Source organism: Odontesthes bonariensis, chromosome 23, assembly GCF_027942865.1.
Source record: "Odontesthes bonariensis isolate fOdoBon6 chromosome 23, fOdoBon6.hap1, whole genome shotgun sequence".
Classification (NCBI taxonomy): domain Eukaryota; kingdom Metazoa; phylum Chordata; class Actinopteri; order Atheriniformes; family Atherinopsidae; genus Odontesthes; species Odontesthes bonariensis.
Window position 1 is genome coordinate 25,404,780 of NC_134528.1, and position 288,358 is coordinate 25,693,137.

Below are 288,358 nucleotides of genomic sequence, written 5' to 3' on the forward strand. Positions count from 1 at the left end.
ACTCTCCAGGATGCTTGCATTTCCTCCTAACCTACCCAATATTATCGACAAATCTTTATTAACTGCCTCCCATTCTTTGTTACTATTTGCCCTAGGCCACTTAACTCTAGCTTTCTGCTCCATATTTCTCTCTATAACTGGCCTATTCACCTCAGTATCAGCTGCATCCCTTCTTAGAACCTCCTCCTCCCCCTCCGTAGCTGTGTTATTGATATCCTTCGGACTGTGGTTTTCTACCTGCCGCTGGACTTCATCCGACTTACTCAATTGACTTCTTAAAAAGTACTGATCGATACGGCCATACTGCCCTTCCTTTACCACACATCTCTTTCTTCCCTGATGCATTTTAAGGCCTCTAACTGATGTTACTTTCTGCCAGCCACAAGGACAAACCTGGAGCTTACTTCCCTCTAGCCTACCACTTTTATTTTGTCCAACTACGCTCTCTTTCCTCTGAGAACTATTCTGGTCAGTTCTAGCCCTAGACAATAGGTCCTTGCCCCTACCCTTCACTGAGTCGCGTATCCACCTCATAGTCATGTTCGTCCCAGTGTCAGTTGCCATGTAGTCTGCCTGTGAGTCATCTTCCGCCCTTGCTCTCGCTGACTCTAGGGGTATTCTCTTTAATCTATTTGTAGCTTATGCTGGTTGTAACAAAGCTGCTAGGCCTCGCTACCGCTACCATGGATTGCTAGCCCATGGCAGCACCTTTGGGGTCTTTGCCTCCTGTCAGCTGTCTTTCCAATCTGTCACATGGTCTTTCCCTTGTTGTCAGCTGCCCTATTCACAACAGTCACTAGCTAGGCTAGATTTGGATTCAAGGTAAACACAAGAAACTTGTGCTAAAGGAAAAAAATTTAAAAATGGACCAGACTTAATGAATAATTCCCTATACTCATATCAGTGAGCAGTGCTGACCAACATGTCATTGGGGTCATCAGGTGGGAACCTCGAAGTTCTGATGCAGAAGACCCTGGCTGTGAAAGGTGCACTCTCCAGGATGACTGCAGGCCTTCCAGATGCCATAGTGCATGTATGTTCCATCTTTAAGCTAGTTAGAATTTCTTGCATCATGGAACAGAATATTCATTATCATTGCAAAAAAAGATTATACAAATGTTAGTAAGTAACCTAAAACAAAATTAAATCCATAATTTTGATCCCACATTAGGCATGGTTTGCAAGTAATTCAATTACATAATAAATAGTAGGCCTTGTAGGCATAAACATATCAATTATATTTTTCAGGCTATCCAGACTCGTTTTGCCGGTGTGCTTGACGATAAAGATGCCCTTCTTGCAGCTGTCAGTTGTCCAAAATTCAAACTCTGATGGCTGAGAGACGCAGGTAGGAGGGAGCGAGTGAAAGAGCTTCTGAGAGCAGAGTGCCGCACAACTGCTCCTGCAGCACAGAGCCCCGCCAGTGTGCCCATCACATCTGCTAGCCAAGGTGAGATGGACTTTTTCACTTTTGAGGCAGAGCCAGAGGAGACCTACTGTGCAGAAAAGGAAGTCATGGACTACCTGAGGTCAGCCTATGACCTTCAGAATCTGCATCAGTTTTCAAACATAAAGAACATTTTCTTGAAGTATAACACTCCAACCCCAACAAGTGCTCCTGTGGAGCGGCTTTTCAGTCTGGGAGATTTGGTGCTCACGCCTAGAAGAAATAGACTTTCTGACAAGAGGTTTGAGAAGCTTCGGTTAAAGCTGCAGTTGGCAAGTTTTCAAAATTGCGAGTCTAAAGTCGGAAAATTCGAACTGACACAACTTTCAGGTCCCTCCCCCAACCTCTAACAAGCTCCGAATCGCCCCCCAAACCCCTCCCCCTCTGTGGACGAGGTTGTGCACGTGAGTTCACACCAGTGTGAGCGCACACAAGGTGGGGCAGACTCACGCTCAGCAGCGTGTGCACAAGCTGTGATTGACAGGTAGGATTCCTCCACCCTAACTTGATTGGTTAAAAACAGCCGGGAGCGCTCGGTTTTTGTAAGCATGATTACAGGCTTCAGAGGGAGCTACAGATTTCGTTATTTTTCCTAAACAGCCTATTTAATATTCTACTTCCAGAATCCCATGACAGTTCAAGCTAATATGACTAAAAAAAAGTTGCCGACTTTATAAAAACTAAATAGTTTTGAAGTTCAACTTCTAGTTCTCCATGTCACGAGATACATTGTTGATGTTACTGTTAAAAATGCACTTTCAATAAAGTGAGTATTGGCAAAACTGGTTGTCATTTTTATGTTGAGGCAGCGGGGGGTGTTGTTGGCAGCTGCTGAATGTAACTAATAAAGTAACTTGTAATCAGCAACAGTGTTTCTGTTTCAATCAGTGTCCTAAAAAGAATGAGGCCCAACAAAACACAGGCATCCAATACTGATTTTTGGCCATGTCCTTTGCACATATTTATGTTCTCAGATTCCCTGAATCTTTTCATATTATGTACAGCTGAATTTGGAATATTCAAAGACACAAACATTTTGCAGAGAGGCACATCATTCAAAAATTGCTCTACAATTTATAGATGTACTTTGGTGCATATTGATGAACCTCTGCACATCTTTACTTTTGAGACTCTGCCTCTTAAAGGAGCTCTTTTTATACCCAGTGTAGTTACTAATATGCTGCCAATTGACCTTAAGCAGCATGTTTATAGCACAACTGACTCTTCCTTTTGTTGTCCCTGTCTCAACTTCTTGAGATGTTGGAGCCATCTAATTCATCCATCATCCACAAAGTAATTAATCCAACTCAGGGTTGTTGGGAGGGCTGGGGTCCGTTTCACAAAGCAGGTTCAACCAACTCTGAGTCTATTCCTGATCTCTGAGTTGATCTACTCTGAGATAGAAAACCCTGAGTTTTCGGTTCCAGAAACGCTGATTTGAGTGAGGTTAATCAACTCTGAGTCGGTTCACCTTGAGTTTAGCGCGTGCACCACAACTTTAAAAAGCCAGCATCAATGGAGCCCCGATTCGACGAGTCACCTTGGCAACGGGGAAGAGGAGGGGCTACGTTTTTCACCAACCTCGAATTGGAAATCTTATGCGGGTCATACGGCGAGTTTCAATACGTTTTTAGAAATAAGTGCAACACCGTTAACACCGTTGCAGCAGCAAAAGTGTAAGTTTAAATGTAGTCCTTTGCAATCACAATAATATTACAGGGAAACTGCTTGAATGGTAGCCCATTCATTTATTTCATTTAGGTGCAATCTCGCGGGGGAGAAGCGCACTTGGCAGTTTAAGGCGAAATATAAAAACATTGTTCAAACAGACCTCGGCATGTACCTCATTTTGATCATGTTTTACACTGTAAAGTAAATATTAAGTGGCTATTTGACTGTGCAGTTATTTTATTCCCAACATAATGCTGTTTTCACACACATAAACTATGTCTTCTCATCTATATCATCCATCCATCCATTATCTACACCGCTGAATCCGTCATTCGGGTCGCGGGGGGGCTGGAGCCTATCCCAGCAGTCAATGGGCAAGAGGCGGGGTACACCCTGGACAGGCCGCCAGTCCATCGCAGGGCCAGAGACAAACGAGACAAACAACCATGCACACTCACACTCACTCCTAAGGAAAATTTAGAGTCATCATCTATATCATGTTCTGTTAAATAATTCAGCCTATTTAAACTAACACAGACTTCTACTGAGCCAACAGAAAGAAGGCAGATGCCCGTAAAACGGGTGGTGCCCAGCACCACCACCTCTAACGGAGGGCAGTGGCTGAGGGAATCCACCCCCAAGACACGAGTGCCTTTATAAAATATAATAGGCCTATATATGTCTTTTTTAAGCCTATTCATACAAATATTTATTTGTCTTTTATGTCTTTTTTTTCTTTTGTCCCAACACATTCTGATGGTGCCGCTCAAAAAGATAATTGTCTGTAAATGCAAAAATCTATGCGCGGTCTGATAACCATCTCCGACGAATATTTATTTCTCTGCGCAATAATGCTGCACCTTCATCCACGGGATCGTTGTCAAAAGGACATGTTCGTGAAAAAAGTCGCCTCCTACTGTGCCTAATGGACTTCTAGAATAACTCGCTCTGCTGACTGAATGAATGAGGAAATCAAATGGCGTGTGTGGCTGAAAGAGGGCGGAGACAGAAAGAAACTCGAGGTTTCTTGAATAAAACCTGGTCCCGACCAGGTTAGGTTCAGAGAGTCTGTTACTCCGGGAACTGACCGTGAGGTTAAGTTACCTCTCTTTGTGAAACGGGCTAGAGTTACCCCTCTTTCACAGGGTTGAGTTACCTCCCTTTGTGAAACGGAAAACTCAGGGTTTCCCTCATTTCAGGGTTAACCAACTCAGAGTTTTCACTAAACCTGCTACGTGAAACGGACCTCTGGAGCCTATCCCAGCTGTCATTGGGCCAGAATTGGAAGCCAGAGTACCCAGAGAGAACCCACACATACACGGGGAGAACATGCAAACTCCACACAGAAAAGCCCCAGTCGGGAATCGTACCAGGAACCCTCTTTCTGTGAGGCGACAGTGGTAACCACCACCGTGCAGCCCCAATCTAATTCAAAATTTGCTAATATTTTAAATAATTTCCAACTATATTTGTCATGTCATTTTTTTGTCCCCCAATGTAATCTAATATTTTTGCACTATTGACAATCTCAAAAGGTAGTGTTCATCTGTTTCAACAATGTTGACCTTGATCCCATATTGCGCAACACGTCTCTCTCCATTCCACTTCTCCTTTTTCCTCTCTGCTAGTCTTTTTATCTCTGTGAACAGTTCAAACCTTGCAGACAGGAAATTCCCCATATGCCGTGTGGGCCGTAAAGTAACCTGTCCTGTTCTGTTTAGTCATTTAATAATTCCTTCTTGATGAAGAACATCTCATTCAAGTAAGTAACCTTTACTTTCTGTGCAGATATTTATACAAAATCTGTGTTTTTCTTCTCTTCTTCTTCAACAGGCCCTGAATCTTTACAGTTAAATCATGGTTTTATCATGATATTGAAGGCTTCATTGATTTACTTCATTGGTGTTAAATTTAGAGTTTGTTTTCAGTTGACCTGAGACATATGACTATATTTTTATAAGGAAATGAAAAAATGTTAAGGGTTGAACTGAGGTTAAAATTGTTTGTTTGTGTGCTATTTCACTGCTTTTTAAACACTGAGAGTGCATGAGGAATTTGAACACAGCTGTGTTATGATGAATATGTTTCCACATTTTCTGTCCTGTTGTTTCTGATATGATTCCACTGTTTCTGAGCAAACTGATACACAATTATTTGAAAAGTAAGATTAATAGCTGGATATAAGAAGTTTTTGTTTTTATAGAGCAAATGTATAAATTTGGTGTCAGGATCAACACGCAGCTTGAAAGTGGCAGCTGTCAGTGGCTGATGTTGTCACTGTTGCAATGTTTAAAGCAGCCGTCGCTCTTACAAAGGTTTGACTAGTTCAGTCAAACTTTTACCAAGCTTCTCTACAATCACTGGGGGGCAGAGATAAGTTGTTGGTTTTGTCTGCCCTTGATGTGCCATAAACAAAAAAGCAATCTCTAAATCTTACTTTTGGTTTCATGTTATCCTCTCTGTTTGCACAACACAGGCACCATTCCAGTAAAGAAGTGAAACTTCTAGGATGTCCTGCTTTTGGATGTGTCTGAGTCTGCTCTTTTTCCTACAACAAAGTGTTTCATCAGATGAACGTATGTTGATTTAAACGTAATTTAAAATTGGTTGTACTGCAAATACTAATTCTGTGAAAACATCTAAAGTAACTGCTGAAAAAAAGGAATATTAAAAAATAAATGACAGTCATTTGATGCTGATTTTTTTCACTCAGATGTTAAACTGAATTGCAGCGACACAGTGGAGTTCACAGCTGGAGACTCAGTGATACTAAATTGCACCATACAACGCACTGGGGATGCCAGTAAAGGTGCAGGATTTAACTGGAGTGGCACAAATGACACTGACCTATGTAACCTGCCGAATTACAGCTGTGATTGGGATGCAAAGACTTATGTGTCCCTAAAAATCTTAAACGTCGAGAGAGACGAAAATGTCACAGTTGATGTTTGGTTTAGTGAAGGTATGGCTGGATTTACCATCAAAGTCCATGGTGAGTATCTTTCAAAAGTCTGTTAATGCTTCTTCTTCAGACAAACAGAGCAAGCTATATTAAATGTGTGCCGGAAAGCTGGTTGGAAAACCATGAGCTGTATTAAAAGGATCAACATGGTCACCCTAATGTTTCACTGTATTTAAAATAATTACATTTAATTTGTCATAGTGCCTGTGCCTGTGACAGAGGGAACGCCATCTGGGATATCGCCCGTTCACACACCCCAGGGAGGAACTTTTGTGACACTCATCATACTTGGTGTTATTGCTGCTGCCATTGTTGTAGCCATTTTGTATTACCTGGTTAAAACTAAACAAACTCAGAAAAGCTTACTCCAGGGAAACCAAAGCTTAAACGAACAGGAAACCCAACAATCCATTCTGGAAGGTTAAAGTGATACTCCGGAGTAGATTCAACCTGGGGTCATTTGAACCGTGATATCCAGCCAAGTAGCCCACCCGCAGTTTTTTCGATATTGGCTGAACATCAGCTGAGTTACTGAGTTATCCCGAATAGCTTCGTACAAGGGTTAATGGATCCTGGTCCGTATCTCCAAAATTACCACACTAAAATCACATGCCATGACACCAAACTTCTACAGTAGTACAAATATGGTCTGTACTCACAAAGCGATGCATTTGGAAGTTTGAAAATAGTCCAGGAATTTATTATTATCAACACAAGCCTGATAGCTTCTCTGCAGCTAAAGCTGCGTCGACGTCACTTCAGGGAGCTGGGAGCTTCAAAGTAAGATGAGGGTTGGTCTGCTACTGTAGACAACAAAGTATATGCTATATTCTACATGTTTTTTTATGAATTTTTTATGTTGTAGAGTTGTGAAATTATTTTATCAATGGAGAAATTGAGAAGCCTTGCTTTGTTGTCTACAGTAGTAGATCAACCCTCATCTTACTTTGAAGCTCCCAGCTTCCTGAAGTGACGTCGACGCAGCTTTAGCTGCAGAGAAGCTATCAGGCTTGTGTTGATAATAATAAACTCCTGGACTATTTTCAAACTTCCAAATGCATCGTTTGGTGAGTACAGACCATATTTGTACTACTGTGGAAGTTTGGTGTCATGGCATGTAATTTTAGTGTGGTAATTTTGGAGATACGGACCAGGATCCATTAACCCTTGTACGAAGCTATTCGGAATAACTCAGTAACTCAGCTGATGTTCAGCCAATATCGAAAAAACTGCGGGTGGGCTACTTGGCTGGATATCACGGTTCAAATGACCCCAGGTTGAATCTACTCCGGAGTATCACTTTAAAAAGAAAGCAACTTCCTTCTGAACTTCTTGTCTTTGTTTTTGAAGACATTTTACCTCTCATCCAAAACGCTTTTTCTATTCCATTAAGCCAGTGTGGAGTTTCAGTCTGAAGCCTCGTTTCCACTGTCAGTACGGTTTGGGTCACTTCGTATCGGTACGGTACGGGTCGGGTCGCTTTGGGGTCAGCTTTGCGTTCCCACTGTACAAAGGGGACCCTCAGGGGTGGGCGGGAACCGGTCCTGTGTGCTAGGTACCCCAAGCAGAAGTGTTACAAAAATGGTAACGGGTACCATGGGACCGGTACGCTTTCGTGGTAGTGGAAACACTGAAATAAGCGAACCGTTCTGAACCGACCCGTACCGGACTGCATAGTGGATACGGGGCTTTTTAAGCTGTTGAAAGGACATTCACACTTCGAGTCATTGAAGTAGCAGTGGGGTTACATGGCACTGAAAGTATCGGATTATTGGCTAAATTACAATAAGACTGAGTTATTAAGTTCATGTGGACACCTTAGTTGGACAAGAAATTGGATCGGATCGGATTACTCGCGATCAGATTAAGACCCTGAGATTACTCGGTTGAAAGTCAAATTAAACATGCTTGTAGACAGGTGAAGCACATGGTGAATTAGACTTTGCGTTCTGCACATGCTCGAGATTTTTTCCCGGGGTCATGAACCGGAAGTTGGAAGAGACGATATTACTGTTGTTGTCGCCGCCGTCGGAAAGAAACAAACAACGTGATGGAGAATGCGCCGTTGTGCATCGTGCAATAAGCATGCTCATCACAAACGAAATGTAGAGGGACGTAGCTTCATCTTGCTCTTCGTTCGCTATTTTCTCGAATACCTGAGTTTGTTGTTGTTGTTGTTGGTGGTGAATCGATCATCCGGAAGTGGCTCTATTAGCAATAGTTGAAATGGGTACAGCATCACCTATCGTATCGGAGTATGACATGCTTTGTGCCTATGATTCGATTAATTCACCGCCATATATCCACCCTTTCTGAAATAAGGAGCAACTGAGTCTTATTGTAATTTAGCCAATAATCCGATCCTTTCAGTGCCATGTAACCGCACTGAGTGTCACCTGTGACTTGTTTCCCAACATGTTGGTCACATATCCAATGTGTGAATGGTTGTGAAATTGCCTGCAGAGGAGAGACATGGCTGCAGTGTAATGTTGTTTTTAAATCAAAAGTAGCATGCTTAAATAGCCTTTTTAAAAGGTAAGCACACCTGTTAAAACAAGATGATTAAAGCATTTCCCTCACGTGTCGTGACAGATTTATCATTGGTGCTCTGAGGGCAAAAATTTTTGTTGGTCCAGTATACGCCTATGACAGATGTGCCGCTCGCATTTTCAACAGGGAGTTTACTACTAGTTTAGCTTACTACTAGTTCAATTCAATTCGATTCAGTTTTATTTATATAGCGCCAAATACAACAAATGTCATCTCAAGGCACTTCAATAGTATAGTCAAATTCAAGCCAATTGGAATTCAATTAATTGTAATCATAATTATTTTCAAAATAATCAAATTATTTTGAAACTACTGGCTACTACTATTGACTGAAACATAGACATAAGTGCCACACAGAGAATTAAGCTTCCAACTGTCTTGACAGGTTAAAAAATTTAGTCAGTCTTTTCACTATCTGACCGTTAGTTGTTGCTGTAAGTTTTAGACCCTCCATGTGAGACACAATGGTCGATGGAAGCTGTGCTCATTTTTGTTGCCCCAACCTAAAAATCCTCAGTGAAAATGAGCTTGTACAACTTGTTGTGTTCCCTTTGAAGCTGAGCCGAGCTGGAGCTGATAAAAACCCATGTCTACAATATTGTCATTTTATATAGGACTGAGTATGGTTTTCACACTTTCCCATTGTACTCAAGAACCAGATGTTAGCAAGTGAAAGCATTTTTTTTTTACCAGTGTGCAAAGGGCTTAAGCATTCTCTTGTGATAACTGAGACCACTTCCTTCATTTGAAGTTTTTTTTTTTTTTTTTTTTACAGTTTAAAATAGATAGCCTCTTTCACTCTTCTTTTAAACCACTGTTCAAAATGGGTACATCTCTGGGCTCAAAAGAAGTGGACCACCGAGACCACCTGCATCTCATGTACGATTTTTTTTTACACTGCAATGTCCTCACTGAAAAAAAAGTAACTGAAAAATGTTTCTTTGCATTTTTTCCTTTCCTTGATTAAATAATAACAAGAATCATTGTTTTGCTACCAAATGGTTTAGATGTCACCTAATGGTAAAGATATCGACATTTTTAAAAGTGATGGCACAACATACCTTAACTGAGTGGTACAGATTGCTAACACAGGTTTACTACCACAATTTTTTAATAAGATTAATTATGATGTGTGACAAATGTACTCTATTAGATGGTAAAGTAGCCTATTCAGGGGTTAAGTCACACTATTAAAATTATTTGAAATCTTTGTATAGATTATGATATACTTAAGCACTTGAGGTTTAGTGTAGTCATTAGAAAAGCATGATGTCTTGTCATAATTCTAGTTTTCTGAGTGGCAGAAGATGGGCCATTGTGTTAAGAAAGTAGTTTAACTGTTTCTTGCTTTCTCTTTTAAAATGTATTTATAAAATACTGCTTTTTATTGTCTCTGACATAGAGAGTGCATGCGTGATTTGAACATAATTATGTTACAATGAATATGTACAAGATTTTTAGTACTTATCAAATTCACTTTCAGGGGTATGTGATTCATTATCATTTCAAGAGGAAGTTTAAATGCAGAAAAAAATAGGTTAAGTTATTATCACAATAAATATATCATTTGTATTTGATATGGTACAAATGAATTAATGTGTTAGACCAACCCAAACCAAACTTTGAAATTACATCTAAAGATAGTTTTCCAACCAAAATTGTACAAAAGATGATGCAGTTGGGGATCAAATCACTGCAACATGTATATCTTCAACTAGATTAAAATGGGCCTAGCTGTTATGCACATCCTCCAAACTCCCACCTTTTTGCATCTTTTTGTAAAAACAGAAAATCATAACTGTATGTTAATCCAGCCTGATTCCCGATAAAGCTGCTTTCAATCAAATATTTTTCTGTTTCTTTTATCAGGCGTCAGAAACTGAGATTGAAAATCAGCCCATTTAGACACACAATCACTTAAAATATTTCATGACTCTTTCATCATTCTCTAATAAAATCCTGATAATAACATCTGACCAAATCACCATTCAAGTATCTTGAAGACAACGTCTGTGCAGTTAATTCAGCTAGACTTACATGTACCATGTACCATGATATCCCACAGAGAAAGTTCAAAGCAGCAGAATATCATGAATGTTTTTTCACTCAATCCACAGTGTTGCTGTACTCTAGGAACCATAAGTAGACCTGCAGTCTGAGAATGAAGTGCTCTGTTTGGAAAATATTTCACTATGAATATAAACCCAGCAGAGCTCTTAGATCCAAGGACTCAGGTCAGCTGGTCCAGTCCAGAGTCCAGACTAAACATGGAGAAGCAGCATTTAGCTGTTATGCTGCAAACAAGTGGAACAAAAACTGCCAGTGGAGATTAAACTTTCACCAAATGTAGACATTTTTAAATCCAGGTTAAAGACATTTCTGTTCTCATGTGTCTATGCATGAAATATCTTTTAACTTATCTAGACTGTTGCCTGTTTTTAAATTCATTTAAATGATTTTATTTGTTTCTCTTTATATTCTTTTATGTATTTTTAATGCTTCTTCCACTCCCTGCTGCAATGCTTTTATTTTATGTAAAGCACTTTGAACTGTTTGTACATGAAATGTGCTATACAAATAAATTTGATTTGATTTGATCTGATATGAAATCTTTAAGATATGATGGAGCTCGGTCATTAAGAGCTTTATATTTAAGAAGAAATTTTTTTAATTCTATTCTGAATTTAATGGAGCCAATGAAGAAAAGCTAAAACTGGAGAAATATGATCTCTCCTGTTAGTTCCCATCAGAAATCTGGCTCCAGCATTTTGGTTCAGCTGGAGGCTTTTCAGAGAATTTTTGGAACAGCCGAATAATAAAGAATTACAGTAGTCCAATCTTGAAGTAACAAATGCATGGACTAGTTTTTCTGCATCACTCTGAGTCAAGATGTTCCTAATTTTGGCAATATTACGAAGTAATATTAACGTTTTATTTGTGCGTCAAATGATAAATTCTGGTCAAAAATAACTTCAAGGTTCCTCACTGTAGTACGAGAAGCCAAGGAAATGACATCTAGAGTAACTATAAGCTAGACAATTTCTCCCTGAAGCGCTCAGGTCCAACGATAACGACTTCAGTTTTGTCTGAATTTAGAGCAGAAAATTCTGTCATTCAGGTCTTTATGTCTTTAAGACATGCTTGTAGTCTGACAAACTGATTTCATCTGGTTTCATAGATAAGTACAGGTGAGTATCATCAGCATAAACAGCTTGACATCAAAAATGATGCCAAGCTGTTTAATAAGATTACCTAATGGAGGTATATATGAAGTGAAAAGAATCGGTCCAAGCACAGAACCCTGAGTAACTCAATAACTTACTTTGTTGTGCGAGGAAGATTCTTTGTTTACAAGAACAAACTGGAATCTATCAGATAAATATGACTTATACCAGCCTAATGCAGCTCCTTTAATCCCAAAAACATGTTGTAGCCTTTGTGATAGAATCATAATAATAATAATGATAATAATAATCTTGTTCTAGTCTTGTTGAGCATTTTTACACTGTAACCGGCAGATACTGTGGGAGGCCTTGTGAGAAATCCAGTCAAGTAATATAGTTTTCCTTGCTCAATATGTCATTGCATTGAAGTTGTATCAAATTTAACAGGCGAAGAAGTTATTACTTGAGGTCAGGGGGATAGAGGATGACACTGCACCAACAACTGCCACGCTAGAGAAAAGAAAAACAATGCAATTAGACCTTTACTGGGATGACAGAAGGACCAGAAAGAGGAAAAGAAACAAGAATACAGGACATGAAAAAACAACACGACCTTAAAAAGCCTAACACTTACATTGTGTAATATGTCACTTATTGTCGTTCATCCCAGGTTGTAGTTACCTAATTTTCATTTGGATTAGAGGATTTATATACATTAAACCACGGATTCCCAAAGTGTGGTGCGGTGCGATCACTCTTGCCTGCATTCAAAACTTGAACCACCAGACGGGGAAAAAAAGAAGAAAACATTACAAAAATGATCGGGATCTGGGCTTCACTTGGATTGGTGATATAGACTGCCCAAAGCCGAAACTGTGTTACAGTGTTTCAGATTAATTCAAATGCGAGAGCGCATTGTTGTGATTGTGATTATTTTAATATATGTGTGTTCTGGTCATTTGAGCATGATTAAACATGCCGCCTTTTTTTTTTTTTTTTTTTTTTTTTTTTTTTGAAGGTGTGTGGGGGATGGGGGGGTTCATCAACCCGGTTGAGACATAGAAGGAGGTGCGCGGCTAAAAAAAGTTTGGGACCGCTGCATCAAACCTTAGCACTAAAAAATGGTGTTCTTTATTTTCTTAATGGATACATGATGTTGGTAAACTCTTTTTATATGATCGCAAGTGATGCAACATCTCTTCAAATAAAGCTGCCAATCCAAGAGCATATACGTTTGCTGTAAAGCAGCACAGCACAAAAACACACCCACACACAGCTAATTAAGTCACAAGTGTCAGTACATTCGCACTTCCTTTTTACACAACACTTCAAGCATTCATGTGAGAGTTTGCCTTTCACTCTGACAGACTGTTAGATCTGAGGTGTGTGTGTACTGTATGTGGCAGCCCGCCTGCAGCCAAGGTTTGCGGGATGAAAGCCCACTGGTGGAGCTGTGTGTTAGGGTTGCTCTGCATGCCTGCAGAGGTACTTCTCAACAACTTAGCAGGTGAGTGTCTTTTTGAGTGAGAAAAGATTTGGTAGGTTTTTATCTTAAGATCTGAAAAAAATATACTGTAGATGTCTTCAAAAAATAAGTCTGAGTCATCTTTTCCTGTTTGTTTGCAGCTTCATCCTGTTTCAAGCCTCTGAGTGGTGTTTCTAAAGACACTAGTCGAAAAATGCTTCTTTACTTATAAAAATGCACTGATCCAACAATGAAATGCATGTAAAAGTACTTTATTTAAAACAGCAAATGTACTCATCAACAGTAACAGTAAAAAAAGCAAAATAATGATATGATGAGATTTTTCTGTTGCATATAAAGCTGATATCAGATATTTTGAAAGCTACTATTTTGTATATTTAGTTTAGAGGGTATTAAAGATTCTAGCTCCCCTACTTGTTCCCTGTCCAAGAATATTGTGCCTCTAACTGGACACAGCTTTGACTCTATTCATCAAAAAGTCTTTTACGTGTTAAATCTTGACCTACAAAATTTGTCATGACTAGATATGAGGCATTAAATGTAACAAGTATAAATTAGAGAAATGTAGTTACGTCGAAGTGGTGTCAGTTCGAAATTTTCATAGGCTTTTTCATGAATTTGCAAAAGGCAGTGTTTGAAATGATCATTTACAACACTTCTGCCTCTTCTCCATCTCTCCCTGACAGCGTCTCAAAACCCCTCAACCATCTCCCTTCTGAGGGTCAATTCATCTCTTGAGACCACATGCTTCACATCCTTGTCAAATCCCTTGTCACTCACTCTGCGCAGGCAGTTCCAGAATGAGGAGGTTGTGCACCTGCACTTTAAAAATGAACAGATCAAAAAAACAACGACAGCTCAAAAATTTGTGGGCAGAGTTCACATAACTGAAGAGCTACAGGTAAAGTCTGCAATCTCACTGCAGCTGTCTCAGCTGGGGTTGGAGGATACAGATTTGTATTACTGCCGCTGGACTCTCCTCAAGTCAGCAAACCTGGTCACCGTGACCAGCAATGGGACCATCATCATTGTCAGAGGTGAAAAGAATTCCACAGTACGCGCTCATCAAAAGAGCTCTAGCTTTATTTGTTATCCATTCAACTTTCTCTGATTATTTCCTTTAACAGAGAGTGCCCCCCAAGACCAATGCGAGGACACCATTTTGGATCTCACCTTGATTTCCCTGAGTGTTACAGCACTGTCTGTCACATTGTCCCTCTTCATCGGCGCACTGATTTTCAAGTGCAAGAGAGTAAGTATGAAGCTAGATTTGCTTTACCCTCTATTGTAATAATGCATGAGCTGAGTGGTTGAGTGTTTTCAAATGAAGGTATCTTTGTGTTCCTACAGTTTAAAAAGCACTTCAAACCTGCCAGAGTTGTAAGACCTCCCAGACCTGAAAGAGCTCAGCACATCTGTCCTCGGCAGCAACCCCAGTACCGTCCTTACTTAGTCACATCTTTAAACAATCCTAACAGCAGGGGCATTCAGTGAAGCTCAGAGCAGGTGCAAGGTTGATGATAAGATTTGGACTTCCTTGGCAAAAATATGTAGTTTACACTGTAAATTTATCTGAAAAACACATGACCAATATGAGTCTCTTTTATTGTAAGCCTTTTGCTATGCTGCCCGTCATTTCCTTGTAGACACAAATTTGTGTTTTTGTCTGCAGAAATAGTGTCTTAGGTACCACATCCTGGTTTATGTGGTGTTTCACGGGCGTGATTCGTGTGACTGCTATCAGTGAAGAAAAGCTGCAGTACAAGCATTATTACTGTTTGCATTACATTGCATGAGAACATGAGGTTTCTAAAGTACTTTGAATTGTTTTTTTGTCATGATTTCTATAAAAAAATAAATAGAAAAATTGATGAACACTGACCACACTTTTCTGCTTGTTTTGATATGTACATTAAATCTAATTTGTTCACAATGTTGCTATTCTCTTGAAAGCTCTTAAAATGCTCATATATATATAATTTTTTTTAATAAAAAGGGAGACAGTTTGACAAATGATTGGACATTTAGAACTTGGCATCAGTGTTTTGTAATGGAAGCATGCTACTCAACGGAGAACGCAAGGTGAGCTGAGTATGTGGAACCTCGGTGCTGACGTGCTGCCGGTTTTACACGGGCTATAGTTGCTGTAACACAAGGTGTAGCCTTGAAAACGGCTTGTTTTCACAACTTAAATTGAGTTTAAATGTCCGAATTAAATACATTTACATTGACATTGGAACTCAAGAGTTCACTGATAGCATTATCTAACAAGCTAGCTAAATGTCCGTGACAACTAGCCAGTACAGATAAACGTCCGGCTACCTTGGCTTTTGATCTCATTCCCACTTAGTCATTGTCCAAAGCTCAAAGCAGAGGCAGATATGTGGGGCTGGTTGACAAATTACAGCGAAACAGTACGGCGGGTTTAGTTGGTTTTTAGTTTTGTCAGGCAGCTCGTTTTTAGCCAGGTGGGAAAACATGAGTGGCTATAAACTGCTGTTTTCTCAGCTGAAGCTGTCGACTTTTAGAGGGACGAGATGGACAAGCCGATTTCATGAAGGTGAGCTACCTCGTTATATAACGCTAATAGTCTGATCCTCTGGTCCTGTAAAAAAGTTGGCATTTGACTCCCGTAAGCAGCACTAAAAGGGGAATATATAACTGCATTCCAAACTATAGTAGTATTTCCTTGATACTTGGTGAGATTGAACTATAACGTTATACATTGCATGTGAAACTTTATTACAGAAGGAGCTTTCTGCTAGTTAAACTCAGCTCAGTTAATGTTTTGTTTGGTTGAAGCGTACATCCCTACTTACTCCACACCTTCGACTTTACAGGTTTTGGTGGGTGTGGAAAGGCTTTTTTGTCCTCTAATTGTCCAAAGGTGTGTATTGTTGGAAGCGGCCCTGCAGGTTTTTACACGGCGCAGCATATCATCAAGGTGAGTACCTTAGGTAGGTATCTGAACAAGTGATGTTCAGATACCTACCCCCCCCCTTATTGTATGTATCCTTATGTGAAACATCTCTGGCGAACCCATAGTTTTGTATCTTTTATCTTTCACTTTTACAGAGATGTGGAAAAGCAAGCTATGCAACGTATATAACTATGTATCACGATGAAATAAAAAAACAACATCTGGTCTAATACAGCATGACACATTATCCCATGTTAATATTTAATGAAAGTTACACAGGCAGTGTGTAAAAAATAAATAAATTAATAAAAAAAATAAAAACTAAGCTTGTAAAACTGCCTTCAACAGGAATAACTTGAAGTCATTGTTTTTCTAAAAGATGTATCAGTCTTTCATGTTGTTGTGGAGGAATTTTGGCACACCTATCTTTAAAAGGTTCCTTCAGTTCATTGTTGTTTGCAGCATTTGTTTATGCACAGCTCACTTAAAGGGGAACTCCGGGGCATTTGAAGCACATTTCCATTGCTAGAGGTTGTCAAATACTGACGGTAGGACACAGACCGGTGCAAATCGGCGCTCCCTGTGCGGCGATTGTGCTGTTTGCGCAGCCTGTCATGCTAACCAACTATGTGGTGGCTAAGGGGCAAGAGCTAAACCTTCCACGTAAAACAACAACTTGCACACTGCAGAAACGTCACACCACTTTATAAACCATCCGACAATAAAGTCACAAGCCTTACCATCAAAACCATATGCATGGTTCTCACATTACTGGCATGGGGACGTTACCAAACAACTTTATAAACAGCATGTCACTTACCTCTTGTCGGTAGGCGCGCGCATGTGAAAGCCCAAAAGAGTCAATGGACTATACTCCCATATACAAAACAATTATCTTCTCTAGAAAAACTGCGTTCAAGTATTTAAAACATTACAACAATACATGCCCAGTAATATTGTTGTAATGTTTTAAATACTTGAACGCAGTTTTTCTAGAGAAGATAATTGTTTTGTATATAGGATTATCGTCCATTGACTGTTTTGGGCTTTAACATGCGCGAGCGTACAAATAACCGGTGAGTTACATGCTGTTTCTAAAGTTGTTTTGTAACGTCCCCATGCCAGTAATGTGAGAACCATGCATATGGTTTTGATGGTAAGGCTTGTGACTTTATTGTCGGATGGTTTATAAAGTGGTGTGACGTTTCTGCAGTGTGCAAGTTGTTGTTTTACGTGGAAGGGTTAGCGCTTGCCCCTAGCCACCACGTATTTGGCTAGGATGACAGGCTGCGCAAACAGCACAATCGCCGCACAGGGAGCGCCGATTTACACCGGTCTGTGTCCTACCGTCAGTATTTGACAACCTCTAGCAATGGAAATGCGCTTCAAATGCCCCGGAGTTCCCCTTTAAGTGTTCCACCACAGCATTTCAATCAGGTTCAGGTCTGGACTTTGACTGAGTCATTGCAACACCTCGATTCTTTTCTTTGTCAGACATTCTGTTGTAAATGTGTTGTTGTGTTTGGGATCATTGGGCCTCATGCAAGAACATTTTCGTAGTTGTATTCTAAATTTCTCTTACTTTTTTTGTACGTCAGTTTCAACAAACGCTCTTAACTTCGGAAAAAGTGTGTAAACGACCTGCGTAAATGATGAATGCCACCGGTGCGTATTTAAGTGCACTTGCACGAGGATAGTCAGTGGTGGACTGGGACTAAAAAACAGGCCTGGACTTTGACTCGGCTCAGCCTGCAACGGATGTGCGAAAACCCATGAGCCACAGACACGGGTCTCAAAATACTTAAATCTTAACCCATGATATTTTACCTTCTAAATTATAGCATTGTCACTTTTGACTAAAAGTTGTATTTAAGAGCATAGTGTAGAATACTCACTGAGAAATAAACAACACTCTTTAAATGTCTCTCTGCTGAACAATACAATGCAGGTGAGGTGTCTGCCTGAAACACACAAAAACAAATTATGAGTTTTGGGGACCATGAAGCAGGCTATATCTGATTTAGATGCCCAATACAGTGTATGGTTCTCTTCACAGTATGTTAGCCATTTTCTGTCTGTGCCATCTTTGCGTGTAAATGCTTTTTGCACAGTCAGGTGTTTTGTCTTCCTCTGAGGGTGGTAAGAAAAAAACACTTCTAGGCTGTGACTGTCTGACTTGGGGCGCTCAAAGTAATGCAGGATAGAGCTGGAGTGGGTGTCATCCTCTCTATGCTCTACCTAAATAAACAAATGAAAGAATGGATTTTAAAAAAACAACAGGGTTTATGTATTACATCAGCTATTCCTTGTAATCTTAAAAATGGATTTATTACTTACTAATTTTAATTAGTTTGTTACTTACTAATTTTAATTAGTTTGTGCAGAAATTACTACCCAAAAATGGTTCAATTAGGCCTACTTTTATTAAATATTTCTTCTGCATTCATGTTGCTGCGACATGTTTGTGTTTTAGAGCTAAACAACTGTAACAACTGTAATAGTTTTGTTTCATTTCTGGGTATAGATCAAAATGTAGCAACCTGAAATAACATTTGCTAACGTCAGATTACCTAGCAAGTAACCCTAATTCCCCCCCTTTCATACTTACATGCCCTGCACTTGTCTGGGGAACTTCCACCAGCTCATGCATCTGTCCCTAAGCTGCTTTTGGACAGAACAGTTCTAAGAACGCCATTCTAAGAACGGTCCTCCTCAAATTTCATTCTGATAACTGTCCTTCCCCAGCGGAACTGTTTCAGTCTGCATTCGCACATGAGTTGGGATCAGGTACTGATGCATGGCAGCCATCTGTGACTGTGACGTGTTACTTTAGCGCCACATTCAACAACAAAACAAAACCCGTGAAAAGTAAGGAGAGAAGAAAAAAACACCACAAAGAAGCTAATATGGAGAGCGGGGAGGCCACCGTGTTCATGGTCTGCATGATGGTGATATTAATAATGGACGATCAAATCGGGCGTCTAACAATCGAGGCTGGAAGAGCACACAGAGAGAGTCAGGAGACGAAGGATCGAGCGCAGGCGATACTTCTTTGTTTCATGAAGGAAGAAAGGAGAGCAGAGCACCGCAGACAAAGGAGACCACGTGTAAGTTTAACTTATTAAACACGCGCAGGTTGTGTCTGTGTCGTATGAGTAAACATTTTAGCCGTGACAGCATGACATGGGGCGTAGCTACCGACCACCAAACACCTACGTCAGATGTGTTCCTATAGAACCCAGAAAAGACCCAGTCTCGGAGAAGGAGCTAAAATGGTTATAGGAACTGAGGGCGATGGTCCCGAGTTCCTGTATGTCTGAATGCAGGAGAAAACGGCCCTGTGGATTAAAAGGTTATAGGAACTGCCAAAGGTTCCTACAGTCTGAATGCGGCTTATCTGTCCCTGTGCTGCGGCTGCAGCCTCAGCCTCGTCCTGCACAGCGGTCTGGCTCTCAGAACCGCAGGCGCCGCCTCCAAACTTGCTGCTGCCGGCAGTTGCTGCACTGCTGCCGCTTCAAACATTTCTGTCAGCTTCCGACATTTGGATGCTTCGTTCTCTAACTGCCTAATTTTTTTCCCTCACCTTCTCAGCCCCTCCTTTTTCTTTCCTTTTTTTAGGATTAGCAACAGTATCCATCTCTAGTCTCTCCCATCTGCACTTGCACATGGCTGAGTGACGGGTGAGCTTGCGCATCTATGGGCCTGCAGGCGCTTTGTTGCCACCTATCGGTCTGGACATGAAACAACAGTAGATTATAAGCAAGAGAAAAAAAGAACACTGTGACGGCTGCGCAGTGGCCGACACAGCGGCCGTCCTGCATCACCGGCCATTCTGGTATTCTCCAGAACGTACAGATGGCCAGTCCGCCCCTGAGGATAGTAGATTTGCATACTCCACTGCCAAAATTTTACCGTATTAGGCTATGTTTCCTGCCTGGAAGTGTTGAGTCATGAGAATGGCATCAAGGCGCAAAAAGAACAACTTTAGGGGAGATTGAAGTTCTGCTTTCAGAGATCCAAAAAGGAAAATCTGTCATTTTTAGCAGTGTTAGCAGTGGAATTACGGGACCTGCTAAAGTGAAGAAATGGGAAGCAATTACGAGTGCTGTTAATTCCGTGTCACCTGTAGTTCGTAATGTCACCGAAATAAAAATAAATGGTTTGATATAAAAATGGCTTTAAAAAAAAAAAACCTTCTGTTCTGCCTAGGCTGGTTCAGGTAGTAGGGAGACCCTCATTCATGATAATCTTGTGCAAATCTGGCATGCTATAGATCTGGGCTATAGAGCGATTTGCCCCCCCGCTGTATCGAGACGCACCCACCTGGCCTTCAGCTCAGTGCGCTCCACAACGGAACGGGTGCTTTGATGCATATATGTGTATAGTCTAGTGCTCCGATTATGTTTGGCAGTCCAGCCAAGGCATGAAAGTCCCTCTTAATTTGTACTTGTAGGACAGCGGTATATTGGAATTTGATGTACCATGGGTGATAAACTGATGAGAGCTTTGATGACCAAGGGGAGCGCATGACTCATAGAGGACTGGAACACTCCCGATCTGTCTCCAATCTCCCTCTAAAAGGTTCCAGTGGCCAAAAATCCAAGGGTGGTGAGGACCTGAACGTGTGGTGGAATTGGATTTGATCGGCGTGTTTCTCTCTGGAGTTGTGGCTCTAGCAAGCTGCATATTTGCAGCAGCACAGTTCTTGGCAATCTAAATTGCGATGTCAGCCATTCGTCTGTCTCCGCAAGGATATGTACAGGGTCTTGGAACAAACGCTCTCTTCCAAGAGCCTGATGTGCTAATGTATCCAAAAGTAGCAAGTCAGCCGCTGGCTACACTTCCCATTGACCTTGTTACAGGTGCTGGTCAACGAATTAGAATAATTTGAAATAGTGCAATCAATAAATTCTTTGAATGCATTTTTCGTGCAGAAAGCAAATCAGGTGTTCACCGCACCTGTCCTACTCGTTAGACTAATCACAGAACTCGTTACCTGTAAAAAATTTGCTCATCTGATCTTTCCAAAAGGCCCATTTAGGCCATTTAACTGTGACACTGTTGTTTTATTGAATTAGAATAATGGAGAAACCGTTTCATTGAATTAGAATAATTTTTATTATAATTAGAATCATCACTTTCTCAGTATTTTGTGGCTGCCCCCTTGGCTTGTATGACTGCCTGAAGTCTCCGCGGCATCGATTTGACCAGCTTGTCGCAAGTTTCCGCACTCACAGCTTCCCAGGCAGTGGCGATGTTCTGCTTCAGTTGGTCCAGCGTAGTAGGTTTTCTGTCGCGAATTTTCCGCTTGACGATGGCCCAAAGGTTTTCAATGACATTGAGGTCAGGCGAGTTGGCCGGCCATGCCAAAACTTCAAGCTGTTTTTTAGTGAACCAATCTTTGGTCGACTTTGCCGCATGAGCCGGTGCAAGATGCTGTTGAAATATGAAGTCTTCTTCGCCGAACTGTTCCTCAACAGTCGGAATCAGGAACGTTTCCAGAACATCTTGATACAGTATATCAAGATGTTCTGGAAACGTTCCTGATTCCGACTGTTGAGGAACAGTTCGGCGAAGAAGACTTCATATTTCAACAGCATCTTGCACCGGCTCATGCGGCAAAGTCGACCAAAGATTGGTTCACTAAAAAACAGCTTGAAGTTTTGGCATGGCCGGCCAACTCGCCTGACCTCAATGTCATTGAAAACCTTTGGGCCATCGTCAAGCGGAAAATTCGCGACAGAAAGCCTACTACGCTGGACCAACTGAAGCAGAACATCGCCACTGCCTGGGAAGCTGTGAGTGCGGAAACTTGCGACAAGCTGGTCAAATCGATGCCGCGGAGACTTCAGGCAGTCATACAAGCCAAGGGGGCAGCCACAAAATACTGAGAAAGTGATGATTCTAATTATAATAAAAATTATTCTAATTCAATGAAACGGTTTCTCCATTATTCTAATTCAATAAAACAACAGTGTCACAGTTAAATGGCCTAAATGGGCCTTTTGGAAAGATCAGCTGAGCAAATTTTTTACAGGTAACGAGTTCTGTGATTAGTCTAACGAGTAGGACAGGTGCGGTGAACACCTGATTTGCTTTCTGCACGAAAAATGCATTCAAAGAATTTATTGATTGCACTATATCAAATTATTCTAATTCGTTGACCAGCACCTGTACATGAACTTTATAACTCAGTCTTATTGTAATTTAGCCATTAATCCAATTATTTCAGAGCCATGTAACCCCACTCAGTGGATCGGATTACTCGGATTACTTCCGAGATAACTTGGTTGAAAGTCAAATTAAACGTGCTTGTAGACGGGTGAAGCACGTGGTGAATTAGACTTTGCGTTCTGCGCATGCTTGAGATTTCCCGGGGTCGTGAACCGGAAGTCGGAAGAGACGATATTACTGTTGTTGTCGCCGCCATCGGAAAGAAACAAACAACGTGATGGAGAATGCGCCGTTGTGCATCGCGTTTGTGTAATAAGCATGCTCATCACAAACGAAATATAGAGGGACGTAGCTTCATCTTGCTCTTCGTTCGCCATTTTCTCAAATACCTGAGTTTGTTGTTGTTGTTGGTGGTGGTTAAGCGGTCAACCAGAAGTGACTCTATTAGCAATTGTTGAAATAGGTACAGCACCACCTATCGTATCTGAGCTTTGTGCCTATGATTCAATTAATTCACCGCCATATTAGGGATGTTAACCGATGACCGTATGACCGATGGTTGACCGAATCAACGTCGTCCGGTTAGAATTTTTCTGCCGTCGGTTTAAAAAAAAAAAAAAAAAACTCACTATATCTTTAGAAATGTTATGTGAGCATGAGCCATCCCACGATGGAAGAACAACCGCAGCAGAGCTCACGTAGAGCCCTCCTCAGAGGTCCTCTCTTACACCGGTTGCAACTTGTACGTCGTATATGACGGGTCCTGTCTGCGCAGTTAAAAAAAAAATCGCCACTATTAACCTAAATAAAGCCAATGTGGCTGCGTGTGGACTACAACATAATAATAATTGTAAAACTGTAATGGCAAAAGACACAAGACTAACTTAGCCTACTTGTTGTGATATATTCATCTGCACTTAAATGGCAAGACGACAGGAACTTATTGCAAAGGATTTTGTGCAGCATCTAGCTACGCCACAGAGGCTGTTGGCATTCGGTAAGTTTTTTTTTTAACGAAGTCATTGGTTAACCTACTTTCCTGTAACACCGCCAAATGCACCCTTCTCTGTTTGTGACTTTGTAACGGGGGCTTTTAACAGCCCGAGTTCGGTGCCGCGTTTGATTCGTGTTTAAAAAGTACAGTGACTGGAAGGGCGCCGTTGCGCGTAATGTGTGGCTGTGCGTGTCTGCGCAGGCACAGCAATTATTTTTCTACCCAAAACCCTTATTCCTCCACAAGTACGCCTAGAACTAGTGGTCAATCATTGGGGAAAATGTATAATACCAAGGGCACGAACCAACATTAATTGTGTGGTGGGAGCCTAACCAGTCGGCAGAGAAAGACGCGCGACAGGACACAGATATCATAAATGGCACTTATAGAATTTTCGGTGACCGACTTTAATCGACTAATGAGGCTCAGTGGTCGGTCAAGACTTTTTTTTAAATTTCGACATCCCTACGCCATATATCTAAGGATAATTACCCTTGCTCAAATAAGGAGCAACTCAGTCTTATTGTAATTTAGCCAATAATCCGATCCTTTCAGTGTCATGTAACCCCACTGACTGACTTTGGTTAGTAGCACCGGAGCACCACAGTGGACTGTGCTCTCTCCCGTCCTCTACACATCTGACTTCCAGTACAACTCCGGGCTCTGCCACATGCAGAAATACTCAGATGACACTGCGATAGTTGGCTGTATCAAGGATGGACGGGAGGGGGAGTGCAGGAGCCTGGTTGAGGACTTTGTGGGGTGGTGCAGGTCCAACCGCCTACAGCTAAAATCTTCCAAGACCAAGGAGATGGTGGTGGACTTCAGAAGGAAGAAACCACAGCTCCAACGAAGGGTCCATCGAAGGGGTCGATGTGGAGGTGGTCAGGACATACAAATATCTGGGGCTGCAGCTGGTTGACAAGTTGGACTGGACAGCAAACATAGACTCTGTACACAGGAAAGGACAGAGCCGTCTGTGCTTCCTTAGAAGGCTGGGGTCCTTCATCATCTGCAAAAAACTGCTGCAGATGTTTTACCAGTCTGTGGTGGCCGCGTCCTCTTCTATGCTGTGACTTGCTGGGGAGGTAGCAGCAAGAAGAGGGACTCTGCCCGACTGGACAGACTGGTGAGGAGAGCTGGCTCAGTGGGCACAGAGCTGGACTCTCTGGTGACAGGGGCAGAGAGAAGGACCCTGGACAAACTGCTGTCCATCCTGGACAACGCCCACCACCCTCTGCACAACACCAGTGTGCGGCCACATCAGTGGCAGACTGCTGTCTCAATCCTGCTCCACTAACAGATTCAAGAACTCTTTTGTCCCTCTGGCCATCAGGCTGTACAACAGCTGTCAGTGATGGTACTTCTGCTACTTCTACGGTCACTTTATATGTTTGAATTGTTTATAGGTGTATCAAACAATTTTATTCCTACAGTTACTTTCTAGTTTTTAAATAGTTTTTGTATAGACGATTAGCACGGGTTAACTTAACAAAGTCCTATATTTATTTTCTATGCAAATTCCTCTAATTTAATTCCTCTGTACATTTTTAATTCCACTGTACACATTCTCTGTTAAAGTTCAATTTTGCTTTTAATTTAATTTAATTTAATTTCTCCTTACACATTTAAATTTACATCTATCTTTGGTCAATTTCAACATTCAATATGGTTACTCTGTCAATTCTAAAGTAGGTTCAATGTATGTTATGTTACTGCTACTGGATGCTTGAATTTCCTTCTGGATCAATAAAGTATCTATCTTCATCCATCCATCTATCTATCTATGTAAATATCTATCTAACTCCAATTGGCTTGAATTGGAGTGTATCATTGAAGTGCCTTGAGATTACAATTGTTGTATTTTCGTGCTATATAAATAAAACTGAATTGATTTGAATTGAAAAAATTCAGGACCAAAAAAGGCCTGAATGTCCCCAGAATATCAATCAATCAATCAATCAAACTTTATTTATATAGCCCTTTACAAATAGCCAACTGGTATTCAAAGTGCTTTACAACAGGATAAAAACAACAATACATAAAAAAAAACATAACACACGATTCAGAAATGGTAAAAGTGCTACAGGCATTAAAAGCCTTCCAGAAATGCAATAAAATGAATTGAATAAAATTTGTATAAAATTAAGATAATTAAAAAAGAATGGATAGAATGAGCATAGTGGCCTTAATCAGAGTTCGAACGCCAGTCTAAAAAGGTGGGTCTTAAGCTTCGATTTAAAAAGGCCGAGATCAGTGATGGTGCGGATATCAGTGGGCAGTTTGTTCCACAGTCTAGGAGCAGCAATGGCAAAGGAACGATCACCCCACTGTTTAGATCTCGACCTTGGGACCTCTAAAAGAAGCCGACCCGAAGAGCGCAGGGTTCTACCGCAGTTGCGAAAAGTTAAAATGTCCGACAGATAAGAAGGTGCCAAGCCATTAGTGGCGTTAAAAACAAACAACAGGAGTTTAAAATCGATTCTGAATCGTACCGGAAGCCAATGAAGAGACGATAGCACAGGAGTAATGTGTTTGCGCCTAGAAGTGTTTGTTAAAAATATATGTAATGAATACATATATCATTGTTCAATGCTTTTTTCTTTCCACCAATTTTTTCTCGATAATTTACAGACAATTCTGTCTGGACCTTTTCCACAGTTGCTGTTCTTACATGTACTTGACAGTTCCTTCCTGGACTTGAAAGTCCTGAGCCACTCCTAATTTTTCCAAATATTTTACTTCCAAACAGTTAGACATCTTTTAAAGTGGTCTTAAGCTATAGTTCTCCAGGCTTTCGGAAACATTTTTCTTTGGACATTGGCTGCTTTTTCACTCATTTTCAGTCCAGTCCTTGTAGCTGACAATTTTCAGAAGAATGTGTTTTTGTTTGTTAAGCCACTGTACGCTGAGCTATGAATCATTCAAGCATAAAAAAGGCACCTAACTCAAGGGATGAACCCGTGTTGCATCTACACATAATCGACAACTTAGTGAAGAACATGTTTGAGACTGCATCTTTAGACACTTTTTACTAGCAGCCTGTCACAAAGATGCATCATATGTTCCCATTTGTTTAGTTGAATCGAGTAAAAATGCCAAAGACACAGTTTGACAGACAGAAAATAGAATATATGCAACAAGGTGATTCCCAAAGAGCTATTAGCTGAAAACTTGGCTTATCTCCGCATGGTGTGCAGTGTGTTCTTACAAACAACTGAGGAAACTGGACAAATGGAGGACAAAAGAAGAAATGTCAGGCCTAAAAAACTATCTACAGCAGATGAACAGTATCTGAAAGTGATATCCTTAAGAAAGAGGAAAAAATCCAGCACAGACCTGACAGGACCTGAGAGCTGCATCTAGACCTTGCAGTTGACCCGTGTCCATGGAAGGGTGGCTGTCAAGAAGCCATTCTTAAGGAGGGGAAACGGGGAGAAAAGCCTGAGGCATGCCAAATGACACAAGAAGTGGACTGAAAATCAGTGGCAACATTATTGAAGCAGTGTGGGATCATCTTGACTGAGAACGGAAAAAAAGGCAGCTAACATCCAAAGAAGAGCTTTGGAATGTCCTTCAAGAAGCCTGGAGAACTATTCCTCAAGACTACTTAAAGAAATGACAGAAAGCTTGTCATAAGAGCTCTGATGAAGAATAAAGGTGCTCATGCCAAATGTTGAATTTCAAGCTTGTTAGAATTGTAAAAACTCTGTTTTTTGCCTTCTATACTGTGCATCATTTTATGTGTGCCACGTGTTTCAATAAATTCCTGGACCTATTTCCAATTTCCCTGGCAATATATATAGAAATCAGATCATCAGCAGCTGTAGAATATTTCAGAGTGCTGGGAATGTGGGACATTTACTCAATTACTCATCCTCAATACTTTCTACAGGCTAGCTGTCCCGTGGCACAAAGTTAAGAGTGAATGTTGTTATTAGCAGTCATTCAGGTCCTCCAGAACCACAAAAATACCCAACATTCTGTATGTTGTAGAGCATAAAACAAGACTTAAAGAATTACCATCTTTAAAGAGGTTTTATCACAAAGTGTAACCCATTCATAAGCTTCAGTAAAAGAAAGGACAGGACAGATCAGAGTTTAAAAACAAGTCACTTAGTCACTTATTGTTTCCATCGCCTTCTGAATAGATGTCCCAATAAGTTACAACAGCTCCACATCAAGTAGAACAGGAAATAACTCTCAGATAATGGTCTGGAAATAGGGTTTGTGTACTGTAAATAATTAAATTAATTCTTCATTAAATATTTTCAACAGCGAGAAGAAGTCTAACTTTGTGTCTCTAACTTTGTGTCCCCCCCACAGGCTCGCCAAGATGTTGAGGTTGACATTTATGAGCGGCTGCCGGTCCCCTTTGGCCTGGTCAGGTTCGGAGTGGCTCCTGATCATCCTGAAGTCAAGGTGTCTGCCCCAACAACTAATTTGCTTTAATTATCAACCGTACAGCAAACTTTTGTTTCCCATCTTTCATTCAGACAGCTGCTCCAGTGTCTAACCTGCCAGTTTGTATAAGAAGCACTAGCCTGCTACTATTGTTATTACAGTAGTTGGTATGGTTGGGAAAAACATGGGGAATATCTCAGACAAACATGTTTACTTATGTCTTGTTCAGTTCACACACAGATTGCATCACAACTGTTTGGCATCGATGATGGGGGAAAAAAAGGAGGCGAATAGAAAGTAAACCTCCCAGACAGGGAGGTGGAGTAATGAGAACAGTTGAGGTTAAGTATGTCAACAGAGAAATTTTCCACTGTAGGAAAGAGTATGTGAACAATATCAACAGGCGAAAGTAAATGGTTTCATAAACATGTAAAGACTAATGTGTCATTTTCTTAAAAAAACCTTCCTGTGGTTTTCTCTCAGCTTTAGGCTATTTTCCTTTTGCTTGAAAGGAAAATAAACGTTTCACCTCAGTGACAGTTGTTCATGGACACATTCCAAACAGTATTTTGCTAATAACAACTTTAGCTGAGTTGTAAAGGTATATTTGTCTGCCGCCTTGCCTTATCATTTAATGCAACATGCGTTTTTTATTAAACTGAGAGCAACATACTTCCAGATCACTCTTAATTCATTAACTGTAAATACATTAAAAAAAAAACAAAAAAAAAACTGGACATACCTATAACTATGAAACTCAAACCCACTGACTTGAATTTCCAAAGACATGGTTACCGTGTTTCCTGTTAGGGCCCTGATCCACATCAACAGGGATGTTTTAGGAAGACAAACTTTTTCTCCTGTGTTTGCCCTGCTTTTTTATATTGCAAACTGCAATTTTAGTCTGAAAAACTGAGATTTTTAAAAAAACTTTTCTGAAGTGATTACAATTCACTTTCAGTGTATCCGACAAACTGTGGTTTGGGGCGTCTCGGCCTTCTTCTCCTGATATATCTTCCTGGGCTTTCATCTCCTTGTACTTTAACGTTATTTTATACAACGACTACTTCGTCGTCCATCCACACAAACAAATTAGATTCATCTTTTTGGTTCGCCATTGCACAAACTACTGTTTCTTTTCTTAAGTTTTCCCCAAAGGAGAATCAGCTCACTAGACGCGCTCAGAATGTTCTTCTCTTTTATTTTTGTCCGTTGTCAATTAGAACGTTATGGCCACCTAATGGCCAGACAGTTTTTGTCTGAGCTGTTGTGGTAATGTCTGCATTCTTGTCTGGATGAAGATTCTATTTGTCTTTTTTTAGATGAAAGGAAAAGTTTCAGCTGAGAGAGGCACTCCAGGAAATGTTAAAACACTAGCATGCTTTTAACTGTTCCTGCACAGCGGCTATGTTCATACTACCAGCCACATTGTTGAATTCTGAACAGCTCACAGAATGACACACTTTCAACACCAAGGTTGCATTACTTCTTAGTTTTTGATTTTGTAGTGACTTCAGACACCCAAATAAGTGCTCTGCGTTATAGAAAAAAGTTTGAAATATCCTCATTTTACCAAGAAGAAATGTTAGGAGCACACAATCTGACGTCACAAGCCAAAAATCCCGGCTTTCCAAGAGAAAATCTTTGGCGTTTTCCAGAAAGTTCGGTTTCAGTGCCCAAAACTGCGATTGCCTGTGGACAATAAGTACAAACGCATAGAAACACGGTTGTTGTGTTCATGTGTTCAGGGCCCTTAACTGTGAAAAACAAATGAACTTGGATTCCTGCTATCAAATGTGAAACTGATGCAGAAATGCCTTAAAGCGGCAGTCGGCAACTTTTTTTTAGTCATATTAGCTTGAACTGTCATAAAGTAGAATATTAAATAGGCTGTTTAGGAAAAATAACGAAATCTGTAGCTCCCTCTGAAGCCTGTAATCATGCTTACAAAAACCGAGCGCTCCCGGCTGTTTTTAACCAATCAAGTTAGGGTGGAGGAATCCTACCTGTCAATCACAGCTTGTGCACACGCTGCTGAGCGTGAGTCTGCCCCAGCTTGTGTGCGCTCACACTGGTGTGAACTCACCTGCACAACCTCGTCCACAGAGGGGGAGGGGTTTGGGGGGCGATTCGGAGCTTGTTAGAGGTTGGGGGAGGGACCTGAAAGTTGTGTCAGTTCGAATTTTCCGACTTTAGACTCGTAATTTTGAAAACTTGCCGACTGCAGCTTTAAAGGGCAATACCAACGACGGCCACCAGCTCTAAAACCTCCCTGGCTACAACAGACTCTCATTCAAAAAAGTCGATACATTTTTCAAGTCGTTATGATATCTCTGATTACTGCATATGAGGTAAATGGAGCTAAATCACCACTTTAAGAACCGTGATGGTCGGTTTTTACCTCTATTGATTTGACCCTTTTTTTTTTCTCAGAATGTCATGAACACGTTCACGCAGACAGCCAAGCATTCGCGCTGTGGTTTTTACGGCAACGTGAACGTAGGGTCGGATGTAAGTGTCAGCGAGCTGCAGCAAGCCTACCACGCTGTCGTCCTGGTAAGAATACGACATCAAGCCGTTGCGCCGTAAATTCGCCTTAAAATCATTGGGCTTCATCGTATTCCTACTGTTTTCTTTTTGTTTTTTTTGTTTTTTTTTGTTTGAATTTTTTATGACAGAGTTACGGGGCAGAGGGAAACAAGAGCGTAGGAGTTCCAGGTGAAGACTTGGCCGGCGTGCTCTCTGCCAAAGACTTGGTCGGCTGGTACAACGGGTTGCCCAACTGTCGAGAGGTTTGCGTGATAAGTGAAAATTCTCATAAATGATGCAATATCTGACAATGGAAAAGGCACCCACAGCGTTTGTGCTCAACGACTTTTTTTCTGTTACTTCATAGTAACAAATCCTAGCTTCTTTCTCACGCCTCTGATTCGTCATTCAGCTGAGTCCAGACCTGACTTGTGAGACAGCTGTCATTCTCGGACAAGGCAACGTGGCCTTGGATGTTGCAAGAATTCTGCTGTCTCCCATTGATATTTTAAAGGTGAGAGAGAAATAAAAAATTAAAAAAGTGGAGCATTAAATTGATAACAAACTGCTAGTGAGGTAGTAGGATAGCCTGCTCCATAACAGTGAGATGATAGCTAAGATAAGAAAAAGAAAGTTTTCATACAAGGAACTCTTATCAGCCAAAATCATATCAATGTGAAACTGAACTGCTCTGGGTACTGTTAAGCATGGTGGAATTTTTACTACTCAGTACAAAGTAAAACTTCTTCGAGCTGTTGCAAATATTTAGTGGATGCTTCATTTATTAATTTACAGTGTAAAAACCCCAATTCCAGAAGATCAGAGTGCAGAGGAAACTTTAAAGAACCAGAAAAGTCCGGTGGCACGTTTTTATTAACAGATGCCAAAGCTTTCTGCACCATAGGAAAAGATAAACGTTTGCGACCACTGAGAAATCAACATTTTGTTTATTGTACTGAAACATTCTCCTGTTTCTCTGCAGAAAACAGACATCACCCGGCCGGCTCTGGAAGCTCTGGCAGAGAGTCGGGTCCGCAGGGTGTTGATCGTTGGCCGGAGGGGACCCATGCAGGTCGCATGCACAATCAAGGTGTGAGCCAGGGGACAGCGACAAATAAGCTTTTATAGAAAAAATCTTTCAGCCATAATCGGATAATGAATAACTTTATGAACCCCGCAGTAATTCTACTAACCCCTGATGTTTTCTCATTGAACTGACTCGAAGCCACATCAGGCAAATTAATCACATACAGTATAAGACCATGTTTAATTTATTTTTTACAATGTACACTTTCTTCAGCCGCCACACTCAAAGTGTGCTTCTTGCAATTAGTTTTAAAGTGGATTTAAATCGTAGCACAGCAGTGTTACTGGAGATATTGTTGCAGTTTTTTGGAAATGAGTGAACGGTCTGTGTTTAGGAATGTTTGTATTCTAAGCTGTAATCAATGATCTAATTACAGCAAACTGTTTTTTTGCTGTGATATTCTAATAAGAAAGGTTGATCTTTTTCGAGTTTCAACCAATGAGTTTACCAGGTCAGCCGTCAGTTTTTGCCAGCTTTTTCATACATTGTACATTACAAGTCATTTTCAGTTTGGTTGAACTGTAATCTTTTAGTTTTGGTGAATGTGCTGCTTCTCATTTTTAATTTTTTTTAAATTTCTTTTATTTTTAGAAGATTAGTTTCCATTACCGCTACTTTTAAGGAGTGAATATAGCTTATGACAGAGCATGAACTAGTAGTAACAATGAACTGATGCAGTATCTCATGAAGTAGTAGGAACTTGTGAGTGTGCTGAGGTCAGAAATGTTCGCAGATGGGGCCCAGCGACAATCGGTGGTTTTGTATTTTAAGGCTCTTCTGCATCGGTCTGACATCTGACAGAGAATGACTGTTAAGTCTGCTAAATGTTTTTAAACAAGATAATATTTTATATTCTGACTATTTATAAAACCATTCATATAACATGAGCTAAACAGCACAGGAAGGATCTCTAGTCTGAAAGACTAAAGATAGCAACATACACTTCCTGGCATTTAAGACTTGCCTGTTAATTTCAACAAGTACATGTCTTATGATTATGGAAGGAAGCCAAATGGTCTAAACACAACCTCTACAGAAACCCAGGTATTACTGGCATTACAGAAAGTTCTTGTCTTAATGGAAATAAGTGATAAACTAATCAAACTTCCTGACTTAATCTACAGGAGCTCAGAGAAATGGTGAACCTGCCAGGAAGCAGGCCTGAGATGGTGGCAGCTGATTTTGAAGGCGTCACAGAGGCACTTAAAGGTCAGAGAAAAATTAATGTTTGTCGTAATATTTTTGCTGTGACTGACATTTGTGCTGCTTTTTGCAGCTTCACCAGTCTGCCCTGGTGGGTAACGTTTGAAGTTAGGAATCTATGTTCATCTACGTTCAGTTTCATGAATGGAAATATCTTGCATTCCGTGCAGATGTCACACAGTTGAAAAGATGCGAGTAGAAGAAGGCAACACCACATGTTGAAACTCTGAGTTAATAAGAAACAAGTATCTGACGCATGCAGATGCTTTTCACACGTACACATGGAAGGAAGAAACACATGTTGTGGTTAACAGCTTAGGCATGCTGTTTAGAGCCCTATAGCGCTTATACACTGAGGCCATATGCGTTGAGGGGAATGGAAACTGCCAGTCAAAATAGCTGCAGTCGTATATAAGCTGAACCTAAAATGAAGAGAAGCGTGTGAGTATTATTCACCACACATCATCCTGTTGACCTTATGTCCAGTCCTCGTCCTTGGTAGACAAGTGACATTGGGTTGATTAATGCCGCCAGTCATATCAAGGTGCAAGCAGTGGAAACAGTCTGATCGCCTCCAAATGCCAGACTTATGTTGTGCATGATCATGACAGCTTAAGTCTTGTGGTTTTTATCCTCCATCTGTGCACACAAAAAATACACAGTTACAGGAAATTTATGAAGATATAAAGTTTCAGTACTTTTGTGTGATATGTGCATGGGCATTGAGGGTTACTGTCCATGTGTGGGTAACTGACTCTGTTTTTTGTATTACTGTCAGTTAGTGTTTGCATGCAGACATAAAGAAACATCCACACTAGAAGAACTGAGCCTTTACACTAGGCATGGGCCAGCATGGGCCAGCATGGGCAGCTGTAGCTCAGGAGGAAGAGCAGTTGCCCACCAATCGGAAGGTCGGTGGTTCGACTCCGGCCTCCCATACATATTGAAGTAGCCCGGGGAAGACACTGAACCCCACGTTGCCTACTGATGCATCCATCATTGTATGAATGTGTGTATGAATAGTGTGTATAGACGTATGGGTGAATAAGTAGTTTCTAATGTAGTTAGAAACGCTTTGAGTGGTCAGCTAGACTAGAAAAGCAGTCCATTTACCATTTATGAGATTCTGACGGTATGATAACCTTAGGCAAAAATATCACGGTTTCATGGTATTATGATTACAGCTCTAAAATGTGTACGGTATTTTGAATGTCTGTATTTAAAAACAAGAAAAATAAAAAATAAAAACTTTTCCATTATTTATGAAATAATTGGGAATTATCTTATTACTTTCAGGATGCAATTATAATAATAATAGATCGGTTTTATATAGCGCTTTTCATAATACTCAAAGCCACTTCCAGTGAATGAAACTTCCAAGAAATTCCCCAAAGTTCTGCCAATCTCCGTCAACGAATTCTGGGAGTTGACGTGGTCACTGTTGTTTCAGTGCAGTGTCGTACAGGTGTATGTACTGCACTTCTTCGCTGAGTCTGGATTCAAATTGATCCATCCTGTTTTTCGTTTTCCGCGCGTGCCAAGATACAAATCTTGACTGGTGCACGACTACGCGGCAACCAAAAAAATAGACCGGGGGGGTTCGGTGGGCTCGCCACCTTCAGCCATCATACAGCCTGCAGAGCTGCCTGCTTGTCACTCACAGCAAGCGGATGTGCGTGGGGCACTAAGCTGCAGCTGCACGCGGCGTGAGGGACCTCCACTTTCTCTCTGACGAGACGCCACATAAAGAAAAATCTAACTTAAAAAAAAAAACGCTCATACCGCAGGGACGGCTTGACAGAAAATTTTATTGGTTTTGAAACCTTGACTTTTTAAAGGGATACAAGGTAGATTAGCGGCAGTATAGCGATCTCTACTGGTCAACCTGAAATTCTACACTGTCGTAAAAATGCCCACCTTTGTATTATACACATCCACTAACTAAACATTGTGGCGAATGCTGCCGTTGTGTTATTTAGTCAGTGCAGTTAGGTCATCTGATTCACAAGTATAGACTGCCCACGTAAGTTACTATAATCAGATATTTTCTAAAGAGAGCTCAAGATAATATGCTATAATACTGTTGCTGGAGGAAGTGGCCGGGGACAGGGACGTCTGGGTTTCTCTGCTCAAGCTGCTGCTCCCGCGACCCGATCCCCGGACAAGCGGAAGATGATGGATGGATGGATGGATGGATGGATGGACTGTTGCTGATCTTGAATGGGATTCTTCCCTCATCATGGTGTATTCGTGGAGTGATTCCTTTGTATTAGCAGACACTTACAAAAGTTACATCTTAGACAGATGCGCGCAGGCACTACCAACAGACACGCCGCAAAAAACGCAGACTAGCTCTACACTATACCAATTACAATCATAATCCGAACAAATGAATCCATTTTCATGTGTACATAACAATTCTTGTTTGGATCAAAACGCTATTCTTATTCTAATTCAAATTCAAATTCAATTCAAATTCAAAAATACTTTATTTATCCCAGAGGGAAATTAAATGTTGATGTAACTCAATTAAATCAAGGAGTTATTATAGATGCTGATGGCTGTGGGCAGGAAAGATTTCCTGTAGCGGTCCGTTTTGCATCCAAACTGAAGAAGCCTTTGACTGAAGAGACTCTGTTTTCCGATAACAGTCTCATGGAGAGGATGTTCAGGGTTGTCCATAATTCTCTTGATTTTATGCAAAATCCTTCTTTGCATTATTGTCTCCAGAGGTTCCACAGTCGTCCCCAGAACAGAACCAGCCTTCCTTATCAGGTTGTTGAGTCTTTTTAGGTCCCTGGTTCTGATGCTGCTGCCCCAACAGATGACGCCAGAGGAAATGACGCTCTCAACAACAGACTTGTAGAAGATCTGCAACATCTTGCTGCAAACCTTGAAGGACCTTAGCTTCCTCAAAAAGTACAGTCTGCTCTGTCCTTTCTTGTAGATGGCTTCACTGTTGTGTCTCCAGTCCAGTCTGTTGTCCAGATGAACACCAAGGTATTTATATTCCTCAACCACCTCCACTTCTTCTCCCATGATGGAAACAGGGTTTGATCTGACCCTGTTTCTCCTGAAATCTACAATCATCTCCTTTGTTTTGTAAACATTCAAGATGAGATGATTGTTCCCACACCATGCCACAAAGCGGTCCACCAGCTCTCTGTACTCAGCTTCTTGTCCATCTCTGATACACCCGACAACTGCAGAGTCATCTGAATATTTCTGTAGATGACAGGAGTCTGACTTGTACTGGAAGTCTGAAGTGTACAGAGTGAAAAGGAATGGTGAGAGTACAGTCCCCTGTGGTGCTCCTGTGGTGCTCCTGTGCTGCTGATCACCTGGTTAGACACACAATTCTTCAGTCTGACAAACTGTGGTCTGTTTGTCAGATAGTCATTAATCCAGGTGATTGTTGAGGCCTCCACCTGAGTCTTCTGTAGTTTCAGACGAAGCAGATCAGGCTGGATTGTGTTAAATGCACTGGAGAAATCAAAGAACATGACCCTCACAGTGCTGCCTGCTTTGTCCAGATGACAGTGGATTTGTTGAAGCAGGTGTATGATAGCGTCTTCAACTCCAACTCCATGGCGATAAGCAAACTGCAGGGGGTCCTGATATGTGCTGGTTTGCTTACACAGGTGGGTCAACAGGAGTCTCTCCAGGACCTTCATGATGTGGGATGTCAGGGCAACAGGTCTGTAGTCATTGATGTCTGAAGGGTGAGTTTTCTTTGGTACCGGAACCAGACAGGATGTCTTCCACAACAGTGGTACCTTCTCTTGGGTCAAGCTAAGGTTGAAAAGGTGTTGCAGAATCCCACAGAGCTGCTCTGCACAGGCCTTCAGGACTCGGGGGCTGACACCATCTGGACCTGCAGCCTTGTTCCGGTTCAGTCTCTCCAACTGCCTCTTCACCTGACTTCTAGAAACAGAAAAGTGGGAGGGGGAGGCAAAGGGGACAGCAGCATCTCCTGATTGGGTTGAAGACAAACTAGTGGAAGCAGAAGAATCCATGACTGAGGTGGAGGTGGAGATGTTACAGGAAAGCTGTGGGTCAGAGGAGGGTGGGATGTCTCTTTGGCTGGGAACAGGAGGGGAGGATGGTGAGCTTGTTCCTGAACTGAACCTGTTGAAGAATGTGTTCAGCTCATTTGCTCTGTCCAGACTTCCATCCATCCGATCCTCCCTCTGTTTGAGGCCTGTGATCTTCTTCATTCCTGACCACACATCTCTGATATTGTTCCTCTGCAGTTTACTCTCAAGCTTCTTTCTATACACCTCCTTGCTCTCTCTGATCTTGACTTTGAGCTGCTTCTGTATACTCCTCAGTAACTCCCTGTCTCGCTCCCTAAAGGCTCTTTTTTGCTTGTTCAATAGTTCCTTTAGCTCACTGGTGATCCAGGGTTTGTTATTAGGGAAGCATCTCACTGTTCTGGTGGGGATGGTGTTGTCCACACAGAAGTTTATATAGTCAGTCACACACTCAGTCATGGCATTAATGTCCTCTCCATGTGGCTTACAAAGAGAAATCCAATCGGTTGCATCAAAACAACCCTGTAAGGCTTCTTCAGCTTCCTGTGACCACTTTCTAACAGTCCTTTTTGTGACAGGTAGTCTCTGGACAAGGGGTTTATATGCTGAACAGAGAAAAACAAGGTTGTGATCTGATTTACCCAGGGGAGGTCTTGATTTGGAAATGTATGAATCCTTGACATTTGTGTAAAACAAATCCAATGTCTTGTTTTCTCTGGTAGAGCAGCTGACAAACTGTTGAAAAGTTGGCAGTGTAGCAGAGAGTGAGGCATGATTAAAATCACCAGATATTGCCAGAAAAGAATTGGGGTGTTGTGTCTGTATCTTGGCAACAACGGAACTGATGACATCACATGCAGTGTCGGCAACAGCTGAGGGTGGAATGTAAACAGCCACCAAAACAACACTGGTGAACTCTCTTGGCAAATAATATGGACGAAAACTTACTGCCAATAGTTCAATGTCAGCACTGCAGAGACGACTCTTCACAGTAACATGTCCTGTGTGACACCATCTGTTGTTGACAAGCACTGCCAATCCACCCCCTTTCCTTTTCCTGCTACTCTTTAAATCTCGATCTGCTCATACAGTCAGGAAGCCCGGCAGAGAGACGCTGGAGTCGGGGATATAATCCTGCAGCCATGTCTCAGTAAAACACATAATGCTACATTCCCAATATTCTTGCTGAGTCCTTGTCAAGGCTAGAAGTTCATCCAACCTGTTAGCTAACGATCTTACATTGCCCATGATGACGGATGGCAGAGATGGTTTGAACTTCTTCTTTCTTTCTCTCCTCTTTGCTCCTGCTCTGCATCCACGACGCCTCCTTTTCAATTCCAGTGGGATTTCTGGCTTCAGTTGTCGAATTATTTCTGCTTTTCCAATGTTAATCAGCTGCTCCCTGTTGTAAACCACCCTGTTGCTATGGTTATGCATCATAACAAAAGAGCAAAATATACAAAAGTATTGGGAAAAAATCAATCCAGCTGCACAGCATCCAAGGCAGGAAGGAACAGTTGTCCAAAAAATGCAATTTCTTCCAAGAAAAAACAGGAATGAAATTTAGAAAAAAAAGAAAATCTCAATGTGAGGTACAGAGCTACTCCAACGTGCTGCCACCCTCAGCAGCGCATTCTAGAATCAGGTCAGTCCGTGTATTTTCTGAAGCTAGGCTACGTCTCGAACTCAGGAGCGTCATCATCACCTGTCACTTTACGATCTAAAACGCAGATCACTATGGTAGATGAACAAGATCACGCTTGGAGAAATTTCACAAAGATGGGAAGTGCCAACATCGAACGTTTCATATTCAGTCTGTGAAAGGCAGAATATGAAACGCTTGGTGTTGGCTCTTCAACGCAAGCGAACACATAGCCTACAACTACAACTAGCATACAGTACCTAGCTAAGTGCCGTAAACACAAACGACTCTTCTCGTGCATCACGAGACTTCAGAAGCGGGTCGCTCCTGCCGAAAGTTACATATGGGAGTTTCAGCATACAGACCCCTGTTGGGAGCGAGACAGGCTTCATTCGCTTACTATTGACTTGTTTAACCTTTGGTAAACTCCTGAAGGCTATAATTTTAGGTGAAAATGCTACCTAGTGCCCCTTTAATACCGTGGAGGGTATACCTTGAAACCAGTGGCGGCTGCTGACTTTTAAAACAGGGGAAGCCCATATTACGCGTTCAGGGTTGTAGTGGCTCGTGCCATCCCAAAGCAGAAGATAGCAAAGTTAAAAAGAATTACTTATAACATAGCTGTGTCTAGTATGACAAGTATGCCCAGCAAATACACAGAAAGAAGGTATAGACTTTGAAAATTCACACGGAAAGGCCAAAATCAAGTATGATCGAATCTAAGGCCTGTAAATGGCTAGATCTGTGGATCAGAATCTGTGGAGCATTTTTCCCTGTCATAATGAATACTTAGAGTTTGATGGTGGTGGTAAGTATTCTTAAAAAAGGTAACATTTGTGAATGGGCAGCATGAATTCTGGAAAGAAACAACTAAAAGAATTACAGCACTTTCACAGACAACCAGTCTCTTTCGTATCCGCTTTGGGACTGAAGTTCCAGCGTGCTTCTCCCCGCTTAAAAATTCGGCTGCCACAAGATCTCTCATGATGGACAAACACTAACTCCAATCATCACGACACAGCCCCTCATATTGACACGCCCACGTCTAATCTACCCCCAGAGACGCCGGGCAGCCTCGGAAGTGATGAGTTTTTGTCGATTTAGCCAATGATGACCTAGAATTGAAAAAGAAAAAGAATAGAAAAAGACTTGACTCTCCCGCCCCCTCTCGAAGCCAGGCAGCCCTCGGCTCGGAAGCCTGGCTGTTAGTGGCGGCTTCAATTCAATTAAATTCAATTCATTTTTATTTATATAGCGCCAAATACAACAAATGTCATCTCAAGGCACTTAGATAGTAAGTCCAATTCAAGCCAATTGGAATTCAATTAATTAATAATAATCATAATTCATAAAATAATCCAATTCGTTCATATAGAGCCAATTCAAAAACAATTTCCTAGCTAAGAAAACCAACAGATTGCACTGAAAACTTTTTGTTTTTCGGTCCAATCTTCATAACATGATTTCCTCAGTGAACGGCGGCGATTTCAGAACAAATCACTTCATTAAGCTATAGGACAACATGTTGTAGTTATGAAAGTAAATGCAGTATTGGGCATATCTTGTGTTTTGTGAATAACTGTTTTATCGTCAGTTTAACATTGAAGATGTAGCAATTTCGCCAGAGAATGGGAGAGGCTGTCCGGCTTCCCGTGTTGTCTCTGAATAGCCGCGGCTGCTTGAAACTGGTAACCGGCCCATGGATTGGAGCTGATAAAATCCATCCTGTTGTTGGCAGAGTTCCGGTGTAAAACTTCTCCGTCTCCGTGTTATTACGGAATGAAGCTACAGTTTCCTTCAGTCTTTCATGACCCCCACAAACACACATTAACACAATGTGTAGTGTTAATTTTTTTTAAGGAAAAATACTGACAAAAATGTAGTAACTTTAAAAAATCTAGACGTGTATCTCTGCTTCGTCAGATTTGCCAAGGGCCAGGAAGCGTCTCACCGAGCTGATGCTGAAGACTGCTCTGGAGATACCCAGCGAGAAGGTGCAGGAGAGACGGAAAAATGCCTCTCGCATCTGGGGTTTCAGATTCTTCCGGAGCCCCGTTGAAGTCTTGGGTAACCCAAACCATAGAGTAGCTGGCATCCGACTGGCTGTTAACAGGCTGGAGGTAAACATGATTTGGATTTTAAAACTCAGAAAGTACCTGTGTGGAGGCGGATGTGTGTGTATCACCATGCACAGCTGCTGATTTGATTAAATGTGGCTGCGTCTACATCAAGGGTTCAGGAGAGGGATCCCAGGCTGTGGTAACTGGAGAAGTGGAGGATGTTAACTGCGGCCTGATCATCAGCAGTATTGGCTACAAGAGCCTTCCCATCGACCCATCAGTGCCGTTCGACTCACGTAAAGCCATTGTACCGAACTCCATGGGCCGCGTTCAACAAGCTGCAGGTAGTCGGGGAAAAGAATTAAGGACAAGAACATCAACTAAAAACATGCAGTGGCATGGATATTTAATCCATCTTTCTCTTTAGGTTTGTATTGTAGTGGCTGGCTGAAAACAGGCCCCACAGGCGTGATAGCCACCACTATGAACAATAGCTTTGACACTGCAAAATCACTGTTGGAGGACATGGACTCAGGAACACTGGATGTGTCTGCTCCCAAGACTGGTTCACAAAGCATCAGAACTCTGCTGGACAAAAGAGGTATTTTACTATCATAGAATATTTTACCCACTCATGACAACCCTTGTTTCTCACTATTAATGTGAGGTGATGGAGACTATTTTGAATTTGGCTATCTTTCACCACTTCCACCTTAATTTGTCTTCTGCCCTGCTGTCTTGTATGCTCTGCATGCTATAATGCTGTGGGATTCTTTGGGTCAGCGGCATATCATATAAGCTGTCAAAAAAAATTGTCTTAAATAATTCTCTGAAACTATAAATAAAACAAACAAACGAAGGAATTCTTATTGAAACCTATATAAAGATTTGCAGACTTAACACATTGACTACCAGCTGTTTTTACAGAATTATGTCGTAGAATCCCAGCGTTCTAAACCATTTTTTTGACGTTTTTGGTACAGTCACAGCATATTATGTGATAGGGCCACTGAAACATGTTATGGCTCGTTTGAAAGCTGAGACTTTAAACTCTTTGTGGGTCAAAACTGCGTGTCTCTAGGTGCTGCCATTAGCGAGCTATCCTTAGCTAAACCAAGGCGGGTATCCACCAAAATCAACAACAAACTGAGATCGGGGCTTTTGTGAAACGTGCGCTCTTTGAGCCTGTCTCACTTTAGATACTTACAAATCCGGGTCAGAGGATTTGCGTCGTGTCGCATGTTGCAAAGCTAACCTGTTCATAAGACCGCCTCCTTAGACTTGTCGCGTGTCTTCTTCTCCTTCTTGTTGTTTTTTTATGTTACTTTACCGTCACCCTCTGGAAACCGACACGTGCGTTTGGACAAAATGTGGAAATGCACAACAATCAATGCAGCGTTATCAAAATTGTTCTTGAGTTGACGCAAATCCATTGGCGTAATGATCAAAATGTCCAGATGATGACAACAGTTTTTGACTGCCATCTATGTCAGTTCTGTTCATCACATAATTACAAAAATCACACAGAATGTGCATTAGAATGTATAGATTCAGAATCCATAAAAAAACCGTAAAAACGTATTTTTACCATGTTGGAGCCAACGCATGGGCAGTAAAAACGTAGATTTACGTGACTTGGGAGTCAATGTGTTAAGGGCCCAAATGGTGTGTCTGGCCTTGGGCCAGAAAATATCTTTTTAAGAGATGCAAAAAAAAAAAAATATGGAAATGACAGCAATGAGATCAAACACAACGACAAAGGTATAGAAAAGAAAACAATAACAAAGAGATGCAAAACAACCACAGAGTGATACAAATTAACAAAAGGATTAAACAAAAGCTTAAACATTTGTTATTTTATTGTTGTTTCACTGGCTAATTTAACATCTTGCTGGGGTACAATAGTTTAAAATGAACTAGCTCAGCTAATTTAAATTGATAGGAATGGTTTACTGTCATAAAAATAAACAGACAAAATAACTAAGCTATTAAAGAATACTAAACAGCTATGAATAGGCTGTGTAGAAAATATAGTCACTGTCTCAAAAATTGTTGCAAATCACAACTTAATAGCCACAGTTTCGAGCCTTGCTTTTGATTTCAGTTTAATCACATTGGGTCTCATGCAACAACCGTTCGTACGAACAGATTTGTTCTTTAGTCGTGGGTACGAGTGATTTCTTTAAATTTTCCAAAAAAATTGGGCTTTTTATGTCTTTAATGGATAGGACAGTTGGAGAGAGACAGGAAGCAGAGAGAGGGGGGAGACATGCAGCACAGGGCCGTCCGGTGCGGGACTCGAACCGGGGCCAGCTACAGCGAGGACTGTAGCCTCTGTACATGGGGCGCCTGCTTAACCCACTACTTCACCGACCGCCCCCATATGAGTGATTTAAGAGAATTTGTGGATTCACCAATTTTTTCGTATTTTAAGTTTTCTTTCAGGTACAAACAGAATTTACGAGTGATCCAGACCTGTCGTTTTGTAAAGTAGTCCGCTGTTATTCGCATCAAGTTTGCTTTAGTGTTGGACGGTATACCGATACTAGAAAGGTATCATGATACCCTGACGCAAAAAACGATGCGATACGTTCTTTTTTTAGTATCGATACTGCTCTTAAAATAATGTTCAGCGAGCTGCGCCAAGTCTGTCATTCTCTGGTCACACTCCATCCATGCGCGCAGGAGGTAGTGGGTGTGCCTAACTTGCTTTCCTCCTCAGCTCGCGCACTCAGCTACACGCAGCAGCAGGTGAGCAGTGAGTGAGGGAGAGAGTAACGCTAGAGATGGCGACAAGCTTCTGCCGACTTGTAAACAAAAAAGACGGGAAAAGCGGCATTTTTTTCGAATTATTTCGCTTACCTCGCAGATAGTGAGGGCAAGCCAACAGACACACTGAACTCGGTGTGTAAGACGGAGTGCAGACGAAGGGAGGGAACACGTCTAACATGGCAAAGCACCTCGCTGAAAGATATCCCCTGCTTTACAAAGAATTCAAAGACCGACAGGTTAGCAAATTTGACTGAAATCACCATTAGCCCTACACGAACAGCCCCTTTCTTATCGAGTGTATGAAACAACATTTTTTCCCCAACACTTGTGGAGGTAGCGACTAGGCTATTCATACCATAGAGCCTTTATCATTCTCAACTGGTTAGCTTATGAAAGGGCATGTTCTTCACGCTAGTAATATTAACTTAAAGGGGAACTGCGGTATTTTCAACATTAAGCCTCTTTTCTGAGTCGTCTGCAATGTTTTAGAACCCTCCTCACCGCTTTTTTGATGTTTACTGCTGTCTCCGGTATTTGCCTAATTTTGATTCTTCTCAACCTGCTTCAGAATGGCAAGTCATGCGCATGTCTAGAAAGGTCCGTAAAAGCACAATAAACGTCCGTTTTCAAAATCATCAACTCACCGGAGTGGTTACTGGTGTGCACTGGTAATCCATATCAAATTTCGTGGCGAAAAGTTGCTTCTGTCGTGTTTTATTTGGCAGCTCGTTCATGCTCGCACTATTTTCTTAGCGGTGGCGGAGTAATATCAACGAACATCCAGTACAAAATGTCAAATAAAACACGACAGAAGCAACTTTTCGCCACGAAATTTGATATGGATTACCAGTGCACACCAGTAACCACTCCGGTGAGTTGATTATTTTGAAAACGGACGTTTATTGTGCTTTTACGGACCTTTCTAGACATGTGCATGACTTGCCATTCTGAAGCAGGTTGAGAAGAATCAAAATTAGGCAAATACTGGAGACAGCAGTAAACATCAAAAAAGCGGTGAGGGGGGTTCTAAAACATTGCAGACGACTCAGAAAAGAGGCTTAATGTTGAAAATACCGCAGTTCTCCTTTAAAGGTAGTGTAGGAGATCCTGGATTTTGAGTCCAGCGAAGCTGCATTTTGAAAATACACAGGTCAAAAAACTTCAGACTTCCCCCCGAAGCCACGCCTCTAGAGTACATGAACGCGCAATGCTTGTTCACGAGCACGAAGGTGCACGAGCGCTGTTCTGACAGCAAGCATCGATTGGTTTGGCTAACTTTTGCTAATTTTTTCTCATGGCGGATTGACAGGTAAGAAAATACCTTTCAACATCATAATGAACTGTTTAATAATGCTAGGTGCTAGCCAAGCTGGCTCTAGTTTAGCTTCCTGCCAAGCTTCTGGGCACGCGTAATTCGTTCACGAAGAAGGGTATGCGCACAGGGGGAAGCAGAGGGAGGGAGGAGCAGATTGCAGTTTAATAGACCATCAGAATCCAATCATCGTTAACAGTCCGTTCAGTATGATTGCATAGTGATTTTCCTGGATTGTTCGTTCTAGAGGCCACTAAAACTTTTCATTTTTGTGTCAAAACTTTTAATTAATTGGTTGCAATGGGGGTGTGAAAAGTATTTCAAGCAATATGTAAAAAAATGCTCCAGAAAAAGAACACCTATCCCACCTTTAAGCATATCTTGCAAACGCTATTTAATATTCTATCAGTTCTGGTAATGTCACAGCATATATGCCGTTTTGTTAATAATTATTTCTAGGTGGACATTTCAAATAAGTGACATCTTGCAGACGTTCAGAGGTTGAAAGAGAGTGTATTTGGGATTTCATTGTTCATGAGGAAAGCAATAATTTTATTTTTTGTTAAAGCATGTTCAGTAGCTATTTATTTTGGCAATTATATTTTTCTAATTATTTATTAGTGTAAATGTTGAAATACTTCACTGCAATTCTCTGATGTATGTTTTTCCCCCATAGTGTAATGGCATATACCATGTAGTGGCATGTTTTGTTTATGAGATTGTGCTCATACTTGCTCATACTTGCTCTGTACTTGCTCTGTAATAATTTGCTCAAACAACAGGAAAGGAGCAAGCTGCTGAAAATTAACCCATAGTAAGACCGAGCTGGACCATTATTCATCTATTTTCCAGATTTATTTATTTTTTTTTTAGATTTTTGCCGTGGTATCGGTTCAGTATCGAGTATCAAGGTATTTATGACAGGTATCGTATCAAAGTCAAAATTTTGGTATCGGTGTCTCTTGTAACACTAGTTTGCTTGACTAATGGATTGTATATTTAATTACTTAGAAGATTGACTTAAATTAAATTATGTTCTGAGAAGGCTGCGTTTTGCACAATACTGCCATGAACGAGGGTCTCCCACTATCTGAACCAGCCAAGGCAGAAAACATGCCAAAAGAACCCCCCCCCATGGAACGCCCCATCGAAGTGCCATCATGATGAGGCAACAACTGATTGCACGGCTTTAATTGCAGTCATCGAGCGCCTGGCCATGGCGAGACGTTTTCCATTTTCATATCAAACCATTTTTTCTTTATTTCGATGACATTACGAACTACAGGTGACACACGAATTAACGGCACTCGTAATTGCTTCCCATTTCTTTGCTTGAGCAGGTCCCTTAATTCCACTGCTGACACTGCTAAAAATGACAGATTTTCCTTTTTGGATCTCTGAAAGCAGAACTTCAATCTCAGAGCCCGTAAAATTGTTCTTTTGCATCTTGATGCCATTCTCATGACTCAATACTCAACACTTCCTGGCACAGGAGAGAGGAAGCATAGCCTTATATGGTATTATTTGGGGCATGGAGTATGAAAAAACCTACTATCCTCGTGCACTTAAATACGCACGGGTGGCATTCATCATTTACGCAGGTCGTTTACACACTTTTTCCGAAGTTAAAGGTGGGGTCTGTGATGTTTTCTGGAGCATTTTTTATCATATTGTCTGAAAACCTCCTCACGACCCCATTGCACCCACTAAAATAGAATGTTTGGAAAAAAACGAAATCTTTTAGTCCATTGTAGAGGGTGTAGCAAGAGGAAATGTCTGACCAATAGAAGTAATGATGAGAGTTACTTCTATTGGATTCTGACATGCCAATCAACCGTCAGCCCCTCTCACCCCTCCCCCCTGTGAGTTCACAGACTCGTGACTCGTTCATGTGTTTTGAAGGCGTGGTTTCGAGGGGTGGGCTGAAGAGGCAAGGTTGTGTATTTTCCAAAATATAGCTTGCAGGAACCGTTTTTCCAAGATCTCAGACCCCACCTTTAAGAGCGTTTGTTGAATCTGACGTGGCGTGTTCGTACGAGACCTTCATACGAAAAAAGTTAGAGAAATTTAGAAAACAAATACAAAAATGTTCTTGCATGAGGCCAATTGTTTTTATAGTGTTTCATCAGGTCATATGCAAGTTACTCTTTTGTCTAAGAGTAAGCTGTTGTTAAAAGTGCAACTAAAGCTCAGGCCAATGTGATTTGTATTTTTCCATGTGCAGGAGTGAAACTGGTGACTTTTTCCGACTGGGAGAAGATCGACAAACTTGAGACGAGGAGGGGGGAAGCTTGTGGGAAACCCAGAGAAAAACTACTGACTGTGGAGGAAATGCTGAATGTGGCTCGAACATGACTGACAGTTTCCTTGTGAACACAGGACACCGTGGAACTGCTGCAGTGTAAAATGACAGCACGTGTTACAATATCAGTGGGGACCACGTTGACAAGGGACACACAATAGAAATGGTTTTATGAAGCCTTTACATGGACTTACTTCATTCTGGGCACATTGTGTATGTTAAAATTTTTTAGATACTGTAGTTTACTCAATATTTCTTTGCCATCCAGTTTTTACTTTGTTCAGCAGTATAAAAGGGCTGTAACGGTATGTAAATTTGTCTTGAACATCAAAGTATGGACGTCAGATTTCGATACACTCGATAAAGCATGCTTTATCTGCACTCCAAGTGACCAGGAAAGCAAGTAATTTTTCCTGCAGCATCTAAGTCACTTCTCACTGCAGATTCAGACTGTTCCCAAGAAAAAAAAAAAAAGGAATGCTTTAAGGATGTTTATCACTGCAGCTATTTGTGGCAACACTCTTTCAGAGAAGGTAACAATTTTAAGCATACATTCAAAGAACAGGACCTCACTTTTAAGGTCAGTCTCTGTCCTGCATAAACCAGAAAGCAGTTATTTCAGCATTATCAACAGACACTGAACCAACGGCGAGCTACTTGAAAAAATATCGTTGTCCCAGCTTTATGCTGATGCTGTTCTGACATACTGAGAAAGTTATCAAATCATGAACCGTTGCATCTCTGACATGTGTGAAAGAACTATAAGACTGAGAGGATGTTTCCTGCTGTACTCTGAACTGAACTTTGACAGACACTATTGATAAAGAATTTGTGTACTGCATTTGTATCAACAATATAATAAATTATGTGGAAATGTATTTATATTTATAATCCAGATAGTTGCATTCGCATTTCTATGTAGAAAATAAATTGTGATATAAACTCGGATTTGAGAGGTGAAACTGTTTGATCAAATCCTTTCCTTTCCAAATCAGAAAGGATGAAGTTGCAGAGTGGCATCCCAGTTGACATGTACAGGGGTTTACTACTCATCCTGGCAGAGATGATCTACTGCAAGGAATAGTCAAGTGGTTTGCTTTATTGATTTATAGGCTTCAGTTGTAGTTCAAGGCTACAACTTGCAAGGACTTGAATTTTTCACAGTGACAAGTTAAGTAGGAGAAGGAAGGAATAGTAAAAACATTTAAAAAATGTAGTAAAAGTAGTTACAAAGGTGATTGAGACCTAGTAAAAGCAAGGTGGAAAAAATCAAATATTTAATAAAAATTTTCCCTTTGTTTTCTTATTCCCACTTACTTTTGTTAAAGGGATAGTTTGCCTCTTTTGACATGAAGCTGTATGATATCCCATGTTAGCAATATCATTTATGAACATTGACTTACCCCCTGCTGCGTCCTGTGAGCTGAGTTCCAGCCTCGTTTTGGCATTGACGAAGGTAGTCCGGCTAGTTGGCTGGGGCTTAAAAAATAAAGCGCCTTGCTTCTCAAAACAATATGCGTTCAAAAGAGTAATACATTTGCGTCACAAAATCGTTCACCAAAAAAAGTCAGACCTCACAATCGCTTGGCGCTATTTCTCTCTACCTTCATATCAATGCGTTCAGCCACCTGCCGATAGCTGCACCTGTTACGGTGTTTCCTGCTCGGAAGCAGGGGACTGCTCGGTCTGCACTTTGGTCTGCATGGTTTACATAGCCCGTAGTGATACATCATCCCAGTCCCCAAAAGGCCAAGGATCACAGGACTTAATGACTACAGATCCGTCGCCCTGACCTCTGTGGTGATGAAGTAATTTGAGCGCCTTGTGCTTTCACACCTGAAAGCCATCACAGACCCTCTCCTGGATCCCCTGCAGTTCGCCTACAGAGCCAACAGGTCTGTATACGATGCAGTCAACATGGCCCTCCACTTCATCCTCCAGCACCTGGACTCCTCAGGAACCTACGCCAGGATCCTGTTTGTGGATGTCAGCTCGGCCTTCAATACAATCATCCCGGCTCTGCTACAGGACAAGCTCTCCCAGCTGAACGTGCCTGACTCCACCTGCAGGTGGATCACAGACTTCCTGTCTGACAGGAGGCAGCATGTGAGGCTGGGAAAACAGGTCTCAGACTCCCGGACCATCAGCACCGGTTCCCCTGCTCCTCCAGTCACCAGTCTGTCAAGCTCCTGAAGTTTGCGGATGACACCACCCTTATTGGACTCATCTCTGGTGGGGATGAGTCCGCCTACAGATGGGAGATTGACCATCTGGTGACCTGGGGCCTCATGTACAAAGGGTGCGTACGCACAAAATAGTGGCGTACGCAACTTTTCACGTCAACGATCAGATGTATCAAGAGCGAAAAGACCGTGGAAATGTGCAATGCCTCACGCCAACTTCAGGGCTGGCGTACGCACTTTTCTGCAGCTGTTGATTCTTTGGCGACACTTAGAGCACACTGTCTTTATTGAAATATTAAGCAGTGTAACAGTAACCGTGTAGCGGTACACAGTGTAAGGTGTTAACAGTGTAGCAGTGTACTTTAACACTAACAGTGTAAAAGTTAAAAAAAGGAGGCGCCTATTGGGAGCATGTCAACAAAAATCTTCAGCACCTCGTGCTTGTTAATTTCAATGTCCTTCTCTATAGCAAGGAGGAGGTCGGACAGCCGTTCTTGCCCACACTGGTTTCTAAGCCTGGTTTTCACAATCTTGAGCTTTGAGAAGGACCTCTCCACTGTTGCTGTGGAGCAACAGTGGACTACAACTTAAGGAGGCAGCTAAATTAGCTGCCTCCTTAAGTTGTCTCTCTCTCTTTTCCGTGGGCATTTCGAATTGTCTGCATTTTAACACAACATGCAGGTGAATAATTCGAATTGTGCTTTATTTCCATCATTCATCTTGCTTGATAAAACGAAATGTCATCAGCTGCATGTAACTTAGTTTGGTAGCCTACCACAAAACAACCTGAGCCATGTAAAACGTTGACTGCAAGCTAGCTAGCTGGGGGTCAGCTCTATGTTCCCACGGCCCATTGGTCCCACAGCCCATTGGTCCCACATTGCTAAGAATTTTTAGTTTTTTTCAAAATTAGGCCCAATGGTCCCACAGCCACTGGGTCCCACAGCCACTGGGTCCCACAGCCCATTGGTCCCACATCGCTAAGACTTTTTTATTCATTTTTAGGCCCATTGGTCCCACATCATAAAGACTTTTAACATTATTTTTTAGGCCCATTGGTCTAAAATTTAGAATTTTAATGAAAGTTTTCACTAATCTTTATTGCAGGGTTCCCGCGGGGTCTTAAAAAGTCTTAAAAGCATTGAATTTATGAATTTGGAAATAATACCTTAAAAAGACTTGAAAAAGTCTTGAATTTTGATATCTGGGTCTTAAAATTTGTGCAGTAACTTCTCCGTATCGCATTCTCCTCAAACGTTTCATTTGTCAACTAGGCTACTATTATTTTGAAAAGCCTAAATAACGTAGCCTAAATGAAGAGTGGCGGAACCAATCATTGAGAACGCTGCCGCTACCGCTCCGCCCCGGGTCCGATCACATTGCTACAGCACTGACACAGACCACAGCAACAAGCCAAGCAGAAGCGTGAAAAATCAAGGCAAATCTCAGCAGAAAACAAGAAAGTTTAACTTACGCCGTTATGTTGTTTTTTAACATTTGTTTGCGTTTCCTTGCTTCCCATTTCTTGCTGGGATTATGGGGAAATGTAAATGTAATGAAGCGCGGCGCGAGAAATAATCATTTTGTCACTGGTTAAAACCAGTGGACAATAATGTATACGAGGCTTTTTGCACAGTGTGCAAAAAGAGGATTCAGCTTGGTACTATGGGCTTGAAGGCTTTAGAGTCTCACGCCAAGTCCTCCAAGCAAATGAATAATATCGAAGCGAAGGATCAAAGTCCTTCCATCTCCGGGGTGTTTCAACCGGCCAACGCTAGCCAGTTAGCTATTAATGTATCTGAGCTAGCAGACACGTTAACTGTGAGTAGATCTGCGAACAGCTTTTGGGTCCACACCAACCATGAAAGCGGAGGTGTTGTGGACTCCTAACACAATCGCCAAACACCATTCATATAATGGAAACAAAGGTATTTCAGAGTTGTTTAAATGCATGTTCCCCGATTCCGACATCGCTGCCACAATTACTTGTGGTCCCGACAAAACGGCGTACATAGCCAAGTTTGGTTTAGCTGTGTATATTAAAGAGGAACTGGTGTCCAAGGTAAACAAATCACCGTTCGTTCTTATGTTCGATGAGAGCCTCAACGAAACGACACATTTTTTAGTTGATTTTCATTATTTATAGTTCTCTCTACTCCCCATATTCCCAGCATGGAATAAGTAGCTAGCTAACGTAACCAATGTTAAAAAACAACTTAACTGTGTCAGTTAAACTTTTTTGTGGTCTGCTGAAATTTTCTTTGATTTTTCACACCTCTGTTTGGCTTGTTGTCTGTGTCTGTGCTGTGGTGTTGTAGCGTTTACTACTACTATGCTGCAATGTTTCATCAATGCTTTACACAGTCCACACTTTCATTTGTTTCAGAAATAAAAAAAAGTTTTTCTTTGCCGGTAGGTCTGTGAAATAGGCTGTGAAATAGGTATTATTTTTTTTATAAATGGTCTTAAAAAGGTCTTAAAAAGACTTAAATTTGACTTGAAGAAACCTGTAGGAACCCTGTATTGTCACTTAGCACAGTGAGGGAGGCCCATACAGAATTTTTATGTGGGGTCTGCATGGGAATGTTCCTCAACTACATGAGGAACACATATATCCAATAAATAAATTTTATTTTATGGCAGCTTACCACCGGGTCATGATTAGTCAAGTGCGCCACCTGTGATGATATTTTATAGGCCACTTTTTATTGTGTAAAGCCAATTTAGCCATTAAATACATATTATTACCTCCGCCAAGGAGGTTATATGATCGCCCGAGTTTGTTGCTTTGTCTGGATGTTCGTCTGGATGTTCGCTGCAATCTTGCGACCTGCCACAAGGTGGCGGGGCTTGGTTGTTTCGTTGTCGTTGAGGGAGGGGTAGGAGGGGGTGCGCAGGGGGGAAGGTAAACACAAATGGAAGCCGTATTTGCTGTTTCTGAGAAGTCGCATCTGAAAGATAGCATCTTAACTTTGCAAACCTTTTCAATCGGAACACGAGCCAGCTGAATCTATGCACAAGTTTAAGCAGACACATCGCTTTCTCTCGGACGTGGTGGATTACGGCGTTAATCGTTTCAGACCATTCACTACAATATATGGGTGGATAAAACAAATGTGCTTATAAAACAAAGCTTCCTTGGCGGAGGTCTGCACTCTGAGTGCATTTCTAGTTATTGTTATTATTAGTAGTAGCAGTAGTATTAGTAGTACCAGTGCAGTTGTAGGTGTTTTTCTACTTTTGGAAATGAAGCTAAAAAAACAGCTGAGGAAATAATAAAAAAAAAAAAAAATAAAAAAAAAAGGTTAGCATGTGCAGGCCAAATGTCTTTACACCTTTTTCGCTATTAGTTTACTCAGAAATGTGAGAACATGGAGTTGTGGGACATGGGCCTAAGCTGTGGGACCAGTGGGCTGTGGGACCAGTGGGCTGTGGGACCAGTGGGCTGTGGGACCAATGGGCCTAAAAAATAAAAAAAAGTCTTAGTGACGTGGGACCAATGGGCTGTGGGACCAGTGGGCCGTGGGAACATAGACACGCTCCCCGCTTGTTGATTGGGCGATAGAGCATTTATTTAGCCTGCTATGTAATTCTGATTTCTTATGTTAATTGGAATGGTTAATAATTATTTCAGTCATTTATTAAAAATTCATTATTTAGTTTCATTAAACTATGGTTCAAATGGTTTAAAGTTTATAACACAAGGAATTTGTAAAAAAAAGTAATGTTTTTATGTTTCTTGTCCCTTGCAGCTCTTACGGTGGAAAAGGTGGAAAATGTTAAGAGTATCAAAATAAAACCCATCAGTATGAGAGAGTAAGACCATCATTAAACCGGGGATGCTACACAGGGGATTAGCAAAAACACCTCACATCAACTGTCTAGTGGGGTGGTGATTTGGGTTCGTGGTGCTACTTTTTTTGTAATGCTTCTACATTTTTTTTTTTATGGACTTTCTTTATTGGAAGCAATTTCACAGGTAGAAATGTACAGTACAGCGCAACAGAGAAACCTTCCAATCTATAATTTTTCCCCAGTTTTTTTTCCCTCCCACAATCCCACCCCACGCAACAGAACAGTTCTACAAATTCAATATCAACATATAAACAGTACAAAACACATACAAACACATGAATATGGAAAATGACAAAGTAAACTAGTAAATTTAAAAAAATAAAAAAATAAAAAAAATATAAATAAATAAATATATGGGGGGCTCAGTCGTCGCAGTCAGGCAGAGATGTCAAAGATTCAATATAGTTTAAGAGAGGTCTCCAAGTCTTTTCAAAAGGACCTAAGGAACCATTGAGGGAAAATCTGAGCTTTTCGAGTTTAATGGACAGTAGCACCTCTTTCACCCACCTGCTGTGAGACGGAGGTTGAGGGTGTTTCCAATTGAGAAGTATGAGTCGCCTGGCCAGCAAAGTGGCAAATGCAAGAACAATTTGCATAACTTTAGATGCAAGAGGCTGCAGGGAGGAACCAAATAGGGCCAAGAGGGGATCCGGAGAAATAGTAGTGTTGTAAGCTGTGCTAAGAGTTTTAAAGATTTCAGACCAAAATGTGGCAAGCCTGGGACAAAACCAAAACATATGGGAATGGTCGGCTGGGGATTGTTTGCACCTATTACAGGAATCGGTTATATTGGGGTAAATCCGGGATAGCCTCAAATTAGTGTAATGAACTTTGTGTACAACTTTACACTGTAGAAGGCCGTGCCTCGCACAGATTGAAGAGGAGTGGACCAACCGTAAAAATTGTTGCCAATAATGATCGGGTAGTGCGGTTCCAAGCTCTTGCTCCCAAGAATCCTTGGGACCGGATGCTGGTGTGTCTATAGCAGAATTAATAAGGCTGTAAATGCTAGAAATTAACCGCTTTTGTTTAGGATCAAGAGCCAATAATGAGTCAACCAGAGTTTCAGGGGGACGACTAGGGAATTTGGGGTTCTGATTCTGAATAAAATGCCTTGCTTGAAAAAAGCGAAATAAGTGAGATTTGGGCAGGTCAAATTTTGTTGAAAGCTCAGAAAAGGACATAAAAGTCCCTTGTTTGTATAGGTCCCTAAATTTAGTTATGCCTTTATCAAACCAAGTCCTAAAAGTCAAATCAGTGCAAGAGGGCAGAAATAGGTGATTATTTACAATGGGGGAGAGTTCTGAGGCTCTATGGAGGCCCAGGCTTTTCCGAATTTTAATCCAGATTTTAACAGAATGAGTTACCACTGAGTTTGAGGTAAAGTTGGAGGCAGTCAAAGGGAGTTGCGAGCATACCAGAGAGTGAAGGGAAAGCTTAGAGGATGCCAGTTCCATATCCACCCAAGCAGGACGTTCTTTATCTGCTGTGTTGGTAATCCAGTATAAAAGTTTATGAACATTACAGGACCAGTAGTAGTAAATTCATTTAAATGATTTTATTTGTTTCTCTTTATATTATTTTATGTATTTTTAATGCTTCTTGCACTCCCTGCTGCAATGCTTTTATTTTATGTAAAGCACTTTGAACTGTTTGTACATGAAATGTGCTATACAAATAAATTTGATTTGATTTGATTTGATTTAGTGTAAGAAATTTGGCAATGCTAAGCCACCAAGAGCCTTTGGGAGCTGCAGGACTGATTTTCTGATGCGTGGATTTTTATTGCCCCAGAGTAAGGAACTTATTAATTGATCGAGCGATCTAAAAAAGGACTTTTTAATAAGGACAGGGATATGTGAAAAGAGATTTAACTAAACTCACACGACCCACCAGGGATAGAGGGAGACCAGACCATCTGTTAAAGTCTAGCTCGAGGAGTAAAATTTTGGGAAAAAAGTTGATAAATTGGATTTGTAACATACACCCCCAAGTATTTAAATCAATCTGTAGTGTATTTGAAAGGGAAAAAAAAGCAGGGGGGATATTCCTGGCCAGACAGTTGATGGGGAAAAGTTCGCTCTTGTGGAGGTTAAGCTTGTAACCTGATTAGGACCCAAATTTGTCTAAGATGTTCAGAACCACGGGGAGAGAAACAGCTGGATTCGACATGTATAAAAGGAGGTCATCGGCATACAATGATAATTTATGAGCTGTACCAGCTCTGGTGATGTCCTCAAACCCACCCTCCTGACGCAGCCAGAATGCCAGAGATTCAATAGCTATGGCAAAAAGGAGGGGGGGAAAGAGGGCAGCCCTGTCTGGTTCCACGATAAAGGGGAAAGGGGTCGGACTGGAGTCCATTTGTGTGGACGGAGGCGACTGGGTTAGCGTAAAGCAATTTGATCCAAGATATAAATTCTGGGGTGAAACCAAATTTCTGCAAGACAAAAAAAAGGAAGTTCCATTCCACCCTGTCGAAGGCCTTCTCCGCATCCAATGAGATAATCACTTCTGGGGTGGTCGAACTGGGAGCACTAATGATATTTAAGAGCCTCCTTGTGTTATGAAATGAGTGCCTTCCCAGCATGAAACCGGTTTTAGGCTAGTGACAATGGCTCCAAAAGGGCCTTCGTTTTCGAGATACCCCTACCGGAGGTAGAACCAAACCCAACAATGTTTTTCCTCATCTCAAAGGTCTCCCATACATGAAATTGATTCTTGGCCAAAATGATTTTACTGCTAAGGCTGAAATATTGACACATTTTCATATGCACCCCCAAACAAAAAAAACACCAAAAATGTGACCTCTCCGTATGGGAGTAAAGACATAAAAAGTCATGCAGAAAATTAACGGAAGCTTTGAGAGCTTTGACAGTTGGCATGGTTGTCCCCAGGGGTCCACTATATGTACTAGAAAAGGTTAGATGTGGATATCTTGATGTATGAAGTAGATATAGGCCTATAATCACACACCTAAAATAGGCAGAAAATGATAAAAAATTATTTCTATACAGAATGTCATCATTTACTTTGAAATGGCTTTGTCAGGGAGTGTCAAGTGCAGACATATGATAACTTGATTGAAAGGTAGGGTTGTGCTGAATCTAGCAATACCAAATATGTATATATATTGTGAAGATTGAAGATGGTATATCACCAAATGAATGAAGTGTCCACAATGAAAGAAAACTAAAAGGAGAGACAGCCCCTATTTCAATGCACTTTAGTGGTGAGAGGATTGCTCATACTTTCTACTCCAGTATATTACTTCAAATACACTTGTAATTGGTAAGTGATGTTCTAGATCATATTTTATTAAGAATCAGATTAGAGTGAAAATATCTTTAGACTATATATTTAGATTATATATTTCAGATTAGAGTGAAACTATATTTATAATAAAAATATCTTCTATATCTAGTGTAGTCAAGTGGACCTTATTTGTTGATCACCCAAAACCATAAAACAGATTTTGATCTGTGTAGTTATATTTCAGATTAGAGTGAAACTATATTTATAATAAAAATATCTTCTATATCTAGCATATCAATAAAGTATCTCTACTCTACTCTACTGTATTCATTACAATAGCTTATAGCCTAAATACAATTTATGAATTAAACTAGACTGCAGAAAATGCAAAATGTAGGTTTGTACATGCTGTTAAAGTGTGTGATACCTGCAGCTCTCTGATCTTCAAACTCACCAGTCCACCAGTCGCCCAGGAGACACCAGAGATCTTCAGTTCAACAGTTGGTCAAAGTGCTTTAGGCCAGGGGTCCCCAACCTTTTCAGCACCAAGGACCGGTTTGGTTCTGCAATTTGTTCCCGCGGCCCGGTCGGGGGGGGGGGGTGTACTTTTTTTTCACTTTACGTTCAACAGACATTACATTTAGCAGATGCTTTTACAAATTAGGATATGATGACAGACAGACAGTCATCATTGAAAAAAATAAACGTGCACAATCGGCCTCCTATAATGCAATCTATGCAGTTTCCAAGTATAGAATCTAGTGAGTGAAATGAAAGAATTCCCGATTTCCATGTCTTTAAAAAAAAAAAAAAAAATTATTATTTTTTTTTTTTCCCCTCCCCCAATCTCACGGCCCGCGAATGTCTCGGTCCGCGACCCGGTGGTTGGGGACCCCTGCTTTAGGCTACTATCTAACACTATCTACACTGACAGGTAAATCATTATTCATGACATTACAATAAATACAATTTATGAGTTAAATAGCTACATTAGTATAATTAACTGCAAGTTTAGTTGTTAAATAGCCTTTAGCTTAGCTTAGCTAGAGTTTAACTTAGCTATCTGTGCTAGCTAAAAGGTATAGTGCATGTACAATGAAATTAATATTGTATTAAGACAATGATAATACTGAAACGTACATTTGTTTTCTCTTTTTACTTTGCACTAGTGTGTTGAAGTATGGAGGATGTTGGATCCGAATCTTTGTATCATTTGTGGGAAACATTTTGAAAAGGGCAAGAAAAAAGATCCCTATTTCCAAAACCCCACAATAGAGGGCCTCCAACGCATACTTTCTCTTGCTCTGCAGAGAGATGATGATGTTCATAAAAACCTCGCTCCACACACAGAAGATATACTTTCAGGGAAAATTAAAGTGTCATACCATGTATCATGTAGAGCGAACTACTGCTCAATCAAGACAAAAAAACATGAAGTCGCAGATGTTGACAGTAGGCCTACATGCACATCTGTGCCAAGGAGGCTGGATAGGGGCGCTACATCGTCATTTGATATACGGAATGATTGTTTCATTTGTGGCAAGGCCAGCACTAGGCCAGAGCCTCTGACAGCCATTTCAACCGGTACAGGGGCGAGTACCAGAGAGAAGGTCCTTCACGCAGCTTCTGAAAGGCTTGATGACGACGTACACCTTCGAATGCTTTCATACCCAGATCTCTTTGCATATGACGCAAAATACCACAAAAGCTGCCTTGGACACTACGTCTCTGAAAGAAACATAATGGCAGCAAGACAACGACATGAATCAAGAAAGAAAACATCTGTCTATGACAAAGCCTTTATCAAGCTTACTGAAGAAATTGATAAAACAGTTTTGTCTAAGGAAATGAAAGTGACGACTCTCAGTTATTTGAGTAGTAGCTATGACAACATACTGATGCTCATTTCTGAAGAGGATGATGTATCTTTAATCCAAAAATACAGATCCTGGAAACTAAAGGGCAAACTGATGCAGCATTACAAAGACAGATTGGTGTTTATTCCACGTCCAGGAAAGTCAGATCTAGTGTGCTCTGAGACTTTGACTGTGGGATGTGCATTGAGGGAAGCTGCTCAACTCCGAGAAGACACTGAAATGCAAACAGAAGATTATGAGACAACCATTCCAGAGGGCTGCAGAAATATTGAGGAAAAGCATGGAGCACGTAGAACATGACAGTAAATCATATGTCAACAGTGATCATCTATCGCGCTCTCACTGTAGCAAGTATGTACCAAACACCCTGTATGATTTTGTGAACTGGTGTGTTGATTCATGTGCCCACAAAGCATACCAAACATGTGATGACGACCCAGGTTGTAAGGACAATCTGTCTGTGATAGCAATCTGTCATGATCTCATTGGGCAGAGCCGTCAAATCCAGACTCCAATCACGCTCGGCCTCGCCATTTTGATTCATCATGAGTTTGGAAGTAAAACTCTAATCGATGAACTAAGTGCAATGGGGCACTGTGTCTCCTATACAGAGGTACGGCATTTCCTCACATCTGTGGCAGCAGACCAGATATCAAGGATAGAGCGAGGCGTCTATATACCAACAGGCCTCACTGGAGTTGCTGAACATGGAATGGTTGACGCAGCAATTGATAACTTTGATCAGAATGAGGATACCTTGGATGGGAAACATACAACTCATGCCATGGCTTCTGTTGTGTTCCGAAGAGGCCAAGTCTCCACAGCAGATACTCGTCTTGCACGGGTTTCAGAAAGGTCCCTCAACAGTTTGAACACATTCAACATGAATGGAGACACTCTTCACAGGTGAATATTTCTGTTCTTTACATTTACTTGTAGTTTTATTTTACGATGATCTCTGCACTGCTGAAAAGCAATGTGTGAGTGAAACAGCAGCTACCCTACTACTACTACTACTACTACAACTACAACTACTACTACTACATCATCTTCATCATCTTATGTGCAAATGTGTATAGCAAATGTTTAATAGTGCACTGAATGTATGATGTGAGCTATTAAAGTGACAAAGTAATATTAAATGCATATGATTTCAAGATTATATATGATAAAACATATTGTATCTTGTATAGTTATTATGCTCCCCTTTCTATTGGCAGATACATCAAATCACCAAAGCGACCAGAACCACCTGAGTTTCCCCAATCTATGTTGCCAAACACAAATACAGCAGTCTCAAAAGCAGCTGAAGACAGAGATCTGGTATGGAAGCTTTCACGAAATGCAATTAAGAACCAGCAACATGTCCCTTCATGGTCTGCATTCAATGCCTACACATCAGACACTGCTTGCTCTGTAGCCAGTGTATTGTACATGCCTTTCATAAGAGAATCACCCTCAGAATTCTCCACCATCTACACTGCCTTGATGAGACTTGTACAGCTTGCTGCAGAGCTGGGACAGGATCACATTCTTGTGACTGCAGACCTAGCTATTTACAGTAAGGCACAACAGATACTGTGGAGCAAACCCCTTCCTTTACATGGAAAGATCACAATGAGGCTGGGAGGCATGCATATTACGATGGCTTACCTGGCAAGCATTGGAAAGCTGTATGCGGATGGTGGACTGTGTGACATACTGACAGAGTCAGATGTGTATGCAGAAGGAACAGCCCATCAGATGCTTCAAGGAAAACAACTGGCAAGAGGAGTGAGAAGCATAAAGCTAGCATCTGAGGCTCTTTTCAGGCTCTTTTGGAAGACTATGCAGTCATGGCTGAAAACACAAGATCACTGTCAAATGACTGAAGAGCAAGAGCAACTCTTACAAGATGTGCAGCATGCATTTCATGGAAACAACAAAGCGTCTGCTCAACAGCTCATTGGTGAGGTGGAGACTAAACTTCACGACATTCAGACAAAAATCCAGGACTTCATAAATGAGGGAGCTAAACAATCCGCAACATTCAAATATTGGATCATGTTCCTTAATGCTGCTGATCTGTTGTTACGGGTCCTTCGTTCAGAACGCGAAGCTGACTTTCAGCTTCACCTAAATTGCATGTCTGAAATCATGCCTTGGTTCAGAGCTGCTGGAAGGACCAATTACTCAAAATATATGCCTGTCTATGTTGCAGAAATGAAAGCTCTTGAACAGGAACAGCCAGAGGCATACGAATTCATGCAGCGAGGTGGGTTTGTTGTTCGACGGTCTGAAGATAGGCATTTCAACTGTGTGGCATCTGATCAGGCACTGGAGCAAACCATTAATCGTGAAGGCAAGAGTCAGGGTGGAGTTGTTGGTTTTACCTTGAGAAAAGGAGCTCTCACAAGATGGCTGATGACAAGACATGTAACAACAGCATATATGGATGCCATGAAAGAGCTTTGTGACACTGATGCAAAGGGCCCAAAAGTACATCAGGAGCATGGAGCATCCAGAACGGAAAGAGATGAGAGAGACATACAGAAGATAATGGAATTTGTGGAGCAGAGACAGAATCCTTTTGATCTTGAAAGCATTCCTGAGGAGTTGATCAATATTGCAAGTGGTCAGGTTGCATCTGAGCAAGTTACAAAAGGGCTGTCAAACTTCCTCCAAGAGGGTGCAAAGCAGAATGCCATCTTTATTGATGAACGTCTGTCAAACAAAACAAAGAGCTTCTGGGAGCCAGAAAAGAGACAGCACTGTATGACTTTCAAGGAAATGAAAGCAACTATTGGAGTCCGCTCTAAGCAGTTTCACATGGATTCAGATGTGCTCTTTCGAAGACTACTTGCTGTTTCGAAGAAAAGAGAAGTATCTTTGGAGTCAGTGATGTGTCATGAACTGGCAGCTGTCCCACCCTCCTTGTTTTATGACGATGGAGGCATGAGAAAAACGACAAAATCTGATCTGGCGAAAAAACTGGAGGCTGTTGTAGAAGAGCCACAACAGCCAAATGGTGATGCTCCATCAGCGTACATCATTGATGGCATGGCTGTTCTACAAAGTCTCCATGATGCAGCCTTCCAGACATTTAACGAGCTGGCAGAGTGTGTCTGGAAGAGGATAAGGATGTTAATGGGAAAGGAAGGAGTCCGCTGTGTTGCTTTAGTGTTTGACAGGTATGACCAGCAACACTCAGTAAAAGATTTTGAGCGGCAAAGACGGGGTGCCATTCAAATTACTAGGACACATATAATCACAGGACAAGCCAGTGTGCCGAACTTTAGGAAATATCTCAAGAGCAGTGGAAACAAAGCTGCTCTATGCAGCTTTGTAAGTGGCTACATCACCAGCACTGGACCAATGAGACTCTCTTCAGAGAAAACTATAATCTTGGCAGGTGGCTTTGATAATGGTGAAGAGGTTAAGAGAGTCAGGAAGTCAGGCATTGACTGCTTGACAGAGTTTTTCAGTGACCAGGAGGAAGCCGATACAAGAATGGTGTTACATGCAATACAACTTGCACAGTCACATTCTTGTCTAATAGTCAAATCAGATGATACAGATGTGCTGGTGCTGCTTATCTACTATACAAGCAGAGGAATGTTTGGATCCTCTGAAGTGTACATGCACTCTGGACATGGCCTGAAGGAAAGATTCATCCCAGTCAGTTCAATCTGTGAGAAGCTTGGCCCAGATTTTTGTGACTGTTTGCCAGCATGCCATGCCCTTACAGGCTGTGACACCACCAGCAGCTTATACAGAATCGGGAAGACCACTGCCTTCACCAGACTGAAGTCCCATCTAAGTGAATTGAAGGAAATGACCCAGTTTGGACAACACCTTCTGCTTCCATAACATTCACTCGTTCAAGAGGTCATCCATGAACATTATATAAGAAGAATACCACTTTTTAAACAACGACTTAAGATTACAGAAAGTCAACATTAGTCTTTAATATAAGGTAAAAGGCCATTAATAATAAAGAAACCGTCATACTTAGTAAATTCCACTGCAAGACGTAAACGTAAACAAAAAGAGGTAGTGAGGTCAGAGGAAAATAAATAATAAAATGAAGTGTCTAATAAAGCAATGTTTCCCATCTGATAGACATGAGTGCATCAGAGGCACATCAACCAACCCAAGGACTCACCAAGACCAACTTAAAATGTTTACCAGAAAAATCAGGACAATAACGACAATAACAACAACAAAAAAGAGGTAGTGATAACATACGAATGTTACCCGCACTGCACAGTTGGAAGAAAATAAAGTCCCCAACGTGACGGAGCAAAATATAAAATAAGTCATGCAGATGGCTCCTAGAGCATGATCAGCGTAAGCACAGTTTAAAGCTGCAGTCGGCAAGTTTTCAAAATTCCGAGTCTAAAGTCGGAAAATTCGAACTGACACAACTTTCAGGTCCCTCCCCCAACCTCTAACAATCTCCGAATCGCCCCCCAAACCCCTCCCCCTCTGTGGACGAGGTTGTGCACGTGAGTTCACACCAGTGTGAGCGCACACAAGCTGGGGCAGACTCACGCTCAGCAGCGTGTGCACAAGCTGTGATTGACAGGTAGGATTCCTCCACCCTAACTTGATTGGTTAAAAACAGCCGGGAGCGCTCGGTTTTTGTAAGCATGATTACAGGCTTCAGAGGGAGCTACAGATTTCGTTATTTTTCCTAAACAGCCTATTTAATATTCTACTTCCAGAATCCCATGACAGTTCAACCTAATATGACTAAAAAAAGTTGCCGACTGCCGCTTTAAGCGCTTACCCGTTTCCATGGTTACCACGGCTCTCGTTGAAGTTGTCCGCAAAACAGTAAAGTCCACAGGGCAGCAGGCAGTAACAGGAGCAGGCGGTCTCATTCAAACAAACGGGGAAGGAAAAATCCAGGTGTGGATGACAGCGAGGAGCATACTGCGTCTCACTCTTTAGTTATCACTCGCTCGTTGTAAAATGCGTGCGCGTCCTCCGGAGTCTCAAAAGTGAACGTTTCATCCTCATATGAAACTTGCAGACGAGCAGGGAAGAGAAGCCTGAACAGCGCCGGCGCCACGGGGGGGCACTCGCGGGCATTGCCCCCCCATCCACGCCGGTGTGCCCCCCCTGGGTTCACTTTGATGTTTGACCGGAGATTGCCTCAAACACTGCAGTGCATGAGGGGACACGATCTAAAAGTCTTAAATAAAAAATACGTTTTTTAAGGTCTTAAAATGTCTTAAATTTCTCTGATTTTCAAAGAGTGGCATTAAATTTCATCTGGGCGGAATGAAAGAAATTTATGTCTGGAGAGAGCTTTTGTGTGTGCGCCAGTACTTCCGGTGAAAACTTCCGGTGATTTGACAGCTAAGCTAACGCGTCAGGTTAGGGCCAGTGGCCGTAAACAAAGGTTATAGCCGAGAAGAAAGATGAAAATATAATGTAACTAAAAAGACTAGCTTTCTTCAGTAGCCTAATGCTTACCGATTTAGCATGCCTAGCAGCCTCGTTGCTAATGCTAGCCGCCGTAACGTTACCAACCATACCCGACGTCAAGGAGTTGGCTGAGCAGGGGCAAGAGTATGGGGCTGGCAGAGTTAACTTCATAATGGGTGAGTGCAGGTTTCATTCACTTGTTTTCATTCTTTCACAGGATTGATTCACTTCATTGGTTTATCCGATTGCTGGCCGCCGAGCCATTATGTGTCTGGGTTTGTGTAGGTTACTGATCATGGTTGTTAGCAGTTGATAGTCAGGTTGTGTGTTGGGTGTGTATTTTTTCTATGGGTACATGCCATTGACTGAGCGGTCTGTGCTCGTTTTTTTATTTTTATTTAATTAGATTGGAGATACTAATTAATACTGAGGGGGGGGCTTGTCCCGGGGAAAATTGCCAGGGCCGATTTTTTTTCCCAGTCCGACCCTGAACTACATGTTCAAATGCGTTCTGATGTCGGCTCAACGACAGTCTAAATTCACAGTGGCCGTGCGTGGACGTTGCTGTTGTTGTTCCGCTCCTGTTTGCTCGTTGTGTGTATTAGTATTAATGGCGAGTAGAAAGGGGCAAACGTGATCTGGGCTTTGCGTTCAATTTATGCACCGATGATTATACAGAGTGGATTAAACTGTGCAGGCTATTCGAGATGTCTCTGAATGCCTACTTTAAAGGAAGCGTGATGTGTTTGCCAGGGCTGCCTAAACGAGTTGCCAACCGTTCCTTGAAATAATGAAATCGTCACGTATTTAGTAACAAAAGGACAGTTCCTTATTGGGCTGAAACGGGGCCCACAATTCGGTTAAAATGCAGAAAATTGCATCTAAGAAATACCAAATTTTCTGGGGGAGGACCCCCAGACCCCCCACTAGGGGCCCCCCCCCTACTCATTTAAATGCCCGTCCAATAGCTTGTCTCTGCCGCCGGGTCTGAGCCTGAACGTGACTCCTTTCTGGTAAAGCGCTTGCTTGATTTTGTTGAAGGCGGCTCGTTTCTTTGCAGTAATGGCACTGAAGTCTGGGTACACCCGGACCGTTGTCTCGCAGTGCTTAAGCTCGTGTTGTCTGGCCCAACGAAGCACTTTCTCCCTCTCCTGAAAACGATGGAAGCATATCACAAAAGGCCTGGGGCTGCCTCTCGGTCCAGGTTTAGGGGCTAGGGAGCGATGTGCTCTTTCGAGCTCCGGGGGTTTGGTGAAGACGTCGGGGCCGAGGTTTTTCATCAGCAGATCAGATATGAACTCGGTCGGGTCCCGTCCCTTTTCACTGCCCTCAGGGATGTTAATTATCCGGAGGTTAACTCTACGGGACCTGTTTTCCAGATCGTCGAGGCGGTCCTGGAGAGACTTGTTCTGGGCTTCCAGCATCTTCACTGTCTTTTCCGTGCTTGTTATGCGCTCAAAGTTGTCCCCGGCCAGGGTCTCTGCAGCAGCGAGGCGGCCATTAAAGTGATTCACTGTCTCGCGGAGTGCGTCCACCGAGGACTGTAATGGTCTAATAGACTCCTGGATTAAGATCGACATGTCCTTCAGCAGCGAGGCACGTTGTTTCTCAAGTTCGGAAACCAGTTGACTTGTTGATAAAATGCCCGCAGGTGTGTCGCTGGCATCTGGGCTCGCAGTCGCCATTTTAGCAAGTTTGCTAGCTACCGTAGCCGCCGCGGTGCCACCTCGAGTAACTGGACAGTTAGATGTACTTAGATGTTTTTGTTTAATAAATAATGACAGTATATTTATTCAGATTCATATTCATTTATTTTCTTTTATGATAACCTGATTCAGGCTGCACTAATATATATATATAAATATAAAAATATATAAAAAATAAATCTGAAGAAGACAGGGGAGAGCACTGTCCCTTGCGGTGCCCCTGTGCTGCAGAACACGGTGTCCAAAGTGCAGCTGCTCAGCCTCACAAACTGTGGTCTCTCGGTGAGATAATCCAGGAGACCAGGTGCTGTTGTTTTCCATTTCCTCCCCCCGACTGCTGGGGATGGGTGTTGAGGAGGTTTGTAGGTGAGAAGGGTGGTTTGGAGACACATTAGCATTACAGTCAAACCTGTTGAAGAAGTGGTTAAACTGGTTTGCTCCCAGTGTGTCCCCCTCTGCGGTGCTGCAGCTCTTCTTGGAGCCTGTGATTGTCTTCATCCCCTCCCAGACCTCTTTTAAGTTTTTTTTTTAAAGTTTCTGCTCCACCTTTCTGCTGTAGGACTCCTTGGCCTCCCGCAGACGGACCTTTAGTTCCTTCTGTGCCTGCTTCAGCCCCTCGGTCTCCATCTCTGAACGTCCTTTTTTTCCTGTTGAACATGTTATCATGATATCATGTTGCTCGTGATATAGGGCTTATTATTTGGGAAGCAGCACACAGTGTTTATAGGGAGCACCGTGTCCCTTTGCTAACTTTTTTTTTTTGTAGACAACATTAGTTCATCCTTAGAGTCGTCATCTCGTTTGTCTCCATGACAAGCTGCCTTTACTTGCGACATTCGTCTTTGCGTTGGTTTTCTTGTCTGAGTTTTCCCTCCCATAAGCGATGCCAAGGCTGAAGAGAATCCTACCCTGGTTTATTTCTCCCTTCCTAACATGCATGTTATTGAGGGGTGGGAGAAAGCCAGAGTACCCGAAGAGAACCCACACATACACAGAAAGGCCCCAGACGGGAATCGAACCTGGTACCCTCTTGCTGTGAGGCGATGGAGCTACCACCGTGCAGCCCATTCTTCGAGTTACCTATGTTTTTTGTTTAAACGATTCTCATAGGTCAGTGATAGTCAGAAAGTCTGGAGAACTATTGCTCAAGTAAAATATTACAAAGTAAATACTTTAAAATATTCCCAAAAAAAACCTCTTGCTCCTTGGAACTTTTAATAATACTGTGCATAGAATTTTAAAACAAAAAGAAAACCAATTATTTCATTGTGTCATTGAAAAAGTTTGGTAGATTTTTTATTATTTTTTTTTAGACATGAAGGTCCTGTTGCAGTTAATTTATTTTATGTATAATCAAGACTCAAAACGGCACTTGGGTTGGTAAAACTTTAAGCGTTGTGTGAGTGAAGTGCAATTCACAGTGAAGGATGGCTTTACTGACTTGTATGGTTCAATCTAAAAAAAAGTGTAAATCTTTCTTACATATTGCAAAGAAAAGCATATTTAGTCCCCTCACTTTTAACCATTTCCAAAAGCCCAGAAGACTGTAGAGCCATTTTAAAGCAGACATCTTTGACAAATATGCTTTTATAGTACAGTAAACATGAGACAGAACCTTCTTACTTAGCAACTTGCCTTGAATAAAAATAATTCCCCAAAAAAATTTTCCCAATATGTTTGCGACTTAGTATAACATTTTCATATGAATTTGGATCAGTCGCTGCAGCATCAGGGCTTAAAGGCCAAAATATGAGGAACACTTCAACCATCAAATTAAGCAGTAAATAAGTAATAAGAAGAGAAACTGAAGGGGCAGATCCAGTTCAGTTTCCGGTAGAGATGTTGGGGGCATCTCTTAAACACATGAAGGTCCTGTCCCATCTGTTATTTTCTAAAATGGCTAAAGAGCTGCAAAACAATCAACCAAAACTACAGGAGGTTCCAGATATTTTTTGAATAGCAGAATAAAAAGTAGTAGTTTATTAATGCTTTTGACTTGGGTATTTAGCTCTTGAAGACAATTGTTCTATCAAAACATTTACATCGCATCCTGTGACTTTAAGTAAATAATTAAAGCATCAAAACCATGTTAATTATTATGACAGTCCCGCCTCCATGCAATATTGACGATTTAAGAAAGATTAACTAATTAAACAAAAATGTTTTGTGCGCAAACAACTAAATTTACCTTAAGTATGCATCTTTGTTGACAGACTGATTCATCTACATGTTATTGTACCTTATTAATTATCTTAGACTTTTATCAGATTGAGTGTAGCAGTCACTGAGGTGACTGGAGGTGACTTGGAAATCCCTGGTTCAAGTTCCTGACTGGCAGCTCAGCCCTCCTTCCTCAGTCTGTGGCTTTGATCGATCCCTGTCCGCTCTCTACCGTGCTCCCTGGAAGTTTAACCACCATCGTTTACCTGTGAAACCCTGAGCCTCCTGGAACCTCGGCAATCTCCCCTGGCGGATCATCTCCTGAATCTCCGTAAACAGAACCTCAAGTACTGGAGTTACCTTATTTTCCTACTCACTAATTTGTGCTTTCTCCAGAGATCCAGCTCCTGCCCCGCATAACACCGGCCGCTTCACCCGAATTCCCTGAAAGACGAACCCTCTGAACTGCATTCTTAATTTGTTAAAATAAATTTCTTAAAACTATTTGTCTCCTGGGAGTACTCTGCATGTGGGTCAGAAATCTTGGTTAAACCATGACAATTTCAGGTCTCTATACAGTTCAGCACAGACAGTACAACCTCAACTACAAAAATTGGGACCCCATGTAAAAATGTAAATAAAAACAATCTCATGTTTTGCAAATCTCAAACTAATATTTTACTTACAAAAAACAAAGTTAAATGTGGAATATAGGACATCTTTTTTTCCTGAAAAATATTGGCTCATCTTGAATTTGACAGCCGTGTGTGTGTGTGTGTGTGTATATATATATATATATATATATATATAAAGATGGCAGAAGTTAAGCAGTCTGAAAAAAATTTAAAACTGTCGCTTGATGAAATTTTTAAGACATTTAATATTCCACAATCAAATGATTCCAATCAAATGTGCAAGAGACATGGACAAAATTCAACACTGAATGCTCCTGATCTTTGGGCAATGGTATGATTCTTGAATGGAAATCACTGCATGGGCACAAAAACACTTCCAGATATCATTAAGACTGTTAGCTTAACTATCCACAAATGACGTTCAAGGTCTATCATGTAAAGAAGAAGCCATATACAAGCCTAGTTCAGAAACATCACCTTCTTTTCTAAGCTAAAATTAATTTGAAAATAACTGACCACAACAATTTTCCAGTTTGTAAAATTAAAAGTAAAAAGTTTAAGTTCCTCTCCCGAAATCATGGACTCTGTGTCCTCTGGACTAAAGAGGACAGGAACCATTTGGCTTATCAAAGCTCAGTTCAAAAGCCTGCATCTCTGATGGAATAGAGGTGCATTGGTGCCTATGGACTTGGCAACTTGCTGATCTGGAAAGGCTACATCAATGCTGAAAAGTATATACATGTTTTAGGGTAACACATGGTGTTATCCAGACAACATCTTTTTCTGGGAAGGTCTTGCACATTTCATCAAGATATTGCTTAAACCACATACATCATTAATTTCAACAGTATGGCTTCATGGCAGAAGAGTCACTAATTTAAAACATTTGGCACATCATGAAATGCAAAAGATGGCAAAGAAGACCCAGGACTGTTGAGCAGCTAGATGGGATGCTCCGCATGGCCATGTCACAACCTTTTTGAAAGTCACTCCAGCCATCAAATTCAAGATGAACTAGTATTTTTCATGAAATAGTAATGTCATATTTTCAACAATATGTTTTTTATGTTCTATCGTTAATGAAAATATTTGTTTATGAGATTACCCCGGTAGACGAGAGGGTAGCCTCCCTCCGTCTTAGGGTGTGGGGACGGGTCCTGACTGTTGTTTGTGCTTATGCACCGAATGGCAGTTCAGAGTACCCACCCTTTTTGGAGTCCCTGGAGGAGGCACTGGAGAGTGCTCCTCCGGGAGACTCCCTCGTCCTGCTGGGGGACTTCAATGCTCACGTGGATAATGACAGTGAGACCTGGAGGAGCGTGATTGGGAGGAACGGCCCCCCCGATCTGAATCAGAGTGGTGTTTTGTTATTGGACTTCTGTGCTCGTCACGGACTGTCCATAACGAACACCATGTTCAGGCATAAGGGTGTCCATATGTGCACTTGGCACCAGGACACCCTAGGCCGCAGCTCGATGATCGACTTTGTGGTCGTATCGTCGGACTTGCGGCCATATGTCCTGGACACTCGGGTGAAGAGAGGGGTGGAGCTGTCAACTGATCACCACCTGGTGGTGAGCTGGCTCCGCTGGTGGGGGAGAAAGCCGGTCAGACCTGGCAGGCCCAAACATATTGTGAGGGTCTGTTGGGAACGGCTGGCGGAATCCCCTGTAAGGAGGAGTTTCAACTCCCACCTCCGGCAGAGCTTCAGCCATGTCCCAGGGGAGGTGGGGGACATTGAGCCTGAATGGGCCATGTTCCGTGCCTCCATTGTTGAGGCGGCCGACCGGAGCTGTGGCCGCAAGGTGGTCGGTGCCTGTCGTGGCGGCAACCCCCGAACCCGCTGGTGGACCCCAGTGGTGAGGGAAGCCGTCAAGCTGAAGAAGGAGTCCTATCGGGCCTTTTTGGCCAGTGGGACTCTGGAAGCAGCTGATGGGTACCGACAGGCCAAGCGGAACGCGACCTCGGCGGTTGCTGAGGCAAAAACTCGGGCTTGGGAGGAGTTCGGGGAGGCCATGGAGAACGACTTCCGGACGGCCTTGAAGAGATTCTGGTCCACCACCCGGCGGCTCGGGGGGGGAAGCGGTGCACCGTCAACACCGTGTATGGTGAAGGCGGGGCTCTGCTGACCTCAACTAGGGACGTCGTGAGTCGGTGGGGGGAATACTTCGAGGGCCTCCTCAATCCTACCGACACGCCTTCCGATGAGGAAGCAGAGTTGGGGAGCTCGGACGTGGGGCCTCCCATTTCTGGGGCTGAGGTTGCCGAGGTGGTTAAAAAACTCCTCGGTGGCAAGGCCCCGGGGGTGGATGAGGTCCGTCCTGAGTTCCTCAAGGCTCTGGATGTTGTAGGGCTGTCTTGGTTGACACGCCTCTGCAGCATCGCATGGACATCGGGGGCAGTGCCTCTGGACTGGCAGATCGGGGTGGTGGTCCCCCTCTTTAAAAAGGGGGACCGGAGGGTGTGTTCCAACTATAGGGGATCACACTCCTCAGCCTCTCTGGCAAGGTCTATTCGGGGGTACTGGAGAGGAGGATCCGCCGGATAGTCGAATCTCGGATTCATGAGGTGCAGTGTGGTTTTCGTCCTGGCCGTGGAACAGTGGACCAGCTCTATACCCTCGGCAGGATCCTGGAGGGTGTCTGGGCTCTCCCTTAGAGATAGGGTGAGAAGCTCGGTCATCCGGGAGGGGCTCGGAGTAGAACCGCTGCTCCTCCGCATCGAGAAGAGTCAGATGAGGTGGCTCGGGCATCTGGTGAGAATGCCTCCTGGACGCCTCCCTGGTGAGGTGTTCCGGGCCTGTCCCACTGGGAGGAGGCCCCGGGGAAGACCCAGGACACGTTGGAGAGACTATGTTTCTCGGCTGGCCTGGGAACGCCTCGGGGTCCCTCCAGAAGAGCTGGAGGAAGTGGCCGGGGACAGGGACATCTGGGCTTCTCTGCTTAGGCTGCTGCCCCCGCAACCCGATCCCCGGAAAAGCGGAAGATAATGGATGGATGGATGGATGGATGGAGATTTGCAAATTATTGCATTGTTTTTATTTAAATTTTACAGAGCATCCCATTTTTTTTTTAATTGGGGATTTATAATTTCTGCATGATGTAATTCCGTTAATGAAGATTACCATAAACACATAGATTTATACTTTATGCCACTTAATTCATTTTTGTTCTATCCTACCAGGACAGACAACACATATCAAATCTTTTAATTTAGTGATTATTTGGTAAGATATTTCCTTACGCTCTGTTCAAATGTGTTTCTCATTCCTTTGGGTCTTTCCAAAAGTACCCTCTGCATGTGGTAAGGCCCAGGATCACACTGTCATCATTGGAAGTAGTGGAGAAGGTCTACTACCTTAGCCATTTTGCTTGCTGAATTATTTCAAGAGTGAGGTGATATCTTTAAAGTGAAAAAAAACTGATTCATAAATCCTGTCACAGTGAGTTTGCCATGTTTCATATTTTTATTACTGCAAGGTGATTAAAACGTGTATCAGGTGAATATGCTTGTCTGTGTAGTAATTAGGCATAGTCTCAATCAGTCAATCAATAAGATTTTCCAGTGTTTCAGCTGATCCAGGCAATAAATGTTTGAATGCTTGGCGTTTAGCGGCAGCAGGTTTTTCATAACCAGTCAGAGCAAAGGTCTAAAAAAAAAAAAAAAGACCCCACTGTGGTTCACTCTGACATTCAGTTGAATATACAGAGTAAAATGCTAAGGCTTGGTGTGTTGCGTCCAGAAGTAAACAATATACACTGAGAAATCAGTTCTGGAGTACATTCAACAGCTGGAGTAACAACCTGTGTGAGCAGCAGTGGAAATGTGAACTGTAAACTTGATTCTCTGCTCTGATTCGACTAGTAAATACTATACATCCCTGTCATAACCAAGGATGGGAGAAAGCCATCTTTCCACCTCTTCCACACTCATCTCTTTCCTTCTGGCATAGTCTTCCACCTGCAGAAAAGATGAGCAGACATAATACAAGTTTAGCCTGGTTTGTGCCCTGTGCTCTAGTTTGGATTATTCCTATTCTGACATTAGTTTATATTGATCTCAATTAAGCTTTTTTTTTTTTTTATTGTTCAACTGATCTTTGATTACTGAGGCTAAAAGAATATATTACTTTTATTAGTTTTGACACAAAAACATATAGTACTTGTTAGGAGATGGGACACATTGGTGGTTGGAGTCTCACTGTATCTTATTAAATTAAATTGAATAATACTTTATACTGCAAAATTATTAAATTTTTCGGATTATAAAGATAATAATATTTTTTAGTTATTATTCATTATAAAATAACAAAAACATACTGTACAGTTATCGCTATGGGCAGGAATAACTAAAGTTGTACTGAAAGAAAAGAGAAAGAAAGTGAAGTCAAGAGTAAAGTCTCCTGTCATGCTCCTGTGCTGTTGACCATCCCTCTCGTTAACAAAACCATTCAGTCTCACAAACTGTCAGGTAACTGTGGAGACATCCACTTCTATTTTCTGGAGCTTCTCACCTAACAGTGCAGTGAATTTTAATTAAAGAACTAGAAAAATGATAGATCATTATCTTCGCTGGAGTGAGTAGATCATGGCAACACTAACCCCAGGATGATACGAAAACTGTAGTGGGTCTCGAAAGGTATTCATTTGCTTACTTAAGTGAGTCTCTCCAGGACTGTCATGATATGGGATGTTAGGGAAACTGGTCTGTTCAGGGCAGATGGATGATCTTTTTTCATGAACAGTAACAATCCAGTTGTTGTACTCCACACGACTGAACTTTCTCCTGACTTAGGCTATGGTTGAAGAAGTTCTGTAAGTCCAATTTAGCTGTTCTATGCAGGCACACTAAGAGGATCTCAGTGTATATCCTGCAGTGTTACGAGCCATGACTGAGGTGCAAGATGACACTGTAGAGATTCAATTCAATTAAATTCAGTGTATTTATATAGCGCCAAATTACAACAAATGTCATCTCAAGGCACTTAAATAATATAGTCCAATTCAAGCCAATTGGAGTTCAATTCATTGTAATCAATGATCAGATGTTACAGGGAAGCCGTTTGTCCAGAAAATATGTGTTGTCTGGAGGCAGACATCACACCTCAAGAACATAATTTAACCTTCTAAAATGTTTATGTTAATATGTTCAGTTCATTTCCCTCGCCAGACTTCAGTCAGTCTGATTCACCTTCTCCTTAAAGCCTGTGATCTTTTTAATCACCGACCACACATACCTTGAAGTATACTCCTGAAGTTTCAAGCCTTTTTCTATACATTTCTTTCTTTTTTGTTATTTTCTTTTGAACTTTTACAATACAATTTGCAAAAACTTTTGTTGTCTTGGATTTGGGGTCTTTTCTGGGTATTAGTTGGGTTTTAGAAAATCTCAACATAAACAGTTTGATTGGAGCTAATGCTTCTTGCCGTCACTACAAGAGCATTGTAGGATTTTATGTCTTACACACCCATGGCATGCTTGGCACACTTGCATGAAATGTTTTGGCAATATGACATATGGTTTTGAAAAATATGACTCCATAAAGTTGTACTTCACTGTGCTGTATTTTCCTTGATGTACTATTCAATCTTGTGTGAAAGGGCAAATTTTGTACATGTACTGTAGCTGCCTTTGCCACTTTCACAATCATGAAGCTAAATTAAGCTGTAAGGAACATTAATGTAAATGTGACAATGTATGAATGACAGAAAGCTCATAGATTTATGAAGACAATAATGTTATGTACTGTATATTGTGTCTGAAAAGGGCCTTTGTTAACAGATGTCAAGTTACCAAAGGATTGATGCCAAAGCAGACACTCTCCAATTACTTGCGACAATTTTAGATAATGAAAGGATAGATGAACCTGCTCCTTGGTGATCTTTCCAACGGTGAAATATGAGGCCTGAGGGTTGGAAAAGTAAAGTCCAGACACTGAGGCAGCAGGCGTCATTGCCAAGGACTCTGTCAGACCAATACCTAAATACATAATGCACAGTTATTATATAGATATACATATAAAAAAGGAAGACAGATATTTGTAAGATACCAAACATGAATGTACAACAAGTTAACAAAGAACGAGATACAAACAGTGACTTTCAACCCAGGAACACAGTATTTTTAGTGTGAATGAAGCAGTTTAGCAAAGCCCACTCCACATTCCCAGTGTGAAGTTGCAAAAGGCACCAAATAAATAATATGCTATGGGACTTCTTTGTGGTGAGTCTTGCTCTGTCCCAAGGCCATCATTCTATTGATATTGACCGAGTCATCCATGACTCAAATTCAGCTAAATGAATGCAACATTTACAGCATGGCAGCAAGTATCAAATAGTGCAATTACAAAAGTAACAAAGTTTACCAATAATAATTCTGAGCAACCATGGTAGAGTGGTCACCCAAAAATCAGAATATCAGTGAGTATGTATGTGTATGTATAATAGAGAAAAAGCAAGATGCTTGTGTATAAAATAAGTGCCTGAATTTTGCGAGTAACATATTTTGTTTTTTCAGAACACGTTACCAGACTGAAAAATATATTAAGAAACATACTGTAACTATACAAATTACACCAACTTCTATTATGCCTTGTACCATCAGTAGTTTGTCTTTATGAAAGATAGGAGAGTATTAAAAGAAAGTTTTGCTTCATTATTTTGTAAATGTATGCAGTAAAGCAACTCAAATCTGTCTGTGTTGTTAAAAAATGTAAGTATGAACTTTCGACTTGAGAATGAATAATGTAAGCCTTGGTATTAAAAAAAAAAGAAGAATGATGAGGTTTGGGGTATTCTCACCAGTATTCTGCTGAACAGCAGCCAGGCTCCACATTACTATCTTCTCTGTGTGGTCTGGTTGGCTGGGGTAGCCAGCTGCAGGTCTGATGCCTTTGTAACGAACTTTGTGGAGGTCCGAAGCCTGCAGAGCCTCATCAGCACAGTAACCCCACAGCTCCTTTCGTACTCGACTATGGAGCTCCTCAGCAAATGCCTGGAAGTCAAAAGGAGGCAGATAGTGGAAGTAAATAGTAAATTGTGAATGGACTATTAACATAGTGCTTTTCTACTCTACCTCAAAGCGCTTTTGCATGGCAAGCCCTATTAACCCATTCACACTCACACTCCAACATCATGTCTCAGTCTCCCCCATAGACTTTATGGGGTATTCACCGTATTTGGCATTTCTCCTAATTTGTTACCCCGCAACCTGGAATTCAAATTTATTTTGGGGGTGTTGTATAAGTTGATCAACACAACATGCCTACCACTTTGAAGATGAATTATTTTTTTTTTCTTTATCCTAAAAAGGACTGTTATAAAACAACAAATTGACACTTGAGTGTGGATAAATATAGCCCGCCAAATAAATACTTTCGAGAGTTCCCCTTTTACAATTGAAATTATAGATACCACTCTTTTTGGGAATGTCTCTGAAAGCTTGGCACATCTTGCCACAGGGAATCTTGTCCATTCCTCATGGTAAAACTGTTTTCTATTCGTTCAATGTGAGTGGACTTTTCTGATGTAAAGCAAACTTTCAGTCAAACCACAGATTCTTAGACTGGGTCTGAGTTTTGACTAGGCCAGTTCAAGACATTTAAATGTCCCCTTAGACCACTCGAGTGTTTCTTTATGTTTTGGACCACTGTCTCAGTTCTCTGGAAGATTTCAAATTGTCCTCAAAAATTGCCTGCATTCATCATTATCTTAATTCTTTTCAATTATGTATGTTATGTGTTTATATAAAATGGGAGATGCAGGGAAAATAATGTTGGTACTAACCTTTCCCCCAGAACATTTGTTATATCTGAACATCAATAATAATTTATTTTTTTGGATACAAGAACAGTCTCCAAATCAAAAGTTTTCTGTTTTTTCTAGAACACTTGAACCATGCATACACTACCTCAGCCAGACGGTCAGCAAGAGCTTTGACCATGATGCTACTGTAGTCGTCTCCTTGGGCCTGGAACTGTTGACTCAGCTCTTCAGCTCCAAATACACCCACAGCAAACATACCAATATAATCTACCACGTTGCTTTCTATGGGTGCCACGAAGTCAGAAACACACAGGTAGGGCTCTGAGCTGGAGCTGTCCTTCTCCGCCTGCAGCAAATGCACGTGCGCAAACACACACGCAAATCAGGTTATAATATCTTTTTGCCAACTCTCAGTTAAAACAATTTTATATCCCTTAACTTTGCCATCACGACTGATGAACCAACCCTAACCCTTAGTCTAAAGCCAAGTCTTAACCCTGATTTAAATATTTAACATTGTGACTTTCAGGACGATGGTGAACAGAATCTAGTTTGGTCATTTGAAAATATTGAGTACTGACCATATGAAAATAGAAACACACAACCAGGAACAAACACATTATCATCCATTTCAGCAGCTACTTTTTGTACATCTATCTGCTGTATGTGCTTGCAGAAAAAAAATGTTTGTTTCTCTTTTGTGACCAGAGAATATCTGTAAGCAATTAATATAATCCAGTTCCTTACAGAATGTTGGGGAAAAAAACCCTTACCACGCTGCTGCGAGGTGGTATGGGCACTGGTGTTAATGAGAAATTAATCTTCAAATAGAGTTGCTCACCTGCTGTCGTAAGCCATGAAATATGGCAGTGGGTTTTGTGTCCTTGTCCACTGTAACCTCTCCTTTGTACACATTGATATCATCACCATTTCTCTGAGCATGCCAGAAGCCCACCAGGCCTCGTCCAGTCAGACTGCCACTGTCAATCATGCGGTCGAGGAACAACTTGGCATCATCAAAGACTTTGCGAGCCTCCAAACCTGAAGAATAATGTCATTGATGATTTCTTTGCACTATTCACCAAAACTACTTTAAAAGCAATGTAGTAGCAAACATACAAACATAGTACCAATTAATCTACCATAACTTATCAAATTAAGCATGCCCTCCAGGTATATTTGATTATCAAATATCAAGATCTACCACGTATCAAGATGGCGCACCCTAGGTAGCAGCCTGTTGCAGCAGCTCCCGGTGATTTTTCACCTTTTTCGTCCTTTCTATCACTTTTTCTTAGTTGTGTGTTTTTTTTCTTTTTACTGTTTATTTATAAACATTGCCTACAATGGCCACTTTTTGTTTCGGGAGATTTTTGGTTTGTCTTCTCCACTTTTCATCACTTTTTGTCACGGAGAGCCACGCACAGAGGAGCCACGGCATTGTTTACACCCGCGACCAGCTGATAGCCCTGTGCAAACCTGTGCTACTGCCCGGAGCGAGGCCGGACATCCCGAAGGAGCTGCAGAGCTGGAGTCTGGCGGAGAGCCAGGAAGAGGAGATTTAAGCCCGCAGTTCCAGTAACAATAATGGGCAACGTGAGGTCACTGGGGAATAAAATGGACGAGCTCGGCGCACTGATAAAGACCCAGCAGGAATACCGGGAGTGCAGTATTATGTGCTTTACGGAGACATGGCTGCACGCGCACGTCCCGGACCACAGCGCAGCTCTCCCCGGCTTAGAGAGACTTAGACTTTCTTTTATTGTCATTGCAGGAAAAAAACACAGTTGAGTCTTGACAACGAAATGTCGTTCCTTGACTTCCGGTCAACAGCGCTAAATTTTGAAGCTATACAGTACTGTACAATATAAAATCGGTATGGAAGTGGTATGTGCCAGCACTCGGAATAAAAAAATATAAAAAATAAACAAAATGCACTTAGTGCAAAAATGTTGCTAAAATATTGCACTCAGCCTAAGGGAAATTGCACAAACAGAAGTTTGTAAAGTACAGATGTGCGAGTATTGTCCATGTCAATGGGGGGGGGGGGGGGGGTTTGTTGTTATGGGGGGAGATGGATGGATGTGCGTTAAGCAGTCTTATGGCCAGGGGGAAGAAACTGTTCCTCAATCTGGTTGTTCTGTAGAAGATGCTTCGGAACCTTCTGCCGGACGCCAGCAGGGAGAATAGTCCATGGTTGGGGTGGGTGGGGTCTGTGAGGATCTGGTGGGCTCTGGACAGGGAGCGCCTGTCTGCTATGTCTTTGATGGGTGTGAGCGGAGTCCTGATGACCTTCTCCCCTGTCCTCACCACCCTCTGCAGAGACTTCCAGTTGGAGGCCTTACAGCTCCCAGACCAGAGGGAGATGCAGCTATAGTCAGCAGGCTTTCAATTGTCCCTCTGTAGAAGGTCTGGAGGATGGGGGGAGGGAAGGAAGCTCTCCTCATCCTACGCAGGAAGTGCAGGGGCTGTTGTCCCTTCTTCACCAGTGATGTGATGTGGGGTGACCAGCTGAGGTTGTCTGTGATGTGCACCTCCAGAAACTTGGTGCTGCTGACGACCTCCACAGCTGAGTCGTTGATGAGGAGTGGTGAGTGGCTGGGTCTGGATCTCCTGAAGTCAACGATGATCTCCTTGGTCTTGTTGACGTTCAGGATCAGGTTGTTCCCTCTGCACCAGTCCACCAGATGATGCACCTCTTCCCTGTAGGCCACCTCGTTGTTGTCCCGGATGAGGCCCACTACTGTAGTGTCGTCCGCGTACTTCAGGATGTGATTGGTTCTGAAGCGTGGACGTCAGTCATGGGTCATCAGGGTGAACAGCAGGGGGCTCAGAACGCAGCCCTGGGGGGTTCCAGTGTTCAGGGTGATGACACTGGAGGTGTTGTTCCCCACTCTGACAGACTGGGTTGTGTCGGTGAGGAAGTCCAGCAGCCAGTTGCACAGTGGGGTGTTCAGTCCCAAGGGGCCCAATTTGCAAACCAGGTCCTGGGGGATTATCGTGTTGAATGCTGAGCTGAAGTCCAGAAACAGCATCCGCACGTGGGTGTTCTTCTCTTCCAGGTGCTCCAGGCTCAGGTGTAGAGCAGTGGAGACTGCATCCTCAGCGCAGCGCTTGGGCTGGTATACAAACTGGAACGGGTCGAGTGATGGGGGAAGTGTGGAAATGATGTGGTCCTTAACTAGCCTTTCGAAGCACTTCATGATGGAAGATGTGAGTGCGACGGGTCGGTAGTCGTTAAGGCACGTGACTGTAGACGTTTTCGGGACCGGGACGATAGGGGCGGACTTGAAGCACCGGGGGACGACGGCCTGGTTCAGGGACGTGTTGAAGATGTCCGTGAGCACGTGGGCCAGCTGGTCTGAGCATTCCTTCATCAGCCGACCTGGAATGTTGTCAGGGCCTGCAGCTTTCCGTGCGTTAACCTTCCTCAGAGCTCTCCGCACAGCCGTGGTTTCGAGTCTGAGTGCCTGTTCATCGGGGTGTGGAGTCGCTTTCCTCGCAGGGGTGTTGTTCAGCTCTTCGAATCTTCCGAAGAAGTTGTTGAGCTCATTGAGGAAGCCGGTATCGTTCTGACAGGATGGGGGTGTGGGTTTATAATCCGTGACGGTCTGGATGCCCTGCCACAGTTGTCTTGTGTTGCTGGAGTCTTGGAAGAGACCGGGGATTTTCCGACTGTGGGCTCGCTTGGCGTCTCTGATGGCACGGTTCAGATTGGTCCTCGCCGATCTGAGAGCCACCGCATCACCAGATTTGAACGCAGCATTGCGTTCTTTCAGCTTCGCTCGCACCACTTTGGTCATCCAGGGTTTCTGGTTGGCCCGTGTGACCATTGTTTTTGTTACAGTCTCTTTCTCCATACACCTACTAATATAGTCCGACACAGATGCAGCATATGTGGGAGCATGACCAGGTCATGACATGGCCTAATTACATCGTGTGCCTTATTGTGCGGCTCATATGAATATGGGTAAAGGGTAGAATGCGTGTTTATGATTACAGCAAAAGCTCGGCGCCGCCGAGGAAGATCGTGGCCCGGATGACGCATGCATGTTATGATTTAAACCAGTATAAAGTTGGTTCGCAAGATGAACCTGGCGGACATTTTGTAACATCCTGTATGCATATTTGCTGTGACAGTTTGTTCAATAAACTCCCCAATGGACTGCTGACCGACGCGTATTCGTCTCCTATTTTCTCCACAACACATACTCCTCCACGTTGGTGTGCTGGTTGTCTGTTGCAGCCTCTTTGAATATGCTCCATTCAGTGCACTCAAAACAGTCCTGCAGTGCAGACATCGCTCCCTCAGGCCACACTCTCACCTTCTTCACCGCAGGTTTTTCTCTGGTGAGCCGGGGCTGGTATGCAGGAATTAGCATCACAGAGAGATGGTCTGAGGAGCCCAGGTGGGGGCGGGGGGCTGCTCTGTAGGCCTTCTTTATGTTGGTATAAACAAGGTCCAAAGTATTCTCCCCTCTGGTAGCAAAGTCCACATGTTGGTAAAAATTGGGAAGCACAGTCTTCATGTTGGCCTGGTTGAAATCCCCAGCAACAATAAAAACGGCTTCCGGGTGTGTGGTTTGCATGTCCGTGATGTTGTTGTAGAGAACACTCAGAGCTTGCTTCGTGTTGGCGCTGGGTGGAATGTAGACCACAAAAATGGTTACGCAGGTGAATTCCCGTGGCAGGTAAAAGGGTTGGCATTTTACAATCAAAAGTTCAATGTTCTCAGAGCAATGACTGGAGACCCGGGTCGCGTTGTTACACCAGTTATTTTTGGTGTAGATGCAGACACCCCTCCCTCGGGTTTTACCTGTGAGTGCGCAGCTCCTGTCGGCTCGGAATGTTGTTAGCCCGTCCAGGCTGACTGAAACGTGGCTCAGTGAATCGGTCCCCGAGAGCACAGTGAGAACAATGGCAGAGCAGTTTCTTGTCTCCAGTTTGGAGTGTAATTCCAGCTTGAGATAGTCCATTTTATTTTCCAGGGAGCGTACGTTGGCGAGCAATATTGAAGGAAGCGGCGAACTGTACGGGTTAGTTTTTAGCTTGGCCGTAAGTCCTCCCCGGCAGCCGCACCTCTGCTTCCTGTCGCGCCGCCTCCAACGTCACCATGGGCGGCCTTTGTTTGTGGGGGACTCCGCCGCGTCCGCTGGATCTGCCTGGCGTAGCAGTCCAAAGCTAAGTAGTGTGGTCCGTGTCTCCGTGCAAATGGAGTCAAAATGCCCTAATTTCCTAAGACTGAGTATAAATTTACGGCTATACCCTGTTCCTACACTGTACCGCTGAGCTGTAGATGCAGGAAACATTCTTTTAACCGGCGAATCTAGCATAGAGTTAGCGATTCAATTCATTTTTATCTATATAGCGCCAAATACAACAAATGTCATCTCAAGGCACTTAGATAATAAAGTCCAATTCAAGCCAATTGGAATTCAATTAATTGTAATCATAATTATTCATAAAATAATCCAATTTGTTCATATAGAGCCAATTCAAAAACAATTTCCTAGCTAAGGAAACCAACAGATTGCACTGAAACTTTTTTTTTCTTTTTTCTGTCCAATCTCCCGTCCTGAGCGTGCCTGAGGCGACTGTGGAGAGAAACGACTCCCTTTTAACAGGAAGAAACCTCTGGCAGAACCAGACTCAGGAAGGGTGGCCATCCGCCTCGACCAGCTGGGGTTTGAGAAGACAGAAAGGGGGGGTTCTCCTACGCCATTATTGTCACTGTTTACATCCCTCCATCAGCTGATGCCGAGGCTGCTAGTGACGTCATCCTCTCCACTGTTTCCAAACTCCAAACGCAACATCCAAATGCGTTTGTGAGTATAAATGGTGACTTTAACCACGCAAATCTGGACTCAACTCTGCCAACATTATTTCAATTTGTTGATTGCCCTACAAGAGACAATAAAACCCTGGACCTCCTGTATGCAAATACAAAGGATGCATACAGGGTCACCGCCCTCCCCCCCTCGGCAGATCTGACCATAACCTCGTCCTTCTGGCACCAACGTATGTCCCCCTGGTTCAGAGGCAGCCTGTATCCACAAGGACTGTGAGGAAGTGGACTCATGAGGCTAATGATGCCCTACAGGACTGTTTCGAAACGACTGACTGGGACGTGCTTTGTGTGCCACATGGAGAGGACATCGATGGCATGACAGACTGCATCACGGACTACATTAAGTTCTGTGAACATAACACACTGCCGGAATGGACTGTACGTTGTTTCCCGAACAACAAACCCTGGATCACCAGTGACCTGAAAGCCCTCCTGAACAGGAAGAAGGAGGCCTTCAGGGCAGGAGACAAAGCCCAGATGAGGAGCATCCAGGACGACCTGAGGGACAAACTGCGGCAGTGCAAGGACTCCTACAGGAGGAAGCTGTAGGCCAAGCTCCAGCAGAACAACACCAGAGATGTGTGGTCGGGGATGAAAGACATAACCGGCTTCAAGGTGAAAGGCAGACAGACTGTGGGCACCCTGGAGAGGGCCAACAAGCTGAATACTTTCTTCAATAGGTTCAGCTCCCCACCCTCAGCTGTCTCCTCCACTTCACACCTCGCCCCCCCCACCACACATCCTGTGGACATCAACCCCTGACTGCTCTCAACGCCTTTGTCCTCCACTCTTCAACCCCCCTTGCTGAGTACATTGGACTTTAACACCTCACCTCCGGACTGCTTTTACCCCATTGAGGCATCAACACCCCTCCCCCGCCTGACTGTGAGTACTGGCCAGGTGAAGAGACAGCTGGAGAGACTCCCCCTAGGCAAGGCTGCAGCACCTGATGGCATCAGCCCCAGAGTTCTGAGGACCTGTGCCAGCCAGCTGTCTGTATTCCAGCACCTGTTTAACCTGAGCCTGTAACTAGAGAGGATCCCAGCACTGTGGAAGACGTCCTGCGTGGTTCCTGTCCCGAAGAAGACGACTCCTTCTGGACTCAATAGCCGCTTTCGGACTGTAGGAACCTTTGGCAGTTCTTATAACCTTTTAATCCACGGGTCCGTTTTCTCCCGCATTCGGACATACAGGAACTCGGGACCCATCTCCCTCAGTTCCTATAACCCTTTCAGCTCCTTCTCCGAGGCTGGGTCTTTTCAGGGTTCTATAGGAACACATCTGACGGAGGTGTTTGGTAGCTACGCCCCTTGTCATGCTGTCACGGCTGAAATGTTTACTCATACGACACAGACACAACAGGCGCGTGTTTAATAAGTTAAACTTAGACGTTGTCTCCTTTGTCTGCGGCGCTCTGCTCTCCTTTTCTTCCTTCATGAAATGAAAAAGTATCGCCTGCGCTCGATCCTTCGTCTCCTGACTCTCTCTGTGTGCTCTTCCAGCCTCGATATTAGACGCCTGATGTGACCGTCCATGATTAATATCACCATCATGCAGACCATGAACACGGTGGCCTTCTAGCTCTCCATATTAGCTTCTTTGTGGTGTTTTTTCTTCTCTCCTTACTTTTACCGGATTTTGTTTTATTTTGTTTTGTTGTTGAATGTGGCGCTAAACGGCTAAAGTAACACGTCACTGACGCAGACGGCTGCGCGCGGCGCATCAGTCCCGACCTGGTCCCAACTCATGTGCGAATGCAGACTGAAACAGTTCCGCTGGGGAAGGGCAGTTATCAGAGCGAAATTCGAGGAGGACCGTTCTTATAACTGCGTTCTTAGAACGGCTCTGTCCGAAAGCGGCTAATAATTACCGACCAGTAGCTCTCACATCTCATGTTGATGAAGGTGCTGGGGAGACTGGTCTTGGTGCATCTCAGACCGCAGGTGGCTTCTTCCCTTGACCCTCTACAGTTTGCCTACCAGCCTCACCTGGGGGTGGATGATGCTGTTGTTTACCTGCTGCAGCGTGCTCACTCGTACCTGGATGGATCGGGTTGCACTTTGAGAATCGCATTCTTTGATTTTTCAAGTGCATTCAACACGATCCGGCCGGGTCTACTGAGTGACAAACTGCAGGTCATGGGGGTCGATACGTCCATCGTCTCCTGGATTGCCAACTACCTGACAGACAGACCACAGTATGTCCGGCTGGGCAGTGTTCTGTCTGATGTGGTGGTTGGCAGTACAGGAGCTCCTCAGGGGACTGTGCTGTCTTCTTTCCTGTTTACCTTGTACACCACAGACTTTAAATATGGTCTGGCAGAAATCACCTGCTTCTGAATGTGGCAAAGACCAGAGAGATGGTCACTGACTTCAGATGGAGGAGGGTGGCTCCAAAGCCTCTGTGCGTTCTGGAAGAGGACGTTGCAGTGGTGGAGGACTACAAGTACCTGGGAGTGCACCTAGACAACGGACTGAACTGGAGGACCAACACCGATGCTGTCTACAAGAAGGGGATGAGCCGACTCTATTTTCTGAGGAAGCTGAGATCCTTCAACGTGTGCAGCAAAATGTTGGAGATGTTCTATCAGTCTGTTGTTGCCAGTGCACTCTTCTTCATTGTGGTCTGTTGGGGGAACAGCATCAGAGCCAGTGACACCAGCAGGCTTAATAAACTTATTGAGAAGACTCGTTCTGTCATCGGCTGCAAACTGGACTCATTTGAATCTGTGGTGGAGAGGAGGACACTGAACAAACTGTTATCCATTATAGATAACCCCACCCATCCTCTCCACCAGTTGCTGGTTGGACAGCAGAGCTCCTTTTCCAACAGGCTCATCCAGCTCCGCTGTCACAAGGAACGATTCAGGAAATCCTTCCTACCAGCAGCCATCACCATTTACAACACCTCCCCTCTGGCTGGAAGAGAACTTCAAGCTCAATAGGCTTGAAGTCTCTCCTAAAAACAATGACAATTTGCACAACTGCTCATTTTTCACTAATAACATTTGCACAAATATCATCATAGTAGGCAAGGCAAGGCATCTTTATTTATATAGCGCATTTCATACTACAGGCAACTCAATGTGCTTTAATATAGTACAATATAATGTAAATTACCCATATACCCTATATTTCTTATTGGTTCAGTCTGCTCAGTTAAATTTATTTATTTATTTTTACCTTTATTGTTAAATGTACAATCTGTTTTTATTTATTTAGTTTAATGATGTTTATTATTATTACTATTATTATTATTATTATTATTATTATTATTATTAACCCTACTCTTCATACCGTAGATTTGTTTATAGCTGATGTTTACTCTATATTTTTATTCTATTCTATTTGCTTGTTTTTCTGTACACTGTTGCAACACAATATTTTCCCAAATTGGGATGAATAAAGTATTTATCTATCTATCTATCTATCTATCTATCTATCTATCTATAAGGATGGTCTTCTTTTAAAAAGAAATAATAATAATAGTCTAATAGTAATAATATCTGATCTGAAGTCCATTTCCCACATCATAGAACAATCCATACTAACATTCTTTTTTTTCTTAAAATATATTGGGGCCAAAAAGTCAAAGGATGTGTCATTTTTATGTATATCTATAAGTTAGAAATATTATAACACACTAATCCCCAGAGAGTTTGTCCTCCTAGCAATTCACAACTAGTGAGACTAGTTTTATGCCATCTCTTATTTGTTGCTTATCCAAGGTCAGGTTATGAGGTCACCAGGTCCAGGAGGGAAACCCAGTCATCCCTCTCCCCAGTGACACTTTCTAGCTCCAATTTTGGGTCCATCTCTGGGTATCTTCTAAACTAGACAGACCCGGAAACCTCCGCAGGGAGGCAACCAGGAAGAATTCTGATTACATGCCCAAACCACCTCAGCTGACTTATTTTGATGCAGAAGAGTAGAGGCTCTACTCCCAAGCTCCATTCAGATGAGGGACTTTCCCAGCGAGGCTGAAAAGTGCAATTCCCCTATAGTTGGAAAACAATCTCTGGTACCCTCTCTTAAAAATGGGGACCACCAACTCAGTCTGCCACTCTGGGTGTTGTCCTAGATCTCCATGCAGGGTTGAAGAGACATATCAGCCAAAACAGCCCACAATATCCAGAGATTTCAGCATCTCGAGGTGAATCTCGTCATGCCCAGTCACTCTTCCCCCGAGACACTCACACTCTGCCTCCTCAATGGTGGCCACATGGTAGCCAGACGAAGGATGTCCTCAAAGTGCTCCTTCCACTGCTCGATGATATCCCCGGTTTGGGTCAGCAGTTCCCTACCCATACCAAGCACAACATGGGGCGGACCCTGCTTTCCCTTTGGAAGTATGCACTCTTGGCCATCCAAATCCAAGTGGCCTCCTTCTTCAGCTTGACAGCTTCCCTCACCCCCCGTGTCCACCAGCAAGTCCTCCGGTTGCCAGCACAACAACCACCAATGACCGACCCCCGCTCATGGAAGCTGCGTCAACAACCCAGGCTCTGAACGTGGCCCATTCAGATTATATGCTCCTATTTCCCATTGTATGGGTGAAAATCTCTTCCAAAGATCTAACAGATTGGGGCCACCGCCAGATGTGCCCAGTTCACCCTCACTACGTGTTTGGATTTACTAGGTCCACCCAACAGTCTTCCCTGCCACTGAATCTAACTCGTCACCAGTTGGTGATCAGTTGACAGCTCTGGCCCTCTCTTCACCGGACTGTCTAAGACATTCAATTCAAATTCAAAATTCAAAAATACTTTATTTATCCCAGAGGGAAATAAAATGTTGATGTAGCTCAATTAAATCAAGGAGTTATTATAGATGCTGATGGCTGTGGGCAGGAATGATTTCCTGTAGCGGTCCGTTTTGCATCCAAACTGAAGAAGCCTTTGACTGAAGAGACTCTGTTTTCCGATAACAGTCTCATGGAGAGGATGTTCATGGTTGTCCATAATTCTCTTGATTTTATGCAAAATCCTTCTTTGCATTATTGTCTCCAGAGGTTCCACAGTCGTCCCCAGAACAGAACCAGCCTTCCTTATCAGGTTGTTGAGTCTTTTTAGGTCCCTGGTTCTGATGCTGCTGCCCCAACAGATGACGCAAGAGGAAATGACGCTCTCAACAACAAACTTGTAGAATATCTGCAACATCTTGTTGCAAACCTTGAAGGACCTTAGCTTCCTCAAGAAGTACAGTCTGCTCTGTCCTTTCTTGTAGATGACTTCACTGTTGTGTCTCCAGTCCAGTCTGTTGTCCAGATGAACACCAAGGTATTTATATTCCTCAACCACCTCCACTTCTTCTCCCATGATGGAAACAGGGTTTGATCTGACCCTGTTTCTCCTGAAATCTACAATCATCTCCTTTGTTTTGTTAACATTCAAGATGAGATGATTGTTCCCACACCATGCCACAAAGCGGTCCACCAGCTCTCTGTACTCAGCTTCTTGTCCATCTCTGATACACCCGACAACTGCAGAGTCATCTGAATATTTCTGTAGATGACAGGAGTCTGACTTGTACTGGAAGTCTGAAGTGTACAGAGTGAAAAGGAATGGTGAGAGTACAGTCCCCTGTGGTGCTCCTGTGCTGCTGATCACCTGGTTAGACACACAATTCTTCAGTCTGACAAACTGTGGTCTGTTTGTCAGGTAGTCATTAATCCAGGTGATTGTTGAGGCCTCCACCTGAGTCTTCTGTAGTTTCAGACGAAGCAGATCAGGCTGGATTGTGTTAAATGCACTGGAGAAATCAAAGAACATGATCCTCACAGTGCTGCCTGCTTTGTCCAGATGACAGTGGGTTTGTTGAAGCAGGTGTATGATAGCGTCTTCAACTCCAACTCCATGGCGATAAGCAAACTGCAGGGGGTCCTGATATGTGCTGGTTTGCTTACACAGGTGGGTCAACAGGAGTCTCTCCAGGACCTTCATGATGTGGGATGTCAGGGCAACAGGTCTGTAGTCATTGATGTCTGAAGGGTGAGTTTTCTTTGGTACCGGAACCAGACAGGATGTCTTCCACAACAGTGGTACCTTCTCTTGGGTCAAGCTAAGGTTGAAAAGGTGTTGCAGAATCCCACAGAGCTGCTCTGCACAGGCCTTCAGGACTCGGGGGCTGACACCATCTGGACCTGCAGCCTTGTTCCGGTTCAGTCCCTCCAACTGCCTCTTCACCTGACTTCTAGAAACAGAAAAGTGGGAGGGGGAGGCAAAGGGGACAGCAGCATCTCCTGATTTGGTTGAAGACAAACTAGTGGAAGCAGAAGAATCCATGACTGAGGTGGAGGTGGAGATGTTACAGGAAAGCTGTGGGTCAGAGGAGGGTGGGATGTCTCTTTGGCTGGGAACAGGAGGGGAGGATGGTGAGCTTGTTCCTGAACTGATCCTGTTGAAGAATGTGTTCAGCTCATTTGCTCTGTCCAGACTTCCATCCATCCGATCCTCCCTCTGCTTGAGGCCTGTGATCTTCTTCATTCCTGACCACACATCTCTGATATTGTTCCTCTGCAGTTTACTCTCAAGCTTCTTTCTATACACCTCCTTGCTCTCTCTGATCTTGACTTTGAGCTGCTTCTGTATACTCCTCAGTAACTCCCTGTCTCGCTCCCTAAAGGCTCTTTTTTTCTTGTTCAATAGTTCCTTTAGCTCACTGGTGATCCAGGGTTTGTTATTAGGGAAGCATCTCACTGTTCTGGTGGGGATGGTGTTGTCCACACAGAAGTTTATATAGTCAGTCACACACTCAGTCATGGCATTAATGTCCTCTCCATGTGGCTTACAAAGAGAAATCCAATCGGTTGCATCAAAACAACCCTGTAAGGCTTCTTCAGCTTCCTGTGACCACTTTCTAACAGTCCTTTTTGTGACAGGTAGTCTCTGGACAAGGGGTTTATATGCTGAACAGAGAAAAACAAGGTTGTGATCTGATTTACCCAGGGGAGGTCTTGATTTGGAAATGTATGAATCCTTGACATTTGTGTAAAACAAATCCAATGTCTTGTTTTCTCTGGTAGAGCAGCTGACAAACTGTTGAAAAGTTGGCAGTGTAGCAGAGAGTGAGGCATGATTAAAATCACCAGATATTGCCACAAAAGAATTGGGGTGTTGTGTCTGTATCTGAGCAACAATGGAACTGATGACATCACATGCAGTGTCGGCAACAGCTGAGGGTGGAATGTAAACAGCCACCAAAACAACACTGGTGAACTCTCTTGGCAAATAATATGGACAAAAACCTACTGCCAATAGTTCAATGTCAGGACTGCAGAGACGACTCTTCACAGTAACATGTCCTGGGTGACACCATCTGTTGTTGACAAGCACTGCCAATCCACCCCCTTTCCTTTTCCTGCTACTCTTTAAATCTCGATCTGCTCGTACAGTCAGGAAGCCCGGCAGAGAGACGCTGGAGTCGGGGATATGATCCTGCAGCCATGTCTCAGTAAAACACATAATGCTACATTCCCGATATTCTTGCTGAGTCCTGGTCAAGGCTAGAAGTTCATCCAACTTGTTAGCTAACGATCTTACATTGCCCATGATGACGGATGGCAGAGATGGTTTGAACTTCTTCTTTCTTTCTCTCCTCTTTGCTCCTGCTCTGCATCCACGACGCCTCCTTTTCAATTCCAGTGGGATTTCTGGCTTCAGTTGTCGAATTATTTCTGCTTTTCCAATGTTAATCAGCTGCTCCCTGTTGTAAACCACCCTGTTGCTATGGTTATGCATCATAACAAAAGAGCAAAATATACAAAAGTATTGGGAAAAATCAATCCAGCTGCACAGCATCCAAGGCAGGAAGGAACAGTTGTCCAAAAAATGCAATTTCTTCCAAGAAAAAACAGGAATGAAATTTAGAAAAAAGAATAAATCTCAATGTGAGGTACAGAGCTACTCCAACGTGCTGCCACCCTCAGCAGCGCATTCTAGAACATCAATATTCTAGTAACATCATAGGACCGCAGGTCTGATAATATGACTATGAAAACGATTATCAACCTTCGGCCTCAGGTGGCCTGGTTCCATGTACACTTATGGACCACACCACGGAATAACATGGATTCTCAGGCATAGACACACTTTTGCAGACATCAGTTTTACAGTGTGAATGATCAGGGTGACAACAAAATAAGCCATACCAACTGTATTGTCATTGAAAATCTTTGGATATCCTCTGTTAGGGTATTTTCCTCTTAGCTGCCACACATCAAAGAAAGGCTTCCAGTCTATGAAGTCCACCAGACTTTTCAAGTCGTAACATTCAAACACACGGGTGCCCAGGAACTGAGGATGCACTAAAAAGACAAGGACAACTGTGTTTCAGAGATTTTTCAAAAACTTTTCCATATTTTAGATATCATGTATCAATTGAGACTGATTTCTCCTCCCATCAAAAATATAGATTAAGAATTTGTATGACTGAAAAGTAATTTTGCTATAAGTCCATACTTAATTCATCTCTTCAAGCTTACCTGGTCTAGGCATAGAGAACCAGTCTATGGGTAAAGCCTTCAGTCTAGCCTCAGAAAGAGATAGATACCTACGATCCTGGAATGAACATAGGAAAGAGGGAGATTATTCAATTTATTTTCAAATGAAAGTCATTATGGTGTACATTAAAATCAACAAAAATCCAGCCCTGTCACTGATAAATATAAACATAAATATATAAAATATAAACATCATAAAATACTCATCATTAATAATGTACAGGACTAGGACCAAAAAAAATCATCAAATGGGAAAGGAATGTGGCTATGTCTGATCGATAATGTAAAAATGACAGATGTACTTAAAGGGACACTCCACCCATTTGCATTAGGCTTTGCATTGTTAGAAACCCAGTCATACTTTTGAACACACTCTCTCATTATTCCCTGAGACGGGAGAAATCCGTATTCACCTCTTTACACTTCCTCCTACAATGACGCAAAAATCGTCATTTTGCGTCATTGTAGGAGGAAGTGGAAGAGGGGTGGATTTCTGTTGAAACTACAAGCGCTAGTTCCCACCCTTCAACACTGCCCATAGGGGGTTGGACCTAATGCGCTAACAGACCTATCACAGATCAGTGCCAGTGCTTTTGAGAGCTGCAGCTAACATGGTCGAAGGTACCGAATACTCAGACAGATGCAATACGGAGGACTGGGATTTAGAAGAAGATATGGCTCGAGCTGTAAAGTAAGTTTGTTTTCTTTGTTACTATGTCAAGGAGTACTCTTGCTAACACGCTAACGTGGCATGTTCATTGCACAAATAGCTTGCAGTTATGCAAGCTACTGTGGCACGCTAGGCTCAAATGCCATCACTCACTTTGTGATCAATGTTTTGTCTAGACAATTTCGTCTAACAGCCTACCGGCACTTTCTTGAGTGGGTCCTGCAAGGAGAGAGATTGGGCAGAGGGCCTCGTGTCGTGCAGGCTATCCACCAGAACTACCCAGCTCCAGACGGCCAGTACTGCGGGCACCAAGAAGTGGAGGACGCTCAGGAGAAGCTATAGTTTCCTTGTTTTATATTCATTCAACAGTTGTATTGTTTGTATAGTTATTTAATTAAATGGTTAAAATGTACGTTTTATTAGTAGCCTAATGTTGCTTCAAGTGTATTCGAGTTATTGAACGACTAACATTTCAGAACTGGAACAATATAGCTACTGTTACCTCAGATGACAAAACGACAGAATTGTGATCATAGCCTACCTATAATTACTATAAATTATGAAGCATTACAAGTATACATTGCATTATAAGTTTGTTGCAAATCAGTTACCTCCTTCCAAGTTTATGATGCTATTCTAAACTTTGTTGAAGGCAGACAGGAGAGAAGGAGTGACATTTTGTTTTTTAATTCACAAAATAAGAATTGTCATGAACATAAAGACACATAAACAACATTATCCACACTATTAAAAAAAAAGAGGTATTGACCCTGTGATTGAGTATACAGTAAGGTGCTCGATGGAAGTGCAAACAGGTAAGGGAGTGCAAGGATAAGGTCAAAAGACCATATAAGACATAAAGACATTTAGGACATATAAGACATGGTAATATTACAAAATGTATCACGAGGAATGGGTTAAGGTACAGCTGACGTCTGGCGCTGTCTGGGATTCAATGTTTTCTGATGATGAGGACAACTCTGCAGCAGACGTCGACGTCGTTTTAGTCTGAAATGTCATACGTTCAATAACGTTAAAAACATTTGAATAACGTCAGACTAACACAGTAAAACATGGTGGATTTACATCGCAAATAACGAACTTATTTAGATCTACATAGCAAAGTGTCTAACGTTACATTGCTAACTTTGCTGACGAGTGGAGTTAGCGAGGCAGACACACTAGAACAGCAAGCGACCAAAACATACAAGATATTTACTTTGTAAACAGCCAAATCATATGAGATATGCTGCTTTACAGCAGACGACTATATCAGTGTGTGTTCTCAGTAGCCGCTAGAGTCGAGTTAGAAAAAAAGCCTTACCTCCAGGCAAATGCGTTTAGCATTGCTAGCAGTTCCAGAAGTTCCTGGCTTTTTGCACAAGTCCAACTCTTTGGGTAATCTATGAAAACTTACTCCGTGTATTTTCCTTGTGCTGGCTGAACATCCCGGTACCATGCAAGTGCACACCATTTCGAAACACAAACGAGGAGTAATTCACTAATGATTTCGCAAACTCTTCACTAGAAATTGTGTGACATGATTTCCAGGTAGCGTAGTCGGGTGGAGCTACTCTCGGGGGAGTGGCCTGCGGATCTTGAGCATTGCAATGCACTATGGGGATTGTGGTCTTTAATCCACAAGCACAAAAAAGTCATTTTCTGCCTTTTCTCGATAAAGAAGGCACCAAATTAGAAATTTATGCTACTATTCTACTACATATATGGCCCACTTTCAATACATATTCATGTCTCCACTGGTGGAATGTTCCTTTAAAGTTTAATACAATTGTCAGAGGCACAGTTTGGAAAAAAAAAGGCCAAATTGCAGGGTTCAAATAGAAATGGCCGACTTCCAGATTGATTTAGCTTATGGGTCCAGGAGGCTTTTTTGTACATCTTGGCATGTTGCATGTATGTGTAAATTTTCTCACCTGTGGCTTACAGTTTTTCTCAATTGCTAAAACACTAAACCCTATTGTCTGAACCAAATGCTCAGTTGCCTGAACCCACTGATTGAATCAATCACTCTTTTGGCAAAACCATAAGCTCTTTTCGCCTGTTTAGACACAACTTACCAACACATTTTCATTGTGATGCACCTGTGCTGCATAATGGTGAGCACAGGTGACAAAAGTGAAACACAATTAAAGCACAAGTTTCACCACTTGAACACAACAACTTAAAATTGATCACACTTGTGGCTAATGATGTGAGGTAACATATAAGCCAGTTCAGAGAGCACTGGTTTGTGAGGCCCTACAATGGAAGGAAGAGTTCGTATGAGAGGAGGTCGAGGAGGTCGTGGTGGTCGAGGTGGTCAGCGAAGAACAGTAATATCTGATGAAATCAGAGCTACAGTGATCGACCATGTTCTTATCCATGGTATGACCATGAGGGAGGCCAGACAAAGGGTACAACCCAACATCAGCTGATTCACTGTGTCCACCATAATCAGAAGATATATAGAGAAGAGAACAGGTAATTACCTTTTTTGACATTATAGTACAGTATGTAAATGTTGACAGCAATTACTGTATGACATACTGTACTGTACCACAGTATACTGTAAATATGTTTCAGTACAATCACTGTACCAATGTACTGTAGTATTGTAATGGAGGGTTGGTCTAACTGTTTGTAGGCCTAGTATTCCATGTATATTGTTTGTAACTGTATGTTCTCTTTTTGTAGAATTGAAAGACTGCCACATGGGGGTGGGAGGACAGGTATGTTCTCCCCACAACAAGAGACCCTAATTGTCGACATGGTCCGAGAGAACAATGCCATTAAACTTAGGGAAATTCAGCAGAAGATAATTGAGGACCATGTCAATTTTGAGGGTATCAACAGTGTCAGCCTCTCCACTGTTGATCGTGTCCTCAAGCGCAACAGACTGCACATGAAACAGCTATACAGAGTGCCCTTTGATCGCAACTCAGACAGAGTCAAAGAGCAGAGATTCCAGTATGTACAGGTTGGTATATATCCAGACACATTCAATGTTGATTACTCTTAGTAGTGATTTACTGTAGTGGCCTAAGTCACTTTTTCTGTATCACTTACAAAACTATATCTATTTCTACAGAGGGTTTTTCAACTGGATGGGATGGAAAGAGCCCATGAATACATTTACATGGATGAAGCTGGGTTTAATCTCACAAAGCGGAGAAGGAGAGGTCGTAATGTTATTGGCCATCGGGCCATTGTTGGTGTCCCTGGGCAGCGTGGTGGCAATGTAACATTATGTGCTGCAATCAGCAATAATGGGGTTGTCTACCATCATGCCAACCTGGGGCCTTACAACACTCACCAGCTCCTCATTGTCCTAAATAACATGCGGGACAGGATGAGCATCCCATCTATGTTGTTGTTTGGGACAATGTTAGTTTTCATAGAGCTCTCCAGGTTAGAGAGTGGTTCAATATGAACCCAGGTTTTCTCAATCTTTGCCTTCCACCGTACTCCCCTTTCCTAAACCCCATAGAGGAATTCTTCTCCTCATGGCGGTGGAAGGTGTATGAACGCCAACCGTACACCAGGGTAAATCTACTGGAGGCCATGGAACTTGCCTGTCGTGACATGGGTGTGGAGGCATGCCAAGCCTGGATACGGCATGCCAGGGGTTTTTTCCCCCGTTGCCTGGCCAGACAAAATGTGGCCTGTGATGTTGATGAAGTTCTGTGGCCTGACCCAGTACGGAGACATGATGCTGTGGCAGAGTGATCCCCTTACTTGTATATTTGTGTACTTTTTTTTTTTTACATGGGCTTATTGCACACAAGATTTCAGTTTTTTTTTTCTTTTTGTACAAGTGCTAAATGCACTGTTTTTTCGTTTTGCAACATGCATTAAGAATCAACAATAAACATTTATTTCTCCAGCTTCATGTCCTGAGCATTGTGTTTTCTATTTTTCTATGTTGTGTTTAGTGACTGCTCAGTAGTGTTTTTCATTTTGATTGACTCGGGGCACAATTTGACAACATAGTTCAGTTTTGAGCACAGATTGAACTGTTTTGAGGTGAAAGTTCCGTTTTGGGCACAGATTGAACTGTTTTGAGGTGAAAGTTCGGTTTTGGGCACAGATTGAACTGTTTTGAGGTGAAAGTTTAGTTTTGCAAGAAGAGTCTGAGGTTTTGTGAATGTAGCTTGAAAATTGGGTTTTGTGTTCACAGTTTAGAGAAAAGTAGAGCAGCTTTCAAGAAATGTGTCTTAGCAATTGAGAAAAACTGTAAAGTAGGAGACGGGGCTACATTTCTCTAATATTGTAGAGGGTGCTCTTGAATCATTTTGGTACATTCCCAAAATATTTGCATTGGCTTTGAGTCAGGGCATAATCTTCATAAAACATGCAAAGTTTGGTGAAGCTTGGATAAAAGGACTTCCTGTTTCGTGGCGATGTATCTAATTTGCCATGGATACATTTTGTCAAAATTCTCAATTTTAATACGGTTACATCATGAAAGGCTTAATCCTTGTCTCACACTTTTGAGTGTGAGGGGTAAATCATTGACAAACAAAAAACTATGACTTCCTGTTGTCAGTGAGCGGGGCCATGGTGTTGGCAGGGTATATGCAAACAGATCTGTTCAGGGTGTCAAAGAGATTACACCCTGTAAATTTGGTGCTACATGGATGAGATGTGAGCGATTTATAATGACTTTTTTCATGACGTGATATTGAAATTCACCCCGCTGCCACAGACATGTCCTCCAGTGAAGACTCACAGTTTTGTAAGGGAAGCATTATCTACTAGGGCTTTCTTATATGTTATTAGACTATCTTTCCTGACTAATTAAGACTCTTGTAAATTAGAGGAATGCCATTTTCTTTCCACTTTCTTACTTCTTAGCTGTGAATTATACCAGGGACCCAGCTTCTTCTGACTGATTGCCCTCTTTTTCAGAGGGGTTCAATATTGTACACATTGAAATTGTAGTGTTGTCAACAAGACCAGCAAGTTCTACAGGAGTAAAGTTTAGGTAGCTGCTCTCTATTGTTGCACATGGCAGTGAAGAAAATGATAATGGAATTAATTCTTTAAATTTGGTCATAGCATTCTCTTATAGACACCCGCTATAAAAAAACCTTCGTAAAGTTAGAACTGCTTACTATTCATCATTGATATAAGAGAATAAAAATAATCCCAGGTTTCTTTTCAACACTATAGTCAGACTGACGAAGAGTCCGAGCTCTGTTGAGCCATGTATTCCTTTAACTATCAGTAGTGATGATTTTCCATTTTCCACCAGCACGTTTGTTTTCTCCACACTTTCTACTAAAATAACCACTGTGCCGTTCATCTGGGCAGCGGATTTAACACACAATATAATAGGAGAAATTCGTAAGAACTTAGGAAAACACAATGGGCCTTATGCAAGAACATTTTCATATTTTTAATTCTAAATTTATCTCACTTTTTTCGTAAGGTCTCGTACGAACACGCCACGTCAGATTCAACAAACGCTCTTAATTTCAGAAAAAGTGTGTTAATGACCTGCGTAAATGATGAATGCCACCTGTGCGTATTTAAGTGCAAATTTTAATTTGCATACTCCTCGCCCCAAATAATAATACCAAATAAGGCAACGCTTCCTCTCTCCTGTGCCAAGAAGTATTGAGTGTCTTTTGTCTACCTGAGCTGATTCAGGTAGTGGGAGACCCTCGTTCATGGCAATATTGTGCAAAACGCAGCATGCCAGAATAATCTGGCATGCCTTCTCTGGGCTATAGAGCAGAAAAAATTCCTACTCCCCTGACCCAACAAGAACATGGGTAAGTTTTCATAATAGGACAATTTTATTTAATTCTAATTGCATTCATGATAAATTTAATATACCTCCACAGCTGTTGCCCCGTTTGCCACATGCTTGCACAACAGCACATTCTCAGTTACTGCCTCTAATGTCACACAGTGAACATAAGCAATAAGTAGGTAGTATTTATGTCAGCTTTCAAGTTGCAGCGCTTGTCACGTTAATCATTGTTAACACTATATCTAAGGCTGCAGGGAGTGTGAGCTCCTCTTCAAATGTGTGGTTTCTTGCACTGAGCAATTCTGTATGCAACTTTATATGAAGCCTGTTATGCTTTATTGTTCATTGATACTGTTTTTTATGCGATTTTCCTGCCTGCGGTAATCTTCAAGTTTGTAAACTGTAAATTCATGAGCAAGATATTCATTGTCATATTCCCTTGTCTTGCATTTTGGTGGTTGAATAGTTTTTTTGACCATCTCCTGTTTTCTAAACATCCCGTTTTTTTCCCCCATTCCTGTTATATAATGATCAATTGCTCTCTGTCATGGTCTCCTTCAACCACTGTTTACCATGGAGGCATGGTTTGTTTGTAACCCGAAAATAAGCCAGAGTTGTCCAGTATCCAAACATTAGTTCTGTTCTGCCTGCTACATTTTCCCAAGCAAATAAAAAAAAAGAAAACAGAGCAATCGCACCAATTAATATTAAATCATAGCTTTGTCTTCACCTTTTTGGATTTCATTCCCTGTTCAGAGTGCTCCTTGGGTCCAGTAACTCAACCTTGTGATATTAAGGGTCTTGTTCCAGACACTACTGAGTTTTCATATTGCCACATATATGTATCATAACAGATGTATGAACAAGTGCCAAAGTTATCAACAGAAACATTGGAGCAGCACAGCATTAAAACTAGTAGTTCAAACTTGGGATGTCCCGATCCGATCACGTGATCGGAAATCGGGGCCGATCACGTGGTTTCAGACTTGATCGAAATCGGACGTTACATCCCGATCAGGGATCGGATATGTAGCCTATGTATATTTATTCTCATTATTTATTTTTTATCAGAACTATAATATTTCAAAACAAATGGGAAAAAATAACATCTTAGTATTTACTGTTATGTGGTGGTACCATCAGACCGTCTCAACCATAGACATAATATAGGTAGACGCTCATAGACTGACGCAGCATCAACGCAGATGAGCGGAACTGACGTATCAGCGTGGCCGCCATCTTGGATGGGTCTCCAATGCCTCCATATTGCATTTACTTCGACTGAGGACGGTGTATATCCCCAACTACAATAATCACAACTCCCCGAATTTTTATATCTATGGTCTCAACTACACACAGAAACAACGCATGCGGCATGACGTCACTTTACTGCGTGCCGTAAAGTGAAGCAAAACACGGCAGCAGCTTGAAGCTGGGGGCGCGAATGTCTGCAGTGTGGAGGTATTTTAAAGTTGATGACAAAAACGTTGCGATTGCAAACTGTGAAATATGCAAACTTGGGATTTCAAGAGGTGGCAAGGACATTGCTAACATCCTTGATGAGAACAGGAACAGGCTCAAACAAGGTACAAATGTTGGTTTTTATCAAGAAAAACATACATTTCCTTCTGTGAGGCCAGAGGAGGAGAGTAAGAATTAGGAGTGCAGTTCCGAAAAGCACATTACTGGCCTTACTTTATAAAACTGGGGCACTTTTATTTGCTTATTTGTTGTTTGTCTGCCAGGTATTTCAAGTTGAGCTGCTGCTCATTTTTATATTAGACATTGTTGCACTAAACTACAATGTGAAGAATTTGTTTATTAGTTGATTACTTTTTTGTTCAAGCTACCAGAAGTGCTCTGTTTATAAGTGCTAAATGATAAAATAAGTGAAAAAAAAAAAAAAAAAAAAAAAAAATCAGGGACATCCTGGATCTGTTTCTTTGCCGTTCTTCATTTTGTAATGTACTGCACAACAGGGGAGTCACTAGGTTTTAAGGACAGGGGGGGCTAAGCCCCCAGGAGATGCACAGGATGTGAGCGAACGTTTAATTTCACAAACAGCTAACAACATCTTTAGTACATTACAACAACAAACACAGGAAGTACTGTATGTTTACAGCATTAACAACAACAACAAAAAGAAAAAATCCACATAGTTACAGTGCCGTATTTAACCAATGCTTCTTATTCATGTATTATACAAAACTATGCAAAAAAAAAAGCACTGTGTTCTCACTAAGTACACCATTTTAAAATAACATGGCTACAATTGGCAGTTACTTGGTGGGTGGAAGCATCAAAGAATGTCGTCTGTTTTTAAGGGTGGCAAAGGCGTCTATCACTATTGTGATTTAGGTGCTGAAGTGCCTCTTTTTCAATCGACATGACTGCAAGACTGTGAAGTCTTTTCTGTAGCAGCGTTCTTTTAGAGCTGAAATGTAACTTTTGACTGCAAAACAACTAAGGTAAGACGTGCACAGAGATCTTCTTCAGCACACAACACACGCTGTCTCCTGTACAGGGGGCTCTCTGCAAGCCCGGTTTTTATTTGTCAAACAGGGAGCATTTCGTTCATTAATTACATGGGACTTTCTGTTGTTAGCTGGGGGGCTAGAGCTAACTTATTGTCACCAACAGCAGTGATGAATACTTACTCTCTTGAAAAAATTTCGTATATCCATTTTTTGGTTCTGTGTGCTCCGCTCCCGGTACACATGCTGCAGGTACCCAGGTGCCGAGACGAGTGCAACCTAGGTTGCAGGGAAAACGTGGACTGGATTTCAGTGATGTGGGCGTGCTCTATGAACAAGTGGAATGGATTGGGTAACGACGCACTGACCCTGACTCTCTACCTTTCACTATAGGGAAACTAAGATTTATGATCATTTTTAAGTTAATAATGACTGGTTGTATGATTATTTATTTAAACTAATATTCTGGCCACATTATATTGAATTTGTCTGCATTTTTTTGTAAAAAAATAAAATAAAATAAAAAATAATTTAATAAATGAACATAAAATTATTTAGGGGGCTGAAGCCCCCCAAAATAGGCCTAATGACGCCACTGCTGCAGAAGTATCGGATCGGGACTCGGTATCGGCAGATACTCAAAATCAAATGACTCGGAGGCAAAAAAACCTGATCGGGACATCCCTAGTTCAAACCAGTTTTGAAAAAAAATTAAGTATTTTCACAGAAAAGCTCAGTAGAAATTCTCACAATATGTCTGGAGCTAATGAAGCAGAATGCCACTAGTGCAGCAGCATTCTATAATCAGTGATTTCAAAATCACAGGAGAGAAATTTTCAGATATTTATTCCAGCTTTTGAATCTGTGTGTAAGGGCTCTGGTGAGTTTAAATCAGATTAGATATTGCCAAATATTACAGTCTATAATTACATTAAATAATGGTTCAAGATGTGGATGTGTCTGCTGTAGTGCCAAATGTAATGAATTTTTCAAAAAACTTCTCACCTTCAGAGAGTCATAGTGATCCTGCCTGATCTCGTCATACTCCTCTTTCAGGTCTTCAAGGTACTCCCCCCTCACTGCATCATCCAGTAGCTGTGAGCACTAACATATAGAAAAGCAAGCAGATGAAACATACTACAAATAATTTTTTTCTTAAAATAGTTTCAGTAACATGTCAATAGAAGAAAAAACCTTGATCGTTTTATGGTTTAGATGAATAAATACCAGAATAACAAGTAACCTCAGCAAATCTGTTTCTGATAAGGCGATAATTATTGATGGTTATAAGGTATACAGGACTGATCGTCCAAAAAAGGGGTAGGGGAATGACAAATTTGATAAAAAGTACATTTAATATCGGTAATCTGCTTTCTAAATCTGTGAATAAGCAGTTCGAGTTCTTGGCCCTGGAGCTGGAGTATCCAGATCCCTGGTATAGTACAGTACTATACTGGTAAAGTATAACTGGTTGGCTGTTATAGGACTCCATCAGCTGATAGTGGTACTCTGCCCTCTTTAGTACAGCTCCTGTCAGACCTGTCAGACTGGAACTGGTTGCAACCAGTATCTGATGAGTTTGACAATTCCTAGAGCCAACATGAAAAAATCCTGAAAAATCCTCCATTATAGATCTAATTATAACAAATACTCCCCACAAATATTAATCTGCTTCTGTATTCGCCAACGACATCAGTGACCACTGTGTTGTAGCGACAGTCAGGAACACAAAAATTCCTAAATGTCAACCTTGCGTTTTAATCAAGCGTAAAAGGAAGCAATTCTCAAAACAAGGTTTCTTTCACGACTTGTTCTTATTTGGGTGGGACAGAGACCGTCATATACCCGACATTGAATCTGCCTGGAAGTCCTTTTATGATGGTTTTATTGATTTAGTTAATAAGGATGCCCCCGTCAAGAGATACAGAGTAAATAACGCAATAATGAATGGTACACTCCGTACCAGTCAGAACTGCTTCCTTCACGAGCGGAACCTAGCATGGACAATAGCCCGGAGAACCAAAAACAACACTGATTGGTTGTTCTGCAGAAGACTGCAACAGTACATGCATTGCGCAATCAGGAAAGCTAAAGCAGAACATTTCATTACAAAAACCTCTGAAAATTTAATTTAAATTTAATTTATAAGACCATCAGATCTTTTTCTGATGACAGCAAGGCTGTGGCGCTTCTGTCATGCATAATGAAGGCCTTCAGACCAACTGAAGACAAATCTGAATTACTTGATATTTTTAGCGAGCATTTCATTGCCTCTACGCAGGGGTGCCTTGCAGATGTTGGTTCTGACATGCATGCTTTTAGATCTCTATGTTTCAGTTTCACCCCTTTCACTATCTCTGAGGTGCATAGAGCCCTCAAGGTCCTGGACACTGTTGGACCTCAGTGTTGCGTTTGATACTGTAGATCACAGACTCCTGTTGCACAGGCTGGAAAACTGGGTTGGACTTTCAGGAGCAGCTATAAATCTGAGCGAGTGGCCATGACTTGTGGAGTCTCCCAGGGGTCAATTCTTGGACCTCTTCTGTTTAACTTGTATATGCTCCCTTTGGGTCAGATATTGTAGAACATCAATTATCACATATATGCAGATGATACAAACTTTATGTGTCTCTGTCACCAGACGACTTCAGCCCAGCAGACGTACTATGTCAGTGTCTGGAGGAAATAAACACCTTGATGAGAGAATTTTCTACAATTAAATGAAGACAAAACTGAGATCATTCTGTTTGGCAGCAAAGAGCAAAGGCAGCATTGGTAAATATCTTGAGACCCGGGCCCTTACAATCACTGACCAAGTTTGTAACCTTGGAGTGATCTGATAGACTCAGATCTGACTTTCAGCAGCCACATCAAAGCTGTCACCAGGGCAGCTTTTTACCATCTCATCAACAGAATTAAAGGTTTCCTCTCCCAAAAAGACCAGGAGAAACTCATCCATGTATTCATCCCCAATAGGCTTGATTACCGTAATGGTCTTTTAGCTGGACCAAAAAGAGCATTAAACATCTGCAGCGCTGCTGCTAGAGTTTTAACCCGGACTAAGAGATCTGAACACATCACACCAATCTTTACACTGGCTTCCAGGCAGTCACTGAATAGATTTTAAAAGCCTGCTGATGGTTTACAAATCCCAGAACGGTTTAGGCCCAAAATACATCTGTGATATGTTCAGAGAATATAAACCTAGAAGAGCTCTTAGATCCAAGGACTCAGTTCAGCTAGTCCAGTCCAGAGTCCAGACTAAACATGGAGAAGCGGCATTTAGCTGTTATGCTGCAAACAAGTGGAACAAACTGCCAGTGGAGATTAACTTTCACCAAATGTAGACATTTTTAAATCCAGGTTAAGAACATTTATTTTCTCATCTGCACGGTATCTTTGAACTCATCTAGACTGTTGCTTGTATTTAAATTCATTTTAATTATTTTATTTGTTTCTCTTTATATTCTTTTATGGATTTTTAAGGATTCTTACACTCCCTGCGGCAATGCTTTTATTTCATGTAAAGCACTTTGGATTGTTTTGTACATGAAATGTGCTATACAAATAAATTTGACTTTACAAAACCTGCAGGCCCAGACAACCTGGAACCATACTTTCTGTAAGCTGGCAGCTGATTTTATTGCTGCACCTCTCACTCATCTTCTTAACCTTTCATTGGCCACTAATGAAATCTCCAATTTATGGAAATCTGCTTTTGTTGTCCCGCTACTCAAAGGGGGAGATCCTGCACAACTAAACAACTATCTTTCAATCTACAAACTGTATGTCCTGGCTAAAGTACTGGATACTTTCATCAGCAGGCAGCTAAAGGACTTCCTCTCCACACTTGAATCTCTGGACAATAAACAACACAGTGCAGCTCTCTTTATTGACTTGTCCAAAGCTTTTGATACTGTGGACCACATATTACTAAAACAGAGATTTGGATTTGCGGAGCAGGCTGTCGACTGGTTCAGTAACTATCTCACCAACAGAGCTCAATGCATAAAGGCAGACGTTTGAACTTCCTAAACCATTACAGTAATTAAAGGCGTACCTAAGGGTTCAGTCCTCTGTCCACTTATCTTCATTATTTATATGAATAACATTCATAAAAATGTACCTGTTGCCAATTTTCACTTTTATGCAGACAACACAGTCCTGTATTGCACAGCACCCACACCACACCAGGCTTTCTCTAAGCTTCAACTCGCTTTTAACAAAGTTCAGAATAACTTAAAGTTTAAAACTGGTTTTAAACTCTGACAAAACTAAACTTAAGCTGTTTTCAAATAAAACAATTTAAATCTCTAAATCTAAACCTTCCAATAATCACCACCAGGGCTTGCAGATTGTGTCTGTATTCCAATACAAATACCTGGGTATTTTAATTGATGACTCTCTCTCTTATACCCTGCACATTCAGCAACTGGTCAAAAAACTAAAATTGAACGCAAGTTTTTAATTCAGAATCAAGGCCTGCCTCTCCTTTGAGGCTAAGAAGAGGCTGGTTGTGCCAACTTTTATGTCAGCTCTGGATTATTTTTCATGGTGTTCTAAGATTTATTACCAATTTGAAATTGTTCACTCACCATTGCCTATTGTATGTTTCGATGGCTGAAACATTGGCATGTTATCATTTATAAATAAATTTTGGTTGTTGCAAATTGTGTGGCTGCTGTCTTGGCCAGGACACTCTTGAAAAAGAAATTTTTAATCTCAACTGGTTAAATAAAGGTTAAAAAAGAAAAAAAAGTTTTGCAGACATAGCCAAGATTGCTGATAAAGAGTTTTAATAGTTAGTTATAATTAGTTTTCATATCCTTACTATCATTATTGTATGACACTGTATAACAAACACTGACCATTCTATATCGTAAAACATCTGAACAAATTAAATATAATTGTTGTAATTAGATGCTGAATCATTTCAATTCTTTCAGATCAAATAAAGAAATTCTCAATCATGAGGAAAACATCTCTGTCCTAGGTGGGGCTGGGCAGGTTTCCTGGTAGCCCGAGGTGGAGTCTGGATTGCTCCTGCTGCCACACCTCATCTGCCCTCATCAGGACACCTTTTTAGGAGCTGCAGGAGCAACCACTACCTTAGTGGTAATTAGGCTGATTCCAGTGTTTCCATTGTGAGTTATTCCAAGTACCTACCTTGCTTTTTGTCTCCTTAGTGCATGGTTTCCCTTGTCTACTCTCCGTATTCTGGTTTTCTGATGCCAGTATTGATGTCCATGGTTTCTCTCACCAGCCTGTTCCACTTACCTGGCTGTTCGCCCCGCCGCTGAATAAGATCCTTTGCACCACAACCAGCCCCCTCCCCTCCACCTTGGATTCCCTCTGGAACTAAGTATGGACAAACCAACCACTTTTGGACTATTCATCATCCTGGAAATCCCTCTAACTTTCTCCCTCCGCCCTCAGAATTCCACGTCCTCCCGGATTCAGCTCTCGACCTTCCTACATCTTTTTACAAAATTATCCAGCCCATTTTCTCATCATCTCCGTCTAGCTTCAACTTAAGACCATGCTTAATTCGCTGTACCTTCGAAGTGAGATGTTGAAACTCTTTTGCTCTGTTTTTTTTTCAATGTGCCATTAACATCAAATCTCATCAACAATTATATAATCTTACTAAAGAAAATTAGTTAATATTGCTCTACCTTTATTGTTGTCTCAACAAGGAAATCTGTCTTCTTATTAGCGTTAATTTTTAATTCAGTTTTAAGTCAGAAATTTCTACTTCTCATTTGTTGTTGATTGCTTCATAACAGCATCAAGTAACGGCTATTAAAAAAATATTGGCTATATAAGCAATAGTTCCCGAGTCCAAAATGTATAATCCAGAGGAAAATTTAAAAGAGTGCTCTTCACATGTAAAGCACTTGCAAACCACGATCAGTTATGCAAAGTGTTCAGACTGCAGACTCGATTGTGAATAGGAGGCAGAGTCTTCAGCTATTGTTTTTTTTCCCCAGCTATCTTCTCATGTAAAACCAATTTCCACTATAGGTTACAGAGGGAGAAATCATCACTTGCATTATCAAAAAGTAAAGTTTTATGTTTAATCTGAAAGCTTATAGTTATCCATGGTATGAGTAACCGTGAGTCGCCTCTTTTTTAGTTTTGTTACACTATGCCTAGATTGCTGGGAGGACCGCAGCATCAAGATATTTAGGCCTTGGAAAGCACCACAATCAGGATTTTATTGGGAACGACACAGAGAGCAGATATTCTCCTCCATGTATACATGAGATGGTGTTGTGATCATGAGTGGACACAGATGAGTAGACATGGTCAGGCTAAGACGACTGATAATCATGCAAAAATATGAGTGTAGTAGGACAATGCACAACAGAGTTACAGCAAGTTCCCCTTTAATGGCGAATTCCTGTCACAAGTGGGCAGAGCTATGTCAATGAAAGCTTTTATTCATATAGATCTTTTTAGGGAATCAACAGTGATTAAATCCTGTAAATGTATGGCTTTTGGCGGATATAGGAGTGATTTATAGTAATTTTGTTTTGGCGTGATGTGATATCGAAATTAGAGACACTGCCATGGTAAAATTAAAGTCATCTAGATGAAGCTTCATCTGACACTTGAAAATGGCAGCAGCAGGGGGCTCAGGTGCAGGAGGCTCAGGTGTATGCCTGACATTTTTAACTTCTTTTAAAGTTTTTAGATACAGGGCCTAAATTTGTTGACCCTATTTTGATATGTGTTTCTCTCATGAATGGAGTAAAATCAGCCTCAAACATTTTGGGTATGGCAGTTTTGCACTGCTGTCCACTTACCCAAGCTGGCACGTAGCCTCAAAACGTCATGGCAAGATAAATATCAAATGTCAAAGTTTCAAGGCAACTATAATTACCCTCTGCCTTCTGATGTCCGGGGATATACACCAATGTCCTGGCCCGTTTCCCACATGTGAAACGAGTGACGAGTACGGTGGACTTCAACGCAAACATGTATCCGAAAACATCAACAGGTGCACTGCTGTGATTCCTCAGACTATGGGAGACGCGACGATACTGACTGTGGTTGGTACCGGGAGAGGAAATGGGAGTGGGCGTGCTGCTGGAGGCTGGCTACCGGGTGTGAAGGCAGGGTGCTCGGAGAGTGGTCCCATAGAGGTGACAATGCAATAATCAAACATCGGAAATGGAAAGTTTTTAAAAATGTAAGTTTAAGCTCATCTGGGACTCCCGCAGCAAACCCAAAGGACTGTTTGGTGGTCACATAAACATTAGAAGTATTCTCTCCGTAAATGCATAAATTTCCATTGCTATGCTGATGATACCCAGTTGTACTTATCTATAAAACCAGATGAACCCAATAGGTTGGTCAGACTACAAGCATGTCTTAAAGACATAAAGACCTGGATGACTCAGAACTGTCTGCTTCTAAATTCAGACAAAACTGAAGTCGTTATCTTTGGACCTGAGCGCTCTAGGGAGAAATTGTCTAGCTATATAGTTATTCTAGATGGTATTTCCTTGGCTTCTAGTTCTACAGTGAGGAACCTTGGAGTTATTTTTGACCAGAACTTATCATTTGACTCGCATATAAAACAGGTTTCTAGGACTGCCTTCTTTCATCTTCATAATATTGTTAAAATCAGGAACATCTTGTCTCAGAGTGATGCAGAAAAACTAGTCCATGCATTTGTTACTTCAAGATTGGACTACTGTAATTCTTTATTATTGGGCTGTCCCACATATTCTCTGAAAAGCCTTCAGTTGATCCAAAATGCTGCAGCCAGAGTTCTGATGAGAACTAACAGGAGAGATCATATTTCTCCAGTTTTAGCTTCTCTTCATTGGCTCCCTGTTAAATTCAGAATAGAATTTAAGATTCTTCTCCTTACATATAAAGCTCTTAATGACCGAGCTCCATCATATCTTAAAGATCTCATTGTAAGATATTTTCCTAACAGAGCACTTTGTTCCCAAACTGCAGGTTTACTTGAGGTTCCCAGAGTTTCTAAAAGTAGAATGGGAGGCAGAGCCTTCAGTTATCAGGCCCCTCTCTTGTGGAATAAGCTGCCAGTAAATGTCCGGGAAGCAGACACCCTTTCCACTTTTAAGACCAGGCTTAAAACTTTCCTTTTTGATAAAGCTTATATAGTTAGGGATGGCTCAGGTGATCCTGAAACATCCCATAGTTAAGCTGCTATAGGCCTAGACTGCTGGGGGGCCTCATCTGTCACACCTTTCCTCACTTTACTCTCTTTATGTATATGTGACATTATTGTGGTCATTAACTCGTGTTTCCCTGTTCCAACAGATATCCTTTGAATGGTGTTACAGTGCCGCCGTGGCCCCCTCCCCCCCTTTCTGTCTTCTCAAACCCCAGCTGGTCGAGGCAGATGGCCACCCTTCCTGAGTCTGGTTCTGCCAGAGGTTTCTTCCTGTTAAAAGGGAGTCGTTTCTCTCCACAGTCGCCTCAGGCACGCTCAGGCCGGGAGATTGGACCGAAAAAGAAAAAGTTTTCAGTGCAATCTGTTGGTTTCCTTAGCTAGGAAATTGTTTTTGAATTGGCTCTATATGAACGAATTGGATTGTTTTATGAATAATTATGATTACAATTAATTGAATTCCAATTGGCTTGAATTGGACTTATTATCTAAGTGCCTTGAGATGACATTTGTTGTATTTGGCGCTATATAAATAAAAATGAAAAATTGAATTGAAATGTAGCAGCATAGATCTGCCGTCTATGCAAATTACTGCTGCTTGTAGTGAACACTGCTAGTGGTTAATCATTGAGGTGGACTCGTATAAAAGCGCCCATCCTTTTGCTAGTTACTCCTCTGTGTTTCTGTCGTTACTTCCTGGTCAGAGGTTGTTTGTCCTGACAGGTATGGCTGCATGCTGCATCCCCCTCAGTAGTTTTGTTTGGCAATTAGGCAATTAGAAAACATGATAGTGGCGCAAAAAAAGAAAGCAAGCACAGCATAAAAGAGAGCGACAGGAAGAAATAATCAACAAAATTCCGAAACTATCAAGTTTTTTCAAAAGTGTCTCCTGCAAGGATGATGACCATCAACCTGAACCTGATACATCTACTGATACGAGCTTGCCTACTAATGCTAACTCCGAGACCGATGCAACCTTGACTGCTGCCACCAACACAGTGTCGGTGGAAGAAGCATGCGAACACGACTCCACATCTGTTCACGATGATGCCATCAGTGACAGTGACACAAATGAGCCAGAGTCAGTATCATTATCATCTACTTCTCCATCTACTGATGTTGCATGCTGGGGTTCAGTTAAGGGGGACTTGCAATGCTACTGGGTTGACAAGGGTGTGAAAGCATCACTTCAGTGTCAAAATAAAGATGTCTCCTTTGCCGCATCTGAGCGCATCTTTAAGTCAAATAAGCGACGCTTAAGTAAAGCCCTGTTCACTCGCTCCATGCGCAATGGAGAGCATGTCCCGAGGGACTGGCTAGTTTACTCTCCATCCACAGGCAATGTTTTTTGCTTTCACTGTCTGCTTTTCGGTGAAAGCCTGTCTTCATTTTCTACTACCGGTTTTTCCGACTGGAGACACAGCGCTGCCCGTGTAGAGGAACATGAAGTCAGTCAACCACACAGAAAGGCCGTCATGCTTTGGCTAACACGCACATAAGCTCGTGGAATTGACTGTGAGCTATTGGAGCGATGCAAAGAGGAGGAGAGCTATTGGCGAGAAGTTCTCAAACGAGTGGTTGAGGTGATCAGGTTTTTGTCCGATCATTTCGAGGAAGTGATGAGACTTTTGGGTCACCACACAACGGCAACTACCTAGGGATACTAGAGCTTCTCAGCCAGTTTGACCCCTTTCTAGCAGAGCACATGAAGAAATATGGCAACAGAGGCAGGGGTAGCACATCTTATCTCTCCAATACAATATGCGAGGAGTTCATCGCATTGATGGGGCAACGCGTTCAGGCAGAGATAATTAATGAAGTACAGCGGTCCAAGTATTTTGCCATGATTGTTGACTCCACCCCTGATTTGGCTCACATTGACCAGTTGACATTTGTGGTTCGCTATGTGTCGGAACAAGGCCAAGTGTTTGAAAGATTTCTGAAATTTCTGCCCATCTTCAGTCACACTGGCGAATCTCTGTTTGAATCCGTGTCACAGATTCTTAAAGAAACAAACCTAGACATCCAAAATTGCAGGGGCCAGTGTTACGACAACGCGTCAAATATGTCAGGAGTGTACAAGGGTTTGAGAGCGCGCATCCAAGAGATAAACCCCTTGGCCAGCTGGATACCTTGCGCGGCGCACTCGCTTAATCTTGTTGGAATGAGCAGTGTTGACTGTTGCAGCGAGGCTGCATTTTTCAGATTTTTGCAATCCTGCTACACTTTTTTTTCAGGATCTCCTCGACGATGGAAAATTTTAATGGATGTGCTTGAACCAAACGAAAATAGACATTTAGAAACATTGAAGTCACTGTCTGGCACAAGGTGGGCTTCCCATGCGCAGGCCACTAAAGCGCTCTCCATCAACTATGACAACATACATCGCGTCTTGCGCAGTCTGTCAACTGATGCAACTCAGACCTCTAACACTCGAGATGAAGCCAAATCCCTTGCCAAGAAAATGGCTAAACTTGAAACTGCATTTTTCAGTGTGCTGTGGAACAAAATCCTGCAGAGATTCCATACAACCAGTGTTGCGCTCCAGTCAGTTGACTTGGATCTAGTGAAGGCGGTGTCACTGATCCAGTCACTGACAGATTTCGTGCAGGATTTGCGGGAGCATTTTGAGGAGATTGAGACGGCAGCCAAACGCATATCGACGACCCCACTGTACAAATCTGATGTGACTCGGCAGGTGACAAGGACAAGGAGAGCGGACGAGTCAGACAATCCCGATCACATTCTTACTGGCAGCGCAAAGTTTCGCGTGGAAGTTTTTTATGTAATCATTCATAAATTAGTCAGCATGTTGAGAAAGAGATGTGATGCATACAAGGAGATCTCCAGCTATTTTGGATTTTTATCATCTCTCAAAAAAATGTCCTCAAGTGACATCCGCGCTGCTTGCTGTAAACTGTTAATAAGTTTAGCGCAGATCTTCAGGTGGAACTCGAGGATGAGCTCATCCAGTTTGTTTCATTTAATAGCATTACTATTGAGCTCTCCCCCAAAAATATGATGACACTCTTGAAGGAGCAGGACCTACCAAGCGTGTTCCCAAATGTGGACATTGCCCTCCGAATGTATTTGACGCTCTCCGTGTCAAACGCGAGTGGCGAGAGATCTTTCTCAAAGCTTGGGCTGAGATTATTTTGTTCTAACTATACCACTTTTGTTAACGAGTTTAAAAGGTATAGGACAAAAAAACCTGTTATTACCATGGCTGACGTTGGGAATGTTCTTGTTCAAATAGGCGGCCAGCCTGTCCATTTTTATTTTTTTTAGGCTATAAACTTATAAAAAGTTCTATATTTCAAATATCTGTGCCAGTGTCATTATTTAATTTTATCGTTAGTTTTTACATTTGAACATTATTTTTGGTCATGGTGCGAATGTTATCTGCTAGTGTTAATTGTGGGGGAGGGGCCTCGGGGGTGTGTCTGCACCGGGCCTAGGCAAAGGTTAACGCGGCGCTGTATGTAGGTAATGCTGTTTTTGTGCTTAGGCGTTACCGTGTCCACCTTACTTGGGCTTCTGCTGCTTTGTCTCCACGGCATATGCTGGTTGTTCTGCGGCTTCTGACGCATGTTTTGGCGGGCCATCTTCACAACGTCATATTGCGATCTGCTGTAAAGTGTACCTTCCCAGTATATGCTGAGCTGCTCGGTCACAGCGCTTTGGTGTAGGACAATTGTTTGGCCGCAGCAGGGACATTATTTTGCTGTGGGTGAATGAGTGTGTGGAAGTGTAGGTTAGGTTATTGTTTTCCTTTCCTTTCCTTTTTTTTTTTTTTTTCTCTTTATAGTTGCTGGAGGCCGGTGGTGGCGGTGCTGATGACTGGTGGTGGCGTCCTATTGTCTTGTCTTGCTGTGTCCTTGGGAAGTAGGGCTATTTCACAGAGTGTGTTTGACACATGCGTTGGGTGATTTAAGTAAATTTCTTTTTCCTGGGGGATCCCACTCCTGCACTAGCTTTCGTTTATCCACTAGGCCCCAACTATTAGCTTTGTTTAGTTTTTTTGGTGTGAGTGAGTTTTTACAGGAATTTTTAATGGTGTAATGTTATAATAAAATTTATATTTTAAAACTTGGAACCATGTCTTATGCCTTCCTGATCAAACGGATCCGTGTGCCTTGTGTCTACACTAGTGACTCTCTGGGTGAAAGTCCCAGAGGGGCTTTTGTCTGAGTAACATTTGGCACCTTTGTGCCTTCCTCCAACCTCCTCGCTGCCACATAAACAAGGACAACATCTCTTACAAGAATCAAATCTGAATTTCTTGGCTATATCTGAACCATGGCTGAATGAAAATTCACAGCTCACGGCTATAAATATGCAAGGATTTAACACTTTTAGGAATGATTGTAAACATGGAAAAGGTGGGGGTGTAATGGGTTATGTAAAGGACACAATTAGATGCAATGTAATCAAATTCAGAAACTGAACTGAAACATCTGGGTCTAAATATTGTATCTCTCCAGAAATGTCCTTTACTCTAATTGTGATCTATCGTCCACCTTCATCAAATGTCAGCTTTTATGAAAAGTTTAGAGAACTATTGCAACAGTGTGATTTTTTTATATATATATTTTTTAATAGAAAGGTGATGGTAATTGGAGATGTGAATTGGGAAGATAAGACTTTACGAAAGCAACTTAAACAAGTAACTTTCGATTTTAATTTAACACAAATAAATGATGGACCAACCAGAATGACCAATTTTTCTATCGATTGATTTGAGAGATTCCATTCAGGAAAACCTTTTTTGGTCAATACGTTTTTTCCTGTAGGACAGGCTATGAGTGGAATACAATCCCACAAAACATGAGAGTCCATTTCATACAGCTCATTTAAAAAAAAAATAAAAAAATAAATAAATCTAAAGAAATGGCTAATCGAAAACCAAATTTGTCAACACTCGTCCCTGGATCCTCTGTAGTACATGGTTTAATTGTTATTTTGGTATTAAATTTGTTGATGGTGTTGATATGAATATTGACTTGTCTGGATGGGGGATGTATACATTTTTGTCGTGCTGGGGGTAATATTATACCTATATCTGTGTGTTCTTAAATTTCTTAATTGCTTTTACTACTAGGTTACATTGCCATGCTCCAACTAGCCTTTTGGCTTTAATTGGGTGCATTTACATTTTATTTTTAAAATGTTTATTTATGTACATTGTCCGTCTCTAACAAATAAAGATAATTCTAATCAGTGTTTTATCTGTTGTCTTACCACATTTGAAACAGAAGTGGTAAAAAAGTAATGGGTCAAAGGGTCAACTGAACATGAGTAAAAAAAAAAAAAAAAGACCAAAATTGCACCTAAAATCAGACTTCAAACCAAAATGTCCAACTTCCTATTTGATTTGGTCAAGGGGTCCAAGAGGCCTTTTTGTAGATTTTGGCATGTTACATATGTGTCTAATTTCATACCTGTTTGTTAAAGTAGGGGCTGAATTTTTGTAATGTTGTAGAGGGCGCTCTCGAGCCATTTTGGTACATTCCCAAAATATTTGCAAAGGGATATATTCAGGACATAATCTTCATAAAATACGCAAGTTTGGTGAAGCTTGGAAGCTTGAGATAAAAGGACTTCCTGTTTCATAGTGATGCATCAAAATTTGCTTGAATATGTTTTATGAACATTTTGTTTTATTGTTTTAATAAGATTACATCATGAAAGGCTTAAACCTTGTCTCACACACTTTTAAGTGTGAGGGGTAAATCATTGAGAAGTTTTAAGCCATCCATCCATTATCTTCCGCTTGTCCGGGGGTCGGGTCGCGGGGGCAGCAGCTTGAGCAGAGAAACCCAGACGTCCCTGTCCCCTGCCACTTCCTCCAGCTCTTCTGGGGGGACCCCGAGGTGTTCCCAGGCCAGCCGAGAAACATAGTCTCTCCAACGTGTCCTGGGTCTTCCCCGGGGCCTCCTCCCAGTGGGACGGGCCCGGAACACCTCACCAGGGAGGCGTCCAGGAGGCATCCTAACCAGATGCCCGAGCCACCTCATCTGACTCCTCTCGATGCGGAGGAGCAGCGGTTCTACTCCGAGACCCTCCCGGATGACCGAGCTTCTCACCCTATCTCTAAGGGAGAGCCCGACACCCTGCGGAGGAAACTCATTTCGGCCACTTGTATTCGCGATCTCGTTCTTTCGGTCACTACCCACAGCTCGTGACCATAGGTGAGGGTAGGAACATAGATTGACCGGTAAATCGAGAGCTTCGCCTTCCGGCTCAGCTCCTTTTTCACCACGATGGGCCGGTGCAGAGCCCGCATCACTGCAGACGCCGCACCGATCCGCCTGTCAATCTCCTGCTCCATTCGTCCCTCACTCGTGAACAAGACCCCGAGATACTTGAACTCCTCCACTTGGGGAAGGATCTCATTCCCGACCCGGAGAGGGCATTCCACCCTTTTCCGTTTTAAGCCATTACCTAAAAACTATGATTCCTGTTGTCAGTGGGCTGTGTGTATTGTAAAGGACTGAATATTGTTGCAGTCTTAAAAAAAAGAATATGTGAAAGAAAGTACTGTTGAAGAAATGTACGAGGTAACAGGTTAAAAAAAAATGTACCTGTTATTGCTCTTCTACTAGCCAAAACATGACTCATCCAAAATACAAACCAAAAGAACCTTCGTTACATGTTTTTTTCCCCCCATAAAATACAAAAACTTTGATGCAGGTCAACAGACTATAAACAGAAGTTGCTAAATAGCTTCACATGTCTATGGTTTGTCTTCAGTCTTTTTTCCATATCCATTTTAGCCTGTTAAAGGTTGTGGGGGGAGGGCCTGAAGCCTATCCCAGGTGTAGCAAAGCGAGAGGCAGGGTACAACCTGGACAGAGTGCCAGGGCAAAAACAGATGCCAAAAACCAGGAACGCACACACTCAGTCACTCCTAGTGTCAATTTCGAACACCAATTGACCAAACGTGCACCCTAGTCACCCGCCATAGGGTGGAGTAGCTGGGGACAACCCACACATGCAAGGGGAGAACATGCAAACTCCACACAGAATGGACCCAGCAAGGATTTGAAATGGAACACTTAGAAATCGAACATACCAGGGGTGCCGTATAGCTGAACTGCTTAAGCTGGTGCCTCATATACAGAGGCTGTTGTTACTTGATACAGCTGGCCCTGGTTTTTGCTGCATGTCTTCCCCCATTCTCTCTGCCCCCTTTCCTGTCTACCTACTTTCAAATAAAAAGGCCACTAGTGCCCAAAAATCTTTAAAAATTCCCATCATATTTTTCTTTCCAAGCCTGGTCAACAGTTATCTTGTTCATGAATCTGTAGGTACAGTCAATTGCAAAACAGCTCTTCGCTAATAATTCTTTGAGTTTTCCAGCCAGTAAAATGGTCTGCAGCCATTGAGCAAACTAGGCATAACCTGAGCAGTCATATGTCTGATGATATCACTCTTTTATTGTCTCTAGTCATAACAGGTTAAATTCCATGTAGCTGAACATCTTTTTGTTTAGGCTGGATTATGTCTCACAGACCACTATTTGAATTCAGCTGTTGTAATGTAGGTCAGAGAAAAGTTGCACTGAACTCTTACCAATACAGCAGCCCTGGAGGCATCAAGAACATGGATAGCAGGAGAACTGTAACATGGTGCAATCTTCACTGCAGTGTGTGTCCTATGAAACACAAAACACACTAATTATCAAAGCAAGCACTACAATACCAAGCTTTGGGTTGAACAAGGATATGACCCTAACAGTAAATAATTACATACTGCTTTTACTTTTATCTGACATAGGTTTGTGTGTGCCTGTGTTTGTGTGTATGCTTGTCTTACTTTGAAGTAGTGGCTCCTCCAATCAGCAGTGGTGTTGTCATTTTAAGTCTCTCCATTTCTTTGGCCACATAAATCATCTCATCCAAAGAGGGAGTGATGAGGCCTGACAAACCAATGATATCTACAACAACACATGAACAACAGCCAGCAGATTGGTATGGAAGCCAAGAGAAGCCATGCACAAAATTATTTTTTCAGTATCATTATCTCGAGATCATGGGTTGATTATCTCATTATGTTGATATAACAAAGCTTGTTTTGCAGTGATAAAAGGTTAGTTATGATAATGGTGACATTTTGGTCATTATCTCAGAATTATATGGCTTGTTTTCTTGAGATAACAGGGTAGTATATTTTTGTCAGTTTGGCCCAGTAAAGACCTTGATTTACTGTCTTCGTAAACAGTCGGACTGCCTCAAGAGCAGCTACTGGCTTTTCACTACATTGTACCTCTCACTGCATTTTAAACTATACATTTAGTTTTAATGCTTCAATGCTTTATGTAAACCACTTTGAATTACAAAACGGCAGCAAACACAATTACACATTTTCAAGTTTACTTGAAAAGACTAAGCAAAGACAAAGAAAATTTCTTGAGAAACCAAGATAAATGATCATCTCATCTAAATACAAGCTTTATTACCTGAAGATAACATGATAATTAAATTATATTTCCCTTTATTGTCCCACAATGGGGAAATTCACAATCAACTCGTGATTTTGAGAGAATGGCATAGAAAATAAACAACTGCAGTCAAGGCCTCTCTCAGCTTCTGTAAGTAGGGTTTTTTCAAGATCAAGAAAAAAAAATTGGACATCTTCTAAAGGGGATATATCAAGAAAGAAAACAAATCATTAATTTCTGAAAAACAATGAGATCAGTTTTTTTTTCTCCCACTCCAATGAGTGTTCTCAGTGTGCAATATTCAATCAATCTATTTTCCTATAGTTGGTTATACAGTTTCTTCTGAAAAAAATACATAGATGACTGAATGTAGTAATCTTTGTGTCAACACAAGCAAACTTCAACCAATCAGATCAATGAAGGGCTATGAGCAAGTGAACCAGGAGCTGCTACTGGTGACTGTCATACCCAAAATATCCCAGTAGGTTCCTGTTTAGAATTCCAATTGCCTCATCCTACAACAATATACAAACCCAAACTTATCTCATACCAGCTTTCAGTGCGACAGCTTTGCTGAGAATCTGATCACAGGGAACCATCACACCCAAGTCGATCACTCTGCAAGAGACCAAACGTTGCAACATCTAACAGAAATACAATCAACGACTTTCAACACAATCTTAAATTGGTTAGTTCTCAGAAATGTTCAATATACCCCACAGTAAGTGCCACTGACAGAACATTTAACAGGCCAGCAGCAGGCATGTGGCTCGTGTCTGACAAAACTAGGGCTGGGCGAGTTAACTCGTTAATTATTTGATAAATATTATTATAAATAATAAAAAATACCTGCGTTAATGCGCGATAGATATTTTATCCGGGTGGGGGGGGGGGGGGGGGGGGGCTTTTGTGCCTTTAATGGATAGGAAAGTTCAGAGAGACAGGAAGCAGGGGGCAGAGAGAGGGGGAACAACACTCAGCACAGGGCCGTCCGATGCAGGACTCGAACCGAGCCAGCTGCAGCGAGGACTTTAGCCTCTTGTACATGGGGCGCCCACTACGGACCACCCCTGTTTTATTATTTATTTTATTATTGTAAAAGTCTGTTGCTCACAGGCTTTTATTTTGTAAAAGTCTGTTGCCGTCTGCTGTGGAACTGGAAAAGAAAGTAATTGGCGGACCCACCAAACATGGAGAAGGGTACAGAACCTTTACTTGGCCATTTTCATTTCAAAGTTCTTCCAGATTGGCGGAGTCGACAGAACCAAAGTCATCTGTAAACACTGCCAAGTTGAATGGTCTTATCACCGCAGTTGTTCCAGTCTAAAATATCACTTAAAGGCCAAACACACAATTGATACAAGCAAGTCATTCAACGAAACAGACAGTGGAGGGAGGCCTCTACATAAAAACTAAATAAAAATGCTGATGTTAAAAGTGTGTTTGCACAACAAATGTTATGGCACTTTCATTCATGTGGCAGTACATTTAAAATTAAACTAAATGCTAAAAGCTATACACTACTTTTGAATTAATTTTTGGATTTTGCGTACAAATGCGATTAATTGTGATTAATCAGGGAAATAATGTGATTAATTAGATAAAAAATTTGAATCATTGCCCAGCCCTAGACAAAACTAAACTTGATTATCTCATTTCCAATCAAGCCAATTGTGATATGGGTCAATATTCCTCAATAATTTCAATAGAAAAAAAATAACCTTCATATGGCAAGAAATTTAACTTTATTGTAGAGACACCCTCAACAACTGAGGTGTTAAAACACATATCTTAATTTACTAATGGCCCCTATCTGGTGATAGTAATTTTAGCCTTTAGAGAAATATGACAGCATTTTAAAACAAACAATGCATTTTTTCCTTGTTCTCTCACACCTCACCCTCCTCTGACACACCTGTCTCTCGTCCTTCCTTTTTTCCTTGCATTGACATTTTCCTGTTGGGATCATTGATGATAATTACGATAGTGTTACATTAGTCTTGGAGTCTTTATAGTCAGTTACCTGATATAAAAATCGTGATATACATTTACAGTTGTCTTCTTTTTAAAATAAATTAATTGCGCCTTTCCTTCTGTCTCCTACTCTCTTGGCATGTTCTTTGACAGAGAGAGGAACACAATTTTTAATGACAGTGGATGACAGAATAATTTTGTCCAAAAACTAAACCAGTATTTATTAGGCTAACATGTCATCTTAGAAACAGAGAAGATATCTTATTTGAACTGGAATGTGATTGCGTTGTTTTTGTGACAATAATTAAGATAAGTCTTAATAAGTTTATTATGAAAAGTAAGGTTAAAGAGATTAATTAGAGAAATGTTTGAGCAAACTTGCAACCCTTTTTCAATTAACCATGTACAGTTAGTTATTTCATATTTCTTTAATTGAACTGTTTGAATTGTTAAAGCTGTTACCCTTGAATTATTTTTAAGTCTTCAAATGGAACACAAGAGGGCCACTGATTCCAAACCAGAAGCCTAGAGCCAGGAGAAGAAAAAAAAAAGAAAAGAAAAAAAGCTGCACCTCATGAGAATAATGTTCTGAGGGCTGGGATGGGTAATCAGTGGGAGTGGGAGTGGCCACTTGTCTTTTAATCTGTGAGAGGGGTTTGCATGACCCTAGCCCCTATTTAGTCAGCTCAGATCGTATTGTGACTTTTTGAGTGTGTTTGACCTTCTGGAGGAGCTGTGGACTTCTTGATTCATCCAGAATTCGTAAGCTACAGCAGCTCTGTCTGATGTGTACTCTTTCTCTCACACTCCCAGAGCTGCGAGGCGGGGCGGTGGTACTGGCCTGCTGATTTCCAAGGACTGGAAATACTCTCTTTGTTCCCTCTTGCAATTCTCTCCCTCCTCCTTTGAATTTCATGCTGTCACTGTCTCTCACCCAGTCAAGCTCACCATCGCTGTAGTTTATCGCCCACCAGGCCCTATTGGGGACTTCCTGGAGGAGCTGGACACTCTTGTCTCTCACTTCCCTGATGATGGCTCCGGCCTCATCCTTCTCGGTGATTTCAACATCCAGACAGAGAAGCTTCACCCTCTTGTTTCTTTTCTCTCCTCCTTCGACCTAGCTCTCTCCCCATCTCCTCCTACCCACAAGGCTGGCAACATACTGGACCTTATCTTCACCAGGCACTGTTCTAGCGCCAACCTCTCTGTCACTCCCCTTCATCTCTCTGACCACTACTTCATGTCCTACACCCTCTCCCTCTCCTCTCCTCTCTCCCGACCTCCCCCCACCCACTTGGTATCTTCTCGTCCCAATCTCCGCTCTCTCTCCCCCTGACTTCTCCTCTTCTGTTATCTCTGCTCTGCCTGCCCCTGAATCTTTTTCTCTTCTTTCCCCTGACACCTCTACTGATCTTTTTCTCTCCACCCTGTCCTTCTCTCTGGAAAAACTCTGTCCCCTCACCTCCAGGCCTGCACGCTCAGCTCCACCTGCCCCTTGGCTGTCGGACTCAGTGCGTAATGAGAGGCGGAGCGTGAGGGCGGCTGAGCGCAAATGGAGGAAAAGTAAACTTCCTGAAGACCTTCTTGCCTTCCAGTCTTTGCTTTCCACTTTTTCCTCCTCTCTCTCTGCTGCAAAAACTGCCTTCTTCTGTAACAAAATTCAAACTTCTGCTTCCAACCCCAAAAAACTCTTTCAAACTTTCTCATCCCTCCTCCAACCCCCACCGATCTTCCTTCCCTCACCTCCCAGCTGTCCACACCACCCACACCTGTCGCTCTCCCACTCCTCCCTCTCTACCACCTTCTCCCTCACCTCCTTCTCTGTCCCACTTCTCTCCCCTCTCTGCAAATGAGGTCCTTCACCTTGTAACATCCAGCCGCCCCACCACATGTTCCCTTGACCCAGTCCCTTCCCCTCTCCTTCATTCTGCTGCCCCTGATCTTCTTCCTTACCTGACCCACCTCATTAACACATCTTTGACATCAGGCTCTTTTCCTTCTGCTTTCAGGACTGCCAGAGTCACTCCTCTTCTAAAGAAACCAGCTCTTGACCCTTCAGAGATCAAGAATTACAGACCGGTATCCCTTCCACCCTTTCTGTCCAAAACTCTGGAATGTGCTGTCTTTAAACAACTGTCCTCTTACCTCCACCAGAACAACCTCTTGGATCCCTACCAGTCCGGGTTCAAGGTGGGCCACTCAACTGAGACGGCCCTCCTAGCAGTAACTGAGTCCCTCCAAACTGCTAGAGCAAACTCTCTCTTCTCTGTCCTGGTTCTCCTGGACCTGTCTGCAGCATTTGACACAGTGAACCACGACATCCTTCTCTCTACCCTGGAGGGAATGGGGGTTTCTGGCTCTGCACTCTCCATGTTCTCATCCTACCTGACAGATCGCTCCTACCAGGTCACACTGAGAGGGTCTGTGTCGAAGCCAAGTAGGCTCACCACTGGGGTTCCCCAAGGTTCGGTCTTGGGTCCTCTTCTTTTCTCCCTCTACACATCATCTCTTGGTTCTGTCATCCACTCCCATAACTTTTCCTACCACTGCTATGCAGACGACACCCAGCTGATTCTGTCTTTTCCCCCTTCTGACACCCAAGTGGAAGCACGCATTGCTGCGTGCCTGGCAGACATCTCGGGGTGGATGTCGATGCACCACCTTAAGCTCAACCTGGACAAGACTGAGCTGGTGTTTCTCCCGGGGAAGGGCTGCCCGTTCCGAGATCTGGCCATCACCATGGATGACTCCGTGGTGACATCAACCCGGACCGCGAGGAATCTGGGTGTGACCCTGGACGACCAACTGTGGTTCTCGCCAAACATCGCATCAGTGACCCGTTCCTGCCGATTCCTCCTCTACAACATCCGGAGGATTCGCCCCCTTCCTCACCGACAAGGCAGCACAGGTGCTCATCCAGGCTCTTGTCATCTCCCGCCTGGACTACTGCAACTCCCTCCTTGCTGGCGCCCCGGCTTCTGCAATCAGACCTTTGGAGCTGGTTCAGAAAGCTGCTGCTCGTCTGGTGTTCGACCTCCCCAAGTTCTCCCACACCACTCCCCTTCTCCGCTCTCTACACTGGCTCCCTGTAGCTGCTCGCATCCAGTTTAAGACTCTGGTGCTGGCCTACAGGGCAGTGGAAGGAACAGCTCCTTCATACCTCCAGGCTATGGTCAAGCCCTACACCCCCGCCCGACCACTTCGCTCTGCGGCCACCAGGCGCCTGGCTGCCCCGTCACTCAGGGGTCCCTGCGCACGATCAACACGGTCACGGCTTTTCTCTGTTCTGGCACCCCGATGGTGGAACGATCTCCCGACTGATATCAGGACAGCTGAGTCGCTGCCCATCTTTCGCCGAGGGCTGAAAACCCACCTCTTCAGGAAACACTACCCTGATCCGCCCTCTTAGGACATCACCTGCTCCGTCCTAGTTCCTTACGCACTTATTGTTTCCTAAATTGTCTTTGTTTTCTAAATTGTCTTCCCATCTGTCTAGGTACCTGACTTATCACACTTACTCTAGCACTAGTTTTGCTCTTAGCTGTTTGGTTTTGGAAGGAAATGCACTTATGATTTCTTGTGACCTGAAGTTCTTTTGCCTACCGATGTTGAACGCACTTATTGTAAGTCGCTTTGGTTAAAAGTGTCTGCAAAATGACCGTAATGTAATGTAATGTAATCTAATGTAATCTAATCACAGGACGGGGACACTGCACCCAGCTTCCATGAACACAAAGGTCAAGTCTGTTGAGCCCTCAGATCAGGCCACTGAGAGTGTGATTGACCAGTTTGTAGTGAAGCCTAGATTTAAGATAAACACAAGAAACTTGTGCTAAAGAAAAAAAAATGGACCAGACTCAGTGAATAATTCCCTATAATCCCTACAGAGATCAGTGAGCAGTGCTGACCAACATGTCATTGGGGTCATCAGGTGGAAACCTCCTTTCATCAGTGTTTCGTCAGGTTGGGCCCACGACACCTCCAGGAGGCTAGACAATGATCACTGGCATCCCAGAGTCACTCCCCTACTGCAAACCAGTCATAGCACCCCCTGGTTCGGGTAGGGGGTAATGAAAGTACAGAGGGTGCCAGAGGTGGAGGCATGACAAGACACACTAGCAGATTCAGCAGACAAACTCACCTAAACAGTCCTACAATCACTAACAATGCCAGCAAAAACAAAGCCATACAAGCCAACTCACCTAAAATGGCCGCCTGGTTTCAAAAGGCTCACATGGGCCACACGCTTAAAAATCTTGAATTTCTTCTTTGCTTCTTCCAAGAGTCTGTTTACCCTAAGTGCTCCCCCTGCTGGGACCCCAGCTACTATTGCTTCTTCTAAACCAAATCCACTGACTGGCCTTTACTGCCTCATCTGACACTTCCTCACTATTTTCCTCACACTTTGTCCACTTACACCCAGCTCCCTCAACAATGAGACAACAGACTTTGCAACAAATCCTCTACATCCTACTTCCACTGAACATATCCTAACTTTCCATCCTCGTTGCTCTGCTTCTGCCCCCAACTCGACATACCTAAGCTTTTTCCTTTCATATGCTTCTGCTACTAATTCCTCCCAAGGAACAGTCAGCTCTATGAAATAGACTCTCATTCTACTCCTAGACCACAAGACTATATCAGGCCATAGATTTGTAGAGGCTATTTCCTGGGGAACAACAAGCTTATTTCCTAAATCTACCTGCATCTCCCAATCACAAGCATCCTCCAAGCTGCCTTTCCTCCTTATCGTCTTATTAACTTTCTCCCCCTCTTGAACAAACTGAATTGCCACTCTCTTCAGCTTAGACCCTCCTAAGTTTACCTGCCTTCGTTTATCTTCAATACCTGCAGCTAAGCTTCTTAATATTTGGTCATGTCGCCATGTATACCGGCCTTGTAGACAGACTAACCTTATAACCTGACAAAATATGCCTTAGAGTTGCAGTACCTGAACATAACAGGTCTCCATTTAGAGTTTTAGGTTCTGGGGAGTTGGCAATACATCAAATGTTGCCCCCATCAAAAATCTAATACTCCTTTCCTCCATACTCCACAGCTCTTTCCAACTCATCTTTTTCTTGTCTGCACCTTCCAAATTCAACCACCTTCCCTGCTTAGCCTGAGCCACTGCCTTTGTGCCCCTTAACATTTCCTCCTGTCTACAAACCTGCTCAACAACTAGCTTTCTCTTCTCCTTGGGACCTGCTCTACTCCACACCGGTTTGACTGTGCCAAGCCCCAAGCCTCCCCGGCCTATTTGCACATTACCCAATATCTCTGCATGTCTAAGAGTTGCTTCTGCCTCCTGAGCTGCCATTCTTGGATTCCACTTCCTCCCCTTGGTTGGGTTTGGAACCACCTTACTAACTACCAAATCTTTACTCCCAGCTAACAGGAGCTCTGTCCTAACTTTAGTACATTTAAACTCCTCTACTTGACTAGATACTGGGAGCTGGAGTATGCCTTTCCCATACAGTGCCACAGTACTTAAACATCTAGGAACACCTAGCCACTTCCTAATTAAAAACTAACTAATCTTTCCATTTTTTTCTGCAACAGATAATGGAATCTCATACACAGACAGTGGCCACATCAACCTAAGAAAAAATCCAAACTGCAGACACCACAACTTCAACTTTCCTGGAAGCCCTGATTTATCTATTCTATCCAGTCCCTCAGCAACATCTTTCCAAAATTGCACTGCCTGCTCTCTATCATTCATGTCTGCCTGGTACCACCTACCTAATCTCTTAACTGCCTTTACCCTAATTATTGGAATGTTTTCTTCATCTATTACAAACTTTCTATCACTTAATTTCCCTCTACTTATTGAGATACTTCTAGACTTAGTCGGTTTGATTTTCATACCAGCCCACTTTAGATTTTTATTAAGTTTCTCAAGTATTCTCTTCATACATGGCACTGTTGTAGTCACCAACGTCATATCATCCATGTAGGCCCAAATTGGTGTAAGGCGCATGCCATCCTTACGTCTCTCTCCACCTACAACCCACTTGGAAGCTCTAATAATGATCTCCATTGCCATTGTAAATGCTAATGGAGAAATCGTACACCCTGCCATAATGCCTATTTGTAGCCTCTGCCAACCTGTTGTGAAACCTGCTGTACTTAGGCACAGTCTAATATCCTGAAAATATGCTTTTACTAAGTTAACAACTACTACAGGCACTCTAAAATACTCAAACGCTTTCCAAATAAGGCTATGTGTCACTGAACCAAATGCATTTGCTAGATCCAGAAATACAACATGCAAGTCTTTTTTCTCAATCTTGGCTGTCTGAATCTGATGCCAAATCATGTGCTCTAAACACCCTGGAAAATCTGGTATTCCTGCCTTCTGCACAGTAGTATCTATTAAGCTATTGTTTTCTAAATAACTAGCTAATCTCTGTGCAACCACACTAAAGAAAATCTTCCCCTCTACATTTAGGAGAGAGATCATCCGTAACCGACTCAGGTCCGAGGACTCTGTCTCCTTTGGAATAAGAACGCCTCCTGCCCTACGCCATGCTCTAGGAATAAACTGTTTTCTCCCAAACTATTCTTAATTGCCTCCACAAAAACTTTATGATATCAGGTGCACTAAAATAAACCCGGTAGGGGACTCCATTTGGCCCTGGGGCAGATGAAGCCTTTGCACGCCTGACTACCTCCTCGACCTCTTTCCACTTAGGTGGTCTAACATCCATCATATGAGCTATCTCTCCTAATGGTGGCATGGTGGAACGGGTCCCTGTAAAACGCAGTCCTTACATATTCTTTCTTCTTTCTCTTTTTCCTAAGATATTCAGCCCTTCTGAGTATTCCTAGCCTGCTTCTCAATTCTTCCTGCAAAACATTAATTCCCTCCCTCTCTTCTTCTGTAGCTCTTTTCCACTGCTTTCTTAAATTTCTTCTTTCCTTAACCAATTTCTCCATCTCTTTTTGCCGTCAAGACTTAACTAAATGTACTCCTTCAGCTCTCATTCCATCTTGCACCCCAAATCTTTCTACACCATAAGAGTAAATTATATCTCCCATCTTCTCTAAGCCTATCGCTTGCATTTCCTCCTAACCTACCTAATATTACTAGGAGGGTGATTTGATTACATTTCGCAACATAAGCCATCACATCCTGTCCGATTGTAGGCCAAGCTCTACTGTAGAAGACAGGGGACAGTTCCAAGAATACACTGGTAGACCCTTGACTGAAGCACCAAGAGAGTGGAGAGTGATGGAGGGTGGTTGGCTGGAACCAACATCTGCTCTGCTCCACTCCACGCCTTTGGTGACGGACTGAATGAAAAAGATCTTGATGTCTGACGTCAAAGCTAATACTATTGTTTTTTCTGAGCATTTATTTCAGAATCATAAGCCCATTCATTTAAAACTCACATTCAGCTTTGACTTGCTGAATCACACTTCTTTACCCTGGTTTTTCTATAGTAATAAGTTTTTGTTTCTAATGTCACCTGGCAGGGGTGTACTTTTTGCATGTTGTCCTATGTACTTTCAGTCAAACGTTTACATGTGTTTGACTGCATGTGGTACATTATTGAACTGTAAATGTCTTTTACTGGATGAGTTCTTAAGTCTCTTGGAGACACTTTGCATTGTGAGACAAAGTGCTGCTGACACTTTCTGAGTCCACTGAATTTAGCATAGTTCTGCAGAAGAGCGAGATCATTTCAGATGGTTGGTTATTAAAATTCAGCAACAAAACATTACACCAATTTTACCTGTAGTTGTTACAACCTAGCACCACTCCTACGATGTTCTTGCCAATATCATGAACATCTCCCTTTACTGTAGCCAGAAGTATGGTGCCCTGATAGGGATCCTGCAAACAATGGAGAAAACATCAGGGCTGCTATACAAGATACAAACTTTAGTAAGTCCTTTCCACACAAAAAAAATTGGATATTCTGGAGACATCAGAGTCACTTCAGTCCAGATTTTCTCCACATTTTCTTCTCAATCATGCACTTCAAAGCAGGAGCTTCTCTGCTGGAAATGCAGTCTCACAGCTGGAATGGGTAAGGAATGGGTAAAGTGGCACATGGGTAAGGATGTGAAAGTATGCTGTTGAAATAACTGTTGTATTATAGCATGTGGAGAATGGAGGGTGAGCCTCATTGATATGTTTTGTTGATACCAATTCCACATATCATCTTTAAAAGCTTGCACAATACTGTTGAGTGAGTGAAAATCAATGTACACATCAGCAAAAGGGAGCATGAAGCAGAAACTATTAATATCACATGCAACTGCTCATGGTAAATTAAGTACCTATAAAAATAAAAAAAATAAAAAGTAATTTTTCCTTCATTTAGGAGAGCACTAAAAGCTCAACAATAGTTAAGGCCACCTTTGTTATTGATAAGGCCAACTGTTTGCTGTCATGCACAATTAATGCATTTTTCTTATAGTTTTACCGTTTATAGTACAATTGTTATACCATATATTATGAAAGTGTTGTAAACTCTTTCCACAAATAAAACTCCTAAAAATAAAAATAGGCAATAATATTTTTTAAAATGCAAGTAAAAATGCTTAACATCTTTTCACCAAACACAGTCATATTCCTCTGAGACTAACCATCTCCTCAGTTGACCCTGATGAGACCATCATCTCCTCCCTGTGCTTCTCCATGAAAGGAATCAGATAACCAACCGCTTTCTTCATAACACGAGCCGACTTGATAACCTGCAAATACGAGTTGTGATTCAGTTTCTACACACATAAAGAGAACATTTATATTGCCTACTAACTAAAAAATAAATACTGACCAATGTATAAAACATTTTAATGAAAATAAATAGGGATGATGTATATTTTTCTCTTTTTCCATTTTTGGATGCCACCTTCACATTGACTCATTAGCAGTGGAAAGGAATTTTGAGACCAGGTGCTGTGTGAACTGGTCAGCAGGTGAAGGTGGCGGCCTGGGGATATGGAGCGTCACCTCACTGAAGGGTAAAGAGCCTGAGAAAGTATGTGAGGTGGAGGTGTCCCAACTAGATATACTCACCATCAAAATCAGCATGGGTTTGGAACCAAACTCCTTGAGAAGGGCTAGATTCTTATATTCAGGAGTTGTGTTGTGTCGGGCAAGTGAGGGGATATTCACAATACCCTGTCAGAGTGTGCAGGAGTTTTCCCCCGTGAGTGAGAGGGTCGCCTTGCTGCGGCTGCAAGTCGCTCAGATTACCTAGCCTTCTTGGAATCTCTGGATGGAGTCCTAGAGAGAGTGCCACCTGCGGATTCGATCGTTCTCCTGGGTTACTTCAAAGCCCATGTCGAGCATGACAGAGTAACCTGGAGGGATGTGATTAGGAAAGATGGCCTCCCTGATCTGAACCTGAGCGGTTATTGTTTTTGGACCTCTGTGCAAGTCATGTTTTGGCCATTACAAACACAAAGCATGATTTGGTTCATTGGAGATTTACTCTGAGATATTGATGGTTGTGGACTTTGTGGCGCTGTCTTGGTATTGTATAATATACTATATAGTGTTAGTACCCTGCGTTGTGACCGCAGCAACCCCGGTTTGAATCCGGGTCATGGCACCAATCTGGTATGTTCCTTGAGTGCTATCTTGAGCTTTAGCGCATCTGATCTTGACACACTAATGGAGCCTAAGTGCTCTCTCCACTGGCAGTTGGTCTCTGTCCAGATCCAACTCATACAGAATCTTTGATCTGTACTCTTGGGTTGATTGAGCGCTACGATTGTTGCATATCGATTTAATCAAAACAAAGCCTACTATTTGACAAACAGCTGTCAAATCTCTAACTGAACAGCAACCAGAAGCCCTGCTCTTAAGACAGCCGATGTAAACGTTTTTATTCACTGTATCAATGACAGTTCTGGTTATCTTCCACAGTATTTTGAAGAGCATAAAGCCTGATTTACAGTCGTCCGGGAAAGGCCACGAAGAGCCGTCTCCGCATCGGAAACCCTCCCGGAGACTCTCTCCGTTGCTTGCGTGCGTCGGCCAAAATTCCTAACTATCCGTCGAGGAGACGGAGACTCGCGGAGACCACAAGGGTTGTGATTGGTCGGCTAACAACATCATTTCCAGAATCACTTTTCCGGTTTAGCTCCTTCCTCTCACAACAACAACACCGCCATATTTGAAAGAGTTTACTGTGTGTCGGTCAACATTTGGTCAAAATTATTTGCATTTCAATATCAATAATCTCCAACTCCAACAACAGTATTTCTCTCTTGGTCGCCATCGTTCACTGTGAGGAGTGGAACAGAGCCGGAAGGTAAACAATCAATCAACGACTTTCCAGATAGACGTCGCGAGATTAGGCCGTCTAGCGTAGCGACGCCTACTGATCGGGAGGTGAATTGCCTTGCATATCCGACATCACGACGGAGAACTTCGAAAGGATTAATAGCCTCTGTGTGACCGAATTGGCCGATAGCTACGGAGTAGGATACCAAGGCTGTACCACTGCTCTCAAGAGATGCACAGCCATCCTGTATTCCACATGCTATTGCTTTAAATCACCTCCAGGCCACCATAAGAATCTCAGAAAATCTTCTCACTGCTCACACCACATATTGTTTATGGTCAGGGTGTTCTCTGGTAAGGTCAACAACAGAAGATGTCTGTGGAAATCTAAGACAGAGTGGCATCAGATAGAGATTGGGTTTACGACACAAATGGTTCCCTTTTGAGGATGATGCACTCCAGCTTGTGTATTCCTGATGGAACTTTAAATTTTTCTGAAACCTCTTTTTTAGTACAAGAGTCGTTTGTTAGAAACGCATTTATTGTCTGGCAAGGACACTTTAGCTTTCTTAAAGGGAAGTGTAAATCTGTAATGTGCATTTTGCAGCCTTTCCAAGTCTTTTATGGTTTCCATGAACTTTAAATTATTTGTTTACAACTCCTCTTTGTATTGTGATGTTTTTTTTAATTAGAATCATTATTGTACTGACTATTAAGCAACTCTTCCAGCCTTTCTATGGAGATCCTGTTAACTGTAGCAATGGGGCGGCCTCCTTTAACACCATACACTAAATTTTTTGAGGGGACCATTAATAAACATCCCTGTAGGGCCCTACTGGCATAAGGCCAGTTTCCATGACTGTTGATAACCTCCCAGGGCTCAAGCAATTTGAAGGTATCGGTACCAATCAACTATTCCACATCATCTTGAATATGAAGGATATCTACATATCTACTAAATGATTAAGGTTGGCACTCCAATTAAAATTTACCTTATTTACGAACTATTTACAGTTGTAGCTAATTTTCACCCCCCCACACAATCGTATATTCCAACTTGACTTTGCTTGTGATCAACGGTCAAGTGAGGCGAGCTAACGAAAGAAAGGCAGAAAACAAAATGTCGAAACAGAAAATGGATTCGGAGTGTAGAGTTTTTTAACAGCAGTGGACGGATGACTATTTATTTCTCCAGTGCAAGGAAAAGTCAGTTTGCTTAATCTGCAAGGAGAGAGTGGCGGTGTTCAAAGAATTCAACATTCGCTGGCACTATGAAATTGCCACAGAGGGCAGTATGCTAGCTTGCAGGGTCAAGTGAGGAGAGACAAGGTGGCTAAGCTAAAAAGTGGATTAGCTGCCCAGCAGAGTACAATGCTACACCAAACACAGACGAACCTGTCATCCGTTCAGGCCAGCTTCAAGGTAGCTAAACTTATAGCAAGCTGTGGAAAGTCGTTCAGTGATGGGGAGTTAATTAAGAAGTGTTTGAATGCTGTCGCAGAGGAGGTGTGTCCGGACAAAAAAGATGCCCTGAAAATGGTTAGTGCCACTCCCCCCACGCACCTCCACTCAGCGAAGAAGTGCGGTACAGGCACCTATTATTATTATTGCATCCTGAAAGTAATTAGATAATTCACAAGTGTGTCCACTGAAGCACACTATTTCATAACGAATGGAAAAGTTTTTTCCTTGTTTTTAAATACAGACATTCAAAATACACATTTTAGAGCTGTAATCACAATACCGTGAAACCGTGATATTTTTGCCTACGGTTATCATACCGTCAGAATCTCATATCGGCCCATGCTTAGGTGAAACACAATGTTAGCCTCAAGCATAGAGTATGCCGAGACATCTTAAAGGGATAGTTCGCCTCTTTTGACATGAAGCTGTACGACATCCCATACTAGTAATATTATTTATGAACATTTTCCTACCCCCCGCTGCGTCCTGTGAGCCGAGTTACAGTCTCCTTTTGGGGGTGAAGTAAGTAGCCGCCTTCCGACAGCTGCGCCTGTTTCTCGGTGTTTACTGCTCGGAAAGTTAACGTAATCATGTCTGACTACGACACCGATGATGAAGACATCCCTTTTACCACAGAGCTAAAGGGATATCTTTATGAACCAGAATATACAGATGCCGAACTTCACCAGATGGAGTTAGAACGAGCAGAGAGAGAGAGGAGGGACAGAGAAGTGGTCCCAGCTGAAGTTGGAGCCACAGCTGCAGCTGTGAGACACAGGGTGACCGACAAAAGGTGGTGCACTTGTTCGAAGCGCCCAGTAATGCCAACGGAGGTGGAGAGCTACTGCTGCCACGAATGGGAACTCATCATGCCACAGATGCAAGACCTTTCAATTGAGGAAGAGGCCAGTGTACCAGCTTCTGTCTGCATCACAAATCATAAAGACTTCCCCGCAATCCTGAATGCTGGACCTTTTTCCACGTTCCCAAAATTAACTGGAAGAAGCGACCCAGGCCAGCTCTCCACCTCCGTTGGCATTACTGGGCGCTTCGAACAAGTGCACCACCATTTGTCGGTCACCCTGTGTCTCACAGCTGCGGCTCCAACTTCAGCTGGGACCACTTCTCTGTCCCTCCTCTCTCTCTCTGCCCGTTCTAACTCCATCTGGTGAAGTTCGGCATCTGTATATTCTGGTTCATAAAGATATCCCTTTAGCTCTGTGGTAAAAGGGATGTCTTCATCATCGGTGTCGTAGTCAGACATGATTACGTTAACTTTCCGAGCAGTAAACACCGTGAAACAGGCGCAGCTGTCGGCAGGCGGCAGCGCGCATTGATACTGCAACCTAGTGCCAAGCGATTGTGAGGTGTAACTTTTTCGGAAGATACGATTTTGTGATGCAAATGTATTACTCTTTTGAATGCATATTCTTTTCAGAAGCAAAACGCTTTATTTGTGAAGCCCCAGCCAACTAGCCGGACTACTTACTTCACCCCCAAAAGGAGACTGTAACTCGGCTCACAGGACGCAGCGGGGGGTAGGAAAATGTTCATAAATAATATTACTAGTATGGGATGTCGTACAGCTTCATGTCAAAAGAGGCGAACTATCCCTTTAACAAATGAATAAGCAACGCCACTGCCGGTTGCTTTTAGAAGACAAAAGGCTGTAAATCATAGTGCAGATGAGGCAGAAATGATACTGAAATTTAACACGGCCTACTTCGTTGCTAAGGAGGAACTACCCTTCACCGAATTCAAAAGCCAGCTTGATCTTCAAAGGTATGAGTAAAGCCCCCTAAAATGTTCAGTTGGGGGCTACAGCGCTCCTAGTGACAAAAGTTAGTCTGGAGCCCTGGGTCTTCAGGACTCCAGGACTGACACCATCTGGATGTGCAGACTTATTCCAGTTGAGTCTCTTCAACTGACTGCTGAAGACAGAGACAGGGTGGATGGGAGAGCACAGGAGATCTCACTGTCTCTTGCTGAAGGGCTGTAGTCTGTGTTGAGATCCATGTGACAGGGAATCTGTGGGAACAGGGAGTGCATGGGGTCCTTTTAGGTGGAGGCAGATGAGGAGCATGCTGATCGTTGTTCAGAACAAAATTCTTTGAAAAACTTGCTCAGCTTGCTGGCTCTGCCTAGACTTCCATTAATGTGTACTTTTTCAGGGCTGCACGGTGGTATGATGGTTCGTACCGTTGCTCAAAGCAAGAAGGTTCTACTTTGAATTCCGGCTGGGGCCTTTTTGTGTGGATTTTGCATGTTGCCCCGTGTTATGTGTGGGTTCTCTCTGGGTACTCCAGTTTTCTCCCACCATCCAAAACCTTGCATATCAGGTTAATAGTCATGATCCTAAATTGTCCCAAGGAGTGAGTGTGGGCATTCACTGCTGTTTGTCTTGTTTGTCTCAGGCTATGTACACACGTAACCGGGTATTTTTAAAACCGAATGTTTCCCCCCCTCCATTTATAAAATAATTTGTACCCACATTACCTCGTTTTCGAAAAAAACTCCTTCCACACATAACCGAACATCTGCGTTTTCACCTGTCTTGACAACCCAAATGCATTTGCTGTTTTGCGCAATCTGCCCTCGTCAGCTAAATAATAAAGTGTGCACGCAACTTTTTTGAGCACACTGACAGGTGATCGCATGACAGTGGACTGCCCCTCGATATGAGGACGTAATAATTCCGACAGCGAGAGGAGTGAGGACCGGGACATGCGAAATTGTCACGCCATTCCTCTGGGAGTACGACTTGGGCGTGTAAAATCAAGGCAGTAAACAGCGCCTGCACAATAATAACCACCACAGTTCTCAAGACATCCATGCTTCTTCAGTAAACAAAGGTCGCACTTTAGACTTTAAAGCAGATTTGTTGTTGTTTTGGCGCATATTGTGACGTTCGAAAACGCTAAACTCCGGTTATCTCTGTCTACACGCAGCTGCATAAACGGAGTTTTCAAAAATCTTCACTTTGCCCGGAGTTTTTAAAAACATTCGTTTACGATGCGTTTTTATGCGTTTTCATGTGGATGACAGGTCCAAACATAGAAAAATATATTCGTTTTAGCAGATACCGGCTACGTGTGGATGGGGCCTCAGTGTGGTCCTGTGATGGACTGGTGATCTGTTCAGGGTGTTAAACTGTATCTCACCCGATGACAGTTGGGATTGGCTCCAACCCAACAACCGAATGACCCTGAACTGGATTAGGGAGGTATAGATAATGAGTTAGATGGATGATCCTCTTTCACCTTAAAGCCTGTAATTTTTTTCATCCTTGACCAAACGTCCCTCACATTGCTCTGCTGTAGCTTGCTTTTTAGCTTTTTTTTCCCAGCAGTCCTCAACAACTCTCTATTACCCTCCCTGAAGACCTTTTTCATGTTCAGCAGCTTTCTCTGATTATTGGTGATCATGGGCTTTTGACTGGAAAAGCACCTACCTTCCGTTGTAAGAATAATACTCTGCACAAAGTGGTTCATTTGATCTGTTACAAACTCAATCTTGGCACCGATGTCATCTCCAAGTAGCTCAGAGAGCATTCCGGCTTGGATTATGGCCACAAAGCTTCCTAAAACCACAATCTGAATTGTTACAGGTCAGTGAACAATAAGTGTATAGTTGAAGGGTAACTCTTACTCTGGTCTGATTTTCTAAATAGAGGATAGGAAGAGGATCTGTATGCATCTCTTACATTTGTATAGAGTAAATTCAACTTTTCATTTTTTCTGTTGACAAACAGTTGACAAACTGTAAAAAAAAAAAAATTGTGACAAGTATTGTGAGGTAAGAAAATACATGTTAATTAACTTATTTTTGTATACAATTTTTTCGCATGTATTACCAAAAATATTAAGAGTGGTCTAAACCTGATATACGACTTACATGTAAATGCGTGACACACAATAAAATACATTTGGTCAAAAGTGACATTTCTATATGTGGATAAATGAAAAAATAAGATACTTTGAATACATGAAAAACTACAAAACTGTTCACAACTGATAATATCATCATCATAGATGAAAATTTACTGCAACTACAATCTAATTTTAAACTCATGTGTATTGGCATTTCATTGAAACAACTTCTCTGGACAGTGCAACATCACATACTACAGGTTCCAAAAATTTTATTATTTTAAAATTTCTTCATTACTGTTATACGTCTTATCACAGACTGCTTTGCTTTTAATGTTATTTAGCCACTGCTTTTATGTCAGTCTCCTCCCTTCTTAAGTTGCAGTCAAGTTCTGATGGTAGCTGTAGCTCAGGATTAAGAGTGGTCATCTGCCAGTCGGAAGATCTGTATTTTGACTCATGGCCTCCCTGGAGTCGAATTGTCGAAGAATGCCAAGTGCTTTTTTTTCTGTCATACAGATTTCACAATGTGGCTTGAAACATTGTATAGACGAAGAGATGCCATAAGAAAGTGTGTCTGAATGGGTAAATGTGGCTTGTTGTGTAAAATCTCTGAGTGGTCATCTGGACAAGAAAAGCATCATGCTATTACATTCCATTAAAAAAAAAAAAAAGGGAAATAAAAAGAACGTGCAGTGTTTTAGTGCCGTGTTTGGAGGCTGTTTATGCTAATGATGGAATCCTACAAACTTCAAGTAAACACATGTATTCATCAGTCTGCAACAAACAATAAGTCAAGTCTGTTCATTTTAAAGAATCGTAAGTCTGACTTTGAACTCTTGTACAAGCAAACCCTTAAAAAAAATTTAAAAAGCTGAAAAAGATCTTTTGGAAACTATGTTGCATTGACACAGTGACTTCAATGACTTCTTCAAGTGGACTGAAAACTAGTGAGAAGTATACTGCACATTGTATCATAATTTCTTGAGGAACCAAATTGAAGTGATGCATATCACTTAAAAATGCTTGAAACCAAGGCTTCTATTCAATTCATTGCACACAAATAATGCTGAGGCTGTCTCCCACGGTTTAAACATCTACATAGGTTTAAACATCTACATAAAGGTGTAACATATAGATCAAAGTTCATACAATTTTGACTGAAACACAGGAGAAAAATGAACAAAAAGCGGTACCTGTGGCAGGAACATCTTCCCAGCTCCAAAGAAATCTCCCACCACCTTCATGCCATTCATCAGGGGGCCCTCAATGATTTGAAGGGGTTGCTTGTAGAGGTCAACCTGAGCCAGACATTCCTCTACATCCTCCACCACATATGTTCCTATTCCCTAACAGTAACAACACAAGATGGAGCAGGAAAGTTCAAAATAAGAGGAATGAAAACACACGTGTTTCTGCAAGACACAAATATTACATGCAGCTTAAAAAATAAATAAAAATAAATCTGTTTAGAATCATTTGCTTGTTTTCAAACAGAAAAGTTTAAAGTCATTATTCATATGATAGAAACAACTTTGTCATTATGAACAATGCTTAAACTAAATTTAAGTAAATAAGTGTGTCAGCAGTTTAGGATGTCCAAGACATAAAGCAGATTAGCTCACTAGATATAAATTTTCAAGCAAGTGGGATTCTTGTACTAACTGGTTAAGTCTTTCTAAGGGAAGTTTGCAACTTTTCCCCAGGCCTACGTGGGTTAATTGAGGATTCTGATATTTCTGTCCCTCTGTTAGTCTTGTGATGGACTGGCAATTTGTCCAAGGTTAAGCCTGCTTCTTGTCTGATGGTAGGTGAACAAGACCACAGACCCCCAGCAACACATAATTAGATAATGTGGGTTTAGATAATGGGTGGAAGTATAATCTTACATCTTTACCCAACAGTTAGGGCATGACCTAGAGAGAACGAGTTAAACAAATGCATAATAAGGGACACTGCTTTTTTGGAGTGATATTAGTTTAGATATTACTTCTTTTCTTGATTTTCTTAAATTATTCAGTGAAATTTAAATAAGTGAGAATGAGCACTTCTCCTCAATTTGCTCTCTTTACTGTCTTTATCTTAACAGCCATTATTGCTGTCTTTCCTAATTGTATTAGGAATATTGTTTTTCTGTTTCTCTTTATTTTTATTGTTTTTCTGTTTCTCTTCCTTTCATACAGTTTAACTGACAGAAACAAATTATACCTTAAAATGTAGGAAAAATTGTCCTCTTTCAGCCAATGTAACTACTAAAGAGCTCACAATTACAGAATTTCAGCTATGAGCCTTGCACCGAAAGCGATCTCTCAATTCCTCTCAAATTCTCTCACTAACTCCAATGTAAAGCTTGGTAGTACTCAAAAATCAGCTTCAAGTGTGTTCAACCCGCTGCTATTTAAAAATCTTTCACTCAATTGAAATAAAAACTACATTGCCGCTTTCCTAAGCCTTCTGCTTCTGACGGTCTTCAAATTATTTTCCTGGCTCTTGAACTTTTCTCACAGGAGGTCATAGTATAGAGTATTGTGCTTCAGCCATTTCTGCTTCTTCTCCTGCAGTTCTGCTGGGTGTCAGCTCGTTAAGCCGCACCTGTTTACAAACATTGCTCTCACTGAGGACATCTCTCTTCAACTCATGTATTAATCAAATCAAATCAAATTTATTTGTATAGCGCATTTCATGTACAAAACAATTCAAAGTGCTTTACATAAAACAAAAGCATTGCAGCAGGGAGTGGAAGAAGGATTAAAAATACATAAAAGAATATAAAGTGAAAAAAAAAAAAATAATTTAAATGAATTTAAAAACAATCCAGATAAATTAAAAGATACCGTGCAGATTTCATGCATCGACACATGAGAAAATAAATGTTTTTAACCTGGATTTAAAAATGTCTACATTTGGTGAAAGTTTAATCTCCACTGGCAGTTTGTTCCACTTGTTTGCAGCATAACAGCTAAATGCTGCTTCTCCGTGTTTAGTCTGGACTCTGGACTGGACCAGCTGACCTGAGTCCTTGGATCTAAGAGCTCTGCTAGGTTTATATTCTCTGAACATATCACAGATGTATTTTGGGCCTAAACCGTTTTGGAATTTGTAAACCATCAGCAGGCTTTTAAAATCTATTCTGTGACTGCCTGGAAGCCAGTGTAAAGATTTTAAAACTGGTGTGATGTGTTCAGATCTCTAGCAGCAGCGTTCTGGATGAGCTGCAGATGTGTAATGCTCTTTTTGGGAAGTCCAGTTAAAAGAGCATTACAGTAATCGAGTCTACTGGAGATGAATGCATGGATGAGTTTCTCCTGGTCTTTCTGGGAGAGGAAACCTTTAATTCTGTTGATGTTTCTGAGATGGTAAAAAGCTGCCTTGGTGACAGCTTTGATGTGGCTGCTGAAAGTCAGATCTGAGTCTATCAACACTCCGAGGTTACGAACTTGGTCAGTGATTGTAAGGTCCCGAGTCTCAAGATATTTACCAACGCTGACCCTTTTCTCTTTGCTACCAAACAGAATGATCTCAGTTTTGTCTTAATTTAATTGTAGAAAATTCTCTCTCATCGAGGTGTTTATTTCCTCCAGACACTGACACAGTACGTCTGTTGGGCTACAGTCGTACTGTGCAGTCGTCCAAGAATTGACCCCTGGGGGACTCCACAAGTCATGGCCACTCGCTCAGATTCATAGCTGCCAATTGTCACAAAATAACTCCGGCCTTCTAAGTAGGACCTGAACCAGTTAAGGACCGCTCCAGAAAGTCCAACCCAGTTTTCCAGCCTGTGCAACAGGATTCTGTGATCTACAGTATCAAACGCAGCGCTGAGGTCCAACAGAACCAGGACTGAAACATTACCAGAATCAGTATTCAACTCGATGTCGTTTAACACTTTGACCAGAGCTGTTTCAGTGCTGTGATGACGTCTGAAGCCTGATTGAAAGTTATCAAGACTTCCACTTTCATTCAGAAAGTCGTTGAGCTGGTTAAATACAACTTTCTCAATAATCTTAGATATAAAAGAGAGGTTAGAGACAGGTCTGTAGTTGTTCATCATACAGGCATCTAGAGTTCTCTTCTTTAGGAATGGCTTAATGGCAGCTGTCTTTAGTGACTTGGGAAAAATGCCTGATACCTCTACTGAGGTAAAAACAGTTTTTAAAAAGTCAGATGGTATTATGTCCAGAGTGCAAGTGGTTGATTTCAGATGCCGAACTGTTTCCTCTAGGATTTTTAAATCAACAATATTAAATTGTTATTTCTAGGTTTTAGACACAGATTAGTTTTCTTGTTTGTCTGTGTTGCGTGAATGTTTTGTCTAATTGTTTTGATTTTTTGGCTAAAAAAAGTTGGCAAATTCGTTGAGTTTTTCAACCATAGAAAACAGAGTTCAAGAATTGTTGACATTCTTATTAATCATTTCAGATAAATGCAACTGTCTAGCCTTGCACAGCTCATTGTTATAACTACGCAGGCTTTGTTTGTACAGCTCATAGTGAATCTGAGGCTTTGTTTTCCTCCATTTACGTTCAGCTTTCCTGCATTCTCTTTTCAGTTTTTTTACCGTAGTGGTGTTTCTCCATGGTGTTTTCCGTTTGCTCAAGGTGCTCTTGATTCGTATCGGTGCAACAGCTTCCATTACATTCAAATTTTTTAAGTTGAAATGATCCAGCAGTCCTTCAACCGACTCTGCGCTCATTGTTGGTAACATAGCTATGGCCTCCCTAAACTGAGCACTTGTTTTCTCATTAATGTACCTCTTGTTAACTGAGAAGCTGGTTGTTTGAACATTCTGAGGGATCAATAAATAAAATAAAATACAAAAATGGTCAGACAAGGCCAAATCAATAACCACAACAGAAGAAATATCAACGCCTTTAGAAATGACCAGGTCCAGAATGTGAGCTCGAAGGTGGGTAGGTTCTGTTACATGTTGCCACAAACCAAACATGTCCAGCACAGAAGAAAATTCTTTGGCATTACCATCCGTCATGTTGTCTATGTGAATGTTAAAATCCCCGGTCAAGATAAAATGGTTAAAATCTGTCAAAATAACAGACAATAATTCAGAAAATTCATCAATAAAACTTGCACAGTATCCTGGAGATCTGTAAATGATTAAGAACAGGATTTTAGGAACACCCTTTAAAATAAACCTAAGATATTCAAAAGAAGTGAATTCACCAAATGAGATCTCTTTATACTGGAATGTATCTTTAAATAAGGCAACCCCCCCCCACACACACACACACCTTTCCTCCCATTACAGCATTTATCCATAAAACAAAAATTTGGGGGGGCTGTTTCATTAAGAACAGTAGCACTTGTGCTCTCTGTTAACCATGTTTCTGTCAGAAAAAAAAAAATCTAAATTGTGTGAAATTATGAAGTCATTAACTAACAGTGACTTATTGGACAGAGATCTAATATTAAGTAAGGCTAGCTTTGTGGAGTTTACACTGGTCTCTGTTGTATTCTGAGTTGTACGTGGTACCGTTAACAGATTAGATGGATTCACCCAGCAAGTTGACTGTTTTCGATTCCTTCTTTTACTAACTAATACGGGAATCCTATTGGGTCCCAGCTTGTTCTCAGAACAGCTGTCAGTAGTAGGACTACTATAGCAGGGACCCTGAACGCATCATGGCATGGTATCTTTGTTTTGAACTCTGCTATCTTTGTTCTGAATTCTGTATGTTCTGCTGTTCCTTGAACATCCTGCACATCCCCTTGTGCCCTGCTCTACCAGGACAGATGATGTAAGAGGAGGAGGAGGGCATGCTCTGCATTTCTTGGTTGATATTACACTGCAGCCATTTTAAGTATTATTCACTTGACCTTGATTTTTATGTTAAATCTCCATTTTACTTGTACATAAATGTGATTCTACCTTTTCACACTGATGGACACTGCTTTGAACTGTTTCCTATCACTTAAGCTATGAAACACTGAGGGATACAGTGTCACATTAGCTGCTTTGAATCAAACCATTTCTTTCTTTCTTCTCTGTGTTTCTGTTTCCCATTTAAGATCAGTGTTGTGGTGATCCATTTAACCTTTGATCTTTTTCATGAGAACTGTTCATCTCTGTGGTGAAATGCTCTTCAGGTGTCACTTCTGCACTTTTAAAATTCAATTTAAGGTTCTAATTAAGCTGGTACATCCATTCCATTTCACCCTTTTACAATGATTTAGAAAAATATCAAGACTTTTCACTTATTTTCATTCTGCTTGAAATCTGCTTTTGTTTTTTTTTTAAACCCTTCAGCTTTTTTTTTCCTGACACTTCTGCCATTTTTTCAGCCATTTAAACAATTCTGCCTTTTTTCCCCAATCAGCTTCAAATCATTTCACTAATTTCTTTTTCAACTTCAGCCATTCCCATAAGCATTCTCACAGCTGTTTCGCAGGAACAGCTCTTTCTAGTTGTGAGTGCAAGGTGAATGCAAGGCACTCTCATTATTGTTTTTCTGTTTTTCTTTATTCTTAGTTCTTCCGTACGATTTTTGCCATTTTCTACTTCAGCATACTTTCAGCTAGAGACACCATTCAAACTTTAAAATGTTCACAAGACATTCAGCTATTACCAATTGTTTCAGCTTTTTAAAATCTTCAGCCAATTTTGAAATATGAAAGTTTTAAAAATATGAACATTTGCTCTTTCTTGGTTTTTCTTGGAGCCAGCAAAATGGCGCACTGGTCATTTTCAGCTTTTTCTGATATTCAAAAAAAATTCCTTTAACTTTCTTACAGTTTAACTGACAGAAACAAATTATACTTTAAAATGTAGGAAAATTTGTCCTCTTTAGGCCAATGTAACTACTAAAGAGCTCACATTTACGGAATTTCAGCTATGAGCCTTTAAGCGAGAGCAATCTCTCAAATTCTGACGAATACCTAAAGTGATCCAGGAATAGGAAGACAAAACAATTGGGAAAGCCTGGGAAAGCAAGGGCAGATTCACACACACACATTGTTTTGGGCTGATCCAGAGAATATGACGAAGCATGTTGAACCTACTCATGTCCAATCATACTCGGTTGAGTGTGAGTCCAACCTATGAGGCTATAAATACAAATGATAACCGGAAGTTGAGGTTCAGTCTGACGGGCTTCCTGCGGGAGCTCTGTTCCACTGAGCCCAGTGCTGATATGCTTTGATGTGTGACTACAAATAAACACTTCATTTTCACTTGAATTACTCCGGTCTGTTCTTGAGCTTCCAATTAAAAAACCGAATCTAAAAAAATGGTTCCGTGACACGAGGTTGGTTCGCTCATAAACCCCCGTGCGAGGGAGGACCACTGGAGGTGATCGAAAGGACAGCTTTTTTTCAGACAATTTGAGACGCCAAAACTAAAGGTGAGCAGAAAACCTCTTATACGTCTAAATGTGAAATTTCTGCATATTGGGTAACCTAAATGAAATTGTCTGAATTAAGATGTCCTCTGATCATGTTAAATCCAAGTGTGAATGTACTGTCTGATATTTGCATTGAATGGTAACACGTCAAGTATAAACACATAGCCTCACACAGGGAAAGTGAATAAGTGTCCTGACAAGTGAATTTGAACAAATAAAAGACAAGATAAATTAATTTTATAAATGAATATCCCATTTGGGGAACTTGTCTTCAAAATTGAGAGGTCCGTGCACGAAGAGCTCCGTGTGACGAAGTAGTTTATAATTCCCGAAATTGAGTCGGGTCGACTAGATATATAAAATTAGTGGAATTCCGGGACAGAAGGGCTGCTCCCCTGACGGTAGTTGGGACGAAGGATTGAGGCCTTCCGGGCTACGAAGCGGTCTGTGTGACTGGACAAATTTAAACTGTAGGATACAGGGTCAGATTTTGTTTAATTTTCATGCAACTGTGGGGTGGGGTTCCTGCTTGATTGATATTTTACTGCTGATATCAAGCAGATCTCAAGTAGTTCTGTTTCAAAATATTGGGGTTTGGTATAGACAAAAATGGGGGAGAAAACAATATTTTTATGGTGTGCCGCAAAGTGATGGAATAAAACGAATGCTTTGCCGAGAGGTGAAGCACATAGAACGCATAGGTTCTGCGTAGATGCTTCTTCACCTGCTTTCAGCATTTGGGCAAATACGTCTTCCATCTACTTTGAATAACACGTGTATAACTTTTGAATATGTCACAAAAATTGATTGACGACTGGATTTAGACCCAGCTCGGTGGGGTCGATGCTTGTTGACACTTTGGAAAGATGGAGAAAATGGTCCCGAGGTGAGAAGACAAACGAGGGACAGATACATTTGTAAATTGGACTCGAGAAATGCAGAAAAAAAAGTGTGCGAGTTTGCTCCACTGAGGCTGAGTGTGTGTGTTCAAAATGTTTTGAAAACAAACGAGAGACTAAGAATCAAGCACATGCATAATACAGAAGGAAAAAGTTTATGATATATTTGATCCCAAAGCTCATTGACAATAATTAATAATTTTTTTCAGCATCAATGCACTAATAAGAGACCTATAAGAGAAAAAGAAAAAAATCAACAGTTGGAGGCTTGGCCTGAGGCTTCTAACTGAAGATCAGCTGTGCAGCAGCATTACAGGAAATAATGAATAATGAATAATGAAAAGCTTCAAACGCTTTTTGAGCGTTTGAAGCTTTTCATTATAGTTGTTCTCTTTGTCATAAATGCGCACACCCTAAGATTGTCTTCTCAACCCTGCTTCCTTTTTTCTCTCAATTGAATTTGAGAGTGAGAAAAAAAGTCCAAACAGACTCACTGAGTGATCATTGGCCTGAATTTATAATGATATAATGATTATAATGGGGGTTTAGTTTTGTACTAGAGCAATTAGTATTAATTCATCCATCTATTTTAACATGCATATGATTGGGAGAGACACCAAAGTATGTAGATAAACTGGAAACAGCTTTACAATGCAAAAATCGCAGTGATGAGATAAGAAACAATAAAATGTCCAAAATAAATCCAGGAACAACACAGTGTTTGGCTGAAACAAGATTTAACAGCTCTCTTAAAGAGCAAATACACAAGCAGAGTGTTTAGGATATTTGCTCCTTTAATTGAAAAACCATCCGAAAAAATGTTCTACAAATTGAAACTTTATGATTTCCACCTGATGCAGGACTGAGTTTAGACAGTCTGACCATATGACATGAGGTTAAACTATCAAAATTTAGGATTTAATATCACGGCCAGACTTTCAGATGTCAAACAATTTGATATCATCTTAAAGTTATTAAAGGTTAGCCTTTATTGTTATTAGGAGATATTAACTTGAATTTAAAATTTTAGCTGCTCTAAATAATTTGGGTAAGGCTATTTGCACCCCTGGTACAATCAGCACTGTATGCTGATTGTACCCTGGTGCAAATAGAAGTGAATGCTATTCGTACCCCGGTGCACTCAGCAATGTGTTCTATTGATACCCCGTCTGGTGCAAATAGCAGTGAATGCTATTCGTACCCCGGTGCACTCAGCAATGTGTTCTATTGATACCCCGTCTGGTGCAATTAGAAGTGTATGCTATTTGTACCCCGGTGCAATTAGAAGTGTATGCTATTTGTCAGGTCAAAGGTATATGCTTCAAGCAACAGTAAGTAAGTAAGTAAAATTTATTTATATAGCACTTTTCGCAGAAAAGGATTCACAAAGTGCTTCACAGTGAGATCAGAATAAAAAACAAGGGAAAAAACAAAACAAAAAAAAAAAACACTGAACACACAGCTACACATACACATCAAAACACAACATCAAACATAAAACAAAATGTCATAAAAAAAAAAAAACCTTCACCTTAACTAAAAGTCTGTCTAAACAGCAAGGTCTTCAGCTGCTTTTTAAAAGGCTCCACAGAGTTTAAAGTGCGCAAAGAAAGTGGCAGTGCGTTCCACAGTCTCGGGGCCACTGATTGAAAGGCTCGATCCCCTCTGGTTTTAAAGTGCGTGTGCGGAATGACCAGCAGGCATTTGTCAGAGGATCTTAAAGAACGTGCAGGATTATAAAGTGTCAGCAGCTCAGAAATATAGGCAGGGGCCTGATTATTCAGAGCTCTAAAAGTGAGCACTAGAATTTTAAAATGAATCCTGACACGGACTGGGAGCCAGTGTAGTTCAGCTAAAACCGGTGTGATGTGCGCTCTTTTCTTAGTGTGGGTTAAAAGCCTAGCAGCAGAGTTTTGAACAGCCTGGAGACGATGAAGATCCTTCTGGCTCAGGCAAGTAAAAAGACTATTACAGTAGTCTAGGCGGGATGAAATAAAAGCATGGATGATCATCTCCAGTTCCACCTTTGACACTAAGGTTCTCAGCTTTGAGATGTTCCTCAGCTGGAAAAAGCAGCTCCTGATCAATGTTTTTGTGTGTTGTTGAAATGACATGGCTGAATCAAAGGCAACACCTAAATTCCGGAGACTCGACTGGATGGATGAGCCAAGGCTTCCCATGTGGCGGCTAATAAGTGGGATCCGGTTTTCTGGAGCAATGATTAGAGTCTCTGTCTTGTCCGAGTTTAGCTGGAGAAAGTTTTCACTTAACCACTGTTTGATGCTCGTCAAGCAGCTGGTTAAGGAGGACAGTTTGTGTAGCTCAGAGTTCTTGAAGGAACAGTACAGCTGGATATCATCCGCATAAAGATGGTAGGAGACACTTTGGAACTGGCTAATTAACTGTCCCAGAGGAAGAATATACAATAAAAACAGAATCGGCCCCAAAACCGAGCCCTGTGGTACCCCACATGTCAGGTCTGCTGTTTCGGAGAAGAACTCGTTTGCAAACACATTAAAAGTTCTTTCGGTAAGGTAAGAATCAAACCATTTTAAAACCAAACCAGATAATCCTAACTCTTTGAGTCTGTTTCTCATAATGCCATGATCAACAGTATCGAAAGCAGACGAAAGGTCCAATAAAACCAAAACAGTGTTTTCACCAGAGTCGGCTGCCATCATGATGTCACTGGAAACTCGAATAAGGGCAGTTTCCGTGGAATGGTTACTGCGAAAACCGGACTGAAATTTATCCAGGACGTTTTTTCCCTTAAGGAACACTGCCAGTTCCTCTGACACTATTTTTTCTAAGAGTTTGGACAGAAAAGGAAGCTTAGAAATTGGCCTATAGTTTTTAGGATGCGATGGGTCCAGATTTGGCTTTTTAAGTACAGGTTCGACAACTGCATGTTTAAAAAAGGTTGGAACCACACCAGTTGAAAGAGAAAGATTCATCAGATATACGACAGAGGGGCTGATCGAATTGAAGGCTGTTAAAAGCAGCTTAGTAGGAATGATGTCGGTAGGAGCTGAGGAGGGTTTCATTTTTTGCAGCAGAGCAGTGATATCCTGGAGGGTCACTGGGTTAAAAGAGGACCAAGTACAGGGTGAGGGTATTACCTCAACAGAGTTTAAAGAAGACTGTGGTGAAATGTTCACCCTGATGTCTCTGATTTTATTTACAAAGAACATGAGAAATTCGTTGCTGTCTGTTTTACAGTACACAGGGATTTGGGGGACAGCAGGCGAGACAAGAGAGTTAATTATGTCAAATAAGACTCTGGGATTTTTCTTATTTGATGATATTATTTGGGTGAAGTACTGGGTCCTAGCATTCCTCAGCATATCATTAAAAGAGGCTCTAAGTTCCCTTAGGTGAAGTCTGTGGACTTCTAATTGTGTCGACTTCCAGAGACGTTCTGCTTTCCGACAGATTGTCCTAAAGGAGCGGATGGAGTCATTTATCCAGGGGTGAGGCAGATTTACTGTTACACAGCTGGATTTCATCACTGAAACTTTATCTAAAATAGCCAAACAGTGACTATTAAAAGTCTGGATAAAATCATCAGGATGATTTATTCCCATCAGTAGGCCTAAGAGTGGCTCAAACAAAGCAGAGAAATCATCCGCAACCTCCTGGTTTAAAATCCTCCTTCGGGCTTTTCTTTTAAAAGGAGGAGGGTTTACAGCAAAGTTTACATTAAAAAGCACACAGCTATGATCACTGACATGAAAGTCCTCCACCTGCACATCCCCAACATCTAGGCCAAGTGAGAAAACAAGGTCCAGAGTATGGCCCTTTGTATGTGTTGGTCCAGTGACATGTTGGGTGAAGTTAAAAGAGTCAGTGATGGATAAAAAGTCAGTAGCTGTGTTACAAGAGACATTATCAACATGAATATTAAAATCTCCAATGATTAGGACCCTCTCCAGCTTAATAATGGAAGATAATAAGTCTGTAAAATCATTTAGGAAGGTACTCACTGCGCCAGGAGGACGGTAAATTAAGACACAATAGAATGTGTTAAAAGTCCCAACTCTGATAATCTGAGACTCAAAGGAAGAGAAAGGCTCAGAATTTACCAGTCTGCACAGTTTGCTGTCGCGATGCACAACAGCGAGTCCTCCACCACGGCGTTCCGTGCGAGGCGTCCCGATCACAGAGCAGCCGGGAGGACAGAGCTCCTTTAAATGAAAATACTCCTTGTCCCTCTGCCACGTTTCAACAAGGAACAAAAAATCCATGTTCTCACTCAAAAAGAGATCATTAAGAGTCAGGGATTTGTTGGAGATGGAACGAGCATTCAGTAATGCCATCCGGGTCGGAACTGACAGATCAGCTGTGGCCGCAGCTGACTGCAGAGGGACTGACAGCAGGCACCTGTTGCGATGACAGGAAATCAAGCGATGCTGGGCAGTCCTTCTCTGGTCGGGCAGAACGGTCCGGCGAAACCCCAAAGACAGGTCCATAATCCCATCCACGAGCGACCGGGGCAGAGAAACGTGTGTGACGGGTGAATAAATCCATGACTGGGAGAACAGTGGAGCGTCCGAGGCGTTGTCCTGGAGGGAGATCGGTCGCAACCAGCGAGCATGTTCATGGCGACTGGACCCCGGACCATCAGTCCGAAGAGCTCGCCTCCTCGATACCTGTACGCCACCTCGGCAACCCCTTCTCCTGGATTTCTTCCCTGGCTTACCGGGACGCCAGTTTGCGAAGAGAAGCCGGTACTCAGGTGAGGAGGAAGAACACACAAACGGTGGCGGAAAAGTTTGTCGGTAGCCCTCCCGGGAATCAAAGGGTCTTTCCATGGACGTTTTAATCCGGAACAAGGACCATCGGTCATAAACCATTGCAGCAGAGATACATCCATTTAGAGGTGAGGTTATGACGACAAACATGACAGATAAAAACAGCGAAAAACGGGCAGGAGCAACAGTGGCCAAGCCAAACAGAGGCGCCATGTCCTCCACCCCTCAGATATCTCGATCTACTACTCGCATTCAAATTGAACCCAAGGATGATTATGAAAAAATAAACTGAAATGGCAGCTAAAGTTTTGTTTCATGGTTGCTTTGGTTATATAGCCAATAATCATAACTTTAAGCTTAACGAAAAATGTGAGAGGTGATTAAGCATGAAATGATAGCTAGTTGAACCACTGTCTCCCGTATGGAGGATTACGTCGCTATCCATTAGGCCAGAGATGTCCTCAGCTAAGAGTTAAGAAAGACATCTATATTTCAATTTAAAAAGATATTAGTGCCATCAGAATTCTTCGCTTTCTGATGAAGAAAAAACTAATGTCCGCAATGGCCTTTGTGCTCACGAGCAAGGTGTTTTTGGTGGTAATTCACGGGGTGTGAAGAATCACAGATCTATAAAGAACCTTCTTTATAGATCAGTGGTGTGAATGGTGTAAGGCTATTGTACCAGGGGTGCTAATAGACATTCAGAATAATGTATGCTATTTATAGCAAAGTGTGCTATTTACACCCTGGTGCACTAGCTAATTGTTGCAATCAAAACTTCTGTTTGAGAACTGAATTGTTTTTCAAATTGCGCGCCTTCTCTGCAGAGACGTTGGTATGCGCACTATCACTTCTCACTGCCAAAACGCATCGGGCAAGAATCGAACCCGGGACCAAATCGCTTACCACTACGCTAGTTGATCCTATAACAAATCTGTGGTGTGCAGGTAACTTTATAGTTAATATGGCTGAACGTCATGATCGCGAAATTTCTAAAAACTAACAAACTGACAGTTGTAATGTGTTCACTGAACATCGATTATGAAAATAAAACACAATGTTTCCATCTAGTTTTTAATTGGAACAGATTTTAGTGCCGAAACCTAGCAGTATTCTTCACTTTCTGATGACGAAAAAACGGATGTCCGCCATGTTTTTTTGTGCAAGCCAGCAGCTTTTATTTTGGTGTTACGTCACGGGGTGTGAATAGCTCAGCTGTGTGGCCAAGGCTATTTGTACCAGGGGTGCAAATAGACACTCCGAAATAATTTTCCTCTGCCTCTTTTCACCAATTCTGAGTCAATAGTTATCACGAATATTTAGATTCAAACTAAACCATTTTACTATTTAACTAAATCATTTAACTATTTAACTGCAGCAGATCTAAAAAACAATTAATATGCTCTCTTAACAAAGAAGCAAAGAGGTTTAAATAAATTAGGCCATTAGGAGAATAACAGAAAGACAGCTGCAGCAAGACTGAGCCATAACAAGACAAGTCAAGGTTTGTTTTTATGGCGCATTTAAAAACAGTGAGCAGAGTGCAGCTTGGTGAAAGCCAAAACAAAAATCTGTGCAGACACACAGATTTAGCTTTGGCTGAAGATATCCCTATTATGCATTATATTATGCATTATTTAACCTAATATTTTATATGATATATAATATATGACCTATATATGAATGTTTTCAGGTTGTCCCACATGAGGCCTGGACGGGGAGAAAATACCCTGTCCACACCCTTTTTTACGACAGTATGAGGACTTGTGTGAATGTGTGAAATAACTGAATGAATTCAAAGTGTGGAACCGTTGGACTGGAGAGCGCGCGTGCAGGCTTCTCTTGACTCATCACGAGCTGTGATTCAGTGGACAGAGCAGCTCACAGACCGGCCCACAGAGCAGCTACGGCAAACAGAATATACTGAATCTCAGGTGAGGGCACACGCGCACGCATTCCAGACTACAGCTTTTTATGTTACCTTGACAGCAACCGGAAGCCTTGGCTGTCTGTCCCATTTTCCTCCGCGGTGGTTCGGTTACCAAGCGATGGCCATGGTGAGTGGGGGCTGGGGAGATCCCAAAGGGGGCACTAACGGCTTGGAAGACAAGGGCTACCTGAGGGGGGAGGAGGAGGACGCCAATAGGTGGCGTGATGGAAATTCGAACTGTGCTCAGTCATAACATGTGGTTGAAAGAAAAAGGATATGAATGGGATGAATGAAATGTTCTTTGAGAACAGTGTTAATCAGGTGTTTTGGTTCATCAGGAGACGTTCCATTGGAGATGACCACAAAGTTTTAATCTATTGCACTAAATTGATCAATCAATCAGACGTTATTTATATAGCACTTCTCACCCAAGAAAATGTAGAACAAAGAGCGTTCAAATAAAACAAAGCAGTGAAACCCAAGGCCACATACAGACACATGCACACTCACATATACAGCCACGCGCACACACACACACACACACACACACACACACACACACACACACACACACACACACACACACACACACACACACACTGGAAGGAAAGGAGCAGAGGGCCACAACGTGCACCTCAAAGAAAAAATAAAGGATGAATTAGGATAAATAAAGAAATAAAATGAACCTATGTTTTTAATACTGTATGAAAACATGTTATGGTATCATGTGATGTTAGAAACAGCTCTGATGTCACACCGTTGATACCACATGAGGTGTTTCTAATTCAATTAGAACCAGAAAAAACTTAATGCTGATCCTGAACTGTCTGTGGACGGCTCAGCATCACGAAACACAGCCACTGGTAAGAATTAAACAACATTATTACTAACTAACAAGTGAGAATAAAGCAGATTATGCTGAAATTTTATTTTTAATGCTCTGACCTGAATTAAGAGAGGACAGACAATAGTTATCCTAAACAAGTTAATCAGTTAGTCATTGAAAATAAATGTCTGCTTTCTTGATGCTGTGCTGCTCCCAAAATGAGATCTAACCACAAACATTTCTATCCTGCAGCAAAGAACAACACAGGAGGAGAAACTGCAGTGGAGCAGTTCGGCAATTAATTAACAATTAATCATGGTTTACTAAAACTTCTCAAATTTTCCAAAAAATTCTGTGTGTGTTTTTGTCTTCTTTTGCATTAAGACTTCCCTGACCTGGAAGAGGAAGACATGGAATCAAACTCAGAATATGACGACCACTGTTTGTATACTTAGGCCCCAATGAAAACATGAGGTTTGCTTGAGCAAACCCAGAAATGCGATATATGTTTGTCATCTGTTGTCACCTGTTGTCACCTGTTGTTCTAACCTGTGGTGTCTGGTGTTGAGTGTTGTTTGTGTGTTGTCATGATCCCAAAACTGTCTGACGATTTTTAAGTGGATAATACAGAAGTTCTCATGAATGCTGGACAGCAACTTGGTGAGAATTCTCGTATTGTCCTAAAAACAAGGGTTATACCAACTGGCCAGTTGTTTTGTTTTGGTTTATGTTTATTTTATGATTTCTTTGATTTAATTTAATTTTCTTTTGGTTTGGGGTCCATATGAAAAAAATAAATAAATAAATTATGAATTGGGCATTAGGATTGAACCTTTCAAAGAGACATGCCCTAAGTATAAAAATACAGTGCATATGACATTTTGCACTACTGCGCTGCGCGATTTGCTAATATTAGTCCACAGATTCAGAACCACTACAGGACGTACGGCCGGAGGACTCTTAAGCTTGAGTTCTGGGAGGCCTTGCCCATCATGCCAAGATGATGGTGGAAAACTACACAACAAAATTATCCCAAAAGAAAATTAGTTAGGGAGAGGGATGGTAAAGATCCCTCAGGGAAGCGACGTACTGGTGACCTCTCCTTCCAAGATTAGTTCCGGATCAGAATGCTGAACAGACGTTCAGCCAAGAGGAGAACCAAGCACCAAGCAGTGACAGGATTGGACCAGAAGAGACTACACGACTCGTCACGTGGACATCATAAAAAATTATATTTGTTCATCTGTTGTATTTCATGTAATCATTAAGCTGATTAATCATTTTGTGGGTATAAATCAACCAATCATTAGTATGACCATTGCCAGTGGGGTGACTCGGCTGTTTGGAGCGGGACCTTAGACTTTGAACGATAATGAATTGGTCGGTCGCCAAGTGGAAATGGGGCCATAGGAGAATTTTTCCCGGTTCAGCCATCGGGTTTTCGCTCCTATTCGCTGCAAACGGTGGACGAGCCTGCTGGTAATGTTAATCGCCTTAAGCAATGGTTGAGTGTCATTAGTTTAGAAATTATGTGATCATTTTTAATTAATCAGTGTTGTGTGTTGTGATGGTACTTATGGAGGAGCAAGGCCTTGCAAACCACATAGAGTTTTAGGCCATTATGAACAAAGAGTCCACACAGAGGATGGGTTCGGGGCCACATACACACAATACATATAGCAAAATATTATTTTCTACATATAATCTATTAAGAAATGTGCTCATTTGCAGAGTTATTATCAGTTGAGTGAGGAAGGTTTTAAACTTACTAGAAAAGAGTCTTTATTTCTAGAATCTTGATCAATACTCCTGATATAGAAGGTTTTTTGCTAACGCATTAGAATTGTTTTCTAAATGTGCTCATTTGCAGAGTTATAATCAGTGACTTATGAAGGTTTTAACCCTCTCGGAAAGAGTTTCTGTTCCGAGTAAAATGATGGAATAGTCCTGATATAGAAAGTTTAGCTAAAGCATTAGAATTATTTTTATTATTTCCACATGCCTGTGCAATGAAGACTTGCTTGCTGCTGTAATTGCAAAGAAGAACAGCTTACACATAAGCTTACATAATAACACATGAAGTCACTTCAAAATGGAGAAAGTAGAAATCTCCTATCCTAAAACAGATCTGGCACAATACAGAAGATTACATTCCTACCTCATTTATTTATTTGACTGAATTAGTTGAAATGATAAAATCACTTCAAAAGGGGGAATTGTAAAAATCAGCTTTGTTCTTAGACATTATAAATGAAATAAGTCTCAGTACTTTTCCATAATGACCTAAAGTGATCCAGGAATAGGAAGACAAAACAATTGGGAAAGCCTGGGAAAGCAAGGGCAGATTCACACACACACATTGTTTTGGGCTGATCCAGAGAATATGACGAAGCATGTTGAACCTACTCATGTCCAATCATACTTGGTCGGAGTGTGAGTCCAACCTATGAGGCTATAAATACAAATGATAACTGGAAGTCGAGGTTCAGTCTGATGGGCTTCCTGCGGGAGCTCTGTTCCACTGAGCCAAGCGCTGATATGCTTTGACGTGTGACTACAAATAAACACTTCATTTTCACTTGAATTACTCCAGTCCGTTCTTGAGCTTCCAATTAAAGAACCGAATCTAACAGAAATAAAAAAAAAACTACATCAACTTTTCTCACAGGAGGTCATAGTATCCCATTCAGCCATTTTCTGCTCCTTCTCCTGCAGTTCTGCTGGGTGTGAGCTCGTTAAGCCGCACCTGTTTACAAACATTCCTATCACTGTGAGAACATCTCTCTTCCTCTCCTCTGCTTGATACTACACTGCAGCCATTTTAACTAGAACTCACTTTACTTCTGCTAAATTTTCACTATTTTCAGCTTTTTTAGCATGGTCAGCCAACCCCATTCAGCTCATAAGCATTCTCACAGCTGTTTCGCCGGAACAGCTCTTTCTAGTGTTTTTAATTTTTCCTTTCTATAGCAGGTACTCCTGGTCTAGTTTCAAAGTATTAGTTAATGTCTCCGTCCTATACTCCTACCCCTCAACTGGTTGAGGCAGATGACACCCAAGCATATCGGTAGCTGAGCTGGAGATTACTTCCTGTTGAAAGAGAGTTCTCCTTCTTTCCTGTCGCCTTGTGCATGATAGGGATGGGGGAATCAAATCCCTTATACTTGATTTTGTCATCTAGGCACTGAATATCCAATATATTTGGATGCATTGTTTCAGATCAAAATTAAAGGATAAGACCGGTTTTTTGACATTGGGCCCTTGATTTCACATTATAACATGATGTTCTACTCACCCCTGCTTGTTGTTGAAGATTTGGAGCTGTTCCGAAGATATTCGCGAGGCGTCTGGCTGCTCTCTTGAGATATTCGGCCATGAAACGGTTTCCTATGGGCAAGCTTATACAGGCACAAACTATGCTGTTTATAATTTATTAATTACTCTACACTAGCACTGATAACGTGGAGGTGCGTCGCTTACTTAAAAAAATCCGGGTTATTGTAATTTTGATTTTTTTGTCGTAAAGTGGGTGTTACTGACGTCCTTGTCGTGCTACTACCACAGACAGCCCACAGACCTGCTGCCTATTTATTCATTCGGCTAAAATTCAAAATTAGTAACCCGGATTTTTTTAAGTAAGCGACGCACCTCCACGTTATCAGTGCTAGTGTAGAGTAATTAATAAATTATAAACAGCATTGTTTGTGCCTGTATAAGCTTGCCCATAGGAAACCGTTTCATGGCCGAATATCTCAAGAGAGCAGCCAGACGCCTCGCGAATATCTTCGGAACAGCTCCAAATGTTCAACAACAAGCAGGGGTGAGTAGAACATCATGGTATAATGTGAAATCAAGGGCCCAATGTCAAAAAACCGGTCTTATCCTTTAAAGGTTTGAAAAAAAGAGTAATACCTTCTACAAGTTTGGGCTCCACCAATCCACTCTTACAGATATTGTGTACAATTGGAAGAAATTAATCAATGAATTCAGTTTATTTATAACAAAATTCAAATGAGGGTGCTTAAAAATATAATAAACTTTATGTTTATTAAAAAATATATATTTGTAAATTGTGTATTTGGCTTAGAAGAAAACCTATACGGGGGGGGACATGCAAAGTGCACACAAAAAAGCCTGAGCGGTGTCAAACTATGAACTTTCAAACTATGAAGCGACAGTGCTGCCCATAACTGAGCAGATATTTGCACTAAAAATTCATGTTTGGGGTAGGACTGGTCTGATAGATATGGCTGGAAGGCAATGGGAGTGATGATCGGAAAGCGGAGGAGACCGGCAGGAGGAAAGGTGGGGGGATTGTGATGTACGTGAATGAGCAATGGTGTAAACCGGGGCATATCAGTGTCAAGGAGCGGCGCTGTAAATGGGATTTGGAGCTACAAGTTTTTAGCATTCAACCGTATTACCTGCTGTGGGAATTTTTGCATGTCATTGGGATAACTGTTTACATCCCACCGCTGGCCAATGTGGCAGCAGCAGATGAGACAATTCACACGGTTGTGTCCGAGCTGCAGACATCACACGCCCAAGCCTCTCTCCTCATCTCCAGTGACTTTAATCATGCCACCCTGTCCTCAACTCTACCAACTTTTACCCAGTATGTGGACTGCTGCACCAGGGAAAATAAAACTTTGGACTTGCATACAAAGCATCACCCCTCCCCCCATTGGGTCGTTCAGACCATAACCTGGTCTGTCTTGTGCCTTCATACATACCTCTAGTGTAGTATGTGAGAAGATGTTCTGAAGAGACATGCATGGCACTGAAGGACTATTTCCAAACTACAGACTGGAAGTTGCTATGCAGCCCACATGGAGAGGACATGGACAGCCTGACAACATGCATAATAGACTATATAAATTTCTGCATGGATAACACTGTACTTACCAGGAAAGTACGGTGTTATTCACAAAATAAGCCATGGTTGACCCCTGACCTGAAGACTCTACTGAAGGAGAAAAGAAGGGTCTTCAGATCGAGCAACAAAGGGGAGTTGAGGAGAGTCCAGAGGGAGCTGAGAAGAGAGATTCGGAGGGGAAATTACAGCTATGGGAGAAAGCTGGAGGAGCAGCTCCAGCAGAAGAATGCCAGAGATTTGTGGAGAGGATTGAACTCTATCGCTGGACGGAGCAACATGAGCTGGACTTCATCTACAACTCCCGCTGCTCAAACAGAGCTAGAAACATAGCTCAGGACAGTTTGCACCCAGACCATCACTTGTTCAACCTAGTGCCCTCTGGGAGGCGCTACAAGTGCATCAAGACCAGGAAAAAGCTTTTATCCCAGAGCCATTACTCTGCTGAACATAAACTTACACTAACTGCCATACAGATATATTTATGTATTTATCTGGTTATGCATTCGCACTTTACATACTCAGCTCAGGCAATAATCGTTGAACGCTGAAAGAATGGCACCAATTGTTGATTGTTTAATGTATCTTAAGTTAGTTAAGCTTTGACAATGACAATAAATTCTGAATATGAAAATTCTGAATATGAATCTCTGCCCCCCTTGTCCCAGCTCAGCTCTACTGCCCCCTTCCCTCACCCTGATCATTTGGAGTTTCCCCAACTCTACTCCCCTCGGGAGTGTCTCCATCACAGCCGACCAAGTGAGGAGCCAACTGATGAAGATGAAAGCCAGAAAAGCAACGGGTCCGGACAGCATCAGCTCCAGACTGTTGAAGGACTGTGCATCCCAGCTCTGTGAGGCGATCACATACATCTTCAATCTCAGCCTGGAGAGGGTCCCTATCCTGTAGAAGACCTCCTGTGTGGTTTCTGTTCCAAAGACAGCGCACCCCAAGGAGCTGAACCACTTCAGACCCGTTGCACTGACTTCACACATGATGAAGGCCATGGAGAGGATCATACTCGACCACCTTCACCCGCTAGTCAGAAGGGATCTGGACCCACTGCAGTTTGCCTACCAGCCGCATATCGGTGTGGATGACGCCATCATCTACCTGTTACAGCGAGCCCTTTCTCACATAGAGAGCGCCGAGAGCACAGTAAGAGTCATGTTTGGTTTTTTTTGTTTTTTTTTTACTTTTCCAGTGCCTTCAATACCGTCCAGCCTTCACTGCTCAGGGGGACACTAGAGAGAACGGGAGTGGACCATCACTTGTCTACATGGACCATGGGCTATGGTTGACACAGCACATGAAGCGCAGAGACTGTATGTCTGAAGTGGTAACCTGCAGAACAGGGACCCCACAGGGAGGAGAGGATGTTATCTAAGCTAACTTCCATCAGGAATAACACCTCCTACCCCCTGCATGTGACAGTGTGGGCTCTGAACAGCTCGTTCAGCAACAGACTTTTATTCCCACAGTGCAGGAAGGAACGCTACCCCAGAACATTCTTACCGGCAGCTATCAGACTCCATAACACCACAAGCGCACTCACTCATCACTGTTACTTATTGTTTCACCATACCATGTTCATATGTTGTACAATCTATTTTACATCTTGTTTATGCCATTTTACATCTCGTACATACCGTTTTGCATTTGTTTATTTATCTTGTTTATATTCCTTCATCACAGAGCTCTGTAACATGCAATTTTTTATTCTATTTATTGGCAATTGTTGATTTTCAAGGGTGTAAAAACAGATACTTAAAGCAAACATTTTCATTTGTTTGCCACTAACTCAGTGTAATTTACCTTGATGAGAGCGTATTCCAACCTCTCCTCTACACTTGCTTCTCTCCACTTGTCTGTCTGAACCACCTTCTTCTCTCCTTCCACATTGTTCTGTCAACAAGAGTCAATTTTCTGTTAACCAAACAAAAGCAACAACTGCTTAGTGTACCCCTCTGTCGCTGTGACTGTGTGTACCTGTGCATAGGCCAAAAGTTTCTCAGTAGCATCCGTGTCACTGTTCCAGATGAGATTTTCACACAGTAACAACAGCTCCTTATCAATGTCGTCATACACAGGCAGGTTCCCAGCATTAACAATCCCCATGTCCAGGCCGTCCTGACAAAACAAACAGGAATACACAGCCCCATTTCTAATACCATCTCAATGAGGGAAATGGTTTCATAGCTTTAGCCAATACTGTGTTAGCACGTACAGTACATTTAGTGTAGTTCAGTCGGTTTTGTCAAAAACATAACCCACTGCATTATGTTAGTTTAATTTGGCAGTGTTCTGTGAACTACCTACAATTCCACATGCAGACGTGGAATACTTAAGGTAGAGAGAATAGCAGTAAAGACCAAACCAGAGTACAGAAAGGAGCAGCATCAATGACAGATATAAAATCAATTAAATCAGACACAGTTTGAAAAGGAGAAGTCAAGTGGAAGTGGATTGGAAAATAGCTTGAAGAAGATGTGGCAACAGTTTTGTGAAAGGTACTCAAATGCAGCTCACAGGAGGAGGCAGGAGGGTGAGGAGAAAACAAAACGTTATTCTTTACTGGAAACAAAAGGGTGTTCCTGAGGCCGACAGTCCATCAAACAGAAAATTCTGAATACTCAAAAGAACAGGGTAATAACAGACGTTACATTTAGCAAAACAATGATGACAAACAAACTGGCAGAGAACTAATGGAAAATAGGAGCCTAAATACAGTGTGGTGCAAACTGACAGAAGAAGATAAATTAACTGAAGTGCACAGGGAATATCGATTTCACAATAACACAGGAAGGTAGACAGCTCAAAAGAGCTCAGAAACATAAAATAGAAGCAAGACTAATTAGAATATTATCTAAATACATACAGAAATCAGAACAAAAATACAGACCTACAAAACACACAGACCATGACAGTAGTATGCAGTAGTAGAGTATGTATGGACAAGACTGGACAGTTGATTTCATTGAGAGGAAACAGCTGATGTTGGCCCGTCTTGAGCTAATCAACAGATCAACTGATTTGTGGACAAGGCTCGACTATGTGGTCTGCCTGAACTAAAATTATGCTTAATTTGAGGGCACACAGTTTTAGATAATTTAGATAATGTGGATAAATAGTTTTCAGCTTGATAGTTACAATGCTAAATACTATATTTTCACAGTTACTTCTTATCTTAAAAGTATATGGCACTATGGACAGAGCTGAATTTTATATCATACTGAATACTCAGTTTGAGCTTGTTAAGATGCTCTGTGGCTGCACAGGAATATAACAACCCTTTGTGTTCCTAATGTTATCTCTCATGACAGCACAAACTCTGTCAATAAGCTATATCCACTTTTGTCGAGCCAGATGATAGTGCTATTCACTGGCTAATACCATTGTCTTTATGTAAGCCATGATGATTATACAAACTTTTTTCTGTATGTGTTTATGACAGAGAGCCAAATTCACTGTCCAACAAACTGGATGAATTATATTTATTATTATATTTTCTATTATAATTACAACTGCTGTTGGGAAAAAACAGGGACTTTTCTTCATCTGCTGTTTTGTGCTTCATGGAGACGTGGCTGTGTGGATTAATACCAGACTCTGCACTGCAGCACTGTTCTCCTGACTTGGAATCCTTCATCATAAACTGTAAGCCTTTTTATTCACCCCCTGAGTTTGCTTCATTCATTCTGGTCGGTGTTTACATCCCGCCGCATGCCGACGTGCAGGGCGCACAGCGCATTCTCGCCGACCAGATACTGTACGTGGAGCGGACCAACCCGGACTCTTTAGTTATTGTCCTTGTGACTTTAACATCTCCAGGAGTGTTTGGACTCTACTGACTGAGATGTGTTCAGGACTGCTACTGTGGTGCACCTAAAAATGCCACCACAGTATTTTTGGTTGTTTTATAATTTTGAAGTATTTTTTATATGTAATTTATTCTATTTTTTTACAAGACTGAGCAAACAGTATTTTGTTTACATTTCGCCATGTTCATTTGCGAACAAAGCATTTATGGTGCTGTCCTGGGGTTGCCATGGGAGCGGTGGTGGCGAAGCGGAACCTTTGTTTGGAGACCGTTGCTTCTGGGTTGGTTTTGGGGCTGACTTCCGGTTTGCCTCAGACGCAATCTGGACGCTAACGGCTGTGTTTCGTTTGTCATCACTGAATCCTTCTCTTATTACTCATCAGGTCAGTACACGGTGAAAATACACCAAAACTTCTCTAAGATGTTTAGCTCTTACTTTCTCTCAAGATACCGCTATGTTGCAGCTTCTTTTATCATTTTTGACGGTACATATATGTTTTATCAGCCATGGGGTTGGATTAGCAGGGAGCTAGCTCGCGCCGGGAAAGTCCCGCGAGAAGGGGCGGAAGAGGCGGTGTGACCTTGTTAATGAATGTTAATGTTAAAGAATCTGAATGTTACGTGGTTATATTATTCCTGTTAGAATAATATTTAGAGTAAGTTTCTTGGTTTATTTGGAAGTATTATTATTCTATTGAGTTAAAACCAGAATACATTGTTATGCTTGAACCGGGTGATGTGCAACTGAAAACAGTAAAGCAGAAACGGTTGATTTGTGCTGTGTAGCACACTGCCATGGTTATCTCCATCTAGGTGAAGACATAATGATGTGAGAAAGGTGATGTGTGATATAAATGGTCAATTATTAAGAAAAGTAAAAGCAAATGAGGTTTAATAAATAAAGGTAAAGTAAAGCATAAACATTGTACACGGTAAAAGGTTTGTGGTTAAATAAATGAGACGCAATCTGGACGCTAACGGCTGTGTTTCGTTTGTCATCACTGAATCCTTCTCTTATTACTCATCAGATTGTGCACATCACTGTTACAGCAATCCTGACGTTTGGGACCTGTAACACTACCAACAGTCTGGATGAGTACACAGAGGCTGTGACATCATACATCAGCTTCTGTGAGGACTGCTGTGTTCCATCACGCACCAGGATGAGATACAACAACGACAAACCATGGTTCACAGCCAAACTCAGAAGGTTAAGGTTGGATAAGGAATAGGCCTTCAGGAGTGGGGACAAAGACAGATTCAAAGAGGTGAAGTACAAGTTTAGCAAGGCAGTGAAGGAGGCTAAACGACTGTACTCTGAGAAGCTCCAACACCAGTTCTCAGCCAACGACTCTGCGTCTGTCTGGAAAGGGCACAGGCAGATCACCAACTTCAAGCCTAAAGCCCCCCACTCCATAAACGACCAACGCTTAGCCAACGACCTGAACGAGTTCTACTGTCGCTTTGACAGACAAAGGGACAGTCCTGTAACCATCCCCCACAACACCTCTCAACAGCTCCAGCTTCAGTGTATTACCTCCACCTCCCTCACCTTAGTAGGGGCCTGGGCACCTCTACCAATTCCCACCTTTAAAGCCCACCCCTCCACCCACCTCGACGACTCTTTCCATCCATGAGAGAGATGTCAAACTCTTTAGGAGACAGAACCCCCGGAAAGCTGCTGGACCAGATTCTGTCTCTCCATCCACCTTGAAGCACTGCACTGATCAGCTGTCTCCAGTGTTCACAGACATTTTCAACACCTCGCTGGAGACAGGTTATGCCTGCTTCAAGACCTCCACTATCATTCCTGTTCCCAAGAAGCCAAGGTCCACAGGACTTAATGACTTCAGACCCATCGCCCTGACCTCTGTGGTTATGAAGTCCTTTGAGCGCGTTGTGCTTTCACACCTGAAAGAGATCACCGACCCCCTCCTGGACCCCTTACAGTTTGCCTACAGAACCAACAGGTCTGTAGACGATGCTGTCAACTTGGCCCTCCAACACCTGGATTCACAGGTACCTACGTCAGGATCCTGTTTGTTCTGTGTTCTTTCTCCTCTGCTCTTCTCCCTGTACACCAACAGCTGCACCTCCAGTGACCAGTCCGTCAAGCTTCTGAAGTTTGCGGACGACACCACTCTCATCGGACTTATCTCTGATGGTGACGAGTCCGCCTACAGGTGGGAGGCTGACCATCTGGCGACCTGGTGCACGGAGAAGAACCTGGAGCTCAACGCTATAAAGACAGTGGAGATGGTTGTGGACTTCAGGAGGAACTCAGGCTCACCTACCCCCATCGCCCTCTGTGACTCCACAATTGACACTGTGGAGTCTTTCCGCTTCCTGGGAACTATCATCTCCCAGGACCTCAAGTGGGAGCTGAACACCATCCTACTGGGCTTTCTAAGAAAGCCCAGTAGGATGTACTTTCTGCAGCAGCTGAAAAAAATTCAACCTGCCAAGGACAATGATGGTGCACTTCTACTCCTCCATCATTGAGTCCATCCTCACCTCTTCCATCACCATCTGGTACGCTGTTGCCACTGCCAAGGACAAGGGCAGACTGCAGCGCGTTATCGGTATGCAGAGAAGGTGATTGGCTGCAATCTTACATCTCTCCAGGACCTGTACACCTCCAGGACAGGGAAGATTGTGGCTGATCCCTCGCACCCCAGTCACAAACTCTTTCAGACACTCCCCTCTGGCAGGAGGCTGCGGTCCATCAGGACTCACACCTCACGCCACAAGAACAGTTTCTTCCCATCCGCTACTAGCCTTATCAACAAGACCCAGAGCCCCCCATGACACTCTCTCTCCCTGTCCCCTTCCAGACCTACAAGCTACATTAATGTAGCATCTTCAGACTTTCTGCAAAGTCTCTATTTTATATATATATAAAAATAGAGATAGAGAGAGAGAGATTCTGTATATATATATATATATTGTCTGCACCAACTAAAATTCCTTGTAAGTGCAAACCTACTTGGCAATAAACTCAATTCTGATTCGGAATTGACCAAAACAATACTACCAACATTTGTTATTCTCTTAAAATGAGCTTCTGTTTCTCTCTTGTTTACTACATAACATCAACAGTCAGTAACAAATGGAAAAAGAGCATTAATAGGTTGTATGTTTCTAAAGTGAATTTCAGAGGCATGAACAGAAATGAAAGAAAAGGGTGAGGGAGAACCAGCGTGTGGCCAAATTTACCTTAATAGCATGATAGAGAAATACACCATGCATAGCTTCTCTGATGGCCTCAATACCTCTGAAGGAGAAGGACAGGTTGGACAGACCTCCACTCACCCTGGCTCTAGGTAAAGTCTCCTAAACACAGACACAACTTGGTCCATTAGTGATCTAAATTTCTATCGTAAATTAATATGTTAACTGTTTCTTGCTAGATAAGACCAACTTAAAATGAACACAGTTTGTGAAGGAGAGACCTATTGAAATTACTTTTATAGAAGTCTGCTTTGGATAAAATGCTCCCCTTCAGCCCAGTACATACAGCAAGTGCAGACCATTTGTTTTAACGGCTAGTGTGAGGAGCTGTTCTGTTACCTTGATAAGCTTAGTGGCCCTGATGAAGTTGACAGCATAGTTGTTGTGCTCTTCCAAGCCTGTACCAATGGTTAGGATGTTGGGGTCAAAGACAATGTCATTGGGATCAAATCCCACTTTGCCAACCAGCAGTTTGTAGGCTCGAGTGCATATCTCCACCTTGCGGTCTGTATCTGTGGCCTGGAGATGACAGCAAATTTGTAATGAAATATGTGTCAGTTTGTGGGTGACCGTATATGTATATGTATAACTGCCTTCTTACCTGTCCCTCCTCATCAAAGGCCATGACCACCACGGCAGCTCCATAGCGCTTTACAGTGGCAGCTCTTAGTAGAAACTCCTGCTCTCCCTCCTTTAGACTGATGCTGTTGACTATACACTTGCCTTGACAACATTTCAGGCCAGCTTCAATCACTAAGAAGTTAGAGGAGTCAATGCATAGAGGAACCTAGATGAGGAGAAAGGATGGCTTCTGAGCAGTCTGTTCTCGGACAAGATCGAAAGATTTTGATTGACATATCATATTTTCTCTGCAGAGATTAAAAGAGTTTGCCCTTTGACAGAGGGCACCAAGTTCCTCATTCTAAACTCAATCATTTTGAAAACTATTCTATTCCTGCCTCTATTGAACTTGAAAACAAACTGAGGAGAGGCTGAAAGGATTGTGCAATATTTCCATGCGTGCGTGCAGTATGTCTTACTTGTAATGGCAATGTGAGACTGTATGAATAGGACATACCTTTTTGCAATTTCTTATCGTGATCATCTTTTGCTGTTACTGTAAATTCATATAGCTATGTGTGCAGCATATAACTCTAGGACAAATTTCTCTAAAAAGGACAAAAAAAAGGTATACACTGTAAAAGAAAAAAAAAGTATATATTGTGCAAAAATAATGCATTACATTGTTGGTCAATTTGATACGGTCACTCCACCAGATGAGGGAACCTTTCATAGAAGTCCAGAAGACAGTACACAACTTTTCTTTCTTAGCAATATAAATTGGAGAAAGACTTTATGTCAGGAGTAGCTCTTTGAGTCTTAAACCGAGAGCACCTGCTGATTCAACATATTTTATCAACATCAAAAATTCAAAACATAGTCTGTCACAGTAGAAAGGTCTGAATACTTGTTTCTTTCGAAAAATAACTCAATAATTCACAGAGTCGAGGGAAGCAATAATTACTATAGGAAGCTTCTGAAGTATCCCATATCGCGGTGTCCCAGCGACCCCAGGGATTGCCGGCCCGTGGCGTTGATGTCACACATAAAGACTTTGGAGAGACTCATCCTGGAGCAGCTGTGACCCATGATCCAACTACTTCTGAATCCCCTTCAGTTTGCCTACCAACCCAGCCTAGGAGTGGATGACGCCGTCATCTACCTTCTCACCCATGTCCACGCCCATCTGGATAAGCCAGGGAGTACTGTGAGGGTCATGTTTTTTTTACTTCTCCAGTGCATTTGACACCATCAAGCCGGCTCTGTTGGGCGAGAAACTAACAGCGATGCAGGTGGATGCCCCACTGATTATCTAACTGGCAGACTGCAGTATGTGCACTAACAGTGCTGTATGTTGGACAAGGTGATCAGCGACACCGGGGCTCCACAGGGGACTGTTCTCTCTCCTTTCCTCTTCACCCTCTACACCACTGGCTTCAGCCACTACACAGACCTGCCACCTTCAGAAGTTTTCTGATTACTCCGCAGTAGTTGAACTCATCACTGGTGGTGATGAGAGGGAATACAGGACTGTGGTGGACAATTCTGTCACTTGGAGTGAGATAAATCACCTACAGCTCAATGTGGCAAAGACCAAAGAACTGGTAGTGGACTTGAGAGGGAACAAGGGGCCTGTAACCCCTGTTAATATTCTAGTGAGGACATGGTGGACACCTGGGGGTGTACTTGGACAATCATTTAAAAAATGTGATTACAGTCTACACAAAGGGCCAGAGTGGGGAAGCAGCCTGAGGGTCATGGACACCAACAAACTCTGGACAAGATGTTGGAGAGGAGACCGCAGTCCAATATTTGGAGAATGCCTGACTCTCCTTCTCATCCTCTCCATCATTTGCTGACCAGCTACAGGAGCTCGTTCAGTAATAGACTCAGACTGCCACAATGCACAACACAGCGACACAGGAAATCATGCCTGCCTGTTGCAATCAAACTGCACAACTCCAACCTCTGACTAATAACACCAACATAACCATCATACATAATCATGCATACTGTGTATACTTTTTTTGTACACTCGTGCATATACAAAGATAATCATAATGTTTATTTCTCTGCTATTGTTTTACAGTAGCATTTTTGTTTTAACATTCTTATTGGATATGCTCATTAAAAAAGGCCGACTCAGTTTTGAGCCACATGCAGGTGGGTGCTCCCCTCATCACTTGGGTCGATGACTATCTGACAGGCAGACCGCAGTTTGCGAGATCGCGGAACTGTGTGTCTGATCGCCTGATTAGTAACATCTGCGCCCCCCCCAGGGAACTGTGCTGTCCCCCGTCGTATCATCTGCAGAAATGGCTGATGACACGGCCATTGTGGGGTGTATTGAGGGCGGGAGGGAGGCTGAGTAGGGACTTGGTTGACCGCTTTGTGAAGTGGTGTAGGGAGAACCACCTGGAGCCGACAGTGGCGAAGACGAAGGAGATGGTGGTGGATTTCAGGAGGAACAAGCCACTGCCGTCTCCTGTCTGCATCGGTGGGATGGATGTGAAGATGGTATCAGCATACAGGTACCCGGGTGTCACACTAAACAATAAACTGGACTGGTCCACTAACACGGAGGCTTTACTTCCTGAGGAGACTCAAGGCTCTAGCATGGTTGCCGCGTCTGCTAGCGCGAGTGGTGTTGATGACGTCACGATTTCGTGCCCGCAATATATAGTGGCGCAAGTCGATGCACCAGTAGTTGCAATTTTCTCCGTCACAGAGGTGGCGCTGCTACGTGAAGGTTAACGCTACTCTACAGCGAAGAAAGTGGAGAAGAAAACAATGCCACTGTCAAGAGCAAGAATACTGTAATTAATGATACTGCTGCAGTATTCGGATCATTTTAATTTTTTAATTCAGTTAATAGAGGTGAAGGTTTGAAGCCCCCGGCATCAACAGAGTCTCTGCCCTCTTCTTTGCCTTCACGTATCTGTCCCGTAGCTTCTTCCACACATTCTTACAGAACTATCCCTCTTTCCACAAAGTTCTGCCAATCTCTGTGCACCAGTTTTGGGAGTTTACGTGCTCCCTGTGCTGTTTCACTGCAGTTTCGTACAGGTGCCTGTTCAAACGCACCTCCTGACTGAGCCTGGTCTCACATCGGTCCATCCGGTTCGTTGTTCTCGGCGCAGCCAAGTTACAAAAATCGACTGGTGCACGACAACGCGCTGCGCCGTCTTTTCAAGGGAAGCGCCATGCCTGAAACGTCATTTTGACGTCACGGTCCGCCACCGCCCGCCACCGCCGTGACAGACGCGTCAACTATAACTCCGGCTTCAGGTCCTTTAACGACTGCAACAAGATGCTGCAGATGTTTTATCAGTCTGTTGTGGCGAGCACCATCTTCTTTGCTGCGGTGTCCTGGGGTGCGGGCATCAAGGCAAAGGACGCCAACACACTGAACAAACTCATCAGGAAAGCAGAGTCTGTTGTTGGCTCAAAGCTTGTCACCTTAGAGGAGGAGGTGGACGGGATAGGATACTGGTAAAACTGCTGGCACCATGGACAATCCCTCTCCCCCCCACCCATAACTCATCTACCTCTGTCAGACCCACTATTACAGAACTGGACTAAATCTATCTGCCACCTTTAGCACTCTGGAAACATTTACTTGTGATCATATGTGATATGTGTCAATATAACCACATTGACATTATATATCATATTTATACAATATTCTAATTTTTTGCACATTCTAGTTACATATTCATAGTATATTATTTGTCCCATTCTGAGTTTTTATTTCTTATTTTTTCTACCTCGTTTTTTTTTTATTCTATTGTACTTTATTGTATACCAGACTGCTATGGCGACTAAATTTCCCTTCGGGGATGAATAAAATCATCTTATCTATCTATCTATCTATCTATCTATCTATCTATCTATCTATAACTACAGCAGTTAACTCTTTGGTCTTTCTCAGTCACATAAAACCCAGGCACACATACACTAATCCTAACTCGCTCCAGTTTGTGTTGTAGTATTGACAATAATGGATACTAAGAGTCAGACACTAATTTTCAGTATCGTCTTAATACTTAAATATCATTTCTTATTAAAACCCAAGCAGATGCTCAACAGAAACTTGAAAGTTGATGACAAAGAGCAAAATTATAACAAAATATTAAATATTCTCTCATGTGCCACTTGTGCAGAACATGGAGACAATTAAATTATTCATCGAAAAAAGGTACCAATCAACTCTATCAAACAGTGGAAAAACAGCAAGGAAATAGGACATTTTTGTTACTTTCCCCTTCCAATTCTATAGACAAATGGAGATGATGACATCTATGCACAATAACTGAGATCAGCTGAAATAATTGTGATCATATAAAGGCTGTGCCAGGCATTGATAAACGATCAGTCTTAGATAATTCTTTCTTTCCAAAATACAAGTAAAATCCAATATGCTGGGCTAAATTTAAAACTATCAGATTAATTATTTCATATTAAAACTGCAATGTTGTATTAATATCATTGGGGAATTTCAATTGTCTATTTCCTTTGTATTTGAATATCCCACCCGTGCAATATCTGGTTCAGAGGTAATGAAGTTACAAAATCGGGCCATGGCAGTTGGTCCATCCAGCATGCCTTCATCCATGTTTATGTCCAAGACCTGGGCTCCCATCTCCACCTGAACCTTTGCAATGCTCAGAGCCTCCTGGATAACAAACACAAAGGGACATATCAATCAAAGTAAAATATACAGACTTAAACTCTGCCCTGTACTCCTCTGAATTTGAAAGCTATTTCTTTTTCAATAATTTCAATATTCACACAAAATATGAATAATACAAGGACTGGTAAGAGGCAGTACTCCCTATGGAGACAGCGGCTGGAGGCCAAGATCAAGGCAACACAGCGGGAGGTTAGCTAGTTATAAAAGCTTCAGAAAAGTGCAATGAAGAGAGAACTCCTTAAGAAATACCACAAACTCTCAATACCTGAGGCACTGCAGACTGCTAAACAACGACTCACAGGTCTGGCTACAAGGGAGAAACTGAAGCCAGGAGAATAAATAGGGTGTTATCTGCTGAAGAGAGCTGACCACAGTAATCTTCCAGAACAGGAACCAGTGACCAACAGTGGCAGAGATCCAAGAAAAAATCTCAAGCATGAAAAGCTGAAATGCACCAGGCCGTGATATGATGAACCATTTACTAACAGATGGGACCCACCCAAACTGGTTAACCTGAGGACAGAGAGTATTGATCATAAAAAAAAAAAAATCCCCAGAAGGGGTCGGTTCCATCCAACTACAAGTCAATAACCTGCCTCTGTACAACATGAAAGTTCCTGTCAGGCATCACAGCGAATAAGACACATGGCTCAATGCATGAGCGGGGCCAAGAGGGGATTTGGAAGTAACATCAGAGGACACAGTTACTGATCGACAGAACTGTCACTTAAGACTGTAAGATCAGACATACAAATCCGTGCACCACCTGGATTGACTACAAGAAAGCATACAACTCAACACATTCATACTGGAATGATTGGAACTCATACAACATCAACAGGACACTAAGAGCCTTTATCGAGAACTCAATGGGACTGTGAAAGACAACCATAGAGGCAAATTTAAAGCCAATTGCCCAAGTTAGCATCAAGTGTGGTATCTACCAAGGAGATGCTCTGTCTCCACAGCTGTTCTGCAAAGGCCTGAAACCCCTGAACCACATTATCCCAAACAGTGGCTCTGGAAGTGGAGGAACCATCAGCCACATCCTCTACATGGACAGCATCAAGCTGTATGCCATGACTGAGCGAGACATCTACTCACCAATACATCTCGCCCGGATATACAGCAAGGCTAGGGAATTCAAAGTAAACACAAGAAACTTGTGCTACATAAAAAAATGGACCACAGTCAGTGCACAAATCCCTAAATTAATCAATTAACCTTCTAATACTGCCTCGGTACCTAATGAAGAACCTCCTGATCCCTATAATCCCTATATAGACCAGTGAGCAGTGCTGACCAACATGTCATTGGGGTCATTAGGTGGGAACCTCACGACACCTCCAGGAGGCTAGACAGTGATCACTGGCGTCCCAGAGTTACTCCCCTAATGCCAGCGATCACTGCTCTTCACATCACAATAACCATCTTTTCTTCCACAAGCAGCATTCTTATCAGTTACCCCAGCCTCTCATGAACTGCACACCAGTCATAGCGGGATGGGGATGCAAACCCTGGTTTGGGTAGGGGGTAGACATAGAAGAGGTAAAGACAATTAGGAATGGGATTCAAACCCTGGTTCGGGTAGTGGGTAATGAAAGAATAGAGGGTGCCTTAGGTGGAGGCAGGAAAAGACACACTAGCAGATTCAGCAGACAAACTCACCTAAACAGTTCTACAGTCACTAAGAATGCCAGCAAATACAAGGCCATAAAGGCCAACTCACCTGAAATGGCCGCCTGGTTTCAAAAGGGGTCACACGGGCCACACCCTCCACTTAAATACATCCTGGATTTCTTCCTTGCTTCTCCCAAGAGTCTGTTTACCCCAAGTGCTCCCCCTGTTGGGGCCCCAGCTAAAAATTTCCGCCCCAGCGGAAATCGGGGCCGATCACGTGGTTTCAGACTTGATCGAAATCGGACGTTACATCCCGATCAGGGATCGGATATGTAGCCTATCTATATATGTATATTTATTCTCATTATTTTTATCAGAACTATAACATTTCAAAACAAATAGGAAAAAATAACAGATAAGTATTTACTGTTATGTGGTGGTACAGAGTCAGACCGTCTCAACCATAGACATAATATACGTAGACGCCTGATAGACTGACGCTGCCTGTTGGAGCTGACGTATAAGCGCGGCCGCCATCTTGGATGGGTCTCCAATTCCTCCACATTGCATTTATTTTGACTGAGGAAGGTGTATATCATATATCCTCAACTACCCGAATTTCTGTCTATGGTCTCAACTACACACAGAAACAATACATGCGGCATGACGTCACTTTGCTGCGTGCCATAAAGTGAAGCAGAACACGGCAGCAGCTTGAAGCTGGGGGCGCGAATGTCTGCGGTGTGGAGGTATTTTAAAGTGGATGACAAAAACGTTACGATTGCAAACTGTGAGATATGCAAACTTGGGGTTTCAAGAGGTGGCAAGGATATCGCTAACATCCTTGATGAGAACAGGAACAGGCTCAAACCTGACAAGGTAGAGATGTTGGTTTTCATCAAGAAAAACGTACATTTCCTTCTGTGAAGCCAGAGGAGAGTAAGAATTAGGAGTGCAGTTCCAAAAAGAACATTACTGGCCTTACTTTATAACACTGTGGCACTTTTGTTTGCTTATTTGTTCACATGCCTGCCCGGTATTTCAAGTTGAGCTGCTGCTCTTTTTTATTTTAGACAATGGGCCTCATGCAAGAACCGTTCGTACGCACAGATTTGTTCTTAAATCGTGCATACGAGTGATTTAAGAGAATTTGCGCATTCACCAATCTTTTCGTATTTTACGTTTTCTTTCAAGTACGAACAGAATTTACGAGTGATCCAGACCTGTCGTAGGAGTTTCGTAAAATACTCCGCTGTTATTCCAATCAAGTTTGCTTGACTAATGGATTGCATATTTAAAGGTGGGGTCTGTGATGTTTACTGGAGCATTTTTTATCATATTGTCTGAAAACCTCCTAACGACCCCATTGCACCCACTAAAATAGAATGTTTGGAAAAAAAACGAAATCTTTTAGTCCATTGTAGAGGGTGTAGCAAGAGGAAATGTCTGACCAATAGAAGTAATGATGAGAGTTACTTCTATTGGATTCTGACACGCCAATCAACCGTCAGCCCCCCCTCCCCCCTGCGCGTTCACAGACTCGTGACTCGTTCATGTGTTTTGAAGGTGTGGTTTCGAGGGGTGGGCTGAAGGGAGAGGCAAGGTTGTGTATTTTCAAAAATATAGCTTGCAGGAACCGTTATTCCAAGATCTCAGACCCCACCTTTAATTACTTTGAAGCAAACATAAAAAAAATATATACATTATACCCCATAATGATGCTGACATTATTCTGTTTGACTTAAATTATGCACTAATTGAAGGTTAATTTGAATCTGTATATAACAAGGTCAATGGGAAGCGTAGCAGTGGCTGACTTGCTACTTTTTGGATGCCTTAGCACATCAGGCTTTTGAAGAGATTGTGTAGATATCCATGTCGAGACAGACGAATGGCTGACATCGCGATTAAGATTGCCAAGGACTGTGCTGCTGCAAATATGCAGCTTGGTAGAGCCACAACTCCAGAGAAACACGCCGATCAAACCCAATTCCACAACACGTCCAGGTCCTCACCACCCTTGGATGGAACCTTTCAGAGGGAGATTGGAGACAGATCGGGGGTGTCCCAGTCCTCTGCGAGTCATGCGCTCCCCTTGGTCATCAAAGCTCTCATCAGTTTATCACTCATGGTACATCAAATTCCCACACACCGCTGTCCAACAAGTGCAAATTAAGAGGGACTTTCATGCCGTGGCTGGACTGCCAATCATAATTGAAGCACGAGACACTTATACGCATCAAAGCACCCGTGCTGTCGTGGAGCGCATTGAGCTGAAGGCCAGGTGGGTGTGTTTTCGATACAGCTGGGGGCAAACTGCTCGATAGCCCAGAGAAGGCATGCCAGATTTGCAAAATATTGCCATGAACGAGGGTCTCCTACTACATGAACCAGCCCAGGCAGACCAGAAGGTGTGGTGCCAGAAGACCACCCTCATGGACCGTCCCATCAAAGGGCCATCATGATGAGGCAACAACTGATTGCACGGCTTTAGTTGCAGTCATCGAGCGCCTGGCCATGGCGAGACTTTTTTTTTTTAAGCTATTTTCATATTAAACCATTTCTTTTTTTTTTTTGGTGACATTACGAACCACAGGTGACATTGAATTAACAGCACTCCTAATTGCTTCCCATTTCTTCACTTTAGCAGGTCCCGTAATTCCACTGCTGACGCTGCTAAAAATGACAGATTTTCCTTTTTGGATCTCTGAAAGCAGAACTGCAATCTCAGAGCCCCGAAAGATGTTCTTTTTGCGCCTTGATGCCATTCTCATGACTCAACACTCAACATTGCCTGAAACAGGAGCGAGGAAGCACAGCCTTATATGGTATAATTTTTGGCGTGGAGTATGCAAATTTACTATCCTCATGCACGTGCCCCTTAAATACGCACGGGTGGGATTCATCATTTACGCAGGTTGTTTACACACTTTTTCCGAAGTTAAGAGCGTTTGTTGAATCTGACGTGGTGTGTTCGTACGAGACCTTCGTACGAAAAAAGTAAGAGAAATTTAGAATAAAAATACGAAAATGTTCTTGCATGAGGCCCATTGTTGCACTAAACTACAATGTGAAGAATTTGTTTATTAGTTGATTACTTTTTTTGTTCAAGCTACCAGAAGTGCTCTGTTTATAAGTGTTAAATGATAAAATAAGTGAAGAAAATAAAAAAACAGGGACATCCTGGATCTGTTTCTTCGCCGTTCTTCATTTTTTTAATGTACTGTAGAAGTATCGGATAGGGACTCGGTATCGGCAGATACTCAAAATTAAATGACTTGGACTCGGGGGCAAAAAAACCTGATCGGGACATCCCTAGATACTTTATTCATCCCCATGATGGAAATTCAGTCCTGCAGCCTCTGGAGATGTAGATCCAGAGTGAGGACAATATCAAGAAGGAACACAAGAAGCTTGGAAAAAAACAAAGGGCTGAAAGAGGTAGTTGAAAAGATGTTGGAAGTGAGAGCAACAGTCATAACTGAAGTACTGAAGACCGTAACCCCCAAACTGGGAGAGTGACGCAAAAAGATTCCAGGAACAACATCAGAGATTTCTATACAGAAGAGAGCAGTCCTAGAAACAGCTTTGGAACCCCCTAGGTCTGAGGCTTCTAGTAGAAGACCACAGCATAACCTCCTATAATGGTACGAGTGGTTCAGTTAATTATGTGCATGTTAGCCATTGCTAGGTGAGGACTTATGTTAAATCTGTATTTTTAAAAAAAATCATAATCAAACATTATGCACGTATTGTATAACAATAAGTTAAAAAAAGAGCAATATTAGCTATAATAATAATAATAATAATAATAACAACAATAATGATAATAACCTCATAGTGTCCAGCCATGATCAGCTTAGCAAACTTGCGTGATCCAGCCACATTGCAGCGTTCTCCAATGTTTACAAAATTGGTGTACGGACCAATTCTAAATGGCTCCAAACCTAGAAATGACAGCAATTTTTCTAATTATTTTTCAATTTTTAGCTCACCTTGGACAGTTAAGCATGAGCTAAAGAAATTAGCTCACACATTACAGGACAAAGGATTTTTACTAACCATTTAGGTATTCAAAAATAAAGAAGGGTGTGGATGTATAGTTTAATTGCTTTTAATTGTTGAAAGATCTTTAGAAATGTTTTTCCTTGACATTGGTTGATGGGCTGAATAGTAACCTTTCAAAAAAATAAAAAAAAAATAATGATAATAATAATAATAATAATAATAAATACTCCCTGTACTGTGGAACTGGTATTGGAAAAACAAAAGGTATGTTTAAAGTCTTTTTTACTAATCCTTTCGGAATCATTCACCTCTAAATCTGTATAATCGCTGCTCTGCTAGCATGCAATTCTTATCTTGCAGACACTTTTTCAAATGAAGACTATCAAGAAGTTTACAAACATGAATATAATATGAAACAACAGGACAGGGGCTGTCAAGTTTTAGCCACAGTAGCTTGACATTAATTTTTTTTTTTTTAGAAAACTGGCACAAAAACAATTTATAGAAGTAAAATGGTGAATATTGTTACTATGCAAGGTATGTTTATTAATTTCCTCATTATCAGATGGAGTTTGATTTTGCACTTCCTAATTACCAGTAATGCAAAAAAAAAAATTGTTTTAGAATTTTACTTATCTATCACTAAGTAAAATTGTCAGGGAGACTATGAGTCAGAGTCTTGAGGTATTCTGTCCACTAAAGAAATGTGAAGTGATTTTATAATCTGATTGACATCCTCACTTAATCAACTGACATTTGTGATCAATCCGAACAGCTAGCATCTGACAAGTTTTGAAAAAAAAGTCGCACTTATTAAGATATTAGGGATTAAATATTTAGCACTTAAAAAGTTTTAATAGGTGGTTTTAATACCTGAGAGCAGCAAGCAGTCTTGATAAATATCAGCAGCAAGAATTCTTGGCTGGCATTGTTTCATTGCCTCAGATATGGCTCTGTAAGAGCAAAAAAAGCAAATCAAATCAAACCTGAGCAATACTTGTAACAAAAATATGGTTAAAAGGTACATGATCTTGACCTAATATGCAGTGGGGTTGTTCCACAACATCCTCCCACAATATTCACAAGTCCATCCATGGCAAATTCCTGAAAATACAAGGCACAATACAGTTTTCTGATGCTGACCAGACAGGTTTCAGCAACAAGGCAAAGATTATTTCAATTTTTAGATTTCAGTGATAACTTTGTCAGGATTTTCTTTTAAGACCCAAAAAGACATGAACATAAAAAAAAAATTAATTTTCATTTAATGTAATTTCATGTCTGAAGCAAGTATTTTGAGACTTTTTGATTTGTTAAGGTTAAAACTAATTTATCATACTAAATGTAGCAGGTCACAAATCTTTGTAAACAAATGAGTGAGAGTAACTTGTAGTATAGAGCCTTATGAGCAGTCAACAAAACTAGAAAATTACAATGTAAATGCAGTCCATTTAAACATAAGTCAGAGGAAAAAATAATAGAAAAAAATAAAACCTTTAAACTTGAGGCTGTAACTTGAGGAGTTTCATCATAACCTCCAAATGCGTTGGGAAGGCCTAAAAATTAAGATAAGATAAAAAATAAAAAAAATAAATATAAACACACAGGAATGAGGCAATAATTCATCATTCAATATTATAATCATATATATTGAATTAAATAGAATTATCTCTGTCTCTCGTCCGATGACCCCCCCCCCCCCCCCGCGAGCCAACAGTTGGATTAAGTGAGTATAGAAAATGGATGGATGGATTATATAGAATTATAATTTAATTGCTAATTCAAATAATTTATTTGAATTTCCCCCATGGAGGATGAATAAAATATTTCTCTATTCTATTTCATTATATTCTATTCTATAATTACATCATTGTGGATGGTGTGAGAGGTCTGCACTGTGGTGTGGTGGTTAGCCCTGGCACCTCACAGCAAGAGGGTTCCTGGTTCAAATTTCTGTGTGGAGTTTGCATGTTTTTCCTGTGTATGCATGGGTTCTCACCAGGTACTTTGTTACATGCATGTCAGGTTAATCGGTGACTCTAAATTGAGGAGTGAGGAGTGAGTGTGCGTGGTTGTTTGTCTCGATGCAGCCCTGTGATGGACTGGCCACCTGTCCAGGGTGTACCCTGCCTCTCGCCCAATGACAGCAGGGATAAGCTCCAGCCCCCCCAACCCTGAACTGGATTAGGTATAGAAAATGAATGGATAGATGGATGATCCTCTTTCACCTTAAAACCTGTGAACTTTTCACCCTTGACCAAACATTCCTCACATTGCTCTGTTGTAGCTTGTTTTTAGCTTTTTTTCCCCAAGCAGTTCTTGAACAGTCCTCAACAACTCTCTATTACCCTCCCAGAAGACCTGGGTCAAAGCAACAGGGTAATTTTTAGCAAAATAAAGAGTTTGTGCTTGGAGGTCTGAAAAACAACATTATGACAAAAGGTGCTTGTAATGATTTGTCAATAATTTACATTGATGTTTGTAAAGGTGCCCAAATGTGCACTTGAGTACCATTGCAGATTATTAGTGTAGTTGGAGTGTTTACTTAAGCTGTCAACTATATGGATTTGTTTCAAATGAGTGTGAGTGTGTGGTTGTTTGTCTCGTTTGTCTCTGTGATCCTGTGATGGACTGGTGACCTGTCCAGGGTGTACCCTGCCTCTCGCCCAAAGACGGCTGGGATAGGCTCCAGCCCTGCGACCCTACAGTTGGATTAAGTGGGTATAGAAAATGGATGGATGGATGCAGTGTGAGTTACCTGCATTGGGATAGCAAATAATGAAAGCTGTGGTGCTCTTTCCCATGGCCTCAATGAAGGGCCTAATTTCTTTTGCCCCCAAGGCACAGTTTAGACCAATACTGCATTGTGAGGGAAAAAGAACTGTATTACTGTGAGGGCATTTGTTTAGCATGATTGATTTGTTTTTTTTCTTACAGGTGTCAGTGCAGTGTGTTATGTACAGTAACTCACCATAGTGGCTTAGCATGGGATAAGCTCACTACAAAGGCTTCTCCTGTCTGACCAGAGAGTGTTCGACCACTCTTGTCAACAATGGTCCCTGAGATCTGTATAGTGAGTTAGACAAGAAAGCCTAATCAAGATAACTGCTCAACATTTCAGATGTTAAGATGTCTTATTTTACTTATCCTGCATAGGAGTGGGAGGACCTATGAGATTAAAGCTTTAATGTTGCCTTAAACATTATATATAGCTTTGAACCTTAATAAAAACACAATTTAAAAAATATATTATAAAATAAAAAGTAGATGGACATGGTTCCTACTATATGCTTAACTATGTTCTATATCAAAAATTTGAATTTTAAAATTACAACAAATGTAGAAATATAATAAATAAAAAAGGTACAAACATACAAATATAGGTTTCCTTTCGTAGCTCTTTTCAAAAAGCAGCTCAATGGCAAACAAGGCAGCCTGTAGACAAAGTAATGAAGTAGTAATATGACACATGAACTTAAAGATAGCAAAAGAAAGCAAGTGTAATTAAGCATGCATGTAGTATATAGTACAATTAATATACTTTATTTCACTGATTGTATAAGTTCAGATAGATCCTGCAGTTCATCTATGATGCTATATGTACCAAAAAAGTTTCAGTGTAATTTTGAAAGGTGGGGCTACTAACTACTAAAGCTAAAAAATCATTTGTAATTTCCCTTTCTAATTATCATTATCGGCTTTAAAAAAAAATGTATCACCAATACTTGAGCCACAAGAGGGATACCTTAGCGTTGGCAGTATCAAAGATGGTTTCAACAAGAAGGATATCAGCTCCTCCATCCAATAAACCTCTGACCTGCTCTGAGTAGGCTTCTACAAGCTCATCAAAAGCTGTGAAAAACAGGCATGCACATGCAGACACATTAACAAAATGTAAATAATGGGAATTGTATACATTTGTAATTCAGATGTTTGTCAGCCTTAAACTATGGATAAAGTCAGCAGCCGCTAAGCTCTAAAGGACTTGCTAGTTAGGTGGTGATGTTTCTATGTTTATTTTAAGCATTGGTGACTGCAACTTGAGGAGATCACGCGTATTTGGAGCTAATAAATGTTAAGCAGCAGCTACTTTTGCAGACATTATTGGAACACAGAAAAGACATGGATACGCACCCAATCCCTGTGTAGCTTTATGTAGAATATGGAACTTTTTAAACTACACTGACTTATATGTATATTATATATTATATACTTATATAGTGAAACAGTCAGAAAACAATATTTTCTTTTCTCTGATTCCCTGCTTTATTCTCATGAACTCTACTCCCTCTCTATAGTCACTCTGCAACTGTGCTTCACTCCCCTGAAACATCAGAATTAGAATTAGAATCATGTTTAATGGTAAGGTATATAACACACACACTCAAGGAATTTGGTTGTCTCTCAGGCAACACAGTGAAAGGTGGAAAACCTGGGAATAAATTAATACATATCAGACTAATTGATATTTCTTGCATCCTCTCAACTGGTCTGGAAAAACAAGACTGTGCTCCTCAAAATATGCCTGTGTGGCATTTGTTCATTCAGGCAGATGCAGTAAATACTTATATCTAAAGAATATATAATCTCAAATGGTCATGAAAGCAACTAAATGTGAAGAATTGAAATCCATGTCCTGAAGGTTTGCATTGCAATGCATTGTAAAAAATGTTTTTTAATCTTGAACCATGAATATTATTTTCTAACCCAACCAAAGTAGTTTTGATTTCGAACACTAACCAAGTGATTTTATTTTCTTTTGTCAACCAAAAAGTGATATTTCATCACAACATGCCATTTACATGTAACCAAGGCAACCAGCAAAATTGTGTTCGTGATTGGTGACCCGTTGTAAAACTTGTGTCATTTTCACCTGACCACCAGCAAAAAATTAATCTTTTCTAACTCTGACCAAGTAATGTTATTGCTTAAATGTGTTGGACTTCATCAAACATCACCAAAAGGCTCATGGTTCAATGCATAGTACTTATGCCCCTTTTCCACCGCCAAGCTAGCCCTACTCTACTCGGTTCGATATAGCCCGACACTACACCACACGACACGGCACCAGTAACATTTCCTTTTCCACCCAAACTGTGGCCTGGAAGTGGGCGGAGTCGGCCCGTTCACCACTAACGTGACGTCGGTTTCAGGTGACTACAAAGTGTCACGCCGCGGTTAGTCAAAACTAACACAACGATGGAGTGTAATGCAGTTGACAATCCATATTGTTTATTTAAACCAAGCTCTTTATTAAAAAAGACAGTACAAAAGTAAACAGCAGGAGTTGTCTCAGATACAGGCGGTGACGCCAGTGTTGGTGCCGGTGGAATGCAGATAGCAGCTGTTGCCTCAGCTGCAGATTGCGATGCCAGTGTCGGTTCTGAAGCCTGCGGGATTGGAGGATCTTCGCTGACCTCAGCAACCGAACACTCATCGGTTGCACAAACCGAGTCTTGAGGGGAAAAAAAATAAAAAGTGTGAACATACGAAACGCATACACGTAACCGCATAGGTGAGAGAGGATGTGCTAGCCTTCCAAAACAGCGTTGTTTGCTAGCTCACTCAGAACAACTTACATGAGACACCTGTGTAACTTTTTACACAAGTTAAAGACTGAACATGTATTTGTTACGATATAAAACATGCATTTGTTAAGATATAAGCGTTGCACCAAGGGGATACGAACAACACTTACCATTTTCCATCGCCTCCAACAAAGACGTCGCCGAATCCACGCCGTTTGCCGGGCGGTGACCGTAAATGCCGTCCATTTGGTCGAACCACTTCATGTCTTTCTGTTTGACCCACTCCGGCTGTTGTGGTCCTTTACCTGCCGGTAATCACTCTTCAGCTTGTCTCGGTACTGCTGACAATTCCGGTGATAGCCATGGTTAGCCATCAGCTTGGCTGGAACACCTTCTCATTTCGTGTTGCTCCATCCAGTTCCTTCTGTATGCGGTCCTCGGCCACCACACACAGAAAGGTCTGCACCTCGCTCATCGTCCATGGGCTGGCTTTCCTTCTCTGGTCTTCCATCTTCGCAATTCTGTTTATTCTCTGTTGCTCTCGCAGGTGTGTTTTCATACGGCGGGTGATTATTTAAAACTCCCTGAGCTTCGTTGCGCGTATGACGTCATTTCACCTGACCAATCAGTGGACAGCACTGATCACGGGACGTTTTAGCACCGACTAGTACCGACTAGACCCACCTCTGAAGCAGGTACTAGCCGGGGCTAAAAATTGTAATGGGTCCCACCTTCAACCCGCGGTGGAAAAGCTCCCAATCAGGGTAGAGTGGGACCGTGTAGAGCTGTACTGGTACAAAAATGTTCGGTGGAAAAGGGGCATTAGCTGATACATCCAACTACCACTCCTTTCTCCTCATAAGAACTTTGTAGTTTCTAAAAGTAAAGATTGAGAATTAGGTCTGCTATGATGTGGAAGCAGTCATGAGTCGAATTTTCATTTTGCTACTTGTTAGGGTGGTAATTTACAGGGTGTTGCTATTAGGCATATTAATGGTAAGAACAAATTTTATTTGACCGTTTCGGTTGGTGGACCTTTTTTCATCATAAGATGTGCAGCAATAAGTTTTAACTGTGTTACTGACACATTTCAAAATGCAAAGCCTGAGGATATCATCATCAACAAGAACCTACGAACAAGTCATAAATAAATCAAATAATATAAATTAATAAATACTCTTTTATATACCAGAATGGGAATTCTATAACCGAATCAACTGTGTTTGCAGACAATTCGTACTTCACTGTTCTGAAATTAGAAAAGAAAAAAAAACTAAAACTAAACTATCGTCCTTTTATGTGGTTTAGTTACAGTACTTTATGTGCATTTGTTTAATTTTTGCTCTCTTTTAGAATTTCTGCTGGGTTTTGGTGTCATTCACAGTCTTTACTCGCCATTATTGTATTGGGTTTTTGTGCATGACACAGCATTACAGACAGTGGACAGGAGGAGAAAAGATAATGTTACTTGAGTTGAAGATAAATTACTATATTACTTCCCATGCAAAATGGATGTTGGGATATGGATCTCCAGGAGAAAGCTGTACATCGAGAAGTAAACACCATGCAGTGTGTGAGAGTTGAGCGCCCAAACCACTACAAATGCTCAGAGGGAGGCTGAAGACAATGGGCCTCATGCAAGAACATTTTCGTATTTTTAAATTCTAAATTTCTCTCACTTTTTTCGTAAGAAGGTCTTCGCAGTGTCAGCAGTGGAATTACAGGACCTGCTAAAGCGAAGAAATATATATATATATTTTTTAAACCGTCCAGATTGGAGGGGTGCGTTTATACAATAGTGTATCAGACTCTGTATACAGAGTGTGAGATAGATCACATGGGAGGCAGCAGTGCAGCTGGAATTGCCTAGCTCGCAGGCATCGCTCCATTTATGGCCAATTTTTTTTATTTTATATTCATTGTGTCAGTGTCTTTGATAGAGAGATATACACACTTTGACTGTAAAATGTCTTAATGTTTTCCTTCAGAATCTTAGCAGTGTCATCTTTTGCAAACATCGACATTGAATCTGACCAGTACTGGTACAGATATCTCAAATATCAACAAACACTGCACAAAGCTGGTCTCCATGGACATAGTCCCATGGGGTTTTACTAATCTAAACCAGGAACACAGAAACTTGTCTAACCTTTAGAGATGCTTAGACAAAGGGACAAGGTTTTCATTGAGAAAAAGAATAAGAAGCCTGGCAATGTAACACTAGTAATATAAATATATATTTTCTCCTCCTTCAAGAAAATGGTACAAGCAAAATTGACAATGGCATCATGCATATTTCTTGCATTTCTCCAAAGACAAAAAAGTTGCACGCTGTGTTGCATGTCATAACAGAATTACCATCTTGTCAGGATTATTCATTGCCCTTATTTCCCAATAAAGGGATGCATGGTGATGTGGTGGTTAACACCATCGCTTCACAGCAAGAGGATTCCTGGTTCAAATTGTAGCAAGCTCCAGTGTGGAATTTATATACCTTAAAGCTTTGGAAGATACAAGCATTCCTGTGGGGGATTATTTTCTGGGTAAAGACCAGATGTGGGAAGTCTACACAAAGGAAAGGGACTGAAATCGCCTAATTTACAACCACCTTCGGCCTATGAAAGCTTTTGGGAGTGGATTTAGCAACAGACATTTGCCATACACTTGAGGGATGTATTGACAACTTCAACTGAACAAACAAAGAACCGTTTTTGGAGAAATGGGAGACTAACCCATTCCCTACCTTATCTGGACCAATAAATCGAAGTTGACATTTTACCCTCATTCCCCCCCAGATAAGAAAACCAGATGCCTAAATAGAACTGGAAATGACTTTTACTTAGATTCACTTTCAGCCGAATCTTAAAACTGTATTAAATGTGTTTGATATCTTTGTACAAGTTCTTTCAGGTTCTCAGCGAAGTCACGAGATGCATTTAAAGACGATTTTCACTATTGTGACTGAAAGCGTGGAGAAGAAATTATCTTGTTGGAAAAGTGACTGGAACCACATTGCCCCCTAGTGGTGTGTAGTGTTGAATAGTTAAATCCACACGGAGTCAGTAAACTGGACAAGTTATATGCAGTAATGCAACAGTTAAACGATGTCCCTTCTGTATCTTTTTGTACTCCATTGTTAACACAGGAAAATAACCTTGTCAGGTTCGCTATTCATGTCACAACTTTACAGATATTCATCTGAATTCTGAGACTCATAATCATTGTCTGTGTCTATGTTATGTGTTATTTGATGTCTTTATATCATAAGTCTATGTTATATCTTAAATCTGCATATCTTAACAAGTTGTGGTGTTTTCAGAATCATCGAAACAAATGTTTTATGAGACGGAAGAAATGGAGAAATAGAGTTTCTTTGTTTTATCCAAAAATCTCTGTAAACGTTAGTACGGATCGCCTTACAAATACACCAAGGCAGACGTCACAACAGTTTCAGGCATATCGTTGTCTGAAAGTGTAGCGTAAGCCTACTTCATGCCCCACCTCCACGAGTCAAACCACGGAACCCACGATCCAAAATCAGTTCTTGTCTTATCTTTGGATTCTTCCCTTTGAAACATGAGAGAGCAGAAAGAGTAAACATGGAGTAAACCCATACACCCATGAGCCAGAGAAACGAGACAGAAGACAATAGAACGATGCGGAGAGGATGAACGATGCAGAAGAAGATAAAAAGACTAACACAGGATAGAAAGATGAGGAAGAAGAAGAAAATCCGAACAAAGATAGAAACAGAATGAAGTAGTCTAAAGATACACACTTTCTGTGTTTTTGTTCGACCATCATCATCCATGTCTTTTACGTCGCACGTTTTTAACCTCCGCTGCACGCCATCACATAGTTTTCCTACCAAGAAAACCAGCGTCAAGCTCACCTCATAAGAAGTTGGTCAGCAACCAACCAACTCTGACACGTCATCTAAGCTCCGCCCCCTCAGAATAGGAAGTTGCTTTTTTTACTTGGAAAGCTCCATCTCTGGCCCCCTTCACCTAATCAACATTATCTTGAGTCAAAATACAGATAACAAGTTGGTCTCACTTGCTTTAAAGCACCAACAGTTTTCAGTTGAAGGCGTGGCTGTGGCGGCGTGGCGAAGTCAGACATTGCGCCGTTACCATACGTTTGGCTCTTAATTCTACAGTTTTGAGCCGAGATGCACCAAACTCACTGGGATCGATCCTGATCCACCCCCCAACAGGTGTGCAGTCCAATATTTGATGGGCGTGGCCTAATGCCTCCACAGCGCCCCCTAGAAACTAAAAAAAAAAAAAAAAAAAAAAAAAAAAAAAAAAAATCAGGCCATCAAGCCCAAGCCATGCTTTCACCGACAATCATGAAACTCAGCACACCTGTGCGTCTTGTCAGGACCTACAAAATAGTGTGGGCGTGGCAGAATGGCAAATTCCAATCCCTCGCCGTTTGCATACGTTCAGCTTTAAATCTCACATGCATCATCCGATTTGCACCAAACTAGATAAGAATGACATTTGTTAACCTCTAAAGAGCCCAATAGGATTATATTGAAGTGTGACTCCACTGCGCCCCCTAGATCATTTAAACAGCTATATCTCCCTGAGACATCATCCGATCTGCACCATATTTGTTGTGCATTATTACGGAGCAGCGCTTGACACATTGGTGTGGTACATTTCTGACGTCACTAAACCCCGCCCCCACAAAACAGGAAGTGACGGTAACTCCTGTCTGGAAGGTGAGATATCGCTCCAACTTTGAACACGTGCCACTGGTGTCGTACTGTCGTGCACTGAAGGCGATTTGGGAAATTCGACGCATGCTCCACCTGGTGGACGGGTGCAAGAGACGCATGACAGCGTTGATGACCACGTCGGGGCGGCGGTGCTGGCACTCACGCGGTTGCAAGGCCGGAGCGGCGCTTGGCTGCGAGGGCCGATATCACTGCTCGCAGTTTTATTATTAATTGAAATATTAATTTAACATACCAGAATCATAAGATTCTGTGTTTTTCCTTCTTTAAGGTGGTGCCCCAACATCCGAGGTTAAATAAGGTTTATTGAGATAGTGAGAATTAATTAATTACAGTCATATTTAGAGCGTTGTGTTTTTAATTACGTTAATCAAATTTTTAATCTAACTTTACTGTTTCTGTAAGCAAGTTGCACTTTTATAAAATCTGTATTTATGCGTTGGGCTCCCTTTTGAAAACCAAAAATGTACTACAATTTCTTACATTTATATTAGCATCATTCCATAATGAAACCCCAACAACAGATATGCATCTCCTTTTGGCCTTTGGTACAGTAAATTTGCATATGTCTCTTAAATTATACTTTGTTTCATGAGATGAGAAAAACCTTTGTATGCTGACTGGGAGTAACTTTGATTTAGCTCAATACATTATTTGCATTATTTTGTAATATACCAGATCATTGAATTTCATAACATGTGATTTCATAAACAGTGCATAGTATGTGGATAGTAATCAACCTTATTAATAATCCGTATGGCTCGTTTCTGTAGGAGAACTATTGCGTTAACAGTTGTTTTATATGTCGAGCCCCAGACTTCCACACAATATGATGTGTAAGGAAGTATAAGTGGGCAGTAAATAATATGTAAGGTCTTATAATTTAATATGTTTCTTGATTTGTACAGAATTGCTATTGTCTTAGATATATGTCCTTTGATATAATTAACATGTGGTTTCCATGTTAATTTATGGTCAATAACCACTCCTAAATTTATTTTAATTTTTTTTAAATCTCTGTCACTCTCTCAATTTCTGTTTCACACATTTTTAATTTCATGTCCTTGTCAAATTCTTTTCGGTGTCCAAAGACCATAAATTTTTAATTTTTTTATATTGAGTGACAATCTATTAATATCGAACCAGATTTGAGGATTTCTAGCTCTCTTTCAATAGAAGACAAAAGTTCCTGTAAATTGTTGCCAGAACAGAAAAGGTTTGTATCACCTGCAAAAATAATGAAATTCAACAGATCTGTAACATTACAAATATCATTAATATAAAGCAAAAAAAGTTTCGGACCGATCACAGATCCCTGGCGTACACCACAGGTGACCTTCCTAAATTGTGAAACAATTTCTACACATTGCTCTCTATTTTCCAAGTAACTCCTCAGCCAAGAACAAGATACACCTCTTAATCCATACTTTCATAATCCATTTTTCTCAATAATATACTGTGATCGATGGTATCGAACACCTTCTGCAAATCAGTATAAATTCCAACAGAATACTCATTTTCAATTGCCGTTGTTATTTCTTCTACTATCTCCATAACTGCATATATAGTTGTTATGTTTCCCCTGAACCCATACTGGTGCTCACTGAGCAGTTCATATTTGTCAATAAAAAGATCCAATTGTTTAGCAAATCATTTCTCTAGTACTTTTGAGAATTGAGGAAGAACGGACACTGGTCTATAGTTTTCAATGCAATGTTTGTTTCCATTTTTGAATATTGGTATTTTCTTTGCTGTTTTCATGTTATTCAGAAAAATACCTTTTTGAAAGGACAGATTGCAAATATAGGTTTTACAATAAAATCGAAGACTTCCTTGATTATAACCATATAAATGGAATTAATATCAGTTGATGTCTTGTTTTTGAGTTTTCTAACAATTTCAATTACATCACTTTCATCAATCCCACAAAGGAAAATAGAATTTTGATTATCCTTAATGAGATTATCAAACATATTTAATTTATTGTCACACATTGGGATTTTTTTGGCCAGATTACTACCAACACCCACAAAATAATTGTTGAACTCTTCAACACTATTTTGTAGACTGTCCACTGTGTCACCAGAGCTGTTTAGGAAAAAACATGGGAATTCTGTTTTTTTTTTTATGTTTGTTCCGGATAATATGATTGATTACTTTCCAAGTCTTTTGAATATTCTTTTTACTATCTTCTAATAATTTATTATAGTGCTCCTTCTTCTGTCTTCTCATAATAGAAGTCAATGTATTCTTATACTGCTTGTACTTTTTTCACTTTCGCTGGTTCTCATTAGTAAGTATTTCTTGTATAATACATTTTTTTTTAATATGCCGTTTGCAAGCTCTTAGTCATCCATGGTTTTCCCTGATTTTTTTTCCCTTTACCTGGCAATTCCTAATAGGGCAATGCTTATTATAAAGCTCTGCAAATGTAAACAAAAATGCATCATAAGCCAAGTTCAAATCCTCAACATACACTTCATCCCAAGTACAGTCTATGAGTAGGCTCACTTTTTTCAACTGGAGATTTATCTTTTAAAATATGAAAGACTCCAAAAATGGGAAGATGATCAGTAATATCACTTAAGAATAAACCACTTGTTGTTGGGCCATATACGTTGGTAAAAATATTGTCAATGAGTGTAGCAATATACTTGGTTATCCCAGAAGGCTTATTTATGAGCAGCCTTAGTCCAAAACTAAACATTGCATTACAAAAATCATTTGTCGGTTTATGATCATGCCATTTCATCAAGTAGATATTAAAGTCTCCACAAACAATATAAGATTTTTTATGACGGTTGTAGTTTTTAGAAATTGTTCCATGCAAGAGCCAGGCGCTCTGTATATACAACTCAGGATTATATTCTTACATTTTTAAGATAATAAAGATTTTCCTCAGGATCAATACTATATTCAAAACTAAACAGATTATGTTCAGGCAAACTGGAAAAACATAGCTCCTCCATGTAATTTTTAACTAGGAAGTTTTCATTCTCTGAAAGGTCATTCTCACCTTCCAAAACATTTTGAGAATTTATACTTGTCATCTAAAGAAGAGAAAAGAAAAAAAACAACTCAAGCATTTTCATCACTTATATTCATCCAGTTCTTTCAGATGTCTTATCACAACCACCTTGGCCCGCTCTGGTGTACCATTTAGCCGTACAAACACTTTTCCATTTCTTGTCCATGTTGATTGGATTTTGTCCTGCTTCCTAAGGATACGGCAATTTCTGGCCATTTCATTTCAGCAGTTTTCTTTGTCAAGTGCTCATTAATATACACGCCCCCTAAACTTTTTGGACATTTCAACTGTATGTTTTTGATTGGCAAACTGGACAACAATAGCAGGTGGGTACGTTCTGTCCTTACGAGGGAGAACGTGACAAGCTGAGATTTGCTGACTCTCTAAGTGAATGTTCTTATTATTCATGAATTGAAGCACTTGTTCTAAAGTGCGCTGCTCCTCAAGAGGTCCTTCCTCCCCGAGATGTTCACTAGCTGTAGCTACAACCCAGGCAAAGCTGCGATGGGTAGTAGCCAGGCCACCGATGATGAGGTCATCAACATGGGAGTACTGCTCCAAGTCGTCAATCCTTTGTTACAGCAGTTCAATTTTCTCGACAATCTTCTTGTTTCGATTATTAATTGAGGTTTTCAGCTCTGATATCTCATTCCCTAGACCCACAAGAGTGGCTTGTTGGGTCAATACTTTGTTAATGTTCTCAGTCCTAATGGTGAGTTGTTTCTTGATTTCTTCCAATTCCTGTCCTAGTTGCTTAACCGTTGTCTTTTCCAAAAAAAAAGTTTCAAAATACAAAAAAAAAAAAAAAATAATTTTTTTTATTCTGGGTAGACTTGGTAGATAGGCTACTGCTCTGTTACCAAAGCTCCATGAAGCCCCAGATCAGATCTCCACTTTGTTTCCACTCCAGTTTCTAAAGCAATTTTTGAAAGCTACAAGTATTTATAATTTGTGAAGGATTTTGTGTTTATTTATGATTTTGATTCATTATTCTTCTATTTTGAGTGTCACTTTATTGGATGCAATTCTGTTTTTTGTCTTTTCTCTTTTTACTATTGTTTTTTTCTTCTTCTACTTTAGTATTTGTAAAAATATAGGTTGATGGGTAGCTTAATTTTGTTCAACAGGACAGGCTTAAATATAAGCTTTACGCTTCACCCTGTGCCTTTTCAGTCACTTAAAAATGCTATGATTGTACTGAACACATTTGTTGTATACTGTGTGATTTAATAAACAAACAAACAAACAAACTTCTTGTGCTTGAGTTGTTGGGGGTGGGAAACAATGGTCAGTCACACCCTTAAGTGGACATTGATTGGCTGTCATTGTGTTTGGGATGGTTTAGCATAAGCTGATAGGCTCTCATTGTAGTTGGGAGGGCAAGGTGAGGAGCGGTAAGGATACTTGAAAATGGAGGAGCATGTGAGAGTTGTTGGTCCAATGAATGGAAAATTTACATTTCACAAACGCCCCAACGGCACCATTGATAAATGTAAAGTGATCTGTGTTCTTTGTAATGAGTTTGCTTACCACCGAAGCAGCAAATTTAGCCTAAAACATCAACGCAAATCACCCAGTCGTGAGTGCAGCCACAGCTAACGTTAGCAGCGAAAACGTCAGCAAAGCTCTTCGCCAAACTAAACTCCAGGACAACACCCTGCGTGATGTGCTAACAGCACTGTGATTGCTAGGTCTGTTATATTTATTTTATATTATTTGAAGCAGAGGAAAAGCAACAAGTTCAGTGTTCAATGCTTGTATTGCTCAGAAAAGTGTTCTTACTGTTTTTTGATGTGTTAATTTACAGCACTTTATATAGACCTGGTGTTTTATTTTATTTTCTAATTATTTGGAGATTGACAAAAGGTCCAAACTAAAGGTTGCAGGCAGCACTTGGGACTAGTTTCAAATAAAGCAGAATGTAAATGGCTAGGACTGCATCTGTTCAAATCTGTTAAAAACAATAAATTACTTCATGAAGCCACTTTTGTTATTTATCAATCTTTTGATCTGCTACAATAATGTAATGAATTTAAATGAAAATACCTCAAATTGAGGGCTTTTCACAGCAATTTTATGTGAGATTAAAAAAGAGATTAATTGGATATATATATATATATATATATATATATATATATAATTAAATATGAATTTCTAAATTTTATTAAATTAAATCTATCATGCAACAAAAAACATATTACAATCATGAGCACAGTTACCACCGGCATCACTGCTGTGGTCATATAGTGAGTAAAGGTAATCTTGGCAGAGGAGTAAATGTTGTCTGTAATTTTTTTCCATTTTCAAGCATATATGCTACAAATCCTGAGGCCTGTAAAAACATTTAATTTGGGGGGCTTTTAAAAAGTCAATATTTTCAGCCTAACAAAGCAAGAAGTGAGTGACTTACTTCCTGCTCTCGGTGAAGGAGGACGCTTTTTCTCTCTGCTCCCAACCCTCCCTTTTTTTTCCCTGCTTCTTTTTGTCTTTTTGGAGCATCTCTTTACATATCAGACGAATTCAAGTATGATGGATCTGGTCAGCTGGTCTCTCAACGCTATTGATCAAATTTTCTCTAATGCAAAGTTGGGGAAAGGAGAACCCTCATGCCCCGACGGCACATTCGTCGCTGGATATTCAATGGACTCCTGGGAGAAATGGAGAATTCTGTGTCTAGCGATACTGTACGCCGAGGACGTCGACGATGTCTATATATTTGGATTTATGATACTCGGGTTCCTGCTATTTGGAGTTGGAGGATACCTGGTATTTCACAAAATTAAGAGAACGTGGAAAACGTTCGAGGGGGTCACAAGAGCAATCAACGCTCAGACTGAGATGCTATGTGAGCAGAATCGGAAGCTGGATGCGGGCGCGCAGGCCGGCTGAGATTCCTGGACTTAGAAGAGAAATGGATTAAAACTGGGAGTAAAGTTGATTGATTACTTGGACCGGGCGGAAATGGTCAACATTCCACAATTCGGCTGATCGGATTTCGCCATGAGACGCACCAGCAGAAACTTAAAGACAGACGGCACTATCAGTAGTCTGTCTGAACCAAAAACAAAAATTGTTATTTCAATCTGGCGCCCCAGGACTGGCCTTGGACTGGCCTGACAAAATCGTTCTCCAAGTTTGTTATGTTAACATGTGCTCCTCCCCCCCCCCCCCCCCGAGACTCCTGCGGAAACTGTTTTGGACTGGCTGACAAGCTTCCACCACTGTCAAGGACAAATGCCTGAAAAGAGTTTAGCACAGACTTACGTGCACACACCCACACCCACACACACACACACACACACACACACGCTCACTGAATAACACACGCAACTCCTACACCACACCTCCTTCACTGTTTCCCAATTCCTTCTTTGTGCTGATCTCTCTCCTCCTCTCCCCAATGTGTTATTTCCTCTCTCATTCTACCCCTATCTCATTAATGCTTCACTAAGAGGAAAACTTAGTTATGTTGAAATGGTTTATCTTATTAATGAAAACTTAGTCATATTCAAATGGTTTATTAAGACCCATTATCACTGTATAAACCTTAATATTTCCTCTCAGATGAAAGTTTTTTACCCAAGTCCCATCCATCCATCCATCCATTATCTATACCGCTGAATCCGTCGATCGGGTCGCGGGTGGGCTGGAGCCTATCCCAGCGGTCAATGGGCGAGAGGCGGGGTACACCCTGGACAGGCCGCCAGTCCATCGCAGGGCCACATAGAGACAAACGAGACAAACAACCATGCACGCTCACACTCACTCCTAAGGACAATTTAGAGATGCCAATCAACCTAACATGCATGATTTTTTGGACAGTGGGAGGAAGCCGGAGTACACGGGGAGAACATGCAAACTCCACACAGAAAGGCCCCAGCTGGGTGTTGAACCTGGAACCTTCTTGCTGTGAGGCGACGGTGCTAACCACCACACCACCGTGCAGCCCCTACCCAAGTCCCCTTTAATTTAAATTATGGACCATTGAACGGCTTCTTAAATGCTCCCTCTTAGAGGAAAGCTTATCCATGTTTCTGATCTTATTAATGCTTAATGCTTCACTAGGAGGCAAACTTAGTCATATAATGAAGATCTGTTATCATTTATTATACCAACCGTTCTGTTATTAGCTATATTTTTAAATGCTTCCTCTTAGAGGAAAGTTTATCCATGTTTATTAGCTTTTGTTAGTTTACTCAAATTACCTGCTCTGTATTTCTGTTGTATTTTTTCTGTGTTGTATTTTTTTTTTTTAATGTCTTTATGTAAAGCACATTGAGTTGCCTGTGGTATGAAATGCGCTATATAAATAAAGATTGATTGATTGATTGATTGATTGATTGATTGAAATTAAATCTAATCTTACAGATATTCCTGAAATCTGGTCTCTCCACAGATGGCGACACAGAGAGGGTTTTATTAGTGGGACCCAATGCCCCTGCCACATAGCGTTTGCAACCTGGTAACAAGACATACACATTACAGCCAATGTTACACACATGAGGAAATCCTGAAAAATTATGAACCATACCAGAATATATGTATCTCAAAACAATATGTGGTGATATTGCTAACCAGATTGTTTGGTGAAATCATCTGCTGCCTTCCTTGCAAGCTCTGCTGATGTCCTGTTAAGGCGATATGCCTACACACAAAACACAAAAACATTAGTCTACAAAATATGGCATGAAACATGAGCTGGTTACAATGTTACTGTTTTAATATTCCAAAGTAGAAATGGCCTTGTCTGTAAAGAAGTCTATAAAAGAAAAAGAAAACTGAAAACTGTGTACACAATGGACAGGTGTAATAATACTACTAATTTAACATGTGAAAGTTAGTAAAGTGATATGTGCCAATGATGTGATAGAGCCGATTTCTGTTAAATACACAGCCAGTGGCTGAGTCGTGGCTGCTGGGGCTCAACCAAGCTCAGCTCAGAAAAGCCATGGGATGACATCTCCCCGTGGGCTCACCACCTGCAGGATGAACAGCCTAAGTCGGGTGCAATGTGAGCTGAATGGTAGACGAAGCCGGAGGCCTGGCCATGAGAATCCTTGGTGTCACAAACTGGCTCTTGGGACATGGAACATCACCTTGCTGACAGGGAAGGAGCCTGAACTTGTCTTGCACACTCCGTAAAGAGCGTGGCAGAGCTGTCAACTGATACTCAACTGGTGGTGAGTTTATTCGGTGGTGTGGAAGACTGACCTAGAAAACTCAAACGAGAAGTCAAGGCCCCCTGTCCAGAATATCTTCAACTCATACCTCAGGAAGAGTTTTTTCATATGTACAGGAGAGGTTGAGACGTGGAATTTGAATGTTTAGAGCCTCCATTGTGGATTTCACCAAGTGCTGTGGTCAAAAAGTCATCATTACCTTTCGCAATCAGAGGACACACTGGTGGACACCAGCAGTGAGGGAAGCAATCAAGGTGAAAGATTGCGATGTGGTGGGCTGTGATGGTCACATAAGACTCTGTTGCACATGATGTCCAAGCATCAGTTGTTATTGCCACTCGCTCTGCATTTGCCAGTTCTTTTTCAACTTGGCTCTTAACTTGGGCATACAACGCTGGCATGCACATGTTGGTGATATGATTTTTCTTATACCTGGGCTCTAACGTATGAATCAAATCCTGAAATCCTTCCCACTCAACTATATTGTAAGGTCATAATCCCTTAGCGATAAAACGCGTTATTGATGCCGTGATTTCCTTAGCACGTGCTGAATTGTGACCAAGTTGACCGAAAATGTTAGAAATAACGTTCCCCGTTCTTGGCTGTGTGCTCCTGCTTGCATTGCGCTCCTGCTCGTTGGTACGGGTCTTGAACTCACCGTACTCTTGACCGTGTTTTCTCCTTGCATGCTCCTTGCATTTGTAGTGCTGCCACTGTACGTCAAAGATGCTCTACACAGTTTACAAATAGCATGGCTTCTGTTGAGCTTCCCTTCCTTCTTATAAAAAACAAAAATGGTCCAGTTTGGATTTTTGTTTCCCCAAAGTGTTAAAAATCTTTCCCGGTGCATTACCACCAGTCAGGCTAGCGTTAACTTTCTCCATTTTCCCATATATTATGGCATGCCATTCAATATATTCAGAGGTTCATTCCATATATTCAAAGTTTAATTCAATATATTCAAAGGTTCTTTCCATATATTCAAAAGTTTCATTCCATGTATTCAAAGTTTTATTTAATATATTCAAAGTTGGGTTGTTTGTGGCGTAGTGGGTTGTGCAGGCGCCCCATGTACAGAGGCTACAGTCCTCACTGCAGCTGGCCCCAGTTCGAGACAAAGATTAATTTCCTGAGCGGCATATATATATACACACACACACACACACACACACACACAGTGTGTTGCATCAGAAAATGCAGAAAAATTTATTGAAATAGCCCAAACTATAGCCATGTGAATAGCCAACTTGTGCATCTTAAAACACAATCATGGACGATCACATCGAGCGTCTAACATCGAGGCTGGAAGAGCACACAGAGAGTCAGGAGACAAAGGATCGAGCGCAGGCCATACTTCTTCGTTTCATGAAGGAAGAAAGGAGAGCAGAGCGCCGCAGACAAAGGAAACGACGTGTAAGTTTAACTTAAACATGCGCCGGTTGCGTCTGTGTCGTATGAGTAAACATTTCAGCCATGACAGCATGACATTGGGCGTAGCTACCGACCACCAAACACCTACGTCAGATGTGTTCCTATAGAACCCAGAAAAGACCCAGCCTCGGAGAAGGAGTTAAAATGGTTATAGGAACTGAGGGCGATGGTCCCGAGTTCCTGTATGTGCAAATGCGGGAGAAAACGGTCCCGTTCCTGAAAAGGTTATAGCAACAGCCAAAGGTTCCTACAGTCCGAATGCGGCTAATGCTCCTGGGGCATTGATGGAAAGCGTCTGAATCTTTACTTGCTCCTTTTGGAGTAATCCCTATAACTATTCTCAAATCATGAAAAACGTCCACTGCTCTTATCCTGAGATTCAATTATAGATCTGGGCAACCTGAGGCTTTCTGCAGTTACACAGTTTGCCCACACTTTGCAACATTTCTGCCTACAGGGTTTGTTGGACAACAATTTTATTTTTCTTAAAAAAAAAAAAAAATAATAATAATAATTTGGCATGCAGACATCAGCCCAACAGATACATTTTAACAATTCCTCTTTGTCCACAGATTGTTGCCGTCAGTTTCAAAGCCTCCATGTGAGATGACATGCTCAGTAAATATGTAGAGAAAAAGAGAGCTGTACCCATGTCATGGTCCTGACAGCAGCATCTTAGCATGTGAACCTGGATGTTGCATTCCCTTCAGTGCCAAGTCAAGCCGGAAGCCGATAAAAAAACATTTTTAAGAGTCATTTGGCAACTGAATGTTGATGAAATATTTTCAAATTGAGCTAAATAACAGATTTGGTGGATGGTTGTGGAGTTTTTTTGACCGGCGTAAAAAGTATTATACTATATGCATCAGCATATTATATCTCTTTGATATCTGAACTAATAAAAGAACAAAAGAAAAGAAACATAATCTGACAACGCAGTTTTAGGTGCCGATAGCAGCAAGGTCATAGAACTAGATAGAGTGTATAGATGTATATAGAAATCTAGCTGTATGTAATTAAAAAAAAAAAAAAAAGAAAAAAGGCTCATCATTGCGAGTTATATCAGTTACTATTTGTGCCTAACCGCTGTTTCTACAGCATAACCTGTGTGCAGTGGCCAAGCAGGCACAGCATACCATGTATTCCAGTCCATAGTCTGCCTGGGCAATAGATGTGCTGCTGAATGTATTGGTCTCAATGATGTCCGCACCAGCTTGCAGATACTCCTTTGAATAACAGGAAAACACAATTTAAAACACACACAACTTCTGCTAAATGTCATGAATTATGAAATTATGGATAAACTGAGAACTAGTGATTAGCATCAGAGAAGGAGAGAAACAATACTTCTTCTTTGGATGAACTACCTTGTGTATTTTATAAATGATATCTGGCTGTGTGAGACTGAGAAGGTCATTGTTGCCCTTCAATGGCAGCATGTGCTCTACAAACTCATCTCCCCTAAAATCTTCTTCCTTGAGAGTGTGTTGTTGGATCATAGTCCCCATTCCACCATCCAAGATCATTATCTTTTGCTGCAGCAATGCTCGAAGCTCCGATTCCAATGGACAGCTGCATCCTGGGAGAATATGATAGGTTGCTCACAAATAAGATTACAGTACAAGCAAATGCAGCTAAAACTAGCTGTTAATAGGAAATTATAATTAAAAAAATAATAATAATAAAATTGTACTGCTTTGTCCATGCCATGGTCTATGACATACCACTATAAACATGTTCTCACACTTAGACTTGCCTAGATGCTCTCCTTTAACCAATTTAGACCTAATGCAAAACCCTCCCAGCCACATTTTTTTTTTTTTAAAGATTGATTAACAACAAAACAACAAAAGCTTAAGGGCTGAAAGGTTTAACCTCCTAAATTATTTTAAATTCATATTTACGGTTTCTTCAAAGGTTAAGAAACAAAATGGAATCAGACACACAAATAAAATTAGACACAAAGCGTAATCCCATAGACTGAAAACAACAGACTCTCAATGGACAATTTCTAAAATATTAAAGTGCACATATGTAAAACTGTCAATCTATCAGTTTCATCATTAAATAAATAATCCATTAGATTTTGGTCTCATCTACTTCAATGCATCCTTGAAAACTGAGGGTTTTAGGGTTATCTTTGTGCAAAAATATAGATAAATTCCACTTTCAAGAAAGGCTGAATATTAATAAATTAAAACGTGTTCAAAACACTACAGATAGCAAGAATGTCAGAGCTCTCTGTTGGACAAATGTAATGGAAAAAAATGTTTCAAAACAACTAAACATATCAGCTGATGGATTTGCAAAGCCCACCACTCATCCAGGACACAATGCAATATTCACACCAGAGTGATAATTATGGTAGAATAGCTACAACTAGAATGCTTTTATAGAAATTGTAATACTGATTTAAGAAAAGCATGAGGCTTTTACGATGCAGCAGCAGTATGCGCAATTCTGTTTTGTATTTATGCTGAATTCTGTATAATATTGTTATTTATGTTTCGGAAAAACAAACATCACAGTGTAAAATATTTTATGCTTCATTCTTTGCCTTTGTATGACTAATTTGATCCTTTATTGTACCATTAATGACCAAAACAAAAATTTTAATGTTTTTAGTGATTTCCACTACATTTAAACTAATTAACTAAATGATGAGAGGAATTTTTTAAGATGGGAGATACTTAACATGTTTGGAAAACCAAGAAAAGATCTAAGAAGCTCATGTAAAATATATGCAGACAACAAAATACATGATGAAAATCATTGGCAGGTCTTTTTTTCAACAAAACAGTTCACATCACAAATTTGCAATATCTTACGGTGTCATGTTAATCACTCGTATTAGTACATGTTCTATGATGAGCGTCTGTACACAAGATACACTTTCAGTACAAGTTTGATAGGTTAATTCAACTTGATGTAACACTGTGCAACACTGACTTGACATGATGGATGATGGCCTTGAAGCAATGCATGCTAGTTAAAAATCTTGTCCAACTTTCATCAGTCCAAGAGAGCATCCCTTTGTCATCTGATATTAAAGCCACAACAGACCATGGCAGCTGCAGGTAAGGAACAGGTAAAGTACTGCAGCTGCTCTCCAAGGCTGCAAGCGCCTGAGAACCACCTCTACTATGATACAACACTGCTTGAATTACACATTCGTTCTGCCCCCTCTCTACTACAGTTCAAAAAGAATCTAAAAACATCTCTTCTCCATGTCCTACTCTTCTTAAACCTACCCCCCCTTCTTTTCTCTTGTTAAGCGACCTTGGGTACCCTGAAAGGCGCTATATAAGTCCAAGTTATTATTATTAAATACAGTACATATAGAGAGTGTCAGGCATTGGACTCAAGATGGATCATTGGTATACTCCAAAAGTGACTGGGGCAGTAGAAGATGAACGATCATCTAAATTCAGGGCCGTTTCTAGCTTTGTGCCAAGATGCTGTTTGGGGGCCCCTAGTTTGTCAAACTACAATGAAGAGATTCCTAACCCTTTAAATGGAACACTAAGATCTATTACACTTTATGAGCAAAACAGGCTACAGTTAAAATTAAGTATCTTAAGTTGAATCACTCAGGCAAGTTAAACTAATAAGAATATGTAATACAAAGAAAACAACAATTAATAAATAAAACAGATTTTGAGTGTTTTTTAAAAATATTAAACACTGTAATGTACAGCGTCCCTTTAAAGATTGTACCCAATTACAAAGTAGATAGATAGATACTTTATTGATCCCGAAGGAAATTCAAGCATCCAGCAGCAAGACATAAAGCAATAAAAAATGTTTATACAATTATAAACACTTTAAAAACCTTCTGAGATCTAAGAATTTAAAAAACTGTTTAAAAATATAAAGTGACCAATGAAATAAGACCAAAGTGAAATATAAAGTGACCAGTGAAATACAGAAGTGCCATCACTTAAAGCTGTTGTACATCCTGATGGCCAGAGGAACAAAAGAGTTTTTGAAGTTGTCACTTTTAAGAAGTTTCTGCATTTATCTACACATTGTACTAGTTAAATTAATAAAACTAAGAAAAATGATCCACTGCTACAATATTCTAAAACAATCAACAGAATGCCTAATATTTGTATATCACTTAAAAAACTAACAGTAGAACACTAATTAGAGGCCTATAAATAACACACCAAACTTAGTAAATGAATCCTAAGTAATGCCAAAATCGTGTCAAATACCTGAGAGACAACTTCCACTGAACAATGACAGAGCAGGATAACAACATGCCTCCCTCCCTGCTAGAATTTGAATAAACGGGTCTGGAGTCAGTCAGTCATTCCCGTGGCAGGACTGACTGTTCATTCACGTGTGACATATTCATCTTATATAAGCAAACTTTCACGAGGCAAACACTGAAGCCGAGTTTATAACGAACAAATCCCAGCCAGCTACATAACATTTATCCGAGGCTAGCTAGCAGGACAAATAAACACAAAAAACGTCCCACCTCCAGCTATCCAGCCCACATCACCCAACACATGCCTTATCTTTATCCTCGGGCTGTTTCTTCCTCCGTTTTTTTTCTTTTTTATTCCATTACTGCGTTTGTCTTGTTAACTTTTCTCGCTTTTTACTTTTACTTGACATTCTAAATCTTCTTCACTTTCACTGTTAACGGGCATAACTCGGAAAACGTCAGGTAGGAGGATGCTCCACCACCTCCGATGCGGTAACTTTGAAGACTGTTCCATTTCAGGAAGGGGGGGGGGATAGATAAGGTAAACACATCTAATTTGCCCGAATCGAGTAATAGGGCACACAATTAAGAAAAACAACGCTGGGCCTGTTCATAACTAATTTATATAATTTCTTTAATGTAGTAATATAATAACTATCATGAAATTTTTTTAACAACCTTAATTTTGGGGGCCCCCACCAGGTACTTGGGGCCCTACGCGCTCTGCGTACTCGCGTATGCGGAGCGGCGGGCCTGTCTAAATTAACCAAAAAACTCCAGTCAGGTATGATTTCAACAAAGTCATAACTGAACCTTTGACAGCAATGCTCTGTTTTGAGAGCATTTAAGTTTTGAGAGTGGAATCTGTCAAAACAGCTGCGTACAAGTTTTTTTTGAGTCAACAGTTAAAAGGAGATCTTTAAAAAACTCGGTTCCTTTGCAGAAACCATTTTAAGGCAGATGGAATTTGCCTGAAAGAGTAGGGAACATAACTCTTCACCTCAAACTTGTTTTACTACCTATTTACGACGTTGCTTTTGTGCATGCATCTTGCACAAAGAACATGGCAGAAGCAGAGGTGAGGTTCCTCTGCACCAGAAGGCATTCAGGGAGACCTTAGCCTTTGAGTTGGCAGAGACGGGTTCTACCACCTCATTTGAGCCTGGGCCATTTCTTGCCAGTCATTACAAACCTGTGCACATATCAGGACACAGCACAGCAGGATGCTTGAGGTGCAGACACTGCCAGACCAAGACTCCAGTGAAGTGTGCCACATGTGATGTGCCCCTATGCTTTGTGCCAGGCAGAGACTGCTACAATGATTGGCATGTTACCAACAGCAAATAATGTCAATACAAATTGTGAAACTGTTCAGTGTTGTTTGCTATGTCATTATTTATGAATATAAACTAATTGCATTTAGACCATACTATTTGTTTGGACTTTTATTGTATGCACTAGGTGTATGCACTCTGGTTATAGACAAAACGTGTTTGTGCTTCTGTTACTCTTTGTCAGTAATACTGACAGAGGATCTGTCTGTGGGAGAAGACAGTCCCAAGTGTAACCTTTCATTAGAGCCCAAGATCATGACTGTATGTTGAAGCGTTTAGGAATGGCAGACTTTTTTTCCCCAAGGCTCTCCAAATGGCAGTTTTGACACAGCTTTGGCACGCCTGGTCCTATCCTTATAAAAACCTGTACAAAATACAAATTTTTTGTTGTATTACAGTTAAATTTGAAGTGGGACTAGATAAGACTTCAGGCTGTAGTCCCATTGTGTTTTTCAGTTAGCAGCCCTATGCTAAAGTCACTTTTAAGATACATATTTGGGAAGAAAAATTTGGCAGACATAAAAATCCATCTATTTCACTGTATTCAAGCTCATATTACTCTGTGACAGTAGCACTTACCGAAATTCTGACTGTTGCGGGTGAACATTCAAGTGTTCTCTTTCAAAAGAGACCAAAACCAGCCCTCTACTCCAAGTGGTTCAAGAACAGCTTTCAATTTACTTTGGGTACGCTTTTTTTTTTTTTTTTTTCTTTTTTTTTTTATAGGAGTTGCAGGCAAAAATTGTCCGACTGTTAAGTGGTTAAGAAGAAGGTAATTACCGGTAAGAAAAGATGTCCATGGCGAAACACTACGTAGGTCAGAATGGAAAAAAAAAGAAAATGACATAAAACTGAACGTTGGTGGTGAAAAACTTATCTCCAGGTTCACTAGGAGATCTACAAACAATAAAAAAAAGACTTCACATTTATATAGAATTGAGAAATGCAAGACAGTCCTTGTTTTCTGATATTATTACCAAGAAAAATAACAATGCATGCTCATTTTTTGTAATGGTTGACAAATCCACCTGAAATTATTATTATTTTAAATCAGAACCATAATATTTCAAAACAAATGGGGAAAAAAATAACAGCTTAGTATTTACTGTTATGTGGTGGTACCGTCAGACTGGCTCAACCACGGACATAACATACGTAGACGCCTCATAGACTGACGCTGTCTATTGGAGCTGACGTATCAGCGCGGCCGCCATCTTGGATGGGTCTCCAATGCCTCTACATTGCATTTATTTCGACTGAGGAAGGTGTATACCCCCACCTACAATAATCATAACTCCCCAAATTTTTATGTCTATGGTCTCAACTACACACAGAAACAACGCATGCGGCATGACGTCACTTTGCTGCGTGCTGTAAAGCGAAGCAGAACACGGCAGCAGCTTGAACTGGGGGCGCGAATGTCTGCAGTGTGGAGGTATTTTAAAGTGGATGACAAAAATGTTTCGATTACAAACTGTGAGATATGCAAACTTGGGATTTCAAGAGGTGGCAAGGACATCGCTCACATCCTTGATGAGAACAGAAACAGGCTCAAACCTGACATGGTAGAGATGTTGGTTTTCATCAAGAAAAACACATTTCCTTCTGTGAAGCCAGAGGAGGAGAGTAAGAATTAGGAGTGCAGTTCCAAAAAGCACATTACTGGCCTTACTTTATAACACTGTGGCACATTTATTTGCTTATTTGTTCACGCCTGCCTGGTATTTCAAGTTGAGCTGCTGCTCTTTTTATATTAGACATTGTTGCACTGAACTACAATGTGAAGAATTTGTTTATTACTTGATTAATTAAAAGATTAAATTAATAAAACTAATAAACACTTCAAACGATAAAACTAATTCAATTAGTTAAATGATAAAATAAGTGAATAAAAATAAAAAATTAAAATTAAAAAAAAAAAAAAAAAAATCAGGGACATCCTGGATCTGTTTCTTCGCCATTCTTCATTTTTTTAATGTACTGTATAGTACATTAAAAAATGTACTATGTAGCCTGTGTAGCTCTCAATTTTTCTCATCGTTTATATGATTATTTGTTTCTATCTAAACATTTTTAGTTAGTTTTTATTGATCTGCTTTTTTGTTTTAAATTTTTTTGACAATGTGCACTACTACTAAAGCAGTGTACACAAGAACTGTTAACAATCCTTGACAGTGCCAATTGGCACTGTCAAGGATTGGACGCGGAATTAAACATCCAATTCCGACCGAGCTTAAAAAGCTGTTGCGTGGATGCAGAGCTGGAGCGAAACTAAGGTGCCGTTTACACATACCCGGGTATTTTGAAAAACGAAGACCTTTCCCTTCGTTTGTGCCTTTCGTTTATACACAAACGGAGTTTTTTCCTCCGAAAACGAAGCTAAAAAAAAACTCCGGCAAAAGTGGAGATTTTTTAAAAACTCCGTTTAGCGTTTGTGTGTAAACTGGTTGAAAGAGACGAAAACGGAGTTTTCAGAATGGAATGCGGAGTTGTCGTCATAGTACAGAGCCCCGCCCCTATCCATCATGTTGGCAGGATGCTAGCGTGAGAACGCCTTTCTCTCCGTCCATTGTTTATCTAGCAAGCATGGAGGTACTAGCAGCATTTCTGTTGTTGAGAGCTATACTCGCTTGTGTGATTTTGAAAATTACAGTCATACAATGTATTGAACAACAAAGACATTTTTCACGGCTTTAGCAGTTTTATAGTCCAGCGCAACGTGTAAAAGTAGCTCAGTCTCGCTATCAGTCCACACACATGAGCCTAGCGCAATATTTTCTTCTTGAAAAGGATCCGGAAGTTCTTCCTGTCAGCGGTTCTCTATTAGGCTTCTGATTGGCTTGTGTGGAATTCTCATTGTTCTAACACTGCCACCGTCAGGCTTGGCGTAATTTAACAGCTCCTGATAGCGTATTTCTCCGGATCAATGTAGACGTGGTTTTTTTAAAAAACGGGGCTGTGTGCACCTAGTTTTTTTTGCAAACGAAGGTTAGAAAATATGCGTTTTTCAAAATACCCGGGTATGTGTAAACGGCGCCTAAGGCCCCATCCACACGTAGCCGGGTATCTGCTAAAACGAATATATTTTTCTACGTTTGGACCTGTCATCCACATGAAAACGCATAAAAACGCATCGTAAACGAATGTTTTTAAAAACTCCGGGCAAAGTGAAGATTTTTGAAAACTCCGTTTATGCAGCTGCGTGTAGACAGAGATAACCGGAGTTTTGCGTTTTCGAACGTCACAATATGCGCCAAAACAACAACAAATCTGCTTTAAAGTCTAAAGTGCGACCTTTGTTTACTGAAGAAGCATGGATGCCTTGAGAACTGTGGTGGTTATTATTGTGCAGGCGCTGTTTACTGCCTTGATTTTACACGCCCAAGTCGTACTCCCAGAGGAATGGCGTGACAATTTCGCATGTCCCGGTCTTCAGTCCTCTCGCTGTCGGAATTATTACGTCCTCATATCGAGGGGCAGTCCACTGTCATGCGATCACCTGTCAGTGTGCTCAAAAAAGTTGTGTGCACACTTTATTATTTAGCTGACCAGGGCAGATTGCGCAAAACAGCCTTTGGGTTGTCAAGACAGGTGAAAACGCAGATGTTCGGTTATGTGTGGAAGGAGTTTTTTTCGAAAACGAGGTAATGTCGATACAGATTATTTTATAAACGGAGGGGGGGAAACATTCGGTTTTAAAAATACCCGGCTATGTGTGTACATAGCCTAAAGGCAAAGAGGCACAACAGGAGGTGGAGGTACAAACCTTTTCTGCCCTCTGTATTCATGGGAAACGCTAACTTGCTACCAAATAAGTGTGATGAGTTAGAGGCGCTTGTGCGGAACCAACGGCTGTATAAGGAAATCAGTTTGATCTGTCTGTCTGAGTCCTGGCTGAACAACAACACACCAGACTCATGTGTGGACACACCCGGCTTCACAGCCGTACGAGCGGATCGAGACCTGAGTACGAGCGGCGGTAAGCGGAAAGGCGGGGGTGTTATACTGTTCTTTAATCAAATCAAATCAAATTTATTTGTATAGCACATTTCATGTACAAACAGTTCAAAGTGCTTTACATAAAATAAAAGCATTGCAGCAGGGAGTGCAAGAAGCATTAAAAATACATAAAAGAATACAAAGAGAAACAAATAAAATCATTTAAATGAATTTAAAAACGGGCAACAGTCTAGATAAGTTAAAAGATATTTCATGCATAGACACATGAGAAAAGAAATGTCTTTAACCTGGATTTAAAAATGTCTACATTTGGTGAAAGTTTAATCTCCACTGGCAGTTTGTTCCACTTATTTGCAGCATAACAGCTAAATGCTGCTTCTCCGTGTTTAGTCTGGACTCTGGACTGGACCAGCTGACCTGAGTCCTTGGATCTAAGAGCTCTGCTAGGTTTATATTCTCTGAACATATCACAGATGTATTTTGGGCCTAAACCGTTCTGGGATTTGTAAACCATCAGCACCATCTCACCCTACATTATACTTTGCAAAAAAAATTCTCGTCGACACATTAAATCAACCGGAGGCATCAGAACGCATATCGAACTACGTAGTACGTAGTACTCCATAAGCACATGTTCCGTGCGCACTTACTAGTCAACTACACAAAAAACATCTTTACTAAATTTTGCTTAAAGCTAACTGTAGATGCTCTCAATGTAAAGTTTTTTTACCTGTCCCTGGAGAGTATTGATGACAGGCGTTAGTCGGAGACATCAGGTCAACTAAAGTCTTAAAAACAACCCAACAACCGTCTGAAGACCAAGTGGTTAATTTTGCTGCCTAAACTTTTGCAGGACCGGCTTTATCTGCAGCTTATGATCCGCCCACATAGATACCGCGGTCACGCCATCCCAGCCATACGTACACGCCTCATGGCGTGATGGAACGTAACAGCGTCGCCGCCATATTGGGTGGGTCTCCTCACTCTAGGCTAGCACCAGAATCAATTGCAGTCGACGGAGAGTGAGCAACTATGACCGTATTTTGTGCAGTTTACGGTTGCAATAACCGGCGCAGTATTGATACCAAATCGCGTGGGAAATAAATGCAATGTGGGGGCATTGGAGACATAAACATAATATACGTAGACTCCTCATAGATTGACATTGGGGCTCACGTATCAGCGCGGCCGCCATCTTGGATGGGTCTCTAATGCACCCACATTGCATTCATTTCGATTGAGGAAGGTGTAAATCATCAACTACAATTATTATTAACTCCCACGGTTTGGTTTGTTACAAACGAGAGAGATTTAGTTATGATACAGGACGCTGTCTCACATTAAAAATACGTGCTTTCATTCTAAAAGACTGTATTATGCTCTTTAACAAAAACATATGGTAGTCTATGGCATATCGATAAATTTTATATTTTAATAAAGAAACAAGTTTGATTGCTCATTTGAATTTATTTCTCTCTCTCTCTCACACACACACACACACACGACCCTTCTGTAACACATATACATACAAGGATTTTTTTATTTGTCATTGTATTCCTACAACAAAATTTTATTGGCACTCAAGAAAAACAGACAAAACAGCAACAATGTATAAAATAAAATGTTGTGAATAAAAAAATAAAAGTGTTGAGTAGTAAAAACAGTTTTAAATATATTAGAAAAAGATATATACAGTTCTAAAAATGGTGGAATTATAAATATGGTGTAAGTAAACATTGACGCAGTAGGATATGTAATATAATATTGCACATATTTGCTGTACCAGCTCAGTAAAAAAATTTTTAAAGGCCTAAAAAAATAAGCGTTATAATTCCAGGTCATTACAGCGTCCTACACTACCCTGTTAGGCTTGCAACTGGGGCTGGGGAGCTAAGAAGCGCAGCTTCTCGCGCATGCTGGCACTCTGTAACTCCAGGGTAGTTAATTTTGCGATTTGGTGCAGCCTTACTTTGTGAAATACAGACACCACAAATGACACAAGCATCATCTCTAAGCCTGACAATCTCACCCGCCCTGTCAAAATCATCAGGCTTGAAGTGCTCACTACAGAGCTTTGACGACTCAGTCGCAACAAAACCCTCCCGTCTTATAGCAACTACTTATTGCCTCTGTAGTGACTATTTGTCTATGAAAATAATAGAAAAAACTTTTGACTTAAAGGTGACCAAACTAAAATTAAACGTAACTCAAATAGTCACTTGACGCACTGTGGGTTTCTGGTTTACGCAGTACAAAAGGTCCAAAACGTCCAACATATAGTTCATCATGGATTTATTCCAAGTTTGCAGGCAAAACCAAACATGGCAAGCTTCACAGGATCCCTTCCTGCCTCTCCTGCTCTGATTCCCACACTTGCTCTTTCTGCCTGCTTGCCTCACCTGTTCACCCACTGATTGACTGACGACTGAGAACTGAGAACTGGTAAAAAACCATGTGACCACCCAAGTGCGTCCAGAGCTCTCTAAAACCCAAGTATTTATGTGTGAAACGCCCATTTCCCAAACAAAAAATTAATTAAATTAATTACAAACCAATTTATCCTAAACAACTGAAATTAAACAAAAATACTAATTATCAACCAACTAAGTAAATAATATAAAATAAATCTAAATTCTAAGACTTAACTAAAAATAGTGAAACAGCTCCTACACTCCAGCCCCTAATTGTGCATTAAATCACAATTGCATCTATAACTAAATTATTCGTATTCTAACAACCTCAATGATATCTAATATAAATGCGAAGATATTAAATAATTCTTCTTTGTTCTTCATTGTTCTTAATGATGAACCTGCAAATAAATGAGAGATAAAGAAGATAATAGAAAAATAGAAATGTCTTTAGTCTGCAGATTCCTCCAGAAGCAGACAGAGTTTCGTCCCTGGCCTCTCCAACACACTGGTTTTGGTCTGAAGTTGCACTGAACGAACCAGGCCTCGTGCATCAGCTTTGACTGTCAGGATTCTCCCCATCTGCCAACATCCTCTGGGTGCAGTCACATCTGCAATCAGGACAATATCTCCAGGAGAGACGTTTCTTCTCTGTCTCATCCACTTTTGTCTTTCCTGCATTACCAAGCAGATGGTGAATGTAGCGCAGAATTAGTGTTGCCACATGCATGTCTTTCCGCAGAATGAGAGGATGTTTAGTTTCAGATGGCATAACAGCTCTATTGAGACGTCCGCCCACTCTGAGGACTCCATTGTCAACCACTGGATCAAGTCTGTACAGCTGACTGGCTTTAAAGACGGTCTTGTTGGCTCTGAGTGAGCTGATCTCAGGACCAAACCTTTGATGTTGTTCAAACTAAATAATGAAATGCTCTGCTTTAGCCAGATCTTCAGATGTCACACACTGTTCTTTCAACATAGTTTTATACTGCTGCATCTTATGAGCCACCTTTTGCTCTTTTATGTTTGCATCTTCTGTAGACTGATGTAACATGTCAGAAAACTATTTTCTTTTCTGAGACAGCAGAATTAGGAGTTCTTTTAGCTTTAAAATCCAAGCTACGGATGTTTTTAACTTCATTCAAGATGAGAAGTAGGAGATGAAAAAACTGGTAGAGCTTTTCGCCTCCTTAACAACAACACTGACAGTCACATCCTTTTTTATTTCAGAATCATGAGCAAGTGAGTCATAATTTACCTCCAGCCTAGGCCATTTATCTTCAGACTCAAACAGGAACTCAGGACCATTAACCTGCTGTGCTCTAAAAAGTCATCTGCTTTCATCCCTCTTGATGCTTCATCTGCTGGATTATCTTTAAAACTCACATATCTCCACTGGTCAACTTGTGTAGCTTCTCTGATGATGGATACTCTGTTTGCAACAAAGGTATGAAACCTCTTTGCTTCACTGCAGATGTATTTTAGGACGGTGGTGCTGTCAGTCCAAAATACAGAGGTCTCAAATTCAAGATGCAACTCTCTGTGAAGCAGTTGGTCCATTCGAACAGCAAGGACAGCTGCAGTGAGCTCAAGACGAGGGATGGTTGTCTGCTTGAGGGTAGCGACTCTGGCCTTTCCAAGGAGGAATCTAGATGCACATGATGCTCACTTTGTAATCTTAAATATGATACTGTACCGTATCCAACTTGGCTGGCATCAGAGAAGTGGTGAAGCTGTGCTGTAACAGGACAAAATTCTTTAGATTTAATGCAGCGATCCACTTCAAACTCAGAGATCCTCTTCAGATCATCCAGCCAGTCAGTCCATTGTTTAGAGAAATGATGGTGAACAACATCATCCCAGCCTATTTTTCTCCTGTAAAACTCTTGTAGAAGAAGTTTGGCAGTGATGATGAAGGGAGCGAGAAATCCCAAGGGATCATACAATGAGCTCACTACTGACAGTATTCCCCTTCTTGTGTGGGGCCGCTCTGGAAGTGAAGCTTTGAATTTAAAGGCATCACTTTGAATGCACCACTGTAAGCCAAGTGGAAACTCCATTGGAAACTCCAAATCCAAATCCATTTCCAGTATTTCCTTTACTTTGATGTTACCTGAAGTTTGCAGCACTGCATGACTATTGCTGAGCCACTTGGAGAGCTTAAATCCTCCTTTATTACAAAGAGCTGACAAATTTTATTGCTTCCTCTTCTGTAGGCAAAGATTTTTAACAATCATCCACATAAAAATTATACTTGATTGTACTGACCACTTCAGCTGGAAACTGCTGAGCATTGTCTTCCGCTGTTCTTCTTAATGCATAATTTGCACAGCTCGATGAGGAGACTGCTCCAAACAGATGTACTGTCATCCGATATTCTTGTGGAACTTGTGATGTGTCACCATTCGGCCACCAGAGGAAACGAAGAAAGTCTCTATGTTTCTCTGGAACATAGACCTGGTGAAACATAGCCTGAATATCTGCCATAACAGCAATTGGCTCTTGTCTGAAGCGCACAAGAACTTCCATAACTGAGTTGGTTAGGTCAGGTCCTTGTAACAGCAGGGAGTTCAGTGAGGTCCCCTTGAATGTTACAGCACAGTCAAAAACAACTCTCAGTTTGCCTTTTCTGGGATGAAGTCATTCCTGCCTGTGGCCATCAAACTGTACAATTCCAGTGTCTGACATTACTTCACCATGTGCAATAACCCGGTCATGTGCAATAACAATAATAATTAGCTACTGAGTAGCATTGTAAAGTCTGTTTACTGTTTACTGTATTTTTGTACATATTGAGATTTTTTTTTAAATTAATTAATTTATTTTTATTTATTTTTTATTTTTCCCTATCTTATTCTTATTCATCTTTTCTTTTTTTCTGTAATGAGAGCACTGCAACAAAGGAATTTCCCGCAAGGGATTAATAAAGTAATTCTGATTCTGATTCTGATTCTGATAAACACCATGGTGGGGTAGATACCACACTTTTCCCTCATTGCCCACCAATGTTCCCTCTAAGCTGCGCACCTGCGCAATCGCGCACTGCTCGCACATTCTCAGCGCACATTCTCAGCGCACAAGAAAATCTATGCAGCGCATAAAATAAAATTCACCATAAACGTATTAATTAATATCTAATACTAGACTTAATCTAATTGATTAGACCAATAATGTGTTTTTCTGTACCATTGTTCAATATAACGCAGTGAGTGACAGGTGTTCAGCCAATGATACGATGCGGTTTACTTACGCTATGCAGCCAATCATAGCATTGATAGTGCTTTCATATGTGCCCTGCCCAGTGGTGTAGTCCAGGGTATACGCGGGTATACGGCGTACTGTCGGAGTGAACCTACTTTCGTGGAATACATCATTTTCAGTTAAGTTTTAATGTGATTTCCAAATGAGTCATTGTTTTTTAAAGATACTGCACATTTAGAGAAGAGATTTTGTTGCCAATTGTTACACTGTATGAGTCGGCTAAAGTTATGAAAGGCTAACGTCACGTTAGCATGAAGTTATGTAGCACTATGAAGTGGTACCTTGAGGTAATGACATTTCCATTAATTTCAACGGTGAATGTTGATTTGACTTATGAGCTCTGTCACGGAACGAATTAAACTCGTAACTCAACGTACCACTGTGTTGGGGTAATGTGGGGGGAAACCATATCATTGTTGGTTTTTAGTAAGTGTAATCAACACAGTCTGTAAGGATTTCATGCTAGACTGTAACGTTAGATGAAACTGATATAATCTTTGGGCATTTGTTACAATGTCCATGAAGCTTGTTTGTTATTATAAAGGTCTAAAAGTATAACTTTAGCCAAGGTACTTAAACTGACTAACCTACATGATCTGGTTTAATTTTATAGCAGTTCGGCTTGGAGTTGGTTTTAAAATAAGTTAAAGCACAAGAATGGAGACAAATGGTTTAAGATTAACATAATATTGAGGTTTAACCAGGCTGTCTTATTTTGTGTAGGGACAGATAAAAAGGAAAAGAACGGGAAATATTGCAGACTTCTTTGTAAAGAAGCACAAGTCCGACCCAGATCAGGCCCAGACAGACCCCAGCCATGAAACCAGCAGCCCTGGCAGCTCCCAACCAGGCAAGTCAGTGTGGGCAGACACAAGGAGCCAGGTTACCACCACCAGGTCAGAGTATTCAAAGGCAGTTAAATGCATCTCCAGTTTATAGAAGTGTAGCCTCACTTTGCCCAGATTGTTAATGTAAAGAGGGGGACGCGTATGTCCTGCTGATGAATATTGTGATCATGAGTGGGTGAGATAGAGAGATATGCAGGCATCATTTTAGTTGTTTTTCTGTAGACAGCAATAGTGACTGGCCAGACCTGTGGACTGCCAAATAAAAAGAAGAATTTAAATCCAAATTTTGTAGAATGATTTAAAATAACATTCATCCAAAAAAATGATATTCAATATTTTCAGTGATATTTATATTCTGTATATCTAACAAAGTATGCTGGAATAGTGTTCAGCTATTGAAAAGTAAATAGTTTGTTTCAATGTTACGACAGTGCACTTTTGAGTTTATCTGATTGGTATTGACGTTTGGAAGGGAATGATTTTTGGTGAAATATGAACAAGGATGCATTGTCAACTTCAGATTTTAAGTATTTTATTTAAATAAATGCGGAAAAATGACCTGAAACACCATGTTTGCCTCATGTTGAATATATTTTACATTCATGCAGGCTGCTTGTGTAACCAGTAACACCTACAAACTGCACCTGATCAAGTCATGATCATTTTGTAATAGTGAGTAAATACTACTGACAGATTTTTGGGTAAACTAAATAGAGTAGTTTTACATGTCACTGAATCTAAAACGGTGCATTTTTGGACTTCTTAAAAAAAGGGGCAAAATTGAGAGTATACCCACTTCTCCAGGGACCACTACACCACTGGCCCTGCCCATACGCGCCATGCAGGTTAGGTAGCTAACAACAGTGTGGCGGAGTTAAGAGACGCAACCCCTTATCATGGCTAAACGAACAGGCAGTGCCAACGACACATCCACTCACCAAGCCAAAGTAAAAAAGAAATGCGGTTCTTTTAGGATGGAATGGCTGTCTGAGTATGTGCGAATATAAGAACAAGCGGTGAAACTGGGTCAAATTTTTCCTTTTTCGAGTGAGAAAGATCTACTCTGCAAAACATGCAGGCTGCAAGCATGACTCTTTCCATGGCCAAAGCATGACTCTCACATATAACACATCTCATGAACAACAAGATTTTTGTCTTTTTCATTTTAAGTGGGCCAAATCGCTTATATTGAAAGTAAACTAATGAAAATTGCTGCTGTGATTTGATTATTTTAATAAGCCATGTAACTTGCTATGATCCAAGGTTTTGAACAGGTGTGATACTGGTGTGTGGCCACAGCATGCACATCTGATGTTGCTCACAGTGGTCCTCAGTGTGCTCAGAGAGCTAGAGGGAATATTGCTGCCCACTAAGTGATCATCGGGTACAATTTCAGCATATCCATTATATATCATGTCATCCATAAATGCAATGTAATCTTTCTTGAAGGTGGTGCTCTTGTCAAACTTTCTTTTCAAACTTTAATCAACGTTGCTCTGCAATACAACGATTGACTGGCAAAATGGAATTTTCATCTTTAAAGGACAAGTCAATACAATAATGTCCATTGATCAATTGTGTTGTATTGTTCATGATATTCATAAACTTGATATCTTCTCTGGACATTTCAATCTGCTCTTGGGATATTTTTTCATTCAAATCATGATTATATTGTTCAATAAACATTGTTTCCAATCTACATCGGCATCAATATTGTGGAGCTTGCTACTTTGCAGGTATGGCCACTTGTCAATGTCCTCCTGTTGTGGAACATTTTGCTTTGAAACAGGGATTAGTTTTTGTGTCATAACATCTGGAAGTTCAATGAAATCATTTTCATTAAGTGCTGCTACTTGCAGTCCAGAGATGATGTTTGTACTCACAATGGGCCTCATGCAAGAACCGTTCGTACGCACAGATTTGTTCTTAAATCGTGCGTACGAGTGATTTAAGAGAATTTGCGCATTCACCAATCTTTTAAATTTTTTACGTTTTCTTTCAGGTACGAACAGAATGATCCAGACCTGTCATAGGAGTTTCGTAAAATAGTCCGCTGTTATTCCAATCAAGTTTGCTTGACTAATGGATTGTACATTTAATTACTTTGATGCAAACATAAATAAATTTATAAATTATACTCCATAATTATGCTGACATTATTCTGTTTGACTTAAATTATGCACTAATTGAAGGTTAATTTGACTCTGTAAATAACAAGGTCAATGGGAAGCGTAACCAGCGGCTGACTTGCTACTTTTGGATGCCTTAGCGCATCAGGCTCTTGGAAGAGATCGTGTAGATACCCATGTGGAGACAGACGAATGGCTGACATCGCGATTTAGATTGCCAAGGACTGTGCTGCTGCAAATATGCAGCTTGCTAGAGCCACAACTCCAGAGAGAAACACGCCGATCAAACCTAATTCCACCACATGTCCAGGTCCTCACCACCCTTATTTTTGGCCATTGGAACCTTTCAGAGGGAGATTGGAGACAGGTCGGATGTGTACCAGTCCTCTTTGAGTCGTGCGCTCCCCTTGGACATCAAAACTCTCATCAGTTTATGACCCATGGTACATCAAATTCCCATATACCGCTGTCCAACAAGTACAAATTAATAGGGACTTTCATGCCGTGGCTGGACTGCCAATCATAATTGGAGCATGAGACACATATATGAATCAAAGCACCCGTGCCCCTGTCGTGGAGCGCACTGAGCTGAAGGCCAGGTGGGTATGTCTCGATACAGCTGGGGGCAAATAGCCCAGAGAAGGCATGATTAATTTGCACAATATTGCCATGAACGAGGGTCTCCTACAACCTGAACCAGCCCAGGCAGACCAGAAGGTGTGTTGCCAGATGACCCCCCTCATTAACCCCCCCATCAAAGAGACATCATGATGAGGCAACAACCGCCTGTTGTAAAGAGCTTTACAGGAGAGCGCCTGGCCATGGCGAGACGTTTTTTTTTTGTTGTTGTTTTTTTTGAAGGTATTTTCATATCAAACGATTTCTTAATTATTTCGATGACACTGAATTAACAGCACTCCTAATTGCTTCCCATTTCTTCGCTTTAGCAGGTCCCGTAATTCTACTGCTGACACAGCTAAAAAAGACAGATTTTCCTTTTTGGATCTCTGAAAGCAGAACTGCAATCTCAGAGCCCGTAAAGTTGTTCTTTTTGCGCCTTGATGCCATTCTCATGACTCAAGACTCAACATTTCCTGGCACAGAAGCGAGGAAGCACAACCTTATATGGTATCATTTTGGGCGTGGAGTATGCAAATCTACTATCCTTGTGCACATGCCCTTAATTACGCACGGGTGGGATTCATCATTTATGCAGGTCGTTTACACACTTCTGTATACTGTGTATTGTTGTACACACCTTGTACATTTTATATTCATAGATTTTTATTCTTTATTTTTATCATTATATTTTCATTCTTATCATTATATTCCTATGTTACATGTTACATGTTTGCACCTTTACGCCGCAGCAAATTCCTAGTCAGTGAACACTGTTCACTAACAATGGCAATAAAACTGATTCTGATTCTGATCTGACTTTTTCTGAAGTTAAGAACGTTTGTTGAATCTGACGTGGCGTGTTCGTACGAGACCTTCTTACGAAAAAAGTAAGAGAAATTTAGAATAAAAATACGAAAATGTTCTTGCATGAGGCCCATTGTCTTTATATGTCCCATTGTTCACAGCTGAATGCTTGTTCTTTTGCCTTTCAGTTGCAGCTTTCTGGCCAAACTTTCTGTACAGAATGTGCCTGTGCTGCCTGGGTCCAAAAATGCATAGGTCTGCACAGTTGTGTTGGTTTTTGGACTCCGGACTTGGACTGCAACGATAGAAAGAATTGAGTTATCTTCATCACAGACCCTGATATGACTACAAGTTTGAGTCATTGTGGAGGTAGTACTCAGAGGATTCTGTAGATATCTGGAGAGAGCTTCTGTACTTTCCTTGTCAATATGCAGGACACTGGGATGCTGTTGATGACATACAGAACAGACCAAGCGACCTCTGCATTCTCTACTTATGTGTCCCAACTTTAAACAGCCAAAGCACAAGCCTTTTTCCTTAATAAAGTTTACTTTTTCTTTATGTGGCTTGTCTTTAAACTTAAAACATTTGTCAACTGTATGATTGCTTAGGAGACAATACAAACAACTGCAGCTTTTGGAAGACTTGATCTTATTTCCAGGTGTAAATTTGTTGTTCGCTGCAAGGACATTTGTAGCAAAGCTGCTCCCGCTTTTCAAAAACTGTTATTGGGGGTTTTGGAGTTGAGCTGGTGAAGGTCCATGATATTGCCAAATAATGGATCAGATGCAACCTTAACTTGTTTTTCAATGAAAGCAACAAGATCAATAAACAATGCTCTCTGACCCCTATTTTCACAGGCTACATTTCTCCATCTCTCTCATTTTATAGGGAAGCTTTAGGATTATGCTCCTCATATTTGATAGTAAGTCCAGCTGTTTCATGTGTGTTACGTGTTCTGTTAAGTTTGAACATCCCTTAAGAAATAAAGAAAATGCTTGCAGTGAATTAATATCCTAAGTTTTAATAGCTGGCCATTTGTTAATTTGTGCAATTTTGTATTTGTTTCCAAAATGTTCAGAAAGAAGACTTTTAGCTTTAAGATAGGCCAACTCAGATGGTAAATGATGGCAACTATGAACAAGTTCTCTAGGCTGCCCCCTACTGTATTGTTCTAGAAAGTGCAAGCAGTCACTCAAATTGGATGTTTTGGCCTCCACGCCATTCTCAAATGCTCTCATAAAAGATTTTTATTCAAGAGGGTCTCCATCAAAAACAGGAATATGTCTTGGTGGCAAGACAGAACTTTGATTTTGCTGAACCAACATGGCAGTGATGTCATTTTGCCTCTGCATGACGTCAATAATACTGGTTTGGTGCTCCATTTGTTCTTCTGGTTGCAGTTGCATACTTGTGTTCGGACTTTGATGCAGAGTTGATTGAGCACAGACACTTTGTGGCTAATCAGTGCTTTGAATTACTAGCTTTTGTTTTGGCCGAACAACTTGGTCAAAGATGGCAGAAGACATTTTAACATTGTCCATAATTTTCTCTGGCACAAATATATCGGCACATGGATTAAATTTTGGAGCAGACTTAGAATTACCCTTTTCAATGTATGAGTTCATGCGATCAGAACATTTTGAGCCACACTGTGAATTTATTTCTGACACACAAAGTTTTGCATTAGCAGCCGCTAACTCTGTCTCAAGTTCAAGTTGCTCCTTTTCTTGTTTTAGTTTCTCCTCCAGCGCTTCAAGTTGATGTTTCCTTTTGAGTGCTGCAGCGCTGCCTTCTCAGCCTCTGCTCTTATGCGTGCGGAAGTAGTGGAGGAGACATGGGACACCTGAGAGCATCTTTTTGACTTTGCAGAGCACACATTGGAAACACTGTCTTCAGGATTTATTTCATCTTCCACATTGTCTTTGGCTTGATCATCTTGTTGCACAAACGGCTTACCCAGTTCACATAACCAGCCCCTGACTCGCTCAGTAAACTCAAGGTAAAGTACTCATTTTGTTTTGAAAATATTAATTTTGCCTTGTGAGTTCATCAGAGGGGAGTGGCAAACTTGTACATTTTTTATGTGACACCTCTGCATCTTGAGAACACTGAATAAATGTAGCAAGAAGAGAGTTTACTGAGTCAACTTTATCCTTTGACTCCATCAAAACATTTAATTCATCCATTATTTGTCTTGCTTGCTTCAATTTAACACTTCTTTTATCTTGACACGTTTTTATATAGGACATCAAGCCTTTCTCAGTGAATTTAATACTTCGTTTGGATGAAACTTCCAAGTCACTCTTGGCCAACTGTGCTCTTGATACATCAGACATCTTGGCAAAAACAATTTAAACTGCTTGTAGTTTTTTCTTGTTATTGTTATCCTTTGGTTTGTTTTTATTTCAAATCCACTGGCTGTGCATAGGCGTACAACACATTAATCCAGTCTTTTATCCATCTTCATGTTGACAAACTTGTACTGTAACGCTGATAGCTATCTTCAAACTACAATCGTTTGGCTGTTTTCCTTTACAGCATTAGCATTAGCATAGTACATACCGAGGTCATTTAAGAAAGATGTGAGCGTTTGTGGCTTGTGGGCGCGGCACTTTCCTCCCGCTGTCAGCGTCCTTAGAACAAAGGTAGTGGATCCCCAAACTTTATGCTGCAGATTTGAAATCGATGAAAAGTCCAAGGCCAGGGTTTTTTACTTGAATGTAGTGACTATTTGTCTATGAAAATAATAGAAAAAAACTTTTGACTTAAAGGACTTATGAAACGAATTTTAATTGTTGGAATTTCACAGTTTTTGCTGCTGATTCTAAAGGTTCCAAGCCTTGCGATTAAAATGAGATATTGTCTGGATAATAATTTATCCGGGAAGTCATATTAAAACGGGCTCAAAAGGAGCCACATTTTGTCTTTTTGTGCGAATTCATTTTTTTTATGCGTGACGTCATAGGGTTGACACAGAAGTTCTAGTAGTCTAACTGTAATGGCGGCATCTATGGCTAAGACATCAAAGCACGGTGGAAAATATTGTGTTGCTGGAGGGCCAAATGGTGTTAGTTGCAAAAATAGCAGCTTCACTGAAGGCATCTCTCTGCACATGTTTCCCAAACTAAAAAATACTGGAACTGAGGCTGACAAGGAGAAGGCAAAGACAAGAGCACGGTGGATCGTATCACTGCCTGCTGCCGCCTGCCGATAGCTGCACCTGTTACGGTGTTTGCTGCTCGGAAGCAGGGGACTGCTCGGTCTGCACTTCGGTCTGCACACATATCCATCTAGAATTTGGCGACGTTGTGAGTGGCTGGCCGTCTACCTCTGCTAGCTTTTTTTGTGTTTTGTCATGTTTTTATTGTTTTCATCACTACTGATGTATGATCGCCTGAGTCTCTTGAAAATCAGAGATTCTGTGGACATAATATCGATCACGTCAACGATCAGACAAAGCCTCCGCCACCTGTTTTGGCGTCTGTACCCTCTTACCTATGGCATCTACCTGGTCGGTTGCCACGCAACAGCCGTCGCAGAAGACGTGGAAAGAGAGGTGGAGTAATATGCCGGCTGAAAGCCCACCTGGCTTTGCCCTCCACCAACAACGCTCGCCATCTGCTGTCTGGTCTCTCCGGTGATTGCGGCGGCTACGACATCCGAGGCTCAGAGGATCAGTCCTACCGATGGCTGCTGTCAGTCGTGCCGAGGCCGGGTGCCCATCTCCCTGCCGCCGACCCGTGAGGATCCGCAGATGGGGCCGCGCACTGGAGGATCTCCGACCCGTTAATCCACGCCATTGTTTATTAAGCTTACATTAAAACTATGTTATTATCACATACGTTTTTTTTAAGTGGCTGGATTTCAAAGTGCCACTTCGTTAGGTTTCAACGTGTCAAAGACAGCGCAGCAGAATGCCATATCTGCGAAACCGGCATGTTCAAATCTTTTCCAGTTTACCACAGCAAACATACACTATTGTGTCATTTGATTGATAACATCTTAATAATAATCAGCGTGTAGTAGGAGCGATGGCTGTTTTGTGCCCACCGATCCTGTACCAAAAATGGTAACTTTCATTTCCATTACCCATACGGGAGGTGCAGAGAGCCTCTACAATATAGATACTAAATCGATTTGTGTGGCTTAAATTCAACGAAAGTTTTTCCACATAATGTTAGAGGTGTGTTCTTTCGACCTGCTGATGTTTGTATCAGAATTTTGTTTCCTTTATGAGATATAAGTCCATCAAATGTATGTTGTTTTCACAGCCAGCCATACTAGCAAATAAGGGAGTCAACCCTATGACGTCACGGTCATGTGGCCAATTTCGCACCAAAGGCCACATAATTCACACTTTTAAATGGCCGTTTTAACAAGTTATGCCCGGAAAATTTAGTTCAAGTTGGATTGATGGTTTTAGAAAAAGACAAAAATTTCATTTGAATGATAGATGAACATTCGTTCAGTTCATCTTTAAAGGTGACCAAACTAAAATTAAACGTAACTCAAATAGTCACTTGACGCACTGTGGGTTTCTGGTTTACGCAGTACAAAAGGTCCAAAACGTCCAACATATAGTTCATCATGGATTTATTCCAAGTTTGCAGGCAAAACCAAACATGGCAAGCTTCACAGGATCCCTTCCTGCCTCTCCTGCTCTGATTCCCACACTTGCTCTTTCTGCCTGCTTGCCTCACCTGTTCACCCACTGATTGACTGACGACTGAGAACTGAGAACTGGTAAAAAACCATGTGACCACCCAAGTGTGTCCAGAGCTCCCTAAAACCCAAGTATTTATGTGTGAAACGCCCATTTCCCAAACAAAAAATTAATTAAATTAATTACAAACCAATTTATCCTAAACAACTAAAATGAAACAAAAATACTAATTATCAACCAAAAACTAGTTACATAATATAAAATAAATCTAAATTCTAAGAATAGTGAAATAGCTCCTACAGCCTCCTCAAGCCTGTATCACTGGGAAACCTTCAAAATATGAAGAAGAGAAAAAAAAGAGCAAGACAATGAGAGAGAGTACCAGTTCCCGCTGTAATAACGTTACACGTAAGAAACGTTAGTTAAGATGACATAATATTATATATGGTAAAATAACCAAAATTATTGTTTAATCTTACTTGTGAAAGCAGTGGCGGAACAATTGCGGACAGGGCCCAGGGGCAAAACATCCCGACCGGGCCCCCTCGTTCCGGTGCGCGCGCACGTACACCCACACGCGCGCACGCTCATTAAAGCATGTCCATCTCATCATTCGAGTGACGAGAAAAGAAGGCTATTTTTCATTTTTTATTTATTTTTTAACATGATGTGATAATAGTGCCGAACCGGACCGGGGGACAGAGAGAGAGGGAAAGCGAAGAAGAGAAAAAAAGAAAAGAAACATGAAGAGACAAACATAAAAAACAATGAAAAATCCGACAACCAGCTGCTACACCTGTAAAACAAAACTGAAGACAATTCACAGCTTTTGTGGGGAATCCAACCTTAGAAGCACCAGGAGCACCTGTAAGCAGACAAGCAGAGAACAAGCACACAAACAAAAAAACACAAGCAGCAGCAATCTCATATAATACACAGGTGACCTTAAACCACAGGACAGCACAACAACTGCTTAGTGAGCATAGTGAGCATGCTACTGAGCTAATGAATGTGTGTGTGTGTGTGAGAGAGAGAGTGTGAGTGTGAGTGTGCATGCAAAACACATAGATGGTCCCACATAATAACCATGCTTAAATATCAGTGTATAGTATCACAATCCCCCCCCCAGCAATCAGAAGCAGGCCGAGAAGGCCCCCAGACCCAGGCCACCAACAGCCCCCAAGGAGCACAGAACCCGGGAAGCCCACCATAGGGACAACCACGCATCCCTCCAGAAGACAGCAGAGGAAGCTCCCGGACAGAGCCCCCACAAGCATCGGGCAGAGCCCCCCCGGCGACCAGAGGCGGCAGCCTACCAGCCCCGCCAGGCCCCCGCCACCCAGACATGGGCCGCGAGCCCGAGCGCCACCAAAACCCCCCGGCAGGGGCCCCGCCCAACACCCGAGAGGGCCAGGCGCCCCAGACAGCCAACCGCAGTGGGCCAGCGCCTGCCCCGGTGCCCCTGGGCAAGCGCCCTGGGAGTCAAGACGTGCCCACAGGTGGGTGAAGCCGCGAGCAGCGGGGAGAAGCAATGCCCCCCCCCATCAGGAACAGCACAAGCAGGTAAGAGGACAGCAGGAACCAGACCCAGACCCAGTCACCCCATAAATCATATAAGAGAAAAATAAAAAAAAAAGGAAAAAAAATAAAAAAATAAATAATAATAATAATAAAATAAATAAATAAATACATACATAAAGAAAGAAAAAAAAAAAAACACATCCACAACGACTTGCACAGCACATGCATCCATCCCCCCAGCCCCCCAGCCACCACAGACCCCGAACCAGCAGGACAACTCCTCCTCCTGGCCCCCCGCCCCAGGCAGCAACCAGGCAACAGGGGTGCGGGAAGACCCCTCCCCTCTCCCCTCTGGCTCTTTGATATTTTCTAATAGTGAGCATTTAAAATTGAGGGGCAAGCAACCTTGTGGACCTGGGAGCGTGGCCCTCCGGGCAGCCTACATACCCAAAAAGCCCCGCCCACCAGATACCACTCAGTGCTATCGCCCCCCAAAACCTAATGTGTGTGTGTCTCATGATTAGTAATGTCTAAGGTGTAATTAAAACAAGGGCGGGGGGCTGCAGAGTGCAGCAAAGGGGACCACCTACGTGGACCCATCCGCTGCCCTCCACAGAACACACCCGCCCTCAAACCCTATGTGTGTGAATGTGTGCTGTGTACAGGAGCCAGAAGGGAGAGGGGTATGGGGATCTAGAAGAGAGGGCAGCCAAGGAATGGCTGCAAGAAGGCTATTTTTTGACGGCAACCCTCCCCATTAATCCGGGTTTGGGACCGGCACCTGTTTGAGCTGACTGCATCCAAGTGGCTGGGTTAGGCTAAACTATATACATTATTTGCAAAGATTGCAACAAAACATTTCGGAATGTTTAAACATAGAACATTGCGATGCAAACAAACTGGGAACTATATACACGATGGTTGAGTGGGTGAGGGCCCTGGGCCCAGGGGCAGTTGCCCCGCCCGCCCCGCCTATAGCTCCGCCCCTGTATGAAAGGTAATTCCACACGATTTGGTATCAATACTGCATCCGTAAACTGCACAAAATACGGGCATAGTTGCTCACTCTCCGTCGACTCCAATTGATTCTGGTGCTAGCCTACAGTGAGGAGAGTGACCCACCCAATATGGCGACGACGCTGTTACGTTCCAGCACGCCATGAGGCATCTACGTATATTATGTCTATGATCCTAGCTTCATTATGACGTTGCACTAACGGCACTTGAAAATTTCGTGCTTCTCTACACTATTTTCTATGGCCAATCATATAATCGATGGCAATAGGTGCGTTTAGATAGGTTGGGGGTTCTTTGCGATGACCAAATTTATAAGCAGACGAGAGCTTTTAGCCATGTAAAATGTGGTGTGTAAAACAATTGCAGCCAAATCGGACACAACGACTGCTGTTAAGCCAGCCCTCGTCTGTTGAAAGACTGTCACGCCAGGCCTCCCTTTCTTTTTGTTTTGCGCGCATACTTGGTAGATTACAGTTAACGTTTAAAGAAGCTTTCAAAGTAAAAGTATACATCCTCAGAGTCAACCAAACAATATAATTTAAATCTGGTGATATATTTAAAAATTAAACGTAAATGTATAGGCTCTCCTTCCAGAGAGTGTATCAGAGTATACCAGCCCCCCAGACCCTTAAAAGAATAACAGAGGGGTGTTCCACAAAGATGGATTAAGGTAAAAACCTGGTTTATCTCGATAATTCTGGCTCATTTAAGAGAGAGTTCCATTCCAACAACGCGACTTATTTAAATGTCCGCTGAGTAATCAATAAATCAATCAGTCAGTGCCAGTGCAACTAAAGAAACGCAAGTATACAAGTATGAAATTAAATGAAAAAGAACATGATATTTATTAAAACTAATACCTTATTACATCTCCGTCCCACATTTCACAAACACCCTACCTACATCCACCCAGGACCAGACTCAGAAAAATGGGTTACAGGTCCTTTCAGGCTGCTGCTCCACATTTACAATTTCCGATAATGTAAAACAACCTACTGGCTGATATATTTGCATTAAGTTCTTCATCTCCCTCAGGCTTCCCCAATGTTATCGGTGCATGTGACTGTACTCATGTACGCATCCAGGCCCCTGCTGGACCCGTGGAGGCTGACTACGTAATGCGAAAAATTTTCCATAGTGTTACATCCCGGCTCGGCCAGCGGGTGAGAGATGTGACATTAATAATCCCAGAAAGTTTTGATGGTGATAAAGAAAAGGGGTTTATTTTGTTGGATTAAAAATTGGGCAGAAAACAAAGATAATGTCCTCCAACCAGGAGTGTGGCACATGAGAAACAACAAAAACTAATGAAAAACAAACTCCATACAAAACAAAAACTGGGACTCAACTTAAAGCGAGGCCAAATGGCTCTGGAACACAAAACAAACTAATACTGAGGAAATCTAAGTGCCACACAAAATCAGGATACTCAAAGGCTAACAAGCCTAGCAAAAAGCTACACAGCTTAAATCAGAGTCACACAACAAGCTATAAAGCTTAGATCAGGAAGGGCTGCATCCAGCGTCCCACAATGGAGCCTGCTGGCGACTCATAGCTTAAATGTACAGGTACGTATTGGGGATATGTACTGGATTTCTCATTTTGAAAAACACCACATCAACCCCTTTGAGTAATGCTGAGCAATGTTACATTAATGCCCTGTGAAACCAAGTACCTCATCATTGACTCCTATTCTCCGTGCATACAGGGTGTATATATATATATATATATATATATATATATATGAATATAGCATAGGCATAATTTTGTTAATCTAATGAGAGGTCAGGTATAGAGGTAATTTTAAGGAATATTATTATAGATAGCCATATAAGGCACATATTGCATCAAATTACCAAGTCTTAACACATGTATATCCAACCAACATTTTTCTTATTCTGCAGGAGAGTTCAATGGTGTTCTGCTTGGGGACCAGGCACGGACTGAGCGGTCTGGCCTTCGGGCACATGCCCGAAGGGCAGCGGCCCCGACAATACCCATCACGCTCCCTCGTCATCTTAAAAAGTTCCTTCTTACTGACCTTTCAATGGCACCTTTTCGCTATTTATACCACTGAAATCGCTATACATTACACACTGACGGTGGGACCTTGATGATGTGTTTTATTATGGTTAATTTACATTACATTATTTTATTTTATCTGAATATATCTTTGTACGATGTAAAAATGTTTAAAATAAAAGAAATGTATATCTATCTATATTTTGTATGTGTTTGAGACAACTGGAGTAAAGTACTGCCTTGTGGGAATTTCATTTACCCGGCTCCTGCCAAAAAAAAATAGAACGTAGAAGATTCAACATTCTGTTGCTTGTTGGTCAAAGTAAGAGATAAACGGGGATGGTAGATGTCGCGTATTTGTTATAATCTACGTTGTAATATGCCTTCTTGGCTTGCTTGAAAAAAGAATATGACGAAGTTTTGTCTCTGCAATCGCCAAGAAATACGTTCACAATGGGATAGCAACTACACAAATATGGATATTAACAAGATGTGTTGCACAGACGCTACGAACAAGACAAGGTAGGGGCCGAAGGATTTCCACTAATCTCCATGTTGCTTTGTATTTAGCTCTGGACTGGTTAGCATAGAAGTTGGACTACCATAACTGTCTTGTCATGAAGTATTAGCTGGGTCTCTCTCGAGTGGACAGCGATCTAAAGAAGGGACTTTTGCATATAAACACAGGGTGCAGGAGCGAAGTGGACATCAAAAACAAGTGGACGATTGTGTGTGTGTCTGTCTGTGCGAGCGTGCAGGCAAGTTTGATGCCCGGTGCCTGTTGTTTCTAGTTTGAAGCTTAATTTCGGCTTAATTTCGGCTTAATTTCGGGGGGGGGGGGGCTGTTGGCAAATGCTGGTCAAATGCTGGTCAAATGCTGGGTGCAAAATGCCAGGGCCATTTTTTTACCCCAGTCCGTCACTGTTGGGGACAGAGTCTATGCATGCTGGGCGTACCTCCTCATGCCAAGGGCGGAGAGGGCATTCAACCATGCACATGCTAAAACAAGGGCACAGATAGAAATGACCTTTGGCCAAATTAAATCCATGTTCATTGCTTAAAGTTCTCAGGCACCATGGCTGACTTCTGACAGAGCCATCTTAAATTTTATAGTATACTTAATATTTTATACATTTTGTCTTGTGGACAACTTTTCAGGCTCAAGTCTTTTCTTGTTTGATTCCCTACAGGTTCCAGTGCCTGATAGGACTCAGAGTTTCTCCTGACACAGTGAGGGACCTATAAAGGGACACATATTTCCGTTGATCCTTATTGATATGACCTTTGAGTTAGAACTTCTTTTCATAATTTAGCATTGACACAGTAGCAGTTTAAGTTAGAGCAAGTGTAAGAAGGCTAAATGGATAGAGATAATTTATAATTTTTCAAACGTTAGGTCATGGCACCCCACTGTGAATATAAATGCATAAACAAATTTCTAACACTTTGCATGAACCGTACAATAATGACAAGTTTGAGTTCAAGTCCCAAAGCCGCCTTGCACAAATTCTTGGTTGGAAGAGGTGATGTCTTTTTTACACCTAGAAAAAAACATTCTGTCAGAGGAACCCTGAAGAAATTTCACAAAACCTGGGACCCCCTCCTTTCTTATATGGACCATTTATCCTCAGCTATTGGAAGGCAAGATACTGCGGCCCGCACGTCATATTTATCAGCGGATAGTAGCCCACACATTTTGCCAATCGAAGCGTAGTAGGCTAAATGAACCACTGCACATTGATGGATTGCCGTCATCGTGGTCATGGACATAAGGAAATTCTTACAGAGGAGAGTCAGAAGCAACAATGCTGCTCAGCCAATCAAATCTGTGTAAACAACAGCGTGACTCTCAATACAGAGATGAGAGAGATGAGAGGCGAGTGACAGGTGGAAAGGGCGGTTAGCGGTAGAGGGAGATGACACGGAGAGACAAGTGAGACAGGAAGAGAAGACAGGGAGACGAGTGAGTGGGAGACAGGGAGAGAAGACAGAGAGATGAGTTAGCGGGAGACAGGGAGAGAAGACAGAAAGATGAGTGAGCGGGAGACAGGGAGATGACACGGAGAGACGAGTGAGCCGGAGACAGGGAAAGAAGACAGAGAGACGAGTAAGCGGGAGACAGGGAGAGGATACGGAGAGACGAGTGAGCCGGAGACAGGGAGAGAGACGAGTGAGCGGGAGACAGAGAGAGAAGACAGAGAGAATTTGAATTTAAAACAAACCTTTATTTCTATGTTCTATGTTCTCTGTGTACATTTTTCTTCTGTCACTAACTCAAAAACAGGCTGAAGGAGAAACCCTCACCTAACCCCCGAAACCACCTCTGCAGTTGTGAAGGTTCCCAACTTTAATGCTGAGGAGATAGAGGTCCTTCTACTCAACAGTCTCAAAGTCAGCAGACTCAGAGGTCTTCAGAGACAGCAGGCCGTCCTCAGGCTGCCACTGTCCCACAGCTGGAGAGATAGCCAAGGAAGGAAATACATACTCACACTCCTGGTCCCATAGATTAGATGAAGAGGGGTCTAGAACAAAACCTCTGAAAACTCCTGGCAGGGAAGCATAGACCTCCTCCACCAGCCGGAGCAGCACCCTGTTGGATTTGATGTTGAGCAAGTCAGCAAGATGAGGGATGGAGGTCTTCACCAGATGGCCCAGCTTCACAATTCCTGCCTCTCTCAGTCTGGACCTCAGGCTGGCAGAAGACAAGACTTGGGAGGTGATAAAACTGTTCCCAATGAGCTGTTCTTCAAAGAGCCACATCCCTGGTGTTGTCACAGCTTTACGTCTTGAAGTTAAAACCTGCCATGCCTGTAACATTGATTGGTAGAAGGGTGTAAGACCAGTCAGATCCACCGACTGGGGCTGTTAAACTGTGACATGAGATGCAATGTCCACTAGTCCCTGTCCTCCCTCTTGTACCAGTAGGTACAGTACTGCTGACCGTAGCCAGTGCTGCCCCGACCAGAAAAAGTCCACAATCGCTCTCTGAATTTCTTCAATTAGACCCCTCGGGGATGGTAGATGTTGAGTTGTAAATACATTTTATGTTAGTTATCCCATATATACTCTGTTTTTGTATTGATTAAGAGTTTTAAGCAAAGTTGTGCTTTGCTCATTTGTGTGAAGGTCGTAAATTCCACTGTTAGGAATGCGGCCTGAAACTGGATCCCCCTTCCCTTCTTTTGTTTGCTTTTTGTACACACCCACTTCTGAATAAAATGGAGGAGGCATGAGGAAATGGTTAGAGTGATCAGGAAGAAGCTGTGAAAGCTGTCTCCTCATCAGCTCTCCTCATGAGGATAAAAAATCCTAAACGTCTCTCTCTCTCTTCTTTATGAATTTGTAGGTATTTGAACCTGACAATTAATTGGTCCTTCGAGCCGGATTCCAAGAGATCTGAGGATTCCAGCGGGCGAGGTAGAATCCAGAAAGACCGTGCACGGCTAAAAGACTCTAGTGAGTTTTTTAAATCCTTTTCCAGGACTGGAGATCGGCCTGCCCACTGGAATCTGAGGATTGACGGAACTGTGAAAGGGGAGAGACAGCGTTGTAGGTGAGTTTGTTTCAACTTAAAAAGAGAAGCGTGAACGAGGGTTCAGCGCGTAAAGAAAACCCTGTAATCCTATGGCACTGGCAGGTAACTAAAAAAATTGATTATTAATAGGTACCTCCTGTTAAGGGAAATGGGCCCGGCGAATACCCGTAAGGACAGCGGAGTCCTGCGAAAACAGGCGCGAAAAAATTCCGTACGGTGTGAATGTGAATGTGTGTAAGGAGAGCGAAAAATATCATTTAGATATTTTTTCCCCTTATAAAATACAGCAGGATTGTAAGCAGAGAGCCTCTTGTGGATGCAAAGGCAAGAATCTTACAATCGAAAGAGTCGAAGTGAAGGTTACCACAAGAGGAGATTTTTCTCTGCCCTGCTGAATAAATAACCAGTTATTAGAACACCCTAGGTGTTGAAAAGCTGGACTAAATTTTCAAAATGGGAAACGGGGGAAGTAAACAGTAAAAAAGAAAGTGTCTATAAAGAAGATAAAGAAGCAAAGAAGATAAATTGTGCAGAGAACAGATATTATGCAAAGATTGAAAATTCATAGAAAAGCAGGATCCTGATAAACTTTAATTCCTTCCAAAAAAGAGTAAAAATATGGATTTTATGGAAGCTTAAAATACACAAAAATTAGTTGTGCTGCAGGATGAAATTATAACAAAGACAAAAGGTTGCTCAAATGATAAGCAAAAAACTGGCAAGTCAGAGTGGGTTGGTGCATGTTCCTGACTGATTAATTCAGAAATAATACTGCACTGACTAGAGACTCGACAGAGAAACTTCGAACTGACTTCTCCACTGAATGATATCTGACTGACGTTGACGGCAATGATAACTATTTAAGACTGGACAGACTCCGACGGACAATTACTTTAAAGAAATTCTGCTTTGGGAAGGAGATTTTGGACTGTTTTAGTGATTCCGAGAGTATTTACATTGAGAATGGTTATGTAAACTTTTGTGGGAGCTCTAATAAAATAAATTAAAATACAGTCCATGCCCATGGTTTTATGAGATTAATTAAATTAAATTAGCAAAGTGAACTATTGATTTAAAATTATATATTATCAGGGATATAACAAGGAAAATGGAGAAGGAAGGCATAAAGGATGTGCAATTTTGGTTGATTCAAGCAGAAAGGGTAGAGGGCCCCTCAGCTCCTCTTCCTCTTCCTGCATGTCCTATGATTGATGTCCCTAACCCTCATGGGCCTCCATATGGGCAGCCTCATGTGCCGATAGTGCTGGTGTGTAGAACTTGCATTTTGGATCAGGGACATAATAGAGGCAGAAGAGGTTGCGGAGGAAAAGGAGGGGGTCACAGGGGCAGGGGGACAAGACAGGGGTTCTATAGGAATTCCTTCACTGGTTGTTGGAGATGTGGAAAAGAAGGGCATTTAGCCAGAGACTGTCCAAAGAAAGAGCTGAAATAGCATGACTAGATAGCCCTGATGTTCAGTTGAATGACCAAGATTTGTTTCTGAATGGAGGCATAAAACCAGAAATTCAGCTGATAGATGATAGAGATTATGATGGACAGATTGTTGTGAAAAGGAAAAAGGAAATCAAGGCAGGAAATTTATTTGTTCTCAAAGGAGCTGGATCACCTCATTATTATTACACATTAGATCTGCTAGACAAAGATCCAGCTAATATAGCAACAGCCCTTATAACTGAAGGAAAGAATGTAGTTTCCAGATTACAAGATTATATGTTAGTAGAAGCCTTGCATGTTACTTTTTGGTATAAAAATACCCCAGGGGCCGATGAAAATTATGGAAAACAATTAAAAAGAGTAACCCCAGTAAAAATAACTCTGACTTATCTGTATGAAGATGCAGAAAGTGCAGAGGTCCGTTTCACGTAGCAGGTTTAGTGAAAACTCTGAGTAGGTTAACCCTGAAATGAGGGAAACCCTGAGTTTTCCGTTTCACAAAGGGAGGTAACTCAACCCCGAGAAAGAGGGGTAACTCTAGCCTGTTTCACAAAGAGAGGTAACTTAACCTCACGGTCAGTTACCGGAGTAACAGACTCTCTGAACCTAACCTGGTCGGGACCAGGTTTTATTCAAGAAACCTCGAGTTTCTTTCTGTCTCCGCCCTCTTTCAGCCACACACGCCATTTGATTTCCTCATTCATTCAGTCAGCAGAGCGAGTTCTTCTACTTCTATAAGTCCATTAGGCACAGGAGGCAACTTTTTTCACGAACATGTCCTTTTGACAACGATCCCGTGGATGAAGGTGCAGCATTATTGCGCAGAGAAATAAATATTCGTCGGAGATGGTTATCAGACCACGTATAGATTTTTGCATTTACAGACAATTATCTTTTTGAGCGGCACCATCAGAATGTGTTGGGACAAAAGAAAAAAAAGACATAAAAGACAAATAAATATTTGTATGAATAGGCTTAAAAAAGACATATATAGGCCTATTATATTTTATAAAGGCACTCGTGTCTTGGGGGTGGATTCCCTCCGGGGATTCCCTCAGCCACTTCCCTCCCGTTAGAGGTGGTGGCCACCACCCGTTTTACGGGCATCTGCCTTCTTTCTGTTGGCTCAGTAGAAGTCTGTGTTAGTTTAAATACGCTTAATTATTTAACAGAACATGATATAGATGATGACTCTAAATTGTCCTTCGGAGTGACTGTGAGTGTGTATGGTTGTTTGTCTCGTTTGTCTCTATGTGGCCCTGTGATGGACTGGCGGCCTGTCCAGGCTGTACCCCGCCTCTTGCCCATTGACCGCTGGGATAGGCTCCAGCCCCCCCGCGACCCGACTGACGGATTCAGCGGTGTATAGATAATGGATGGATGGATGGTATAGATGAGAAGACATAGTTTATATGTGTGAAAACAGCATTATGTTGAGAATAAAATAACTGCACAGTCAAATAGCCACTTAATATTTATTTTACAGTGTAAAACATGATCAAAATGAGGTACCTCCATGCCGAGGTCTCACCTGTTTGAACAATGTTTTTATATTTCATCTTAAACTTCTGCCAAGAGCGCTTCTCTCCTGCGGGATTGCACCTAAATGAAATAAATGAATGGGCTACCATTCAAGCAGTTTCCCTGTAATATTATTTTGATTGCAAAGGACTACATTTAAACTTACACTTTTGCTGCTGCAACGGTGTTGCACTTATTTCTAAAAACGTATTGAAACTCGCCGTATGAGCGCATTAAGATTTCCAATTCGAGGTTGGTGAAAAACGTAGCCCCTCCTCTTCCCCGTTGTCAAGGTGACTCGTCGAATCGGGGCTCCATTGATGCTGGCTTTTTAAAGTTGTGGTGCACGCGCTAAACTCAAGGTGAACTTACTCAGAGTTGATTAACCTCACTCAAATCAGCGTTTCTGGAACCGAAAACTCAGGGTTTTCTATCTCAGAGTAGATCAACTCAGAGATCAGGAATAGACTCAGAGTTGGTTGAACCTGCTACGTGAAACGGACCCCAGCTCCAGTAGCAGTGCAAGCTTCAGGCAAAATAAATAAACTAAAAAGAGAGTGGAGATCATTGCATGTCTCATTAAGCAAAGCAAAAATATCAGAAATGGGAGGATCTGGGTACAGGGAGGAAAAGCTACAGACTAAATAAAATAAAATAAAAATAAAAAACATCAGTTAACTATGGTACAGAGCTGAGACAGGACACACTAGAAAAGCTTTGTTCTGGACTGTTCAGGTCCATGCAGGAGTCCATTTGGACTCACAATCCACATGGGATGTTAAGAACATGGACTTTAGTGACTCAGACGAAGCATTCCTGAGCAGGGTCCCTCATAAATCATGGTTCCAGGGACCTACTGATGTTGGACAGATAACAGGAACTCTGCCTGTTCAGATGAGAGCTAAAACAGAGTACCTACCCTGTATTTAGACAGTACCCATTAAAACAGGACGCTCAAAATGGAATAAAACCAGTAATTGAAGATTTAATAAAAGCAGGTGTTATAGTTTCATGTAATGATTCACCGTGTAATTCACCAATATTCCCAGTAGAGAAAAAAAAACAAAACCCATCCACAGGGATGTGCAGGACCTATAGGCTGTAAATCATGCTGAGAGTACAAAGAGCTCCCTGTGTTTCTAGATCCTCACGCTTTGCTGAATGCACTCAGAGGAGAAGTTATGAGTGCAAGTATGGCAAAGTTTGTTCCTCCATAAGACAGCCAAGTCCTGATAGATATAAGTAGATGACATTTTACTGGTTTCACCAGATGAGGAAACATGCAAAATAGACACCCTAGCTCTGTTGAAACACTTAGCTGCAGATGGTCACAAGGCGAGTAAAATAAACTACAGCAAACCTTTTATTCAAATGGTAGACTGCAAGGGTCATTTTATGACCTCAGTGTTAACACAGCAGCATGGAGCAAAGTTGAAACCAATAGCTTATTTTTCATCTAAACTTTACTGAAGCATGTAAACTAATGATAGATAAAAAAAAAAGTAACTGTGTATACTGGTAGCCAATATGCATATGCTACAGTACATACTTTAAAAAAAAATAGAGGAATGGTTACATCTATAGGAAAACCCGTGACACATGCAGAACTATTAACAATGCTAAAAAAACAAAAAAATAGCAGTATGCAAATGTGCTGTGCATACATCTAGCACAGATATTGTCTCAAAAGAAAATGCATTCATTGATGAAACGGCTAAAGCAGCAGCAGCAGGGCACATTGAAATAATAAATGTAACTCCAGGAGTATCACTCCAAGTAGAAGTTTTGAGAGATATATAACAGCAAAGCCACAGTCAGAAATAGATGGCTGGATAAAAAAGGAAGCTACACTGAAAAATGACGTCTATGTATGACGATAAAAAAATAAAAAAATAAATAAACAAACAAAAAACCTATCCTAGAGAAAAAATCTATACAGATGGGCTGCAATATTGAGCCATGGCGTAACGCATGTCTCAAAAGGAGGGATGGTGGAATAGGTACATCAACATTATACTACTTATGGATTTAATACTTATAAAAAAAAAAAAATTTGTAGAGTGTGTTTGACATGCGCTAAGCATAAGTCTCAGGGTAATCTAAGGCCACGCTAAAGGAGCTTTCCAGAACCTAAATACCCCTTCCAAGTAATTCATATGGATTTTATTGAATTAAATAGAAATGAGAGAAAAAGGTTTTGTTTAGTCATCATAGATGCATGTTCAAAATGGATACACTCTAGGAATGTCTGGATCAAAGTTCATAAATTACTTGGCCGGTGTCCGTACAAACAGCCTTACTCATCTATATGGGAATATCCTGCAATTAAAGTAGGGAAGAGACAGGTGTATTGGAAGACATGGTATGATAAGGGTATTTGCACCATTGCTGATCTTTTTGAAAAGGGTGGTGTGTTCATTTCATTTCAAGGGCTAAAAGATAAATATAATGTGAACGATAAAGGTGAATTCTGGAAATATCTTCAGTTGCGTAGCTGTGTATTATCTATGGGCTTTGACATAGGGCAAGATGAAAATGTTCTCCAGGGTTTCTTTAAGCTTCCAAGGTTTTTTGCAGTCATCCTCTGTTTTCTATAACATGGCTGCTAATGCACTGTATGGTAAAACTGAAAATCTGAGGTTAATATGGCAAAGGGATTTAGGTCTGGAGTTGGAACAAGATGTTTGGGAAAAAATTGTGCATAATATGGGCTGGGCAGTGAGAGACATCAAGACAAGATTTATACATTATAAAATAATTCATAAATACTACTGGACACCTGTTAGGCTGAAGAGAGTTGGTCTAATCAACAGTGATGAGTGCTGGAAATGTAAGAACTCTGTGGGTACTTTTCTACATCTCATGTGGGACTGCCCACTTGTCTCACCCTTCTGGACTCGAGTGATTGGGACAATGGAAGAGCTGCTGGAGCAGCCATTGCCAAGCTCACCTCGCCTGTGCCTACTTGGGGATCAAACTCTAACAGCTGGACTTACAAAGGTCCAGTTTGGACTAGCTCTTGCCGGCTTCCTTACTGCTGCCAAAGTTATTCTAAGAAAATGGAAGAGTACAAGTGCACCTTGTTACAAGGACTGGATGGAGCTCATGACAAGTACTGCCTCTTACGAACTAATGCTTGCCAAAGTGAGAGACAAAGTGTCAAAGTTTTCTGCTATGTGGGATAGTTTCTTGACCTATGTTAAGGATGGAGAGTAATAAGAAGTAAGATGTAATACTCACTGATCTAAGGGAATGTGTACATGATGTGTGCCAGGGGAAGGAGGAGAAAGGGGTTAATGCTGTGTGGGGTTTTGATGTTAGTTAAGGTTGTGTTTAAGGGTATTTGGTACAGTATGTGTATTTGATTGTACACCATTGGTGTAATTGTCTTACCCTGTTTTTGAAAAATTTTGGAAAATAAAAAATGTTGATTACAAAATGGATAGAATTCTTTTCAACGAAGAATCCAGATGCACTAAGACAGGAATTCCTGAAAGAATATATAGTGATAATGGAACTTATTTTGTGAACCAAATTGTGAATAGGATTGGACTGGCGTATCATCCACAAGGTGCAGGATTAGTAGAAAGGATGAATGGAACAATTAAAAACAGACTTAAGAAATGTATGGAGGAAACAGGAAGACCATGGACACAGTGTTTGGACCTAGTGAAAATGTATATAAACATAACTAGTTCCTCAGGACTGATACCTTGTGAAACTCTGTTTGGCAGGCCATTTTAGAATTCTTAATTTTCAAAATACATGGGAATTAAATGATGAGAGTAATCTAGCTGATAATATGAGAGCAACGCTAGAATTAAGACAATAAAAAAACTGATGACAGTTCTCTGTCTCTCAGCAGGAAGCACAGCTGGCTGAACTGGGAGACTGGGTGCTGATTACCAGGTTTTGCTCACCACTCCCACATAGAGCTAAAATAGCTGAAAGGAACACATGGATACTTGTCTCATTGTAAAAAGATCATTGAGAGTAAAAATAAGTAGATAGCAGGTCTCTGTTGAACTCATGACCCACAGGGAAAGTCCAGACTTCAAAGGGGACGGTATGAATTATTATATCGTCGTCTCAATGCTGGTGAAGATTGACCACAGCCCTGTGACAGTCCTTAGGAGTAGAAACAGAGATCTCCTAATTTACTACAACCTTAGACCTGTGAAAGCATTTGGGAGTGGTTCTGGAGGAGACAACTGCCATAAGATTGAGAGAGCAAACGCCTGTATACACAAAGACTCCTTTTTGGAGAGAAGGGGAGACAGATCCATTCCCTATCTTATCTGGACCAATAAATCGAAGTTGACATCTTAAGCCCAATTCGCACGGGATAAGTATTACCTATGGACCCCCCGTAATTCGGAATAATTGCGGAGAATGTCTGAGTACTTAGTCCTGTGCGAATGCGGCATGTCCGTGATTTGTGGGGTAATAATTCCGCCGCGAATTACCTACTGTATTTCGGCGAAACACAGACGTCCTGTGGTAATTTAAGTCCCGTCTGAACGCACACCTGTGTGTTCAACCTATGTGTACAACCAGGTACAACGGGGCAAAACAGGAAGTTACGACAATTACGGAATATCCGCTCATGATGTCTGTGATTTCAGTAAATTACAGACTTTTGCTTGTCCCGTCCGAATGCGCCACAAAAAATTACAGAGGTGCGGGGGTAGTTGCGAATTACCAGTGATCCATAGGTAATACTTATCCCGTGCGAATTGGGCTTTAGTAAGACCTCGGTGATAACTTTTCAACTCAGCCACTTACAAGTTCCAGTTGGGAAGGTGGAGAGAGGTGAAGATTGATACATGACAAACGAGATGAATAATCGTGTTTGGGGCACCCTGGTGGCAGATACACCAGGCAAGGATTGGAGTGCTTACAAGACTACTGACTATGCTAAACATTACAGATCTATCATAAAAATGCAACAGAAAACCGATGAGATTATCTTAATTGTTTAACTTGACTAAAAGCACCCTTTTTCCCCCAAGCTATACACAGAGGGCAGATTGTCCTGTGTGAGCTTGACTGCACCGGTGGGGGCCTCCAGCTCTTCAGGAGAGCACGGGTGGGGGCTGGTGTGGTTGCAATGGTGCTGGGGGAGGGCTCTGATGAGAGTGGTTCAGAAGTTTTTGGGATAAAGTAGTGACTGGTTTTTAATGACTGAGATTGCATCTAATAAAACACAAACAGATTGTGATCTAATTTCACCTGAATGTTTACTAGAAGTAATGAATAAAACTAGGCCTAGCAACGCCAGTTGCACTAAATGGGACACCGTTTTTCTATTAGCTTCTCCAGGTAAAGAGAAACCTTTGTTTTCTAAAAAGATAACTCAAGGAAATTTTACCTGTATAAATATGACAGCAGGAAAGATTCCATTAGGTAAAATGTCCACAAATTGGTGTCAAACTATGATAACAAGTTTTTTGACCGACTTCCAAATAATGTGAATGGTGTGTGTGGAATTGTTACCTTACTGTTACCTGTTTCGATTTATCCTATTTCAGCTGCAGACCTAGTTCTTAGGTTGAAATCTGTCTTACCTGAATTTTGGAGAGCTAAACAAGAAATGCTTGTTTAAGAGCTGACTTATATAGACACTATAGGGGTTCCTAGAGGAGTCCCAGATGAGTACAAAACTGGTTGATCAGGTGGCAGCAGGTTTTGAGTCATCTCTGTTGGTGGTGTACGATTAATAAAAGTGTAGACAGAATCAATTACATCCATTACAACGTGCAGAGGTTAGGTAATATGACACAACATGGGTTTCAAGCAATTGCTGAACAATTGGCTGCAACTTCCCTTATGGCTTTCAAAAAATCGTAGAGCTCTGGACATGTGCTGGCTGAAAAGGTGTGTGTGATATTTGACGAGCAATGTTGCACATTTATTCCCAGTAATACGGCAAAGGATGGCAGCATCACATTGGGGCCTACGAATTTTGAACTGAAAGAGCACTCTGCAGTCGACACTACAATGTGGGACTCATAGATAGATGCATTTGGGAAGTATAGAACATCAATTTCATCTGTGTTGATATCTATTGCTGTTTTTGCAGCAAGTCTGACCTTGTGTGGATGTTGTTGTATTCCCTGTCTTAATAACCACTGTTATTTCACCCTCTGAGCAGCAGCTGACTCAAATGTGCCTTCTCCTTGATTACCAGACTGATGATGATGAAGAACGAGAAGAGAAATCATTCCTTCTCCCTGATTTGTATTCTGATCCACATGACTATGAGTAATCACTTTTCTCTCTGTGTGTAAGCAGGTATGCGCTCATAAATATGCTCCTGTAGCTGAAAATCTCGCAAGAAGAGGTTGCGTTGTTGAAATGACAATTTGAGTGTAAATATGTGATAAACAGGAGGGAAATGTTGAGTTGTAAATACATTTTATGTTAGTTATCCCATATATACTCTGTTTTTGTATTGATTAAGAGTTTTAAGCAAAGTTGTGCTTTGCTCATTTGTGTGAAGGTCCTAAATTCCACTGTTAGGAATGCGGCCTGAAACTGGATCCCCCTTCCCTTCTTTTGTTTGCTTTTTGTACACACCCACTTCTGAATAAAATGGAGGAGGCATGAGGAAATGGTTAGAGTGATCAGGAAGAAGCTATGAAAGCTGTCTCCTCATCAGCTCTCCTCATGAGTATAAAAAATCCTAAACGTCTCTCTCTCTCTTCTTTATGAATTTGTAGGTATTTGAACCTGACAGTAGGATTGTCAGTTTGTGCCAAAGGGCCGAGGCGACCAAGTTATTGACAATCAGGACCCTGCCCCTGTAGGAAAGCTGAGGTAGCAGCCATTTCCATTTAGACAGTCTGGCACACACTTTTTCCATAGCACCCTCCCAGTTCTTCCTTTGAAACTCCTCTGTCCCCAGAAACACACCTAGGATCTTTAGTCCCTGTCTTCCCCAGCTGAGGTGTCCTGGTAGCCTTGGTGTTTCCTTCTATGTCCACTGACTAACCTGGAGAGCTTCACTCTTCTCCCAGTTTACTTTTGCAATGGATGCTCTTTGATTGAGATTTAAACTATCGGTGGTTGACATCTCCCTGATCTCTAATAAAAACACTAATGTCATCAGCATAAGCTGACACTACCAGCGGGGGCCGCTGAGGTATACCTGGTAATAAAAGTCCAGACAGTCTAAATCTCAACCTGTTCAGAAGAGGTTCAATGGCTAAGGAATATAACTGTCTAGAAATAGGACATCCCTGTTTGATTCCTCATTGAACCTTGATTGAACAGCTCAAACCACCCCCGACCTTCACTAAACAACAAGCATCTCTGCACAACAAACCCAGCAGTGACAAAAAAACATCCCCAAAACCAAAAGCTCTTAAGGTGGAAAAAAGAAAACTGTGATCAACCCTATCAAACGCCTTCTCCTGATCTAAAGAAATCACCCCGATATCAACATTGTACACCTTACACAAATCAAACAAGTCCCTCATCAAGAAAAGATTGTCCATGATGGATCTGTGCGGGACACAATACGACTGGTCTCTGTGGACGACCAGGTCTAGACAATTTTTTAGCCTGTTGGCAAGCACCTTCGAAAGAAGTTTATAGTCAGTGCATAGCAATGCCACATGCCTCCAGTTCTTTAAAAGAGCCAAGTCTCCTTTCTTTGGGATCAAAGAAAGTACTGCGTTCCTACAAGATGTTGACAACAAGCCTTTCAGAGTGCACTCCTGTAGCACCTTCCACAGGTCAGCACCTAAACACCTCCAGAAACGTTTGTAAAAGTCTGCGGGGAGTCCATCCAGTCCTGGAGCCCGACCAGAGGCCATCTATCCCACTGCAGCAGTGAGTTCCTCCATATATGAGAAATATGGGACGGAGAAATATGAGCATCCAGGGCGGCTCTATCCTTGCAGCTCAGCTGAGGAAGTCCCTGCAGCAGCTCGTCCCGGCACTCTCTGCTACAGTCCTCTGCCCGGAAGAGGGTGCTGTAAAAATCCACAGCGTGCCCCCTCATCTCTCCGTGGTCAGTGGTTACTGTGCCATTAGGAAGGCGGAGACAGACCATCTGTTTTGTCCGTGAGACGGACCTCTCCGGATTAAATAAAGAAGGAGGTGGGAGAATCGATCTCACTGACACTATCCAATTCAATTCATTCCGTTTGTCAAACAAATTAAACAAAACTTAAATTAAAGCAAATCAAACGAACACTTCAGGCACCATGGGCAGGTAATGTACGCAGGCAAGACATAGTCCAATTTCCAGGCAGAAGTTTTGAGTTGAGGCTGGTTTATTTTTTATTCCAGAAGAGCAAACAACATGGTCTCTCTCGCACTGGTAAAAAAACATATGCCCATCACCCAGGTGCCTACACAGATCACCACCTACTTCCTACCTATATACAGGTGTGCCTATGCCCACTACTGCCCCCAAGTGTTCAAATAATATCAGTAAATAAATCAAAGAAAAAGACTAAACCTATAAAGCAAAGCTAAACAAATAACTAGACAATAATATTAGCAAAATATCAATAATTAATGTGAGCAAAATAATAATGAAAACAATAAACAAATTAACCATTAAATTTACCATTACTTGTGGGAGAAGGATGTCATGACATGCTCATGACTTCTGGCCTAGTTACATCCTGGGCCTTGTTGACTGGTTCATATGAATATGGGTAAAAGGTAGTATGGGCTGTTTACATTTAGGGCAGACGCTCGGCGTCGCAGAAAGAGATTGAGTCCGGATGACGCATGCATGTTATGATTAAACCAGTATAAAGTTGGTTCACAGTATGAAGACGGTGGACATTTTGTACATTCTGTATGCACATTTGCTGTGACGGTTTGTTCAATAAACTCCCCAATGGACGGCTGACCAACGCGGGATTCGACTCTAATTTCTCCACAACATACTCAAAAAGAAAAATAGTATAGCTCCAACACAATTCATTAGTGAATTGAGGTCACTATTGAACCGTGACCTCACCAAAACCCCCTTCACCCTTACCAGTAAATAAGTGCTCAGTTCCTGTCTCTTTTGTTTCAGTGTGTGACTATCAGTGTGTGCAAAAATTGTTTTCCAGGTCCCTGATTTCTTCTTCTAAGTGTTGTATGGCTCATTTAACTCGTATGGTTGAGTGGCTGGTGTACTGCTGACAGAAAACTCTGATGTGTGCTTTCTCAACTTCCCACCACTGACTAAGAGACTCAAAGTCCCCCTTCCTCCCTCTCCAGACTCCCCAGAAAACCTCAAATCTGTGATAAAAATCAGTGTCCTGAAGGAGCTTTACATTGAAATGCCAGTAAGAGCTGCATTTGGGTGTTTGTGAAATATAAAAGTCAAAAGAGACTAAGTGATGATCAGTGAAACCAACCGGCTAAATAAAACTGTTCAGTAATCTATTGCTGAAAACGTGTGACTATAAACCCTGTCCAGCCTGGCTGCACTCATAGCCCCATCCACCACCTTCACCCATGTGTACTGTTTTATGTGAGGATGTTTAACCCTCCATACATCCACCACACCCAGCTCTGATCCCAGCCGAGATAATGCTGCAGCAGACTGTAGATGAGGCTCCTGTCCTGTCCTGTCTAGTGTGAAGTCTGTGGTGCAGTTCCAGTCTCCCCCCATGACTACACACTCATCCTGAGCACACTGCTTCACCAACACAGAGATCCTCTGAAACAGGGCCAATCTGTCTGAGCCCTGATTGGGAGCATATATATTTATCAGACAGAAGGTGAAACTATGAATCTCTGCTTTGACAGTTAAAGCCCTGCCTGCAATGATCTCTGTGGTAGAGGTGATTCTGATGTCCAGCCCCGGAGAAAACAGAGTGGCCACACCTGCAGACAGGTTGGTGCCATGAGACAGAGTATACAGGCCACTGCACCCCAGACCCCAGTCTAGCTCATTATATATTATATACTGTGTGTCTCCTGTAAGAAAATTATATCTAGTTTCTTTTGAGAAAAAAACATATCTGAAACTACCGCCCTCTTGTGTTGATCCCTCCCACCGTTGATATTTAAAGATGCTACCCTCAGCTTGTTCATAAGAGGCAGAAGAGAGGTAAAAAGAAACGGTAGAGAGAGCAGTAAGAGTATAAAGTTGTGCGTCACATTCATCATCGTCATTATCTTATCTTTCTTAATCCTTTTCTTGTTTTGAGTCTTAGCATCTTTCTGATAGAAGTCATATGTTTCTTTAGATGAAAACATTTATTTTCATCAAGGTTGTTGACTCCAACAACTTTCTGTAACGTTCGTGCAATTTTTAAAAACTTTTCTGGATCTGAGAAATAATCAGTCACCTTCACAGACTGCCCAAAGGTTTCATCAAGGAAAGCATTAATGTCCTTCAGAGTGTAAAGATCTCCACTCAATTACTGTGAATCTGCTACAGACACATAGTCAGAGTCCGACTCACTCCATCCCCTCCTCATCTTCCTCACCAACACTCTGTGACAGATCGGACTGCCCACTCCTCTCCTGTACACCAGCAGCCAGACTTTGGTCAGATCCAGTTTCCTGCTCCTTCAGTTTCTCCTGTTCTTGCCTCTGAACCAGCCAAACTGTCACCAGCTGCTGTCTTAGGTCCTTGTCCTTGTCTCCCTGCCTGCCTCTGTGCCTGCCCGGTGGAGCCCTCTCCTGAATCGGTCTCGAGTGCAGTGGGGGCAGCGGCGGTAGACCCGCTTGTGCCCCACATCTCCACACTCAAAACACTTCATGTTCCCCGTGCTGGCGTACACCATGTAGAGTCCCTCTCCATGTCTCACTCTGAAAGACACGTCCACCGTTTGTGACGGATAGTTCTGGAACATGAAACACTGTCTCCTGAACGACTGGACGTGTCTCAGGTTGTCGCTCTTACAACCCAGACCTGATGTCTTAAAACCATTCACCAAGTGCTGCAGCTCTCGCTCCAGCGCCTCGTTGGGAATAAACGGGTGGAAGGCACGACGAGTGGGAAAACCTGCAGGTACACACCGTTCAAAGTCACTCCGCTCGCCAACAAATCAGCCACCCAACGCTCCTCTTTAACAAACACCACAACCCCACTTTTTATCCTGGAGGCATAGGACAGGTTAGCATGTCCCACCTGGTCTCCCACAGCCAGGAGAACCTCCTCCACTGGTACTAACGGGCCGGGCTGAACCTGCACCCCATGACGGATTGAAAGCGAAATCCCCGCCGTGAAACACGGCTAACCCTCCGCCAAACTACACCAAAACCTACCTCGAAACAGCCACAAAAATTACATCACAGAGAAAGAAGACAGAGAGACGAGTGAGCGGGAGACAGAGAGAGAAGACAGAGAGACAAGTGAGCGAGAGACAGAGAGAGGACACAGAGAGATGAGTTAGCGGGAGACAGAGAGAGAAGACAGAGAGACGAGTGAGTGGGAGATAGGGAGAGGATACGGAGAGACGAGTGAGCCGGAGACAGAGAGAGAAGACAGAGAGACAAGTGAGCGGGAGACAGGGAGAGAAGACAGAGAGATGAGTGAGCGGGAGACAGAGAGAGAAGACAGAGGCCGTTTCTCAATATGCATATGTAGCCAGGTGGAAAAAGGGGACTATACGTTTAAGCTACCGGATGGCGCTGTCTCAATTAGGAAGTCACACCTTTGGGTGTGGTGTTTGGTTAGCGGTCCGCAAGAATACCCGGATGTGAGACGCCATATTGTTTACAGCCACACAGACATGTAGGTTCGACTCAGGATGAAGTCGACTGTTGTTTAAGGTAAAATGTGTTTCTAAGTGCAACAAGTGGCATGAAATAATGGCTGTAAGACTGTTAGAAATAACTCATGACCATGTTTTTGTTAAGTAATTTGTACTGATGCCTCTGTATTTTGCTGATGTATAGCAGATTCATGGGACCGAGTCTGTTTCCCGTAATGGCATAGAGCCTCGCGTCTGCCGTGTCTGGTGTTGTGGACGGATAACCACGTCAGTATATTCACACTTTCAATGAGGGTTAGTTAATGTCTGTGAATGTAAGATGTTTAACTGTGAATTTGTGCGCTGTTAGTTATTGGTCATTGTAGTTATTCTGCACTCTTATTATATTTCGTTTATACTTGTATACTGACTTCTGTTGTCAGAACATGTGTTTTGAGAAACCTTTGCTTTGCCAAAAAGGAAGTGTATAGAGGAGAGCCCTCTGAAAGTGGTTTATTTTATTTTGTCTTCTTTTGGAAGGATTGTACCAAGGATACTTGTAAACAACTTTGAGTTGTATTTTTATTCTTTCTTTTTCTTGTAAACTGAACATCAATTTTTTTGTTCAGAATAAAGACCCCGAAATAAGATTTTTGAGTCCTGAGCCTATTTAGCCAGGCTACATATTTTGGTACCAGGAGTGGGGTTCTGCAAAATTGGTGGTTCTGAATTTTTTTACTGCAGTTTTTTTGTTACATAGACAGAATAAGGGTACCTGAGTGCAGAATAACTATAGTGGCAGGGACGTTTGGTGCCTGGTGTTGGAGGAGATCAACGACATGGCTTTCCTGGAGGTGCAGGCAGGGACTGCAGACCAGTGAATGAGAGCTCCGTGGGTGGAAGACTGGAAAGGAGGCTATCAGCGCACCCCAACTCGAGAGTCTTCTAAGAGACTTTATGTATCCTGGCATTGAATAAAAACCGCGTAGACATCATGTTGCAGGATAACAATAATAATGATAGTCATCCAGGTCTTAAAGACATAAAGACCTGGATGACTCAGAACTGTCTGCTTCTAAATTCAGACAAAACTGAAGTCGTTATCTTTGGACCTGAGAGCTTCAGGGAGAAATTGTCTAGCTATATAGTTACTCTAGATGGTATTTCCTTGGCTTCTAGTTCTACAGTGAGGAACCTTGGAGTTATTTTTGACCAGAATTTATCATTTGACTCGCATATAAAACAGGTTTCTAGGACTGCCTTCTTTCATCTTCGTAATATTGTTAAAATCAGGAACATCTTGTCTCAGAGTGATGCAGAAAAACTAGTTCATGCATTTGTTTCTTCAAGATTGGACTACTGTAATTCTTTATTATTGGGCTGTCCCACAGAGGGAGCTTTAGGGAGCTAGACAGGGAGTTACTGAGGAGTATACAGAAGCAGCTCAAAGTCAAGATCAGAGAGAGCAAGGAGGTGTATAGAAAGAAGCTTGAGAGTAAACTGCAGAGGAACAATATCAGAGATGTGTGATCAGGAATGAAGAAGATCACAGGCCTCAAGCAGAGGGAGGATCGGATGGATGGAATTCTGGAGAGAGCAAATGAGCTGAACACATTCTTCAACAGGTTCAGTTCAGGAACAAGCTCACCATCCTCCCCTCCTGTTCCCAGCCAAAGAGACATCCCACCCTCCTCTGACCCACAGCTTTCCTGTAACATCTCCACCTCTACCTCAGTCATGGATTCTTCTGCTTCCACTAGTTTGTCTTCAACCAAATCAGGAGATGCTGATGTCCCCTTTGCCTCCCCCTCCCACTTTTCTGTTTCTAGAAGTCAGGTGAAGAGGCAGTTGGAGAGACTGAACCGGAACAAGGCTGCAGGTCCAGATGGTGTCAGCCCCCGAATCCTGAAGGCCTGTGCAGAGCAGCTCTGTGGGATTCTGCAACACCTTTCCAACCTTAGCTTGACCCAAGAGAAGGTACCACTGTTGTGGAAGACATCCTGTCTGGTTCCGGTACCAAAGAAAACTCACCCTTCAGTCATCAATTACTACAGACCTGTTGCCCTGACATCCCACATCATGAAGGTCCTGGAGAGACTCCTGTTGACCCACCTGTGTAAGCAAACCAGCACATATCAGGACCCCCTGCAGTTTGCTTATTGCCATGGAGTTGGAGTTGAAGACGCTATCATACACCTGCTTCAACAAACCCACTGTCATCTGGACAAAGCAGGCAGCACTGTGAGGATCATGTTCTTTGATTTCTCCAGTGCATTTAACACAATTCAGCCTGATCTGCTTCGTCTGAAACTCCAGAAGACTCAGGTGGAGGCCTCAACAATCACCTGGATTAATGACTACCTGACAAACAGACCACAGTTTGTCAGACTGAAGAATTGTGTGTCTAACCAGGTGATCAGCAGCACAGGAGCACCACAGGGGACTGTACTCTCACCATTCCTTTTCACTCTGTACACTTCAGACTTCCAGTACAAGTCAGACTCCTGTCATCTACAGAAATATTCAGATGACTCTGCAGTTGTCGGGTGTATCAGAGATGGACAAGAAGCTGAGTACAGAGAGCTGGTGGACCGCTTTGTGGCATGGTGTGGGAACAATCATCTCATCTTGAATGTTAACAAAACAAAGGAGATGATTGTAGATTTCAGGAGAAACAGGGTCAGATCAAACCCTGTTTCCATCAAGGGAGAAGAAGTGGAGGTGGTTGAGGAATATAAATACCTTGGTGTTCATCTGGACAACAGACTGGACTGGAGACACAACAGTGAAGCCATCTACAAGAAAGGACAGAGCAGACTGTACTTCTTGAGGAAGCTAAGGTCCTTCAAGGTTTGCAGCAAGATGTTGCAGATCTTCTACAAGTCTGTTGTTGAGAGCGTCATTTCCTCTGGCGTCATCTGTTGGGGCAGCAGCATCAGAACCAGGGACCTAAAAAGACTCAACAACCTGATAAGGAAGGCTGGTTCTGTTCTGGGGACGACTGTGGAACCTCTGGAGACAATAATGCAAAGAAGGATTTTGCATAAAATCAAGAGAATTATGGACAACCCTGAACATCCTCTCCATGAGACTGTTATCGGAAAACAGAGTCTCTTCAGTCAAAGGCTTCTTCAGTTTGGATGCAAAACGGACCGCCACAGGAAATCTTTCCTGCCCACAGCCATCAGCATCTATAATAACTCCTTGATTTAATTGAGTTACATCAACATTTAATTTCCCTCTGGGATAAAATAAAGTATTTTTGAATTGTTGGAATATTCTCTGAAAAGCCTTCAGTTGATCCAAAATGCTGCAGCCAGAGTTCTGATGAGAACTTGTAGGAGAGATCATATTTCTCCAGTTTTAGCTTTTCTTCATTGGCTCCCTGTTAAATTCAGAATAGAATTTAAGATTCTTCTCCTTACATATAAAGCTCTTAATGACCGAGCTCCATCATATCTTAAAGATCTCCTTGTAAGATATTTTCCTAACAGAGCACTTCGTTCCCAAACTGCAGGTTTACTTGAGGTTCCCAGAGTTTCTAAAAGTAGAATGGGAGGCAGAGCCTTCAGTTATCAGGCCCCTCTCTTGTGGAATAAGCTGCCAGTAAATGTCCGGGAAGCAGACACCCTTTCCACTTTTAAAGAAAAAAGAAAAAAAATATTAAATTGGTGTCAATGAAAACCTAAACCCATGACAAAGCGTCAGCGATGAAGTTGACTGAACCACGTTTATGTACGATATGCAAGTTGTAATCCTGAACTAATAAAGCCCAGCGCATAAGGCGTTGGTTATGATTGTACATACAGGACAGAAAAACGAGGGGATTATGGTCAGTGTATACAGTGATGGGCACAGGACTAGATCCCAAGTATACTTCGAAGTGCTGAAGGGCCAAAAGCAAGGCTAGGGTTTCCTTCTCAATGATGGAGTAGTTCAGCTGGGCCCTGTTGAACTTCCTGGAAAAATAGCAGATGGGATGATCAGCTCCATCAGTACCTTCCTGAAGCAGCACGGCTCCAGCTACAACAGCACTAGCGTCCACTTCTAGTTTGAAGTGTTTAGATATGTCTGGAGGGGAAAGGACAGGTGCATGAGACAGCAGTGTTTTCACACTTTCAAATGCATAATGACTTTCGGGGATCCAGACGAAAACTACCTTTGGGCTCAGCAGAGAGGTAAGAGGATGGGCAACTGTAGAAAAGTTTCTACAGAAGTTCCTATAGTAGCCGGCCATTCCAAGGAAACGTCGAAGTGCTTTCCTAGTGGTGGGGATAGGAAACTCTGTGATGGCTGTTATTTTTGCCTCCAGAGGGCGTACTTGTCCTTGTCCTACTATTCTACCCAAGTAGGTGACAGTAGCCTTCCCAAAATCACACTTGGCTAAGTTCAATGTTAGCGACGCCTCCGCTAACCGTGTGAACACCTGTTTTAACACATTCATGTGCTCATCCCAAGTAGCGGTTTATACAACAAGGTCGTCGAGGTACGCGTTGCAATTGGGTAATCCGGACAGAACAGTATTGATTAGACGTTGGAATGTGGCTGGTGCGTTACACATGCCAAACGCCATAACTGTATATTGCAGAAAACAATCTGGGGTTACGAATGCAGAGATTTCGGACGCTCGGTCAGTAAGTGTGACCTGCCAGTATCCCTTCAATAAGTCCAGCTTACTCACGTACCTAGCGGTACCAATGGTGTCAACACAGTCCTCGATACGAGGAAGTGGATATGAATCCATGACAGTGATAGCATTGACTTTTCGAAAATCAGTGACGAATCGAGCGGAACCATCGGACTTGGTGTCCAACAAACAAGGGGAGCTCCACGGACTACTACTTTGCTTAGCAAAACCATGCTCTAATAGGTAATCCATTTCCTTTTTCATTATTGCTCTTTTTACTGGGTTGATTCTATACGGATGTTGTTTCTTCGGTGGGGCACCGGAAACATCGATGTCGTGTGTCAGGACGGTGGTCTGAGTGGGTACATCCTGAAATAGTTCTGAAAACTGATGGACTAAGTGCACAACATCAATTTTCTGTGCCTCCGTTAGATGTGAAAGATGGGTAGGCAAAACTTTCAACATCTCTGAATTCGGCAACCGAGGACTCTGATAAGAAGCAGGAGGTGGTCTTAACCCCTCCTCTTCAATGGGGTAAGAATCAGTTACAATGAGTGCGGAGGAACCAACGGTGGGTGGAGGTTGGTCAGACTGAAGACCAGGAACTGCCCCTGAGTTACGCAAATGGTAGGGTTTTAACATGTTGATGTGACAGACACGAGTTTTCATTCTCCTTTCCGGAGTGCTAATTACATAATCAGTGTCGCTTAGCTTTTCGCGAACCTGGTAAGGTCCGGAAAACTTGGCGGAAAGGGAGGAACTAAGTGTAGGGAGGAGAGCGAGTACATTATCACCAACAGTGAAAGAACGCCGGACCGCAGAACGGTTGTAGCGCCGCTTCATGGATTTTTGGGAATTGCACAGAGTTTCTCTGTCTACTTTGCGAGCTTGATGAAGTCTCTCTCTGATCTTGGAAACATAATCCAAAACGTTCTCCTGAGGAGAAACGTTTACTTCCAAAAGTTTCTCCTTTAAGATCTTGAGAGGACTGCGAATGGTGTGACCAAAAATTAACTCAGACGGACTGAATCCTAAGGATTCCTGAACGGCTTCTCATGCTGCAAACAGCACGAAAGGCAAACCCTCGTCCCAGTTCTTTTCAGTCTCAGTACAGTATTTACGCAGCATAGATTTTAACGTCTGATGCCAACGTTCTAAAGCACCTTGAGACTCAGGATGATAGGCGCTCGAGACTTTATGTTGAATGTTTAGTTCTTTCAGAACCTGTTGAAAAAGTTTTGACTGAAAGTTCGTGCCCTGATCTGTCTGAATTATTTTTGAGAAACCAAAGGTGGAAAAGAATCTTGTCATGGCTTTGACTACAGAACTGGAAGTGATCGTACGTAACGGAATGGCTTCAGGGTAACGAGTGGAAACACACATTAAAGTTAACAGAAACTGATTTCCTCCTCTAGTTTGCGGGAGCGGACCAACACAATCCATAATGATCCGTTCGAACGGTTCTCCGACCGCAGGTATGGGGTGGAGAGGAGCAGGAGGGATTGTCTGGTTGGGTTTACCAGCCAATTGACAAACATGACAACTGCGACAATGCTGACTAACATCACGTTTTAATCCAGGCCAATAAAAATGTTTCAAAATGAGCTGATATGTTTTGGTGACACCTAAATGACCCGACCAGTTATTTTCATGGGCTAGAGCAAGGATGTGCTGATGGTAACCAGATGGAACAACTATCTGGTGAACTACATTCCAGTCAGCATCAGGAAGAACAACAGGGCACCATTTACACATTAGTACTCCATCACTGAGGTAGAAGGCCACTGGTTCGTCCTTAGCTTTTTCAGCACTTACCGCACTCAAAAAACACTGGTGGAGGGTGGGATCAGTCTTCTGTGCCTCACCAAACTGTACGCGTGTGTTGGGGGGAAACAGATCACCAGCCAACAGGACATCGGGAGTGGATGTGTCACGGATTGCAGGAAATGGTGGGTTATGGTGTGATTTTCCCACATCTGAAAAAAGAGACGCAAACAAACTGTCAGACAGATCTACATCTTTCTTTAATCTTTGAGATCGTGTCAGCACACAGGAAGCTGTGACAGCAGGTTGTACAGGCTCTTCTTTCTTGGGAAAAGAGGGGGAATCTAATATTTCCAGTGCTGGTGTAACCTTACCTCCTGCGATATCATTTCCTAATAGGAATTAAATGCCCTCGATCGGCAAGGCAGGGCTCACCGCAACAGGAAATGTACCGGAAATTAACTCAGACTGAAAATGAACTAAATGCATGGGGTAGGGAACATACCCCAACTCTACGCCTCGTAGTACCGCACTGTAGCCACAAGAGGACTGACTTGAGAATGGTAAGGAATCTGAGAGGATGACTGACTGTGAACTTCCTGTGTTACGGAGGATGCGAACAGGACGCTGATCTGCAGCTAGTCCCGTGAGGGTAACAAAACTATGATTAATTATGATTACAATGAATTGAATTCCAATTGCCTTGAATTGGACTTTATTATCTAAGTGCCTTGAGATGACATTTGTTGTATTTGGCGCTATATAAATAAAAATGAATTGAATTGAATTGAAAACAATCTAGTAGAAATGGTTTGAAACAAGGATAGTCAACTTCAGTTTTTCCTAAATTTAGAGGTTTCTTCTTTATCAAACCCACACCCTTTGGTTTGGTTAGAGAAGAGTTCTGTTCTTTCCGTTTCAAAGTTAAACAGTTTGCAATGATATGACCTGGTTTATGGCATTAAAAACATTTCCTGTCTTCTCCAGTCAGAGTAGACAATGGTTGTTTAGACACAGGTTTAACAGTCAAAGCTCTCGGAAAAACAGACGGAAAGGTGGATTTATGTGTTAACACATACTCATCTGCGAGAACTGCAGCAGCGGACAACAAATCTACCTTCTATTCATTTCGATGGGTTACCACCGATACAGGTAGTATCAGAATCAACAGAATCAATTCTTTTAGAGAGTCAAAATTTGTTACCTGACCAGATGTGCACCATCGGTCAAAACAAAATTCTTTTTTCTCGGGCAAACTCCACATAGGTTTGGGCGGAGCTTTTCTTAGAAATCCTAAACTTCTGTCGGTATGCCTCGGGAACTAACTCATAAGCCTTCAAAATAGCAGACTTAACTGCCTCATAACTAAAAGTGTCCTGAAGAGGTAAAGCAGCGACAACCTCTTGTGCTTTACCCCGAATCTTACATTGCAAAAGTAAAGCCCAAACATTGGGTGGCCACTGTAACGCTTGCGCTATGCGTTCAAAGGCAGAAAAGTGAGAATCAATCTCTGATTCTCGGAACTCAGGTACTAGAACTACATGTTTTGTGACGTCAAAGGTTTTGTGTGAGGTTCCACCAAGACCACTACTAGGAGTTAAAACTGGATTGTGGGTTTGTGCCTTTACCTGAGATTCCAGTTCCAACCGTCGGAGTTTCACAGCCTTATCGGCTTCAATTTCCATTCTCCTGACCTCAAGCTCACACTGTCGGAGCTGCGCTCGTTCCTCGGCCTCCAACTGCAGTCTAGCTAGACGAACCTTCAGGCGAGCATCAGCACGGTGTTGTGGAAATTTTAGTAAGGCACAGAGTCAGTTATTTTCTGAGGAGATAAGATGCTTTTAATAATATCTTGCAAGAGAGAACAACACAGAACAGAGTTCAGAGTTGCTCTAACTCTTAGGCGAAAACAAGTCAGTTAAAATACAGGTTAATACGTAGTCACTCCTTTGATATGTTCAAGACTTTGTCTATCTTTCCTCCCTTTCTCCAGCCAAGGCGCCTCAGTATCGTGCCATCTTCCCTGTCAAACCCCTTAAAGTTGTTAAATCATAAGAGCACAATACCCTCATTGAAAGAGGGAGAAAAGAGAAAAACAAGTGTCTTAAATGAGTTATTACCGGGTGATACAGAGTAACACTCATACAATGTATATAGGAATTAATTTTTCCCTTACACTCCACCCTTTTGATTATAATAATACCATTATATTAATCAACCCAAAAGAAGCAAGAAAAATAATAACTTTATCAGTAAACATCAGTCTGCATTCACACACAACGTGAGTTTAAAACGCAGGCATCATAGTGATAAAGGGTCCAATGATAAACAATCAAAACATTAACAATTAAACAGAAACATCATCATCCATGTCAAAATCAGAGTCACTAAAAGGACAACCTGAAAGCAAAGGAGTTTGCTGAGTCAGTTGAATCATTTGGTAAGACACAGACTTATCAATGGCGCGCACAATGAGGCCTCGCACACAGGGAATAATACAACATCCACAAAAAGCCAATAGACACAATCCAATAATCAACCCTGTGCGGAGGGAGAGAATAAGAGTCTTCCATTTGCCAAACATTGAATCAAGCCAACCAGTAAGGGAGGTGTCAACGCCAGAGTTTTCAGCCAGTTCTTCTCTAAGGGAGCGGAGGCCATCCAGAGCTCTGGTTACAGAGCCATCCGGAGCCGTATTATTAGGAATAAAAGTGCAACATGAATCACCCATCAAAGCACACACCCCTCCGCGTTCAGCTAGCAACATATCTAAAGCCATTCTGTTTTGCCAAGCCATAAGAGAAGTGGGGCCTAGCTGTTCAGCTAGTTCTTCAATAGCATCATGAGTGTAATTAATAAAACGCTGTTGGTTATAAAAAAGATAATTGATCCAGTCCACATTTTTGTTAATGGTAGGCCATAAGAAAATGGACTCAAAACCAGCAACTATCTGATTTCTGGCTTTGTATTCATCAGGGACACCTCTGGGAACTCCAATTGCATCAACATAGACACGATCATCAAAACTGCCAGGAATAGAGCGTTTGCGTACTGAGCGGGTGGGTTGAGGAGCAAAAGGATCAACAGCAATACGGACATTATATACCAACATCACATGGGCACACCTACCAGTCCAATTGGCAGGCAAACTAGAATGTAGCTTACTGTGACGGCCACACAGCCAAAACATGTCAGGGACAGGGCGAGTGGAATGCAAAGTATCATTAAAAATCCAATGAGACATGGAGGGAGAATCAAATAGGCAATAAGTAAAAATACAATGAAAAGCTACTGAATTCTGAGTATTACTTCTTCCCCATGTGACAGGGACAGTAACATTACACATGTCAGGTGGGACACTGCCCAGGGCATGTCTGTTGAATTCATTTGCAGGTTCAGGTTGGGATTCATAGCAAACTATATAAGTATTTCGTGCTCTAGATAACTTAAAATGTGGCGGTGGTGGAATAATGCCACCGGTGAGTGGCGGACATTCAGTACTCCAAGGATAATGGTCTCCCTTACTATGATATTTGCCATCCACGCCCTTAAAATAACTTCCTCTCATCAGCCAACAATGTGTCAAACACAGGTGATAAGTACAATTCATATCACGGAATGGAGACGTTGTCATCTCAGGGTCAACTTCAGGCAGGTACAGCGTCACATTACGAATGCCTTTAGAGCAGATGGCATTGGAAGTACAAGTTAAAGGATCAACTTCCCCAGGCACACCTGTAAAAGCAACAGGCTGTGCGTCTTTCATACAAACCACACAAGAAGCATCGGTGACAGATTTAACAGAATAATTCGCCAATTGATACCAAACGTTGCGTGTCACCCATGGTTCTTGTAAAACATTTCTGGACTTGCCACCAGGAGAGGCATCTTTAACATGATCTGCATTATTGCTGCCTGTAAAATCAAGATAAAATGTACATATGCTGGTTACAAATAGTAAAATACAAACAACAAACAGTTTCTGCCATTGTTCACACGTGTGATGATCACGTCGCTTCATCGCAGGTCTCGGTGAGGATGTCTCAATCTTCGGTGTCAGAGGTTACTAGCACTTAACACACCGGTGGAGTACAGCTTTTACTGCTGACTCTTTTCTTTGTCCTTCAGGGCGAGTTGGTTAGGCTGATGTATGTCAGGGTGGAAGTCATCTACTGGTTCTGGCACCTTCTTACAGTGACTGGCGTGAATCCAGGTTGCTCTTTCTGCGACTTTAACAGCTGTGTGAGTGACCAGTAGCACCTGGAACGGACCTTGCCAGCGTTTGGACTTCCAGTGTTTTCTGCGAAATTCCTTCACCACTATCCAATCACCTGGTTGGAGTGGGTGCAGGGGTGTGTCCGCTGAGGCTGGAAGTGCTGCTTTCACTGTCTGTGAAACTTGAGAGAGGACAGTGGAAAGGTTTCGACAGTAACACAACATTGCATCATCACAAACAGTTGTGGAGGGGAGGGGTCTGGTTACAGGTCCCACTCCCAGGTTAGGAGGTCTGCCAAATAAAACTTCAAATGGGCTGAGGTTCACTCGAGCTCTAATTCTCATCCTCATATAGGTGAGCACAATAGGTAATGCTTTTGTCCATGGCAGACCCGTTTCTTCACAACATTTGGCTAGCTTGGACTTTAAAGTACCATTTTCTCTCTCCACAGCACCTCTGCTCTGTGGATGATAGGCACAATGTGTACGCAAGCTTATTCCCAGGAACTTACCAACCTCGGTCAATGCTGTGTTTACAAAGTGTCTGCCATTATCACTACTGATCTTCTCTGGAATGCCCCACCTTGGAATGATTTCTATCAGCAGTGCTTTAGTTACTGCATGACTGTTTGCATGTTTTGCAGGAAAAACTTCAACCCATTTACTAAACATGTCCACTACTACGAGTGCATATTTCTTTCCTTCAGCTGGTGTGAGTTCAACAAAGTCCATCATTAAATGTTCAAAAGGTCTTTCTGGTGGAGGATGTGCAGCTTGTGAAGTGTATATTGCTTTCCCTGCATTGTGTGTAGCACAAACCATACACGACTGACAGTATTTTTGTGCACATGAGCTGAACCCTTTTGTGAACCAATGAGCAGTGAGAGCATTCAGCATCCCCCCTTTTGACACATGGTCCAACCCGTGTGTCAATTTAGCAAAGTGAGGGAAAAAATGTTTAGGAAGACAAGGTTTACCATCAGGTCCCAGCCAAACACCATCTGTATGAGTTGCACCCGCTGAGGACCAAATGCGTTTTTCATCTGCAGAAGCAAAACTTTGCAAAGCATGGAAATCTGTGGGCGTGTCTTCCGCTTGCAAAAAGAGGGAAGTGAAAGTAGGAAAAGAGTTAGCTGCCTGCTTAGCTGCAGCATCAGCTCTAGCATTGCCACGAGCAACAGGATCATCTGAGATAGTGTGAGCCGCACACTTACAGACCGAAATTGCTGTAGGCAAAAGGATCGCATCAAGAAGATCAGAAACCTGTGAGGAGTTCAAGATGGGTTTGCCATCTGATTTAAGGAAATGTCTGTGTTTCCACAGCGCACCAAAGTCATGAACAACACCAAAAGCATATCTGGAATCTGTGTAAATGGTGACAGACTTACCAGTTGCCAGCTTACATGCTTCAGTGAGTGCAATGAGTTCAGCAGTTTGGGCAGAGAAGTGTTTAGGAAGGGAACCAGACAGCAAAGTGTCATGTGAAGAACATACTGCAAACCCAACCCAGTTAGTACCTGTGGCTGGATCACGCAAAGCTGATCCATCTACAAAAAGAATCATGTCAGAGTTTGGAAGAGGAGTGTCAGAAAGATCAGGTCTGGGTGTACAAACCTGTTCCAGAACAACTACACAGTCATGCGGCTCCCCATCATCAGAAGTGGGAAGCAACGTAACCGGATTCAGAACAGTACAACGTTTAACAGTGACATTTGGCATATCAAGGAGCACAGAGGTGTATCTGAGCCAGCGAGCAGATGAAAGATGTGAGGTTTTCTGCTCAAGAAGAATAATGGCAACAGAATGAGGAACCAAAACAGTCAAATTACTGTAGCCTACAATATCTCGGGAGGCCAGGACAGCTTTCTCTGCAGCTGCAACAGCACGAAGACAACCAGGCAGACCTGCAGCCACAGGGTCCAACTTTGCGGAGAAATAAGCCACTGGCCTTTGTCTTCCCCCGTGTTCCTGCATAAGAACAGATGTCATACAACCACGCTTCTCATCAACTGCCTGTGTGAAAGGTTTATGAGGATCTGGGATACCAAGTGTAGGAGCTGTTTGAAGAGCCAGCTTAAGCTGAGTGAAGGCTGATTCAGCCTCAGAAGTCCATGGAACATGATCAGCTGACTGGAGGCCTTTCCCATGGATAAGAGCACCTAAAGGAGCTTCGAGAGAAGAGTAGTTAGGAATGAAGTTCCTGCAGTAAGATGTTATGCCTAAAAAGGACATGAGCTGTTTTTTAGTAACTGGTTTAGGAATGTTCTGAACTGCAGCAACGCGTTTAGCAGAAAGTGAGCGCCCCTCTTTGGAAATCACATGGCCCAAAAAGGTGACTTTGTCCTGAACAAACTGCAATTTAGAAAAGCTGGCTTTGTGGCCACAAGAATGAAGATGCTTCAGCAGAGTCACTGTGTCTTTTTCACACTGTTGCTTAGATGGGCTGCATAAAAGGATGTCATCGACGTACTGCAAAAGAGCAGAGCCTTGGGTTAGTTGGAGTGGTTCCAGACTAGCTTTGAGGGCAGTATTGTAAATAGTGGGACTTTCACAATATCCCTGGCATAACCGGGTAAAAGTCCAAGATTTCCCTTCAAATTCAAAAGCAAACCAAAACTGGCTATCAGGATGCACAGGGACAGAGAAAAATGTGTTAGACAAGTCAACAACTGAGAAAAACTGTGCATCTGATGGAATTTGAGACAAAATAGTGTGTGGGTTGGGCACAGTGGGAGCATGTGGCTGAACTGCAGCATTCACGGCTTGGAGGTCCTGTACAAAACGCCATTCATCTGGCTGGCCAGCATCTCTAATCTTTCTAACAGGAAATAATGGAGTGCGCACAGGTGAATTTTCACAGGGAACAATGATGCCTGTTTTCTGAAAAGATTGAAAAACAGGCTTAATCCCTTTGATTGCTTCAGGCTTCAAAGGGTATTGTTTTTTACACGGGCGAAAGTCCGATTTAGGGGTGACAATTACCGGTTCACAGCCTTTTATCAACCCCACATCATTTTTGCTTTTAGCCCAAAGATCAGTGGGCACTTCAGCCAACATGGGTAATGAAGACAGATCTGTTTCAGATAAAAAACATGCTTCAAAATGTGATTCTGTAGTGGGAACTAGTTCCACAGTTCTTTGACAATGCATTGTGCTCAAAAAGGTTTTCTTGTATGCTGACAATCGTTCAGAAAACATCAAATTTGGATCAGCAGGTGAAACTGTCCAATCAGTTTCTTTTTTACAAGTTGCAACAAACTCTCCCACACCCTGCCAGTGCCAATGTGTAGGTTTGGCCAAGGAGATGTGAGGGCGAGTACCACAAACATTAAAAAACTCTAATTGCTCTGGAGTGAGACACACAGCCAGTGCAGCAGTTTGTGAATTCCAAAATAAAGTAGACGTACATATTTTTTCAAAAGGAGTGCGAAACCACTTCTTCTCATAGTCATAGTCAGGCCCCAAAGAAATGTGTGATGTACAGTGCAGATCAGCAGGTTGCATGAAATCAGAAAGGGGTGAAACTAAAGCTTTTGCTTCCTCCACGAGCTGTTGTGAGGAAGAAGAGCTGGGAAGTTTCCACTCATAAGCATATGTAAGTGCTGATGAGTCAAACTGCACCGCTGTGAAAACTTTCTCAGGCTGCGACATAACCTTAACACCCTCTGGTGTGGAAGTTAAAATAATGCCCAGTTTACACATCAGATCACGGCCCATCAGGTTAATGGGACACAGCTCTGATAACAAAAATGAGTGCTTGAAGGAGAGCCCATCGGGAGTGACACATGCAATGGGTGTTGTCATTTTCTCCTTCACAACCTGACCTGATGCAGACATGGAATAGACGTAGTTCCCACTTAGCTTTGGAGGATGATCAAATTCCCCTGACTTCACTACTGATGATGTAGCCCCAGAGTCAACCATAAATGTTACTTGTTTCCCCAAAATACTAAGCTGAAAAGTTGGAAAAGCCTTATAGGCTTCAGATGTCAAATGAGCATAAGTTCCTATCATCTGAGGTGAACATCTTTGCTCTAGGACAGAAATAGCATGCAAAACTTTACTACGTGAGTCACAGTCAGCAAGCGTCTCTTCATTGCACAGAGCAGGAAAAGTATGTGTGTGTGTTGTGTTATCACCCATTTGTTGAGGCTCCGCTGGCGTGTGACGTCCGGAACCCGCCTCCCACCCTCAGTCAGCCTTTTGCTTAGTTTCGTCTCTTCTCAGCTGTGGACAGTCCTGCTTCCAGTGTCCAGTCTGGCCACAGTAAAAACAAACATTCGAGTCATAGTTCAGGTGTGGTACACGTCGACCTCCCCTTCCACGTCCACATCCACGTCCCCGACCTCGTCCTCTGTTTCCGGGGTGACCTGTCACATCGCCAACTGCGTAATACATGCTCATGGCTGCCAAATGCAGCTCCTTTTCAGTCTTACAGGTCTCAGCTTGGTTCTGAGCATGGCAGGCATATCACGTTGAGATCTCCGAAGTCCAGATTGTGGGGAGAGGAGTTTTTTTACTTGCATTAAAAGGTTTTGGGCTGGTACACTGTAGAATTCAACTTCTTCCTTTTCTTCTTCCTTTTCTTCATCTTCAGACTGGTGTGACAGATGTTGTGGCTGAGGAGAGATTTCTCCTGGAGTGAAGTTTGGAGAATTCTCTTCCCATAAACCAGATGCTTGTGGTGTGTCTGGCTGTAGTTGCTGTAGTTGCTGTTGTTGTTGTAGTTTTTGTTGTGGCTGTAGTTGTTGTTGTTGTTGTAGTTGTTGTTGTGGCTGTAGTTGTTGTTGTTGTAGGCGTCGTGGAGGGCAGGAGTCCAGGTCCGGATCCGGCACAGCGAGAGCGCTCAGTGTAGGGTAAAGAGGTGCGGATGAAAAGGGAGAAGAAAAAGTGTTATCAGTAGAATATGGTGGTGGCTTAAAAGGAGATTCAGTCTTAGTCAGAGATAAATTATCTTTTCGTCCACATACTGCATTATCATCATCATTCTGTCCTGGCATTTGTTTAGCATTTTTCTTTCTTTCTCTCACTTCACTTTCCTTTTTCCAACACTCTATACCTTTCTTGCATTTTTCTAATTTTTTCCACTGTTTAACCTTCACTGTTTTTTTTTTCTTCATATCTTTCTCACATTTGCAAATGTTCTCTTCTAATTTTCTTATTTCAGACATTTTAAAAGAACCTTCAGGGGGAAAACCCCAATTTTTTATCCAAAAAGTAGTCCATTTTACACTCTCCGGACCATATTTTTTTATCATTTCATCATACTTGGGTCCCCCGGGAGGGTCAGAAGCCCGAGACATACTGTTTCCCATTCTCGGACTTGGAATGGGGGAATATATTCCTTCACTCAAAGGACGTCTCCAATGAGGACCTTAATCTGTACTCACACTTCTTCGGAGTACTACTTCAGTCACACTTCCTCGGACTGATTCAGTCACACTTCTTCGGACTGACTTAAGATTCACTTACCCGTGAAATCTCTGTCTCGCTAATGACACAACCGGGAAAACCCTCTTTTCCAAATAATAACAGAAAGCAATCTTACCGCCCCAGATTACTGTGTTTCAAAAGATGACCCCAGCGCTGGTATCCAGGAAACGGACCCGTCAGCCCTCTCTCTCCGAAAGGCCTTGGAGGTATGAGGCTGGAGCTTCAGTCCAGGCTGGCCTTGCACTGCGGTCCGGTCCAGGTAAACCAGTCGAGGGATCCTGTCCGTGACGCCAAGATTGTTGTGGAAATTTTAGTAAGGCACAGAGTCAGTTATTTTCTGAGGAGATAAGATGCTTTTAATAATATCTTGCAAGAGAGAACAACACAGAACAGAGTTCAGAGTTGCTCTAACTCTTAGGCGAAAACAAGTCAGTTAATATACAGGTTAATACGTAGTCACTCCTTTGATATGTTCAAGACTTTGTCTATCTTTCCTCCCTTTCTCCAGCCAAGGCGCCTCAGTATCGTGCCATCTTCCCTGTCAAACCCCTTAAAGTTGTTAAATCATAAGAGCACAATACCCTCATTGAAAGAGGGAGAAAAGAGAAAAACAAGTGTCTTAAATGAGTTATTACCGGGTGATACAGAGTAACACTCATACAATCAGGGCTCTAAATTAACTTTTTTGATCACCAGCCAATGTGGCTAGTAAGTTTCTGAAGTTACCAGCCAATCAGAATTTCCACTAGCCACATATTTTTCCGTGCAAAAAAGACAGATGAGAGCCACTGAATTAATTTGATCAATTTATTAACTAAAGCTTTACATTCATTTTACAGTGAAATTGGGAATGTATATCCAATTAAAAATAATTACAATAATTAAACTTATGTACATACAAAACTTATTCTAACATTTCATTACTCCTCAACCCTCACATACTATTCAGGGTCACATTTTTTGTACATAAAAAAATAACTTTAAAACTGATTTATATTCATGTGAACCCTGAATCTACAAAAATGGAAATATTTAACAACTTTCTAACCATGTTTTAGTGCAGATAATGCACAAAATTAAACACAAAACTATGTGCAGAGACTAATTATGGAATTATGGATACTGTGAAATGCTTAAACATCGTCCGAGCACTCTGAACTGTCTTCGGATCCATCTAAATCAGTTTTCTCACAAAGTGTGGCAGGCGTGTGCGCAAACTGTCACCATGCCAGATTCAATATATTCAAAATATCATCCTCCTCCCCTCCCTTGGCAGGCATATCTTTTCTCTTCACGACCGGCTGTCCCAACCATCGCCACATTTTGTTAGTGTTTGTGTCTGTATTTGTACCAATAACACGCTGTCAAATAATGCTCCCCCTTCTCAATGCATTCATTCACAATGATGGAGCAGAGTCACCTAAATAAAGACAGAAGTGTCCCAAATACAAAAATCAAAAGGTGAATGACAGCCCATTTGTGCATGTTAAGCTAACTGCTTGTTAATACGATAAGTGTTTTATTATTACTTTGCTTGTCTTCCTAAAGAGAAAATAATCAGACGCAGGGTAGCAAAACATTATGGGCGTGAAAACGAAACTTAGAAAATCGGCTCGGCGCATGCGCAAAGTAGCAATTCTCGACAAGCAGGAGAAATCGACTGAACACCGGCGTCTATCGTATTTCCAAACCAAGAGTGACCCACTCCCCTAGAACGGCAGCCTCAGCAGATGCATTCCCATAGAAACTGCGCTCGTGCGTCCCGCGCATAGACTGTATATAATAATTTCGCGTCCCGCGAAATAGATGGTAAAGTTCCTCATTTATCATCGGCCAAGCCGGCTAGTGAGTTTTTTTTAATACACGCCAAAAATAACTTTCACCCGCATTTGGCGGGTTGGCGGGTGTTAATTTAGAGCCCTGCATACAATGTATATAGGAATTAATTTTTCCCTTACAACGGGAACCCGCGGTTCCACTTGAGGCTGAGTGAGGATCAAACTTAGGAAGAGTAACAGGAGTTCCAATCCCATTACCTACCTTGTTGTCCTCTGGCGTTAGTTTGCGCAGGTTCTCTGCAGTTCTTGTGGAAGGACCGGGAGCAGGTGAGTCTGCAGAAGGGACAGGAGCGGGTGACACAATAGATGGGCCTTTAACCCCTACAGGTAAAGCCAACAAATCCAACTCAACCAGTTTGTGTGTAGGACGAGATCCTTTAACTCCTTCTTAAGTAACTGTTTGGGATGGATAATGGATAAGTAACTAGCAATCTGGAGTAGGTCAGCTTTGTGACAACTAGCGAGTTGCTCGAGAGACGGATTCTCCAAAAAGCCCTCAACATCAAATTGAGACATAGCACAAACCTTACAGTATCACAAAAAAACAATTCAAAACCTCAAACAATAAATTAAACCTCCTTTTCTGTTCTGGGATCAGGATTAGGTTAATTATAAATCCCGGACGAGCCCCCATTTAATGTTACATCCCGGCTCGGCCAGCGGGTGAGAGATGTGACATTAATTATCCCAGACAAGTTTGATGTTGAAAAAGAAAATGGGGTTTATTTTGTTGGATTAAAATTGGTCAGAAAACAAAGATAATGTCCTCCAAACAGGAGTGGGGCACATGAGAAACAACAAAAACTAATGAAAAACAAACTCCATACAAAACAAAACTGGGACTCAACTTAAAGCGAAGCCAAATGGCTCTGGAACACAAAACAAACTAATACTGAGGAAATCTAAGTGCAACACAAAATCAAGGATACCCAAAGGCTAACAAGCCTAGCAAAAGCTACACAGCTTAAATCAGTCACAACTAGTGATGTGGCGTTTGAAGCGAGGCCTCGGAGCATGTGTCGAGCAAAAAGGGGCGAGCCAGATGAAGCGTTGGTTCGAGGCTTGTATCGTTTCCATAAAAATCACGTGACTGATGACAAACGAGGCCTCGGATTCAGTGTACACGTCACTGATTCATTTTGAGTGTCACTATCGCATAAAAAGGGTTTGAACCTTGCGGCACTTCGAGGGTTTTGAGTTGGCGTTTGGTATTGGTGAGAGGTAGAGTGTGCGTTGGTTGTATCAGAGTTAGTGGTTAAGTTCAGTTATTATATCAGTCATATCATCTATTATTATTATTATTATTATTATACTGCATTAGAATATATCGTAATTAGGTTAGAATGGTGTTAGAATAGTTATATAGGATATACAGTGAACCCTCGTTTTTCGCGGGGCTACGTTCCAAAAAGAACCCGTGATAGGCGAAATCCGTGAAGTAGTAACCTTTATTTTTTTTTACAAATAACTACTGTACTGTAAAATAATAATTTTAATCATCAATACGAACTGAAGGCTTCAAATTGCGGAGATCAGCACCGCCCCACCGCGACCCGAGTCATTGGATTAGAACGGGAGAAAATGAAAAATTATTATATAAAAAAAAAAAAAAAATGACAGTAGGACAAATAGTGACTCCACTCTGTAGCGTTTTTTTTCTTCTAAAGCCCGTGGTGCAGGTGTGTTTTTTCGAGAGAAGAACATAGTGATCGGTAGTTGTTGTCGCTCTTTTTTCTTCTGGGCATTAAACCGCAACGTTATTGACATATTTTTTTTAAAAAAAACAATAACTTATATTTGTCTTGTTGCCCATACTGCTCGGTTGCAGTTTATTCCTGACTCCCAGTCCCATAAGCACTTTCATACTCCCAGTTCCATAAGCACTGTAGTCAGTGTACATCATTGATATATTTCATTTGAGTGATCAACACCATAGCACTCAATAATACTTCCATATATGCAGTTTTCACACATTTATTTTCATTGAGACACAGTGACAACAATTGTTTATTTTATATTGCAAGATGCTCTAACTCAGGGTTAATTTAGTCTGTCATATATGCCTTTTGCACAGCAGGTGTCACTAGAGAGACCGTTTCAGTGAGGCTTCGGGTAATGAACCTTTTGGCGAACCTTTGGGCTGGAAAGCCTCATTGGTTCATGAAGCCTCGTTTTGCCATCATTAGTCACAACACACAAGCAACAAAGCTTAGAATCAGAGTCACAACACACAAGTGGGCAAACTGTTCCAAACCAGAGGAACAGCTGCAGCGAGCAAAAGGAAGTGAGGGTTTAAATATCCCGGTCCTCCTCAGGGATAGGTGGAGCACTCAATTGCCCAGCCAGTCACGAAGTCCGTGGGTGACACCCAGGAAGGAGAGACGGGAAGGGCTGCATCCAATGGAGCCTGCTGGCGACTCAGGGGGACTGCATGATGAAGAGGGGGGAAAGAAGAGAAACACACACACCACAAGGCCACTGGCCGTAACAGACTCGAAAATGGCTGTCAGAGACCAGTTTGTGGAGGGGTGAAAGATCCCACTCTTGGGAGGGAGCTTCGCAAAATGGTTAGGGAAAATGCAGAGTCCTCACTTTTTGATGTGCGTCAGGAGGCAGTTGCTTGGTCTCAGGAGGACGGACCCAATAACATTAAAGTTGTGAAGAGCAGGAACATTTCAAGTGATAGGGATATTAGATGTCAGTCTTCTGGTAGTGCACAAGAGAAGTCATCTGCCACACTAGAAGAAATCCTCAAAGTAGTTTCTGAGCAAGGAAAAGTTATTGGGGAGCTAGTCAGTGTGATGAAGGAAGGAGTGGCTTTCCAGGGAAAGTCATACAAAGGTGGGAAACCTAGACCGAAGCTCCAGTTCACAGATGATGGAAAGCCTGTCTGTCTTAAGTGCAAAGGAGTTGGACACATTGCGAGGGAATGCAGACAACGCCAACAGGAGGGTGAGTCTGCTGCCTGTAATTCACCTTCTCAGGGAAACTAGCTCCCTCGGTTGCAATCCGAGGTGAGATCAAAGAGATTTTTTGAGCGAGCGGTAGGTGTCCGGAAGTTGATATTGAGGTGGGCGGAGTTTTGGCCAGGTCCCTTTTGGATACTGGGAGTCAGGTTAGCACCATCTCTGAGACATTTTTCCGACAGCATTTACTAGGCAGAAAGGAAGACATAACCTCTACAGCCAACTGACTCAAGCTTACTGCGGCTAACTCACTGCCAATACCTTACATAGGTTACATTGAGTTGGACGTGCAAGCAATTCAATTCAAATTCAATTCAAAAATACTTTATTTATCCCAGAGGGAAATTAAATGTTGATGTAACTCAATTAAATCAAGGAGTTATTATAGATGCTGATGGCTGTGGGCAGGAAAGATTTCCTGTAGCGGTCCGTTTTGCATCCAAACTGAAGAAGCCTTTGACTGAAGAGACTCTGTTTTCCGATAACAGTCTCATGGAGAGGATGTTCAGGGTTGTCCATAATTCTCTTGATTTTATGCAAAATCCTTCTTTGCATTATTGTCTCCAGAGGTTCCACAGTCGTCCCCAGAACAGAACCAGCCTTCCTTATCAGGTTGTTGAGTCTTTTTAGGTCCCTGGTTCTGATGCTGCTGCCCCAACAGATGACGCAAGAGGAAATGACGCTCTCAACAACAGACTTGTAGAATATCTGCAACATCTTGTTGCAAACCTTGAAGGACCTTAGCTTCCTCAAGAAGTACAGTCTGCTCTGTCCTTTCTTGTAGATGGCTTCACTGTTGTGTCTCCAGTCCAGTCTGTTGTCCAGATGAACACCAAGGTATTTAATCAATGGGGTTAACTGTACCTGAGTGTGGGTTTTTGGTAGTCAAGGATCCTGTTAGAAAACAGAGAGGATCTGAAGATCTAGAACTAGATTCAAATCAATCTAGGACAGAAGGGAAAGAAATAGGGCAGCAGAGCAAGGATAACAGTCTGACAACTGAAGGGTCTCTCGCAGTACTCATTGGAATGAATGTGATAAAACGATGCAGGGAGTTGGCTATTGCCAGTTATCATTCAACCCTTGGAGAAAAGTTAGACACAGGCTGGAGGGAAGCCTTTCAGAAAGTGCAAACATGTGAAGCTTTGGTGAGGACATCTACAGCCAGGATAGCAGGCAGGGACACTGTGCATGTGCCATCAGCTTTAGTTGCCACAGTGTACGCGAGAGGGCTCAAGCAGCTCTCCCCAGGTGAGACCTTGATGCTAGAGCCTATCAACTCTCCCCTGCCAAATGGCCTTGTTGTGGTCCCCACTCTAGTGGAGTCTAGTAAGCATGTTTTTCCAGTTCAAGTGGTGAACTTCTCACAGGAAGATATCTGGCTGGCAGCCAGGACCAGGCTTGGTGTGCTCAGTGAGGTTCAGTGTGTTGAGGAGGCAACAGAGGTGCATTTTAATCGTGTCTTTGCTGACCATGAGGAAGTTTCAGTGAACAGCAAAGAAGCCAAGGCTTCAGACAAAGAACTGCAGTCAATGTTAGGACGCCTGAAAATAGGTGGCTCGTCAGATGAACAGGCTAAGTTAGCTGTGCTTCTGGCTCAATATGTTGATGTATTCACCTTCAGTGATGAGGATTTAGGCCACACTGATAAAGTCCAACATGAAATACATTTAGTTGATGACGTCCCCGTCACCCAGCCTTACCGCCGTGTACCTCCAACACAGTACAAAGAGGTGAGAGAGCACATAACCCAACTTCTAAAGAAGGGTGTCATTAAAGAGAGCACTAGTGCCTACGTGTCACCCATTGTACTTGTGAGGAAGGCAGATAACAGCTTGAGGCTTTGTGTAGACTACAGGCGTCTCAATGCCAAAACCAGACGTGATGCATTTCCTTTGCCACGTATTGACGAGTGTTTTGATGCCCTGCACGGCGCAAGGTTTTTCTCGACCATTGATCTTGCCAGTGGCTATCATCAGGTAGCAGTTCAGGAGAGAGACAGGCACAAGACAGCCTTCACAACACCTTTTGGGTTGTTTGAGTACACGAGACTGCCTTTTGGTGTTTGCAATAGGCCTGCAACATTCCAGAGACTCATGCAGGCAACCATGAGTGACTTAGTGTTCCAGATCATTTTGGTGTACTTAGATGACATTTTGGTCTTCTCGCCGACTTTTGAGGATCACTTGGTGCGTCTTCAGACTGTGCTTCAGAGTCTCAGGGAGACAGAATTGAAGGTGAAGGTAGAAAAGTGTAATTTTCTCCAGCCCAGTGTGCGTTTTCTTGGTCATCAGATCTCGGCTGAGGGCATAGGCCCGGACCCAGACAAAGTTGCAGCAGTGAAACAGTGGCCAGCTCCCACCACGATTAAGGAGTTGAGATCATTTTTGGGGTTTTGCAGCTATTACCGGAAGTTTATGCAAGGTTTTTCCCAACTGGCAGGACCGTTACATGATGTAGTTAATGCGTGCATCAAAGAAAGCAGCCCTGCTCGGTCCAAAATCCTGCTGAATAGCTGGTGGACACAGGCATGTCAGGAGTCCTTTGAGTTACTGAAAAACAGACTCACTAGTGCTCCACTTCTGGGTTATGCTGATTTCTCTTGTCCATTCACTGTAGAGACAGATGCCAGCAGCTTAGGTTTAGGGGCAGTCCTCTCCCAGTTGCAAGAAGGGAAGTAATGTGTCATTGCATATGCCAGTAGGCGGCTAAGAAATGCAGACAAATGACAGAAACTACAGCAGCATGAAACTAGAGCTTCTAGCTCTAAAATGGGCTGTGTCTGAAAAATTCAGAGGGTACCTGTTGGGGTCAAAATTCACTGTGATAACCGATAACAACACTCTGTGTCATTTGAACTCAGCAAAGCTAGGAGCTATTAAACAACGTTGGGTAGCCCAATTGGCTCCTTTCGATTTTGAAGTCCAGTACAGACCCGGTAGGTGTAACACAGCAGCAGACACCCTGTCTAGGCAGCCGTTAGCAGGGGAGCCCCAGCCTAACGGTGCGTTCACACCAGACGCGGTCGGGCGACGCGATTACATACAAAGTCAATGCAAAGACGCGATTAGACGCGGATTCGAGCCGGCGGCGCGATGAGGAGCGGTCGGGCGGCGCGGTGAGGAGCGGTGAGGAGCGGTGAGGCGGTGCGGTGATGCGGTGGCCGCCGCGCGAGTGAAAATATGCGATTCGCGCGAGTTCAAAAAATCCAACTTTGGCGAAATATTCGCGCCAGACAGCCTATCAGCGTTGAGATTCTGGACGACAGTGACGTGGAGACAGATGGACAGGCGCTGTCTGTGACATGCAGATGGGACTGCAGATGGAAATTAGCTTCTAAGCTACAATCTGGTGCAGGTCATCTATTTACTTTGTTATTAATGTACTTTGCACATGGTCCCTGACTAAATAAAATAAAAAAATTTAATCACCGCCTTCTCCATGAGTTCTGTCTGGATGACGGCCGCCTCCGAGCAGGCCACCAAACTGGGTCCCGGCGAGCCCGAAACACCGCTGGAAGCGGCCGCCACGGGAGGATCGGTGCCGTGATCTCTCGGCGGGACGCCGGCTGCAGGCGCTCCGCAGCTGGGCCGCGGCTCCGTTTCAGCTGCGGGGTGCCTGTGGCATGGTGTCCTGCCGAGAGATCGCGGCTCCGGTCCTCCCGAGCGGGTCGTCGGGCTGGGTCCTGGTGGGCCTGGGGTGCCGCTGGAGGCGGCCGTCATCCAGACGGAACTCATGGAGGACCGGCGCCGCGATCTCTCGGCAGGACACCATGCCACAGGCGCCCCGCAGCTGAAACGGAGCCGCGGCCCAGCTGCGGAGCGCCTGCAGCCGGCGTCCCGCCGAGAGATCACGGCACCGATCCTCCCGTGGCGGCCGCTTCCAGCGGTGTTTCGGGCTCGCCGGGACCCAGTTTGGTGGCCTGCTCGGGAGGATCGGTGCCGTGATCTCTCGGCGGGACGCCGGCTGCAGGCGCCGGTCCTCCCGAGCGGGTCGTCGGGCTGGGTCCTGGTGGGCCTGGGGTGCCGCTCGAGGCGGCCGTCATCCAGAAGCAACTCCTGGAGAAAGCGATGAAATTATCCGAGCTGAATGCACCACCGGATGATGTCACTGATCCAGACACGACGGCGTGTGCGTTTCAGACGAATCTCGGACTGCCACAGCAGGCACAAGGACGCGATCAGCCATGGATAGCCCCTTGAACTATTCACTCGTTTTTTACTCGCGTGAAAGAGGCGTTTGAGGCGATGGAATTTAATTTACACCTGCGGCAACGATCGCGCGATGAAGGCGGTGCGAATATTCGCATCGCGTTTGGTGTGAACGCACCGTAATGGAGATGAGGAGTTTGACGAGTGTGTATCCATCTGCAATGTGATCTGGAAAGGAACAGCCTTACAACCAGATTTGGTCAGTGCAGGTGTGAAGTGTTGTCAGGTTAGGCAGGTTAGGTGTGTTACTGTGGTGGAGCAGGATACGGAGGTCACTGATTCTCAGGGTAATACACCAACTCTGCCTGGTTACTCTAAGGATGAGTTGAGACAGTTTCAGAATACTGATCCTATTCTGAAGTCCTTTCGGCATTTCTGGGATCAGGGGAAGAAACCCACTTTTCAGCAGAGGAAAAGTTTGATCAAGCCTGTAATCTCCCTTCTCAGACAGTGGCCTAGGGTTAAGGAAGTTGATGGATTTCTTTATCGTGTCATTGATGAAAGACACCTGGGGGAGTGCCAGCAGCTCATTTTGCCGGCATGTTTAAAAGATGTTCTTGAAAGTGTTCATGATCAGATGGGGCATCAGGACATAGAACGCACACAGAAGTTGTTGAGACAAAGATGCTTCTGGGTTGGGATGCATGAAGATGTCGAACAGTGGGTAAAACAGTGTCAGAGATGTGTACTCACCAAGTTGCCATAACCCAAGATACGAGCCCCTATGAAACCCTTTCTAGCCTCACGGCCTCTTGAAGTAGTTGCAGTTGATTTCACTGTGTTAGAGACCGCCTCTGATGGCAGAGAGAATGTGTTGGTTGTTACAGATGTGTTCACTAAATTTACACAGGCATTTCCAACACGTGACCAAAAAGCTGATACGACTGCCAAGGTACTTCTCAGGGAGTGGTTTATGAAATATGGTGTGCCAGAGAGATTACATTCTGACCAGGGGAGAAATTTTGAGAGTGAGGTCATTCAGGAGCTGTGCAAGTTGTACGGAGTAAAAAAACCCCGCACCACACCTCATCATCCCCAGGGTAATGCACAGTGTGAGCAGTTTAACCGCACACTTCATGATCTTTTGCACAGCCTGCCAGCAGAGAAGAAACGTCGGTGGCCTGAGTTTTTGCCAGAGTTAGTTTATGCATATAATGTAACTCCGCATGCCACCACAGGTCACTCACCATACTACCTCATGTTTGGGGTGCATCCACACCTTCCTGTGGATGCTTTGCTGGGTCAGGAACAGCTACTTGTGGTTCACCAGGAGCGCTTGAACGAGGCTCACAGCAGAACAAGACTAGCCTAGCATTCAGACCCGTACAGCAAAAAGCTGTACAGGGGTCTAGTGACGCTGGATAGCAGTGTGGGCGGGATAAACGGTTGTCTGTCAAGTTGCCTCTGCACTCAACGCCACGCAATAGGATGGCGCAACAACCAATCAGGGCGATGAAGAAGGATTACGTAGTCAGCGCGACGGACCAACGGAGCAAGCTGGTAAATTAAACTTTTACCGTACCCGGTGGGCAAAACTCCGAAAACGTCCTTTAAAAAAAAACAACTTAAGTGCAGTTATCTGTTCGTCTCGCAAAGAAAACTGTAAATCTAAATTTTCTAGAGTCGCTGCCAAAGCCAAATCGAAAGACTGTTCGCTGGGCGCAGCCATTGTTTACCTCTCTCTGGAACTACACACTGAAACGTCGCACCTATGTCGTCACTAGGTAGCCCGGCCTCCGACCCCGCTCCTCACGATTTGATTGGCCCGATTAAGTTTCGATTTGCAGCCTCGCAAAACGACCACAAGTGACTAGACTAGCTCTGGAGCAAATTCAATTTGCGGTCGCCAGGGGCGTCTAGATTTCTAGGCTAGAACAAGGCAGTATGCTGAACAAAAAGCTGCGGAGAGACTTGAACTTGAGAAGGACAAAGTGTACTGTCCTCCTGTGGAAGTAGGTCAGCTAGTTTACTTGTGCCACTGGCCCAAGGGAAGAAACAAAATTCAAGATGCCTTTAGTCCTATCATCTACAGAGTTGTTGAGGTTCAAGGCAGCACACATACAGTAGAACCAGTGGAGGGTGGCCCGACCAAAAGGGTTCACAGAGCTAACCTTAGGCTTTGTACGGGTCCAGTTCCTGCACCCAGGAAACAGAAGGGTAGTGTTCCCCTGGTTGTGGTAGCCCCTTCTACTGAAGTGGAGAAAGAACATGCAGAGGAGGAGCCTGAATATGTGGTACTGGAAGAGACCACATATACAAGCTTGGACCAGAGACAAGGGAGTGAGCGAGGTGAAGTAATTGTCAGAGACAGTGTGGTTTCAGAGCCTGTGGGTATTGATGACGCTGTGCCGCCTGTCAGTGTACCAGAGCCACAGCCAGAGCTGCCTGGCCCTTTGACTCGCAGCAGATCTGCTATGGATGTTCAGGTTCCAGCACCCATCCCAGCTCCTCGTCGGAGCCTGAGAACAAATGTGGGGGTACATTCAAACCCACAGCACCTACCCAGGTCAGCTTGTAATGCAATCACGCTGAGTCCTGATGCACTGTCGCAGTTGTTGACTAGTATGGGTGCTGTGTTCTTTAGAGAGGCAGTAAATTAAGTTAAGTGTGGGAATTAAGTCACCGAGGACGGTGCCTTTTTTTGCAGGGGAGAATGTAGTCAGGTGGAAAAAGGGGACTATACGTTTAAGCCACCGGATGGCGCTGTCTCAATTAGGGAGTCACACCTTTGGGTGTGGTGTTTGGTTAGCAGTCTGCAAGAATACCTGGATGTGAGACACCATATTGTTTACTGCCACACGGACATGTGGGTTCGACTCAGGATAAAGTCGACTGTTGTTTAAAGGGATAATCCGGAGTAAAATGCACTTTAGGTCAATTTACGGGATGTTGGGAGTACATACGTTGAGTTGACATCAAAATCATTTAAAGGTAGGGTAGGAGATCCTGGATGTTGAGTCCAGCGAAGCTGCATTTTAAAAATACACAGGTAAAAAGTCCCAACCCTTTTCTTCACTTTTCCCCCGAAGGCACGCCTCTAGAGTACATGAACGCGCACGAGCACGAAGGTGCACGAGCGCTGTTCTGACAGCAAGCATCGATCAATGCCTTATTTAGTATTTAGTATTTAGTTTATGCTAACTATACGTTTAATAATGCTAGGTGCTAGCCAAGCTGGCTCTAGTTTAGCTTCCTGCCAAGCTTCTGGACGTTCACGGAGCAGGGTACGCGCACAGGGAGAAGGAGGGGGAGGGAGGAGCAGATTGCAGTTTGATAGACGCATCAGTATCCAATCATTGTGAACGGTCCGTTCACAATGATTGGATAGTGTTTTTCCTAGATTGTACGTTCTAGAGGCCACTAAAACTTTTCATATTTGTGTCAAAACTTTTAATTAATTGGTTGCAATGGGGGTGTGAAGAGTATTTCAAGCAATATGTAAAAAAATGTTCCAGAAAAAGATCCCCTACCCCGCCTTTAATTCTGATGTGTTTTGAGAATTTTGATTTGACCGTTTTCAGCCAAAAGTCGTTAGCCTGGAGGAGAGTGGGGCATATGGTATCGCCGCTACAAAACGCTATTTTTACACCTCTTCTACAGCTCCAAACAACATAACACTTACGTGGTAGTGAGTAGAGGGTCCCTAAAGCCAAACCGAAGTGTCCCGAGGTCTTCATGTGGTCGGATAGAGAGTCCAGAATGAATTTAATCAAGCCAGTATCTTTCCGGAAATGTTGCTTCTGCAGCTGGCATCTTCAGCGTAAAGTCCATATAGTAGAGAGCCGAGTGTGGAGTAACACGCTCTGGAAATTCACAATTTCGTTGCCGTTTTTTTTTTACAAACATAGTCCAGTATTTCTTTTGAAAGTGAAATTAAGTTGTATGCAACAGCAAAGCCTAGCTTACTAACAGGTTGGAATTTTATAAAATGTCACGTGACCTTACGTCTCGCGTGACCTAGCCTCCTGTTTACGGAAGACGTCTTTTGCGTGACTGGAGTGACCATCACAGAAGAAGGAGAGGTGTGTGAGCAGATTGTTGAACAAACAGCGGAGCAAACTTTTGGAGTTATGGTGCGTGTTTGTTCCTATCTTGGCTGCGGGATGCGGATGAAATGGTATAATCCTGTGAGTTTCCACAGGCTGCCTTTTCACGACTCACAACTTTTGAAACAATGGCTGCTGATTTTAAAAATTGATATGAACACGCCGGTCGACACATTGAAGCAGAGAGACTTACGAGTTTGCAGTGCACATTTTGACCCGGATGACTTGACCCAGGAAAGACGACATGGTGGCCAAAAACAACGAATGCGCTTGAGGAAAAACGCAATTCCAAAAGCCGCTCAAGATGTTGGCGTTCTAGAGGTAATGTATTTGAATTAAATGTTTCTTTTATTAGCCTGTCCGTTGAGTTGTAGCCCAATACACGATACCTAAAGTAAACATGGTGGGGGAGGGACTGAGATAACGTTGGCTAAACTACTTTGAGTTACCTGTAACTTTGCATTTTTTTTTGTCTTAGAATTCGTGTATTTGTCTGTTATAATGTGTGATATAGTTATGAATCAATGAAGTCATTTCGTATGTTTGCCTATATATGGAGTAAGGGTAGCCTATTTGGGGGAGCAATAAATAATGGGCGAGTTGGGCTCTGTGCATGCAGCTCAATAAGGGGGTAGGGGGAGGGGGGAGGGTTGTGATATGGCCCATGCTGTTCCTACCCAGTAACGTATACAGCTAAAGGGGGAGGGGGAGGGTTGTGATATGGCCCATGTCTGTTCCTACCCAGTAACGTATACAACTAGAGGGGAGGGGGAGGGTTGTGATATGGCCCATGTCTGTTCCTACCCAGTAACGTATACAACTAGAGGGGGAGGGGGAGGGTTGTGATATGGCCCATGTCTGTTCCTACCCAGTAACGTATACAACTAAAGGGGGAGGGGGAGGGTTGTGATATGGCCCATGTCTGTTCCTACCCAGTAAAGTATACAACTAGAGGGGTAGGGGGAGGGTTGTGATATGGCCCATGTCTGTTCCTACCCAGTAACGTATACAACTAAAGGGGAAGGGGGAAGGTTGTGATATGGCCCATGTCTGTTCCTACCCAGTAACATATACAACTAGAGGGGGAGGGGGAGGGTTGTGATATGGCCCATGTCTGTTCCTACCCAGTAAAGTATACAACTAGTACAGATGCTTTCAATGACTCCAAAAACCAGTATGCTCCCCCTTAGATTGAGCATATGAATTGATATTACATTTTTAGGCTTTCACAACCTGTTTCATAACCTGCTTCTCTGGTCGTATGATAATTTGAGTAATTTCTGTCTGTTTTTTAAAAACAATCTTTTTTGTAAACTGATGTTCAACTATTTGTGTTTTGACCCAATTTATTTTATTCATTATAGGTAAGTGGTTCTGATGCCCCCATATGTTTGGAAGCATCAGAATTAGCTGCTGTACCACAGTCCACCCCGAACAAAAATCAGCTTGGAGATGGCGAGGGACACTCTGCATCTGGGCGTTGTGGTCTGCTGTCTGGTGTTAGTCTGTCTCTGTCAAGTCCAGCACAGCCAGTAGTCAGGCCACGCACAAAGCCCTCATCCTCCGGGACATACCTAGCACGCCCCCCAACATGGAGATTGTCAGAGGTAAGCATTGTAACGCCATTGCTGTCATTTTGCTGTGTCACCAGTGTCACTCCAACACATTACAAAATTAACAATGTGTTTTGTTTCTTTATGACAAGGAGAGTGGTACTTCATCTAAGTCAGATTTGACTCTTTACGGCGCAGCTAGTGAACTTCCATCTACAGTGAGTTGAATGAAACTTTCACTTTTATTGTTCACATTATAATTAGAGGTCAATGCCAGATGTTTAGTTTAATTTCTAAAACCTCTAACGATGCAGATACAACAGGAACATGCTCAAGAAGAGGCTGCACATGACATGAGCATAAGTTTTGGGGAGATTGACTTGGAGGACCCAGCAGATGAAAGCTTTGTGCCACTGAGCGAGACATCTCCCTCCAGCCCTGGAACAGGTTCTGGTTCCGGTTCTGGCAGTGGAACAGGAAGTGGATATGCAGGGAAGAAATGGCTTGTTGACGAGTTCAAACTCATGGAGCTTTTCCACACTTGCCGTACATGTGCAACTGCAGTTGAGGACAAGAGGGTTGTTACACAAGGCAGTCTAATCAAGATATGCTGGACATGCCTGAATGGACATACAGGGGAGTGGACATCATGTCCAGAAACAAGGGGGATGCCACGGAACAATCTTCTTGTCTGTGCTTCAATTCTGTTCACTGGCAGCACATATACAGAGATAAAGGAATGGGCAAATCTCATGAATCTGCAAATCCCCAGTTCGAGCCAGTTCTTTGCCATGCAGTTGCAATACTTCATACCAGTGGTAAACAGTGCATACAAAGAACAAGAGATGAAAGTTATGGAGCGCCTCCGTCAACAGTCTGCATCTGGAAACAAGGTGGAAATATGTGGAGATGCAAGGTGTGACAGTCTGGGTAAGCATGATAGTCTTTTGAATTTGGACAGATAGACACTGCTTTGTACATTTTTGCTCATATATGTTGTTTCAACAGGTTTCTGTAGTAAGTATTTGACTTACTCGTTCGAAGATGACGGCACCAAAGAAATAATTCATTTTGAACTTGTACAGGTAAATACGCATATGATTATTCAATGTAGTGAAAGTTCTCAAGACAAAAGCAATTGATTGCTTGGGGATCACATGTTGAGTCTAATAAGTCATTTCTTTATCCATTAGGTTTCTGAAACGACAAGCTCAGTTGCCATCCCTGGGATTTAAAAGAGGCCTTGATTACCTACTTTCCCTGGGGGTGGATGTCGGTGTACTCACAACAGACAGGGCTCCTTCCATACGGAAGTTGATGAAAGAGGAGTACAGCCAAATTCGCCATGAATTTGATCCTTGGCACGTAAATAAAAGTAAGTAGCCACAAATTCAAGATGAAGACGCATACAGACAATCTCTATTTTGCCCTTTTGAAATATGAAATGCTTTTTTGATGTTGTACATAGGTTTCATGACGAGGCTGGTAAGTGCAGCCAATAAAAAGGACAACAAGGAGCAGCAGCCATGGTTGAAGTCCATTAGCCGTCATCTGTACTGGTCGTGCAGTTCGTCTGGCGGTGACAAAGAGGTAATAATGAATGGCTGCAGTCTTTATGCTTTTTACATCTGGCAATATGCAATGTTATGATATGCATCACAGTACTGAAGAACAAGACACAGAGACCACAGTAGTAGAAGCTGTCAAAAGGTGCTAGGAGCACATCTCAGTCAATTATGTATTTGTTAGGAATGTGTCCGACGCTGGACCTCACTGCTTCACCACATTCGTGGTGTACATCGGTGGGAGGATGGTGAAAAGGCATGCAGTTATTTCCATCCACCGTTGACAGCAGAGGAACAAAGAAGGAAGAGATGGTTGAAGACTGATTCACCGTCTTTCCGTGCGCTGACAGCTCTTGTGGAGGATAAGAATCTCCTCCGTGACATCACCCACATGGCTCTTTTCAAGCACACAGGTATGTCATGCATACACACAGATGTTTGTAAGCAATACTATGTCAAACATACATAATTGTGAGGTGCAAGAACAAGTAGTATTCCTAGCTATGCAACTTCCTCTGTTCTGTTTTTTATAGTCATAATTGTCATCAGTAGTTTGAAATATCATTTCTCTATGTACCCTCCAACCCTTACACATTTCTGTGTAACTTGTTGTTAAAAAGATGTTGTAATATAATCCTTATACAGGATCTCTGGAGGTCTACCACTTTGTGATCCTCAAATACGCACAGAAGAGGCTACATTTCAAGTATGATGGAATGAGGGCCAGAGCCCAACTGGCCATCATGGACCACAATGCCAATGTGGGCAGAGAAAAGGCAAAAACAGCAGAAGGTAGAGTGAAGTCTGTTTCTGAATATACATAATTTGTACACCATCTCTGCATAGTTGATTCTGACAAACTGATCATCAACTAAAATGTGTGTGTGTGTGTTTGTGTGTATTAGGAGAACCCAAGTACCACTTTGCCTACTCCAAACAGAGCCATCAATGGGTTGCTAAACCCATCTATGAGAAGACATCCCAGGCATTCCGTCAGGACCTCATAGAGAGAGTTCTCAACATCAGGGAAAGCGAGAGCATTGAAGCTTGGCCCAGACCAAAACCCCATCAAAGAAGATTACTTCAAAACATAGCCCCTATCCCACATCCAGACACAACAGAATTGGTTTCAAAGACCAAGTCTAGATTTGAGAAATCATAATGCAAATCTTGACCCTTTGAGTCAATAAAGCACATTTCAATAAACACATGTTCAAAATGCCTTGTAAATATTAAAAAATTCCTTCTATTTTCTTTCATTGTTTTATCTCTTGTAGTCGAATGTTCATAATAATTATTTGCAGTAGTGTTTTTTTTAAATACATATATATTTATATAAATAAATGTTTTCCATTACATACTGGTACTCAGACTGTGGAATTGTTCTATGTGATGGTATAAAGGCAAGTAATTCAGATAGGATGATGGAAGTTGCGAAAAAAAACTGTTTATTTACATTTTCCTAATAATTTACAAAACTTTATGAAAAACACATCAAAGACATACTTTAAAACATTTCCTCAGACTCCTGAAAGCCTTGGTAAACCCCAGTGGGAGAGGGGTACTTTGTTCTCATGGTCGCCACCACACAGCTGGGTAATGGACGTCTTTGGCCGCGTCCAAGCCGCTCGCCCTTCAATGCCCATTCAAGTACAACGCGGTAGGCCACTAGTCTGTATTGACTGAGTGGATAAGAAAAGAGTCGGTAAGTTTTGGGTCAAGTTCTCAGTACGTGTGGTCACAACAGCCAAACACAATTCAAACAAGAAAAACAATCAACCTCGTAAGTAAGCTACTTACTTGTTAGACAGCTGCCCATTTGGTCCCTCAGGTTTGGGTTGCCTTTTCCAGTTCACTTTAGGGACATGAAAAAATGCCTCTAACACCATCGGGTTTAGAAACCCTGAGAAGTTTTCCTCCTCCGTGAAACATTGTCCATCCTCTCTAGGACTATCTTCGCCGCGGTGCAAAAGGTCCCACTCATGACAACAGAGGCACTCCTCTTCGGTGGCCATGGGCGCACATCGCCCACAGCCACATCACCAGTTGCCATCAACTCGCGGCTGGGTTCCAGCAATCTCCGCCTGCTGCATTTCTGTTGCTCTCCTTCTTTCCTTCTCTTCCATTTCTTTTAATTCCTCGTCTGTATATTCAGGTTCGAAATGGGATGGCAGGCCATCGAATTCAAAATCAAATCCAAAATATTCCTCTTCGTAGAGATCCTCTGCCATCCTGCTACGTTTTCTCTTTCCTGCTCTTCTCTGCTGCTCAATCAGAGCCTCTTCCGTAAACAGGAGGCTAGGTCACGCGAGACGTAAGGTCACGTGACATTTTATAAAATTCCAACCTGTTAGTAAGCTAGGCTTTGCTGTTGCATACAACTTCATTTCACTTTCGAAAGAAATACTGGACTATGTTTGTAAAAAAAAACGGCAACGAAATTGTGAATTTCCAGAGCGTGTTACTCCACACTCGGCTCTCTACTATATGGACTTTACGCTGAAGATGCCAGCTGCAGCAGCAACATTTCCGGAAAGGTACTGGGCTTGATTAAATTCATTCTGGACTCTCTATCCGACCACATGAAGACCTCGGGACACTTCTGTTTGGATTTAGGGACCCTCTACTCACTACCACGTAAGTGTTATGTTGTTTGGAGCTGTAGAAGAGGTGTAAAAATAGCGTTTTGTAGCGGCGATACCATATGCCCCACTCTCCTCCAGGCTAACGACTTTTGGCTGAAAACGGTCAAATCAAAATTCTCAAAACACATCAGAATTAAATGATTTTGATGTCAACTCAACGCATGTACTCCCAACATCCCGTAAATTGACCTAAAGTGCATTTTACTCCGGATTATCCCTTTAAGGTAAAATGTGTTTCAAAGTGCAACAAGTGGCATGAAATAATAGCTGTAAGACTGTTAGAAATAACTCATGACCATGTTTTTGTTAAGTAATTTGCAGAGGCGGCTGGTGATTCAATTTGTTGGGGGGGCGCAGTTGCGCGTGACGGGTCAAATAGCACCTCACAATCAGAACACAACACACAAATTCTAAAAACCACCTAAACTAGACCATTGTTCAAGTATTAATACAATTAGAGAGATACTTTGGATATTGTTGACCTTAAATAAAGAGTTTTGGGACAGAATAGATAAAGAAATATAGGCTACTGTAATTAGAATAGACCACATGTTATACCATAACCACAACATAATAGTAGGGAGGGATGATGGTTCTGAATTTCCTATTTTATTGCAAAATGTACAAATATTCAGGAAAAACAAAGACCACATTAACAGGTAGGTGTGTCTAATGTTTTGAGGACTAATATAGAAGACTGGATCAATTCTGATGTTTTTAAATGTGCTATATAAATAAAGCTGACTTGACTTGACTGCACTGAAAAATGGACAACAACTAATTTCTACAACAGAGACTCACCTCTGCAGCAATCCTACTGTCTGTGGTCTTCTTCCCTGAGAGCCCGGCGCTTCCTCGGATGCTTGCTTGATGGACGTGATTGATTCGATGAATTGTCCAATCACGTTAAGATTAAAAATATGGAAAACTCTGCCATTGGTCTGGGCGCACAGAGATGCGAACTAGAATCAATTTTTCATGCGCCAATGAAAAGCTGCCTCTGCTTGTTCGCGGTAAAAAAGTTTGCTAGCTCTCATAGACTCCAGTGTTACCGGCGACCACCTGGAGGAGGGCTTTATATCCAATAGCAAATAGCAAGCCTAGCTTAAAGTCGAAAGCATTTAATGGTTGCTGGCAGTGGCATGTAGTCTACAGCAGAGTCTATCACACCACTGCACGAGTAAAAACGCAATGTACAAATGTATAATTAATTTCATATTTGTTATGGTTGATTCACGGGAGGGGCGGCGCTCTAGCGCCCTCTATTGACCAACCGCCACTGGTAATTTGTACTGATGCCTCTGTATTTTGCTGATGCATAGCGGATTCATGGGGCCGAGTCTGTTTTCCATAATGGCGTAGAGCCTCGTGTCTGCCGTGTCTGGTGTTGTGGACGGATAACCACGTCAGTATACTCACACATTCAACTAGAAATGCACTCAGAGAGCGCAGACCTCCGCCAACCGCCAACCTACCTGTGGATAGCGAGCCATGTATGGACATACGTTCCTGATGTGGGCTACTTGTTCTTTGGCGCTGTCAGCAGAAGAGGCATTCCCTTCTCACTATTCATTATTGAACAGCAGTGTTCGCCGTTATTAATTATTATTAATATTATTATTATTATTATAATGTTTTGTCGGGAAGCAGTGTTCTGTCGGGAAGCAGTGTTCGCCGTTATTATTACGCTATATGCAGTTATGCACACTGGCTTGCCGTGCAAGTAAATCCGCGCATTATGCATTCTGTCTGGCTTTGGGCACGCTATATGCAGTTATGCACACTGGCTTGCCGTTGCAATCTTTTGTTGTGCTAATTACAGCAAATCCGCGCAATATGCATTCAATCCGCGCACTATGCATTCTGTCTGGCTTTGGCTCTGTTTGGTTTTGGCACCTTGAGGTCGCGCCACCTTGTGGAGGTCGCGCCACCTTGTGGAGGTCGCGCCACCTTGTGGAGGTCGCGCCACCTTGTGGCAGGTCGCAAGATTGCAGCACGAACAGACGAACGAACATCCAGACATCCAGACAAACCAACAGACAAACTCGGGCGATCACATAACCTCCTTGGCGGAGGTAATGAAGGTTAGTTAATGTCTGTGAATGTAAGATGTTTAACTGTGAATTTGTGCGCTGTTCGTTTTACAGTGATTAGTCATTGTAGTTATTCTGCACTCTTATTATATTTAGTTTATACTTGTATACTGACTTCTGTTGTCAGAACATGTGTTTTGAGAAACCTTTGCTTTGCCAAAAAGCAAGTGTATAGAGGAGAGCCCTCTGAAAGTGGTTTATTTTGTTTTGTTTTCTTTTGGAAGGATTGTACCTTGTACAGATACTTGTAAACAACTTTGAGTTGTATTTTTATTCTTTCTTTTTCACGTAAACTGAACACCAATTATTCTGTTCAGAATAAAGCCCCCGAAATAAGATTTTTGTGTCCTGAGCCTATTTAGCCAGGCTACAACTGAAACGTCATCACTGAAGGACCAAGTACTGTTCCAATTCAAAGTACGCATCCAGACAAGTACGCTCCACATTCCCAGATGTGTACTTGCTCCGCCCATTTTATCGAGTTTGCTTCTGTGGTGACTTGTGTAGACTTCAGACAGCTTGCTGTCCCAGAAAGCAGAGCAGCATGAGCGATGATGGCAGAGGAGAAAGCACATAACTGTAAGTTCTGTTTGGAAATGTTACTCTTATTTACACAAAAATGTGTTTTATTTGGTGTTTTACTTAAATTTTTTGGTCGCTCAATGAAGTTTAAGCCATTTCTAAAAACGGTTTCAGCGTTTTCAGAAATACAATAGGGGGCTTGGAAGCACTATTGACATGTCGAATGATGAATGCTTACTGAAATTGCTGTTAGTTTTAATATTTTTTTTGTCTTTCAGGGACTTTGTTGCTAACAGCGGCTTCACAGTGACCTGCAAAAAGGCAAACAAAAAAAGGAAAAATCTTAAAAATAAATAAAAGGTAATCTGGTTAATTAAATTATCTTATTCTGTCTACAGAATCTTCATCTTCTTTTTTACAGCCAGTATATTAAAGCTGTTTTCACAGGCTCAGTCATTTTCATGTTCAAATCTGACTTCTACGTCAGGTGGCACAGTCACTATCCTGGCCTCTTGCCCATCATCCAGCTGCTCCTCTGTGGCTGTGAGTCCAGGCAGAGAACAGGGAAGGAAGAGATCCAGGGAAAGCGAGGTGTTAGAGTTTTTGAGGGAGGAGAGTCAAAGAGACAGAGAAGCTATGGCAAGGCAGGAGGAGAGAGAGAGAGAGAGAGAGAGAGAGAGAGAGAGATGAGATTTGATTTTTGAAACACAACTTTATTGTTCGTTTGTGTTTAGTTCAATGCACAACATTTTTCAAAAAAAATATATAAAATAAAAAATAAAAACCTAGCTGAAACAGATCAGACCAGCTGATCAGAGAGCACCAGTTCGTCACCCTGGACAGAACACAGCACTCCACCATATGTCCACGTTTTTTTTAACTGCTCCAGGTCCTTCATTGCTCTGTAATAGTTAAAATCAATCAGCAGCCTCGCCCTCACCATCCCACTCAACATCCTCACTATGTCACATTCCACATTGTTCTCTATCTTCCTTTTTCTGCTCACGTAGATCACCATCTTAGCTTGTCTCACAATAAAGTTCATCAGCTGACATTTTTCCTTCTGAGTTTTTCTGTATTTAAAACCATAAATAAAAGTTCTCAGGGAGAAAACCTCTCCTGCCTTCCTGAAAAAAAACTCCAGGATGGCAAAGAAGGGAGTCAGACGGGGACAGTCAGTAAAACAGTGGAAAACAGTCTCTACAGTCTCACAGAAAGGGCAGATGTTAGTGACAGAGGAGTTCAGGATGGATATGAAAGCGTTCACTGCTACGATGCCATGGAGGAGTCTCCACTGAAGGTCCCCCACCCTCTTGGAGAGAGGAGGCTTGTAGAGGCTCCTCCACTCAGGCTGTACCTCCTCTCCCAGGGCCAGGCGAGCTCTCCAGGGGAGCTGGGAGCGCTGTTGTAGTCTCTGATGGTTCAGACACCTCACCATCAGGAGTGACAGTGCTTTGCCCCCGGCCTCCTTCAGGTTCAGCCTGTACTTCAGGTCTGAGCCGGGACAGATGCTGAGGGAGGGGAAAGGGTCATCGGGGCAGGGGGCGCTGGTTCCACGGCCTCACAATCCCAGCAGCTGACGCTCCTGACTCGTCAGACAGCCTCGCCAGTGATACAGCAACCGGCCAACGATTCTCTCCGATCTCCACCTGAGCCCGGCTGCCAAACCTGTCGTCTCCTGCAGTGGAGATCTCGGCTGCTCTGAAGGCGTCTGCGGCTGCCGCACCGATCCAGGAAGGGGTGCCCAGCAGGGCTCCATGCCCCAGTGGCTCCTGCAGCAGCCAGAACAGCAACTGGTGTTGCACCCTCGGCTTCCACAACAGCTTCCAAACGCTAAAAACTCCATGATAAAAAACAGGCAGGGAGGAAAAGTTCACAGTCTTAAAATCAGGGGTGAAATTAGTTTTCATTTCTTACCGGTGCTACAATGTCCGTCCGGTGTGTCACTCACTGTATTATTTTTTAACTCCGTTTTACCCGGGGGGAATTCACACCAATTTCATGACTTTTTAATATTCTTAACTACTTCACATTCTTGTGGGCCTACCTAAGTGTTCTATGTGGAAAAAAATGACATTACAAAATATTTCAGTTTGTAAATATTTTACTGTGAGTACTTTATTTTCAGTACATTTGGAACTGGACTGAAAAATGCAAAATGATGGAAAAAACAAAAAAAATATTTAAAAAAATCAAAGTAGGCCTAATTGTCTTCTTCAGGGTGCTGGTGAGCCATCAGGCAGTGAGAGAGCTCATTTGAATACTTTTTAGGGTGTCAGGAAAACGCGTGCTTACTTTACAAAGTATGCTCACATTTAAATCACAAGCTTACGGTCCTGTAGCCCACTAAAGCGGACATAGGCCTACGCTTTATGCTCAGCTGTGCCCCCGTTACAAACAGCGTGAACAGCCTATTTGAAGAAGAGTAATTTATTATTTGTCCGAGTAGAAGACATGTCTCAGTATGCCACCCAATCACAAAAACATGCAGTTTTTGAAAAGCCGACATAACATTTCGCCGACACAGTTTTAAAGACGAGAGTCGAGACGACTTCATTCACTAGAACTAACTGCGGAGCAAGCGCGGGCAGGAGATGGAAACAAACGGAACGCAAGCTCCAGAAAGGCACAAACAGAAAGACCAAAATATATGGGATATTTGCAGACGTTTTGAAAACTGATTACCATAGGCCACTGGATGGCTTTCCCATTAATGAAATTTAGTACCATTATTTCCAAATATTTTTTGTTGGGGTCTGAATAGGGGTGGATTTGAAAGCGTCAGTCGATGCAATTGGAAGCTGGCGCACGCCGCAGATCCTTTGACTATTTTAAGCAAGCCAAGCTGTTATCTTCATCGGAGCTGGTCAAAAATTACATATTGTGGGTAGCCTAGATATGTTTTATTCTTAAAAGGCGAGCGTTACTGCATTTTTTGTATTTTTTTGGTGTTTTTTTTTTTTTTTTTTTTTTTAATTCAGCATAATAAACCCTTATCAAATCTTACCGGTGCGCCGCACCGCCCCGAAATCTTTTACAGGAACGCAGCACCGCCTCGCACCGGCTTACTTTCAAGGCTGCTTAAAATCCAATAAAAACACAGACTCCTGTAATCCCAGACGTCCGGTGTCTTTCAGGATCAGCTGTGCCAGCGGTCTCCACACCAGGTCTCGTGGTCCATAAAGCAGTCCCTTGACAAATTTTAATCTGAACGCTGTCCCCCTGCTGGCCAGGTGTACTAGCCCCTGTCCTCCCTCCTCTTTAGGGAGGTACAGGATTGCTTGTGGGAGCCAGTGGAGCTTGTCTCAAAAAAAATTAATCAGGGTGGCCTGGATCCTTGCAAGCAGGTCAGAGGGGGGGTCCACCACCGCCAGCCTGTGCCACAAAGAGGAGGACACCAGATTGTTTGTGATGAGCGTCCTACCTCTAAACGACATGCTAGGCAGCAGCCACTTCCACCTCTTCAGCCTGCCCTCAATGGACTGTAAAACCCCCTCCAAGTTCTTTTTTAAAAACGAGTCGTAGTGAAGTGTATGGACCCACAGGCAAAATGGGGCCTAAAGGCACATGAGGAAATCTGAACTGAGTTCATTGAGTCCACAGACAAAATGGACGAACCAGAGTTTAATGAGTCCACAGCTGGTTAATTTCAAGACGCCTCCGCGCGTCTCCGTGCAAGACACTGAGATACACTGAAAAACAAGCTCTTAAATAGTTTTACCCAAATAAGGTAGATTTGATATGGGACCGTACAGTCAGACCATATCTTTTGGCTTTACGCCTGGACCAGTGGCCTTGAATCTTCTTTAAAAGTAAGGGACTTTCTCTCCCCAGCAGAGAGTTTTTCGATTTGACCACAGGCTCTCCCGGGAAATGCATTTTCTGTAACTGAGACGGACCTGATGACAGAAATAAAGATTTCTTTTGTTCGACTACGTCCGTTTCAGCAGCTTTCTTCATCACTCATTTTTTACACCGGTTTTTGAAGACGACCTCTCTCAGAATTTACTACAGTAGCCCAAAAACACCCCGAGGTATCTCAACCCACCCGTCTTCCAGCTCAGGCCTCCAGGTAAAATGAGTTGGTTCAGCGAGTCTTTCCTTGTTTTAAAAGCTACACTCTTACCCCAGTTGACTTTGGCTGATGACAGTCTGTTAAAAAGCTCCACATTTCCCTCTAAAACCTGAATGTCTGCCTGCGTGTTTAAAACCACCATGACGTCATCGGCGTAAGCCGTCAGCTTTACCGCTGCAGGGCACCCCGGAAATGACACCCCTGACAGCTCCCTCCTGAGCTTGTGCAGCAGGGGCTCTATAGCCAGTGCATATAACATGCCTGACAGTGAGCATCCCTGCCGCACGCCCCTCTCCACAGGAAAAGGAGCAGCCAGAGCACCATTAATCTTCAGTATACTAGCAACATCACAGTACAGAAGCCGGATCCTAGCAATGAAACCAGGGCTGAACCCAAATGCTGCGAGTGTTTTCCACAGGTACTGGTGTTCAACCCGGTCAAACGCTTTTTCCTGATCTACGGAAATCAAACCAGTGCCCAATGAGCCAGAGATGTCCAAAACATGCCGAATTAAAGTGATGTTATCACTGATTAACCTGCCAGGCACACAGTAGGTCTGGTCAACATGAACCACCTCCGCCATCGCTTCCCTCAGCCTCAGGGCCAGAGCCTTGGACAGGACCTTGTAGTCCCCACAGAGCAGCGAGACCGGCCTCCAGTTCTTCATCTCCTGGAGGTCACCTTTCTTTGGGAGCAGAGTGATCACAGCTCTCCTGCAGCTCTGGGGTAGCAGTCCACTCCTAAAACTCTCCTGGAACATCTCCAGCATGTCCTCTCCAACAACAGGCCAGAAAGTCTTATAAAAGTCCACAGGAATCCCATCCAGACCTGGAGCCTTTCCGTTGGCCAGGCTCATGATGGCCACATGGAGCTCATCTAGTGTCAGGTCTGCTGTTAAAAACGAGTCCGCTGATTCCCCAACCTGAGGCAGATCAGCCAGAAAAACCTTCTCCAGCTCAGGATCTTCCACTAGCTCAGATTTAAAAAGGTCTCTGTAAAAGCAAGTGGCATATCTCCTGATCTCAGTAGTCTCAGTGAGTGGGACCCCGCTGCTGGATCGCAGGCTGTGGATGAGTTTCCTCTGGCCGCTCTTTCTCTCCAGGCTGAAGAAGAACTTGGAGGGGGCGTCCATCATGGAGGCGTTCATGAAACGTGACCTGACCAGAGCTCCCTGTGCTGTGATACCCAACAGGTTGGCTATAGCCTCCTTTTTACTTTTAAGGGCTTCAGTATGCCCTTGATTTCCTGTACCGCTCAGTAAGAGCTGTACTTCAGTCTCCAGGTCCTGAAGGGATCTGGTTATCTGTTTAGTGACATTGCGAGTATACTGTTGACAAAATTGCTTGAGAACAGTTTTTCCGAACTCCCACCACCCCTGCACTGAGGAGAAAGTGGGTTTTTCGGCCCTGTGTGCACGCCATAAAAAACTAAAAGCTTCTCTAAAAGAATGGTCTTCCAGAAGGGCGGTGTTAAAATGCCAATAAGCGCTGGATGTCTTCATATTTTTAATAAAAACACTACATTGCACCAGGGAATGATCTGACACACCCACCGGGACGATGCAGCAGCTCTTAAATGTGCTAAAATGATGCTTAAAACAGTAAAAGCGGTCTAATCTGGCCAGAGACAACATGTTGTCTCTACAGTGAGACCAGGTGTATTGTTTGTCTCTGCTGTTAAAACCTCTCCACACATCCATCAGATCGTGTGTTTCAATGAGGCGCCTGAGCGGCCGAGCAGACGACGCAGGATGGGGTTCCAGGTGATTCCTGTCCAACACTGCGTTAGCAGTGCAGTTAAAATCCCCCCCCCAGAAACAAATATTCATCATTAAAAACATTAAAAACATCACCCAGCACATCCAGAAATCTGATCCTACTCACGCCTGTCACGGGAGCATAAACACACAGGAAGACCATTTTTACATCTTCATAGGAAGCTTTTACCATGAGGATGTGCCCCTCCATCACCTGCTGCAGCTCCACAGACTGAGGACAAAAACCCCTAGAGAACAGGATCCCCACCCCAGCACTGTTGGACAGCCTGTGGCTGAGGAAAACCTGCCCCGGCCACTCCCTCTTCTACTCACTCTCATTCTTGCTGTCACTGTGTGTCTCCTGGACAAACAGCACATCCAGCTTCTTTAACTCAAACAGCTTGAAGAGAGAAGCTCTCTTTGTAGCTGAACGTGCTCCATTAATATTTATAGTCCCAATGTTTATGTTCAGTTTTTTAAGTCTAAAAACCTCCGGATCGTTAAAAAACCCTTCCCTCTTCAGCCGATTCACAGACCTGATAAAACCATCCAGATCAGGGAAAAAGTCCTCAGGCCTCACTCCCCTCTGACCTTTGGTTTCTGCTAAAAACCTCTGGATTTTTTCGCCAGAATAGGCGGTCATTTTTTCCTCCTGAGAGGCTGTCATCACAACTTCCTCCTCCTCCTCTTCTTCTTCGTCTACATCTTCCCCCTCCTCAGAGAGACTCTGCTGAGTTCTCCTAGCTTTGCCTCCCCCCTTCTCCTTATCAGCTGTTTTTTTCCTTTTACTGTTTCTCACACTGAGACACGTCTCCATTGACTCCCCATCATTTACATTTTTATCACCACCCATCCTCGCTACATTATCTTGTCCCGCCCCCACCGTGTCGGGACCCGTAACACCGGCCTCCTCCGCCGGCACCGGGCCTGGGTCAGCGGCTTCCTCCGCCGGCACCGGGCCCGGGACAGCGGACCCCGCAGCCGGCCCCGGGCCCGCGGCCGCAGCATCCGCCTCCCCCACCGGCCTTTCAAGAGCCGGAGCCGGAGCCGGAGCCGGAGCCACCGCCGCCCCAGCGGCCAGGGGCTCAGCCTCATCCGCCCCCCGTCCCGCACTCGGGACCTCGGCAGTCTCTTTCCTGGCCTCGGGGCACGCCCTGATGAGATGCCCCTCAGCTCCACACCCAAAACACTTCATAGTGTCGGAAGTGACAAACACGACGTAATTAAAACCGTCAATCCTGAAATTGAGGGACAGGTTCAGAGGACTGTTAGGCTCTTTTAAAATCATAAATACTTTTCTCCTGTGACACACCACGTGCCTCAGCTTCGGGGATTTACACCCCAGCAGCAGCATCCTTATGGGGGACACTATCTGTCCGTATCTGGACAGAGCTTTGCTCAGCTCTTCATTTTTTATGAAGGGAGGAGCGTTCGAAATGGTGACCCCTTTCGCCAGGTTAACCAGCGGGTACACCGGGGTGAGCACGTCTCGGAGGACCACCCGCTCCACTTTGTGCACCGCGTCCAGAAAGACTGTAGCGACCCGACGTGAGTGCTTACCGGATGTGAGTACTCCGGATATCCGGGCGCGTATTCCGGATATCCGGGCGCGTATTTACGACAGTTTTACCTCAGCTACTTGATTTGAGTAGCACAGACCTAGTTGAGTAGGAGGAGAGAATCTGTGGTCAGACTCCTGACAGGTCTGACTCCTGACAGAAGATGGAAGGCTTTTATGAGAATGTAAAAACGTTTTTAGAGACGGGGCAAGTTTTGCCCCTCTGGGGGAAGGAGGAAAGATGGAAGGTTCGCCGCGCATCGAAAAACTTTGTACTGAAAGGTAAGCCCAATTTCATCACATTCCCGACTTGACATTTTTTTCAATCTTACTCGAGATATAAATAATAAACTTAATTTATGTCAGCAATTATAGGCCTACCTATCCACTTACTCGGAAGCGGAGGCGCATTTATTGCTGTCATTAATCATGTTATTACATTTTGTTGTTTTACTCTGTTTTTTCAGAATGTCAATGTTTGTCAGAACTGTCGCTTGATGCTTACTAGCACTTATAAAGGCAGCGTTCACGACAGCGAGCCAAGGAGATGTGCTATCAAGACTTTTTTGTTGTTTTACTCTGTTGTTTTGTCAGAATGTCAGTGTGCTGACTAGCACTTGGCAGCGAGCCAAGGAGATGATTCGCGATCAGGACTTAACCTCACGTAGCCTTATCAAAAAGTCTAAATTCGTTGAGCCTATAATTTTTCTTGTTTTAATAGATCGTCGCATATTTTATGTCGGACCAAAGCGGCAGTACATGCGACTGGTGGTGACCAGTGACGCGGAAAAAACTGCCGTCCTTAACGAGTGCCACAATCTCCCTGGGTCTGGCAACCACAGAGGTGTAAGGGGTACTAGAAATAAAACTATTGCTGGCTATTTCTGGGACGGCCAGGCAAAGGACGTTGAGAGCTGGGTAAGTAAGAAGCCTACTTTTATTCAGAATTTTATTCATATCATCTTGTATGCCTAGTTCCTCATTGTGTCTGATTTTGTCGTCACACGCAGTAAAAATGTGAGTGGAAAGAATTCTCCTATGTGTTGTTATTATTTGTCTAAGGTGAGATGCTGCCACAAGTGTCAGCTCAATGACCCCATCCAAACGGATGCCCCAGCCCTGCATCCCATAAAGGTAGCGAGTTTTTATTCAATTCAAGCAGGCGGTTTGCATTCTTTCAAGAAAAAACCTACACAATGTGTGTTACTTTTATGTATCCATCTGCAAAATGTAGGTGACATAAATATGAGGCATTTTTGTCAGGTTACAGATCCCTGGACCGTCATCGGGCTGGACCTTGTTGGTCCACTGAAGGAAACGGAAAGAGGACATAAGTACATTATGTCCATGACCGACCTGTACAGTAAGTGGGTTGCTGCCGCCCCTCTTCCTTCGAAGACAGCGGTGGTATGCCGAGCACTTGTAAAAATCATGTACACGTTCGGTATGGTCCAAAGAATAATAACTGACCAAGGGAAGGAGTTTGTAAACGAGGTGAGAAGCTTTTTACATCAGTAACAGTGTTGGTGTCTGCATCAGTAGAACTGCCTTCAATCCAGTTCAGTTGTTGTCATTCTGGCCCATTTACAAACTTGTGGCTCATCATACTTCTCCATGAATGAAATCATTCATGGAACCATAATCTTTTTTACATAATTTGTCCACAGTTAAATGAGAGAATTTTTGACATGCTCCACATTAAGCATTCAGTCTCCAGTGCCTATCACCCCCAGACGAATGGCCAGGTAATAAAAAATATAATGTTTTTTTTTTTTTTTGTACATACCGTGCAGGGAATTTATGCTTTAAAAAAATAATTCATCATCTCCTGTTCTGGCAGGCCTACATTGGCTGCCTGTCTCCTATAGAATTGACTTTAAGATTCTGCTAACAGTGTTTAAAGCATTACACGGTCTTGCTCCCTGTTACATTTCTGACGTGCTCTCTTTTTATGCCCCTGCCCCTAACCCTAGTGACTGTCTCAAATGTATACCTCTACATTGTGAACACAGTCCACTGCTATGCAGTAAGATCATGTACTAACTTCTGTGTTGGTTTTCTTTGTTTGCTGTGCTTCAAGTTCGCAATGTGTACTATACATGTTAATATCAGAGTAGCACTGTGCTTTTATTACTCGCCTGCCCTCTCTGCAACTCTGCACATTTAGAATGTTTTATACAAGAAGAAGAAAATAAAGGAAAGTATATGTTTTGCAACAACTGTGTCCTCAAGTTCTTTCAAACCTGCAGGGGAAATTGTTTGTGTACAGCAGCCCTAGTGATGCCTCACCCTTAATGAGACTGGCGTAGTCAAAGTTTTGACCTGTGTAACATCCCCTGGTTACACATGCACCAGGTTTTCATAAATTAGACACTTGTTGATACTTAACGGTTAGTGGAATTTCAAATAGCGTTAATTTTTTATTTTTTTTTGTAGCATACAGAAGTAAAGACAGATTGCCCCCAAAAATGTCAGGTGGCACAACAACAGAAAATTGTCTTTGGTGTGGCTCCGGTCTTTCTCACAGACATTAGACGGTGCCCAGGTACCTAAAAACTTCCACGTGCTCCACTGTCTGCCCTTGGATGGAGTGGCTGGAACAGAGAGTGAGTGTGTATGTGTGTGTATATATATTTTTTTTTATTATCATTATTTTTTTTTTTTGTCATTCACAAATGTATGCAAAAGTAATCATATAAAACCAGTTAGTATATATTTTGCAAAATTAATCGAATAAAACCAGTTAGTCTACTGTTTATGTCCCCTTAATTTTGAAATGGAAAATGTTTTTTTTTTTTTTTTTTTACTACTATATTTCAATATTGACTATGCGCATTCAGCTCTTGGTTGGTCTTGTGCTTGACTCCCAACATAGATTAGTGTAATCCTAAAGTTTTAAAACAATGGTGTTTATAAGACTTTCAGTCCAGTCTGCTTGACAGCGCGTGTGTAGTGGTAATGAAGAATCATTCACGGCAGAGAACAGGTAGGCTAATGGTAGACAATAGCACCAAACGGCGTCGTACTAATCTTATATTGTTATTGTTTCGTGTCAACCTTGAGATTACTTCAGCACAACGGTGTGCTCATTACCAAGCCTTGGCTTGGTAATAACAAAAAATATCAGTGATAGAGAGAATGCCAATATTTCTCCCAGACTAAAAACAGTTTTTAATCACTGGTTAACGCGTGATCTTTCAATACTAGGTCGCATATTGCTGTCCAAAGCTGAGGGTCTGTCAAGACTTATTTATCCCTGTCACTCAATGTTTATCTCTCCAAAGGCAATAAAGTTGTCCAACTCTATCATTTTTAAGTTCACATGGAGAAATAAAACTCATTATATCCGCAAATCACAATTAGTTAAAGATTATAAAAATGGAGGTTTGAATGCTTTAGATTTTGAGTCTATTGTTGCAGCTTTCAGAATTAAATGGTTGAAAGAATGCACTACCCAGCCTCAATCGATGTGGTTTCATATTCCCAATAAAATTTTTAATAAGGTTGGAGGGCTAGAGTTTTTGTTTAATTGTGATTTTGAAGTTTCTAAGATACCGTTAAAGTTGTCAAGCTTCTACAAGCAAGCATTAGATTTTGGGAAGTTGCTTTTTACTCACAACTTCTCCCCTCACAATTCCTTATTATGGAACAACAGGGTTGTAACTATCAACAGGAAGTCTCTGTTTAAATCTGATTGGTATGATAACGGCATATGTTTTATTCATGATTTATTATATACAGATGGAATGCTGTTGTCATACGATGACTTTATAAAGAAATATAAGAAAGAGAGTTCACGTAATAGTTATAACAAGGTTTGTAAAGCAATTCCCATACCATTACTTAATCTTATCCAAAATACCATGCAATATTCTTCAATCAACACTAGCTTGATCTCGCTGACAATTGATAATGTATCGCTTCAAGATAAAAGATGTAGTAACAGATTGGTCTCCCTAGCATTTAAACAAAAAATATTTTGTCATTTTAATGTCAACAATAAAAGACAAGACCTAGATAATGCCTTTAAAAAGAAGTAATTTTCTCTTTATATGAAATATCCAATTCCTCCTAAGGTAAAAGAAACCCACTTCAAAATTATATCTGATGTATACCCCGTTGGAGATTTTTTACATAGAAGATTTAAGTTTGATTCTGATCCATGTGTCTTCTGCTCCTCTGAAATAGAAACTACAGATCATCTTTTTTACAGCTGTCAACATGTTAAAGTTTTCTGGTCTGATATTCATAGTTGGGTCTCGCTTAAAATTTCTAATATACCTTTTTTCACTTCTAAGGACATTCTTTTTTTCATGGACAACCTGGACTCTGATGTCTCTGATGTCATTAATCTTGTGATCATTTTGAGCAAATATTTTATTCATACATGCAAATGGAAAGATACTGTTCCGCTGTTCACTGTCTTTCTAAACTACTTTGTTCAATATTTTAAATCACTTAAATATGTCTCTAATCCAAACAAGAAAACAAATGTGATCTATCAAAGTATTGCTAAATCCTTGCTGTTTTAAATATGATACTCAGCCCACGCCACGTTTGTTCTTATTGTACTTTTTTTTTCCTCCTTTCTTTTTCACTTCACGTTCGGTTTTGTAAACTGTAACACTGTCAAGAATACTTCCCTCACTTGTTTTGTATACTTTTGAAGAGCTCTAATAAAGTTTGTTAAAAAAAACAAACAAAAAAAAAAACAACGGTGTGCTCGTGCGCGACTCACAGCGCTACTCACATCGGGTGGCAGTGGTACCGCAAAGCATTCGTGATGTTCGAAAAGCACGTAAATACTCGCCCGGATATCCGGAGTACTCACATCCGGTAAGCACTCACGTCGGGTCGCTACAAAGACCACCACCGCGCTGTTCATTCTGGACGAGGACTTTACGCTGTCAAATCCCACCACTTCCCCCACAGCATAGCCCACCTCCTCCACTGAGCAACCTGCCTGCGCTATGGAGTTAAATTTGTCTCAATAATATTTGTATACACGCAGAAGGGGATCCACAAATATGTCTTGATTTGCATGTGTGTTTTGATATCTACAAATAA

General features: G+C 42.1%; 3 protein-coding genes and 1 long non-coding RNA gene across 6 annotated transcripts; 3 read left to right on the top strand and 1 right to left on the bottom strand.

Moving 5' to 3' along the window:
* Positions 1–4,794: 4,794 nt before the first annotated feature.
* LOC142374353 (uncharacterized) lies at positions 4,795–6,494 on the top strand. Its single transcript, XR_012768695.1, has 4 exons — positions 4,795–4,880; positions 5,595–5,694; positions 5,832–6,110; positions 6,282–6,494. It is a non-coding gene; the product is annotated as an uncharacterized LOC142374353 (long non-coding RNA).
* Positions 6,495–13,112: 6,618 nt separating this feature from the next.
* LOC142373841 (uncharacterized) lies at positions 13,113–15,161 on the top strand. Of its 2 annotated transcripts, none has more exons than XM_075457280.1 (4): positions 13,113–13,301; positions 13,967–14,317; positions 14,408–14,532; positions 14,611–15,161. In XM_075457280.1, the coding sequence occupies exons 1-4, from the start codon at positions 13,226–13,228 to the stop codon at positions 14,662–14,664; spliced, it is 606 nt and encodes a 201-aa protein (XP_075313395.1). In that variant the 5' UTR covers positions 13,113–13,225; the 3' UTR covers positions 14,665–15,161. The 2 variants fall into 2 exon arrangements, with proteins under 2 accessions (XP_075313395.1, XP_075313394.1); XM_075457279.1 differs by having other exon boundaries at positions 14,631–15,161.
* Positions 15,162–15,424: 263 nt separating this feature from the next.
* Positions 15,425–47,912, top strand: fdxr (ferredoxin reductase). The gene is made up of 12 exons (XM_075456950.1): positions 15,425–15,840; positions 16,121–16,224; positions 27,695–27,790; positions 30,206–30,328; positions 30,451–30,564; positions 30,714–30,815; positions 31,284–31,391; positions 32,513–32,597; positions 40,191–40,387; positions 40,500–40,671; positions 40,755–40,928; positions 46,636–47,912. Exons 1-12 carry the CDS (start codon positions 15,759–15,761, stop codon positions 46,764–46,766), a joined length of 1,488 nt encoding a protein of 495 aa, XP_075313065.1. The 5' UTR covers positions 15,425–15,758; the 3' UTR covers positions 46,767–47,912.
* A 20,112-nt stretch (positions 47,913–68,024) lies between these two features.
* mtr (5-methyltetrahydrofolate-homocysteine methyltransferase) lies at positions 68,025–201,813 on the bottom strand. 2 transcript variants are annotated; one of them, XM_075457565.1, is made up of 33 exons: positions 201,681–201,813; positions 192,808–193,019; positions 192,577–192,666; positions 189,405–189,474; positions 189,196–189,288; positions 175,275–175,381; positions 174,905–174,964; positions 174,501–174,595; positions 174,288–174,388; positions 173,024–173,085; positions 172,566–172,633; positions 172,403–172,482; positions 171,356–171,468; positions 165,743–165,883; positions 161,249–161,434; positions 160,987–161,166; positions 160,633–160,749; positions 155,586–155,726; positions 155,412–155,501; positions 134,159–134,311; positions 125,982–126,089; positions 125,123–125,223; positions 115,957–116,024; positions 114,782–114,902; positions 114,539–114,620; positions 99,817–99,915; positions 89,892–89,967; positions 89,559–89,714; positions 76,404–76,603; positions 75,708–75,908; positions 74,600–74,792; positions 73,666–73,778; positions 68,025–71,759 (listed from the first exon to the last, which is right to left on the bottom strand). In XM_075457565.1, exons 1-33 carry the CDS (start codon positions 201,721–201,723, stop codon positions 71,670–71,672), a joined length of 3,810 nt encoding a protein of 1,269 aa, XP_075313680.1. In that variant the 5' UTR covers positions 201,724–201,813; the 3' UTR covers positions 68,025–71,669. The 2 variants fall into 2 exon arrangements, with proteins under 2 accessions (XP_075313680.1, XP_075313681.1); XM_075457566.1 differs by lacking the exon at positions 192,808–193,019.
* Positions 201,814–288,358: the final 86,545 nt, after the last annotated feature.

Coding starts and splice junctions, on each gene's coding strand:
- LOC142373841 (XM_075457279.1), top strand. CDS start 13,226: ATGAAAGCCCACTGGTGGAGCTGTGTGTTAGGGTTGCTCTGCATGCCT. Junction 14,318..14,407: donor GACCATCATCATTGTCAGAG/GTGAAAAGAATT, acceptor TTCCTTTAACAG/AGAGTGCCCCCCAAGACCAA. Junction 14,533..14,630: donor TGATTTTCAAGTGCAAGAGA/GTAAGTATGAAG, acceptor GTGTTCCTACAG/TTTAAAAAGCACTTCAAACC.
- fdxr (XM_075456950.1), top strand. CDS start 15,759: ATGAGTGGCTATAAACTGCTGTTTTCTCAGCTGAAGCTGTCGACTTTT. Junction 30,329..30,450: donor CCTACCACGCTGTCGTCCTG/GTAAGAATACGA, acceptor TTTTTATGACAG/AGTTACGGGGCAGAGGGAAA. Junction 32,598..40,190: donor CGTCACAGAGGCACTTAAAG/GTCAGAGAAAAA, acceptor CTGCTTCGTCAG/ATTTGCCAAGGGCCAGGAAG.
- mtr (XM_075457565.1), bottom strand. CDS start 201,723: ATGTCTCCGACTAACGCCTGTCATCAATACTCTCCAGGGACAG. Junction 174,965..175,274: donor TTGATACTGCCAACGCTAAG/GTATCCCTCTTG, acceptor CTTTGTCTACAG/GCTGCCTTGTTTGCCATTGA. Junction 172,483..172,565: donor ACAACCCCACTGCATATTAG/GTCAAGATCATG, acceptor TTGCTCTTACAG/AGCCATATCTGAGGCAATGA.